Genomic DNA, 285,630 nt, shown 5'->3' with positions numbered 1-285,630 from the left:
ATCTTAGACTTTTGGAGCAAAGGTTTACAAGAATTCTTATGAATCATTTTCACAACATGTATCCTACTTAGAATTGTATAATCAAGATTTTTTTTTATTTTTTTATTTTTTAATTTCAATGAATGAGACAATGAGTTAAAAATAGTTTTTGAAACCACAAGGAAAAAGGGGAACTTGAGGAAGGGATATTGCTATAAATCTTTCTTGGAACAATATTGTGTGTATAAGGTATGTTGTTGGTATCTTAAGTGTAAACCACTCTCTATAACTCCATTACACGTAGGTCGTAGGGGCATATGCTGGCCTCATTGCCTCAAGCAACTTTGGCTCTGAAAGGACACATAGGCACAACTGTGAGCGTACATGAAGCATCCTGTCCTTAACTTGTTTACATTTGTTCTATTCTTGTCTATTTTTCTGATTTCACTTGTGCTCCTTGAAGAATCACTCTGCTAATTTATAGGCATGTCTTATATGCAATGTACTTTGTGCCTGCCTTGCTGATTGCACCTTGGCTTTAAACTCTGTGTGCCTCGAAATGCATTGAGCTTTCTAAAAGAAAGTTCTGTAATATGTGAAACCTTACTAAGATGCATTTTATCTTCTTTTGTTGATTGTCTACTAATATAATGTCTTTCAATAATGCAGGTTGTATACAGTAGTACACTCATCAAAGCTCAGTTACTGTAAGTTGGTTACATTTATGTCATATTTGGTTAGTCTTATTATTTTTAATATTTATTTTTTTCATTGGCATCTCATATTTTCTTAATATATGTAAACTATTATTTCAGTCAAAGAGATCGCAGAGGGTACCCTATTCTTTATGATTGTGAACAATGTAACAGAAAAAAGGTTCTGTTTCCATCTTTTTCATCATTTTAAGTTTGTATCTTTTTTGTACATGATCTTACTGTTAATGGTAACAGTGCAGGACCAGGCAACTCCATCATATGCTTCCCCTGATAAATCTGGGAATCTAGATGTTAAGGTATCTACTAGAGCTGGTCCTAGCTAGTCAAACATAAATAGGGAAATACTTATTTTTATTTTTCTATTGCAGGATATTGACATAATGGTGACATACAGTGATGCCTCTGGAGCTGTTAGGGTTGGTTCAGTAAAAGCAAAAGATCTATCTTCTTCCTGGGTTTGGAAAACTCCTAGTCACCATGATGACAATGTGAAAAATCTTGAGGTACTTATTCTGAATAGAGAATGAAAAGGTTTTGAGAGCCAGTTGATATATGCTGTTTGATCTGTTCCTGAAACTTAATAACTGTAACTGTCAGGAGATGTAAAGTTCCTGTAGTTATTCTGCTAAAATAATAACTTTATTTTTTCCTGGGTTGTGTTGTTCATTATAGCTGTTACAGACATTAGAGCTATTTCTTTGCAAATGTAAACTGATTGGCAATGTTTACCATTGTTGCCTTTCCAGAAATCAAAGGATTTATCTCAGCCTATCACAAAGTATGAAGACAGTATTGAGCATCCTGTTGAGACAAAGCAAAGTACAGAAAGCACTGTCATCAACACAAAAAAATATCCAGATGATCCAATTAAGCGTCACCGCCAGGTTCATTTACTGCTTCCATTTTAGAATTTACTTTTTCTCACATGCTTGGCCATTTATACTTATTGCTTGCAGATATTACGGCTTAAAAGGAGGGAGCTCCGTACAGCTGAACTTACGAAGCAAGACAAAGAAATGGATGCAGAGATGGAGAAAGCAGCCATTGAACGTGCTGAGGGGCTGGATACTACTTTCATTGGAAAGTATAGCATTTGGAGACGCGATTATGATAATTCCAATTCTGATTCTACTTTGAAGCTTATGCGTGATCAAATCATTATGGCAAAAGCATATGCTACCATTGCGAAGGCTAAGAATGAGAGTAGTCTTTACAATTCCTTGATGAACTGCACCAAAGATAGCCTGAGTGCCATCGGTGAAGCAAAGTCTGATGCTGATCTTCAGCCAAGGTAATGCTTTTATTTTTTTGGCATACTTATCACATGTTTAATAGTCACTATTCTTTTTCTCATGTAGCAGCTGTTTCTTGCAGTGCCCTGGATCAAGCAAAGGCAATGGGGGGGATTCTCGCATCAGCAAAAGAGAAATTGCATGATTGTGCCGTTTTGGCTAGGAAGCTAAGAGCCATGATTCAAGTAACTGAAGATAATGTCAATGCTCTGAAGAAGGAGAGTGCATTCTTGATTCAGCTAGCTGCAAAGACGATACCAAAACCTATACATTGCCTTTCTCAACTGCTTACTGCTAATTATTTCATTTCTGGCCGTGCAAACAAAGGTGCTAACATGAAAGATAAGCTCGAGGACCCATCACTTTACCATTATGCCATTTTTTCAGATAATGTACTTGCTGCAGCAGTAGTAGTGAATTCTACTATTGTGCATGCTAATGAGCCGGAAAAGCATGTTTTCCACATTGTGACGGACAAGTTGAAGGTTTCAGCCATGAAAATGTGGTTTCTTGATAATCCTCCCTCTAGTGCTTCTGTAGAAGTCTTGAACATTGATGATTTTACATGGTTAAATTCTTCTTATTGCCCTGTGCTTCGGCAACTTGAATCTGCTCGAATGAAGGAGTTTTACTTTAAGGTCAATAATAACCCGTCATCTCTTTCAACTGGCACAGACCAACTGAAGTATAGGAACCCGAAATATCTGTCAATGTTGAACCATCTTCGTTTCTATCTTCCAGAAGTATATCCTAAGCTGAATAAAATCTTGTTTTTAGATGATGACATTGTTGTTCAAAAGGACTTGACTCCACTTTGGTCTGTTGATATGAAAGGAATGGTGAATGGTGCTGTTGAGACATGTAAGGAGAGCTTTCATAGGTTTGACAAGTATCTTAACTTCTCTAATCCCTTGATCTCTGAAAATTTTGACCCCAATGCTTGTGGCTGGGCATATGGAATGAACATGTTTGACCTGAAGGAGTGGAGGAAGCGAAACATTACTGGAATATATCATTACTGGCAAGAACTGGTAAGGAATACTTTATTTCATTGTCCCATTCTATCTTTTTTCCCTCTTAGAAAATCTATTACTTCTCACTTTCTATCTTAGTTTCAACCAAAATCGGGCTTAAATTAGAGAGTAGCCTGGTCCATGTTGCTATAAATTGATTGCAGATATTTTGTGCTGATTTCTACTCGGAGCTTTCGGTAGTCTATTTTGTGTGAATTTCTAAGGGCATTGATTATTAATTTGGAGGTCAAGTCTCCGTGATTTCTTGGGTCAGTGGAGGGAGCTGCTTACTTGTTTTCACATAAAACTCTACCCTGTGTTTGACTTCGGACTGTCTTTTTTCGATATTGTTTTTAAGAGGAAATAAAGAAGATCTCAATCTGGTCATGCTTTAGTATCTTTGATTTATCAAAACCAATGTTAAAACTAACTGCAATTTGTAGCTTTTCTTTTGTGTGTTTTTGATGGTTCTCCTTTTATTTTCAACTGGAGGTTGTATAATTAGGAGATTTTCATCTCCTTTGTTGTTGTAAATTGGAGTAATAGAGAGGCCAAGTGTGCTAAAGCTATGTTGTGAACATTATCTGTTGAATTTCTGATCTATTGGCTACTTGCTTTGCAGAATGAGGACAGAACTCTGTGGAAGCTGGGCTCATTGCCGCCTGGACTAATAACTTTCTACAATCTGACCTATCCACTAGATCGAAGCTGGCATGTATTGGGACTTGGATATGACCCTGCACTCAATCAGACTGCAATAGGGAATGCCGCGGTTGTTCATTACAATGGAAATTACAAACCGTGGTTAGATCTTGCCATCGCCAAATACAAGTCATATTGGTCCAGATATGTGATGTATGATAGTCCCTACCTTCGACACTGCAAATTCACGGAATAGTCTCAACTCTCAATACATAGCAGCAGAGTCTATTAGGAGAATACAAAATGATCTTTTTTTTTTGCCCAATTTTTTCCCCTCTTTGGAAATTCTTTGATTACATAGATGATAGATCCCATCGTCGACCTCACTTTGTAACATCTTCTGTAAAAGCAATTTACCTATAGGTTTATATTTTTTCTATTTGTATAGCTTCATTTGCTCGACAAATAAAAGCTAATGAAAAAAAAAAATAAAATAAAAAAAATAAAATTCATTTTTTACATTGCTGATTTGCTTAGCATTTTACGCATATTACTCCGACTCAGCTGGAAGTTTTCGCACCAAGCCACCAATCCATGTCCAAGTGATAGGATACAGGCATACGGCCAATCTTTGTACTTTTCCTACTTTGCTTCTCTCTTCCCTCTCTCAATCTCTCTCCATTTGTTATGAATTGCAATGCGACTGCGAATCGCATCGTGTAATTTGAGATTACCAGAATGGAATTCAAGGATCAAAGAATGTTTATCAAATGGGCATTGGCAAGAAGCAATGTCTTGCTATGTAGGAATGCAGAGGTCTGGAGTACAACTTACAGATACTTCTCTCTTCCCTGCTATTATCAAAGCAAGTTCAAAAATTTCCTTCAAACTCGGAGAATCTGTGCATGCTTGTTCAGTGAAGCAGGGGTATGATTCTTTCCCTTCTGTTGGGAATTCAACACTGGATTTTTACATGAAATGGGGTGCCCCAGTTTTAGCATTCTCGGTGTTTCAGGGCATGAGAAACAGAGACTCTGTTTCATGGAACATTGTCATTCATGGGCATCTTGATCAGGGTCTTGTAGAGGACGGTCTCTGGTTTTTTGTGCAGGGACGAGTTTCGGGTTTCGAACCGAATGTTTCCACCTTGGTTCTTGTAGCTCAAGCGTATCGCATTCTTCTGGATTTTGATGGTGGGAGGAACTTTCATGGTTATGTACTGAAAAGTGGGTTTCTGAGTGTACTGTCTCTGCAAAACTCTCTGATGGGTGTGTATGCTGATGATGATATTGGAAATGCACGCCAACTGTTCGATGAAATGTGTGAGAGAGATGTTATTTCTTGGAGTTTGATGATTGGGGCTTGTGTTCAGAATGAGGAACCGTTGTTGGCTTTGCAGTTTTTTAAAACTATGGAGGTTGAGCCAGATGGGTTGACCATGGTTAGTATTCTGAAGGCCTGCAGTAAACTTGAAGATGCTACCACGGGAAGTTCACTTCATAGGTTCGCCATTTCTAGAGGGCATGATATTGATGTGTTTGTTGCAAACTCTTTGATAGACATGTATTCTAGGTGCTGTGACCCGGCCTCAGCCTTGAGGGTTTTTGACGCGATGGCTGTCAAAAATATTGTTTCCTGGAATTCAGTTTTATCTGGGATGGCTTATAATGGAATGCATCGGGAAGCATTAGACTTAGCCAATTCCATGGTGCAGGCAAATATTGGAACAGATGAAGTGACACTTGTGAATCTTCTTCAACTATGCAAGCAGTTTACTGATCCATTTCAGTGCAGACAAATACACTGCAGAATATTGAGACATAGGTATGAGTCAAATGCTTTGGTGTTAAATTCTTTAATCGACGCTTATGCCAAGTGCAATCTCATCAAGCTATCATGGAAACTGTTTAGCAGAACTGATAAAAAGGATACGGTTATATGGGCTACTATAATTGGGGCATTCGCATATTGTGGTATGCCTGATGAAGCGATTACTGTTTATAGACAAATGGCCGAAATTAAGGAGGGAATCAATCAAGTGGTTGTCTTAAACTTGCTTGAAGCTTGTATAGTTTTAGCTGAACTCAAAACTTGTAAATGGGCACATGGCATTGCCATCAGAAGTAGCTTTGCTGCATATGTATCTGTTGGAACTGCAATTATAGACATGTACTCCAAATGTGGGGCTTTAGAAGAAGCAAAAACTGTGTTTGATCAAATATCCCAGAAAAACATCATGTCATGGAGTACTATGGTATCAGCGTATGGCATGAATGGCCGAGCTGAAGATGCATTAGGCCTAGTAGTTGAAATGAAGCAACGTGGTTTCCAACCGAATGCAGTAACAGCACTTTCAGTGTTATCTGCTTGTAGTCATGGCGGACTAATTCAGTCAGGCCTCTCATTCTTCAAAGAGATGGTTCAAAATTTGGGGATTCAACCAAGTTTGGAGCATTTTGCTTGTATGATTGATATGTTGAGTAGATCAGGAAAGTTGGATGATGCTATGGAGCTGATCAAAGTTATGCCAGAAAATTGTCAGGGCAAGGCAAGTGTGTGGGGAGCGGTGTTAAGTGCTTGCACTAGGTACAAGCAAGTCGAAGTTGGTGAAGGAGCAGCTTCTCATGTTCTCGAGTTGGAGCCCCTTGGTTCATCTGGTTACTTGCTAGCAGCGAGTTTGCATGCTAGTACAGGGTCATGGAGTGATGCAGCAAAGATGAGACGATTAGTCAAGGATAGAGGAGTGAAAATATTGGCTGGTTATAGCCTGGTTCGTGTAGGTGACAAGGCTTTAAGATTTGTAGCAGGGGATAAATCCACTCCACAAGCAGTTCATAGTTGCTTTATTGTTGAGCAGTTACACAGATGTATGCACATTGGTGAAGCAGCTGACGAATTAACCGAATAATGAAGACTTTCTCAATAATATTTATTCACCAAAATCCATTATCAATGCACATAGTTTTTCACCTTTTTGGAGGTGAGATTATATAGGTATTTGGTTATCAATTGTTATTTCAACAATGTATTTAGACGTGATAGAAGATAATAAATTAATAATATGTTAGTAATATTTTATTCAAAATTCAAGAAGTGGAGCTATGAATGGTGGGCCAGGAAAAACGAAAGAAGTCATACAACATGGCCAATATCATACTCCATAATTGAACAAAATAAATTGAGCTAGATAATAAAGGATATAAGAAAAAAACAATAGTGACCAATTGATCATAATAGCTTAAGAAGTTATGAAATTTCGCCAATCCAACTTCTTTTTGTTAAAATTTGCCTTTTTTCTTTTTTTACGCAAATCAAAGCTCATATGCACCCAAAATTGCATACACCGTATTAATTTCACAAAAAAGAATAATTGCGTACACTAAATGACCGATATAAGTAAAGTTAGGTGCACCTAAATTTATTAGTTGAACTAAGTTAGCACCCGTGCTGATGCACGGGTTTCACAGTAATTTGTCTCTGGATTTTTGTAAATTTTGTTTTCATATTTTTTTGAGTTCAAAATGTTCATAAGTTCACTTTAATTGACCTTAACTATGCTAACAACTGATATAAAGACTCCAACAACTTAATATCAATTGTACCTATTTTAAATTAATTACCTAAATAATAGATATTACCTATTTAAAATTAATTAGCATTTTGTTTCAAAAAAAAAAAAAAAAAAATTAAGGCGGGAAATATTTTCATGAGATAACGACACGTGTACAACTTTGAAAAAAAAAATGACATCAGCGGTTGCTACTTTAGTACAGTATTAGTTATAGATGATATTAAATGTATCCAAATATATATTATAATTTACTCCGATTTTTCTCTTAATTAACTACGAAAATGAGTACACGTTTAGCAATAATTAATATCACACCATCCGCGACTCTGCGAGAGCCACGAGGATCAAGTAGGAAAAACCAAAAATTATCAGTTAACAAAGTCTACATCATATATTCATATGACAAAATCACAAATGGCAAAGACAAAATCACAAATGATACGTTTCTTTTACTACACAAATTCTAAGACCTTTTGCTTTCACCTTCAATTTCTCTAGTCTTTACTAACCCCAACAAATTTTGTTCATTTTCAACTGAAAACCAACTTCCTCTTTCATCTTCACTTCCCTTTTCTCTCTCCAATTTCCATTATCAAACTAAATTTGCTTATGTGAGAAATCATCAATGGCATCATCTTTTAGATTTTTGGTGTCTCTTTTTATGATTCAGGTTAGCTTATTCTTTTTCTAATTTAAACCATCAAGAAAAATAACCACTTTTTGATCTTGCAAGTTGAAAAATCATCATTTTCATTTCTGGGTTTTTTTTTAGCAATTATTATGTGGCAATACTTGATTAAAGTTCTGATGATCATCTGTAACTTGCAGTTGGTCTTTCTGGGTTCTTTGATTACTTTACTCAATGCTGATTCTGGGTCTTCCTTGTTTTCTGATGCTATACTGGGGTAAGTTCAATTTTCTCTTTATTTTTTTTTTTAATTTGGGTTGTTTGATAAATTATGCAATGATTTACAGACGCAATCTTTTTCAATAGTGATTATATTGGGGAGAAAAAAAAAAGGAAATTAGCAGTCTGAAATTTAACTAATCGAATTCTGGAAACTAAAGGCTTGATTTTGCTTCGTATGATATAATTTTTGGCAATAAATAGATTTTGTTTGAATTGTTAATACTAGTACAATTTCTTTTGAAAATGACGAGTTCTGGAAAATGTAAATGTAATGGCATAGTTTTCCATGAAAGTTGTGAAAAGCATGATAGCCAGGTTTATAGTTTCACTTACTCCTTATTTGTTTCCAAGTCACAGTAGAAGTTCATATGAATTATCACTAGAGTAAACTGTACTGTTATTTGTTAGAGCATGCTTGGAATTACAGGAATAAATATGGAGGTAATAGGCATCGTTCAGGTGTTAGACTAAGGAGTAAGGTGGCGGTGGATTTGAGGTAGTGGCGATGGTTGTTCGGACTTTGTGGAGATTCTAATGCACCAAATCAGCAGTTAATTATTACATTTTAAGCCATATGAGTGGGAGGAGAGCCTATTACATTCCCTAACTATTTTACATAACAGTTTGCCTCTCTTAGTAGCTTTTAACTTTCTCATTTTCAGGGTGAGGTGAAATAACTAATTATTTGATACTTTGATACTCCATACTTTTATTTCCAATTATCTCTCTCCCTTGTGGCTTCATCTGAATTTAGATGTTTGTAGTCATCTGAATTTAGATGTTTGTAGTATATTTTTGTTAATTTGATGGTTCAAAGGTGAATGACATGATAGCCATCTTGATTACAATTGGTCTCGTGTATTGACTCAGGTGTTACATGAAACCTTTTGATATCTAATCATTTTGGTAAATATTGTCTATCATTTAGAATAAAAGACTCAGGTATTACATGAAACCTTTTGATATTTAATCTCGAGGTAGTTTTCTTAGAACTCAACAGGTTCCGACTTTGATTCCCCCGAATAACATTTTCTTACTTGAAAGCAAGTAAGAGATACACATGGGGTGTTATAGCTGTGAAGGAGACCATTCTATCAAGATATCTGCCTCGTAGCTCTTAATTATCATCTCCATCTTTATCTAGTGCTTGCTAATAGGTTATCATCAGCATTTCATGCAACTTATGTTTGTTTGAAAGACTGATTATTACCTTCCATATATTACTAATTTCTTTTTGCGCCAAATAAATGCATAAAATGAAAAGTAAGAAGGGGGCATGAAAAGTTGATTTATCTATTTTTTGAGTAGCAATCTTGATTTCTTGACTTGCTAGATTTTAAAAAATGTGCTCCCTCTGTTTTCTTGAGATCTATTCAATAGCTACGCAAACCAAGAATAAGTGGAAAAGGGAACCATGCATGTGGGTATTTTTACTTTAACGATGAGAGAGATAGAGAGCATGTGTTTTATTAAATACCACTGAGCCCACGAAGTGGGGTTGTATATGATAGAAAATAAGTAAAAGGTTGCTATTAAAGGAATAAAGTAATAGTGAGTAAAACTTAGAAAAATGGATGAAAATGGAAAGTGAGTAGAACTTAGGAAAATGGAGAAAGTTTAATAGTCTATTACATGTGCTATGGAAAGCATGAACTCTAGAGGAATATATTAAGTGTCAAATTTTAATATCTAGGCTATGTAATAAGATGAATGACATAATTTGGGCTCTTGTATCTCCTATTCTACAAGATTTTTGTCACTTATCTAAGCTCTATATATCTAATTTTTCTTAATTGTTACTGTCTGTGCAAAATTTGTAATTTGACTTTTTTTACTTTGATTTTTAGGAGAAGACATTCTGAAGAATATTGTGCTATGTATGATATTTGTGGAGAGCGTAGTGATGGGAAAGTTTTAAATTGCCCTTACAGCTCTCCTTCAAAAAAGGCATGTTATAAAGATTATTTTTGTGTAAATTATTTGTGCCAAACCTTGTTGGACTTTTTAGCTTAAAGCCTTTTGTCATCCTTTGCAGCCTGATGATCTCTTTTCAGCAAAAATCCAGAGTTTGTGTCCTACCATTACTGGTAATGTTTGTTGTACAGAGCGTCAATTTGACACGTTGCGGTCACAAGTTCAACAGGTAAATTTTTGTCTGGCACTGCGTTCCAGCAGTAAATATAAAATATGCTAAGAGAAGCTTGTTCCTGTATATGATCTGGACCTGGGAGTGCTAATTGTAGGACTTTAAATTTTCTACAGATATGTTGCTTGTTAGTGTCTTATTCAGTTTACTAGTCATTTGTCAAAAAGGCTCAGCTTTGGATATTTTATTGCAGGCAATTCCTTTATTGGTGGGTTGCCCAGCTTGCTTGAGGAACTTCCTGAATCTTTTTTGCGAGCTTTCATGCTCACCAAACCAGAGTTTATTTATTAATGTCACATCCATTGGCAAGGTTAGTATCACAATTTAATTGGTGCTGAACCACTATCTCTTAGAGCTGTTCTATAGTTTCAGTGTCTACATGCCTAACATTTGTGCAGTTTGTTTCATGAAAGATCTGTGTTTTAATCTCCAGCCTTCTTCCTCTGGAGAGAGATATTATAAGCTATTAATATTCACTGGAGCATGTTCTTTGTATCTTGGAGGTGTAATAGTTGTTTGCCTCGAAGGTGAAGTAGAATAACACTATCGTTATAGTCTTATATATCAAGTTTTAACTGTATTGCAGGTAAATGGAAACTTGACTGTGGATGGAATTGAATATTATGTATCTGAAGATTTTGGTGAAGGTTTATATAACTCTTGCAAGGATGTAAAATTCGGTAGTATGAACACAAGAGCCATAGATTTTGTTGGGGCTGGTGCAAAAAGTTATAAAGGTGAGGTTGATATTCTAATGTGTTTTCATATAGTTTTTTACTTCTTTACATTCTAAGTAAACCTCTCAAAGTAACATCCTCTTTTTTCTCCATTCATACCAAATTATTTATGAGCTTTGGGATCTGTTACCCAGAATGTTGTAAGTCTTATCTAAGCTTGCACACGGGACAAAGGGTGTAGCCTTTTTGCCTGATTACTAAAGAGTGAAAAAAATGTGTGTATATTTGGAGATTACCAGAAACATATCCTTATTGTATAGGAAACTCTTCAGTGTCCACAACTGACCAACTGCCCACCAACATTTTAGTAGTGTTATTTTCTTGCTTCAGGCAGTGGCTGTGAAGCTAAATAGAGCAGACTTAGTTCTTGTTTTAGGACCTGAAAAAGAAAGTAATTTTATGAGAATCCTTTTTCCTGCTCTCCATGATGCTATTGTGTCTTACTTTGTGTGAGAAGGGGGAATTAATCCCTTTGGATCACCTATGAAGGAACCGTATAACAGAGAATTGGGGGGATACACTACTAATGCCCTTTTTGATTTATTATTTTATAAACAGTATATACCTTAGTATTAATACAAGAGATTGGGATTTAGCCATTTGTTGGGGATTCTATTGACCAAGCAGGCTCATCTGTGTTACTAGTATCTTTTTCCCCTTTCAATATTATATTTGGAAGTTAAAAATATACTTTTGGCCCTGTTTGGTTTGATGTAAAACATATTCAATAAAAAATTAGTTTTCATAAAAAACAAATTTTCAAGGAAAACCACAATCGCAAATTGGTTATCCTTAGTTTGGTTCCTTACAAGAAAAGTTAAAGAAAAAATTAAACATAGAAGTGGAAATGTAAGGAAGGATGAGAGGAAAGTAAAAAGGAGGTAAGGAAGAAGGAAAATGTGACTTCCCTTGTTTTGTAAAGAAAATGTTTTCCACCACTAAGGATGCAATTTTCCACCATTGGCAAAATTATTTTCCACTTGTTTACATGCCAAACAAAGGAAAATAGAAAAAAAAAAAAAGAAAAAAGAAAAAAAAAGGGTAAATCATTTTCCTTGAAAATATTTTACATCAAACCAAACGGGGCCTTTTTGGGAAAGCTTTTTCTGTTAAGAGAATACTTACTAAACTATATAATTTTCAGAATGGTTTGCATTCATTGGTCAGAGGGCTGGATCCGGCATGCCCGGATCTCCATATTCCATCAATTTTCAGACTAGCGCTCCTGAATCATCTGGAATGCAGATTATGGATGTGTCTACCTACTCCTGCAATGACACTTCGCTGGGCTGCTCATGTGGTGATTGTCCTTCATCACCTGTGTGCTCAAGTTCAGAACCTCCTCATTCACAGACAAAGGATTCCTGCTCAGTTAGGCTGGGTTCACTTGAGGTCCAAACTGATATTAAAACAATGACTCTAGCTTTTCTTTTTTTCTTTGAATCAACTACTTTGGGTGTTTTGCCACCTGTGAAGTTATTGTGACCAACTCTGTTATTTAATACATGCATCATTCTGAATTTTATGTATGTTAATGCACGAAGTTAACCATTATTACTTAGAAATATATATTGATATATAAAAAATGATTTTTTATAAACTTACATCAAGATCAGACAACAATTATAATAGTGACATTTATAAACACCGTTAAAATTCAAAATGATGCATGTATTGAGGAACTGAAGAAGTATACAAGTATATTATTTATTTTACCTTCTGGCTCATATAGATTTGGTAATTAATAATACTTGCAGGTGAAATGCATTGACTTGTCAATGGCCATCATCTATATACTGTTAGTTTCTGCTTTTCTTGGATGGGGGTTCTTCTACCGTAGAACAGAAAGAACTGGTCTTGCATCTACTACGACGCCTTTGTTGAGTAAAGTTGATTCCTTTGGCGAGGCAAACGATGACACCCCTAACGTGAAGGTTAACTCCGACCATTTGTCTATTTTCACTGGCGACTGGGGAAATCTTTTCACCTCTAACTACTTTTGAGCATTATTATATGAAAACACATTAGAATATCAACCTCACCTTCATAACTTTTTGCACCAGCCCCAACAAAATCTATGGCTCTTGTGTTCATATCTGCATGGTCAAAATTTTTTCCTTTTGTATAATCTGCCATACTATACCATACTTTTTATCTTGATACATGATTTTTTTTCCAAGTGTTATCTTGTAATATAGTAGCTTCAATAATTATTTTCTTATATCGTGATAATTGTCTATGACTAGGATACTGAGAAAGCGCTGCAGTCTCAGTCTACTGTTCAAGGATTTATGATTGATGCTTTTAGGTTAGCAATGCGGATAATTTTTTTCCACCCTGAACAGTCAAGGCACATATATCATTGATTCAACTATTTCATGATGAACCTATTGCAGGAAGTATGGACTTTGGGTTGCAAGGAATCCTGCCCTTGTGTTGTGCTCCTCTGTCGCCGTAGTTCTTATACTTTGCTTGGGTTTACTACGTTTCAAGGTCGAGACTCGACCTGAGAAGGTATGTTATTCTCTCTCTCTTTTTAAACTTTGTGTTCTCCCTCTTTACATTAGTCATGCAGAATCCCAAATTTATATTCTGGATTAGTTTATTAGGCTGAATATGTACGAAAGCATAGCACAATTTCACTCTTAACCTTTTTTCTTTTCTAATCTTTGCATATCTATGCATACATCATTGAACAGCTTCCTAGTTACAAGATTTTTTTGATTTCTTTCTTTCTTTTTGAGAACGTGACAAGAATTTTGGTGGCTTAAGAAAACATGTTAATTGCTTTGTATATTTTTATTATTATTGTCTGTATTGGCAGCATCATAATTTTCTTTAGATGCTTCTTTTGTTCTAGTTATGGGTTGGTCCTGGAAGCAAGGCAGCAGAAGAGAAGCACTTTTTTGACACTCACTTAGCTCCTTTCTATAGGATTGAACAGGTATGAGACATTGAGACCTCTGTTTTATATTGTGGCAGACGTGTAGTAGTATTAGAGACATGTAAACGCATATATGCACTTTGTTTTCCATCTTTATGGTTTACTTAGTCATTAAAATAACTATGCATCATGTAATGTGTCTGTTCTGCTTTGAGAGACATTGGATTCGTGCTGAATTTTCATTGAGTACCTGGCAGTCTGGCACCAGAAATTGTTTTTTTTTTCCCTCTTTCATGCTTAGGATATAGAAACTCTGCGTATCAGAGGATACAATATTACTTTGGAAAATTTATAGTGCAACTTAAGGGTTTAGAATTGACATTTACTATTGCAAACTGAAGTTGAATGGTTCACTACTTTCAGCTTATATTGGCAACCAGGCCAGATCCGCAGAATGGGAAATCTTCCAGTATAGTAACAGAGGATAATATACAGTTGCTTTTTGACATACAACAGAAGGTATAAATGACTTTTAGTTGAGTTTGCATACCTGTTAAGATGTCTATTAGTGTATCTCACTCTCTCTTGATGCTTTCGATTGTGGTTAACTTTTTGGCTGCAGGTTGATGAACTGAAAGCGAATTATTCAGGATCAATGGTGTCTTTGTCTGATATTTGTTTGAAACCTCTAGGGGAGGATTGTGCCATCCAGAGTATCCTTCAGGTTGATTGAAAACTTTAATTATAATGTGTCATGTTTTGCCACTCATATGTATCATCCATCACATTCAGACATTATCAATTTGCTCATTTATCATTTGGCTTGGAATGCTGCATCCTTTTAACTTGATGTAGGGTCTCTATTTCAGCATTGCTGTGCATCTCTTCACATTACTAGATATAATACAACTTTATTCTATGTAACTTCAATCTTATCTTTTTATGTGACAGTATTTCCAGATGGATCCTGACAATTATGATGAATTTGGAGGAATCCAGCATGTTTTGTATTGCTTTCAGGTAATCACTTTGTGAACCCCTTGTAGTTGTAATCTTTTGGTATTGTTTGCAGAGGGTATGGCCAAGTGGTTGCATTTGCTACTCAAGCAGTGGAATTTTCTATTTTAAGAATATTACATTTGCTCAGTTTGTTGAAAGTGCCTGAAGACACCTTTTCTACCTTTAACATACTGAACATATAGTAACACTTCTTTGGGGCATGACGACATGTATCCTGTCACAGCATTTTACATCCACTGACTCGTGTTTGAGCGCTTTTAAAGCACCCCTTGACCCCAGCGTTGCCTTGGGGGGATTTTCCGGGAATAATTTTTCTGAGGTAATTTCTTTATCAACTCTAACATTGCTGAACTGAAGGTATAATGGACTGATTGTTTGTTGTTCAAATGTCAGGCTTCTGCATTTGTGGTAACTTACCCAGTCACTAATATGGTTGATGAGTCAAGTGATGCAAATGGGAAAGCTGTGAAATGGGAAAGGGCTTTCATTAATCTGGCCAAGGTTTGACCATTAGCTCCTTTTTACAGCATTAGAAGTCTCTCTTCAGCCTATATTTTCTTCTCATGTAAAAGGTCCTTATCTTTAGCGGAATTTGAATAGAAGGGAAAAAACTTTAAAAATATACTTTTTTTTTCTGCATATATACCATGTACAATAGTACTGGTTGAATTTCTGCTTAACATATCTGTGGTTGCATGCTTTGACTCTTGATCCATTTCCCATTACAGGAGGAACTGTTACCTATGGTGCAGTCTAGCAATCTCACTTTATCTTTTTCTTCTGAAAGCTCAATTGAAGATGAACTAAAACGAGAGAGCACTGCTGATGTTATAACAATTTTAGTAAGTTATTCAGATATCAAAATTTTCCTTGTGAACTTTGGATGAACCTTATAGCAAGTCATCTTTATGTGCCTGACTATTTTACGAAAATTATATTATTTAAGAAAAACGGGGTTGTGAGCTTGTGACTAACTTGTTTTGCAATTTGTTTAATCTGTATCAGATAAGCTATCTTGTGATGTTTGCTTATATATCACTTACTCTGGGAGACAAACCACATTTGTCCTCTTTTTACATTTCATCCAAGGTACGCATTCAATTCTCCATTATCTGAATTGTCATTATTATACAACACAACCGAAGGTCCTTTAACTTTTTAGCCTCATTGGAGGGGTGTTGGGAACACTTCATGCTTTTTGTCCATAATGAAATGCTCAATGTCCATATCCATGTTGAGTATCAAGTATCCAACATGGGTACTGGAGGGCAAGCAAAGATTTTGGTTAACATAGGTTGTGCATGGAGTCCGGTGAACTAAATACTAGTGAGTAATTTGATTTTTTGTTACTATTACAGGCTTTACTTGGACTTTCAGGAGTTGTGGTTGTTATATTGTCTGTTCTTGGCTCAGTTGGTTTCTTCAGCGCCTTCGGAGTGAAGTCAACTTTAATAATAATGGAAGTCATCCCCTTTCTTGTTTTGGCTGTAAGTTAACTGATCATTTGATATATAAATATGATTTGCTTTGGATTTACACGTGTGTCTGAGTGTTTGTTATCTTCTGATCATAATTTTTCTTCTGGAAGTAAATTTATGTATGACTACCACTATATGATTTGTTAGTGTCCGTTATTTATTTTAATGTTGAGTACAGTAAAAAAAATCAAAATTATGATACATGTATATGACAATTCTGGATGTTGATGATGATATATTCCAATTGATCATCATGAATTCATTTGACAAGGGATGCAATCTACAGATTTGCATAGATAATTGAAGCACTATCTTGCATTGTACTGCGAAGAGATGAGTCAGTATGCCATTCATCTGGCAAAATGTTGCTTTCATGTTGAGCATAATCATGTCAATATTTTCAATACAGTTGTCATGAAGTAATTTGAACCCTTTTCCTTTGTGTCATTTAGTCTTTATTATTTGGATGGAGAGACTAAATGAATCTTGTCATTTGTATCATCAACCGTTTATAATTGTAATAAACTAACCTAAGGAGGGGTAGTATGGGTGTTCTAGTAATATTGCTTTACTAGTATTAGGTTAATAGTCCTAAGTATAAATAGAGAGGGAGGGGAAAGAAAATGGTTAGCAGAAATTTGTGTTTAAGGGAAACCTTAGAGAATCATGGCCTCAAGCCATTGTTAGTGAGTGATAGCCTCAAGCTATTATGAGAGTGATAGTTTAAAGCTATTAATCCTATTATTTTGTAACCCTTCCACCAATGTTAATCAATATTAAAGCTTCCACCTTTATTAAATTGCTAGTTACAATCTGAAATTCCAAGTCTGAAAACCTGCCTATTGTAACAACTTGCATTGCTGTTATATTTACTCCAGATAAAAGAATATAGCTTTGCAGCATTCTCGTTTCATGTTGGATTATAGGTTCATGATATACTCTTGTTTACTATATTTCGATCTTCACAATTTTTGCTTTCATCTATGCAAATGTTCTGCATGATTTTCCAACCTATTGTCATTTACAATGCATCTTTCTATGATGCCTGAATTGATAGTAAAATCTACTTTTACAAAGGCTTATTGGCTATTTCAGGATAGCCTTTGTTGTTTAAATACCTTGTTGCATATTTTTGATCTTCCATGTGCTTATAATGCTAACATTTCTTTTCTATTTACTTTCCTTTACCTTCAAGGTTTAAGGGTGCAAAGTGCTTTCAAACATAATTTATGCATTCAGTCTCTCAATCTTTTGTTGACAGGTTGGAGTTGATAACATGTGCATATTGGTACATGCTGCAAAACGGCAGTCAATTGAAATATCTTTAGAAGAACGAATAAGCAATGCCCTTGTTGAAGTTGGTCCCTCCATAACACTTGCTAGTTTATCTGAGGTCTTGGCATTTGCAGTGGGAGCTTTTATCACTATGCCAGCATGCCGTGTTTTTTCTATGTTTGCAGGTTTGATTGGTTCTGATTTTATTATTTGAAGTTTTTATTTTGTCTTTATGTTAATTTGTTCAATTGATCGATACAACTGTGTCCATCTCTGTAGCTTTGGCCGTCTTTCTGGACTTTCTTCTTCAACTCAGTGCTTTTGTTGCACTAATAGTTTTGGACTTCAAGAGAGCTGAAGACTTCAGAATTGACTGTTTCCCATGCATTAGAATTTCATCAGCATCTGTGGAATTAAATAGAGGTTCTACAAGATCAGTTCAATTGCATTTCTGATTTGACTGTTGATCAAATTATTCTCTAAATGATGGGTTTGGTCTGTTATTTGCATTCATCGTATAATTGAGCTGATATATGTATTTATATGTATGGCACAGAGATTTATCAGAGAACTCCAGGACTGCTTACTCAATATATGAAGGTATGCTTAATAATTAGAGGAGACAAAGGTCATTTAGACTTCCTATTCAGGAGATTTAACTCATTTAAGCCTCAGTATGCAAAGCTTTGATGTGCTAGAGAGGCTATAAGTATTATGGTGTCTGTGTCCTCTACTTGGCATCCCCTTCATCCTCTATATATAAAAGAAAAGAAAAAAAATATGGGAATTGCCTGCTTTGTGGATCTGTATTTTACTGATCTTACCTATTTTTTATGTCCTCCAAGATTCCGTTGTGGAATTGAGCACAACCTGTATACTTACATGATGACAGATCCTTGGTCTTTGTAGTTAATAGATATTTGTCTTATGTAGATTTTTAATTTTTGGAAGTTGAAATGATCATCAAAGTAACTCAATATCATTTAAACACTAGCAAACGGCCTCCTTTCTTTAATCTGCTTTTTGAGAAAATGACTGTATTTTGCTTTCTTCAGTGCAGTTTGTCAAGTTTGATGATTGAAATTTGATTGCTGACATTGATGATATAACAACTTCAATTTCGTAGTTGCCTTTGGCTTTAGCTCTTGTCAATTTGCAGAAGCTAACAATTTAGAATTTTTGAAGAGACTCGTCGGGGATAATATTGATTTTTAAAAGTCCCTTCTATCATTCTGCAGGAAATTCATGCACCCGTTCTTTTACATCGTGGAGTTAAAGTACTTGTTCTTGCTCTATTTTCTGGTTTGGCTTTAGCAGGCATCGTAAGTTGTACTCATCAAAATTTCTATTTCTAAGTTGATTGAAGTTTTGAACTACGCATCCATCCACCTGCAACTTTGTTTGACATATTTCTATTACATTTCTATTTTTTTCTGTGTAGGCTTTGTGCCCCAGGATTGAGCCAGGTTTAGAGCAACAGATTGCTCTTCCTCGGGATTCATATCTTCAGGTCTTTCTGTGCTTATCAAGTTCCTTGATGTTTTATGTTATCTTATCCCACTGCCTACTTTTCCTGGTCTCACTAGTTCACTTGTGGTTGCAGGGCTATTTTAATAATATTTCAGAGCATCTCAGAGTTGGACCTCCCCTGTATTTTGTTGTAAAGGATTATAACTACAGGTATTTGTTATGTTTCTCATTAGGCATGTACTCGTGCACTAGAACTTATTTCATGGAGAAGTTTTCAATTTTTCTATATCAGCGGGTTTTTTTTGGGCGTTTATTTAAATAGATTTAAATAAAGAGAACCATTTTCAACATTACAACAGTCAAATCATCTTTCTTTTCCAAACCGCATGAAGTTACCCCCACATAATGAAGCTGCACACAACCCATTACAGACAAAGCTGAGCCTCAGAGAGTTCAGAGATAAAACCCAAGAAGGAGAGCAGACAATAGCCTTTCTCCTCATGAAGTGAATTATACTTGCTTCACAGAATATAATCCTTTTCTAAAGAACACCTTTTGCTGGAATCCCTCTTTGGTTGTTTGACCTTGTTTCCTATGAAGAATTTAATGCTTTAGGAGGTGCTTTTGTCATTCCATATCATTAATTATTTTAATTTTTCTGAGAAACTTACAAAAACCTTTGAGAGAAAATGATCCGCTCATATCTATTGCTATATCTCGTCATTCCCCTCAAGATTAACCACAGTCCACAGCGGAGGAAAACTTTCCAAGAGAAGGCCCTTAAACCACTAATTATCCTTAAGAACAACTGTGAACTTTAATACATGCAAATCTTCTATGATGGATTTCTTGGGATATTGGAAAGTTACCTGTTAGGCTTTGCTAAAAATTAGAAACAGTGTTGCTATTGTATATGATGGTACCGCAGCTTATAATTTTTAGTTAATAGAAAGTCACATTCTCAAGTTTCAAGTGACAATGCATTATGCTAACAATGGAATAATGGATGCTTGACAAACTTTTAATTGGTATTTTCGAGGCTGAATGCTAATCACCTTTGTAAGTGATGTCTCATATCTTAGTTCAGTAACATATATTTCAACAAAAGATTGCCTTTCTATTTGCTATATTCTAGTTAGCATAGTATGTTTTATGTAAATTTTCATAAAGATATATGTTTCATATCTTTGCAGTTCTAATTCAAGGCATACAAATCAATTGTGTTCAATTAGCAAGTGTGACTCGAATTCTCTTCTAAATGAGGTAACTTTTCAACTTAAGTCTTTGGTAGAATATACTTTGTATTTAGCATACTGGCTGGTGTCCTCAAGTTTAGCTTAGCTATGTTGTTGTTGTTTTCTTTAAATGTAGATGTGTACTAACTGCTTTTATGATTTTGAAATTGATGCATTATGAATACAGTTTTAATGTGTGCTTCTTGCATATGAAACTTCTTCCTCCTTGTCATTTTCTTTTTATTCAGCTTGGATAGGTGAAACCCCCATTTCCTTTTGCTGATTTTGTGTTCTGTCTCCACCTTTTTAATAGTGTGCTTCATTAAAGTGTGTTTTTACTTCTATTGATATTCATCATTATGGATACACCCTACATATATGTTTGCTGATCTGTTTTAACATGCACTTTTTGCCTAAATCCAACATACCTTATTACCCCTTTTCTGTTCTGCTTACTATATTATGGTGTTTCCATAGTTACAATGCTGCTTTAACAAATGGATTTCATGGTTAAATGATTGCAGATATCAAGAGCATCTTTGACACCAGAATCTAGCTACATTGCAAAGCCAGCAGCCTCATGGCTTGATGATTTTCTAGTGTGGCTATCACCTGAAGCTTTTGGTTGTTGCCGAAAGTTTGTTAATGGTAGCTATTGCCCTCCTGATGATCAGGTTAGTGTTTCTTACCCCCCTCCCCCCAACCAAAATGGCCACAAAAGAATTTAGGTTTGAGTCAAATTGCCTTTTAAGTGACTGGCTGTTAGGTTTTCACCAATTAGAGAACCTGTTGGCAGAGAGAAGGCTAAAACTTAAGTAATAAAGTAATGAGTTTGTAGATCCACAAAGTTGATATTCTAGACATTTGACTAAGATTAGTAAATATTTTTATTTTATAATTGAGAGCGGACAACCACACAAATACTAAACTTGTTCTTGTACAATGGGGAATGCATTTCTTAGGAAGGATTTGTCAATAAAATTGATTTTGCTTCTAGTTGTTTCTTTTACTAGTATTTCTTATTAATGTATCTTAATTTGCTCTCCAGCCTCCATGCTGTTCACCTGACGAAGGGCCTTGTGGTTATGGGGGAGTTTGCAAAGATTGTACTACAGTAATGAAGTTTTTCTTTATGCCTAATAAAAATTAATTGCCAATTTCTTTAGTCATAAATTATTTTACCAAGTATACTAGTATGAACCCTACATGTGAATTTCTTCCAGTGCTTTCGCCACTCAGAACTTCGCAACGATCGTCCTTCTACTACACAGTTTAGAGAAAAGCTGCCGTGGTTTCTCGATGCATTGCCTTCTGCTGATTGTGCTAAGGGGGGTCATGGAGCCTACTCTACTAGTCTGGACTTGAATGGTCTACTATTCTCTCTTCCTTTCTTCCTTTTCACCTTTGCCATCTACTATGCATGATTCTTGAAATGTCTCTCTTAAATTATAAGTTCCAGGATTGAAATCTGTTTGTTGAAACCTGAACCAGGTTATGAGAGCGGTGTTATTAGAGCATCTGAGTTTCGAACGTATCACACACCAGTCAACAGACAGGTTAGTTCATGTCTACAGTGTGACATAACCAATAGTTTCTTAGCCTAATAGGGCATTTGTAATTGTTAAGATCCCTCAAGCCATTTGATTCATTTTCAATGACAGAGTGACTACGTTAATGCACTCCGTGCTGCCCGTCAGTTCAGCTCAAAAATTTCTGATTCGCTGGAGGTATAATCATACATTTTTATTTTATTTAAGTTTTTTTCTTTCTCCTTTAGTCCTTTAGGGATAGAATGACATCCTCTTTATTTAAAAACCTTCATTGTTGGGAAAAATTTTCATCTTTGTGTTTCTCATGGTATTACTGGATGTATGATAATTTTGCAGATGGATATCTTTCCATATTCAGTCTTCTATATTTTTTTTGAGCAATATCTGGACATTTGGAGAACTGCTGTCATCAACCTAGCTATTGCCCTTGGTTAGTATTTTAAAAGTGCTTCTAAAAGCTTTTGGCTTTATCATTAACATAAATCTTGTCACCTTGTGGGCAGTATCACAAGTTTATACATCCCTCTTTTCGTTTGTTTCTCTCTGAATTGGAATATGAATATGGAGTTTTGAAGCATATTCTTTCCTCTAATTGTTAACTATTATAAATATTATTGTCAGCAAATCAAATTTGAGAAAGACGCTTAATGATTATCAACCTAAAATAACTTTTATGGTTATATTATATGCTTTGGTTTTTTTTCTCTATTGGCTGATGTCTTAGTCTCTAGTTGGTCTTTCTCTAATACCAAATGTTGAGATCTATATTCTATACTATTTGGTATTTGATATAAGAGGTCATATTGAGAGTTAAATTATTAGCAACGAAAACAATCAGTATACAAACATCAACACATGACAATAAGGATAAGGCAATAAGTCTTACTTTCACGGCCCAAAAAAAAGGAAAGAAATGATTCAGATGTTCTTATATTAAAAAAAGACTATTACTTATAGACTTATAGTCGATGGTCTTATATAATTGAAAATTTTAGTGTTTCATTTTCTTTGATTATGTTGTCGTTGTCCTCTCATTCAGTTTAGCATATGGCCTTAGTTTAGACATGACACAGTGCTCCTCAAGAATTACTCAGTGATGTGTCAATTGTTACCACAGGTGCTGTTTTCATTGTGTGCCTATTCATAACTTCCAGGTAAGAAGCTTGAAATCCCTGCACTTTTGGTCCTTTCTGCCTATTTATGCAAAGTATTCAACTTTCTTCCTTTCATAAGGCTCATTGCACATTTTTTATAATTTATTTTTTTCAACTGCAGTTTGTGGAGTTCAGCCATCATTTTGCTTGTTCTGGCGATGATAGTGGTTGATCTCATGGTATAATATGATACTATTGCCTTAGAAATTAACAGTCTTCAAATCCTACATTGTTCTCTTACATACACGTAAAAAATTTGTTTTTCTATACTTGGTCTTTTGAAGTTTCAAAACTTGGAATGTTAGAGCTTGTGGGCTGTGTATGTTAATGGTTAGAATCTGTAAACCCACTTGTGGAATTGCATCATTGTTGACTTCAACACTGGCATTATCTTTATCAAAAGGACTTGAATGCTTTTCTAGGTGTTAAAGCCGATATTCAGATATTCATATGTTTCTTTCTGAACTAAGTTTTGATATTTACTTACCCCATATCTGTTATATGATCGAAAATGCAGGGTGTTATGGCTATCCTGGGTATCCAACTGAATGCTGTATCTGTTGTCAATCTTATCATGTCAATAGGAATTGCTGTTGAGTTCTGTGTTCATATAACACATGCATTTTCGGTAAATTTCTCAGAATTATTTGTTCTTATGTTGGTTGACCCTTCTAAAACTAGTTAAATTGAATTAGGATAGGCTCACGGATTTAGTTTCCTCCCTTTATAGTTTTCCATATTTTTTTCTATGGTGCTCAAGTTGCTGGATTATTTTCAGGTCAGCCACGGTGACAGAAACCAGCGAGCAAAGGAGGCGCTTGGTACCATGGGAGCTTCTGTTTTCAGGTAACACACTCCTGTATTTATCAATTTTTTTTTTGGGATATTTCATGTCAATGACTTGTAATCATTCATGGGTATTGGCCATGCCTCAATCAGCCTCACATGCATCACCTTTTTTTTGTATTATGTGATTCCTTTATTACTAATTTACTAGAATACATCATATAATCATATCAAGCCAAATATAGATATGACTAATGAACTTATGAGCTCTCAACCATTGATTAAAGTCAAATCTCTTGTCGTTACACAAATTCTTCTAGTTGATACCTATTTTTCCTTCTTTTGCAGTGGAATCACATTGACTAAGCTGGTCGGAGTTATTGTACTATGCTTTGCAAGATCAGAGATTTTTGTGGTCTATCATCTATCTGTGATCTATCACTATTCCATTTTATGAAATGGGTGACAACCTGATGAATGATCATATAACTGATATATATATACATATATATATATATATATATATATATATATATATATTTGCAGGTTTATTACTTTCAAATGTACTTGGCATTAGTTATCATTGGTTTCCTGCACGGGCTCATCTTTTTGCCTGTAAGTTGCAGTCTTCTCAATCCTTTCATACAACTTCTGCTGCATACTTAACTATCTAATTTGCAGGTATTGCTAAGTTTGATTGGCCCACCAGCAAGTAGCATGCCTGCGGACAGAATGCTAGAAGCTGAGCTAAACTCCTCATCACAGTTGAGCTAATTGGACATCTGTAATGTAGATTGTGCTTTCATTTTAGCAAGAGCACCTTGACCAGCAGTTGCTCATACTTTTCTTACCAATCTCTCAGCGTGGCCACTGCAAACTACTAGGATTCTGCTACTCCGTCATTAAATGAACTCACCTAACTAATATGCTCTACTTTGCACATTGTGGATCTTTTGCTGATGTAGAGAATATCATCTTTGTAAATAATCTGCTTGTACTTAGAGCAACATGGACTAGTATGTATGACTTATTATGCTATCTGATATAATATAATTTAATATTTTACCATGCACTGAGAGTTCTAATTACAGGCTCAAAAGGTACAATCATACTTTTATGTACAACAATAAACGTTTTGATAACAAGAAGTTTTAATCATCATTTTTTTTATTGTAATTGTGAAATATATTTGATGGCTTGGTAAACTGGTCGTGCTTATCTCAGTGCATATAGATTGCTTGTTTTCAAAACAATAATAAAAAACAAAAAAAACAAAACTGGTCGTGCTTATTCAGGATATCCAATTGTTGCACTGTTCAATTTGCATTTGTTTCTTTGTCTTGACTAATTAGCTCTAAGACTTCTAACAATGTAGATATCCATCATTATTTATTTAGTTTTAAATTAGTATTTAAGAGAAAAAAAAAAAAAAAAAAAAAAAAAAAAACCAAGGAATTCAAATATATAATGTTATAACAAGTTTTTAGGGTCCTGAATTAAAATTTTACTTCTATAAAAAATAAAACTCGCTTAGATCTCAAACATGTATGCATAATACTAAGTTTTTTCTTTCCATTACTTATAACAATGTTATTTATATGTAGTCATTATTCATTAAGGCTACAAATAATCAGTTTAGTTCCTAATTTCCTTCTCTCATAAAATATTCATTTCAAATCTATTCAGTTCAGTTAAGTTCAACTCCAATCAGCTCAGTTCAGCTCATTTCAGTAAATCAGAACATGCCCTTAATATATATCCACTCCCTCTGTCCCACAATAATTGATACGTTAGACTTTTTTTCACTATTAATTTATTAACTTTGACTATAATTTTTTACTAACATAATAAAAACATATTTTGTTGGATATTAATATTAAATTTCATAATATAACTTTTTATTACTACCTGCAGTAATTAATTAATGGAGATAGTGGAGGGTTTTAGTTTTCTTGGCCATATAGGCCGAAAATAGTCTAATTTATTTCTTCGGAAATTAGACTATTTCCGACCCATTTTCTTTATTTCAATTTAGTTTTTTGCTTTGATTTACGTTTTGGTTTGTTTTAATTTATTTTGTTCTCTCCATCAGTGAGATTCTGTTCCAATTTTCTGGGATTTTGATTCTCATCCATGGAAGGGAATTTTATTTTTATGGTTCTTATAATAATTGGGAAGGCGATTTGGATTCCTATGGATCTAGGGTTTGTCATCAACATTTCGATCAAAACATCAACGTAGATTGCGAAGGTCTCTACTTGGAAAGATGCAAAGACATTGAAAATCATTGCTCGCGTCAAGCTTGAAGCAGTGGGGTATGAGCTAAGCCAAATATGCAAATTAGTTATGAATTTGATAGTAAAAGTTATGGTATATTCTCTAAATATGTGGTTTACAGATCTTTATTGTAGATGTCGTATGACTATTATTTAATGATATTATTACTTCCCGTTCAAAAAAAAAAAATTAACGAAGATAGTGTAATTTTTATTAATATTTAATTTTACATTAAAAAAAAAAGGTCAAATTAGTGCATCGGCATGTAGTCACTGAGATAGAAGGAGTATTAATTTAAGAATGCATCCACCTAAATATTATATTTATTTATTTTTCATTTTAACTTCTTATTTAGAGGTCTAAGGCTATCTATATCATTTTCATCCTAATTAAACTTTAATAATAAAAATAAAAATATCTATAATATTTCATCCTATTATATAAAATTGTCTTATTATTAAATAATTTATGTTGAATTACTTTTTTTTTTCTTTTTTTTTCCAATTTCAGTCTTTTTTAATAAAAATAAAAGGTAATTTCATTTTTTATTGATAATTAATGAAATAAATTATTTTATACGTATATTTATTATAAGATTAGTATAATTTTATTGATAACCATTTGACAGGAATAGTGACATGTTGCATAAAAACTTTTTTAGAAAAGCTTTTTAATATAATACGTATTAATAACATAACTTCATGTAATTTGTAAATAATTTCATGTAACTTTTTATTATAATTGAATAGTGTTGGACATTACACATATATGTAATTGCATAAATCTGTTTTGGAATTAAGCATCGGACCCTTTATTATAATTGAATAGTGTTGGACATTACACATATATGTAATTGCATAAATCTGTTTTGGAATTAAGCATCGGACCCTTCAACACATTTTCAGACATAACACTCAAAAATAAATCTGATACTTGTTCTTGAAAGATCGCAAAAATGCAAAAACATTCATTTTCTAAAACAAATAGGACAATTAGATATCAATAATGAATTTGGAATCTTAATAAACAAATGGGATTATATCATTCAAAACACGATTCACAACAAGATAATCATATAATCTAAACAGTAATTTTATTATCCTTGAAAATTATACCTTAAGATTATAAATCAGTTTAATGAAAGGGTAATCGACAATCACAGAATTGCTATCGTCGAGAACTAAAGAAAGACAGACTTTGTCATTATAATTATCGCCAAGCGATCGAAAGATTGCTGACATTATTCTAACCCATTGTCATAGATTAGTAAACTAAAAAAATAAGACTTTTGGCCAATGGCAAATCTCAAATTGTATTAAATAATTTAGAAATTAACAAATTACATGAAACTAAATTACGTAAAATTATAGTTCTCTATTAATATAGGAATTTAACATTTATTATTCAATCGTAACAATAATTATTAATACATTTTACTACTATTTTCTTAAAATCGTGTACAATTAAATTCACATGTATAAACACTATATATTTTATAAAATTTTCATTTCAATATATTTAAAGGAATTATATAGACATTTGATCATAATATGAAATCTCAAATTGTTTCGTATGATTTATTGTGTGATTTTTTTGGTGATACATAAATCAAAATAATTTTTTTTTTTTATTTCTTGAAAGAAACATAAACCAAATTAATAATTGTTTATAATAAGAAAAAATCATAAACTAATGAAATCAAATCATATTTTTTCATTCAACTTTTATTTTATCATTATTAATATTTTAAAAATCCCAATCTCTATCTGTATGTATTTTTTATGAGATAATAAGAAAAAAAAAACTAATGAAATTAAATCTTATCATTAATTTTTTTATTATAATACGTTTAATGTGATAATCATATCTATGACGATTGATTTTTTTTATTGACATTTAGGTAATGATAGCAATTATTATCTATAAATATTATGATTTTTTTAATATAATTGTGATATAATTATGATTTTTTAAAATAATCCTAAATTATATAAATTTTTCTTTTCGCTTTTATAATAATAATAATAATAATAATAAATAATAATAATAATAATAATAATAATAGTAAATAATAGTAATAATATTAATACTCATACTAATAATAATAATAATAAATAAATAAATAAATAATAATAAATAATGATAATAATAATACTCATACTAATAATAATAATAATAATATAAATTTTCTTTTGACGCGGCCCTTTGAGTTTCTTTGGAGCGCATCCTTGGCCTTGGCTAGTGTGAATCCTCCTCTAAAGAGGATTGAGGTGTCCCAAGGGCGTAAAAACAGTTTTTTTCTAGGCGACTTCCTCTTGAAAAGGAAATGAACCAGTTACTTCCACCCTGGTGGTCTCCTAAAGAAAGGGAAGTCTTTCATGGAAAAGCTTTTGAGCTCGGGTTCTGTAACTGCTTCGGGGCCTGGTTTTGGTGATTGGCAATGGCGACTTGCCACCTTACCTTTTTCTTATGGTGGTTTGGGTGTCTATTCGGTAGGTGATGTTCGGCACTATGCTTTCCTTGTGTCGCGTCTGCAGTCTTCTGGTCTTCAAGCTACGCTTCTTCGCAATTCGGGTATTGTTGTTCGGGACCGGCATTCGATGGTGCTCTTAGTCTTTTTAACAGGACTGTGGAAACTGACCTTATGAGTAACCCTAGTGACATCGATGCCCCCAAACTCATGAAAAAACTAGCAGATATATATTTCACGAAGGTCACTGCATCTGCAGATTCCACTTTCTCCTTATCTCCGCGTCAAGTTGCCTTATGGAAGTCCCAACAGGGGGATCACGCTTCGACCTGGTTGCGGAAGGTCTCGATATCAGGTTTGGGTCAGACTATGAATGGTAAGACTTATCGTTGTGTTCTTTGCTACCGGTTGGGTGTTCCTTTGTTCTCCGTTTCAACACCGTGTTCTGCTTGCTCAAGGGTATTTGATGAGGATATTTATGGGGAGCATGCAGTGTCTTGTGCTGGGATGGTGGGTATTAAACATCGGCACAACGTTGTTCGTGACACCCTTGTTGATATTTGTTTTCGGTCTGGGATTTCCTGCTCGAAAGGAGATTAACATTGGGTTGACTCGAGGGAACGACGGGGCTCTTCGACCAGCAGATGTGTTGCTTTATTCCTGGGATAGAGGCCTTGATGTATATGTTGACTTGACGGGGTCTTCACCTTTGACACAATCGGGGTTGTCTGACTTCGTTCCTGGTCGTATTGTGTCAGCGGCGGCTCAGCGGAAGCGGGACAAGTATGGGGCGCGTTGCAGGGCTATTAGCTATGGTTTTCTTCCTTTCTCCTTTTCTTCGTTGGGGGAATTAGAAAAGGATGTTATTGCATTGCTAAAGCGAGTTCAGGCGTTCGCTAAGACTCAGAATATTGGTGCTCGTGCAGCTGCTCACATCTTCAGCAGGATCGGGTTCGCTATAGTTAGAGGGGTGGGGGCCCAAATTATATCTTGGCTCCCCACCAATTTCTTGTAAATTGATTGACTTAGTAGGTTTTTTTTTTTTTGATATTTTTATAATAATAATAATAATAATAATAATAATAATACGTGGCGCTTATCCTATGTGGTGCTTAAAATCATACGTGGCGTTTAAAATCTAATACATGACACTTTAAAATCTATTACGTGGCATTCTAAATTAATTTTTTTTAAAAAAAAATATAATCCTACATGGCGCTTTAATTTTTGAAAATGTTAATGCATTTGAATTTGGAATGAATATTTGGAAAAAATATTTGGAAAACATCCACAGACTGTGAAGCAAAATATTGCAGGAATAAATATTTGGAAAACATCCAGCACTCATCATCTCATTCAAAGTAGTATTTGCTGCAGCTACGATCCCTCTCTTACAGTATCCATGAAGCAAAGAGCTATAAGTTATTGTGTCAGGCTGTATACCGCAATTTTTCATCAAATTAATCATCTTTTTTGCATCAGATAACATATCATTCTTGCACAACCCATCAATCACAATGTTATATGAGTAAATATTAGGCTCTTTTCCCTTTTCTAACATCTCCTTAAGAACTATTTGTGCTTCTAAGAGCTTCCCCTTCCTCACCAAACCCATCAACCATATATTATAACTCTCCAGCGACATCAAACAATCACTATTCTTCATCGTATCAACCAAATTCTCAGCTTCCTCGAGCATCCCTGTCCTGCAAAACCCCTTGAGCATTTGGTTGAAGGTAACAATATTGGGTCTAGGTAAACCAAGTGCATTGTCTATCTGCATATCCCTGAATATTCTAGAAGCTTCTAGCATCTTCCCTGCCTTACACAGAGCTGCAATCCTAGAATTGAAAGTGACAACATCCGGAACCAGACCATCTTTACTCATCATTTCCACCAACTTCTCAGCCTCAACATCCTTACCCTCTTTACAAAAGCTAGAAATCAAAGTATTATAAACAACCTTGTTAGGAACCAAACCATATCGTCTCATTTCATCCAATATCACCAACCCTTCCGTCGCAAGCCCGGTCCTACAATACCCACGAATCAAAATCCCAAAACTAAACTCATTCGGCTTACAACCTCTCTCAGACATTTTGTCGAGCACCTTGCGCGCATCCTCCAAATGACCCGAATCACACAAACCCCTGATCAGAAGATTGAAAGTGTAAACTTCAGGCGAAACCCCAGAAATGAACATGTCTTTATACAACAAGGGAACCCAATCAAACTTATTCTCTCGAACCGACGACTCAAGAAGCACATTGTAAACATAAATTGGTGGAGGGTTATTAGGGAATTCTTTCCGGGTAGATTGAAATTGTGAAATAGCCTCGTCAACAAGGCCGGATTTAGCTAGAATACGAACAAGGGAAAACAGAGGAGGAATTGCTGATTGTTTGTGAAGAAGAAGAAGGTGTTGATGAAGAGTGTCAATTTGAGAGTACATTTTGGCGCGAATAAGAATCTGGGCAATCAAAGGTAAAGAATTTAGGAGGGAGAAAGATGAAGATGAAGAAGAAGGATTGGAAATGATGCGATTGAAGATCTGCCATGCTAATGCAGGATTTTGGGAGTTCTTGAGAAGTGCTTTGTTGAGCGTGTTTTGGTTCATACTTCATATGGATATGATGAGGATTTTTGGGAAAAGGCGGGAAACCAAAAACTAATACTCGGCGATTACTTATCCAGTATTATGCACAACATTAAGCATGAGAGAAAATATTTTCAAGAAAACATTTTAAAAAGTCGGATGTAAAATAAAATATTGTACATCCGTTTTAAAGTTATCTCAAAATACTCAAAAATTACCCTATAATAAATGAAAGTTACCTAATATAACTAAAGTTATTTGATGTGTACAAAAGTTTTTTAAAGGAAAAAAGTAGACGATAGATAGATTAAAAAAATGTGCGATGTATAATAATAAATTAATACAATGCACAAATTAATGCTTTTACCCAAAAAAATAAAAAATAAATAAATAAACTAAAAAAGTTTAAAGTTTAGGAGCGAAAATTTCTTCGGGGAAAAAAAAAATCACTTTAATATAGAGTAATAGATAGATTTCCTCAAAAGAAAAAAAAAAAAAAAAAAGTAGTAATAGATAGATAGTAAAGTTTAAGAAAATTTTCAATTGGACAAGTTTTATTTAGGGGTGTACATGAACCAAGCCGATCAATAAACTACTTGTGTTCAGGCTCGGTTGAAACTCGTTTATGTACGTTTATTTAATAAATGAGCCGAGCTTGAACAAATTTTGAAGCTTGTTTTATAAATGAGCTTGAACACGAATATAGATATGCTCGTTCAGATAAGTTCATGAACAACTCGTTTATTTATATTCATGAACTACTCATTTATTAATGTTCATGAATTATTGATTTATTTATAATTGCTAATTTAGTTATTAAATTTATAATTAAGATTCAATTATTATGCTTATTTTGAAATTTTCAAATATCAAAAGTACAAAGCTCATTTATTGGAGAAGCTCGATTATTATTAAGTTCGTTCATGAAAGACTCGTTAAATAAACGAGTTGTTCACGAACCGTTCGTGAACATATAGTGTACTAAATGAGCTGAGCTTGAACAGAAATTTGAGGTCGCTTAAAAGCTCGGGATCGTGCTCGAACTCGCCTAAGTTAAATGAACTTAAACATGAACAAGGTAATACTCGGCTCGGCTCATTTACACCCCTAGTTTTATTGTGGATTGAGATAGAATTGAGATTTTAGAAACCACAATGTATCAATGTTAATTAATGTGTGGAATATATATCAAACTTATGCAACAAGATACTCCAATGTTTATCATGGAATATGAGAAAATATTGTTATCTTAGGAAACAAGCTTAAGGTTGTGGCTATAAATAAGAGTATTGAACCCTAGAAGAAACCATAACACTCGTATAATATTGTGAGGTATTCGCTAGATAGGATTTGTTTGATATTCACCCAAATTAACCATAATCATAATAATGAACAATCCAATTCCAAGCATATACGAGAGAATTAGATACGATAGATTCATGCATGTCATCTTGCAACAGAGAACGTGAGCTAAAAGGTTATCGTTTACAAGCAAGCACCCGAGTTGGTTATCCAGTACAGACATAGCCGAGAAAGCATTGAAGAATTCCTCGAGTGGTTATATTTGGGGTTTTTTTTGCTGGTTTTCCAATTGATGTTACTGAATTGTACGAAAGACAAAAACAAAGACACCGCCTCCCTCATCTATCTAAGATGAGGCGTTTAACCCCGAAAGTCGTTGCTAGGAATTAGCTCAGGTCAGAAAGATTAGGGAGAGTTTAAGAAGATGATTAAGCAGAATTTAAGCTAAATAACGGATATTTGTATTGAAGATCAATGTAATCTAACAATACAATTACTCTTCATTCGAGAGGAAGAGTAGCTCTCCCAAAACTAAGCCAAGATTAACAATAATTTTCTGGATGATCATTATTTCTCCTAATGAGGCCTATTTATAGAAAAAGTCTCATAACTAACTCTAACTTATTCCTCAAGACACACTAATAGGCTATGACTAACGTGCCCCTCCCTCAAATATTGATTCCTTGCAATACCCGCCGCCCAAACATTCACCTTGTCCTCAAGGTGGTTTATTATCGGAACTGGATTCCCGGCCTTGGCAACAATGATCACTAGTGGCAGAAAAATCTGAATAATGCACCAGCATGTAATGAGAGATCATTGAATTTTGGGTAGAGTTGGTCTTCGTTAACTTGACTTGTGCAAGTTGCTGAGAAATAAAGTATAGCTTGGTCCTTGGATCTGGTTGGAAAACGTTTGAGTGGGTGGGGTTGATAGAGATAGGAATAGGCTGAAAAATCAAATGAGAGGAGTAGGATAAGTAATCTGGTTGTGAGAGAATGGGTTGTGAGCTAAATGTTTTAGTAATGGGCCTTGTGAAAGATGAGCCCATTTCCTCCCTTTTACCCTTTTCAGGAACCCATTCAACGTTATGGTATGAGAAGGACCCCCAAGGACTTTCCTCAGCCATGATATAATGAGCTTGGTAATTGACAAAATTACCCTTACTAGCATAAATCATTTTTGACTTCCTCTCCAAGCCAACAAAGGACTCCAAGCTTCTCTCATACTCCATTGTTACTGGAAGTTTCTGTAACGAATTCCATGGTGCCAAGCCACCCAAAAAATCTGCACCACCAGTGCACACACCCGGGCCACCACCAGATCCACACCCTCCGGCCCCACCACGCTCGAACACACCCCCTAGTGAATTTCTTGCGAGACCATTACATCCTATACTCGGTTTCTCGCCGGCGACACCTTGACCACTGCTTTCCTGGCCACCAGATGCTCCAGTGGTAAAACCACCTCCACCAGTAAACTCGATGTTACCACTGCCACTGCCACCAGATTTTCCGTTGCCTCTACAACCACTCACCGTCAATCTCGGGCCCTGATTTGAGCTCTTCGACCGGAAGCCAAACATCCCACCACCACTACAATTTTCGACACAACCTCCTGGACCACCACCCGAACCACAACATCCGGCGCCACCTCTCTCAAATATTCCACCATACAAACCACCAACAAAACCACCTGCCTTATTTCTCAACCCACTGCTCTCAAAATCACTGCTAACACCACTCGCAAAAGGCACACCACCACCGGTAAATCCACCTGCAAACTCACCACGGCTTCCACCAGCACCTCCACGACATCCTCCACCCAATTTCTCCACCATCACGCCACCAGAGAAGCTGCTAATGATGGAACAAAAGTTTTGCTCACATCTGGAAATTTCCTCACCTATGGAAATGGTGGCTGACTGCAACTCCTCGCCGATGAAGATGTTCTCTGGAACTTCCTCCTCCTCCATTAAATCTGCTTGGTTCTCTTCATCCTCAAGCTCTTCTTCCATTTCCTTCAACTCCAATTTCATGGAAGAGAAAATTGGAGAAAATACATCATCAAAGATATTCTCCAGATTTCTTTGAAGGTTATCAACAATCCTCTTCGTTGATTCCTCCATCCTTTCGGAGACTTGCTCAAGTGACCAAATCGAAGCTCCGGCGACCTCCATTCTCTCTTTTTTTTTTTAATGGCAGAAAACAGAATTTTCAGAGGGTGATTCTACCAGGACAGAACTGCTCTGATACCATTTGCTAGGAATTAGCTCAGGTCAGAAAGATAAGGGAGAGTTTAAGAAGATGATTAAGCAGAATTTAAGCTAAATAACGGATATTTGTATTGAAGATCAATGTAATCTAACAATACAATTACTCTTCATTCGAGAGGAAGAGTAGCTCTCCCAAAACTAAGCCAAGCTTAACAATAATTTTCTGGATGATCATTATTTCTCCTAATGAGGCCTATTTATAGAAAAAGTCTCATAACTAACTCTAACTTATTCCTCAAGACACACTAATAGGCTATGACTAATGTGCCCCTCCCTCAAATATTGATTCCTTGCAGTCGTATGTCCGACTCATCATATAGGCCTTTTATTTGGGGCTGTGAGCTTGTTAGAGGGCATATCAAGGAACGTCGTCTACAAATTACGTGATAACAACAGGTCTGCTATGGATGATATTCTTATTGCCGGATGCAGCGCCATGTCTGCTATGTCTGTAGCCTTTTGGCTCTATGGTCTTGCTGGTCCTGGCTATATTGCTGTCTCCGCCTTGGTTGGTCTTGTGAACGCGGGTATTGAGGCTAGTGATATGAGGATGAGGGGGTATTGAGGCTACTGATATGAGTCGTCGTCCTAAGTATTATTTGTGAGAGATAAAAATATGAACATATTATTAGTGTAGTGCTTTATGTTACAACTCAATCATTCAAAAAAATTTACTTATCATTATTATTCACAACTCTCTTATATATTAATATTAGAGATTCTTTTGCGTTCTATTCTATATTTCTGTGTAACATGAAATTTTAACCATATATCGATTATATCCATCATCACTTTTTATTTTTATAATACTTTTGTTAATTGTTACACACCTTACTTTTACGTGTCATATTAGTATATTATATACGTGTGCAAATAATCTTTTTGTTTCTAGTATACAATGTCAATAGTACAAAGATGATGAACAAAAATATTCAACAGTATGAATTATGAAATACAAGATATTCATAACATTGGTTACTGGTGAAGTAAAAAAGTTCCCAATGTCCCAATTATTGGAAAAAAAAAACCAAAAAAACTACTATCTTTGTAACTACTGATAAAGAATAAGAACATAAACTACATACAGGCGAATTCTGAAGTTAGGATAAACCGCTGCTGCCAAATGAACTGGCCAAGCTCGAAAGAGGGCAGATGGAAAGCTTGATCGTGTGGCTGCCCGACGATTTATGTATATCTATGCACTCCTCTAGATCAGCATCACATGTTAAAAGAACCCATTCTTTATCATCATCCAAGTACTTGATTCCCATCTTACTCAAGTCTTCTAAGTTAAATCGTTTCACAATTTCTTGTTGCAAGTCTAGGAATCCCATGTTTGGTAAGATTGAGAATCGAACTTTCTCATCCCTAAAAGTAGCTTTAGCCTTGAAAACACCTGCCTCCCTCGAAAGCCAGCTTTTTGTTATTGGCAGAGGAGGCAGAGTTTCAAATGAAGGATGCTCAGCAAGAGTTTTATTGCTCTGAGATCCTTCCAATATCTGGCTAGCTTCTTTTTTACTACTTATTAGCACTTGTAATTCTGCTTCACTTCGGGCTCTCTTGAGGGAACCGCTAGGATCTTCTGTTGTCGATGCATCCTTACTCCCTGAGGCAATGGTTGTAACAGGAGATGACATCTTTGCTCCGCTTGAGAAGCAATAACTAGAAGTCGAGGTTTGGCTGGAAGAGGTAGAGGCTGGGGAGTTAGAATTTGTGCCTCCTGTAGGGTGTATGGTCCCTTCAGGTTGAGTTGTTGGTTGTTGCTTTGGTTGATTGTTTAAGTTAATCGACGATACTTGACTTTGTTTTGGCTGTGTAGTTGGGCTATTAAGCTCAGGGAATTTTGAATAGAAGGAAGATAGTTGTATGGAGCCTTCGGCCCCTTGCACTGAGTCAATCACCAGTTGAAGTTTCCTTAGAGAATGATCCACCTTCTTGATCTTTCTAGAAGGCCATCTTGCAATTCCATGTTGCCTACATATCCTTTTCAAAGTTGTGGGACAAACTGCAAAAATATAATTACAAAGGGGAAAGGATTACTCATAGGTCTGAGAGTAAGACAGCATGAAGCGAAAACATAATTTATACCTTCCTGTAAAGTTAGATTAAGCAAAACAATGTGCACCATCGAATTCCTGCCATTTGAAATCTAGGCTTAGCTATATTTTTGGAAATTTAATGGAATACATATTTTTGGACAAGATGTTTGTGTAACAGGAAATGTCTGCTGGTTGCCAAGAATATACTTCGTATTACAAAAAAACTGTTTCTTAAGTTCTGCACTAGCTAACAGTAAGGATGATATTCAATCAGAATACAAAAATATTTTCAGTTGGTAGCTTGAGTCATCTTGTTTCATAGATATTACACCGCGATTTAGAGAGAACATCATTTCATAACATAGGAGTATTTTATGAATGTAATAAGCCACTTAATTTTTCTTGTAAATGGGGTCACATTATGTAGTATATAAGAATGTTACCTCCAATGCTTCTAGCTGCATCTTTTAGACTACCAGCAAAATATTGCCGGAGTACATCTAAACTGATTGTTTTCTGAGTCTTGGTCCTCCTCTTTTCACTTCTGGCACTTAGAGGAAGTCGGCCTCCAGACGATGTACCACTTATTCCTTTAGACCCCGAATCTTGGTTGATGTTTTCACTATCAGAAAGTGCCTGTCCAAGTTGTAAACTTGGCTCGTTATCACTCCAATTCATCACCTTAAATCCTTTACTAGGCTCGTCTTCTCCAAATTCCAGTGAAACCACTACCTCCTTGCCCTTTCTCTGAGGTTCCATCATCTGTGAAAACCAGGAAGTCTCTTTTGTCTCACTATCTGCAGCCGGCTTTCCAGGGAACAAGAGCTTCTGCTCAAAGTCATTGTCTGTGATAAAATTCAGATACCGGCAATGCTGCTGTATGACCATTGATACAGACTGCCATATTCTAGAATGAAAAGCTAGACCTTTTTCTTGAACATTTGATGGTAAATAAAATTCTAAAACATAATCGTTCTTCTCATGATAGATGCTACGGAGCCTTACTGCTACTGCACCGCGCAACCCAATCATCCTTGCGTGGTGAGACAGAGGATATTCAACCTTACTGAACTCTGTGATATCAGTAGCATAACAAGGCTGGTTGGTGTCAAACGCTTTGCCAACTATACCTCCTTGGCTTCTTAATAAGTGGTGGTCCGAGCAGGCCTTGTGAAAATCCATAACTCGTTGATCACGCACATAGCAGGCAGAATCAATAATTGAAACACAATTAACATTGTTTTCAGAATGCCAACATCCGCCTTTTCCTTGTTGTGAACACGGAGCCCATGTTTGAGCTAAAGGCAAATCAAGTGTATCACATACAGCTCTCACCACAGTTAATATCTCGGGTTGTACAGCATCATAAGTTCTTTTACCGGACTGAAAAAAATAAATCAGACTAATTTAGGAAGATATTGATGTCAGAAATACAGAAGAGTCAGTTACTTCTTTTATTTTCAGAATACAGGCTATTTACTGAGTATTAATGTCTGTAATAGGATGCATCAAATTACCTGTTCCGGAGGAGTGTCAAGAATTTCTGAACTCCTAAGATGAACAGTCTGCATAAAATTGTAACACAAATGAGCAAATGTTGCTGCTTAGAAAAGCAAATTAGGACTTTTAAGACGGCACTGAACTAGACAGCTACAACAACATTCAGTAAACAGACGTGATTACCCCATAACAAAAATGCGCAAAAACATCCAATCAATTTTAAGAATACCCCCCATTTAGTCAACAAAATTGCCCCTTACCCATAAATTATGTAAAATGAAAAAAAACAATTATATAATTTGAGATCATTCCTTAATAAATCAGTAGAATGTAAAGTAAGGAAAGAAAAACAGACCTCAAGTGCTTTACAAACGCTTTCAATTTCAGGACGATAGTCGAATTTATCAGTAGTCATGATAATCTCAACAACACCCAAGGAATCACCACTGCCCTTCTCGAAAACAGGAAGTGCAATGGAGCCACGAACATCAAACTGTCGTGCATAAACTTGACGTGGGTATTCCTCCGTCCTAAAATATCGAACATCAGGCGTCCATTCAGGCGCCTTGCCAAGGAAGACTCGCCCAGGCAGTCCATGTGCCTGTTTAGTATCTTCGTCTGCTAGAAACTCATACTTCTCTGAAACATCTCTATAGTGGAGCAACCGTATACTCGAAGGCTGATGAAAATACGGTTGCTCCACTGTTGTTAGGAAACTCTTTAGTCCTTTTTTTATAGGCACCCATATTTGAATCAGAACATCTCTATTTCTATTCAAGTCTCTCAAACTAGTAACTGCTCTCATCAACCTTTCTCTGACAGAAGTTGAAGGACCCGAATTCGCCTTGGGTCCTATCCACAAGATTCTGTTCAGCTCATTGCCTTCCCAAGAGAAACTGCGCGCTTGGTTCAGAACTGCTGATGCTGCTGCTGGTGTTATCGCGCTGTCATCCTGATTTTCTGAATCCACTGCCTGTTCTGCCTTAGGACTCCACTTTTCGCGGTAGCTACTAAGCTGATTACCGGGTGAGGTCAAACTGCTGGAGACAGGCTCCAAACTAGGGAAAGAAAATGATGAAGGATAACTCAAGCCGCGAGATGTGGATGGACTTATTGGACCCTGACCCTGACCCTGACCCTGACCCTGACCCTGACTCGTACCTGACTGCAGAAGGTTTGATCCATCAGCTGTTTGTAACCAACATCCACCATCTAAGAGCTGTTCCATTAAATCATAGTCAATGTTTCCAAAAACTGGTGGATTGTTTGTAGGATTAAAGGAACCATCATCCATATTCAGACTTCTATTGTATAAAATGAACTAATTTTTTTTTTCTTAGACTAATTTACAAAACTTCAATAAATACAAATTTTATTTTTATTTTTGTTGCAGAAGACCTTTGTTTGAAGTTTTAAATATTATTATGACCCAAAACTCCAAAGTAGTCTAAATATGTAGAACAAATAACAAAACTCCCAAGAAGGATCTCTATCTTCTATCTTGAAGAACTCAATCTGTTTGAGGAGTTGAAACAGCATCTTCAATTCAAAAGTCCTCTCTCAACTGAAATTCACAACAATTCGAAATTAGTGATAATTTGGCTGATTTTGCATTTCATTAATTTCGAAACAAATAAAAAATCAACATTGAGTAAGGTCATATAAACTCATGACAGAATTTAAAAGAGGTAATTTACTAAATTAGCAAACAAAATCTTAGATAAAAATAGATGCTTGGAATCTATCAAACTTTACTATAACTTATGATGTCAAATTTTGCATATATATTCAACAACTAACAAAGAATAACACTTGTCTTAAAAACAACTAAATCATGCAAAATGATAGTCAAAATCAAAAACAAAACAAAACCCATTTCTCAAAACATAAAACCCATTATGTATAACAAAAATAAGCTCCAAAAACTAACCATGAAAAGAAAGAGAGGAGAGAGAAAATTTAGAGAGAGAAAGAGAGAAACAAAAAAAGAAAGAGGCACTAACTTTGTGGAGAATCCTAGGAGATTTCGAAGTGATTTGCATCTCCAAATAAAATGAGAGAAAGAAGAAGAGATATTTGTGAAGTTAAGTCAGATAATGATGATCATGATTATGATGATGATGATGATATTATAGTTGTAATTTTAATTTAGAAGATGAAGAAGGTTACATACAATCATACATACTGGGTTTTTGTGGGTTGGTACTTCTTTGTACATACCAATTATACTTACATCAGCAAACAAGCAGAGCTTTTTTTTATAAAAAAAATTTAAAAATTATGCTTATTTTTATTTGTTAATTTAATTTTGATTAATTATATACTTAAGACTGTCCATAACATGGAAATTTTTTAATTATTTTTTTAATCCTGGACTCTCCTGCTTCTTGGGTCTTTTATTGGAGAATCTACTCATCTGTGGGACCCTTGCTTACCTCATGTTTTTTAATTAAAGTCCATTTTTTTATGAGCACCCTTTATTGTTTTTTACCTTCTTTTCATTCTTAATATACCATTATATGGCATCTTTAATTAGAAACATGTACGTGTATTATACGTTCGGGTATGTAATTGGTTGATAAGAACTAGTTATATTAGCTTATTTAGCTAGCTAATTGTATTAAATGTTTTGATTTGTTAGTTGGTTTGATTATTTGAACAAAAATATTGATAAAATTGCCAGTAAAAGGTTAAGCATAACCAATTCATTGAACCAACTCTATATCAAACAACCAAAACGGGAGACATATGGAATAATCAACCTTCACAATTGGATCATAATTTATCAATACTCTCTTTACCAAACAAAGTCTTGGTTTAAGATATCTAAGTGACAATATATATTTCCTCCATTACGTATTATGTGCAACAAACCTTGTTGCACGTTTTCCAAGATAAAATTTGTTAATGTTGATTAACTAAGTGAAAGGTGTGTGATTAAGGGTAGGAGAGAGAATTAATGGCCACCACCACAAACTGCCATGGACTCCTCTACACCACCTACCAGCAGCAACATCCACCCACTCGCCGTTACCCTGTAACCACCACCACCACCATGATCCGAAAACCCACCAGCCAAATTGCGGAACCCCATTACCTGAGCGAAATCGCGACATCGTGAAATCCCACCAACCAAATCGCGAAAACCCACCACCTGAGTGATGTGACATCGTGAAACCCCACTAGCCACATCAAAAACCGACGCAACCAAGATCTGAAACCACCGCAACCAAGCTCACCCAGTCCGCAACCACCACAAAACCACCCTTTACACACTCTCTCACCACCGCAAACCCTAATCAATTTTCAGGATTTCAATTTCAAGGAAGATCGCGACTATATCATGGAAAAGGAGGTCGGTGACTCGATCGGCGGTGGTTTTCGGGCAAAGTGAGGAAAAAAAGCAGCAATGTTAGGGTTTGGGATGGGTTTGATTGGGGTTTTCTAGGGATCTCGGCACGGCAGGGGTAGGTTTGGGCGACTTGGGTGGGGAATTTCGCAGCGACATGAATGGAGGGGAGGTGCTCAGGGGGATTCGGGGTTGGGGCTGGGTGGGTGGGTGGGTGGGTGGGGAATTTCGACTGGGGTGGATTCGAACCGTCGCTGTGAGAGAAGAGAGAGAAAAGTGGTGGTGGTGGTGGCGGCAACGGGGGCGGCTATGAGGCAGGTGAGAGAAAAGTTGGTGATAATGGTGGTGGATGTGGTTGTGAGGGAGGAGAGAGATTGGGATGAGTTTAGATAATTGATTAATTAATTTTGGTTAATATGTTAATAACATATAATCTTAATCATTTAATATGTGTTAGTAAAGCTAACTAAGGGTACATTGGTCATTTTAAGTAAAAAAAATTACTAAAAGAGAAAAGTTTTAGTTTGTTGCAGATAATGTGTAACATTCATTTTTGAAAAATGTTGCACATAATACATAACAGAGGAAGTAGTATAAAATTGCTAAATATACTTAATACTCCGTATTTCCTTTTAGATACATCCGGGATTATAGGAGGGATAGTATGGCTTATACATGTAATGTGCTGTAAAGGCAAATTGATTTGTTGAAGGTGATGCCCAATTTAAAAATATGGGGTTGAAAGGAACATTTTGGTTTTGGACCACTGTTTAGTGAATTTCAGTTTGAGTGTTTATATTTTATGTAATAATCGCAGTAAATTATAAAATTTTAATGAAGAATCGAATGAAACAAGCTAAGAATCGGTATACTGTTAAATTGGTTCAATAATGTTACAGGTTTTTTTTTTTTTTTTTTTGAATAGTTTTGTTACAGATATTTTATACTGTTCTTTGTGTCACAAAGTATGTTGGTATTTTGACTCTTTATGTACTCCTTTGCTAGAAAAATAGCAGACAAAGTTCGGTTGATACTGTTTCATTGACATTTCACCTAATTAGTCAATTGCATACCATAACATACAATGTTCATTACTTCATTCTTCTTAAAATATTTATTAGTCTCAAAATCATTTTATAAATCAAGTTTTTTTTTCTTTTTTTTGTAATAAAATTTACTCACAACTTAAGATTTACAGTTATTTTTTTTTTAAAAAAAACTTCTAGTCATCTTCTAAAGTCATATAAGTCAAAATTATGTTTACATTTTAGAGTTTGAAGAAATGTAATTGAGGTTAATTAATATAACATTTAGAAAATAAACTATACTTACCTCCGTTTTTTTTTTAGTTGACACGTATTTCTTTTTAGGAATTTTTTTTTTAGTTGACACGTTTTCTTTTTGAATAAGTTTTATACCTTGCTTTTTAAGTATACCCCACTTGTTTTATCATTCTCTCTCACTCTCTCTACTCTCCTTAATATGCGTGTCTACATTGAACATGTCAACTAAATAGAAACGGATGAAGTATATGTCTTGAGTCTTGAGTATGTACTTTTTCCTTTCTAGCTAGTTTATGTACAACTTGTGCATATAAGAATATTACTATACCAATAATTAATATAGCTTTGTTCAATATTAATAAATAATAATCGCTAGCTTAGCTATTAATAAGATGTATATAATGCTAAAAATTAATTAGCATAATAATTATAGTTATGACCTTCAAATAATACTCCACATTTGACATAATACTCCTTTTACTAATTTTGTTATTTTTATAATATGGTTGACAAAATATTTATAGAATTTGTAACCCGGTTGATTCACCTTAGAAGTAAGTGAAGAAGATCGTATGGATTACACCCACTTAAAGCCCCACTTGCAAATATACTATGCTCACCACTTTCTTAGAACAAGGCCACCTTTTTTGGTCTAAAAGAAGTAACACACTTTAATTTATTCTAAACGAACTACAACTACCTTTAATTTATTCTAAACGAACTACAACTACATAAAAGAACAAGGGCTACAAGGCCACCTTCTTTGGTGTTGTGGCTCTTTGAATTGAACTAATGTGATTTAGACTGAGTTGAACATAACTGAACTGAAAATAATTTCAAAAGAATAAAGATGGCCTTCACGAGTTTAGATGGATCTATCAAGTGGTCTATGAAATGTTTGAGCTGTTGGGGATTTTGTATTTACAAGGGTCACAAAGAAAATTGCAAATGAAATTAATAGAATAATCTTCGAGGCGTGAACGGGATCACTTTCCCAAAAGTATAATTCCGACCCTACACTACAATTGGGTATCATGGAAATTTACTCAGGAGATACAACGACAAAACAATTGCAATCACAAGTAGGATGATTACAATACAATGTAAATAAGCTTTTGTGATTTGTGATAATGAACAATAACTTGCAAAAGGTTTTCAAGAGAATGAGAATAAACTGATTTCTTAAAGTTCTATCATCAATATAAACTATCATATTTATATCAAGAGCAATAAACTAAGCAAAACTGAAGAATAACCGTCAAATTATATTGCTCTCCGCGCCCGGCCGGCCGATGGCCCTCACCCTGTTGCGGTGACATCGTTTAATTTTTCTTCGCTCTCGTGCCCTGCCGGGCGCTCCACCCGGCGGACTATAGGGCGGAGGAACACTTCTCTAAACGAGATACAAATTGCTCTTTTACTTGTTTAATTGAATTTCAACACCTTAACTTAAGAAATTTAACCAAACACATGAATATTTTTCCACCAATACTCTAAAGAATTCAACACGAGCTTGATTATCAATTTCATACATACTCAATCTACTAGCTTCGTACTTCATATTATCAGACTGCTTGATTTTAGATTTATTTTATTCCATAAACATTTTATTACGCTATAATGTTGGTTTAAAGTTCCAATACACAATTCATATTTATCGATTTAAAATACAGTTTTTTTTTTTTTTTTTGGCAGTTTACTACGTATCTAATTTAGCTTTCTCCTATGATATGCCCTGTGCCCCTGTCCTAGTATTTGATTGGTACCCAATTCCATTGGGAGAGGAGATAAAGAGAAAGAGACAGAAAGGGAAATGTGTACCGTGTGTTAGGAAAAGTACAATCTCCAAAATGTAAATACTACGCACACATGTGATTAGGTCACTATAAGAGGAAAAAAAATTAAAGATTCCGAAGCAGCCTCAAATTATATACGTAGTAGACAAATCAACCAAACTATGGTCTGTATTTGTTAGGTGGGGAAGTCCAATGGATATTAAGAATACTTTTTATAACAAATCAGCCAAACTATGGCTCCGTTCTTTTTACATAGTACTCCGTTTTGTTTAGCTCTGTTTTGCTTTGCTTTACTCTGTTGACACCAGTTCTGTTTGTCCAGAAGCTTAAAAGAATAGGATCGTACACTAGCAAGATAGAGGTACGGCCATAATTTTTCTCCTTACTTGTGTATATATATACAACTATAATTAATATACGGAGTACTGTAGTACCTTTACTCGTGTATATATATACAACTACAATTAATTCATCTATTCATTTTAATTGATATGTTTCTTATACTAAGCCTGCCAATATGTAACTTCAATTATTAATACATTGATTCATCAATAAGTAAAAATGATAACAATTACGGAGTAGAATTTTATGGAACAATGTACTATGAAAATAATCGGAAAAATCTCACTTGATCATTATATATGCGAAGTGTCAAGTGTCAACTAAGAACTGATGGGTGAACTATAAGATAATATAAAGAGCAAGAGATTTGATAAAAGGGAAAAAAAATATTATTTGAAGTTTAGTTTAAATCAACCTAAGTAACTTATAAGAGAGGGTGAAAAAAACAGCTAGAGAAAGACAAACTTAGCTTCCAAACTATGAACTACTCATATTTAAATTTTAAACTCTATATTGAAGCTGAATTTGCAATTCAAATTAAACAAGTATGCATGATTGCACGTATGTATTTATTGGAAAAAAAAAAAAAAAAAAGGCAGTAGTACGCATGATAAATAACAATATTTTTTAGTTCATGTTATTATGTGCATAATTTCAAACATAATATATATGCATTATTGCATAAATTTTGCAGTGTATATATATACACAACAAATTATTAAAGGGTTATTGATCATGCATCTAGCGTGATTATATATCATTGTATGATTATAAAAATTAATGTAATTTCAAGTTTACACAAATGAAAAAGGAGTGTAAAATGTACAATATCCTTTACCATGAATTTAATAGCTTTATCTAGAAATAAAAGACTTGTATGTAAGATTATATGATTAATTTAAAGTACCAAAATTCATAACTTTCAAAATGGATGGTATACATAAAATAAAGAGGATTTAAAACAAATCGACCCTTAAAAAATTATTCGTACATTACATAAGATGTACACGAAAAAACATTTAATACGGAATATTTTATGAGCATCTACATCTATCTTTCTTAGATATGATCTAAACATGTTGATAGAATATTGACAGCCTGTCTATTCACTATCGATATATCTGATTAAGATAAAGCTATCACATAAATAAAATACTACGCTTCAATCTAAATATTACGCGTTATGTTCCCTCTTAATCACTACCCTTAAAAATTTATGGTTTTCTAGAAAGGGTCGCAAATTAAAGCATAAATATACATCCTCTATGCTAGTCCTCTTTTTTACCCCACTTAGCATTTTGTCCTTAGAATTTTCAGAAGGGTTACACAAATCGCCGCATCTCAATCTTTCCATGACGTTTGCAACTGACTTTTTCTCATTTTTGTAAACATTCTCAGCTGTTTTTCTTTCATTATTATTTTCCAATTTCATTAAATAATCAAGATTTTAAGATTAAGTACTAATTATATACTTAATTAATTGTGATATAATTTTAAAATATAAATATAATGTTAATATTACAAATAAGGAATCCTCAAAATGATGACATATGATTCCACTTGCACTTAAAAACATTAGGAATTTTGACGAATCATAATGGTGATTAATTTGTGTGGGTCCCTATTAATGTTGCTTGTGGGGAAACACTAAACAAAATAGTTGCCCAATAGTCTATAATCAAGAAAAAATTAATTAATTATTAATGAGAATATTCAATTGTGTGGTGGATCCCACATATTATACATGTACACTTTGAAGCAAGTCTACATCATCCTCATCAGTTTTATGTTGGATCTTCGAATTAATATTGCACTTGTAGAGTTGTAGTTGAGTCATCATTAATTAATTGCTAATTGTGGTTAATTAAAAATCAATGGTTTCATGTCCACTTTCTTTTCTTTTACTAGTTTTAGGTTATTTGTTTTCTAGTGCGTTGATTTTTCTTCAGTGTAAAGGTATTGAGTTACGGAATCATTTTTTTATTCCAAGCGTTATCATCTTATATAATAACTGCATAAATATATAAAAGATGAAACTTTTAATCGTTGTCAACATGGTATTAGAGTCAGGCCCACAGTATGAGACCTCTAATGGTTTGAGTATATTGTCAGGCCTATGATTTGGGACCTTTAGTTAATGGCATTAAGTATTCTGGGCCAAATTGTATTGGATCACATGATCAAGTTAAAAGGACTTTACATGTGAGGGAAAATGTTAAAAAATAGACCTCTTAAGTATCAATACATGTAAGTGTCTCACATTGGCTGAAGAAAAGAGAGTTAATCACTTTATAAGGCTAAGGGGTTTTGAGATTAAACCTCTTTTAAACTTGTGAAGTGGAGTCTCTCTCTTAATTTGCGGGTGTAGCCCATACATGTATTTAACATATTTTCACTAACCAGGACTTTTTCTTTATTACGCCATCATATATAAGAATATTTTCTATCACTCTTTCGTTGTCTCTCGATTTTTCATATTTATGTGAATCTTAATTAGTATGAATTTGGAAAATAAGGAATCTTATGAGAGTTGTAGTCAATAGAATCTTTATGGTGGTCCATTGAGAGCTTGACTAGCTAGTGAAGTGATAAGAGAGCAAATGGAAGAATTAGAGATGTACGTAGCAAGCAAGGGTAATTGTTGAAACATATTTTAATTTTATGTCATTTTAGTGATAAAGGCTTTTTTGTTTCAAAGTGATGAAAACTCCATCTAAATAAAAAAAATTTAATTAAATTATTAAATATCACAACAAAAATATCCGAACCATGAGACCACGCAAATGTTAATTTCTTGTCTCTTAGCAAGTCAATGTAAGCATAATTAGTGACACTAATCTACTTTAGTTATCTAATCAATGGACTTCAAAATATATGCTTAATCGAGGATTTGCTTACGTGCAATCCACTTAAAAAAAGGCCATATAAAACCAAATTATCTACATTAAAACATTGCATTTATGAATGATACGTCCACACGATCAGAAAATATTTAGTGCACTAAATCTTATTTTCGTATGACTAGAAAGATTTCGAATCTGAATCAGAATCTAGCTTGCTGATACATTCTTTTCTATCCTATTTTTAATACAAATTTAAATTACATACATAGCCTTATTAGTCATTAATTTTGCCTCTTCAAACTTTAAGAGACAATGTTTAGAATAACCATGTTTAGATTATAGTAGTACAATTAATGTAAACTGACTTAGTTTATGTGTGTGACGGGGTGATATTTAAAAAATAGGATCTACTTTATCTACAACGTAACACTGTCCTCTGTATATATTTTTATGCTAAAAATAGGACACAATAAATTTACATTCTCTATTCTTTTAAGATCTCCTCCTTTCTCGTGATAACAAAAGAATGTGATAAAGTGTAATTTTTCGCATGACCATAGAATTACTATATAGTACTATTTTTGACCTACCTAGTTTATGTGTAATTAGTAGCACTTGTTTAGTTCACACACCCCAAAATCTACTTATGGCCCTTGCCTGTTCACTTCATGTTAGGACATGCATTGTGATAGAATGATCGAAGCTCCAAAACCCTACAAGCTGATAAGGACATCATAGTACATGTAAATTGGTTTACACTAATAGTGCTTAACAAGTGCCAGCATATATACATAAAGGGTACAACTTTTGAGATTGTTTTTTTATTTGTAATGTACGTCAAGTATTTAAATTTTGTAACGGTCAACTTGATATCTATCCAATTGAAAAAGCCTAAGAATCGACTTTGAAAATTAATATAAATATTGAAAAATTATAGTTGATCGAAATGATTCATATATGATATTGTTTCTATATTTGACTTTTGTCTAAATACCTTGGCAACTTAAGCCATTTTTCCTCTTTTGACTACATCATAATAAGATCAAGAATATAATTTTGTTACTATTAAATATATTAATTTCAAGATGAATATATCAAATATTTTTTTTTTTCACTACATTCATATCGATCATTTCATCCAATTGATTAATATATATATATATATATATATATATATATATATATATATATATATATATATATATATATATATATATATATATATGGAATATGACACATAATTTGCAAGCAACAGTAGCATGCATTAATTTTGAATAAATCCCATTACTCAATCTAATTATTGCATGTCATGATGTAAATGACATAAACCCACGAAGATTCAAGATACACCCACATACATATAATTAATATGGTTATTTTGTATGATAAAAACTACATTTATATACAATTATTCAGGTATGAATGTATGATGCAGTAGTATATAAATTTATAGGCAAGAAAAGACAAAAACGACAAACTCTACAAACCCAAGTCTACGTTGACTTTGGCCTTACTTTCCTAAACTAGTTTAAAGTCAATCAAACATCCATTTTTGTCAAGTTAACCACACGTAACCTTTCTTTTAAGGAATAAAAATTGAAAGTTTCTCATGGAAAATAAACAAAGTAACAACTTAAGTATTTGAAAGTCGCTACATGCTGCATGCTTAATTTGATTTCCTTAGCTAGTTAACATGCGTGATGAACATGCCTACTTCCATACGTGTAAATTGCGCAATAAATTTCAAACAAATAGAATATACAATTAAAGAGGTAAGATATGAAATAAAGTGTTTTATAGTTTTATATGTATTGATTTATCAATAATGAGTATACATTCTTATATACTTTCTCTTCGACAATTGAAACCGTAAGAATGATCTTTGTATGTAGTTGAGATCTGAAAAGTATGATACGATAAAATGTATGTATATCAAAATCTCTACAAATTTATCCCATATCATTGTGATATGGAGTATAATGAACAACAAGCTTATTTACATATTTGTCAACCACGACAACTTAAAAGAAAAAGTTGCAATTTGCTTATAAGAAAACACAGAATAACCGAATTACTTCTATAGTTCTATTGATATGAATAAAGGTTACAAATTAATTACAAATGTACAAATTTGTTAGAGATACCTACATGAGATAAAATAAATGATACTGGTAATGAAATTAAACTTCAATTAAATTTTTAATGCAAATAGAAATATAGAAATTAAAGTTGGTATACAAGTATCTGTTTTTGGAAGACGCATGCTTGAGTTACTTGGCACTATTCAAATGTATGGTGTATCTGAACTACGCCACCTGCCATCCCTAGTTTACCTAAAGGTTGCTTTCTTGATGTAATTAAAACAATTAATTATCAAGTCAAAGCTCAATTATTTAGCAAAATAATAATTATAAATGTAAAAATAAAGTAATAAACTATATGTACCAACCAATCATAGAGCTAGACGAATATACCAATTTGGAATTTTTAATATATCACAAAAGATTCCATATGTAATATTATAATGTTATAAAGATACCATTGCTTTGATTTCTACCAGCTAGCTAGTACAATGCTACAGCTCTTAAAGCAAATTCCAAAGGAAAAAAAAAAAAAAAAAAAAAAAAAAAAAATAAAAAAAAAAAAAACAGTGACTAAGTGTACATTAGAATGGCATATATACCATAATTAAGCTAATGGGGTGACGATGATTGTAATTAAAGTACTAATGTCGGAGTTAACAGTACAACAACTTTAATGGTTTTGTAATAAAATACGGTAAATTATTGACTGTTACCATGTGATTAGGGTATCACCTTTTTGGCTCTTTTTTTTAATTATAATAAACCAGTTGTTACGAACAACTTTTTAAAAAACGCACATACATCTATTTCACTAGATAAAATTGTATCAACATAATAGTGCATTTAAGAGAACGTTTTACTAACAAAATAATTATAAAACACTTGTATTCTTTTATCTATTTATTTTCAGTTGAAAAATAAAATATTTTGTTATTATTTTGTATTTAAATCTGTGTTTTAAGTCGACAATTAAATTATAACTTCAATATAAGTATAATTTTGTATCTTACGGAGTAGTTACATATGTTCTATATCCAAGTATATGTAGTTAAGTTATTAACAAGTTGTAGCTGGAATATAATGGCAATAAAGATCTACTTTGTAATTTGATTGTTAGAGTTATTAGTTAAATATATACAAAGTAGGTTTTTATATTCGTTCAATTAATAACCAATGATATAATACATTATGCACTTTATCAAGAAATTGGCTTAAGAATTAAATTAAACTATAAGCAATCTTAATTAAGCCATAGATTAATCTCCTTGCAATATTATATACTCCCAAATGGTGGCTTATTTTTAATAATATTGGACAAATAATGTCTAAATAAGTGATCAACTCCACCACAAGGCACAAGCAAGCCAATGCAATAATGAGTCCTAAAGTTTGAATAGTTACATCCTTCATCCATTATATAATATAATAATACACTTATAATTTTATTAAGAAAACACAGTCTACGTAACTAATATAGGTGTTGTATTATCTCTAAATTTTTATGATAGGATTATATTCTTAGATTTATATCTCATCAAATCAGACAAAATACTGCTGTTAGATGTTGAATCATAATTTGATAAATTCATCATCACTTACGACATCTGAAATATTAAAAGAGTTCATTTTGTACTAGTTTTGAATGTTCATTTCAATTATGTGAAAAATTATGAATAATAATTCAAAGTATAAAATAACAACTAGATTTAATTTTATACGAGTAAGAAATACATAAATTTAAACTCCTCATAATACCTCCTCTTATTTTAATTTTATCTATTTATTGGATTTTCCACCCTTATTGATTATTGAAGGCCTCAATAGCATGCTAGATGCTAATCCCCCATTGGATAAAACTACACAAATTGGCAAAATTAAATGGAATCCCAGAAAGATTCAGATTCATGTTACATCATCATTTCAGGTGTAGTTTCTAATTTGTTTAATACAAAATGGGAAGTAGTGGCCACACGGAACTTGGAGATTGGATCACAACTTACAAGTAATGTTTGACAATAAGGATTAAATTAAACATTAATACTGTAGTATTTTTATAAATTTCATTTATAATTGTGCAAATTAGCAAGCAATGAGTACTTTTTTTAATAATAATGAAACTGGTTAATTACTTAAAGTTAAACCTGACATTTGGGCTGTCCACTTAATGACTAATATAGCATTGGTAAGAGTAACATAAAAATGTCACTTCTTTTGACAACCAGGGGTAATAATCCGAGGTTTCAAGCTTCAAAATATTACGAGTATTAAATAATTACAAAGTGAATTAATTATTATAAGTATATTTTTAATTATTGATTAAAGTACAATCTGGTTTATGATGGTGGGAGAGGAGCAGAACATTTTAATAAACAAATTAGAATCTTTTGGAATCCCATTTTTGGTATTGACCATTTCAATTGCAAGAACATGCCGGAATGTAAGCATGTAGCTAACATCTCATTTTGAGAGACATTATATTATGTCGATTTTTAAAGATTTCAAACTAATACTTTTCAAAAAGATGAGTTTATCTGTATATATTAGCTAGGGAGTTAGTTGGATTTATCTGCTTAATCTGAACTATATACATACATTGAACATACACTTAACAGACAGAAGCGGTTTAACTTTTATGTGTGAACATCATTTTTATCATTATTATTAGTTTGTAATGGATTAATTTATACCTTTAACAATGTTTAGTGGATGGTAAAATGGTGAAGTCTAATTTCATGTGAATATATAATATATTCATCATAATGTTTAAATGTGTATCTCTATTGGTTCCTTTAATAATTCAAAAGATTGTAAAGTTGAAAAAAGGTATATAGATAGGTTTTAGAAAAGTGATGATTATTAAACCTTAACAAGAGTAAGAAAATTATTAGCTTCATAGCCAAGTAAGCCAACTTCAAAGACAAATATAATTATAACACTTATTATTGCTTGAGATAATAAAGAAACAACTATATATCTGAATTGCTATACTAGGTGATTTACTTTATACTGTGTGGATGACACCTTATTAAATACGGAGTATTACATTGTCTAAGAATTTCATACTCAAATGGCACAAGGGTTTTTTAATTTTTATTTGCCCTAATGTTCGAAATTTGGTGCCCGATTTATAATTATCTCTAGCTTGGGCTTTAACCCATCTCTTTTGGAGTGATGTTTCTAAAGCAAAGATAATAGCCATGAATTCTACTTTGTTGGATCTCCATTTTTCTGAATGGGATTAGAGATCATGCTAACGAGGATGAAACATATTATAATTGTGAACCATACAAAATCATCGCTTGCAAGTTGCAACTCTTTAATAACACTACAATATATTTTCAAAATAGTTAAATATATATTTTCAAAATAGTTAAATATAATTGAACTAAACACATTTTTGAGAATTTTATAGATGTATTAGTATGCCTTTTACAGTTCCAAACCAACTTGTATAACTTGGGGATGCCCCATATATTCACTCTAATTTTGAAAAAAAAAAAAAAAAACAAAAAGAGAATTCGAAATTGGTCCGAAAGTGTGGATTATAATCTTCATCTGCTTTAGACACGACAATTTTTGACTTTTTTTTAGTCTAGAAAGAAAAGAAGACAAGGTGCTTCCCAAAAACCCACAAAACCCCAAGTAGTTATTTGGATGGTTAGAAACATCTATTTTGCCTTTTAACTATCAACTTAGAAGTCAGTTACATGCACGTCGTGTCCTTTGTCATTAGATAACAAACACAACATGATGATTTGCAAACTGACTAATATATAACTATATGTGGTTGACTGATATCAAACAACATTATTTGACCTTGGGTGCATTCCCTACCATATAAATGCAAGGGAAGCAATACACCACAATTCTTCAAAAAAAAAAAAATAAAAATAAAAATTCCACTAATAAAATTATACTATTGACTGAAAAATGCACCCATATTGTATGGCCAATACAGATTTACGTCCCACATGTTTACACCAACTGCTTAACGCATCTTTACAAGTTACATGCATGAATATAGTAGAACCTTCATCCTCATTTAGTTATTTTTTTTTTTCATGATAAGATTTCTCATTTGAGTTATAGAAGCACAATACCAGCATCTTCTCTATGAATAATTCCTAATCTAGCTAGCAAGTACAACTTCCACGAATACTATGATAGGTCTATGTCAGGCCCTTAGGTTGGACCATCTATCTTAAATGCGGCGTATTAGCTTAATTTGTCTGGGGATAATTTAACCATGACCTTAAAGATGACAGATAAGCTAACTCATTATTACTTCTATACATCAGTTAGAAATTTATTAATATTCGATAAAGATAATTTTAACTATGTTAAAATAAAAAAGAGTATTAAGATGTTATTACATACTCGTCTAAAAAATGCTAACTAACTATTTTATTTAAAATATTGGGGATTTTTCAACAAAAATTAGGGGGGCGGGCGGCATAATTTTTACAATTTTAGTTAAACTGATCTCATCAGATAAATCCATGGAATAATGGGATATTGTCCATATCGAGTCCACAAAAGAGGCCAAAGAGAAAGATTAGGTTTACCAAAAGATTCCATCTAAATTGAATTAGTAGTTATTTTTTACAGTAAGTACTTATTAATTTAATTACTTCAAGAAGAAAGAACTTGGACCACTCTACTATAAATCAACAAAACACAATCCATAAATTTATGTAAATTATGAATTACTATTAGATGATGTCATGTAAATATAAAACTATTTAATTATATGTTACGATTCCTTTTGCATGTGGGTACAAGGATATGAAGTTAGATCAGATCATGTCCAATTGAAAAAGTGTATTTTACTTTTAATTAGGCAAAAATATTGGTATTATACACATATATTAAATAAGGATCCAAATTACATACTTAGCTTGGTCCTTATCCATACACAATTAAGTTTAATTTGTAGATCAAAAACATTAATGAAAACAAAAAAGTAATAAAATTATTCTATATAATTTACATCTTCATCTATCTTATTTATGTATTATATTCAATGTACTACGGAATAGTATATACCGAGTACTCATTATAGTATATATAATAAATTTATGTACAAACTGTTTCATTTATATATACTGTTCTAAGCTTTTGTTGCTAATTTTAGGACCACTAATTTTATACTTGGACAATAATAATGCTAAAACATAGGTCTCCTGCACTTAAGTAGCAATATTGATTTCTATGTTTTAATTATAAGTTTGATTCTTTAATTACATGTTTTGGCCATTAATTAGCTAGCACGGCCAGCCTCATCGATGCTATGCTAATATAACAAGCTTGATGAAATTCAATCCCGTATCTCACACTTGAAAGTTAAGAGGAAATTGGACCAAACAATCCAACACCTTTCTAATATATATACTATTCATATCAAAAAGTATTTTGGTATTAATGTAGTATAAATCTTACAAGTGGTGGGATTTGAGAAGGTCAAAACGTAGTATACAACCTTTTTTCATGCATGGTAGATTGAAAGAATTTGAGCCTCAAACAAATGATAGAGAAATAAAGAGGAGTTGAATTATTGTTATTATTATTCTTAAAAATGATGACCTTTTCTTTATTTTAAGTGGAGAATAATAATAAAAGAAGAATGGAAGTTGTAATAATAATAACATAAATAGTCACATCACAATGCAGTGTAGTTTTCTTTAATTAATCTCTATGCTTTTGTTGAAAGATCAATATGGTAAACCTGGCCATAAACGAGCGAGCAATAAAACTTCCATACAAAATTCCTTTTGTTGGTAGGCCAATGTGGTTTATAATGACTTGGAAGTCATGTTAAAGCAAGCATCTTAAAGTTCGATGAGAATTATCTAATTAATGCGTTTTCATGTTAAATTGTTTTAACTGTTTAGTTTAATGTCCTTTCTAAGTTGGTTAACGATGAGCCTTAATTACTTTGTAAAGCTCAATATAATTGAGTAGTACTAAATATATGAACATTTTTTTTTTTATAGGGACCATTTAAACGTGTGTTTCTCTATAGTCCAATCACCTCATAAGATTTTTACTAATGATTGCATTAAACTTGTGTTCCCTATTAGCTTGAAGATGAGAAATTATGACAAAAATATCAAGTACGAGTTGGTGAAGTGGTCCTGATTACTGGATCTGTAACTTTCAAACTAATAATATTTCTAAATATAGGAACTCACCGACTAATAGTTACAATATCATAAATAATACAATAATAATAATGGTCACTTGCTCATGCTTTAAGGAATAATTAAAAAGGAAATCAAACTTAAACAAATACATACTACTGACGTATGCAAAGCATTACTTTATTACAATTTATTAATTAGTTGGTTAATTAATTACTAATAAACTTTGCATAAGGCAATACCTTTAAAAAGGACATTTTTTGGATTAAGGTTCAATTCTAGTATAGGCTATACAAGTGTCCAGTCTAAATGGGTTAGGTCAGGTATACTCTATGGGCCATAGGCCCATGGGCTCATTGTATTGATCTGAAATCCAAACTAATGATCGTAGTTTAGAAAAAAAAAATACATCAAATTCAATAATATTTCTACCTCTATTTAGTTGTCACCTTACTAGTTCAAATATACACTTATATATAGCTAAAAATGTGACAAATGATCTAAACAAGGGAATAGTATATCATTCGCCATGGGAAACATCAACATTATAACAGAGAAAGTTTACAATTATAATATAAGAGTAAGTAATAATATTATGATGAATAAAGTGTTGTGTTAAATGAGATATTACATGAACCCATACCTACCTAAAACAATGAGCATACATATGTTTTCATGAAACCCACACCACACACTATAAATAGTTAGTCTTTCACGCTTAGATATGTGATAAATCATCAAATAATTAGTATTACAACAATTTTAATTAACCTAATCAATAGTGTATACCTTATATTCCTAACTTCAGCTCTAATTGCATATTATTAGAAGAATCAATAGTAGAAGAAGAAGGACCATCCTCTTGAGGTTGGGCCGGTAGGTTGAGATCAACACCACATTGGGTCTGACTGGGCCTTGAATCTGACCCAGGTGGAAGCCCAAGCAACGACCGCGACGCCAGCTCCTCACTCTTCTCCCAGTGGAACCTCATGTGGCCACCCAAGGCCTGTCCAGTAGGAAAAACCTTCAAACACATACCACACTTGTGGCCCACTCCAAGGCCCGATCCCAAAGAAAGGCCCAGCCCAATTGCCTCCTCATGACTTGAACCACTTTGCATGATCATACATTGATCATCCTCAACGTCAGTTGCACTCTTGGTGATGGCAAAGCATCCCTTGACATTCTTATGGCTAGCACGGTGTCCACCGAGCGCTTGGTGAGACCCGAATGTCTTCTTACAACTCGAGCACTCGAACCTGGCCGGAGAGGCTAACGCCATGTCAGGGCAGACAGGACCAGCAGCGAGTAATAGAAGGCTAGCCGCGACCTCATGGTCATCAGTGGTTGTAGTAGGGGTGGGAGGAGGCGTTGGAGGAAGAGAACGACGACGAAGATGAGGCGGAGGGTTGATGCCACGCCACTCACGTTCGGGGTGGCATCGCATATGACCGAAAAGAGCCTTCCAAGACCAAAAGGTTTTCCCACACTCCGTGCATGGTGGTGTGATCTCAGTGGCAGAAAAGTCAGGTTTTTTGTTGGCCGGTGTTGTGGCGGTGGAAGTGTCAATGCGGAGGAGTTTAGAGCGGCGTTTCTTACGTAAGGATGCGGTCGGAGAGGAGGAAGTTGGTGTGGTGGGAGGAGGAAAAGGTAAGAGTAAATCTTTGTGATTGTGGACGTAGGAAATTGGTGTAGGAGGAGACACCGAAAGAGGTATTGGTATCGGTGTCGGTTGTGGTTGCAGAGGGGGTAACGGTAGTGGCAAGGGTGGTGGTGGTGGAGGAAGAGGAGTGTTATCCATGGAAAGGAAAATAGGGAGTGAAAAGCTGTCGGAAAAAAAAAACTGAAAAAAAAAAGGAAGAATGATGGTAAAAAATGAGAGGGGGTGTATGAAGGGAAGAAGAGTGGAAAAAGGTTGAAAGTGTGGGGAAGAGTGGGTTTTGTAGGGGAAGGAAGTGGGATTTGACGGTTATTTGCCTCTATCCATTTTGCAGTTACTTCAGTTTTTTTCGAGAGTTAGGTGCTTTCTGTTTATTTTTTTTACCGTTCTTTAAAAAATAAAATAAAATAAAATAAAATAAAAAATTGGATATTTTTCTTCAATAAAAAAAATAAATAATTAACAGATTTGATTTTCAAAAATGTTTTCCATTCTTTTATAAAAAATATATTTTGTATAGGTATTGAATTTATTATGATTTTAAAATAAAATAAAATAAAAAATATATTTCTTATGATTCATTTGTTAATTGACTTGTAAAATTGATTAACTTGCTTAATCATATTCTAAGCTATTAGCAATTATTTTGAAGTAAATCTAATTTCAAAGAAGCTATTATTTTCTTTAATTTTGGTAGGTCTGGAAAAGTTTGGGAGAAATGGCGAGGATAGGAGACGAAGGTGAGGGAATAGGAGGAATTAAGACAAGTTTTTTTTTTCCTTGTAAATCGAAAATATTTTTTTGGAAAATGATTTTCCTCCCATTGATTTGAAACACATATTTAAGCCAAGAAACATAAAAAGGGAAAGCAAACAAGTAAATGAAACAAAACTGGAAGCAAAGCAGGACATGAAAACGAAGGACCATTGCATTAGATAATACTGCTTGCAGTATATGGTTCTTTCATTCAAGCTCTAGAACAATTTCTAAGTTTGATTACTAATTAAAGAAATGATAATGAAGATTATTAAACTACATATTAGTAGTTAGACGATACAAACTTACAGGTGATAATGAGACAACAACTACTTAGTAACGCATTCTCGTGGTGGAACTCGGGAGCTTGAAACAATGATTGATGTATAATTGCAGTACCATATATATACTGTCAACTCTGTGTTCCATTGGAAGTCTTCAAAGATTTTCCCAGCACATTCAGAGCCTTAACGCGCTGCAGCTCTTTCCCTGTGATGATGTAAAACCAAAAAGCAAGATGAGCAAAATATTCTTTGTTTCTGCAATCAATATATACCTATATTCATACATAAATCATACTGTACACAGCTAGCTAAAATATCATTTACTGCTCGTTTTCATGAAAAAAGTTAACTCAATGGACACCACGTAAAATTGTTTGATTGTCTATCTAGCCAACAGGATGGGGGGTAGGGAGGAACTGCAGGAGTGCAGGTGCATTTGACAAGGATTATACCCAAAAGGTTAATCTTACAAGCAGCAAGAGGCTAAGTTATAGCATTATACTCTGCACTAAATTATAGTAGACGGTTCTAAGGCATTGAGTAATATGTAAGAACCAACCAAAAATCAAGATGGCTTAGATTTCACAGCACAAGGCAACCACCTTTCCCGAAGTTTAGATGTTAATCTGGTATCTGGTAAGTTAAACAATTAGACTTTTATAATACCTCCTGTCCACATAAATTCAGCCCCCTATTCATCTGAGAATAAAGGGACATTGTTGCGGGTATAGAAAAGAGTATAACGAAAGAACATTATATGCTGGTGAGTAGTGATTAGCACTCTTGAAGCACGCTGAGGGGATGCGTATTATTATGATGGGATATAAACAAATTTAAAAATCCAGCAAAAGCAACAACTGTATACCTAGAACACAATTTATGTGCAAATTCATAGGTTTCATGTAGGAAACCATGAAACCTGTGAAGTGTCCTGCTCTTCCAAACTAGATTTCATGGTTTCCTACATGAACTACTATGAAACCCTGTGAAAATTTGACAAACCCCACTACTCGAATCCCGTACATTACAGCCTATTCAAGAAGCTCTTTTCACTTTACTAAAATACTAACATTTTATACCTCAAAACTAACCCCCTTTTATAAGCAAATATTTAGGGATGGAAAATTTCTTAGATATGAGGACAAGGTGTTGTTCACAATTTCAGATGACTTGATTACATTAGAACCATAAATGAAGATGTTTAACAAAGTTTAGTTCTTAATCGGTGCTTATAAGACTTGATCAAAATGAAAACATGAATGAAATTGTGTCGACACAAAAACAATACATACAGAGAAATCGAACCTTAAAGAATACTACATTATAGAGTACTAATTATATCTACCCTAGTACACCATGATACCACAGTTGTGCTCCTATTGAATAAATGAAATTTGGTAGGTCCACATCCATAATATACATGTGGTGCTTGCTATTTTCTTCAATAAATTGAGAAGCTGGAGCAATGTGGATGACAAGGTAAAACATTTTAAAATCTGACTTACAACATTGCACCAAAGGAGGAAGTACCAGGGAAATAATTATCTGTTTACCTTGTTCCAAAGAAAGCTGGATTGCTTGCTTTTCCAGTTCAACGGCATGTCTGCTGAGTTCGGAAGCTGAAAGTGAACGAAGCACTGACAAGAACAGAAAAAGGTTAAACCAGGAGACAGGTATGTTTATGTCAGCAAGAACAAAATTGGTCCTGTTGTAAGAAAGAGATGGTAACTTTACAATTTTAATTTCTTATTCTATTCCATTTTCTATGTAGCTTATACATAGACCAGATATTCAACTAAACAGCCCTCATAGAATTCATTAAACTGTTTCTAAATCATCATAATATTTTTTTTTTTTTTGTACAGCTAGAAACAATAATTCCCCTTCAAATGTTTTTGGAAATGTTTGGTAAGCAAATTATATCATCAAACCAGTAAGCAAATGGCTTGTTTAGATATATAAACACAGATGAATTAATATAAGGAATGAGCATACATTGAAGATGATCTTCTTGACTTGATTGATCTAACTTCTTCAGGTACATCTGCAATTGAATATATCTCTCCTCCCAATTCTGCTTTTTGATTCTTGCTTCTGCTGGCGAAGTGATACCAGATGTAACTGCCTGAGGCGTAGGTTTTTCCAGCACCACTTTGGTATTGGAATTCCCGAAAGTAAGGGGAATGGAGGGTTTTCCCGAAGGAATACTCATTACAGAACCAGAAATTGGTGCATATGCAGGTAAAGGTTGCATCTGGGATTCATTAATTAAGGACTTAGGTCGAATCCCATCTTCTTGATCGCCAAGCTGACTTAGCTCAGGAGGGTTAGCATTGTCAGCTGTAACCTCAATGTTACTAATTTTACCAGTTTCAGCTTCAGACTTCCGGCGAACATACACAAGATGACCATTTGCACCATTATTACCAGAAGATTGCTGTTGAGGACTCATTGGGGACTCAGGAGAAGATCTTTTGACACCTGTCACCTTCGCAGCCTCTGTGGTAACTACTTCCTTCAAAACAAGAGGACTACTAGGGTCCTTTTGTGGTACAATATTATTTACACTCGGGAGGTCTCTGAGTGGTGTCTTCTTTACGGGCAAAGGGACTTGTTTATCCTGACCACACGGCCCTGCTTCACTAATACTCGACGCCAATTCACCAACTTTGGAATCTAGTTGTTGCTGTGCCATTCCAAGTAATTCAGCTCATAGACATGGGATTTGAAACCAACACAATACCCAAAAATACAAGCCTGCAGAAAGCAAGTTAATTGTAATTTGATTTCATATCCACTAGACCTGAATTGCTTTAACAGATTTCTAGTATCTTTCAATAAATTTCTACTCGGCTGTCTCTATATTACTCTCTGTCTCTCTCTAGCTTCAATTTATGGAAAAAATGCTTAGGTTTGGTATTCAAGCCCCTCTATTTGTCTCTAGTGGTTTTGGGTAGGACCACAAACTGACCTTCATTGTAACTGGATGCGATGGCTAAGCATCTACGGAGGCATGTAGAAGCTAAATTGGTTAACACATCCACTGATAAAAAAAAGTTGCCTAGGCTTCACTTGAATATATTGGTTCTCTCACAACCAGCAGAGCCCCATCACGCTTACAAACGAAGAAAATAGGAAGCCTTAGATTGACCAAAGAAACATAAGAGGACGGGGGTATGAAAATTGCATGAGGCATATAGATTTCTACAGCCCAGCTGTCCAAGTCTCCAAGCCAAAAAGAAATGAAACCCTCTTATAATAAATGCATAAACCTATAGTAATTGGCAAAGTGAAGTTATATTCTCTAACCTCATATTTAACTCTTCGTTGATTTATTCCTTCCAGAAAATTCTAGAACAAAGTCAACAAACTTACAAAGAAATAACTTGAAGAGAGCTAAAAGGTATATGGAGTTTGTCTTGAGATTCCAATTTAAGTTAACTTGAGATTTCTTTCACCCACATTGAATCTCATAATGGTAAAGAAAATCGACACAGCTTAGAGGAGCCAAAAATCATAATTGAAGGCTTTATAGGACAAGAAACCTATCATTTCCACAAATACTCACCCAAATTACATTTTCCTAGCACCAAAAAAATACCAATCTTCGACAATGAACACACTAATCCTTAGATTCTCTACCAACTTTTCGTTTACAACACTTTGAAAGGCGATTCTCTCAAGTTTTGGGCAGTTTCTTAGATTCAAATATCCTTTCTATCATTCTTTTGTGAGCTAAATGAAATTCACAAGTCATAACACAGCAAGTCAATAACACATAACAGGTAATTTGAGCTGGATTTTAACTTCTATACAACAATAGGGCAAGCTTTAAATCTCAAAATAACTCCACAAACTAATTCCAATTATAGAAAGATACATTCATTAATTTTGAACAATTAATTAAACACCCACATACCCATCTCAACATTATTGCCAAATTAAGAATGAAAATCAGCTTAAACTTCATCAAATCCACCAAAATCTGCCTACCCAGATAGCAAAATCCAAGCTACTTAAGAAAAATCACCCGTACAAAGAAAATAATTAAGAAAATGGGGGTGCTTGAGTTCATTAATGGCGATAAAATATAGAAAATATGAAGAAAAAATTACCAAATTAAAAGTATAGAGGAGAGAGAAACATACCTTAGCATTCAAGCAAGGGTTGAGCCTTGCATACACTGAGGAGATTTAGCGAGCGAGAGAGAAGAACATTAAAATTGGGGTTTGCTCGAGAGAGAATTAAAAGGTCGGCTATTTTTTTTTTTGAGGGAAAGCGAGCGGAGGATTCATTCATTCAATAATAGACAAATTGTCCATGAGTACATAAGGGGTAATGTCACTAGGACAACAACCAGACCAAATTTGCTCAACACCATAAGGAATAAGACGAGCTAAATGGTGAGCTACAAAATTCCCCCCTCGCTTTACATGAGACCAAGCAATAAAATCAAAGAAAGAGCATACATCGAGAATGTCATCGAGCAGTGAATCCAAGTCCGGCAAATAAGTGGAAGCTTTCGAAAGCCTGGAGATTATGTTGCTATTATCCGATTCAAGTGTGATATTCTTGAAGCCTTGCTGACGGGCTGTTTTGACAGCAAACAGGGCTGCTTTACACTCAGCCAATTCAGGAGACCAGTAGGCCTTATGGCGTCTGACACCAGCGAACAAGACCTCACCCTTGCTGTCACGCGCAACTGCTCCGAGACCAACCCAGCCATCAACGTTTAACGCAGCATCATAATTCACTTTGATGCATTCTTGGGGAGGTGGCTTCCAAGTTTTCGGACTTCTAGTCTTCTTAACACCTTTGCAGCCATAAATCTTGGTGTTGTACTTATCATAATCCTCCACGAGGTTTGCCATTCTCATAAGGATGGTGAAATGGGAAGTTTCCTTGTTATTAAAAACTTTGTTGTTTCGCCTCTCCCAAATTAACCAAAGGAGAGCAGCTCCTCTCTGTTGCATCTTCGTGCATTCCCCACTCCAAGACTCGAAGAGATCCTTGAAATCCGAATGAGTCTCCATATTTAAGAGCTTGTCACAGTTTGCCTCTGCCCACAAATCACGCACAACCACACACTCGAAAAAAGCATGATACAGAGTCTCTGTTTCAGTTAAGCACCATGGGCAGCCATCTTCTTCGATCATGTGTCTGTGCTTCAACAAAGAACGGACAGGTAGAGAATTTGTGCAGGCTCGCCATAACAGATGTCGTACTTTAGGAGTAGTCCCAAGATTCCACAAATTCACCCAAGCCTTGTGAAATAAATCTAGATTGCAGGACTTACCGAGCATGTAAGCCGTCTTCACCGAGTATAAGCCATTATTAGAAAAAGCCCACGTGATACAATCTTCCGGAGCTCTCAGGCTTAGAGGGATCGACAGTATACATTTGATATCACGCTCAATAAATATGCTCTGTAAAAGATCATGATTCCAGTCCATTTTGTCGAAATCAATAAGATCACTCACATTTTCCACCATGTCAGTTCTAGGAGAAAGAATTATTGAGCCATGTTCATCTGTAACCCAAGGATCATCCCAAATGCTTATACGACTTCCGTTTCCAACACACCATATAAGACCCTCTTTGACTAGTGCCTTCGAACCCCAAATGCTACGCCAAGAGTAGCTACAAGAAAGCCCCAACGAGGAGCTCAAAAAATCCCCATGAGGGTAGTACTTTTTCCGGAGCACTCTACTCAATAATGATTCCGGACATGATATGAGACGCCATGCTTGTTTACCAAGCATAGCCTCATTGAAAACCGCCATGTCCCGGAAGCCAAGACCACCCAGCATCTTCGGGTTGCAAAGAGTATCCCATTTCACCCAATGAACCTTCCGGTTGTTGTTTGAATGGCCCCACCAGAATTTGCCAGTCAAGGATCTAATTTCTTCAATCACCGAATTTGGAATTCTATAAACTCCCATAATGTAGGTTGGAATCGCTTGGATTACAGATTTTATAAGAGTTTCCTTCCCCGCTCGAGACAAAAGTTTCTCTTTCCACCCCTGCAGCTTCTTCCAGATTCTATCCTTCAAGGCACAGAAAACGGCTTTTTTCGACCTCCCTATTATGGTGGGGATGCCGAGGTATTTTCCGTGTTCATCAACTAGTCTCATCCCCAAAAAATCCACAAGCTCTTTCTGAACTGACTCACTAACACCTTTGCTAAAAGAGACCTCCGATTTTTCATAATTAATTTTCTGACCGGAAGCTGCTTCATATTTGTTGAGTATATCAACTATCTTGGAGCATTCCCTTCGGTTGGCTCTAGCAAATAGTAGGCTGTCATCAGCAAAGAAAAGGTGAGAGATTGAGGGGCCGTTTTTGCTGGCTTTAGCCCCATGAATATCACCTGTGAACACCGCCTTGGAGATCAGACCAGAAAAGGCATCTGCAATCATAATAAATAAGTACGGGGATAAAGGATCGCCTTGCCTTAGGCCCCTGGAAGGCTTAACATCTCCACAAACCACTCCATTGATGATAAATGAGTATGCAACAGTCGAGACACAACTCATCACAATTCTAACCCAAGAGTCTGCAAATCCCAATTTTAAAAGTAATTTTTCCAGAAAGCTCCACTCCACACGATCGTAGGCCTTGCTCATGTCTAACTTCAAAGCAATTGTCCCTTTTCTACCTTTGTTCCTCTTTTTCATGGAATGAAAGAGTTCCAAGGCAATAAGGGCATTATCCGTGATCAATCTCCCTGGAACAAAAGCACTCTGATTCTCGCAAATAATATCAGGGAGAATAGACTTAAGCCGCATAACAATGGCTTTGGAAGAAATTTTATATAAAACATTACATAGAGCAATTGGCCTAAATTCTGCCATATTACGAGGAGATTTAACCTTGGGTATGAGAACAATGTTGGTGCGATTAATTTCTGTCGGGGAGCAATTACCATGGAGAATGTTGCACACGTGAGAAGTGACATCGTCCCCAATAATATGCCAGAATTTTTGATAGAAAATTACATGGATCCCATCTGGGCCCGGAGCCTTGCAGGGGTGCATTTCACATATAGCAGCATAGACGTTAGCTTTTGTGAAAGGGCGGAGCAGAAGGTCATTAACCTCACTTGAGATGGATGGCGACACAGCCTCGAGTACCTCGGCACTACTATCCTCGGATTGCAGACCTGAAGAGAAGAGTTTCGCATAATAATTTTCAACAATATGCTCGAAATCATCCTCATCCGTGCACCATGCACCACTCTCATTAAGAAGCCCTGTGATCTCGTTTTTCTTCTTACGTTGAGAAGCTTTGTGGTGAAAATATTTCGTATTTTTGTCGCCATCCTTGATCTCGGCCGATCTCGATCTCAAGTACCAGTAGGCTTCTTGCTTCTCGAAAACCTCGTCTAGCTTCTTCTCAATTTCAGCACCAAGACGGATGTTGGCCTCCGAAATGTCTTCCTCTTGAACTGATTTGAGTTGCTCTTCCAGGTCTCTAATTTGCTTATTGAAGTTAGCAAATTTCTTGCCACTCCATGTTCTCAACGAACCCAATAGCCTGCTCAATCTGTCAAACATGAAGCCCCCCTCCGTGTCCTTCCACGACTGTTTCACCACCTGTTCACAATCCGAGTCAAGAAGCCAAGCAGTTTCGAATTTGAAGGATTTCTTTCCCCTTTTGCGGTTACGTTTGGGGCGTCTTTGTCTAGTCATAATCGGAGTGTGATCTGATTTAAACCTGAATAAATGCTCCACATAAATGTTTGGGAATAAGGAAAACCATTCATCATTGCCACAAAAGCGGTCAAGTCTTTCACGAACCATGGTAGAGGGGTTAAGTCCTCTTTCCCAGGTATACCATTGCCCCTCATATCCCAAATCACGCAAATTGCATGAGTCAAGAACATCCCGGAAGCCTCTTATAGCCCTACGCTCAGACTCAGACCCACCTTCTTTCTCCTCCATACTGAGGATTTCATTGAAGTCACCTCCAATAAGAATCGGGCCACCAATACCATCACAAAGAGACTTAATGAGAGACCATGTTTTATGTTTTTCAGCAGTTTCAGACCAACCATAAATACCCACAAAATACCAGACAAGATCACCTTGCATTATTTTTCCACAAATGTGGTGAGCAGAATAAGAAATCAGAACAAAATCAATAAAGCTACTATTCCAGTACAAGCATAGACCCCCTGAGAGGCCCTCACTACTAACACCAAAAGCACAATCAAAGCCTAATCTATGTTTAACATTTTTTGAAGCTACTTTATTAATTTTTGTTTCAGAAAGAAAAACAAGTTTAGGGGCTAAAGAAGCACACCAATTTCGAAGTGCGCCAACCGCTCGAGGATTGCCAAGGCCTCGAACGTTCCAACATAAAGTATTCATTGCTTTTCGAGGGGTTGGTCGGTCCCAACACCCTCTACTTGATTTACCCCGTCTCCAGCTTGAGAAATAGAATTGTACTTCGCTTTCTTCACATCTTCAATGCTGATTTTTGGTTCATCAGCACTTCTCTTCCGGGAGCTATGTTTGACAGACACTGCAGAGCTAGAAATACTTGTTTTCAGAGGTTGGGAAAAAGCTCTGTCAATCCTCTTCCATCCTCTTCCCTTGTCTGTCTCTATGCCCTCCATCATCTCTGTTTGTTGCAGTTCTGAGATGCTCATAGTCGTGTTCTGGCTTCTATCATTGAAGGCTGCAGCAGAATTATGAGTAGTAGGATTAAGTTCACTCTCTGGCTGGGTAGTATTAGTAAATGACTCATCCTGTTTCTGACTCTTCTGGCTTATGCTATCAACACTTCTTGCGCGCAGCACTAAAGATAGTCCTTCCCCCACTTTCTCTGTCACAAGTTTGGCCTTCCTCTCAGAGCTTAACACACCAGAGTTTTTGCCACAATCTGGTGAGTTGAACAGCAATTTGCGTGCTGCTCCCGGGGGTCCTAACTTGATCACACCAGGATCGTTGAAGCTTTTTGGCTTGGCCGAAGAGCAAGCAACCAATTTTTCCTTCCATCTTCTTTCCTTCTCTCTTTCCTTCAGATCAATCCTTGCTTGTTTTCTAGGCGTTGCCCTGAGCCAAGGACCATATTGAAATACCAGATTATCTTCTTCATTCCCAGCAGATTCTTTGTTATGGCAATCACGGTCAGTGTGGTCTAACATCCCACAAAAGAAGCAGAAGTCTGCTAGCCTTTCATATTTCATGTCAATCCACTTTGAAGTAGACGAGCTTGTAGCAAGCATTAATCTTCTTCGCAACGGTTTTCTGATATCCACCAAGATTTTCATACGAACAAATTCGCTCAAGCCTAATGGGTCATCCTCATCCAGTTCAACGAAACCTCCAAGAAACTCACCAATGTCATACATAGCAGCAGCATTACGTTTATTAAAGGGCACATCAAGAAGTCTCACCCACATGGGAGTATGGGTGAATACAATCTCCGAAGGTTGTTCATCTCCTTGGAGCTCTTTCATCAATAGAATTTTGTCATCAAAAAACCATGGGCTCCCTTCGATAACCCGATCTTTGTCCCCCTTACAGAAGAATTGGAGAACAAATAAGTTAGTGTCCACAACTCTAATCGCAACACCTTCCTTCAATTTCCAGATTGATTGTAAGGTTCGTTTCAATGCTTCAGAGTTATAGGGTTTTATTGTGCAAAGTTTCCCAACCAGAGACAATTTCAATTGAACAGAGGATTCATCCGGATTGGATTGAAACGAGTCACCTCCGATCACCGCGATTTCGTCTTCGGTCAGTTTTAGCTTCTCCCATTCCTTAATCAAATCGTTCGCCATGGAAATAGGATTGTTAAAGCACTCTGAGAAATCGAGATTACAGGGAAAACCAAGGAAGAATCACTAATCACCACTGACTCACTGTACTGCGAACCCTAGAGGGGACTACTGGAACCCTAAGCAAGGGACTTTATACATAAAAATCGAGCTATAAATTCATAACAACTTCAAAAAACAAAAGCCTAAATCTAAAAGGTCGGCTATTTAGGAACTTGATAGTTTATTAAATTCTAAAAATGGCAAAACCTTGTAAAAAATTTATTTAAACTCTCGAGTATTGGTGGGAAAAAAAATTAAGGAAAAATTGACGCTACAATCTCAACTATGACTGATATTCTTTTAAATGTTTCAGCTGTCGATTAATTCAGGATGGTTTTAAGTCTTCTTATCTTTAGGAGTTTCTCAAATCAGCCCCTAACAAAGTTTTTAATTGACTAGTTAATACTTAATAGTGTCACGTGTCTTGTTTTCTTTAGGGTTAGCTAAAAATAAATAAATAATCTTCCACCACTCTAAACACCCATCCCCTCTCTTTAGGACCTGTTCTCTTCACGACTTCACCTAGTCATAAAAAGCTACAAATTGTTTACCCCTAAAATTGAAATTACCATGAGATAATCGATAATTGAGATCTTTGTAAGAAGAATTTTAATAATTAAGATTAAAAGAGTCAATTTTTCCAAAAATTAATTCGACAACAAAAATATAGAAAGTACTAACTAAATCACAAATATAAAGTCACATTACAAAAATTTTAAAAACTATTAACTTCGCTAATGCTGCATTCGATGAGAACATGATATTGACACTAGGTTTTCGAGTAGAGAAATGAAAAGACATAGATAAATATCGAAAATAAAAATGCAAGTATTAAAAATAGCTTATATCATTAGGCACACAACACACGTTAGACATATCGTTACTTTTATTGAATATAATTGGATCGCCAAATCTATGCGTAGCAATATTTTATAAGTTAGGTCTAAAATGCATTTGAGCATTAGGAACAATAATTTTTAAGTCTCTGGAAAATGTAATTCAAGTTCAAATTTCCCAAATTGCATAAAGTAAAATTTAAGTTCTCATTGTCAAAAACACAAATAATGGTAGAGGATGCATCTTAGATTTTCTGAGTCATTTAACATAATTTGGAACTACATGTGACCTCTATCAGTTGATCTCACAAAGGCACAACACAAGTGACCTTGAGGCTTGAATTAATGATAGGAGACATGTTTGTAACTGATTATATTGATATTTAGTCGTTTAGAGACAAATTAAATGGTTTAAACCACTTTAGTCTCATGAGCATCATCTTGTTTGCTACGAGTATTGTTTATAAGCACAAAAAAGTTCAAAAGAACAACAATACTAAATCAAATATGAGGGTGTTAAGTTGTTAACCGAAGTTAGTTCAAAAATTAAAACCATGACAAAACTAGCAAACAAATCTCGAGAAAATGTAAAGGTTCATATTCCGTTCCTATAACAAGTTTGGTTTATTATTGCTGTCTTTGTGCCTCATCCCAGTTCCCAATCCAAAAAATACACCGTACGAAGTACTAATCTGTTTTCAATTGAATCCTGAGTTGCAAGTTTAACAAACACAAACGAGGAAAAAATAAGGGACTATTAATCAGTATGGATTACTATTTAAAATGCTTTCAAAACCTCAGATCGATTAATAGAGAAAACATCAAACAGTCAAATAGAAAATGACAAGAAAAATCTATTAAGTCACGAATTATTGAATTTTGGACATGCCATTAACTAGCTGTAAAGAATATCCAGCTAACTAACAGGAATAGCTGGTTAGGTAAAATTTTGTAATTCGCAGGGTAAGAAACATTCTGGCAAAAGTCGTCATATATCCCCCCAAATAGCCTTCTGATCAACTAAGGGTACTAACTCTGATCTACTACACTATCAAACACATCCGCAAAAGAACAAACAATTTCATGAGTTCTTTCCCCATAACACACGACGTTGAAAACACTAATAGTTCTCCAAAGGCTGAAGCTGTTTCTCATCAGCAAATAAGAAGTCCCTGATTAACCAGAGGTATCTGAAAACCGCATCCTGGTTATGAATTGAAAGGAACAATACATAGACAAAAATCAAATCAAACATTCCACAGATAATAATTAAAATTGTGTATGTACATAAGTTTCAAGGATGGTTGCGTGAAGGGGGCAGAAGAGTGAAGATTCTAATGTTGAGCTGAGATACGAGCCTATATCCAGAAGTCATAACTCTTATCACATTGCGTACTTTCTTTTGTTTATTCACATACCCGAAATGTAATCTCAGAATTCGAGCTTGCGTTTTTCCATCTTTAGTGAGACACTAATCTGGGCATACTGATCTTAGGAATTCCACAAAAGACTGTACTGGATAAACTGTGTTCCAAAAGGTAATCCTCCAAAACATCACTGACCCATATTTCCCAAAAGTCGCTCCACAGCAGCATTAACATTACCACGAGTAGCTTGCAAAGCCCTTATGTTCTCTTGTGCATCGAAAAAACCCATCTCTTGAAGCTGTGTCAACTGAGTTGCATAAAGCTCTTCAGGTGGTACTGCCAAAATAACAGAGAGAAATCAGTAAGAAGCTAATAATACTGATGAGAAAAGCTTTATCAATATTTGATTTAAGAGGAGAAAGAACCCAAACCATTTGAATTCTCTGGGGTGGTTAAACCGCCAGCACCAAGACCACCAAACATGCTCATCAGCATCTCCAGACCCATATCTCTATTTGCATTTCCTGATATTTGCAATTTTGCATGAAGATTTTTAGATTAAACTAAAAGAAAAAAAAAAAAAACAAGAAAGACGAGATCACAATGAACAAGAGCCACAATTTACCTGCAGCGCCAGCATTTGGTGATTGATCTCTGTATGAAAAACAAGACGAAGAAAAATGTAGTTACAAATTGGAATATCTAAATACATAAACTTTATGCATAGCACAGTGGTCACCCAATTCCCCTCCCTAATCCCCCAAGAGCACATCCAATTACAGAGACAGGACCGAATTTCTCTCCTGCTATCTGTGGGATTACCCACTTTAAAAACGCACAGGAACAACACAGAACAATTACAACATTAGGAACCAGATCAATCAATTCCACAATAATTGGTAAACAAATGAATCCAGATCAATAAGCAGTAATTCCTAGTGCAGATCTCGCTAGTATCAGAGTTCAGAACGCTAAAGAGCATAGTATAGTATCTATCTTATGTAAACTTGCTGAAAAATGAATTGCACGAAAAACATTCAAAGGGAAGATAAGGAGGGGTGAAATTGAGGAATTTTAAAATTTTAGGACCCAGAAACAAAATTGGACAACATTTGTGGAATCCGGAGTCAAAGAGCTCACAAACCACAATAATATATATACAAAGATCAACAATAATTCACAATCCCGAGAAAACTTTATCTATTAGCTAAACAGGAATTGTCATAGATGGACAGCAAAAGCTAAAATGAGGAAAGAAAAGATTAAGAGCCCTAGTAAGTAGAAAATAGGCAACTTCAGTTTCAGCATCCCCAAAAGGAGGCATAACCAAACTTACTGGTTTGTTTGAGGACGGTTCATTCCCGATAGAAGTGACTGCTGCATAGCTAGCATTTGCTGCATAAAAAGCAAGACTCAGTCCACAGATATCAAACCATTGAGCATAATAAAGAAGCAACATCCAATAAGCAAATGACAGAACTAAAATTTACGCAAGATTCACAGATCTAATCCGGATAATCTCACAATAAGACAGTCCCTTATCTTTGTTATTTTAATTGTAAAGTTGGCTGAATTCAGTTCATACAATTGCATACTACATAAAAAAACCAAAGGAGTTTATAATCCCCTCCCTCTCCTCCACCAATCACCATGTCTATAGGCCAACATCTCTCCGTCCCCTACCTCGACCCAAGCACAGACACCCATCACATTCAGCAGTGCCCTAATTATCCTGCCACTAGCAACATCATCCTATTAAAGCCAGCAATGCCTACACCGCCCCAAAGCATTGGGACTTTCTAGCATCACTACTTTCTCACCTCACCAACCAATTTTGTAGAACCAACTATTGCATAATTAATTGCCTGGAGGATCCAGATCAGAAACTCCAGTCAATCCAACCATTACAAATTGGCCATCAACTATACTGCTTGTGCTGTTTCCATAGAATACAACAAAGCCTAAGACCCGAAATGATTTGGGGTCGGCTAACATGAACCGTCATAAGGAACTGTCAGCAAAGAAATGGGGCATACCAAACAAACTGATTAAATAAAAGCAGACGAAATGTGTAAAGTGAGAGCCAAAAGAGGGTGTACTAACAACTTTCAAGAGAGTTTATAAAAGAGTAGTATGGGGATATTAAAAAGAGGATAAACATGCAAGTAAAAACACATACAGGTTAGATAAGAGTTTGCAAAACACAATGAGTCAAGATTAAATAAATAAATTAACATATAAAAAGGTTAATTAATTTATAATTTTTTACAAAAACCCTTTAAAACCACTATCTGAAATTCTACGTCTTCACTAGAGCTATAAAGAGCATAAATTATAAAACAAGGAGTAAATCATTACCTGCATCATCTCAGGATTTGCCATCTGACGAAGAACATCAGAATTTTGCATCATTTCTCGCAGCTGAGGGTTCGAATCAGTCATAGCACGCAGCTGTGGACTCATATTAAGAATCTACAATCAACAGATGATAGTTAGAAATTTGATTAAAAGTTCATATTAAGAATCTACAGTACATAGATGATAGTTCAAATAATTACCTGATTCATATACTGTGGGTTGGATAGCATGCTTTGCATCATCTGTGAGATTGCTGGATTTTGCATCATCTGATTCATCATTGATGCATCTGGAAGTCCACCACCACCAAGCATACGATCCAAATCTGGAAGGCTACCTAATCCACCAACAGGAGGTGACCTTGCATCTCCAGAAGGGTTTGTTCTAGGAGTACTGTTTGTCTGGGCGCCTCCTAGAAAATACAAAAAGGGCATAGTCAGAATGATAATGCAAATCATAGTGAAGGCATGAATAACACTGTAACAGAGACCTGAACAATAAAAACTTTAGAATAAATACCCTCTTATCCTGAAAAATTAACATAAAGAGTAGCCTTCCTGCAAAGGTGTATGATGTCCCCTTTCCCAACTTATAAAGATTGATATGTAAATTGTTCAACTAATAGAAAAAGTCTATTAGAAAAATCATGTCATTCAATAATATACAAAGGATCAGGACAATGCAAAATTCAGTCTGGACAAGGAGAAATCTTTCGATGCATCCCTTAGTAGATTTAAAAGTAGCTCATGGGTTTATGAGGAGGTGCAATAACCAATAAAGGAAACAAGTCAGAGGAAAAGAACACTTGGATAAACTCACCTGCAGCACTATTCCAGGGGTTTGGAAGTGGATTAGTATTCGGAGCTCCAGTTTCAGATCCAGTTGTTGATGGGTTGTTAGAACCATCTCTCTGCTGTCCACCACCAGCAGCCTGATTTCCCAAAAGAGCAGCAAATGGGTTAGCACTCGGATTAGTTCCTGCGTCCCCAGCCATAGTGGTGGCATTCAGAAATGGTTCTTGGACATTCTCATACATGCGTCTGAGCATGTTAAAACCTTCAGGAGAGGATTCAATGTTGCTCATAGCTCGGTCAGTGTTCCGCATCATCTCACGCATGAGCTCAGGATTCCTTGCAGTTTCTAAGGTCTGCCTGAGAATACTAGGGTCATTCAATATATGAGCCAGCTCTGGATTCCGATCAATGATGTCGCGCATCTGAGGATTGCTCATAATCAGGTTTCGCATAAGATCTGGATTATTCATCAGACCCTGAATGGCAGGCATGTTCATTATTTCTCTCATCATATTTGGGTTCTGGGTAAGTTGTTGCTGCATTTGTTCAAAATCTGGAAGTCCAGCTCCTAGTAAACCAGGAGGAGGCGCACCAGTTCCACCCAAGCCAAGTCCAGAAAATAAGGATGCCCCAAGACCAGCACTACCTAAACCTCCACTTTCTGTTGGACCAGCAGCAGGAGCAGAAACCGGGGAAGTGTCAGAAGCAGCAGAATTCGTAGTTCCGGAAGGAGCAGCCGATGCAGATGCAGCAAAACCACGAACCATGTGGATGGTATGATCTGCTTGCAAACCTTCAAGGAAAACGTAAAAGAGAAGATCATTTTCAAGTACATAAACAAATACAAGGCTTTGGAAATAGCTCTTGATAACTTATAAGGTATATCACGGATTTTAAAGTAAAACAGGGAAAAAGGCAATTATAAATCTAACAAAATTGCAGCAAAAACATTATACAGTACAAATAGAAAAAAGTTACCACAAAACCTAATGGTTTAACTTTTAAGTACAAGAGGGAAAAAGAAGTTAAATATTGAAATTGGACCACAAATCCCACAATGCTTAGTTTGAAAATGTAAAATTTTGAAGACCAAAACAAGATAAGGACTTGGGTGGATAGCAAAACCTGAAATCAGTCAAGAAAACCTTACAAAAATGAAACAAAAAGGTTCAAAAATAGAAACAATAGTGTACAAAACACGAGGTGAAGAAAAAAAAAAAGAAGATAGAAAGGACCCCCCCCCCCCTTGCCCAAGTGGTAAATGCAACACAAAGATCATACAGCTGAAGCAGTATGCATAGCCTTGACCTACCACTTTAAAACCCCTAACAAGTTCTCTTCAACCATCACAGGTTTAATACAGAAAAATACTTCTAGAAAAAAAAAATGCTAAAATAGTAGACTTCAGAATTTCAAAATGGGGAAAAAAAAGAATTTGAAGCATGCACCATGCAACGATCAAACACACACAAAAAAAAAAAAGTATCACTGGAACATTCAGGCTCCAATGATTCAAAATTCTGAACAAATCATATCTAGTGGCTACAACCATGTCTCAGTCAAATTCTACAAAGGAACTGACATAGATGAAAGGAAAAGCTGCAAACTTTTTGAAAATAAAATCAACAAGTGATGAGATTAATGAGCCATCTGTAAAGATAGTTTTCCTTAAGAAAGATTGATTGATTGAGGCTTATGGGATAGCCGACCCCACTTATGGAATTAAGGCTTTGATTGATTGATTGAAAAATACAGTGTAAAATATTTTCTTAACATTGTAATTCCACCACTTCACAACTGAGAAACTCAGGATAAATCCATTTTGAACCAACCTAAAGATTTTGTTAAGAATTCAATAGAGTCCAGATTCGGTCAAAATCTTTAGAAAAATTAAAGCAATGCATAGAAATTATATATCATGAAGTGATGTGTAGACACTGAAATTCAACACATTAACTATCCCCGTTGATACTTGACAATGCTAGCATCTTGATTTTAGTTGAGCACATTGACAGTAAAATGCTATCTCCAAGCTATGAAATAGAACACACAGGACAACTAGTAGTCCTATTTCTTCAGACTACAATAAGCTTTCTCAAATCCCATGTTCAATTGGCTTAGCTGCCAGCTCGTGAATCACAAGTATATATCAAAGAACACTTGGAATTTTCTTGTTCACAAATTCAAACATCAAAAGCATTAAGCCACAAAATGTTCTCTAAAACAATTACGAACATTGCATGAATCATTGCCAAAAAAATACACAACCTTTGATAAAAGGCACATTGTAGAGTCTAAATCACAGAACCTAGGCACCTTAATAAGAACAATCCTTACGATACCAAAATCAACAAGTTAACCGAAGGTTACAATGGATGCGAGGAAATGCAATGCCACTCCAATAATGACATATATACACATATGAGTTAATAAATTCACATAATGCAGCCACAAATCAACTACGATGTCAACACATCCTCCCAAAACTTCTTATAATAAACAACAATCAGATCCAATTAATCCAAACAAATATATCCAATAAAACTCGAATTCCGCACGAAAATCAATCCCAATCCCAAACCAAATAATTTCTCGATCGAAACCAGCTCCAGCTAACATTCAAACAGATCTCTCATCACAAAATTTCACAAATTACCAAATAAATCAACATCAACCAAAGAACCTTCAAATTCAACAAAAATCTCAAAAAAAAAAAGATAAAAATCGGCGAACAAATCAACATACCATAGCTTTCTAGGGTTTGGTCATCTTTCAGAATCCGACCTTTGTAGATCAACCTCTGCTGCTCGGCAGGAACATCACAGTTTTGCGCAACAAGCGATTTGAAAGCGCCGACGTTGGAATCAAGCGTAGTTTTGACGGAAAATTTGGAGCCGTTAGAACATCGAATGTTGACGGAAACTTCGCCGACGGTAACAGGAACGGCGTCGCTGGAATCTCCTTCAGCTCCCATGGTTGTAGAAAAGGGGGAAATTGATCGATCGATCGAAGAGAAGAAGAAAACCCTAACCCTAAAATACGAAGAAATAGGGGAATTTTGCGAAGACGAAGTTTTTATGAGAAGAAGGAGAAAGAATTGGTGTTGGTAATAATAGTAACGATGATTTTATTTTTATTTTATTGGTGTTTTAATTGATTTATTTAATAATAATGTGTGAAAAAATAAATGAATCTTTAATTTAATAATTAATTAATTAAAATTAGAATAGTAGGAGAAGTAGTTTTCTATGGAAGTGTAGAAGGAAAGAGAAAAAGATGATAGAGAAAGAAAGAATAAATATGGAGAGAGAAAAGGGAAAAAGAGGATATGTTTTGGGTTTCGAATGTTTTGAGATGAGCTAGAATTGTGTTTCAACACCAATGAAAGCTTGCCACGTGTATATTTTGACATGTAAATCACTTTTTCCTATTTTCTTAAAAAAATGAAAAAAGATGTATGCAGCTCTTAGTTAAAATAAGGGCTGCATATAAGAAGCTAAAAATAGAAAGAAAAAGACAATAAATAAACATTTATTACACTGATTTATTCGTGAATTGTCGATAAATTCTCAACTTAATACTAAAAAAGGAAGTATATTAAATGCTTATATGCAGCCCTTACGCATATAGCACTTCCCTAAAAAAATTAAATAAAATGATAATAATTGAGAAAATATTAGGAAATTCACTTATTTTGTAATAACACTTTGTGTTTGATTTTGATTAACTTTCAGATAAATAAATAGATGATATCTCTATAGAGTATAGACTCTATTTATTACGGGGTATTTACCTTCGATGACTTATGTTACCACCTCAATTTCTCCATACCTTGCCCCAACCCCCAACTAACTGCCCTTTATTGATATTGATGACCAAATAATATGACATGTACAATATGGAGTCTTGATTCATGATGATTATCAAATTTCGTATATTTGATCTTTCAAGTTTTGGTTAGAGTTAACGAAAAATAAAAATGAAAAAACTTTGGTTTAACCATGTTGCATTTGATGAGAACTAAAAATATGTATTCTTCATTTTTATAGGATTGTGCAAAAAAAGTTGACTCAAAGGAAATTCAAGTAGTCAATTTGCCTAAATATCATAAATCCAAATTCAAGTGATTACTTCATATAATGGTACGATTGGTACCCAGTGAGACATGACGCATAGTCCTTCTTCTAGTTCTTTATATTCATGTTTATGTCATTTGGTTATTGTGAATGTTTACCATGAGTTAGGAGTACAGTAGAAGGTTAAGTGAACAAAAGAAACGCGAGCAAAAAGTTAACGTTTTATGCTTTGTATTTGTTTGCATTCATGTATACGAAATATATGCTTTTTACATTTTAAACTTCTTCCATCTATTAGTTATAACCGGTTGTTCACTATTATTTTATGATGAGTTAGTGACTTACACTTAATAAGCTAGATTAGTTTTAGCCATACAAATAAATTTACAAAGTCAACATAATAATCCGAAACTCTTAACGGAATCAATAATTTGATAATATGTTTGATTGCATGTTTTTCTTTTTTTAGAATTAACTATGAGGAAAGTAAGTTTAGATAGTAAAGAATGATTTATATATAGTTCAATTATATGCTAACACTTTTTAAAAAAAAAAATTCTTGTTGATCAATCATGGAGTACTTCACGCAATAAGGTTTGAAAAATATAATTATATAAAGACTAACCTTGTGCTTGCACCATATTAAATTATATGATCATTTTGTCTATTGCTTGCATACTTGCACAAAATTCATGCATTAGCTAGCTGAAGACTGATGTATAATATACTCATGTCCTTTTTTGTTAGCTTAGCTTATGGACGATATCGGAGATAACTGAATGGGTAAGATTAACCATAAACGCTTGACACATACTTGTGATCAAGATTTTTCACGTTGAAGAAAAAGTTTGTTTTATTGAAATACAAAATGATGGTATCATTAGATAGCTAGTAACAATGTACCATACATCATATATATCCTACAATATGCAAATATAATGCATATATCCCCAATATTACGTATACATCAAGTCAAATATAATGAACCAAAATTACATGCATGCACAACTATTTAATCTTAAAATACAACAAACTAAAAGTAATATCAATAATGGAAGGCTAGTTACATGTTGACATTCAATGTTTACGGTGATATCCACCATCATAACCACCCCCATACCCGGAACCATAACCAGAGCCATATCCGGAACCAGAACCATATCCAGAGCCACCATCATTGCCACCTCCTCCACCACCACCGCCGCCGCCACCCCCTCCTCCACCTCCCATACCACCACTGCCACTTCCATAGCCAGAACCGCTACCACTACCATACCCTGAGCCATAGCCAGAGCCACCATGACCACCTCCCCCTCCACCACCACCTCCGCCTCCTCCACCACCACCACCTAAACCTCCACCAGACCCATATCCGGATCCATATCCAGACCCAGACCCATATCCAGACCCCGAACCCCCTCTACCTCCTCCTCCCCCTCCACCACCGCCTCCACCTCTACCACCACCTCCCCCACCTGCACTACCATATCCCTCACCATAGCCAGACCCTGATCCAGACCCATAACCGGATCCCTCATTGCCACCACCACCACCTCCTCCTCTACCTCCTCCACCACCACCGCCTCCTCCACCACTTACTCTTACCCCTCTCGGTACCCTAATTGCAACACATATCTCCACAAGAAGTAGAGCCACCAACATAGCCCCTATGACCTTAGTATTGGCCATTTCTTAAGACTTGATGATCACAACTTAATCAAAATCGTATCAACTAACTAGTGAACAGTAAGATAATGTATTATTTCTCTCTTAGCTTCTTAGTTGTTATCTATATCTCTAGACTCTATTAGTGATCATAATATAGATGTTTGTATTAAGAGATCAACAATCACAAATGCTTGTGAACCAACATGTAGAAATGGAAGGTCTATATATAGGGTAAGGCAAAGATCTAGTACGTTCTAAAGATAGGTGGGGGTTTAATCATACAAGGACGTGTGTATGGGTCATGGTCATAACTTATTGGTTTTGGTGGCATGTTGTGGCGGTGGGTGATTGTTCATTGGCAACTATAGTGGCCAGCATTCTGTCTTCTTCTTCTTCTTTAATCATATACTTGTATATTGTAATGTTTTATAAAAGTATATATTCTTGTCAATAAAGTTTCTTCCCACTATATTTTGACTTCCTTATCATACGGAAAAGAAACGACGCATGCATTCACAATTTTTCTATCTTATTATTGGTTGCAAACTTGCATTCACATTTTTTTACGCAATCATTAGCTACATATTCATACAATTGCAAAATCAATTTGATACATACGAAGTACAAACCATATATTATAAGCTAAATTCATAACTAGGGTTTGAGAGAGGGGATTTAGATAACACTACCTAGTTAAAGGCATGATCGTCTAGTAATTTAAATGCTCTTTTGTTTGTTGAAATCAAGAGTGCGTGTTTACATTTCACTTTAAAATTTTTGAAAAGTTTAGATAGTATCTATTTGGGATTTTAGGTCCAATATCTTCTAATAAATTTCAATCATGTAAATGTTTATTCTCTTGCAATTTGATAAATTTCAATCATGGTCAATAATCAGGTCTAAGAATTTCAAAAGATTCATGTAAAGATAAATTAGATAATGTGTTCTAATATTTCACTATGTGGTCAATCTTTTGATTTCATACGCATCTGTTGTTATGATAATAGATTAATAACTTGAATATAGATTAAAATAAAAAAGTTAAGGTGTCAGTGTATTAAAATTTTATTACGTAGTAACTTTGTAACTTGATAAAATTTCACAAATTTTAGTTTTCAAGAAGACTCTAAATTATTCATTAGTTTTACATAATGTGAAGACGATGATAAGTAGACAAGTATGAGACAGTAGTGCAAGTTAGGTGTTAGTGATTTCATTCGTTTGGTGCTTTCAATTCAAACATGACTTTGGTAAGAGTAGTCTTCTATCACCCAAATTACATGCAATTTGAACATCATGTCAAAGCACCTTTCAAAAATGAATTTGCATTGGCTTAATGCTTTTATAGCACTAAAGACCTCAAACATAGAGTTTCAAATAAAACATTATACTGTAAATAAGTTTTTTTTTTCTTTTTTTTTTTTGGGTGAAGATATATACTATAAATAAGGTACATATAAGGTTTGCTTATGCAAAAGTAAATTTATATCAATTACTATAACCATTTATTTGGTAAACAAATATGAATGGAAAGTATTGTGTAGAACGGAATCACGTGAGTCCTGTCATACAAACAGAAAAAATAAATAAATAAATAAAATTTTTAATTATCAGAAATTAGATAATAATGGTCAGATATTAAATTATAAATATTAGATATTATATTATAATTGTCAAAAATTAGGTTATATATATCAGATATTTGACTATATACATTTGATATTAGGATGATGGTTGAACCATGGCTCTGAGAGATTGGCCTACTGTTAGAGATAATATCGGAAAATATATGTGTGATGTATTTTCCGTATATATCATTTAAGAGAATAATATATTTAGGATATTTATGTTAAGATATTATTTTGAGAATATATCATTAGGATATATGGTATATCTTTTAGGAATATTGTTTCCTATCTTATGAGGTTAGGTTTTGTATAAATACTCAACCTATTGATGAATAATAAACAAGCAAGCAATACAAAAGCCATTCTATTCACTCTTCTCTATTAATTTGTCACCTACAGTTAATTTGCCACCATTTTGTGCAGCAACGGATGATAGTTGCAGGAGGGTAAATGTGAAGAAGGGGGTAAGCATACATAATAATCGAGGCCAAGCCATTGTTACAGATTTTTTACATAAGAGTAAAAAATATATACGAGTAACAAGAAAGACTTAAGAAACTATCAGGATACACGCACGCCGAATACATCCAAGCCACTGTTTTCGGATTCCGAGAGGTTTGGAGATGGTGGAATTGTTTCTGATTTGATTAGTTGCAGAGGAAGGTGGTCAGTTAGATCGGGGGCTAAAAGTTCCGCTATTGTTGTGGGTTTTGATGAAGTCGAATTTTGATGATGTGATGTTATAAAGTGAACGGACTCAAACGAAACTTTCTCGGCTCTCGCCATACTAGCTAGTATCATCCAGACATCTAGTTATCCTTACGTATTCATGCAATTTCATGTTCACCAATTTCAACGTTAAGTTTGTAAGTGATTCTGCTCTTTAAATAATAAGGCTATTTTTATTTCGCCTTGGTATATTTAACATAAATATATATTCTTCGTACACAAAAATATTAATACAAGTCATAAACATATTTAGAAAATAGATACTCCATACATAGATAACGTTAAACTTTATTATAAATTCGTACATAGATATATGATATTAGACATTATTGTATTATGAAGCGAAGAGAGTAACCATTTCGACACGTTTACGGACCACATAGAAAAGAAAAACCACTAAAACTAGTAGCTCTACTATACGTCTCTACCAACCCATGATATTCTCTGTCAAACGTTCCCATTTAACTTTGGGTAGTGGAGATAAAATGTTGGGACTCATTTCTTTTGCATGAAAGCATAGCACGACAAGTGGCATTCATTTTTACTCGTTGATTTTATTATTTCTTGGGTTAATTTTATTTAAAATTTTTAAATATGGGTTGACCTTACCATATATTGATAGCACGCTTGCTATCCAAAAAACGATCATATCATTGGGACTTCTATCACTTCATGGACACACTACCTAGCTACCATACAATTCACTATCAAAATTAAATAATAAATAAGTTATTTACTTAATTTATAAATAAATAATGCCTCCAATAAAACACATGCGCAACATCTCTAATATCTTAATCAATTTTTTGATCATAATGCTTTTCCTTTTCTCCTTAATGAGGGGATTGAACTATAACAATAACTATCCACTATAATTTTCCTAGGTACTTACACATGTCTAATGCGTGTATTAATTTATACGCGTAATACTCTAGGAATAATATAATCTATTTTTGAATATTGACTTTTGAATATTGACTTGAATTATTATTATTTGAATGTTTGACATTGCACGTAAGTAATTTTTATACTAATAATTTATGTGTCATACGAGTATATATTTGATAGATTTGAAATATGCTTTGAGTGTATGAATATTCAGGTCATTTTATTTAACCATGACTTGCGTGTGACGTTGTAGGTATGCAGCTATCAATTGGACATATCTTGAGATGCCCTAATTCTCGGCCCAATTCTATTTTCTTTCAACAGAAAATCTATTGGGATCTCCACCTCCTGATGGCCATGGCCAATTAGAAGAATTTACATATAAAATGTGTATGAAATTGGCCTGTTTTAGTACTTACAGACTTACAGTTAGACTTGTAGATACTAGATTTAACAGCACGAAAAGTGTCAAGATTAAACTCTTGAAAGCGCGGCTCTGTTTCAATAATACTGTAAATATGATACATACAAATTGTTGATTTTTGGAATTCACACTAGGAAAAGAGAATCAGGGTTTGACAATTTACACTAGGAAAAGAAGACCAAAGTCATATACATAAGAAGATGATAACAATATTAATACAAGAACCAAAATCTGCTGTCCCACTCTTGTATTACTGTGCGGTAATCTATATTACACTAGTGTAGCATCACATTCAACTGCCGCTGGTTTGAAATACAATATCAGTATAAATTTACAGCTTCACAGTGATCTTCTGGGGCAAAGAATGAGCTAGGTACCAGATTGAAACCTCATATTCTACAATTCGCAGCTGTCACAGGGGGGAAAAATGAGATGAAGATGTTTTAACAGCTTGTTATTTATAAAGTGGAACATTTATCCATCAGATGTTACGCTAGCTTGCACTCTTCATTACTCCATATATATTACTTGCTAGGAAAATTGGAGGAGGAATTGGAGGAGATAGATGATAGGGACTAGGGAGGTAATAAAGCATACAATGGAAAGTACGGCAAAAATAATTTCCTCAATCAGGAAAGCCATACTCAGTCTAGAAGAATTCTCTCATGAAAAAACCAAACACAAAGTCACAAACTAAGAGAAGCTAGAGTGGCATAGTTTCTCAGTATGACCTAAGAAGCAATGGAAAGCATGTTTGTTTGAGGAGTTCAAGTGAACAATAGGAAATTCCACAATTTAGAACCATGAAATTAGATCATGAAATTATCCAGAAGAAATACTACTTCCTTGAATTGCTGATAGTTGTAATTTGAATATGATTAAAAAAAATAAATAAATAAAAATGCGAGCATATGTTCACTGTCTCATATCATAAGTTTTCAAACTCTCAAGGTCCAATATTCCAGCAGTGGTTTTTAGTCCCAGTTTTATGCTTAATCTCACAGTATGCAATAGGTTGATACAAAAGAAAATGGAACAACATAGAACAAAACAATATGAAAGGCAAAAGGATATAAAAAAGAATACTCACCGCAGTAAATAAATTGGTTCATATCAAGAGTCACTCTGCCTTGCTTATTTGTATCAAAGGAGTTAAAAAGATTGCTGAAACACCAAATTAGAAGCAGTTACTATATTGTTATAAGGAAAAAACAATTGCAATTCAATGAGCCACATGCCAATGCCAAGACGCCACAAGTAAAAAAAGCCTTGGTGATCAGCCTAGCTGACTTAGAGAGACTTGCATGCAAAATCACGTACCGAGCAGATTGTAGAAATATACACAAAGATATAAAAGCATCCAGCCGGAATGTCCCATTTTTCTTTTGATCAAAGCTCTGGAAAAGTTGGCAGAGAAATAGAACGTCAACAGAGAAGACACAGATATCTACTTCCTCCGTTTCTTTTTAGTTAACACGTTTCTTTAGTCACGTTTACCAATGCATAAATTCAACCATTAATATCTTTAATTACCGATAAGCAAAAATTATGAAAAGTTGATATTTTGAAAATATATATTGTGATGAATCTAACAAGATCCCACTTGACTATATTTTTCATTACGTATAAAACAGAAAACACGGTCAAAGGGGAGTATGTGAATAGTGTTAAAGTCAAAATGTATCAACTAATAAAAAACGGAGGTAGTATCTATCAATGTATTTAAACAATTATAAAGATCACATTTTTACATTTTACAAGAAATCGCATGAAAAATTGCTCAGCTGATTATGAAATCTACAGGTACTTAGTGTCCGATCAGTTATTTGAGTGCAAGTTAAGGAAGCCTAAGGGTACTTAGTGAGCATTATTTTATTTGTATTTGAACCTATTATGAAAAAGAGTGAAGTGAACATGATTTATGTTTACTCACATACAGAAAAGGATAAAGAGAAGGTAGTATGATACGGGTAAAAGGCAATGAATTAGAAGGATTACCTCACATGCAGTGTAAAAGGCAGGAGAATCAAGTGAGAACCCAAGCTTCACTAATGCCTGAAAAAAATAAAATAAATTAATAAATCAAGTTATCAAGCACCAAGGAACATAGTTACAAAACTTAATCCTCATTAGGACCAACAACCATTTGAAGTGATTGGAAGGCTACCTCATGAACCTCGTCATGGAGAAGAAATCCACGGCCCCTGTGATATATAATTTCATCAGAAGAAGGTTGCTAAGATAATAGATAGAAGACTGATATATGATAAGCAAGCAATGATCATAGCAGCATATTCATCCTAGTTTCCACATATTGATCTAAAATTACACAATACTGGTTCACTAACAATTCCAGCAGACAATAAAAAGAAACATAGAAATGGGAGCAAATAAACTGCAGAAAGTTCTTCACAGAAGGTTTGTTCTGACAGCTATCCATGCTATGCTTTCATGCTGATATTCGAGATCCTAGCCCAAATGAAAATGGTCAATCCTTATTCAAACAGATATAGATAGCCCATATAAAAATATAGCTAAAGAAAGAAGATAATTGTTTCTGAGAAAAGATAGGTGAATGCTTAAATTTGACAAGACAAGATGCCAGTTGAGAAAAGTTCCAAACTCTTACATGGTCCACATTTATAGGCAAAATAAGAAAAGGAGTAGGATGTAGCCAAGTAGAAATGCAATGGCTTGACAAAACATGAGAAATCTTTTAAAGCTTGCCAGGAATCTATTCAATATTCTTAAAAGCAGTAAAATATCATGGAAAGCCATGGGAGGATTCAAGGAACATACAAGCCAAACATCGAGTCAAATTTAAAGAAGACAATGCTAATTTATCTCTATTGTTCGAATCCTAGTTCCTTTTTAACAAAAGAACACAGCATTAATAACGCAAAAAGACCAAACAAGCCAAACTATTGCACGCCATTTGAAAAATAATTCCTAACATGGCCCTTGCAAATTTCTTAATGCAGCAATAAACACTCCTAGACAAGGCCGACTAGATACAAAATACAGTCAGAAAAGTATAACTGACTGACATCTACTCCAGCAATCAGATCATACAGAATTTCACTTGGACAATGACTATCAAGTATCAATATACAATCACAGAGAATAACAATGTAAGAATTCAACTACCTTTCTAAGTCTGAGAAAGCTTGTTGAACCTGCAGAGATTACATTAAAGCAAGAACAAAACCAATTAATCCCCAGTACAAAAAGGCAAACATCAACAATCGTGATTCAAAATATTCAATACTCAAATGCCTTCTTTACAGCAATTTTTATGGGCTAGAAGATCATTATTGCACCATAGTGAATTCATAACTAATGTACTAACACCGGAGGCGTTTATACATATTATTGTTGGTAAGGAGAAGGACCCTACTGGACCGAAACAGTGAAACCCGGAACAATTATCAATAGTTGAAGTCATCATATATAAAATTATATGCTAGGATTTAGGAACTTGAAAGCTATATACTAACCTTTAAAAGATATTGGTTAAGGGCAACAAATTCTGCAGTTAGACAAACTAAATCATATCAATTAAAAATTATACGAGTAATAATCATCAAATTATACAATTATATGAATACAAAAAAATTAAACTAAAGAATTATAATAAAAATACCTTCAAAACTCATAGTTCCATTCTTATCAAAATCATACATCCTGAAACGAATTCAACAAAGTATAATTCAAGTAATTTAAATTAGATAGTAGAGAATAATAATTGGGCGAATTACTGGAAATAATAGAAAAACCTGATCATTTGTTGAACAACAGAAAGTGGGAGATCGAGATTTCCGACAGCAAGTGCATTCTAAACATGAATTCAATCAAAAGTACAAAGGTATTAAATTTAAATTTAAATTTAAAGTTGGAAAAATGAATAATTAAAGGTTAAGAATTTAAAGAGGAAATGAAGAACCTTGAGTTGAGATGCTGTAATGTTACCGGTTTGAGACGAGTCAACTCGGTCGAACCACTCTCTGAGAATCGCCAAGTCCATTATTCCTTAATTTGGTAGGAAAAGAGAAAGAGAAAAAACAGCAACAAAAAGAGTTTTGTCAAGTTGGTCCAGGAGAAAAAAAAAAAAAAAACACACACACACACATTTTAAAAAAAATACCCGTACAATGACAGAATGACATGAAATTCGGGTTACTCCTCCGTTGATTTTTAATTGTACTCGTAATAAAGAAATTTTTTATGTCTTACAAAACATATATTTTGTTACAATTAAAAAGTTTGAATCGGGTTATTTTGATTATTAGCTCATTCTTAATTCGAATTATTTTGTTTGAACATTGAAATTATTGGTCAAGTTATACCCCTCATACACAAGTATTTTATAATTTCTCTATTAAACTAACAATTAAATATAACTTTATCAACTACACTTTATATTATAAAATCCCCTTTGGTCTCCACTATATATAATCATAAATCGATAACTAGTTAACTAATAACAATGTGTTTGGATAGAGAAGGGGGAAGGAAAAGAAGGGTAAGATTTGGATAAGGTTTAATCGTGTCATATATAGTCAAAGTTCTAAAATTTTTAGAGTTGCGTAAATTTTTGACACCCCTTAGTTGTAAGTTTCAAAATGCAGCATTGTTAACACTATAAACCAAATGGATTGGATTAGTTATCCTGCATTGTGTGAAATCGGATGTTTTCATGCCCCTTTAATCTTTTATCCATTATAAAGTATTTTCATAAGTATTATTTTAGGTTGCAAATTGATTATATTTGGATACTAGATTTATTATACAACGTATATTTTGAACCATTATAGGAGTATATATTTTGAAATTAATAATTTGATTTGTATTTTATGAATTTGGATTATTCGTGTCATGTCAAAGTAGGAACTAAGTACTAATAAAGTCTATTAGAAACTCAGAACAATTATGCAAAGCTCAAGAAGATTTTTTTTTTTGGGCAACGATCTAAAAGGAGGCTAGATCCCAACTGACTCAATACTACAAACAGAATACTATGAAGATAGGTGAAGGCAAATGAAGGATTATCGTGCAACATGTATGAATATTATGTCTCCTGTTAATACTTTGAAGAATATTAATCCCAAAATGATTTTTTAATTGACTAAAGCAAAATCATACATCATTTGTTTCCAACCACAAACTGGAGGGGGTCAAAGGCGGGTTGGGGGTGGGTTTGGAGAAGAAGAGGGTATAGCTATAGCTTAATTCTTCAAAATTATGGTAAAACAAGTTTGATGAGAAACCTAACATTCAAAAAATTATCAAATTAAGAGAATCCCTATCTATCGGGTTAGAAACTTTAAGAGAGGATGGGGAAGTAAGAGAATCCCACAATCAAATTGGTATTCAAGATCTCCAAAATTAGGAGGTACAATCTTTATTATTAGACCAAACTTAGTTTGATATCTATCATATCATACAAAACACGTGAAACTAATAAATTAAGGAGTAACATTCACACAAGATGTGACTGTTGTATGCCTATATTGTTTGGATTTGTTCCCAAGTTACCATTTTGTACCTTTAGGGGGAAAAATGAAATTGTTCCAACTTGCAAGACCAAAACATAAAATTATAGGCATATAATATAAACCAAAATAAATGATAAGAAAACTATAGCAAAACTTCATAAGATGGGCATTTCATCATGAAATGTGTATCTTAGTATAATGTTTTTACATTCACGAAAACCCACCCTTTGCCCGAATTCTTAGTATAATATTTTCATGTAAAATACATAAATAAATACATATAAGAAAACTATGGCAATATTACATACTCCAAAAAACTTACTAAAACATTCAAATAAATATTGCATAGTACTATATGTTACCTACGTCTTTCCATGCAGGGCTTTACGCTAGATTGCACATGCAATGTTTTTGGTTCTTCAGAGGAAAGGTAAGGGGGTTTGCCTAAGAAAAAAGTCCATGATCAGTAACAGGCACAACTCAACATATCCACCCTATGCATCGGCCTGCCGGATTCGAACCGGCAACCAAAGGGATTTAAGCATGCCTATGGCCAAGCTGCTTAAACCTCTCGCTCTTCCATTTGAGTTAAGGCCGGTTGATAAAGCAGAAGCATAAATTCGTTGATTTAGTGTTTCTTAAGCACAAACATATATTTCATAGCAGCGAGCCATCAACCTAATTGTGTACCAAGAATCAGTAGACTTGTTGCCTTTACGTTATAGTCACCCCATGTTATAAGAACCTCTAATTGTGGAACATAACCTATAGCCAAGTGTTGTAAGACTAGCATAATTTTTTTATTTGCACATTAAGACTTCGAATTTCAATATAGGTTAAAATAATTTATTCATTACTCCGATCACTTAACCAAATAATCTTCGGTACATTTCTATATAACAACCGATTGCACCTTGTGATACAGCCAACATGTGCTTGTACCTTGTAAGCATAGGAGCAAAAATAGCCTTGAATCCCTAGATAACCGAGTTGCATGGTAAATATCATGATTCCTTTTATTCTAAATTATTCGTAGTTTAAAATGTGCCTGCACTATTTCTCGTCATCTTAAGGTATCAGTGGTGTTAACTCACTAATAATTTCAAGATTTTTGTACATTTCTTATTAGTCACTAATAAAAAGATGTCTAATGGTAATATTGTAGGAGCAGGCAGTAATTGCCCACAATAGCTTACAATTTCTAAATAATTAGGACAGGATCACCCAAGATATTACTTCATCCCACTATATATATATTTTGTTGAAAACCTCTAAATTAATAAATCCCACTATTTATTTTTTGTTGAAAACCTCTAAAGTGCGCCTTATCTATAGACTTCAACAAAAAGAGAACACCATACCAAGCACAAAAACATGCTTGGGCAGCTTACACGATCCAACTTAGTTTAACTTTTAAACCAATTTGGTTATACAGCACAAAACCTCGTCAGCGCCACCATCTTCCTCTGAATTGCTTACAATAGGAAGATCTTGCACCACGCCACCACCTAAAAAACTAGCTAGCGACTTATCTGTTGAATTTCCCCAGGGACAACTAAACTAATGTTGTGGACCATATTACATTCATCTCACCGGTATGCCGGTAATCTAAACTAAACACTAAATCAGAGATCGGATCTAATCAGCATTTTAACATTGCCTTTCAAAAGAAAAGATAACACCATTCACTATCCGAGATAGGTTGATAGTCTTTTTTTTTTTTTTTTTTTTGATGAAAAAGATTGGTTGATAAGTATAGATACCTTCTTATCTATATATTGTGTTATCTTTGTAGAGATAATTTGAGTTTTTGAACTCCCATTAATTCTTAGCTTTATGTTAAGACAAGCCACTTGTTAAGAGATAAAACTACTGAAATCTAAACCCCATTGATCAGAAATCTTTGGACCAATTGCGACCATTTTCAGTAGTTTTTCATAGCTTTTAAAATAAATAAACTACTAAAAAAACCGACCAGGGGGAAAAGAATGGATAGCAAGACGGCAGAAGCTTTGCAATATAAAGGTCCGCGCCCACTTTCTCCCACTGCGCAGATGACTTTGCTGCATCTTATTGATGGAGGCACACTAAAAGATTAAATTGGCAACGTAACTATGATTAAATTAGAAGGCTAAGAGATCACATACCACAAAGATATAACTGGCCCCCGGCAATAGTAAGGTCCATTGGAGATTCAAGTGCTCCTGCACAAGATATATTATATACCAATTATGAGAGAAACCTTGGGGGCCAAATACGTGCATACACAAATATGAGAGAAACCAAAACATTTAGTGAAATTAGGACAGCTAATTTGAGCCAAGATTTTGCCATCAGAAATTAAACAAGTTCTACAATTGTTAATTCTACCATAACGTTTCGACATGGTTTTTGTTTTACTGGGCCATTTATGAGTTTATGACTATAGACAAAGCATATTATCTTGCTCAACACGAACATCATAAAATTAAAGCTAAGAAAACCACCCCTGTTCTAAACAAAGAAAAAAGCATTTGAGGAATTTCAAGATCGGTCTCTACCCAAGGTTTATATTAATTAAAATACTGTCTCGAGTGACATTAGTCATTCACACCAACTTATTCCAGCGACAATCAATCAATAAAATCAAAGTCTCTCAGCACCTTCCATGCATATTGACTTATATCATACTGATAACTTTTAATATGCACGGAGTTCAACTATACAGCCCGAACAGCATACTTGCAAACATTATTTTCTAGGAAGCATGAAGCTGTAGATATTGTCCAAAGGGCAGGAAGATCAACATGTCACAAGAGTGTTAGACAAAAGGCTTTACAAAGCTATTGACAAACTATGCTATCAATTGAACAATACAAAAGACCCCACTCGCAACACTATAGGGTCATTTACTTAAAATACAACCCAAAATAGAGAAAGATTGCATCCATACATTTCAAATAAGAAAAATATTTTTGGCTACCCTACAATGGAAAATAATTGAAAAATTATTCGCTAAAATCTGTCAAAACTATGTACTCCGTAGGTACCTTACAAATACCCACAACACCTAGCCCTTAAGGTTTAAATGCCCAGTCACCTCGTGAATATTGTCAAAACAAAATTCCTAGATTATCCCTACACCTGCAACAATATAAGCATAATCTAGCTAATTCCATATGGAAGTTTCCTGAATAAAGGCCAAATCTAGTATAACCTCCCATCTTCCAAACAACACCAATTACCGAACGTTACAAAACACAACCAATTTTTGCACGGTCTACCAACATATTACAAGAATGCAGCAGAACCCATTATCCAGCCAGCAGATTAAGTTTTAAAATTCTCAGTCATTGGTACACATGGCCACCACCTACGTTACCAAATGAAATATATGCGTCGTTCAGTTGCATGACACCCTCCCCCTCCCCCCTCCCACCCCCCCCCCCCCTCCCTCTCTCTCTCTCTCTCTAAAGTATCATGTATTTCTACAGACTATGCAACATATTCAAGCCATGTCCTCCCCCTTTCTTTTCTCTCTTCTTAAGTATCATATAATTGTACAGACTATGCGACATATTAAGCCAAGTAATAAGAAATGAGAAAGAACAAAAATGCTATAAAGAAAAATTGGAACTAAACTGGGAGATAGGTATGAATTACTGTTTTTATTATTACCATTTATCGTTTGATATTGAAAGAATTAGGGAGGTATGTACTCTATACAAAAATGATTATAATTTTCCCGAGAATGTCATGTAACTATAAGTGAAGAAAACAATAAAGTGGATAAACTCATTACAGTTTCCAAGGGTAGAAACTCATCTGCAGTTGAGAGACTATCTACAAGAGTGCACATGACTCAGCTCTTAATGTTGGATAAAAATGATATATCAAGTCATATGGCTCTCAATAGGCATTGCAATTCAAATCCTGAAAGAAATATGAAATACGTGTTAACATGAAATTGTTATACAAGGAAGTCACCATATGTTAAATCACATCTCAAATAACAGCACAATATCACAGGAGGACAGGAAATAGAGATCAATCACCTCCAGTAACCCTACAGGCTACAGCCCATAAATCCAAAATCCCCAAAACTTATTTTACATCTAAAATAATCCTGAACTTCCAAAAACACAGGTGATATGGTTTTGTAAATAACCCTCATAGCAGTCATGACTCATGAAACTTCATTAATGTGAAAGAAAAAAGAAAAAAAAGTCACTTTGAAATAACCAACAGATGTTTCAAAAAAAAAAAGAAAGAAAATAACCAACAGAAATTTCCAGAATTTTATTGTTATCTCCAGCTTTGCAACTGTTCTACAAAAATTTAAATAAGGTATAAGTATTCATATATGTCAGGAGAAAGAGAAAAGCAAAATGCTTTGCAAGTGTTCACTGAATAACCAACTATAAGCACAGTACACAATGAGCCAAGAAAGCAGGATGCAGTAGACTTTTGCAGAAGACATTTTCTAGCGGTAACTTGAACATCTTTTACCGAATTAGCAACACAATCAAGTGAATTAATAAGGTTAAACATATGCCTAGGACATGGGGTCACAGGACAGATGTGCAAGTAACTTCTATCTAGGCGATATCTTCAAATGATGCTCTATTTAAGTTTTACTGTTTGAAATCATGTTCAGCCTTTAAAAGATATAGGGTGCTTTTCTTTAGATTGTAGTTGCTGCATTCCCCTATTATATTCCCTAATGTGCCCTTAATTTGTTTTCTTCATGCTAAGATTACAAATCCCTAATTCATGTCTAACTTTTTCACTTAGTTTCTCAAATATTCATGGTGAATTATGCAAAAGCTAAAAGGAAACAAAATTCTTACTAATAAATAAGAAAAATAAAAATAACAACCAACCCCAGGTCAGATTGGTCTTAAATTAGCAAACAACAATAACACGGGCAAAGTATTTCATTGAGAATCATAAAAACTGATAGAAGTAGAAGCTTCAAATAAAATAACACAAGAGGAGGATAATGACAACAAGAGAGCAGTCATAAACTCACACGACTTTGCAAACACAAACAAGTTGCAATTTACAGTACCTGCAATGCAACATGAGCCTCCAATCCCTTTCTAGTTCATTGAACCACGACACCTGAAAATAGGAGGGAAAATAAGGATCCAAAAATTAGTGTGAGAACCAATGGAGAAGTCATATCTTACATGTTCTGAATATCTTAAAAATGAGAAAGGATTTCATTTCTCTCATATTGTTGGATATAGAATATTTCAACAAATTAACATGTAATGCCTAATCTGAAAAAAAATAGATTTCTCAAATATCAGGTAGGAAAGATATAAACACACCCAAAGGAATATGGAAGATGAACATGATTTCAAAAAGACTCAAAAAATGTCAGATTACCAGCACCAGACAGATTCCCAATATAGAAAATACAATACAAAAAGTAGGGGCTAAGAAAAAGTAGCAACTACCCAATGCAATGTCATGCATTATAAGTAGAATTCATCAACTCAAAAGATAAAAGATGACACAAGTTCAAACACTTAAAAGCCCAAATGTCAGCATAGACTAATTTACACCAATTTTTGTCCACAACTCACCTTTTAGAACCGCAATTACAGGGGATTTTTTTGTCCTCAAGAGGAAATTTGTAATTATACGTGATCTCTTCACCAGCAGATATATGTCGTTTTGCATATATAAATATCCTCTTTTGGCTCTCGACGCTTATAATTTTGGTGTAACAATTAGGCTGTAGAAATGAGTAGGTTTCACAATCAGTTAGTAAAAAAATAAAAGTTAAATAAAACTTTGGAAAATTATTCAGTGAAGTTCAACTCATCAATGTCTACCTCACATGAATGGTTTATGAATCTAGCAACACCACCACGTTTAGTAGCATCAACCTGCACACATTTCAGAGACAACAGATCAAGATAAGTGCCTTTGCTTTCCACCACGCAACAAAAAATATGTTTAGTACAGAGAACATTCTGTCAAAATATCTTTCAAACTTCAAAGTGGAACACCAAACACATAGCCAAAGAGCAAGAAAAGGTAATCAGTTGACCATTTGAATTATAATAATAACACATAGTGCTGAATCCAACACTATGTCAAGAATGAACCATAGACATCATAGTTCTAGAATCTCGTTAGAACAACTAGTCTTAATGCCTCACGTCAAAAAGCACTAAGGTAAACAATATCAAGAACGTCTACACCACAAGTAGTATGTACATACCATTCCATCTCATTAGTTTATTAGGTTTCATTTGAAAACACACATCATAAGCATAGTTCAGCACTCAAGGGTTAAAGAGAAGATGAAGTGGAGAGTGTAGCATCAAGCTAGGTTTTTTTAAAAAAAAAAAAAAGAAAAAACTTATATTTAAACACCAAGCAGAAGGTAAAACAGAGAACACGCAGTCCTGAAAGCAACAAATACAGAGCACAAATTAGCCCAGTGCTGATCAATTTCTAAACTAACCATAAACAATTCCTGCTGTCTTAGTTCACAAAGATCTAAATAGTTCAATCCCACAGCTAATCACTAGTTAAAACAGTGCTTGGGTTTCCTAAGACATAACGCTTCATCAGAAGTATGCAAACATGAGCACAATTAAGCACCACAAATTTCTGAAACGAGCTTAAGTATAAATGGCAAACTAGGCTAGCAAAAGATAATATTTTACAAAGATATGTATGTCAAGGGACTTAAAGATCCATCAACAAGATTCATGATGATTGTAGTATTTCATTCTTGTATGCATGGCAAAGCATTGCATTCATAACCTCAATCAATTTTGAGTAATTTGATACTTCATACAAATCATATAAGATTGGCTACATAATGTAAGCACATACTGGAAGATAAAGTCACAAAACTGTAACTCTAAAATATCAACTCAAGCATGAAAGACAGCAAGTTTGAGTGTCAACTGGAACAATAGAAAGATCTAGAATAAATGCGGTAAAGAAGCCTCCAACTGAACCATACTGCATCAGTCAAAAACCAGAACAAGATAAAATTCAGGGAGTCCAATGAGAAGGCATTCTATTTACACATACATGTACATTCTCCATTTAATCTGTAACATCAGCGATTGAGTGCCATTTCTTGAAGTTGATAATAGATAAGCCTGCTTTCCATTCAACTAGTGTCTAAAATGCAGCAAAAAGCTTCACCACATCATTTTTAAAAGCCTATGAAGTAACAGAATCATTCAACTAGTGTCTAAAATGCAGCAAAAAGCTTCACCACATCATTTTTAAAAGCCTATGAAGTAACAGAATCATTCAACTTCAGTTACAAAAGATGAAGTCATCAAAATTTACTCACCACATAGCCATCATCCAATCTGAAAAGATAACTGCTGCCAATACCCATCTTCTCATATTGGCGTTCCCGGATATCAGATATCTGCACAAACAAAACACTATTTAAATGCCTTCAACGCTTAAAAAGGAAAATGACAACCCCGAGAATCAGAGAAGAAATTGCTTCCTACTCTTTCTGGCCAAGATTCTTATCAGCATCGGACAAAATAAAATGAAAAATACAATATCTCAAAGTGAAACAGTGTAATAAATTAAGTCTGCGAGTCAAAGGGAGCAGAGCAGAGCAGAGATGGCATATACCCGAGGACGAATTAGTTCCCCAACATATTCAATGACAAAATCATCTGCTTCAATTGGTTCTAGAGCAACAAGACCCCAGTCGTGAATCTTACTCCGCTGGAAACGCAGACGCTTTTTCCTGGCCTGCAATAGGACCTTGCTTTAATGACAAAAGCTAGTAGAAGCAAAACACGGTGAAAATAAAATGCTTTGATGTTACCTTCAATTGAGAAGCCTTTAATAGCTCAGCACCCTCAACTGCTGCAAGTAGGTTCCGCATTTTTACTCTGTTGGTCCTAGCAGAGATCCCCTTTACACGTGATGGCTTTGAACCACTAATATCAGAAGTACAACGTTGCATGGTAGTTATTTGAATTCCTCTGACACGAGCTCTTTCCGAAGGCCTTGCATGTAAGGACCATTTATGCCATTCCCAGCCATCAATTGAAGATCGAGCACATCCAAAAGACACAGGACAGGAACTCAGCACCTTGGACTTGCTCAACTTGGTCTTTTTAGCCGTTTTGCCGGCCGCTTGCTTTGTGTCAGCATCCTGAACCTTCAGAGCTTTTGATGGAAATGATGGTGATTCACCGACCACAATCTTTCTCTTCATCTTAGACGATGTTGAAGCTGCACACAAAGAACAGTTGAAAATGATTAAACATCAATTTCATAGTTAAGTAATAACAAGATCACAACTTCACAAGACACCATTACACAGGAATATTGTAGTTTTTGCACAAATAACTCAAAGAGAAGGCAATGGAAATTAAGCTAACTTTTCTATCATCCATTTTGCTAAAAAGGAGTTCAATAACTATGCATAGAGCAGTTGCTGTGACCAGAACTGCCTTACACCATGAGCACAAAAAATGACCTATCAAGATGCGCTTTACAAAAATGAGCAGGATTGGGGGTAGATATTAATTATCAATGAATATGAAACAGCACCAAATACTATGAACCAGCTACCTGCTTAGCCATCATTTATCACTCCGACATGAAATGACAAGAATTTTACCTTCACGTCTGAAATTACTACTCATTCCACAAACCTTGGCAACACTTAATATTAACCTTCCAAATCCTCAGCACACATTCCAACTCTGAGATCTACCTCCAATGAAATTAATGGTGAAATTGTGCTGTAAAAATGCTAGGTCCAAGCACCCCTGCCCCCCAAAAAACAAATAATTTCTAAGATGTTAAAGAAATACCCTGTCCTTCACATATTTGGCCCCAAACTATTACATTTAGATATACCATATTGAACTTTATAATTTAATCCTTCGTAAGTTTACCCCAACTACTACTTTAATGGGCCTCCACACAAAACCACCTCTTTGAACCAAAATTCAGCTTATATGTTAACATGTGACAGAATAATAAACAAGAAAATTGCACAATTATCCAACTGCAATATTTAACAAGGTAATTTTTATAAAGAAACCAAAACCTTTGCTTATAACAACACAAAAAGCATTCAACAACATTTCACTCACAATTTTTTATCCTTTGGGAATGATCTAAAGATGTATCCTTTTTGGCACTGTCACTGATGCTGCTGCAGCCGCTAAGCTCTTCATTAACATCAAAATCTGCTTCAATGCTTGGAGCCCTTTGAACATCACATTTCAGATCATCAACAGCAACAGTGCCTACTGAGAGAATTGGTTAATAATAAACCAGATGTGTGTGAGCACGTAACATAATACTCATAAGAACTGAAAACATACTCAGAGAAGGATCAGGAACACATTGTAGAGTAGATAATCCTGTTTTTCTCCGGCCCACTCCTTTAGCCTTCTGCTTCACATTTCCAATGCCTAGAGCTTCTGAACCAGAAACATTCTTTGAATTTACTGGTTTTCCAAACTTCCTTGGTGATCGATGACGGAGCTTAAAATCCCGTAAAGGTGGAGAGCTTGGCTCAGCTACTGATTTCATCACTTTCTTTCTCCGTGAATAAGTAAACTCTTCAACAACTGAAACTTCAGATGGGCCTGAACTGTAACAACTCTTTGATCTTTCCATAAGAAGGTCAAGCTCAGGCTCTATGGAAGCAGATTCGATAATGACTTCCTCCTGCAGCAAACACAAAATGAAAAATCCAGGCAATAAACCAAATCAAATCATTAAAAATATTACACACATGGCCTATAGCAAAAATCATATAAAAGAAACCTATCTTCCCAGCTCAGGGGCCAAGGGATAGCTCACTTCACCTGTGAGTACCTGGGAGCTGCAAAAAAAATTTACCTGAACTATATCACGTTGCTTCAGCAGAAGATGCATATCATCGTGAAGAGAGGACATCCATCCTCTTAGCACTTCATCATGCAGCTTTTGCTGGCATAATGCCAAGGCCATGAATTTTTTCTGCTCAAGATGGCCCTCACCTAAACCTAATAGTTGGGAGTCGGAGATGCTTGATGAAACCACATCTTTAATTTCACACCCTGATCCATGTAACAGGGGCACATTAGTTCTGTGATCAACCGTACTGCACATAGGCATACCCGATCGCTCGAAAACATTTCCTATAAATTCAGGTGGACAAGATCTCATTGCCTCAATAGGAATCTCTGAATTATTGAGCAAGGATTCTTGCAAGTCCTGAACCCCTGACTCAATTTTCAAACCAGATGTTCCAGGGGCCAGCAGTTCTTCAGTTATACAATCATCTACTGTAGTGCTAGCAGGTGCACATACACTACTGGAGCCAATTCCAATAAAATCCGATGAAGAATCCATGTGTGGGTACAAAGCAGGCTGATCTAATGAACCAGTCCCTTGTGAAAGGATCGGAGATTCATCAAGGCAAATGTGTCTAGATTTCAGCCCTTGGAACATCTTTGAAGCAGCATCTCCAATATCAGTGTCTTTGCACAATTCTCCTGAATCTTCAACAGGAACCTAAAGGAAGACAAATTTAAACTTGTCCTCAAAACAAAAAAGAAAAGAAAAGAATACATAATGAAACAGGGGATTTTTATATTTTTCGCAGGGGGGGGGGGGGGGTGGTTATGAATAGACATTTTCCATCCAGTTCAACATTGTCAGTACCTCGTATGTGCCATTATCCTTCAAACACTTGTTAACTTTAAACACTTCCTCTTCAACAGTAATCTTCACGAAATCATCGATGGATGTCTTGGCAAACATAAAAAGTTCCTCTTCTACCCTTGCAATTGTCCTTTCTCTGTCTTCATCCTGATGCTGGATGCTGGGATTGGACAACTTATCTTCTCTTAAACAAGATTGGGAGATGAAATTAGAATCACGCAAAATGGAACCTTGCACAATACGATGGAATCCAGGCGGACAATCAAGCTCATCTGAAGGTACATCCAAATCTCTCTGCACAGACAGGTAGCAATAAAATCAATGCTTCACCTAGATTTTGAATGAAGGAATTTGGACATCTTTGTTTGTCAAACTCAAACAAACTTACTATTTCAGTTTCCACTTCTGAAGTCTTCTGTAAACCAGTCAGTTCTCCGTCAACAGCAGCTGCCCCTTCAGTGCGGTTATGTGACCAGCGTTTGTTTTTTCTCCAAATGTGTGCATAATTTCCTACAGGTTCATAGAAAACAGCATTCCACAAAACCTGCATACTATAGTCAAAAAGCGCTTGGCTAATGGCTTTATTGGCTCCTTTAAAATTTTCAATATTGCCAACAGATTTCATGCATTGAGCTTTGCAAGGCTCCTCAGGAATTTCCTTAGCTGAATTTAATGAAGTTGAAGAATCGCCATAACAGAAAGCTGATGGAGCATGTAAAGCAGATCTGTTCCTTTCCCCAACATAAGTTTCATTCTGTCAAACCGAAGTCCCACAACAATATTATTAGCAAAAATAGATAAATAAAGAGATTACACAAAACACAAATAAGACAAATAAATTTCAAAGGAAACTAATGAGGCATAATCATACCTTTTTTAAATCAAGCGGGCCAATTCCCAAATCTTCTCTATTGTTCTCATCCTTAAACTGTTTGTGAGCCTTCTTGGTAGCAACATAATCCACAATGACATTGCCAATGATCTCGTCTAAAAAAAATCGACGAGCTGCCTTCATGATTCCATCATGCAATTTTGACCCAATTTTTTCGGATATTCCTGACATATGTTTTAATGAACTGATGGTTTCATTTTCAGATGCAGTCACAGTAGAACTCTTTATTCCCCATGTATTGATCAATGACAAAAGAGCGAAAGGACTACATTTATTATCAGTATGATGTATCTGTACATATGGGAAATGCACAAATTCAGATGATATGTAATGTTGGCAAACTACAAAAAAAAAATATACAGCGTTAAGCTAACAAGTTTGGGATGATAGTCCTCTTACCATGACAGAGCTGTGTAGATAGCCATATTGATGCCAATAGTAGATTTCTGAAAGAGAATGTGGCCCGGAGCCTCTCCCGTAACCATCCAGGAGTAGCCAGCATTTTTCTTCCCAGGAAAGAGACTTTGAAAATAGAAATTAAAGAAAATCATTAGACAATCATGAGATAAATTGTTCAAAGAAAGAAGTTCAAAAAAAATACTTAAAAGGACATCAGTAGGATGCCTACTGAATCACCATCCTCAAACTATATAATTTGATAGTGAAGTTTTTCAAACTTACAATTTTGTTATCCACTTCTGCAGTCATCTGGAAACCAGTCAATTCTCTGTCCAAAGCAGCAGCTCCTTCAGCACTGGTATGTGACCAGCGTTTGTTTTTTCTCCAAGTATGTACATAATTTGCTACAGGTTCATAGAAAACAGCATTCCACAGAACCTGCATACAATAGTCTAAAAGCGCTTGGCTAATGGCTTTATTGGCTCCTTGAAAATTTTCAATACTGCCAGCAGATTTCATGCATTGGATGCTGCAAGGCTCCTCAATAATTTCCTTGGCTGAATCTAATGAAGTTAAAGCATCACCATGGCAAGAAGTTGATGCAGCATGTGAAGTAGAATTATTCCTTTCCCCGACATTAGTTTCACCCTATCAAAACAAAGTCCCACAACAAAAATAATTAGCCAAAAAAAAAAAAAAAGGCTTACACAAACAAGGCACGTAAATCTCGAAGGAAACTAATGAAGCATGATTTTACCTTATCAAAATCAGGCAAGTGAATTCTCAAATCCTCTCTACTATTCCCATTTTTAAACTGTTTCTGAGCCTTCTTAGTAGCAACGTAATCCACAATGACATTGCCAATGATCTCATCCAAAACAATTCGACGAGCTGCCTTCATAATTCCATCATGCAGTTGTGACCCAATTTCTTCTGATATTCCTGATATAAGCTCCAACGAACTAGTTTCATTTTCAGATGCAGTCACGGTAGAGCTATCTTTTCCCCATGCATTGATCAATGACAGGAGACTGAAAGGACTACATTTATTGTCGATATGACGTATCTGTACAAGAAAGGAAATGTACAAAATCAGAACATCTGTCTTGTTGGCAGATTTTGAAAAAAGAGAGCGCATTATGCTCACAAGTTTGCAATAGTAGTCATCTTACCATAACTGAGCTGTGTAGATAACCATATTGATGCCAATAGTAAAGTTCTGAAAGAGAATGCGGCCCCGTAGCTCTTCCATAACCGTCCAGGAATAGCCAACATTTTTCTTCCCAAGAAAGAGACTTCAAACCAACAACAACAACAACAACAACAACAAAAAATTAAAAAAAAATCATTAGACAGTCAAAAAAGATTGCAGGTTAGAGGACAATGATAAGACATCTACTGAATCACCATCCTTAAACTACAACCCAAGGCCAGAATGGATATACCTGCTGCTGAACCAGCGCAATCCCTGGGGCTAATTTTGAGTCTGAAACTGAGACATCAGAGTTGTGATAGGTCTGCTGGACATGATTCTGGTGATCATAATTAAGCAAAGCTGAACCAGTACTTTTAGGGATATCTTGTCCAGGAGCAACATGGCAATTTGTGGTCATGGACGCATTGGGAGTAGCTCTGCCAAGAAAGGTAAATCCTGTGGCAACATGATCAGGATATAGCTTGAAGAATTTCAATTGCACAGGATTTAGCAATGCACCATTCAGGATTGGGTAAACAGGAAGCTCATCAGGCAAATAACCCGTTGTCAAGCCCTCAAACAATTGCTGCTGTATATAAGGCCCACACATCTGACCCTGCTCATTAAGATACATCCATCCAGACACAAAATTCCCACACTTATCAACGTTCTTGGCAAGGTACGGAATTTCAGCAGCTCCAGATGCAGGAGGGGCGGCATCCTGCTGAACCAATGCAACCCCTGCAGCTAATTTCGAGCCTGTCACATCAAAGTCATGCTGCTGGACATGGCTCTGTTGATCATCAGCTGAAGGAGTACCTATAGGGGCATCTTGCCCAACAGCAACATGGCAATCTGTTGTCATGGACACATTAGACGTAGCTCTGCCAAGATACATAAATCCTGTGGCAACATGATCAGGATACTGTTTAAAGAGCTTCAACTGCACAGGATTCAGTAATGTTCCATTCTGAATAGGGTAAACCGAAAGCTCATCAGGCAAAAAACCCGTTGTCAAGCCCTCAAACAATTGCTGCTGAATATAAGGTCCACACATCTGACCCTGCTCATTAAGATACATCCATCCAGTCACAAATTCTGACAATCCACACATACCATCGTTCTTGGCGGGATACAAAACTCCCGCAGCACCTGATGCAGGAAGAGCAGCATCTGTGTTGCCATTCACTTGGCAACTCCTCTCTAAGTTCGAGCTTGACGGAATTTGACCATCTAAATCACAAGAAGATGATAAACTGCAAAAAGATTGATGAATTGATTCAATTAAATCAAACTACTATACGGTTATGATTTTAACTATCTAAAATTCATTCGCTTTCGGTCCAAAACCACAATGACACAAACATCATCAACAACGAAAAACAACAAATTACACCTAATTCGTACCGATCAGGTGATGCTGAAATTCCACAATTGATAAATTCGTCGTCATAATTATCCGTCTCAAAATATGATAAAGAATCAACGCAATCAGAAGCTGAAACTTTTAGCCTCTTCGCAGATAACAAATCAAATTCCGGTTTACAACGATACTTTACTGGATCGAACAAATGCGTAGAAGATACCATTATCTCAACAAAAAAATCCTCTGATAAACAAAATCAACAACAAAAAGGAGGAAAAAAAAGATAGAATTAGGTTAAATCGAGCTCAAAGATCCATCGCCTGAAGTTAAATCAACAAGAAAATTGCATAATTATATGCAAATCGACAATGAAGATAATAACCTAATTAACATAAAGTGAGAATTTTGACGAATCACGAAAATCAGATTCAATTCATAAAAGAAAACCCTAATTTTAGGAGAGAGAAAAAGAAGTTACCTTGTTGAAGATGAAAGAAGGAACGTGGAAGAAGAAGACGACGACGAAGAAGAGAATCCCTTGTTTTCTGCAGGTTAATGGTCCGAGAATTAGACGACAAAAAAATAAGGAAGATATTTCAGATAAAATGGAATTATTATGGAAATAATATCGATTTTCAGGCGTTGATTTTTTTACAGCTGGTGAAATGGACGGTTGGATTTGCATATAAATCATCTGATGGTGGGAGATTGGTTTTTGTATGTGCTTTTGATTTATTTTTTTATTCGGTAATGATGTTATGAATCTTTATGATTATGGGGTATTAGGACCCGTTCACTAACTTCAATTATTTTTATTGAATCTATCTATCTATTTATCTATTTATATCAATTAAAGGCGAAACTTAGGGAATACTTGACAAAATATTATAAAAAGTTTTCCCCCCAAAACCACTTACTAAAAAAAACTTATTGTAATTAAATTATGACTTTTAGTTTGTATAAAATCTAAAATAAATGTCCTTAAATATCAAATTGCCCATTATAACTATTATATATGTTTAATTAATTTCTTTCACAATATTTCATACTTTTTACTACTAAGTCTATTTATAATATTTATATCCATTATTTTTGGTAAAATTTATTGTCATTAGAATTATTTAACAACCGTGCATTGCACGGGGTTTAATCTAGTATTATACTAAAAGACAAGCGCCTTAATGTGAGACTGACAAATGTCTCTTTATGATTCGCTGTCTTTTTTTTAATTTTTTATTTTTTAGTATGTATTTTTGTTTCCATATAAAAAAATATTCTAACCATCTTATTCTAAATAACTATATAAACTATTATAGTAAAGTCTATAAATACAATTTTTCAAATAAATAAAAAGTGTTAAGATTATATTTTGGGAAATTGCCTTTGTCGATAGTATACTAGCATATAGTGATATTTCTTTGCTCATAATGTATGTAATCAATTACTATAATAGATGGTCGTGATAATGATCACAACATCTATCATAGTAAAGTCTAGCAATATTATTGCAACATAATGAGCAAAGGAAAGAATTATACAAGTATTTCGGATTACCTATACGAGCATAATGGTTGGAGCATCTATTATATAGTAAATCAAAAAATATTATTTCTAAAAAAAAAAGTCTAGAAATATAATGGTAGCATACTAGCATGATACGTTAAAAATAAAATATTCTTAAAATAATAAAATCAAATTATAATATTCAAATAAAAAATAACATACAATATTTTTTTTTTGTATTATCATCTATATAAATAATAGCCATGGTCATGGTCATATAAGTCTTTACAATTTTTATTTCAAGGTCATGATATATATTTATATTATATAAAGGTTAATATATTATTCTTCAAAATGACATTTACTATGATATTTGACCTCACCCCTCTTAAAAAATAATCATGGTGAATAAATTAAATTAACTTAGATTAAAAAAATATATATCTAATGTAATTTTAAGATTAATATAGAGTTTATGAATTATGAATATACAAATTAAAGTAGCATTAAATTAACTTAGATTTAAAAAAAATATATCTAATGTGACTTTTTTCCTAAATTAAACAATATATACCTAACAATAATTATGCCAAAAATTTATGCATATATAATAATTAAAGATTCCATACAATTTTAAAATATTTTTTTTATTAACATAACTTTCTAAGCTAATGAAATTTATATGAAGAATATTCTCATTTCTATAACCATTAAATTTTCATATTTTCGTACTAATGTAATGCTTATGTTCGAAATTTAAATAATTACAATACAAGAATACATGTTTATAATAGTTTATAATATATATATATATTACGTACATGATTGGATAGTTGATGAAAGTTGTCTTTTATTCTTCAAATTTTTAATAAATATCTTTTATTCGTACAAAAATTAACCAATATCCATATCTATATATTTGTGTTGTATACTCTATCAGTTGTTGCTTGGTTGTATGCATATTATGTAATTGTTTATGACACAATGTTTTGCTTAGGAAAATGTATATAGTGGTGGGTCAAATATAAGGTTATTATTGTGTCTAAAGATTTGGTGAATACGACGAGTAAAACAAATATTCGATTGTATAGTTGCTGAAGTAAATGGTATATATGGTAAGAAAATTTTAGTTTTTATCTACGGGAGGTAGGAAATGATTTAGTCTACTTTTTGTCTTCTCTTACATAGTTATGTGCAGTATAATTCATTTATTTTTCAATTAAAAATACGACATTATAAAAAATAAAAGGGAATAAAATAAATACAAATAACATAAGGATTTTTTGTCAAAAACTAACTAATAAAACCAAAATTTTGTGAGAAACTACCCTAATAAAAAAAATGTTGTAATAAACTACCTAATAAAGATAAAATGTTGTTAAAAAATCTACCTAAAAAATGGTAAAATGTTGTAAAATACTACCTATACCTAATATTCACCGTCGACCGACCTCAAAACACTCTTGAAACCACCGCTTTCATTCCCAAAACTAACACAATTTGCTTGAAATCGCCTCCACCACACCTAAACCACCTTTCAACCCCAAAATTACCACCTCTAACCCTAAGAACAACTATACCGAAGCATTATTCTACCCTCTCCAACTCGGAATATCCTCTAACCACCCAAATTTTACCTTTACCACCTTGAAAACCAACCCTCACTGTGATTTTGGGGGTGTTTAAGATGGATCAACGTCGTAAAATTAAGTCAACAGTGGAAATTCGGTTAAGCTAGTATCTTACAACATTTTACCTTTTATTAGGAAGTTTCTTACAACATTCGGTCTAAGGAAGTATCTTACATAGCGCTTAGGGCTACATATAAACATTAAATATACACTAAAAAATCGTATAAAATTAGGAAATCATAAAAATATAAACACTAATTACACTGATTTACGCGTGTTTTTGCATGAATTCCTAATTTTATACAATTTTCAAGAGTATATTTAATGTTTATATATAGCCCTTAGGTCTACATATAACATTTTCCTTTTTTTACTAGGTAGTTTCTCACAAAATTTTGGTTTCATTAGGTAGTTTCTCATAAAAAGTCCATTACATAATTAATTTGTTAGTGAAACAAAGCCCCTTATTATACTAATTGAATTATATTAGTTTTTTCCCTACGGGATTAATAATTTTTTTTTTTTAAAAAAAATTGATAGGTTGATTTATAAACTGTGCATCGCATGGGCACTATGCTAGTTGTACTCTGAAAATAACCTTTATCAACTCAACCTCGAATAATAATACAATATTTCACTCAATTAACTCATAACCAATAATCGTGTCATGCTCTTTGTTCTATACCTAGCCTTGGACATGAGTAATTCGAATAAATAAACCAACAAGTATAAAAACTTGAATACTCTTAATAATCTGAAAACACCTTCAACCAGATCACATACGGGCCAAATCCCACTGTAGGGGACCATAGAAAAATAAATAATAAAGATTGTACCTCATTCTTAACTCATGATTATCGATCATTCTCTTACCAACATGCCAAGGACTAAGGTATAACACCGAGCCTCAAACCAAGAACAAAATAATAATTCTCAACCTTTTGATCTCATACTTCGATCAAATAATCATTCACATGATAATAAATAATATTTCAATATTGGCACAAGTTCGCAATTTATATATGACGACATATTCAATTCATAAATATCTCAACTCTTATACGACTAATGCTAGTACCCAAAATTAATTAATTCTGAATCCAAAATAATACTTTGCATTAATAACCCTAAAACCTCAATAAAGCAATACTCCCTAGAGCAACAACATTAAAACCCTAACATAAATAACACAATCAATCATATAAAACACTAGTAACAACGTAATTAAATCTGATCAAATCATATATAATTATATACATGAATCATACATATCAATAGCAAATCAAACAATAATTGTATAAAACAATTAAGATAGCGTGATTACTAGACAAAAATATAAACATACGACTGCAAAAATTGATAGTGTGATTACATATAATAAATAATACAATCAAATTAATCAAACATCATCAAAGAAGTCTGTGCGATTACCTTTCGACGAATTAAAACTGCATTACGACATTCAACGCAAAGCAAGAAACAAACCGAGCTATTATGCGCTTTAATTTCCTATTAATCCCACAATATAATCATCATATAAATTAAATTAATGGACATATGATGGATATTGGAGTATGAAATAAAAACTTAACGAAAACAAATTTGACTTTGTTTTACAAATCTAAAGCATTTGCAAAAGGAAAACGACTTTTTTTTTTTTTTAATATAAAATATCTTTTAAGGGTTAAGAATATTTATAGGGTTTACAATAATTTATGATTGTTTAGTCCTATTTAAACAAAGTAGGGTTTTAAAACTTTCCTTCCGAACTTTAAAATAAAAATATAAGAATAGGAAACTTATATAATAAATAAAAATAAACTATTTTTTTTTTATAAACTATATTATATAAAATCATAAAATATTCGGTATTACAATCTACACTCCTTAAAACAAGTTTCGTCCCGAAACTTAAAATAGAAAAATTTAGGGTATTACAATTTTATACAATTTCGGTTCAGATTAAATCAAATATAAATAAATTATATGATAGTTATTTATAAATTAACAAATTACATGAAATTACGTATATATTATGTTAGATACAACTTTGTTTTTGGCACCAGCCAAAAACACCCCGTAAATAAAAAATTGCATCAGCCAGTTGCAGTAAAGGGTTTTTGGAGGGGTAGAAAGTGGAGATGGTGGCACATTGAAATTGAAGAGGGGATCTGAAAAGAGGGGAATTGACGGCGAGATCGGGAATAGTTATGTTGACGGTGGTAGGTTAAGGGGTAGTAGGTGGCGGGGGAAGAAAACCGGCGGCAATGGAGGATTGAAATTTTTCCGGAGCTGATGTAAAAGCCCCGAACTTCGGCGGCGCAGCAGATACGGACATAGTCGTCCGGATCAACATCTTCCTTGACGTCGAGGATAATGGCACAGGAAATATCAGCAGAGATAATGCATAAAAATGAATGCTAATATTTTTAATATTCTGCGAACTAAACACCTCCTTAATCTAATGAGAGAGATCATAATTTGCTATGTTTTTCTTAAAATATTTATATTACACACTTACAAGTAAATTTTTTATTATTAAAATCGTGCATCGAACGGGACTAACCTAGTTATTTATATAGTTATATATAAATTAACAAATTACATGAAATCAATTACATAATACTAAAAGCGAATAGAAAAAGACACTTGCTTGTCAATATTGCATTAAAAATTTTCCATCCAAAAGTACCTTCTTAAAATAAAAAAATAAATCAATAATTGTATCTAAATATGATATTTGTTTTATATAAAATATAATTCCTTTCCAAAAATATTAAACTATTCATTATAAATGTTACATGTAATTTAAATATTTTCTCTTGCCGGTATACACCATTTAATACATAAGTCATTTTATCTATATAATTTTTATAATATTATTTTTAAAAGTATTTAACAAATGTGCATTGCACGGGATTTAAGCTAGTTAAATTAATTTTACTGAACTGAAATTATTTTTGCTGAACCGAAATTATTTTTACTGATTTTCTATTATGATTCTTCTTTACAAAAACTGAATTTTACTGAACTGAACTTATTTTTACTGAACTGAAATTATTTTTACTAAACTGAAATTAATTTTACTGAACTAAAATTATTTTTACTTAATATTATTTTTTAAGGTGAAGTGAATAGGGCCTTAGTGCATAAATTTAGTCTTATCATAAAAAAAAAAAAAATTATCTAGGTTTTTATTTAGTTGTATGTAAATAAATTAAATTGACAAGTAGTAAAATTACCATGTGCTATACTGCTATGTATATACTACCTCCGTTTTTTATTAGTTGACACGTTTTGACTTTAGCACTACTCACACACTTCCCTTTGACCATATTTTGTGATTCATATGTAATGAAAAATATAGAGATGTGAGATCTTGTTGGAATCGTCACGATATATATTTTCTAAATATCAAGTTTTTATAATTTTTGCTTATCGAAAATTAAAAATATGAATGGTTGAATTTGTGCATTTATAAACATGACTAAAGAAACGTGTCGACTAAACGGAGTATAAGTGTATTTAACATGATATTGTGTGAATTATGAGGACGGGGGGTGGACTTTGTGACTAATAATTCAATTTTTTTTAAGTACCGATGATATTACTCTATATCCCATCATAAAAAAAAAAAAGAAAAAAAAAATTACTCCATCTATGAGATTTGTAGGGGACTTATCCCCACTATACTATAAATTATTCAATAAGTGCTACTTAAATGTAATGGTGGTAATTTGAATTGAAAAGGCGTTGTTGTCAATTGTAATACTCAAGTTATATTTTATGTTCATCCAATTACCCTGACATTTCTCACAATTAGTACCTTAACTATGCATATCAACGTTTGGTAATAAAGGGGAAATGTAAAGAAATATCTTACTTTAAGTATGTATTGTATTCAAACTCCCCTTTCATTTTAGGAAGTATAAAACAAACTTCCTTAGTTCGCCAAAAATAAAATAACCAAGACTTGAGCTTTGGGAAAATCCCATCATTTAATCTATATCTATACTAGTACTTGTACTAGTAGTATATTAAATTAATCCCCAAAATAATTCTTAGATTACATGTGTCAACACCATATTAAAATTTTCCCTCCAAAAACCTTTTTTTTGTCATTTTTTTTCATAAGAAAATAAATAATAATTTTATCAAGATAATAACTAAGATAGAAAATTAAAATTTTCATATACATAATCCTATTTTCAAATTGATCAAATTTAAAAAAAAAAGTCTGTTACATATTCATAATTCCAGTTACTGACGACTAAGTAGCTCATTATACAAATTTTATTTTTCATGTTATGCATAAAAATAATCCAACTATGTATTAATTGAAAAAACCCGAGTATAGCTCGGACATTAACTAATTAGTTGTAATACTTGTCAAAAAAAAGTTGTAATATAGGGCTATGAAGCGAGCACTTTCATGATTCATATAATTTTCATTTATGCCTATTATGTGCATATTTTTACTACAATGCAGAGAATTTGCTAGTGTTTAGTTTGGAGTTTATTGAGTTTGAAATTGTTTTTTTGTTTTTATTTTTTTTTAACCTTCGGTTATTAATATTGTATTATGAAAACTGATATTGACCGGGTGAAATAAGATGACATAACATGAATAAGATATATCAAGGTACATATATCATGAATCATCCAATACAACAATTTAATATAACATCATATAACTAAAATGATCATTACAATAAATTTCAATTAAATATTATTTATAAATAAATAAAAAAAAAGTTTTAAAGACAAATAAACATTTAATACTCGTCTCCATACATATTTCACCTAAAAAAGTTGACATTTAAGCTTTACTGAAATTTCGAAAAACATGTGGAAATTGAAAGCAATAATCTAAGGACATGTATAATGTATTTGACATTAGCCTTGTTTAACATTTTTTTTATAGAACTTAATCCACCACATTTCTAGTTGACATAGATAGCCTTGTTCCACACTATCAAGAACGATTTTATACACATTTTATTTATTTATTTTAATATTTTATAAAGATGACATTTTTTTTTTTTTTTTTTTTTGGGTGAAATAGGATATTGTAAAAATTAGAATAAGGTACAATTAGGAAAAAGTTTTCACAAAACTCTCCAAAAGTATGGTTCCAACCTCTCTTCTCACCAACCAGTTGATGATGCATTAGCATATTCAGCACATCCTTGAACTGGGTTTCTTGGGGATAAACTTCAAAGCTATAAAACTAATTAAACCCCTTTAATTAATTTGTTTTGAGCATATTTTATTTATTCGCGCCATCATTATCTTTGAAGGACACTCTATCATCGATCCGGTCAACCGCAATCATCGATCTTCACTGTTATTTTCTATCATCTGAATTTCAATTTTCTTCGATTTGGGTAAGTTTATGTCTTACCCTTTTGCTGATTTTTAAACTTAAAATTGCATTGATATTTAATTTTTGATTATTTATTGGTATATCTTAGTTCTTTCTGTTCATATTTTACCCTTAAATGTTGTATTTGATTGAAACTAATATGGGATGTTTTTTTTGGGGTGGGGTTACTTGAAGAGATTGGAATTTGGTTACTGTGTTGAGAAGATTATTCACTTTATATATAAAGATTGGTTCTTTATGGTAAAATCTTTATAAACAAGGTAATTTTCTTCTTTTTTTAATGGGGTTGTTTGACAAATTCAGGGTTTATGGTTTTCAATTGATCGTTTGACTAAAATATGCTAGGGAATCTTCTGTGTAATTGTTGACTAGGGGGTTCTGGGAAATTGGAATTATGTTGTAGTTGACTGAGAGTTGTGGGAAAGTTTTGGTGCTTAAAATTTTGATTAGGGTTTGGTAATGTGCTTGGGCAGGGGCAAATCTGTATGGAGTTACATTGATCATTATGCTAGTTTTGTCTGAAATTGCTGAAGTTCTAGCTGCAAGTAAACTATACTGATGAGGACAAATTTTCATACAATTCTACAATTCGATCCAGCATATACTGCTCCTCCATGGGCTGTTCTTATTGCGGGCGCCTTTGTGATTTTGACCCTATGTCTTTCATTATACCTTGTCTTTGAGCACCTTTCTACATATAAGAATCCAGAGGTTTGATCTCAATCCCTTCAATTTGTATCTCCTTATATATTTTACCTTCACGTGTTGAAACTAATCCTTTTGTATGGTATTGCATTTAGGAGCAAAAATTTCTGATTGGAGTCATCTTAATGGTACCATGCTATTCTATTGAATCGGTAAGGTTCAACAATGGGTGAACTTTTGTGTGATAAAACTGTCAATGTCTTGATTAATGCTTATTACACAAAAAAAAAAAAAAAAAAAAAAAAGTGTACTTATGAAACCCCTTTGGCTGAAATAAAACAGAACTAATAATTCGAGCTCCAACAGGACCAATACCGATGAGTTCTCTAGTGTTTTTGCATAGGCAGACTGATAAATTTTAGCAGTCATTTGCCCCATTTTTTTTTTCCTTATTGTGCTTGCCTTATGAGCTCCAACTGGTATGTAATTTTTGCCAGTGATTTATATTGATCATCTGGGTCCTTAGATTCCTATATGTACAAGCTTGATACTTTACCCCTGAAAATAAAGAGAGAAAAAGAACAAAAATATATATGTGGCATACTTAGGGGCTGGGGTACCGAATGATATGGGGTGCTGGTTTACAGGTTTCAACTTTGAAGGGAATTTTGTTGAGATTCATTATTGAAATTTATAATCTCTCCGAGTCTCTATTACCATTATTCTTCTGACTTACCCTACATATATTCATGCAGTTTGTTTCATTGATGAAGCCATCAATAAGTGTTGACATTGAGATATTACGTGATTGTTATGAATCTTTTGCGATGTATTGCTTTGGAAGGTACCTTGTGGCATGTTTGGGTAAGTTTTGTTTTATGTGTTAAGTTTTAGAGTAAGTCTGCTGACTTCTTTGACCATTATAGTTTACTATTGCTTTTTCCTTTTGTGTGCTTTACCTTGGAGAAATGTATAACTGGAGGTTGTAGCCAACATCCCCTGGTTCCATCTGTTGCTTATGGTGGCTCATATATACTGTTTTTCATTTAAAAAACTTATTCAATGTTTTTATGCTGATATCCTGCCTATTTTAATATGCTTTTCTGAATATACATGCGTGTGATTTCCCTTTGTGTGTATCAGTTAAGCTAGTCTAGTGATAAGTTGGTTACCAGAGATTATGAACGTCTCTAGTTAGAGCTGTTTCTCAGATTCTTGCTAAGCTGGTGTCAACATCTCAAATTTGTGTAGAATTTACTTGTCTGAGTATGTAGGAAGTAAGAAGTGCCCGAAAATTTTGAAATACATGCATAATTGTTCGTTAGCTCACTCAAGTACTATAATTTTCTGCAGGCGGTGAAGAGAGAACAATTGAATTCTTGGAAAGGGAAGGACGTGGAGCTTCGAAAGTGCCCTTGTTGGAGCATGGTTCGGAAAAGGGAATTGTTAAGCATCATTTTCCTATGAATCTTTTCTTTAAGCCATGGAAACTTGGTCAATGGTTGTACCAAGTGGTTAAGATCGGAATTGTTCAGTATGTATGTTTGAAAACCTCTATTTTCTACTTGTCATCTGCTTGCTCTGTGTCATCAGGAGAGTGATAATCTTTCCTTTCTTTTTTTTCTTTGCAGATGATTATTAAATCATTGACTGCTATAATAGCCGTAATTCTTGAAGCCTACGGTGTATATTGTGATGGGGACTTCAAGTTGACTTGTGGGTAAGGAAGATAATAACATGTGTTAGAATGAAATATGTGTGTGTTTTTTTTTTACCTGTCTTTCTATATCCATTAGGCTTTTGTTTGAATGACGTTATTATATTCTTTGCTTTACATGTTTTTGTAAACCTACATTGTTGCATTAAACTGTATCACCATAATACACTCATATTTTTTAATGTTAATTCATTTCCTTTTCAAGACTGTCTCTTAAATGTCATGTCATTGCTTTTCACTTTTCTTATGCAGCTACTTTGACTGGCTTTCGCCTGTAGAAAAGTGCGTATTTGCTGTCTAATGTGATGAAACATGCTGGTACTGCAGCTTTTTTTAGCTTTAGATGAGGGCTGTTGATTCAGTTGTACTGAGGCTAATATTTACTAATATAAAGTTTGCAGCTGCTAATTTGTGTTTTCTCTCATGAAGGGAACCATATTTATTTACCAAAGTAAGCCATGAATTATGCTGATCCAAAGAGTTTGACCAATAAATTTTTGTTGCTAAGCTTTCTGACTTAATATGGTGAAAACTTTTTCTTAAGACAGCTTAAATGATTTTTGGTTAATGAGTGGAAGAGTGGGATCATGGAGAGGTCAAACGAGGTAGAGGGAGACCGAAAATGACTTGGTTGGAAGGAGTTGGGAAGGATATGAAGCATATGGATTCGCATGAGAATAAGGTATTTGATCGTAAGGGGTGGAGGAGGAATAATCACTTTTGGTTCATGTAGCCAACCCCACTTATGGGATTAAGGCTTTGATTGATTGGTTGATACTATAACAATGAGGTTCCCTCTCATGTGGTTATTAACGACTATAATTGCTTACAAGGCTGACAACTGACAATCTGCTCCACAAATCAGTAAATCTTTATACTGCATGACTAGTTTCCACACTCACTCATGCCCTAGGAAACTTCGCACGTGGCCATTTGTTATAAGAATACCCATTAATATGCCTGCTTGACTGTTGAATTTATTAGCACATTTACTTTGCTCTGGATTTTATGGAACCATGAAAAGCAGGATGAGTTGGAGTTTGCTCTTATTTGTTACACTGTCTCTATTCTGTATGCAATACTATGCTTGCTCTTTTTTGTATTTTGGAACTGCTTTATATTCTCCCAGTTTTTAGGATCAATACTTTGCTGAAGCTTACGGTTCTGCGTCTATGTAGGAGTATCTTTGCGTGTCTAAGTCAAAATTTGCTGTAAAAGTAAAATTTGTAACCAGATAAGATATTGGGCAAGGGTAAATAGTGGATTAAGGCCTTTTAAAGTATTTTCTAGGATAGTTTAAGCTGAGATATTGGCAAGTAAAGAATTTAAGTACAAGCGCCATCTATCAAACATCATAATTCACCTGGATTAGGCTTTATGCATCAGTCTTTTAATTACTCCATCTCTAGGAATGTCGAGGTAAAAGAATTCTTCATTTGAAGCACTAAACTTACTCAACTAGTACAAACATATAATCTCTCATTACATCGGAATATCTACATGCCACCCTATAAATGATAGAATTACAATCTATACTGTGATCTGCTTAATTAGCTTCCTTCAGAAAGTTGCTTGTTCTCTGCATCCATATCTCATAGCTTCTGAGAAATACAGTGAAAATTTCCTACAATCTGCTTCTTCCCACTACAGAGTAGTATTTTTTTGCTTCAACTTCAGGTCAAAAACTGCTACTCCCCTGCAAACTCTCAAAGTATCCAGAATACTGAATTACTGATCCACTCTTCAGGAAAATAGGTACATCGAAAGAAAGATGTTCAATGCATACCACTTCAGCTCCACAAAAAAACATAGATATTCTGTAGGAAACTTCTTAGAGCAAGTCTGTCTTAAGCTGCTTTTCTATGCAATATGGCCAACAACAAGATGTTGCTTTTAGGACTAGCTTTGTTGATATACTGCAGCCTCTTTCAAGCAACAGCAACAATAGGGGTGAGAAAACCTTTTGTACGACTTCTTAACAATAAGCTGAGATGATTTTCAGGGATCAAGGATGATATAGCTTGTCAGGAATATTGATCTTTCTATTTTCTTATATTTGTTTGTAAACTAATTCCTGAACGTTTTCTAATCCTATGTTATTGTGGAGGTGTGCGTGTACTTGTTCATTTATTTACTTAAGTTCTTTTACATTGCCGTAAACCATTCTATTACTTCAGATTCTGCATTGTATTACGGAACTTTTCTTTCACCTTCTTCACTTTACAGTTCAGGTAATCTTCTGTTTTGTAGGTATCCTTACATGGCAGTAGTCCTGAATTTCAGTCAGACATGGGCCTTATATTGCTTGGTGCAATTCTATACAGTTGCGAAGGATGAATTGGCGCAAATACAACCACTGGCCAAATTTCTGACATTCAAGTCCATTGTATTTCTGACATGGTGGCAAGGGATTGCCATTGCTATTCTCTATGATTTTGGCCTGTTTAAAAGCCCCATAGCTCAAGCATTGCAGTTTAAATCCAGTGTCCAGGACTTTATTATTTGCATAGAGGTACTTGTTGTATTCATTGGAAGTAGCTATTTTGGTTGTTGCATCATGTGATCAATCCCCATTACAAGCACAATAACCATCTGCTCCTGACCATGTTATCGCTTTAGTTTCTGATTCAAAATTTATATGGTTGGAGACTCAGATTCAATTGAAGAATATATCATATCATACCAAACCAATACTCAAATTTGTTCTATCTGAGATTCTGCCTTAGGCAGGGTAAAGTAGTGTGTATTGTGTAGATGTATGTATTAATGTATAAAATTGCAAAGGGGTGCTTTCATTAGACCTTTGATTCTAAAGGGCAAAAGGTTCATGACCAGCCTTGGAATTCATCAGGGATTCTTCTGTGTCATTTTATCGGAATCTAAAGTTCAAATATTGTCGAGACTCCTTAAACATCTTTGAAAGATTTTAAACTTGTGTCCATCTTGCATGATCATGCATTTATTGTGCTTTTAAACTTTGTCCATAAAGTTCATGCTGATAAGTATTTCTTCATATTCTGAAGTTTAATAATTTTAAATGTTCAACCAGTGCAGATGGGTATTGCCTCTGTGGTTCATCTGTATGTGTTTCCAGCAAAACCATATGAATTAATGGGAGACCTTTTTTCTGGGAATGTTGCTGTTCTTGGAGACTATGTCTCAGCTGACTGTCCTGTAGATCCTGATGAGGTTCGGGATAGTGAACGACCCACAAAAGTGCGTCTTCCACAAGCTGACCATTCTAATAAGAGTGGGATGACCCTTGGGCAAAGTGTCCGGGATGTCTTTCTCGGTGGTGGTGGATATGTAAGCATCCTTCATCATATCTTGTGGGATTATTAGTTTATTACTGGCTAAACCTTTGAATCTCTGTTTTATACTTTTCGCCTTGTGCACACCAGCATCTAACTTATTGTTTGCTTTTTAGATTGTTAAAGATTTAAAGTTTACTGTTAATCATACTGTGGAACCTATGGAGAAGGGAATCACAAAGTTCAATGAGAAAATACATAAGATCTCTCAGAATATTAAAAAGCGTGACAAAGATAAGAGAAAAACAAAGGATGACAGCTGCATCACTTCTTCACCTCCAAGGAGAGAGATTCGTGGCATTGATGACCCACTTCTAAATGGTAGCATCAGTGACAGTGGAGCCTTAAAGGGAAGAAAGCAGAAGCACCGTAAAAAATCAGGTTATGCAAGTGAAAGTGGTGGTGAGAGCAGTAGTGATCAAAGCTACGGGGGATACATGATTCATGGTCGTAGATGGGTCGTTAAAGAGTAGTTAAGAAAAACTTTTGAACTCTGAAGAATGCACAAAAGGATGTTGAGTATCATGTGTAAAACATCGCAAATTTGCACTGTGCTTGATGTCCGTGATTTATGCTCCATTTTGAAGCCTCATTATTTCCATCTTGTTAGCTTAGTCATGGACGAAAACTCAGCGTTGGAGATAAGTCTCTACATGATGGTTTATTCACTACATTCTTGTGTCAGTGCCCTTGGCTAATATATTGCAGTGATATTACGATACTGCATGTTATACTGGCTTCTCTTTTAGTTCCCTTCCTTTTGCTGTGTTATGGAGGGGTGTGAAAAGTATGATGTATAGAGCTTCCATAAACCTTTTGGGTACATAATCTGGCACTTCTGAGTTTTGAATCACAGTGCCTCAGATACCTGACATTTGACTGTGTATATGATAAATATATTGCCCAATTGTTTGAACTATCTTAAGGCAATTTACAGCCAACATGCATGAACTTTTGCCTGTATATAAATTAGCCTTGCTGCGGCTTTTAAAAAAAACTAACCCATGCTGAATTGCTGGGTTTTAACTAATGATTACCGATTAATGCAAAGTAAGTAAATATAGTAGGCTTATTTGGATTGGGTTGGATTGCTAATTAACTTATAATTTATTGGCGTTTAGGTAGGTTCAAGTCAGGCAAGATCAGGCAACTTTATTTTGTGAAGAATTCAGATTTAGGCAACTCAGACCAATTGCTTGTGAGCAATTTCTAAAGTCTGTTATGCATGCGCATGCTTTATCATACTTTCTTATGGCAGCTCTAATAATAAACCATTATTCTCAGCGCATCACTTTTTTGTTCATAGAAATGAAAAGCCTTCAACGTGAATATATATGGAAACGAGTTCCACAAATTGAGGTACACAAAAGTGGGACAGATGTTTCAAATTCCTTTATAAAGTAAACTACCCAAAAACCTTCATCTATGAACATTCAACTATTCAAGACAACATGAAAACACTTTCAGAATGTTGAGAACAAAATAAGCTAGATACTGCCATTCTGAAATCAGATCATTTTCTTACATCTCGGGTTCAGGTGTATACTCAGATACTAAACAGAAACTGCAGCCTCAACACCAAAATTCTCATATAACAACACTGGGATGCAGCAAGACTCTGAAAGCTCACTAGTTGGACCTGCGATCCGACAGTTTTTTTTACCTCCGCACTGGTGGCACAACTCCCCTGCCAGCGGTACCACGGCCAGTAGCCTGAGTCTACAAAAGAAAAGATGGCCAGACATGTTAGCCTACGGCCCTACGGAAACATAATCGTGAAAAATAAGAAATTAGCTTCAGCTTAGAACATACAACATTACAACACAGATTTTCTTCTTTTTTTTTTTTTTTTTTTTTTTTTTTGGGGGGGGGGGGGGGGGGGGGTGTTGGGGAAGGACAGTAACATTAAAATCTTACCTTTGCCCGCATTGCTACAGCACGACCACGGCCAACACCAAGTGATGTGCTCTTTCCCTGAGAAATTTTACGGAAAATCAATAATGTGATATAATTTTGAAGATATTTCTAAGAAAAAGGGAGAGTGGTAGACTAGAATTGGCTAAATACCTTAATTCTGGCATCTAGACGTTTAAACATTGGAGCATTCTTCAGCATATCTGGTATTATCATAAACCTGAAAGAATTTCCAGATAACGATTAGCCTCACAATATAAATACACAACCTCCTGAGGGATAATTGTAAAGGTTATTCACCTGACTCTACTGCCTCGAATGAATACATGCTCAAGTTGGGAGACCTTTCCATCCTGCAGATCATACAAGAATATCAGCAACAGAATGAAGAAATCCCATATATAGCCTTTAGATCCTTCACATGAAATTATGTAAACAATTCAAACAGGACTAATCATACTAAAACAAATGGCATTAGAATGACGTATTTCAGCACCGTTTTTAGCTAAATTAGGCAACCGGAAATCATGAGTAGAGATTGTAACACTGTTAATTATCGTATGGGAACTAAATTAGGCAACCAGAACTCATGAGTAGAGATTGTAACACTGTTATTTCATCAAAACTTATGGAATTAATTAACGTATCATGAAACTAATTCCCATCCTTCTGCTATTAAATAATTACAGAACTCCTATTCATACCAGTTCACACATCTATAATTAGTCACCCTTTAAATGGCCGTCATAAAAGTCCTAATCACCAAACTCTCTTGATAATTTTTAAAGCATCCAAAAATTGGGCATAGTCGCATAGACACTTCAGATTTCAGAAACCTCCCCTGCTTCTTTAAGTAAGCATCATTCTCCTTTCATCTTTTTTCAAAGTTACAAGAGCTCCAGCCTAAAAAATATACAAGTATTACTTACACAATTGATTGTGAGCCTCTGAAAAAGCCATCCTTCTAACCCTCCCACGGTCCCACCACCCCAAGAACTAGACTTGGAAATTGAACGACCAAAATGGACCAGACTGAACAACCTGAATGCAATCTTTACCAATAACTACTCTACAACTTCAAATGCCGCTTTTGCTATTTAATCAAGCAAACATGTTACCTTTTGAAATTAAGGTTACCATTGGCAATAAGCAAAGCAACTTTCATTCTAAACACCTAATTCTAGATATATTGACTACCAAAGGAATAATCAATAAAAGTAGTAAACATCAGACATACAAAAGTCATATGAGTCATATCCCTAATAGGCAATTTCATCAGCAGCATCTAAATATCCAAGGTTTTGATATATGCAACATGTCAACATAACCTTTTGTGCCACATTTGAAATCTAAAACATAAGTTCATAAGAATCTAAGCCACAATAGGCCTTGGTTTACAAAATGACAAGAAAGTCCATAACCATTTTACATTGCCAATCTTTTCCAAAATCCTTTAATGTACTGGCTACAGCCTACAGCTCAATGTCCTTTGATTCATCTATGCACCTAATTAGGATAAATTCTCCAAACCTTTTCCCTATCCCTATCCCAATTGCTAATAAGCTATGCCTGACTGTTATGATCCTTCAAATGGCTGACTGTTAAGATCCGTGCATGAATTACAAAGGCCTATCAACCAGATCATGACATATTTTCTTAAACCTACCCATACAAAGTCCTCATCAATGAGAGAGATAAAAGGGGGAGTCATAAAGCAATTCTTTAATGACCCAGTAACCAATTTCCATTATTAGCAAGTTGCCAAACCTTAGGATCATATAAGTACCCATAGTATGCCCTCTCATTTCTGAACAATTCCAAGTTTCCTATTAAGCGTCTTGAATATTAGCCTCGCAAGTTGCAACCATTTACAACCCACAAAGAAAGCTTTATTCATAAAATTAAAGAGCTGGTGACATTGACCACTGTCCACCGGATTGATCAATTAGCGAGCTCTTATCCTTAGCAGAGATTACCAGTGTAGAATTCCAGCCACCGTAGACCTCGTTCCACAGAACAATTGACACAGTCATGATTCAGTCTCCAAATTTATTTACTTACCTTTGCATCTGATTAACACCCTTAATATTGAAAATTCTAGGGACGATACGGATAACTAGCATACATTACACAAATTTATCAATCAACTCACATTGAAACCATAATGTAAGTACAAAATCTAACCTAATTCTCACAAATTATCAATATTTCTTTGAACTTTAGTACAAACCCTCATCTGTCATGAAAATCAACCAAATTTGAATCATCATCATCAGGCATAACATTATAATCAAATTCTAAGACCGTAAAAACATACCAAATTAAAACATCAACGAACCCTAATTTCAAAGACAAACAAATTAATGCCGCCAATTATACAAACCAAACCCCAGATTGCAAAAAACCCCAGAAAAAGAAAAACCTAAGAGAGAGAGAGAATGAAGTACCTTGGCAGTGAAAGTAATGCTATCGAGTTGACAGTTCCAGTTATCTTCACACTCAATCATGGTACCTCGATAAAGCTCACCGTTTTTGAGCTCAACAGTAACCACATGACCAGTGGCTTCGTGCATCAACTTCACCGGAATTCCCAAGCTTCTACTCATCTTTCTTCTTCCTCTTTAATCTGCAAAAAATTTCTGGGTTTTCTGATGTGAAAACCCTAAACCCTCTTTTTTTCTCAGTCTCACTTCTATAGAACAAATTACAAAAACCCAAGGAAATTATTTCAAATTTGGAAATTGGGTAGTAAAAGAATTCCGGGTTTTAAAGGGTCGTCGTTTTACAGATATGTAAGCCCAGGCCCAAACTAACGTTTATTTTTTTTTTGGGTTCCACCCGTTTCACCCTTAGGGCTAATCCGAATTCGCGGATCAATTCTGGGTGGTTAAGTTTCAATCCCCTTTCAATTGTTATTACGGAGATCGAATACAAGTTTTTCCTACCATGTGTAGTCTCAATCACTCCTATACCAACAGCCAATTGGTAAGCCCAAACTAATGTTGTTGAGTATGGTTATTGTGGATGTCAACTTATTTAGTTATTCAGGATTAGAATATTTTAAATTGGATAATTGAATACCTTAAATTTTGACCACGAATCGCCATATATATGCAAAAAGAAGATATTGTGAAAGTCTGGACTCAAGGTGAAATAGATAAAAGTCACTTGGATTAGACAATACAGTATATAGTATGGTAGATGGCCTTTTAATATGACATTTTTAGGTGTTTACAATAAGACAGATTTTGGAATATAGATATAAGTTTTTTTGAACATTTCACATAGTATATTATTTATTTTTAATAAATTTAATATACTCCTTCGTTCTTGAATATCTAACACAATTTGATTTTCAATACAACTTTCAAATATACTCTTTTCATTCCGGAATGTGTTGCCATGGAAGGAGAAAAAGGTGGTTGATGGAGGAAGAAAAAGCACCAACATGTTGATTGTGTGCTTTTGAAAATGTACGTATATTTTCATAGAGATAAAGCCGACTCACCCAATACTTTGAGCATTGGTATTGTGTATGCGATGATCGCATAAAATTCCTACAATTACAATTTATGCCTAATGCATTTTAGATTTTCTTAGAGTTTAATACATTTTTTTTTTTTTTGTGTTTATAAGATTTAAGTGAATATTAAAACGGGAATAAGCGCTTGAAGTTAATTTTAAAGTTCCTTTGATATATAAATAATCGATTCTTTCATAATAATAATAATGAATTGGTAGATTTAGGTGTTAGTGATCAAAGATTTGGACTAGAAACCATGAATATTCGATAAAACTTGTAAACTTGTATAATGTAATAGAGACGGTAGCTAGAAGAGACGAAATATTACTAAATCAATTGATCTTAAATTATAAAAATGAGATAACAAATATATAAAAAATTTAATTCACAAAGGCCATACATCAAGCATTGTACAAAAGAAAATAAAAGAAAACGTACATATATATAAGCAGCCATAACTATCTGGCCTAGAGCACACACAATATAATCATTAAAAAATGAGGTTTAATTCATAAACTATGATAAAGGAAATAATAAAGTATACAAATGTTCATCCAATGCTAATTATAAGCAAAGATTTTGTATAGGCAGTTATTTAAGGCATTTTGGGCTTCTCTTGCTCTTTTGGGACCTCCGGCTTAGGTAGTTCGGGTACTGTAAGTTTGGGAGGCTCTGGAATTTTAGGCTTTGGTACTTCGGGTATCTTTGGCACCTCTGGTTTTGGCACTTCAGGCACTCTTGGTTTAGGCAACTCGGGTTTTGGCAATTCAGGCACAACGGGTTTAGGTAACTCAGGCTTTGGTACTTCAGGCACTATTGGTTTAGGCAACTCGGGTTTTGGCACTTCAGGCACAGTGGGTTTAGGTAACTCAGGCTTTGGTACTTCAGGCACTATAGGTTTAGGCAACTCGGGTTTTGGTACTTCAGGCACAGTGGGTTTAGGTAACTCAGGCTTTGGTACTTCAGGCACTATAGGTTTAGGCAACTCGGGTTTTGGTACTTCAGGTACAATTGGCTTTGGATGTTCTGGTACCGTAGGCTTAGGTATCTCAGGTGTTGTAAGTTTAGGCATTTCGGGTTTTTTAGGTACCTCAGGTTTTGGCACTTCAGGCACTGGAGGTTTTGGAATTTCTGGTATTGTGGGTTTAGGCAGTTCAGGAATTTTTGGCACTTCAGGCACTGTGGGTTTTGGAAGTTCCGGTACCACAGGTTTTGGGAGTTCTGGAACAACTGGTTTAGGTGATTCAGGCATCTTTGGCACCTCAGGCTCCTTTGGAAGCTCTGTAGGAGATGTTTCCAAAAGTCGACGACAAGCAACCAAGTTTGCATTGCTACTCAATAAGATGCATGTAGCAAGCAACAACATTGAAATGAAAAAAGAGTGGTGCCGAATCATGGTGTAATATCTCACTAGTACACCAAAATTTGTATGAATTATGTAGCACAAAAGGCACTACAATGACTCAATGAGAAAATGTTAATCTTACAAGAGGATTGTTATGGACTTGAGACTTGTAGAGCATTCATATACATATATATATATATAAAAATGGCAAATTTGTGGAGACTTGTAAAATTCATACGAGTACAACTAATACTAGTATAGGTTGGTGATATAGGTCGTGGACAGTTTAACACCTTCATCTACATTATTAGAAAAAAAATGACATAGACCATATAACTAAGACTTGTAAATTAATCTTTTTATTTTGACACACGCCTTGTAAATTAATCAAAATACTATTATGTACGGCCTATACGTTTTCCACCTGTCCTATTAGGCACAAACTAAGAATAATTATATTTATATTATATTTTATGTTAACATTAATATTTGAAAGGAGAAAATAAAGCTAAAGTTTTAAGTGCAACCACTACGATATTATATATGTTTAATTTGACAAAAAACTGAAAAAAAATTTAAAAAATGAAATGTATCTCTTTCATTCTACTACGCCACCTCCCTTTTAAAAAACCTTACTCGTAAAATTTATGCAATTTTGAAAAATTAATTGCTACACGTTAGTTTTGAGGATGAAGTAGTTATGAAAAAAATAGTAACAAGTTAAATGTACTTTTAAAGTACACTTATGAAAATGAACAACGTTATAAATGATGATCTCATAATTACTTGCTTTGTTTGAATGAGCATGCATGCTAATTTGGGTGATTAATTCATGGATAATTTTTCTGTGGTTGCTCAACTACTAGTAAAAAGAAAACAATAACACACTATTGACTACAAATTACTTTGTATTATCATATTATGTAGTCCCACCGTCTCAAAATATTTAACACTTGTTTTTAACATATTCAAAATACTAGTACTCGTACAACACAATTTTCTTAAAAATTCTTTTATCGAAATTGCACCAAATTTCACGCTCTCACAACTATTGCAATAGTTTGACTAATATATTTGTCGGTACACAACCTTATCACTAATGTAATAAATTTAATTGCATGTCAAACTATGAAACTATTGCATTAAAACGGAGGGAGTATTTAATTTTGACAAGGCTGTAATAGTAAAATCAATCATGCTAATATTCACTTCGATCATTTGTGTTTGTCCCTTATAGAATCTTCCATGTGAAGAGGAAAACTTTGACAATGATTATTCATGTATTGATACATATCGATAGATATATAAGAAGTAACTATATTCATGGTGAATTTTGTTAGATTAATCTCGTAGTGTAATCTCAAAATACTTGTATTAACTTGTTATAAGTTGTCTTGCAATTAAGTATTATACATGGACAAAGATTTGAGGAACGTGACAAATTATTTGGTGATGAAGAGATCACATATATATACTAGTCAGTTGCATTCATTCCTTGGATAAGTAGAGTATATGATCTGAATTGTACTGTGAAGTATATAGTATAATATATAGTACTCATAATTTTTTTCCGACACACTATTATAAATAGTTATTCTTGCGTGTTTCACAAAAGTAACGTTCAAAATCATGTATGTCTAAACAAGGATTTTGGCAACTTCATATGCAATTTATTGTAATGATTTTTTTTTTTTTTTTTTTGAAGCTAGATTTAACTAATCAACTGAGATTGTGTATTCGAGTTTGTTTTCATGCTTAAAAATATGAATAAGTTGTTACTCCGTATAAATTTGTTGCTAGGGCACATGTATTGGATGTGAGCATAGACAAAACTAGAGAAGAAAAAAAAACATTGTATTACAAAGTATTATTATATACGTACTCGAAAGAGGAGATAAAATGTAGAGTACAAAATATCGTACGTACCAAGCCAAATAGAAAAACAATGCTTAGTGGAAGTAGATTAAAAGAAAAATGAAAATTACACACATAATACTACAGTAGTACAAATCATAAATATAACTCAAAAGAAAAAATATGCAATGCATCAAAATACACCTATAATCTTAATCATTTAAATGTAACACGTAGATTGTATCCGAGGAAATGGAGGTTGGACTTCAAGGATGGCCTGGGACAGTAGGCATGTGCACCTCTGGAATGGTTGGCTTAGGCAATTCAGGGAATGTGGGTTTTGGAAGTTCGGGCATCTTAGGGATGGGAAGCTCGGGCAAGGTGGGCTTAGGTAGTTCGGGTATTTCTGGTTTTGGCATCTCGTGCAAGGTGGGTTTTGGGAGTTCAGGGATGGTAGGTTTTGGAAGTTCATGTACTTCTGGCTTTGGTACCTCGGGTATGGTGGGTTTTGGAATTTCATGCACTTCTGGCTTTGGTTGCCCGGGTATGGTGGGTTTTGGGATGTCATGCACTTCTGGCTTTGGTTGCTCGGGTATGGTGGGTTTTAGGATTTCATGCAATTTTGGCTTTGGTAGCTCAGGAATGGTTGGTTTTGGGATTTCATGAAATTCTGGCTTTGGTACTTCAGGTATGGTTGGTTTTGGGATTTCATGAACTTCTGGCTTTGGTACTTCGGGTATGGTGGGTTTAGGAATTTCATGCACTATTGGCTTTGGTAGCTCAGGTTCAGTGGATTTTGGGATTTCATGAACTTCTGGCTTTGGTTGCTCTGGAATGGTTGGTTTTGGAATCTCATGCAATTTTGGCTTTGGTAGTTCAGGAATGGTGGGTTTAGGAATTTCATGCACTTCTGGCTTTGGTAGCTCTGGAATGGTGGGTTTAGGAATTTCGTGCTCTTCTGGCTTTGGTAGCTCTGGAATGGCGGGTTTTGGAATTTCGTGAACTTCTGGCTTTGGTAGTTCGGGTATGGTGGGTTTAGGAATTTCATGCACTTCTGGCTTTGGTAGCTCAGGTATGGTGGGTTTTGGAATTTCATGTAGTTTTGGCTTTGGTAACTCGGGGATGGAAGGTTTTGGAATTTCATGTACTTCTGGCTTTGGTAGCTCAGGCAATGTGGGTTTTGGGAGCTCGGGAATTGTGGGTTTTGGAAGTTCATGCACTTCTGGCTTTGGTAGCTCAGGCAAAGTGGGTTTTGGAAGTTCGGGTACCTCCAATTTTGGCACCTCTGGTTTAGGAACCTCAGGCACGGATGCTTCAAGAAGGCGACGTGCTATAACCGGCTTTGTGCTTGTGCACATCATGCAAGCAACAACCATCATAACCAAAACTAACGAGCGAGTACCCATGGTTGAAGCCTAGTTGAAAGAAGCGATCAACTGAACAAGTATAAGATTAAAAGGGAAAGAACTTGTACTTGAAGAGGATTTTTTGTTTTGCTCAAGATATGGTGTATTGACTCTTGCTTAGGGATATTTATAGGTAAGGTTAGGGGTAGAGAACGGTCCAACAACAAGGGTTAGGTACTTAGGTGTAAGAGGTTGAGCATATATTGTTCAACTTCTCAACTGTTATTTCACCAATTTATCAAGAAAAATATGACTTAGCTGTCTTTTAATGGAATAGCTAGATAATCAGCAATTATTATTGGATAATATCAGATGTATGGATTCAATTACTTTTCTAGCTAAACTAATAGCAAGAAGGAAAAAAAAATGGTGGAATTAAGTTATAATTTCACAACCACCAAATCTAGTAAAAAATGGACATTAGAAGAAGTCAAATAATAACAAGATAACTTTTTGATTATAGAATGAATTATAATCATCTAATCGTCCTTAATTAACAGTATGTTGTGTAAATTAATTATAATCATATTTGTTTCCTCAAAAAAAAAAAAAAAAAAAAGCTAATGGAGAAATATAACTGTGTTTGAAATGATGTTTAGTTGAGAACCCAAAATCTTACTTAAATGTTATGTGCAACTTTGGAGGTATTATTTCTAAAATATAAAATATTCCAAAGTTGTACATAACATTTAATAGAGGTAGTATTTGTTTATTATGAAGATGAACTTGTATTTTCTCCTTTATTGTGCTTTTCAGGATTAGGAGTAGGACTGATAAGATATTTAATAACACTCATTATATTCTTTCACAAAGCACAAAAAAAAAAAAAAAAAAAAAAAAAAACTCTCATTATATAGCGTCTATAATATAAATGAAAAGGAAAATATCTTAGTTTAACATAAATTTTAATCGGACCTATCTATCGTGAAGCATATGAGTACTTCATTTAATCGTCGAACCCAATACTAAGTATGAATAGACATGTTAAATATTTTATAATCGGACCCGTGTTTTATGAACTCTAAAATTTTTTTTTTTTTGGAAAACATCAATGTCATAATTAACGCTCTAGTGCAACCTTGTCTATTTGTGAAAATTGTTGTGATCATAGAAGGGCTGGTTTTAACTTGATGTGCATGCATGAAACAAATGGCATTAAAAAAATCAGCATTATTATTTATTAAAAAATACAACATAAAAATCTAGTCAAGATAACAAAAGTACAACCCGTCAAAAAAAAAAAAAAAAAAAAAAACACAAAAGTACAAAGTTTAAAATGATAAATTGCACAGAAAAATTACATTCTTTGAAACCAAAAATAAAAAAATTAAAGCAACAAATAGATATTAGAGTCCAAATAATATTACTATTAGGGATACATCATTACGTTAGATACATTCATGGAAACAGTTTGTATCCTTCAACGTTTTCTTGAGATGATGCCGGCATCGGCAACCTTATTTATGGGATCTGAGGAATTGTGGGATTAGGAAGTTCTGTGGGCAAAGGAAGCTTGGGTACTAAGGGGAGTGTAGGCACGAGCGTCGTGGGGTTTGGAAGATTGGGCACCGTGGGATTACCAACATTGGGTAAGGGGAGTGTAGGCACGAGAGTTGTGGGATTTGGAAGATTGGGCAACGTAGGATTACCAACATTGGGCAAGGGGACTGTAGGCACTCCCAACTTAGGAAGATCTAAGAGTCCGCGACCTGGTATGACTGTTGTGGGATTTGGAAGTTTGGGTAGTGTGGGGTTAGCAAGATCGGGCAAGGTGACTGTAGGCACTTCAACTTTAGGAAGATCTAAGAGTCCGCGACCTGGTAAAACTGTTGTGGGAATTGTTGGAAGTTTGGGTAAGGTGGGGTTACCAAGATTTGGCAAGGTGACTATAGGTACTTCCAACTTGGGAAGATCTAGGAGGCCGCGACCAGGTAGGAGAGTTGTGGGATTTGGAAGTTTGGGCACTGTGGGATTACCAACATCGGGCAAGGTAACTATAGGCACTTCCAACTTGGGAAGATCTAGGAGGCCACGACCTAGCACTGGAACTGAGGGGATTGGAACTTTGGGCACGGTGGGGTTTGAAAGATCGGGCAAGCCAACTTCAGGTACCTCCAACTTAGGAAGATCTAGGAGGACGCGAGCTGATGCCATTATGACAACATTCATCAACATGCAACTAATGAGCATGAGACATAACGAAATCAAGCGAGAACTCATGGTTCAATCTTTAAAGTGTAAACGAAATAGTTTAGAAATGAGCTAGGAATATAATGATCCTACCTTGTACAAACAAGGAACAATAGAATATAATGAACAAGTAAATTTTACTTGTTGGTTTTCTATTATCGGCTTAGGATATGGTGTATTTCTTCCATGTTTGTAGGTGGTTATATATAGCATGATAAGGTAAGAATAAGAACAACATTCGAGGAATGGATTTATTAGGTGGTGGAAGTTGTCCATATAATATAATTCATCTGTATTATCACTGTCATTAAGAATAATATGGGTATTTCATTCACATGGTTATATTTGTATTTTTCCTGATGTGATGCAATTGGGGTATGATCAATTACCGAGAGAGACATAACTAGTACAATAATTTAGGAACTTGTATAATTATTGATCTTTGTACAGTAAATGAAAATGGATTCATGCAGACAAAGCATATGAAAGGAAATCCAAAACAACAGACCCTAATATGATTTGATTCTAGATAATGTAACCTAGACAAACGGACACGTAACATCTTGCCTATACCCGCCTACCCGGGTCTGTATCTAAGTAAACTGAATATTTAACCGCTTGAATATGACCTAGAGTGAATTAAGTTGAATAACTTTAACCCGTGGAACAAATTTTGGGCAATGAAATTCCTGGATACGTGTAGATGCCAACTAATTTGGTTAAAGTTTTGAGGGTGATATCCAAAACTTGAAATCGAATCTTGTCTACATTATTATCCTTACATGTTACATCTCTCCTTTTACACTAAAACCAACATTCAAACATTCTTAGGTAAACTAAAAGTATCACTTAAGAGCTGATTGAGTTATGGAGTTACAGTCCTTGCATCCAGAAATTTGTTCAAGTTCCAATCTAATTTCTAGCTCCTACAGTCTAGATGACCAAGTTCATCGCATTTTGTCTTTCATAGCTAATGTAGCAGTAAGATAATAAGAGAGATTTGAAATGCTGCCACTAGATATGCTCGAATCGATTCAGCATTGATCAAGTAATACAACTACTGATTTGATTTCCTTTTATGCTTAGTCAATAAATTTAAAAGATTTAATCAAACTGATCAATGTGCTGCTATAACTTGAATTTCAATGTTGAGTAGTTCATATGTGTTTCTTAAGGTGCTAGCTTAATTTTCGAAAGCCTGTAAGCATCAACTTGGTGCATATGTGAAAGAAAAATTGTTTAGTTCATCTAAATAACGACGTAAAGATTACAAATTACAAAGATCAAACCAAGTACCAGAGAGGTAAAATATCACCAAGTACAGAAATCAAAAGGATGTAAATATATATTTCGTAATTTGTTACTGAAAAGAAGGACAAAATACATTAACATAGTAAATTCAATAAACCCCTCACACCACAACACAATACAACACATACACTGATGATACACACACCACAACAAAAAAAAGGGGTATCAAAATATCAAATGAAAGTATACAAACATCTACTAGTTATATCATTATTATATGCATTCAAGCAGTCCCAAGAAACGAAAACTGTTGTATCATTCAAGGTTTGCCAGGGATGGCAGGCTTAGGGATCTCGGGTAATGTCGGCTTGGGCAGTTCAGGGATAGTCAGCTTGGGTATCTCGGGCATTGTGAGTTTGGGCATTTCAGGCATCTTGGGTTTTGGCAACTCAGGCACAACAGGCTTGGGTAGTTCAGGGATAGTTGGCTTGGGTATCTCGGGCACTTCATGTTCGGTGGGCTTGGGAGTTTCATGTTCGATGGGCTTGGGAGCTTCATGTTCGATGGGCTTGGGCACTCCAACTGACTTGTGCTTTGGTTGTTCGGGTAGTGTTGGCTTGGGTACGTCGTGTTCAGTGGGTTTAGGGAGCTCTGGCAAGGTAGGTTTTGGCATTTCAGGCAATGTGGGTTTAGGCATTTCAGGTACAACAGGTTTGGGCATCTCTGGCAATGTAGGCTTGGGCAATTCATGTTCAATGGGCTTGGGCATCTCAGACTTTTTGGGCTTTGGTATTTCAGGCACAATGGGCTTAGGCTCCTCGTGCACAGTGGGCTTAGGGAGCTCGGGCAAGGTGGGCTTTGGAAGCTCAGGCAATGTGGGCTTAGGCAACTCGGGCACCTTTGGGAGTTCAGGCACTGTGGGCTTAGGAAGCTCTGGCACTTCCTCCTTAGGATGTTCTGGTAAGGAAGCTTCAAGGAGACGGCGAGCTGAAACTTGCATTGTGCCGGTACTCATTACAGTAGCAACAAGCACCATGCCAGCCAAAAACAACCGGCAATTCATGGTTTGATGACAAGGTAGCAAACAACTGATACAAATACAGAATGGAAGGAAACTTGTACAAAAGAGGCTTTTGGGTTTGTGTTTGTTTAGGATATGATATACTTTGTGTAATTATGGGTATTTATAGGTTTAATGAATCGTTGAGCTGGATGGATTTAGGTAGGAAAGGTTGTGCATAGTTCAACTTCTCAGCTATATTATCACCTGCACTTAGAAAAATATGATAGGAGATGCATGGGAAATCTTCTGACGTAATACAGTTAAGCAATGATCTAATACTGAATATGCTGGCACTATAAAACATATTAAACCCCTAGATAATCCAACAATATTAGTATTAGGATATCAGATTCAGGGCCCACAATTACCAAATAAACTAAACAGCATAAATCAAGAGGTCTAAAAGATGCAACATAAAAGGTTAGAAACTAGTTTTTCAGGTACCTACCTCAGAACAACTACATTGACCTATTGAATAAATTTTTTTCATTTTTTCTTCCCTTTCAATTTTGTTCATCCTATTCCTTCTTACTGTACTTTTGTTCTGAAATTGAACATGATCACCTTACTAATAGACAAAACTTAATTTTAAGAAATTCATTAGGTAATTTCAGATCAAACCAGAAAAATCGATCAAATGTTTCAGCTTTACTCGAGGAAACCAGTTTTCGTTTGGCCACAGACTATATGATACCTAGGCCATACCATATCATTAACTCATTCATATTCCAAGTGAAAGGTAAACGTCCTGTCCTAATGAATGGTTGAACGTGAGTTGTTAGTGTAAATTTTGGCTCAACTATGTTACGATGAGATTCTCCTTGATGCCTCTTGTAGTATTCAGAGTAATATTAGAAAATTGTAAAAAAAAAAAAAAAAAAAGAAAAAAGAAAAAAAAAATCTCAGTTATGTTCAATAGTCAATTTAGCTTTCAATTTTATGATAACAGATATCATGCAGTAGGCAACAGGTAAAAACATGCTTAGGCACAACAGTTAAAAACATATGCTTTAAGTGAGTTATTCTAGATACACGAGATGGTAAAATTTACCAACATTGAAGATAGTCACTAACTTGCCTATATTTAACCATGTCCAGCTCTACGTTTAGATCATGCTCCAACCATGTTTCTCCCAGTGCTACTTGTAACCTGAATATACTCAAGTTTTCAGTTTTTTTTTTTTTTTTTTTTTTTTTTTTTTTTTTTTTTTTTTAAGATATATTGACTGATTTTTAAATGACTGCAGCACTTCAAAATAACTGAATGATTCATTAAAAAAACGGAGTATATACATCATTAAATCAAATGGCAGAGACAACTTATAACATTTCAACTGATTGAAGAACGAAGTAACAAATCGATGCTGAAAAGGGTCTGCGACTCTAATGTATCATCAGCATTAGCATATGCCACTTTGGGTACTTCTACCAGGAATGTGGCACTACTCATCATACAAGCGATTAGCATCATAGAGATTAGAATATGCGAGTTCGGTAACCCACGGTATATAGTGTGGGAGCAAAAGAACTTACAAGACTGAAATGACGTGGGATTGACGATGCTTTGATTACAGATTAGAGGGATTTTTTTTTGCTAATTATTTGTGCAATCAGAAAATGGCCTGGTACAGTAATTTTTTTCGTTTTTCGTGTTTGGGAGTACTAATTAGTTATTATAGTATAGCTATAGAAGATGAACAATCTTGCTGAATGCATGGATGAATTAGATGGAAGAGATAGTACAATAATCTGATCCAACACTATAACAACAGTCAGACTGCTGTACATACAGATTTTGCATTTGTGTGTGCTATATGGAATTCATATGAGAAAGAATAGAAGTAAAGTTAATCCAAATGAAAACATATAAATTACGAAATATTTAGAAGTAAAGTTAATCCAAATGAAAACATATAAATTACGAAATATTTAGGACCAAAGAGATGAAATGTTACAAAGTACAATGTTCAAAATGAACGAAAATTACAAACATATATAAGATATCAAAGGAATCAAATTCCTTCGCCCCCTAAAAAGGGGAAGAAAAAAAAATACTATCAATAAATAAAACATTTATTTATCATTATCCAATAAATTCATGTAGTCCGAAGATATGCAAGCTACTATATCCTTCAAGGGTTGCCTGAGATGGCAGACTTAGGGTGTTCAGGCACAGTGGATTTGGGCAGCTCAGGCACTACAGGCTTGGGTAGCTCAGGCATTGTGGGCTTTGGCAGCTCAGGCATTGTAGGTTTAGGCATCTCGGGCATGGTGGGTTTTGGCATTTCCGGCATCTTGGGTTTTGGCAGCTCATCCAAATGGGGCTTAGGCTTTTCAGGTACAACAGGTTTAGGTTGTTGTGGCAGTGTAGGCTTGGGTGATTCATGCTCGGTGGGTTTTCGCACCTCAACTGACTTGGGTTTTGGTAGTTCTGGTACTGATGGCTTGGGTAACTCATGCTCAGTGGGTTTAGGGAGCTCAGGTAAGGTGGGTTTTGGAATTTCAGGAACAGAAGGTTTAGGCAACTCTGGCAATGTAGGCTTGGGCAATTCGTGCTCGATAGGCTTTGGTGCCTCATCCAATTTGGGCTTTGGAATTTCTGGTAGTTTTGGCTTGGGTGCTTCGGGCACATTGGGTTTAGGGAGCTCTGGTAAGGTAGGTTTTGGAAGTTCAGGCAGAGTAGGCTTAGGAAGCTCGGGCAAGACAGGCTTTGGGAGTTCAGGTACCGTGGGTTTAGGAAGCTCAGGCAAGGTAGGCTTTGGAAGTTCAGGAACTTCTGGCTTTGGCACTTCCGGCTTTGGAACTTCTGGCTTTGGCACTTCCGCCTTAGGATGCTCTGGCAAGGAATCTTCAAGAAGGCGACGAGCTACAACTGGCATTGTCCCAGTACTCATCACACAAGCAACGAGCAGCATACCACACATAAACAAGCGAGAACCCATGGTTTCAAGAAGCAAGCGTAAACAAGTGTAGAAATCACTAAATCAGGAGTGAAATAACTTGTTCAAGAGGGATTTTTGTGTTTGTTTAGGATATGATATACTTTGTGGGCTCATGGGTATTTATACGTTATATAAATTGTGTAGCTGGATGGATTTAGGTGGAAAAGGTTGTTCATAGTTCAACTCCTCATCTAAATTATCACCTAATTTTAGAAAAAAACATACTTCTAACATACGACGTAATATAGTTTAATTATGATTTAATACTAAAAGTTCATACTGTTATATACTTGTATAATCTTAAAAACCTTTCTAACTAATTTAATTTTTATATATATACTTGTATATTTTTTAACTCCATCAAAAAAATGAAATAATACTAAGTAGAATTAAATTATTAAGTGTTAATGTAGCAAAAAATTTTAGGCACTTCAGACCAGCTATACTGCTATATGCCTATATTGACCTATTGAAAGCTAATTTAGTTCATTTTTTTGTTCCTTCTCCCTATAATAATAATCAAATCATTGCAGAATATGCTTTTATTTTAAATTAATTAGTCGACATTAATAATCATAGCCCCATATAACTTGTTTTCTTGAATTTGATTTCTTCCCCTCTACACAAAAAAGATTTTTAAAGGTTGTTGCATACAATTACCTAAATTATGGGAAAGCCAAAAGGGTCTGAGGCAATTCTCAGGCTTTCAGCTAAGCCAAAAAGAACATCAACTGTTTGAACTTTGCTATAGGAAAACAGTCAAGGCTGGTTTAAGGACAGAGTTTGGCTATATATGTCGTAATTCCACACTTTTAAGTGAACGTATTAGATGTCGGTGAACGGTAGCATTTATCAGAAAATTTGGGTCATACTATGTTACAACAAGAACCTACCCATGCTTTCAATGTATCACAAAATAATCTGGGCTGATCTCTGACTCTTAATGTAATACTCGCAACTTCGCAAGTAACAAGAGCAAATTGTGTAAAAAAAAATTGTATTCATGTTCAATACTCAATTTGACTCGTATATTATGGTAGAGAAATCATACAGAAAGCTGACTTCCATACAAACTGGATAAACAGCTAAAAGAGCACAAATCAAGTCACCATATACAACTTATTAGAAGACTGACTAAATCATGTGGTTTCCCTTTTCCAATAGGGTATTCAAGGTAAAATGACAGCCAGATAAATATTGCAAGAAATACCCCAAGACGTTCTGCAGCAAGAATATGAATGGTCCAAAGAATATCAACATACCCCTACATAATTGAGATGTAGTTTCAAACCACCGATCGCAGCTCACCGGTTTCCAGGGCAAATTTCCGATGCTGTGACAAGACAGATGGAATTTTAACAGCTTCTAATCTTGCCAAATAACTACTGCAGCTGGATTCTTTATTTTCCTTAGCAGCATTGAGTATTGTCTGCAACATTTGGAGGGGATCACCATGGCTGACTATCAATATTGCACATCTGTGAAATTTCTGAGACTATTAGTTTCATTACTTTCATATATTTGTACAACCCTGAAGTATAAACAGTGACTTATTATATCATAAACAAAGTATAAGAAATTGAATTCAGCACTCTAAGACACAATATTCAAGCAAATAATACTCAATTAGATGAAGACCAGAGATTAATCAGTAATAAAAGAACGTTAAAAAAAAATTATAGTAAATAGGAAGTACTCAAACAAAGAGAAGATAACAGGGATGATTTGGTGAAATTACCCTTCAAACATAGCCTCCATTTCTCCTATGGCCTTCAATAGACGTGAAACAACATCAGCAGCACTTTCTCCACCTTCTGGACGCTGGAATGGATCTTTCTCATCAAGCGCCCATATCTCTGGATACTAGTAGGAATATAAATTTAAGAATCAGGAATCCAGAAATTTAAAAAAAGATGACCTAGAAAAATTTAAATCACACTCTTAAGAACTGAAACCAGACTTGTTAACTGATTAATGTATACCAGCGCTAACCCCATTTGGTGCATGTGATAGAAATTGTAAAGGCGGAAACCCTATGAGCTACACAATCGAGGGTAGCCATACCAGATTCCTTAAGCCCCATCATGATTTAATTCTCCAGAAGTCTTAATACAACTTTAGATATTTATTTATGGTGTAAACATTAGAAAGGTTTTACATCAGCAGCATTTTTATCATCCCTGGTGTGAACATTAGAAAGGTTTACATCAGCAGCATTTTTATCATCCCTGGTAATCTGAAGGATATTTATTGTGTAAGCTTCTCTTTTGCAACAAAAATCTCTTTCTCATATATAGTTAATGTATAGAATTTCCATATAGGTTATTAGGTTACTTTGTCTTAGACAAAATTAGTTGATAAGGAAGTTTTAAGAAAAAAAATTGACATGGGAATTTATCTCCAACCATACACAGTAGTAGTGTGCAAAAAAAAAAAAAAAAAGAAAAACAAAAAAAAAAAACTGTATGGCTGTATGAAGAACCAGAGATGCAAAACTTACCCGTTCATGTGATGAAAGCTCATATGAAGGGCCAAAGTAACGTTCCCGAAGATCTTCAAACACCTATTAAAAAATTGTAAGTTAACAGCTAGAAAAAGGAAGGGCAGCAGAAGTGCAAAGTTAAAACAGAGATCTGCAACTCAAAAAGTGAATTTAACCAGTAAAAATACATAATCAGTCTCAGATATATATGTGCACCATATCAGTTATTATTCAGGTATTTTTTGTTTGGATAAATTATTTTACACAAAAGCATACAGAATTTACAAATTTATTTGTTTGCCAAGTTTTAAAATGCTTCGATGTAAATGACAGTCACATTAAACTTCCACAATCTTGAATGAAGCAGTATTTTATTTGTTGAAGTTACAAAGGGTGTACCTTGCATTGACTACCTTCAAATGGAAGATTCAAGACAGATGCAACCACTTTAGCAGTATGAGCTGTTCTAGCAAACGGAGAGTAACAAATGCGAACGTTTTCCAATGGAATATTAGCATCCTTCAAGTCCTGCACTAATGGACCAGTTTATTTGAGATTAATGCATGGTGGTGAAGGAAGTACATAAATTCCATAAAATATCAAAGCAAAAAATTCACCTTAAGGAATCATGTTTCCAATAGAGATCCACAAACAATTAAAGTGAAGGCTCCCAGACAGAAATTTTGCACAGCATGAGATTCAATTTGCGGTATCTTAATTTCTTAATTAATTACAGTACATGATTATGTGTGGGACACGAATCAGCAATCTCGACTCAATAAGCTTTGAAGTAAACCTAAAAATACAGCACAAACAGAAATGACTAAGATATACTTGTATTATGGTTAATGGTTATAATGGTGGAACTGCAGTATTACTGTGTAAGATATTAATAATCCACCAATAAATCGGAACAAATTAGTTGCGTTCCAACTTAAATATCCACCGATGTTGATCACAATGTCTTCATTGCTTACTGCCTGACTCTAGTCTCTACTCTTTTGAACTTTTCATCATCCTCTAAACTAACACAAATGCAGAGAAATCATGCTCATTTTCGACAGAAAGTTGCAATCAGATTTCTCTAAAAACAAACGCATGAATCCCATAAGTGAATTAATAGCTTCTCTGAGAACCTCTTCGGTAAATGTGAAGCATTTGCTATCCTAATGGAATATATTTCCCATAAGTTGGTGAATTTTTTATCTATCTGTTTGGATTAAGAGTTGGAATTAAAATGACTACAAATTCAAATGATACAACAATGATTAACGAGACGATAGGCACTCCTATTGATTACACACCACTGAAATTGGAGTTACCTTTTGAAATTGCTCCCCAGCCAATTGGGCTTGTTTAACACCCAACTCTGCTAACTGATACTCTGGAAGTACCCCATTTTCCTGTGTGTTAATCAATCATCAGCCAAATCATAAATAAGCCATAAACAGTTTAATGCTACCATAACAAGCAGAATTTAAACAAAAATCAAGAATTTTTTTTCGAGATTTCATGAAATAGATGATAAACTTTATAACCCTAAATCCCTGATATCTAAACATGATTAACCAATCAACAGTCAAATTAAATAAATTAAGAAGAACCCATCTACAATTACATCTCAATGTATAAGTTTAATAAATAACGGAAAATATTAAAAGAAATAATAACAAATGAATCGAATTGAGTAACATAAATATGATAAATAAATTTAATAAAATGTGGGTATTGAAGAAGGAAGAGGAAGGTACCAAAGAGGAAACAATGAGGCCTTTCTGATTAGGGATGCTTTTGCCATGTCTAAGAATCCAGTATTTGTTCTTCAACAATGAAGAAGAAGCTGCCATGTCCCCAGTAAACTTCGTTTTGTTTGCTGCTTTGTTTTGCTATCGCTGTGTCAGTGTGTTGTAAATTACGATCGGGCTATAGGTGGCCATGGGCCGGGCGGGTGTTTCGGGTAGAGAGTTAAAGTATACGAGTAGTCGAGTAACACTTACAAGTATGTATTAAAATACGGAGAGAGAATGCGTTAAATTATTTTATTTACAAGGTTAGAACTCGTGGGATGTACGATTTATATAAAATTTATTTTAAATTTGTACATTTTAAAAATAAATCGCTATTATACATGAATATAAATAAGAATTACATACATTTTGTAATTTAAAATCTTTTATTTTCATCAAAATTATGATATAGTATCTGTTCAACGTCGTCGAATTCATAGTTCAATGTAGGAGGTCATTTATTAGTTGCTATTTTAAATTATTTTAATTTCCTACGATAAATTGATAGGATTTAGTTATAAGTTAGGTAGAGGCATCTAATATTTAAATTTCAAAAATATAAAATATGATAGCTCTAAAAAAAAAAACTAACATCATCGTTGCATTTAGGCGGGAAAGTTTTTATTAAGAGAGCGACACGTGGACAGTGATAACGTCAGTATCTCCTGTTTTAATAATAGTTAATAGATGTCAGGCATCAAGCCATCAATAATATGAGTATTTTTTATTTATTTTACTAACTCGATATATAACGTATTTTTGTTTTAAAAATATATTACGCATTTAGTTTAATATATGTTTGGTAATCGGTATCAATCAATTTCGATTCTAAAAAATTAAGAATTGAAATTGAAATCAATTACAACTGGTTCCTTAGTTTATTACCCGGAATTAGAACCAATTGGTCCAATTTCGAACACGCCAATTCCTAACTGATTTTGGTTTTAATTTTGGGCTCTCGAAATTTTTGCTCATCCTTGATTAGTAGTTACCACTACACATACACCAACAACCAATTAATTATTTCCAAAATGTCACTTGCACTAAACAATTATGACTTTATAGTTCAGTTTCTTTTATAATTATTTGTTCCGACCTTAGGTAGTGAGCACAACCGCACAGCGTATATAGGGGGCTTTCAAAAATATATACTCCCTCCGTCCCTAAATTACATTCCTCTTTCTAGCATTAATTCCTCACATAATAGAGAGAAAGAGGAATGTAATTTAGGGACGGAGGGAGTACTACATACATGCAAATATACAAATACAGCCTAAGGAAGGCCGTATATTTGACTTTCTAATTTTTTATTTTAAAAGAAAAACCAGTTGGCCTTAATTAATTAAAAAAAGAAGCTTTTGTCAAAAAAAAAAAAAAAAAAAAAAAAAAAAAAAGCTACTGTTTATACACATTAATTTTATTTCATATATTTTTTTTTTTTATAAAAAAAAAGAAGGTGGGGGCATTAAATTATTAATACACATTACTTTTTTTTTTGAAACCATTAATGCACATTACTCGTATGCTATAGTTTTAATTTGACATTTTAGTGAGATTTTTTTTAATGAATTATAAACTTTATTTGAAACGTATATATGGGTATATATGTTGTTTGGTATACAATTTGATATAATTTCAAAGTTAACAGTAAAAAAAAAAAAAAAGTTGATATGGGTTAAAAACTTGAATCTTATACGGTTATACTATGTATATACCTGATATGGAGTATGTGTTTAATTAAGTAGGTTTTATCTACCTGTAAAAAAAAAAAAAAAAAAAAAAAGCTTTATCAAGAAATAAATATTGTTTAATTTTATTTGATACTATGGGTATTAGACTATTAGACATAATCCCTTTGGATTTTTAATACCCAATCCTTAAGAATTTTTGGTAAACAATTGAAAATTAATGTTCTATAAACAATACAAAGTATATAATTTAAGAATATTAGCTATTCCAAATTTATACCATCTTAGAGCAACTCCAACGGTTGAGAAAATGGACTAGCTTGCAAATATTAAAAATATTAAGCTAATAGCTCTACCATTGTTGCACATCTTGTTGATTAGCTTTGTAGAGCTAATTGGCTTAGTAAATATTTATTAAATAGAATTTATTATTAATTTAAAAATAAAATAATTTACAACTAGCTAGAATTGTTGTAGCTTAAGAAAATGATGTGGCATGCCAAGCTATTAAATAAATTAGCAAAAACAGTAATTTTAATTTAGCACAACACAAATTTAATTAACATCACAATGGTATTGCATGGACTTTTTATCTATAATACACAATTTTTTGTTGTAACATAAATTTGCTATAGCTAGTTCATGAATGTGTATTTATACGGAGTATTAGACTGCTCAACCTAATGGGCAATGGTTTTTTTTTTTTTTCTTCTTCTTCTTTACCGGGCAATGGTTGATTAAATCAAGGAAAATGCTATATATATAGCACTTAGGGCTACATATAAGAAGCTAAAAATGAAAAAAATAAATGAGAATATAACATTAACTACACTAATTTGCGCATGGTTTTGTCATGCATTCCTAAATTAATACCAAATAAAAAAAATTATCTAATGATTATTCATAACCCTAAGGGCTACATATAGTATTACCCTTAAATCAATTCATATATAAACTAATACATCTATTGTAAAACCTTAATGTTCTTATTCTATTTGCTGCAATGTGTACATTTTCATAAAATATTCAGATTCATAAACTAATATGTCTATAATAGTAAAACCTTCGCCATGCAAATTTTCATGTTATGTTACAAATATGACTATATCAATTTATTATATTGACTTCTCAACACTTCACATTTTTAATACTACGTATTTGCAATGATGTCAAATTTATTTATTTATAATGTTTTTTGATGTGCCAAAAATACCCTTCTATCAAGTCTATAAAACCCAGAGAGAAAACTAGTATATATCATCAACATCGCATTAATTAGCTACTTCAACGAAGTATATACACTTTTTCAAGTCAAGCTCTCTAGTCTTTGTGTAGTTGAGGTAATTTCTTCATTTATCTATCTCTTGTCTGTTCTTTATTAACATGAGTATATATACTATTCCGGTTTTTTTTTCTTATTACAAATATATATACCCCTTTGTTACAAATAATAATCATGAACAGATCATAGGTAATTTGTTATATAATGAATAAATAATAATGCATGTATGAAATAACGTTACAGTTAAGCTAAGCTAAGGAAATGTCAGGATCATCAACTAAAAGTGAGATGAAGGGGGAAGAAGTGCACCTGAACGATGAGGCGATATTGACTCTAGATGAGATGATCAAGGAAGGAGAGAGCTGGTGCCTCGCTGAGGATGTGGTAACTGAATCCGTTGCTGTCGTTGCTGAACAAGAGGGCCTAGACAAGAATGAGGTTTCAATAAGTTTGACGGCTTTAGCAGGCACCTTGAAGAATTTGACAAAAGGACCCTTGGAAATTACTGACGATCATCATCGCAAGACATGGGCTGGATACGTTGTCAAAAAGTGTCCAAGTCCTCTTACTAATCTAGGTTACTTCGTACAATCAGCCGTCTGGGCTAAGGGAGTCGCAGCGGGGGTGCTGTATACGGGCAAGAATCGCCGTGGTGATCCTTGTGGCTGGCTTCTTGCTTGGTCAGACTCCAAGGCCAATGGATTGAGGGTAAGTACTATTTTCGTTTCATATTATTTTCAATGATTAGACATTTTTTACTCATATTTTATGTCTTTATGTCAAATTATTGTAAACAATATGAAACAGATAGGTAGCTTAATATGTATATGCTTCTTGTTAGCTAATCTTTATTATTATTATTATTATTATTTTTTTAACGAGATCTTGTTAGCTAATCTTTATTATTACTCCCTCCGTTCCTATTTGATAGTCACTTTTGGGCAATTTTCACGGGAATTAATAAACATGAATAAGAAGTAGCAAAAGTATATTGAAAAAGTAAATTTCCATTGGATATGCAAAAAAGTAGAGATAGAAACTAATTAAAGTACATGGGAAAGTTAAATTTGCACAAATTTTTTTGCAAATTGGAGAGAATTTTGGTAAAAAATTAATATTAATGGTACTTGAAAAAAGCAAATGTGACTAATATTTTGGAACACCAAAAATGGAATAAGTGACTATCAAATAGGGACGGAGAGAGTATTATTTTTTTTGAAGAGATCTTGTCAGCTAATCTTATAGGAGTACTTCATCCACTTATTTTTAGTTGCAGTATTTTGACTTGTACATTTATTATTGGTTAGATTTATGCAAGGTGTGGTGGCCTTGAAGCCAAATTCAAGAACATCGACTGGGACAGTGATATTAAGCCCAAGTTGTTGCTTTTTTTTTTTTTTTTTTTTTTTTTTTTTTTTTTTTGACAAAAGAACTTACAAACAAACAACAAAGAAACTAAAAACGGAAACAAAGTAAATCACGCCGACGCGCCTTCCTTGCCAAACAGTGAGCTTGAGCAACCATAGACCTTGGAACCTTCTGAATATGACACACAACCAAAGCACCAATAACTTCCAAAATCTCTTGCTGAATCCAACATACAGAAATATCTTTGGGAAACTGAGATCGAAGCAGATCCACCACCGAAGAACAATCAGTAAAAATTTGTAAAGAGGAATACCCACGCTGCCTGGCATGGCGTAAAGCAAACATACAAGCCATCAGTTCAGCCTGTAACGCAGAATTAGAGTTACAAGCCTGCGCCCCACCCCCGAGTCGAACATCAGAAGCCAGATCCAAGAATACCCATCCAGTACCCGCATTATGACTGGAAGAACTCCAGGCCCCATCAAAAGTAAGGCTGACAGAACAAGCATCCGACGCATTCCCTCGAAGAACTGCAGAAGATATATTACAAGAAAACCCAGGAGGAAATGCAGGCGTAATATTAATATCATATCTGAACGACCTGGCCTCAGAACACCTATCCACCCAACTAGAAGCTAGATCCATAATACAATTAGGGGAAGAAACTGCAGAACGAAATCTCATAGAGTTCCGAGTAAGCCATAGGGCCCATAACAAACTAAAAAAACGATCTAACATCAACCAGTCCTTATCATGAAAAAACTTAGAAAGAACCTCAGGAAACCACTCTTCAAAAGGCTGTTCTGGGGACATATTCAAGGCCGATCCACAAGGCCGGTTCTCCCATAAACTCCAAGTAAAAGGACAATCTCGGAAAAGATGAGAAAGAGTCTCCATATCCTTATGACAAAACCCACATTTGGAATCCACGGGCAAACCCTTCCGAGCAAGCAACGAAGCAGAAGGCAATGCATTATGGATAATCTTCCAAGCAAACATTTTCCACCTTGGAAATAAAGGAGAAGCCCAAAAATGCCTCCACCAACTTGAGTCAAGAACTAAAGGTGATCGGTGATCCCCATTCTCATAACACAAGGAGCACACATACGCAGTCTTCGTGGAGAACATCCCGTCCCTAGTAAATTTCCAATAAACAAAATCATCAATTCTTTCCTTAGGCCGTTCAAGGCCCAAAATAAGGCCAGCAATACGGGGAGGAAACAACCGATGAATCAAACTCGTTTTCCATGCGTTCGAACGCACATTAATCAAATCAGAAACAAAGGATGGGACACCCATCCTGTTCACAGACTCCTTAAACTGAACGTGAACCCTAGGCACCCAACTATCATCAAGAATACTAATGTTGGTACCAGACCCCACTTTCCACACCAAACCATGACAAAGGGTTTGAAAACCCTGTAACACACTACGACAACCCCAAGACGGCCTGACCGTCTTGGCAGTGCCATGAGAAGCCAGCAAAGACGGATACTTTGCTCGATACACCTTGGAAACAAGCAGTTGAGGATTATGCATAAGTCGCCAAGACTGCTTAGCCAGGAGAGCAGCATTAAAACAACTAAATTTCCGAATACCCAAACCTCCCAGCCCCCGAGGCAAATAAAGAGCAGAACAAGGAGATAACGCTATCCCCTTAGAGGAAGGAGAAGAGCGCCACCAAAAACGAGCTAAAAGATAATCAAGTCGATTACAAACCGTAGAAGGCACTTTAAACACAGAGAGGATATGGTTGAAGGAAGCAACACATATAGAATTGATAATAACCAACTTCGCAGCCGCTGAAAGGTGCAAAGAAGCAAAGGATGAAAGGCGCTGAACAAGTTTATCAACCATAGGCTGGAAAACTTGACACTTCCCCCTGCCCATATCAACAGGCATGCCAAGATAAGTACCTAAGGAGCTCCTAGAATCCAAACGCAACACAGAAGCCAAATAATTCCTATAATCTGATGGAGTATTAGAACTGAACTTTACAAACGATTTTTGGAGATTAACCATTTGGCCCGAGACAGAACAGAATTTGTTAATGACAGCCATCAAATTGTCGCAAGCAGAAGGCGAAACTCGGAAGAAAAGCAAGGCATCATCAGCAAAGAAGAGATGGGAGATAGGTGGGGCCTTACGGGAAATATGAAGTCCTCGAACTAAACCAGAAGCCTCGGCACGACTAATCATTAAAGAAAAAATCTCCATACAAAGAACAAAAAGATACGGGGAAAGAGGGTCCCCCTGTCTGAGGCCGCAACGAGGAAGTAAAGTCTGTGACGGACAACCATTAACCAAGACTTGGTAGGAAACCGTTGTAACACATTGCTGAATTATATGAACCCAATATGGAGGGAAACCAAAAGCTCGTAAAACTTGCCACAAGAACTCCCAATTAACCCTATCATAAGCCTTATTCATGTCCAACTTAAGCGCCGCTGAACAGAGTTTAGAAGCCGAGGAATTCATATAGGAAAGAAGTTCATGAGCAAGCAGACTGTTGTCCGACATTAACCTACCAGGAACAAAGGCACTCTGAGATCCTGAAATCAAAGAAGGCAAAAATCTCTGAAGGCGATTCGTTAAACATTTAGCAATACATTTATAAAGAACATTGCAGAGACCAATAGGACGGAACTGAGAAGGCTCCTCTGGGTGATCCACCTTAGGCAGTAAAATCAAAAAGGTACGGTTCCATTCCTTAAGAAGATAACCATGGGAAAAAAAGAATTGAATGGCCTCCGTCACTGAGGTACCAACTGTAGGAGATTATAGGTACTAAATGCGGAATTAACATGAATCATATTCATATAGCACCAAACCAAGGATCTCATGCATAACACATAAAGAAGTAAGAATTATACCTTTGAAGCGTGATTCCACGGTGATCGAGCAAGAACAATGGGGAGATAAAGAACCTCAAACGTGATTCCTCTACTTGGTCCACGGGCACAAATTAAGACCTCCACTAATGCTAGTTAGTCGCGAAATAACACTTCTATCGACCTTCTACGGAGACGAATGAACGATCAACTAGCCAAGAACCACCGCGCAACACCACGTGGGCCACTAGGGTGGCCGGCCGTGGGTGAGAGGGGAGAGGGAGAGGCGTGCGTGTGAGAGAGGGAAGGTGAGGGCTTTTGGATGATGGTTGCTTGATTCACAATTCACTGTATGACAATTGTGACTTGTGTATTCAACCCTAGGCAAGGCTATTATTTATAGATCATATCTCTAAATAATAGCCCAAGTCCAAATCCAACCCCACTTCCTAATCCCACTCAAACTATACTTAGCCCACTCATGCTTATGACTAATTGATTGCTCATGAGGCCCATTAATGGGCCTCTAACTTGCTTAACCCAATACCCTTGTGTGTGACCAATATAGGATCCATTCTAAAGGGCTTTGGGCTATTTGACTAGCCCAAAGATCATCTCTCATAGTCTAGCAACAGAGGATGACGCCCCAATAGAATGAACTTATTATCTCCATAATAGTGATCCTTGATATATCTAGTAATTGCACTTATCGAAGACACAATTCCTTCAATCTCCCACTTGTCTGAGACAAGTGCGCAATATTCAAATTCCTTAAGTCATTTTGTGTCGATTTGATAATATGATTGCATCATATGTAATCAATATTAATCCTCAAATCATTTCTTGAAATCTGAGTTAGAATTACAAAACAAATGGTTATTTTATAACACATTTGAGCACGGCCATGCATTTTTCTGAATTCTCCCTCTTCAAGAGGCCAAAACATGACACATTCCTTATTTAATAGGAAGACTCTATCCAATCTTGTGGCAACCAAAGCTCCCACTCAACTTCTGAAATAACCAGGAAACACCCTTTATAATCTCCAGTTACGGGAAGACGTTTGAATGTACCACAGTTATATCATCCATTGAATGAAACCAATGTTCCACTCATGTCAAAGGAATCCACTAATATATCCGGAAGTTCTATACTTGAACTTCAAAGTAGGTCTATAGTTCGATCATGCATCATTCATGCATATCCATGTGATTGACCGAGCATTATCACTATGCTCCTATAGCCCATGAAACCGAGCTATCCAATCAATCTTACATGCTAGTCCATTCATTGAGATCATTTATGTCCACTTTAATGATTTCGAACTAGGAACTTTAAATAATATGTGGATTTTGTTCACCTGTGGGGTTTCATACACCAGGTCTCTAAAATAGATAACCTGATGAGCCCATCAATCCATAATTATTTTGGACATTTTATTTAATATTGAAACCACAATTAAATAAGAGAAAAGATAATTTCTGATTAAACATAATTCTGCAAATGAATGTATTACATATGTAATTTATTTTCTCAAAACAAATAACAACTTCTAATTACACCATTCGCTTCAATCCAGTTGCACTAGTATGCTTCTCATGCTTAGGCATTGGAAGGGGTTTAGTCAGCGGATCAGCGATGTTCTCATCCGTGTGAATTTTGCTCATCTTGACATCTCCTCTGTCAACGATCTCTCGAATGAGGTGAAATTTCCTCTCTACATGTTTGGATTTGAAGTGTGACCTAGCTTCCTTTGATTGAGCAATAGCTCCATTATTGTCACAGTATATCTCGATACCCTTTTGAGCACTTGGTACGATATCCAGCTCAGTCAGGAACTTCTTTATCCAAACAGCTTCCTTAGCCGCTTCAACAGCAGCCAAATACTCTGATTCTGTCGTAGAGTCTGCGACAGTGCTTTGCTTCGAACTCTTCCAGCTCACTGCTCCTCCATTCAGACAGAAAATGTATCCAGATTGAGATCTGAAGTCATCCCTGTCTGTTTGGAAACTCGCATCCGTATAACCTTTGACAACCAGCTCATCTTCGCCACCATATACTAGAAACATTCCTTTCGTCCTTCTCAAGTACTTAAGGATGTTCTTAGCAGCTGTCCAGTGTGCTTCACCTGGATTTGTCTGAAACCTGCTGCACATGCTTAGAGCATATGCAACATCCGGCCTTGTACAAATCATGGCATACATTATCGATCCTATTGCAGAAGCATAAGGAATGATAGCCATACGTCTCATCTCATCTGGCATAACCGGGCATTGAGATTTACTGAGCGTAATGCCATGGGACATGGGGAGAAAACCTCTCTTGGAGTTTGTCATCTCGAACCTGTCAAGAACCTTATCAATATAAGTCTCTTGACTTAGTCCAATCATCCTTCGAGACCTGTCTCTATGGATCTTGATTCCCAAAATGTACTCAGCTTCACCTAAGTCTTTCATGGAAAAACAACTCTTCAACCATTCCTTGACTGACTCAAGCATTGGTATGTCATTTCCCATGAGAAGTATGTCATCCACATACAAGACTAAGAAAACTATGCTGCTCCCACTAAACTTCTTGTATACACAAGGTTCCTCTTCACTTTTGACAAAATCAAACCTTTTGATTGCTTCATCAAAACGAAGATTCCAACTCCTGGATGCCTGCTTTAATCCATAAATAGATTTCTCAAGCTTGCATACCTTTCTAGGATTTTCTGGATCTTCAAAACCCTCAGGTTGTGTCATATACACTTCCTCCTTCAAGAACCCATTCAAGAATGCGGTTTTGACATCCATCTGCCATATTTCGTAATCGAAAAATGCGGCAATCGCTAGAAGAATCCGAATGGACTTAAGCATTGCTACTGGGGAAAAGGTTTCATCATAGTCAATACCATGAATCTGTCTGTACCCTTTTGCAACTAGTCTTGCTTTATGGATGTAGGCATTTCCATCCTTGTCTGTTTTAATCTTGTAGACCCATTTGCAGCCAATGGGTTTTACCCCATTAGGCAAGTCTACTAGGGTCCACACTTTATTTTCAGACATTGACTCCATTTCGGATTTCATGGCCTCAAGCCATTTATCTGAGTTGGGGCTCACCAAAGCTTGCTTGTAGGTTGTGGGTTCCTCATTCTCCAATAAGAAGATTTCAGAATCCTCAGTTAACAGAACCTCGACGAACTGTTTGTTTCTGATTCTGGTAGACCTACGTGGGGTAGGAGCAACAGTAGAAATTTTCTCTCCAACTCCTTGAAGATTTTCGCATGAATTAGATTCAAGTGGGACGATAGGAGTCTCGCTGGTGGAATTAGCTTGCTCCGACGCATGATTAATCATTTCATGCGCCCTCGCCTCTGACGTGGTGTTATCCACATCCATTTGTTGCTCGTCTCGAATTTCTTCGAGAACCACTTTACTCCCACTTGGCTTTCTAGATAGAAATTCCTTTTCTAGAAAGACACCATCGCGAGCAACAAACACTTTGTCATCATCGCGATTGTAGAAGTAATACCCTTTTGTTTCTTTGGGGTAACCCACAAAGAAACACTTGTCTGATTTAGGGTGTAATTTGTCGCCTTGTAAACGTTTTACATAAGCTTCACATCCCCAAATCTTGAGATAAGACAATTTTGGAACTCTTCCGGTCCATAACTCGTATGGTGTCTTCTCAACTGCTTTGGACGGGCTTCTGTTTAGTATATTTGCAGCTGCTCCTAATGCATATCCCCAGAATGATATGTGAAGATCAGTAAAGCTCATCATTGACCTAACCATATCAAGTAGAGTCCTATTTCTCCTTTCTGATACTCCATTTAATTGAGGTGTCCCTGGAGGGGTTAATTGTGAAAGTATTCCACAATTAATCAGATGTTCATCAAATTCTTGGGTTAAATATTCGCCACCGCGATCAGATCGTAATGCCTTAATTGTTTTCCCAAGCTGGTTTTGTACTTCATTATGGAATTCTTTGAACTTTTCAAAGGCTTCCGACTTGTTCTTCATTAAGTAAATGTAGCCATATCTACTTAAATCATCAGTGAAATTAATGAAGTAATTATATCCACCCCTAGCTTTTGAACTCATTGGTCCACACACATCTGTATGTATGAGTCCCAAAAGGTCACTAGCTCTTTCACCTATACCCGTGAAGGGTGACTTAGTCATTTTCCCAAGCAAGCATGACTCACAGTTTTCAAATGATTCATAATCAAAAGAAGAAAGGAGTCCATCCATATGTAATTTCTGGACGCGCTTTTGGTTAATATGTCCAAGCCTACAATGCCATAGGTAAGTTGGGTTTGAACCATCTGTTTTCTGCTTTTTATGATCTATGTTGTAGATATGATTTGCATATTCTAAAACATACAAGCCATTGATTAACTTAGCATTAGCATATAACATATTTTCTTTTGAAATAAAACAACGTTTGTCTCTTATTTCAAATGAAAAACCTTCAGTATCTAAAACTGGAACTGAAATAATGTTTTTAGTAATGCTGGGAACGAAATAACAGTTATTAAGTACTAAAATTAATCCAGAAGGAAGTCTCAAATGATAACTCCCAATAGCAAGTGCAGCAACTTTTGCTCCATTTCCTACTCGAAGTGTCACTTCTCCTGGATCCAGCTTCCTACTTCCTTTCAAGCCCTGCACGTCATTGACGATATGAGCACCACAACCGGTATCGAATACCCAAGTGGAAGATGAAGTAAGATTAATCTCTACAACAAAAACATCAAGTAACTCCTTACCTTCTGTTTTCACTGGTGCATAATGGGGACACCCTGGTGTATGGGCTTGCCATCCACCACAATAGAAGCACTGGCAATCTCTCCTTATCAGGTACTTCTCAGCATGGTTAAGTAAGATGTTGATCAAATTTGCAGATGATCCCTCATCATTATGAGAAAGTCTTACAATGTCAAAACCAGCATGGAGTGAGAACAAAATAATGTCACGCGCAGAATCATCATCGATCGGTTTCCCGAGGACATCCATTTGATTGATCATATCAACCAGTTCATTGACATGGAGCCTCACTGACTGACCAGGTAAGAGTTTCTTTGCCATTATCTTACCATGAATCTTGTAAGTCTCATACCTTAAACTGTCAGCCCAGGAATAGTAAATCTGAGGGATCGAGTTAACGATCTCTCTTACATTTGGATCGTTGACACCTCCACTACCCAATGCCCCCATGCCACCTCTACAGATAGCACGAAGACATTGATACAAGTTGGTCACCTCATACCGACTGAACCTATTATACCAACAGTTTGGAATAGATTCCAGTATTAGGAACTTGACCCTTTGTGCATCCAAAACTAATTTCGCATGCATTTCAGGATCCTGACCAAGAGCACACTTGTTCTCAATGGGTACATATAGACGAGCTTCAAGCTTGTGGCTTGTGAGAACATTTCTCAATTCGCCCTCCCATTGCCTGTAGTTTCTGAGATTAAGCCTTAAATTGAGTTTCATTGGTAAATCTGTGTTGTCAAATAAGTTATTCATCTACAAACAAAAACAAAACGAGGCAAAATTCAATAATTATGTTTAATAAATTTAAAGTACCATAAGTAATTTTGAATTTATTGGTAACTTTAAAGCATTCATTCAATATTTAAATGATCCCTATTGAATAAAATGATTCCAAGATCCTTTATTTGTGCAATAATTAACCGGACTTTGGCCCTGCCATCAACTATTACATTTTCAAGGTGAGTAAACTCTTTACTGATTACAACTCTTGTAATTCTTGGTTGAATAATTAATCATCACATGTTTAATTATTACCCTTAGCTTCAAGGTTCTAAACTTTGTCTTTAGGTAACCCTGTTGAGTATAACCAATTAAAAGTGTAGAATTTGTCCTACCCCCACTCCCCAATGAAAATTATGATGCCCAGCTTTGGCATGACCCATCACAAATGTCAAAGGTTTCATCGGGTTTTTAATTGGAAAAGCTGCCTCAATATTACTGGGATCTAGATTTATTATGTTGTGATTATATAGTGAACTCTAGCGCATCATCAGGCAACATAAATAAACCTAAACATGCATAATCTACTAATGCAATAAAACATGACATAGTATGGCCCCTTAATCCTAAGAAAACTAATAAAGTAAAATGCTCCCACTTGGATCTTCATGGATCTCATCCATCTTGCTCCATTGGGCCTTCACTTCATTGGCTTTTGGATCAACTGCAACCTGTAAATCTATTCTATTCTATCTACTACTTAAATAAAATAAAATAAATTACAAAAATACTCAACGGTACGCAGACCGTATTTAGATTACAAAAATACATCACGATGCGCAGATCGTATTTTAGAATCTATGGGCCATACTAGTCTATATATAGCAATAAACAATATCATATATTATAAAGTGCCATATAATAAATCACTCATCATGCTTTCCTAAACTACAACATCTGATGATCATAATGAAGGAAACATGGCTATAAATATCTCATATTTTAATTAATTACTGTAATTAGATAATATCACATATTAATCATAAACAATTATAAAATATCATATATTTTAATTTAGGTATGAGATAGAATCAAATCTTATCTGAAATTATGGAATATAAATCATATTTATTTTCCATGATTATCCTAAATAATTTAGGAATTCTATCCTAATTACTTGCTAATCACATATTTTAAATCAATTATTATCCATAAATAATTATGAGATAATCATATTATTTAATCAATTATTATCCAAATAGAATCTTTTGCTCCATAATTATCCAAACTTAACAAAAATAACAACTTTAATTTTGTTAATTATCTTTTTCAAAATTTAAACTTATCCTTTTATTTTTTTTTTTTTAAATCTGATTTTATCCAAAAATAAAATAAATTTTTTTTTTTTTTTTTTTTAAAATCGCCGCGTCAGCCACCGTGGTGTGGCCAGCCGAAGCCGGCCACGGTGGCCGCACACCTTACGGTGTGCGCTGCCCCTGCAGTGACGCAGGAACAGCAGCAGCAGCACACGCAAGGGGTGGTGCACTGCTGCGCTGCTCCTTGCTGCCTGACCCAGCCCCGCCCCCTCCCTCCGGACCACCAGCAGCAGCACCGCCGTGGCAGCGCCACCCAGCCGCGGTGGCTGCTGCTGTAATTCCTCTTTTTTTTTTTTTTTTTTTGATATTTAATTAATTAAAACAAAACAAATTTTTTGTAAAAATCAATTAAACTTTATGTGGTCCTATTAATCCCAAAATTAAATCACATTCAATTTTGAAATTAGGGTTCTTGATGAAATTAATCCCCAATTTAATTTAACATTTAAATTAAATAATTTGATCATGAAAAAAAAAATTCATAATTTTAACATGTAATCAAATAGATTAAATTCCTTAAACATATTATCATCGAAATAAATCAAAATTTAAACACAAAATTTCACAAATTAGGGTTCAAAATTCGAAATTTTCGAAATTAGGGTTTAGGGGTTCGAATTTTTTTCGATTATTTTGGGGCAAAATTCGGATCAATTGATGGCTAATATGGAGCAAATTAAACGCCTTTAATGATTCTATATTGTTAAATCACATTTAAAATAACAATTGACTCATAATTAAATTATTCTCCCTCCTAATTGAATTAAAATTGTGGATTATCAAAGAATTATTACTCAATATATGTAAATGCAAGAGGCTAACTGATACCACTGTAGGAGATTATAGGTACTAAATGCGGAATTAACATGAATCATATTCATATAGCACCAAACCAAGGATCTCATGCATAACACATAAAGAAGTAAGAATTATACCTTTGAAGCGTGATTCCACGGTGATCGAGCAAGAACAATGGGGAGATAAAGAACCTCAAACGTGATTCCTCTACTTGGTCCACGGGCACAGATTAAGACCTCCACTAATGCTAGTTAGTCGCGAAAGAACACTTCTATCGACCTTCTACGGAGACGAATGAACGATCAACTAGTCAAGAACCACCGCGCAACACCACGTGGGCCACTAGGGTGGCCGGCCGTGGGTGAGAGGGGAGAGGGAGAGGCGTGCGTGTGAGAGAGGGAAGGTGAGGGCTTTTGGATGATGGTTGCTTGATTCACAATTCACTGTATGACAATTGTGACTTGTGTATTCAACCCTAGGCAAGGCTATTATTTATAGATCATATCTCTAAATAATAGCCCAAGTCCAAATCCAACCCCACTTCCTAATCCCACTCAAACTATACTTAGCCCACTCATACTTATGACTAATTGATTGCTCATGAGGCCCATTAATGGGCCTCTAACTTGCTTAACCCAATACCCTTGTGTGTGACCAATATAGGATCCATTCTAAAGGGCTTTGGGCTATTTGACTAGCCCAAAGATCATCTCTCATAGTCTAGCAACAGAGGATGACGCCCCAATAGAATGAACTTATTATCTCCATAATAGTGATCCTTGATATATCTAGTAATTGCACTTATCGAAGACACAATTCCTTCACCAACCACTGACCAATGGGTCTTAAAGAAGGCTGCAGTATACCCATCCGGCCCTGGAGATTTGTCATCACTAATATGGAACATAGCATCTTTAATTTCCATATCAGAAAAAGGTAACATAAGCTCCTGATAAGCAGAGGAAGACAGAGTGGGAAGCTTTAAATCTTCCCAGTCGAGGACCGGAATTTCAGCGGAAGGGGCATGACATTGGTAAAGGTTCGAAAAGTGATCAGTTAACATTAGCGAGATTCCAGCCGGATCTGATACCCAATTACCCAAAACATCTTTCAAGCTGATTATCTTATTGCGTTGTTTACGAGCCTGTACCGAAGCAAACAAAAATCGAGTCGGAGCCTTACCCAATGCATCCCATTTTACCTTGGCTCGTTGTTTCCAATAAAGAAATTCAACCTGGGCTTGATCTAAAACCTCCTTTCTTGCTGAAATAAAACTCATACGATCTGACTCAGTAGTCAAAGGACTAGATAAAGAGCAAATGGAAGTCTCTATCTTCCTCCAGTCAATACCCCGCGATTTCTTATGAGCAACACACCAGGCCAATAACAAACGACGAATAAAATCCAATTGACGACAAACCGAAAACATCTTAGACCCTTGGGCATTAGCTTGCCAATTGGTACCAATCAGCAAGGAAACTTCCCGAAATAACAAACACCAATTCTCAATCCTATAAGGACGCTTCCTAGTTAAGATAGCTGGACTATCACGTAAAATAATCGCCCCATGATCAGAGAATAAAATAGGTTGATGGATAAACTCAGTCTCAGGAAAAGACTCCAACCATTTCCTAGAAGCATAGGCCTTGTCAAGACGCTCGAAAATCGGGTTATCTAATTGGCCATTAGTCCAAGTGTAAGGAGGTCCCGAAAAAGGTACATCCATTAACTCCTCATTTAATTTCCAATCCAAAAAGTCCTGACGACCAGGAATATTAAAAGACCCACCAACTTTGTCTGTCAAGTATTCAACTTGATTAAAGTCTCCTAGTAAAACAACATCGTCAACTATCCTAAGAATAGCAGAAACCTCATCTAAAACAGAACTACGATCAGAAATGTGAGGTGATCCGTACACAAAAACTACATTCTTTACTACTTGACCAGGAACATGGATTTCACAAAAGATTACATTAGGTGAAACTGAAATAGGAACTACCTTAAGGGGAGCAAACCAAAATACAACTAAACCCCCACTAAGCCCATTAGCATCCATACCACAAAATCCACTAAAAGCTAAAGAGGACAACTTTTGTACAGCAACAGTAACAGTAGTAATGGTTTCAACTAAAAACATAATATCAACACCATAAGAGCGGACTAACGAGGCAATATACGGAACCTTTAGGGGAGTCCGCTGCTCCAAGACCCCTACAGTTCCAAGCTGCCACATTCATAACAACTGTGGTGGCCCAAACCGGGGAGCCACCGAGCCCTCAGAAATTGAACTTAAAACACTACCCAAATGGTGTTGACTAGACGACCCTCTACGTTTTTTAAAAGCGTTAAGACACTGCAAAAAAGGAGAAATACTACCCTCACCACCTAAGTGTACCGTTGAAATATTCTGCACTAAAACAGACTTTGTATAGGGCCAAAATTCCTTAACCCCGAACCTCATTTTATCACAATTCTTAATTAAGTTGAGATTCAAAGATCTTGTGCCCTTTACTAAAGGCGGTGAAGAAGGTTCAACCTCACTACTTGGTCGTTTCCTAGAACCATGATGCTTAGCCCAGTCCCACATCTTTTCTCCGCTCCTCCGTGGTTTCGGAACAAAACATGGTAGTCTCTTAAAAGGAGGCTTCGGTTGTTTGAAATGATGTGATCTTTGTGAGGAAAATGACATATTGATACTCCGAGGTTTAATTGTGGAACGGGGTTTTCTAGACGGTGAGTAACTGGATGAGGTTGGTGTATGACTGAGTTTTGTAGGAGGAGAGTTACAATGTATTGTGGGATCAGAGTGCAATTTCCTCTTTTTCGAAGGGGACAAGGATGGAATAGCAAACATAAGGGGCCTCTTTCTTGATTGGGTACTCTGGGATCGGGGTGGAATAGTGTCCATAAAAATACTCCGAAGATTTACTGTAGTTGTTCTGTATTTTTCGATCCTTTTTAGTCCAATGTTCGAATTGGAGAGATTATGGTCAAGACCCAAAGGCGACTTGCACCACCTATTGTTATCAGCAACCAAAGGAATAGGCTTATGGGAAGATAGCAAACAAGAATTCTTTCTATGACCAGCTTTATTACACCCAGAACACAATATAAACAAATTCTCATATTTGATATTTATCCATTTACACTCAGAGTTTCCGAGGTTCAAGTAGAAGCCTGGTAACAACGGTTCGAAAACATTAATTTGAAGTTTTGCTCTAAGTAAGCAATTGATTGAACCTGGAGGTTGTTTATCGACACAGAGAATATTCCCAGCCAAAGATAGCATCGGTTTAACAATATCAATTTCACATAAGTTCAAAGGTACCTCATCAAGTCGCACCCATATAGCAGCGTCGTTAAAACTGATATCTCTTATCGAGTCACCTGTAGCCCAAGGCTTGAAGACTAAAAGAGCTACTTGGTACACAACAGATCCCTGCTCCAACATGGCATCTCTGTCCCGACTATCTTGACATAGAAACAGAAAAACTTTATTGAACCTCTGGACTTTAATATCCCCAAATTTTATCCACTTGTTGGACACCCAATCTTGGATTCGGTGCTCTGAAAATTGACGATAATCTACAAACTTGCCCAAAACTAGATGAAGATGGAAATTGGAGATTTGGGGTTTGGAAGAAAACGGGTTTTGGCTTAAGTTGTCAGAATTTAGAGGTGAAGCCATATCAATTGAAAGAGGAAAAAATGAAAAAAACCGTAATCGGGAAACTAGGGAAATCGAACAGAGCTATGAAATAAAACCAATAAACAAAGAATTAGTGGTGAAGGGAATTCCTTAGAAATACATAATCATACCAGCTTGAAAAACACAGGAAAGGAACATGAAAGAGTCGACAACTCTGCTGATTGCGAACTGATCGTGCTATAAAGGTTAAATAAATAAGGGAAACAGGGGAAATAAATTGAAACAGGGGAAATACATAGGGATACCTTATAGAGATGAAGGAGTACTGAACATAATAAGACATATAAAGGACAAAGTAGATTTTTAAGCAATTACTAATCCTAACAGTTTGCTTGGTGATTATGGAGGTTGAAGAAGGTGGAAGACGGTGGAGAAGGTAGTGGATAGGCTCTAGATTCCTAGAGAGATAAGCTCTCAATTTAGAGAGAGAAAGTTTTATTAAGCCCAAGTTGGACGTTGCTGGTTCCGCAGTTTATGTTTTTGACAATGAGACCGGAACCTCGGTGACTGGAAAAATAGCTGGCTCTAGCGGCAAAGATCTACTTGTTGCAGCCTTTGCTGGTTAATATTATGCGTATATTCTCTATCACATAGTCATCATCATCGGTTCCTAAGCACCGTTGGTGGAAGAAATTAAACTATCCTGCCTATCCATATACGATAATAATTTTTAAGTTTTACTGTTTTTCGAGTTGCTGGTCTAGTTTGTAATAAGAGCTTGTCATGCTCACTTTGTTGCATTGATTGTTTTTGTCCTGCTTTAAATTATCATTGTAATTTCTTTGACAACTTTGAGTTTTCTTGATGTAAAAAAAAATATAAATAAAATTACTATTAGTAATGTATTAGATCGAGTATTTTATTAATTTCTTCCATCAATCCCACTACCTCCATATTTTATTACTTTCTTAAATTTCTACTAAAACTTTGCGCATTACGAACGGAGGGAGTAATTGTTTTTTCTTGAAAATATTACTACCTCCGTTACATATTATTTATAACGATTAGACATTTTCTCTCTCTACTTTATGTCAAATCATTGCAAATAATGTGTAACGGAGGTAGTAATATTGTGCATAATAATTCTCCGTACTCGAAAAGTAATCATATCTTTGTAAAAAAAAAAAGAAAGAAAAGTAATCATATGAGTATTAGTTTTTGGTTTCCCGCCATTTCCCAAAATCCCCATCATATCCATATGAACCAAAGCACGCTCAACAAAGCACTTCTCAAGAACTCTCAAAATCCTGCATTAGCATGGCAAATCTTCAATCGCATCATCTCCAATCCTTCTTCTTCATCTTCATCTTTCTCCCTCCTAAATTCTCTACCTTTAATTGCCCAGATTCTTATTCGCGCCAAAATGTACCCTCAAATTGACTCTCTTCATCAACACCTTCTCCACAAAGGATCAGCAATTCCTCCTCTGTTTTCCCTTGTTCGTATTCTAGCCAAAGCCGGACTCATCAACGAGGCGATTTCACAATTTCAATCTACCCGGAAAGAATTCCCTAATAACCCTCCACCAATTTATGTTTACAATGTGCTTCTCGAGTCCTCGGTTCGAGATAATAAGTTTAATTGGGTTCCATTGCTGTATAAAGACATGTTCATTTCTGGGGTTTCGCCTGAAGTTTACACTTTCAATCTTCTGATCAGGGGTTTGTGTGATTCGGGTCATTTGGAGGAAGCACGCCAGGTGCTCGACAAAATGTCTGAGAGAGGTTGTAAGCCGAATGAGTTTAGTTTTGGGATTTTGATTCGTGGGTATTGTAGGACCGGGCTTGTGACGGAAGAATTGGTGATATTGGATGAAATGAGACGATATGGTTTGGTTCCTAACAAGGTTGTTTATAATACTTTGATTTCTAGCTTTTGTAAAGAGGGTAAGGATGTTGAGGCTGGGAAGTTGGTGGAAATGATGAGTAAAGATGGTCTGGTTCCGGATGTTGTCACTTTCAATTCTAGGATTGCAGCTCTGTGTAAGGCAGGGAAGATGCTAGAAGCTTCTAGAATATTCAGGGATATGCAGATAGACAATGCACTTGGTTTACCTAGACCCAATATTGTTACCTTCAACCAAATGCTCGAGGGGTTTTGCAGGACAGGGATGCTCGAGGAAGCTGAGAATTTGGTTGATACGACGAAGAAAAGTGATTGTTTGATGTCGTTGGAGAGTTATAATATATGGTTGATGGGTTTGGTGAGGAAGGGGAAGCTTTTAGAAGCACAAATTGTTCTTAAGGAGATGTTAGAAAAGGGAAAAGAGCCTAATATTTACTCATATAACATTGTGATTGATGGGTTGTGCAAGAATAATATGTTATCTGATGCAAAAAAGATGATTAATTTGATGAAAAATTGCGGTATACAGCCTGACACAATAACTTATAGCTCTTTGCTTCATGGATACTGTAAGAGAGGGATTGTAGCTGCAGTAAGTACTACTTTGAATGAGATGATGAGTGCTGGATGTTTTCCAAATATTTATTCCTGCAATATATTGCTTCACAGTCTGTGGAATGAAGGAAAAACTTCAGAAGCGGAGAGCTTGCTGCAAAAGATGAATGAGAAAGGCTATGACTTGGATACTGTAACGTGTAATATAGTGATGCAGGGTCTCTGTAGAAGTGGAAAGCTGGATAAGGCTATTGAAATTGTTGATGAAATGTGGAACCATGGAAAGGCCGCTCTTGGTGATCTAGGAAACGAGTACATCAGTTTACTGAATGTTGGTAGTGATGAGAAGAAATGCTGCCCTGACATAATAACTTATTCAATTATAATTAAGGAGTTATGTGAAGCTGGAAGGCTTGAAGATGCTAAAAATAAGTTGATTGAGATGGTAGGTAAAAATCTATACCCTGATTCGATTATATACAATACTTTTATACGTAGTTATTGTAAAGCTGGGAAGATGTCATCTGCATTTCGGGTTCTCAAGGACATGGAGAAAAGGGGGCTTGACAAGAATCTGCAAACTTATAATTATTTGATTATGGGCTTGGGGTTAAAGAATCAAATCTTTGAAATGTATGGACTTCTCAATGAAATGAGAGAACGAGGGATCGCTCCAAGTGTATTCACCTATAATTCTATAATTGGTTGTCTATGTGACGTTAGTCAAACCAACATCTCTATCCATCTTCTCATTATCTTTAGTCAATTCAATCAATTGTATAATTTTACTCAAATTTATGTGATGTTAAGCATTATGGTACAAAAGAGGGAGTTTGAGTTTATTTTTGTCTATTTTAATTTAATTTTATTCTTGATATGATTTTCATTTTTTTGGCTCCTATTTCCCTCTTGTCGGACTGATTTTTGATCATTATATTGGGTTTGGATCTAGTTTGAAAGAGAGTGAAAGGAGGCGGGAGTGTTAAAGGATAAGAAGTATGAAATGCTAAATTATTCAAACCTCTGATTGTCTAATAAAAAGCTACTACCACTGTTTCGTTGGTATTTTATTGCAATATGAGTCATTATATAACCTGATTAGTATCTCATTATGTCTACATCCACAGTACATTGTTCCACGTGGCTAGCTGTGCTTTGTGCTTTCTCTTCCAGGTTGGCTAGTTTGGTCACTCATTCTAGGCAAGCTGTTTGTTGTTGACTTTTCTACTATTTTAAAATTTCAAGTATTCTTTTCCTTTTATTTTATTTATTTATTTATTTTAAAATTTATTTTTAGGCTGAAGGCTCAAATCTTAAGCCTTATGGACTATAGGATTTATTACTTCCAGGAGAAGGATAAGTTTGAATCAGGTAGTTCTGACCAAACAGCTTCTTGGTAGGTAAAGATATCATCTTGTACAATATCTTGGGAACAATGAACTACCTCTTTCTCCAGTTCATCTTAATATCTCTATATTTTTAAGTACACCCATTGCTTACAGTGGCATCTTCACCACTGATAACAGCTGATACTCCCATAGCAAAGCCTGGCTGTCAGGATATCTGTGGGAATGTGAGCATTCCATACCCATTTGGAATAGGGGATGATTGCTGCCACAGCCTACCATACTCGGTTACTTGCAATACCTCTTTGTTGCACCCAAAACTTTTTCTGAATGAATTTAACCTTGAGGTTAAACAGATAAGTATTCATACTTTGGTTCAGAATAATTTAACTGTAAAAACTCCGCTGCAGAGGACCTGCAGCATCCTAGATAAAAATATAAGCAGGATTGATTCTCTTTTTGTTGGAGGTTGTGGGAGTAGCACCGTCTTGTTAGATAGAAGCAATAAGATCATTGGAGGTTATGCAACAGCTTGTGATAAGAGTCCAATGATAAAGGATGACTGCTTGGCCGTGGGTGTTGCAGCTTTAATCTTCCTTCTTCACTTGACTTTTACAGCGTGAACGTTTTCAACTTTGGTAATGGTACTAATGAATGCACAAACACCATGTTAATGAATAGAACCTCATCAATTATTAGCGAGGATGTTGATCCAAGTCTCCCTAAGTTTGCAGTAGTCCCGACAGTACTGGAATGGACACCCGGAAACATAACAATGCCCGCTGATGACCCAAACAAGAATTGTCGAGGCCCTCCAGATAAGTATGATTGCTACTGCAACTATGGAACTTTTGGGAATCCTTATCTTCCGTATGGATGCCAAGGTAAGCATTATAGATCCTTACTTTCTGATACACATGTCATTTCAGAAAAAAAATTAAATTGCTGCCCAATTACAATTTCTGATTCAGTTCACTTTTTCCCAACTTAATTAGTCCCAAAAGAATGCAAGCTTGGGTGCACCAAACAAGGGAGCCATTTTCTATGTGTTCGATACAATTCTGACAAATCTCATACCCGGTTGATCCTTTTGGTTCTTCTTGGTGGTAAGCGTTCCATACTTATGTTCTGCTGTTATAAATTAAGGAATAGTATTTCGACTACCATGAACAGAACAAAGATTTCAACAGAGAAATTAGTATTTCTATATACATTATCATGTTATTCTGGAGTTGAATGGCACTGAGTCTCATTATTTAAGCTCATTATAAAATTTTAGTATAATTGATACATGAAAACTCTAATATGTTAAGCATATACAAGTGTACGACTGTGTAACGATCCTTAAAAGTGTTATATGCAGATTCAATAGGTGGCCTAATGCTGTGTACTGGAAACATAAGCTGCATATACCTTTGTGTTAAGAAAAGGAGGCATTTGAAAATGGAACAGAAATTCTTCCACCAAAATGGTTGTTTTGTGTTGAAACAACGACTTTCTTTGAACCAAGACAGCAATGATTCTACAAGAATATTTACTACTCAAGAGTAGAGGGAAGCCACCAACAATTATAGCAAGAATAACATTCTTGGACGTGGTGGTTTTGGTACCGTGTATAAGGGGATTTTACCAAATGACCAAGTAGTCGCAGTAAAAAAATCCATGGTAAGTGACCAGAGTCAAGTCGAGCAGTTCATCAATGAGGTGGTAATCCTAACCCAGATTAACCACCGAAACGTGGTTAAACTCTTAGGATGTTGCTTGGAGACTGAAGTTCCCTTGTTGGTTTATGAATTTGTTTCCAATGGAACTCTTTTCGATCACATACACAACAATGGTGCACGTTGGCTTTCATGGGAAAACTGTCTGAGAATTTCAACTGAGGCTGCCAATGCAATTTCTTATCTGCACTCTGCAGCTTCAATGCCCATCATCCATAGAGAATAGAGATATCAAGTCTTCCAACATTCTCTTGGATGATAATTTTACTGCAAAAACAGCGTGTTTCGGGTAAAAACAATGGGACCTTGCCGAAGGTCCTATGAAGTGGTGAAGACTGGGCTCGGTCCAAGTGATGCTGGGCCGAGGGTTTCCTGCACAGCAAATACACGTAAACTAGCCTCGGGGGTGTTGCCGAGGAAGGCCCCTCCGATGCTAAAGTCAGTACAATGTGTAGAGAGAGAAAGCTATGCAAGAGAATTAATTGCTTGAGGCTTTGTGTGTGTCTTCATGTACAAATGTGATATTGATGGCTTTTATACCTTTACATATATGGGAGAAGTGGGCCTTGGCCCAATTGACTTGCCTTGTTGACTGATCTTGACTTTAGCACAATTGGAGAGTTGAACCTTGACCTTGGGCTTTTAATTGGATCATTTAATGACTAGGCCCAATTGGACTAAATTGGACCCAAACAACTTGCCCCCCAGACCCGATTTGGAAGGATGACGGGTCGGGTTTAATTAACCAGAAAAAGGAGGGAAGTAAATGATTTAATTAATCCAAAAATTTGAATTTAAACCGCAATTAATGAAATAACGGCGGCTGGATGGATAATTTGTGGAAGTTGGACGGATAATGGGCGGTTAATCATAGGGACGTGTGTTTAACGGTTACTTAGTGAGGTATTTAAGAGAAATTAAGGCGCGGATTCCTGGAATTCCCATTTCAGGAAATAAAATCAAAGAAGCGCACTATCTCTCCTCACTTCTTCACAAACACGAACCCAAAGCTCTCGAGAAAACCCAAGAACCCGCATCAAAACTTCGCAAATTCCCCGAGCATTAAGCTTAGAAACTGAAATTCGTCACTACCAACTTGTAGATCAGCAAATTCCGCTTCAGATTAAGGTAATTTCCTTTGATTTTAGTTTAATTTTCTTCGAATTCGAACTCTTTCCCCTTTTTTCGACTTTTTCTTCGAAACTCAACAATGGTGAGAGGAGTTAGAGGTAGGGCCCGTGCTCCGAGAAGGGCAAGGCAATTTCCCGATCCTAGGAACATGACTGGGACTTGGAATGGACAAAGAGTAGAGCCTGACCCTGCTGAAGGAATTAGGGCGACCCCAATTTCATCGGCGCCTCCTGAAGGAACGGAGGGGTCGAGCGTTTCTGGGCGGGACAAAGAAGTCCCCGCCAACCTTTGGGATGTCCTCCCTGGATTTGAAGAGTGGGAGGATGCTGAGGTTGCCTCAGCCATGATAAAGAACTGCCCCTACTCTTGGTGGGTAGACCACGCTGATGCATATCAGTTTGCCGAGATTGAGCTGCACTACGGCATCATGGAAGCCGATGGATATTGGTGCAGAATGCCCCTAGCATCCGATAGAATCCATCGTCCACCCCCGGGGTATGTGGGGGTGTACACAAGACAGCTTCAGTATGGGCTGAGGTTTCCTTTGGACGTGTTCGTCCGAGACTTGTTGATCCACTACAGGGTCTCCCTGTGTCAGCTAACTCCTGTCAGCATCCGAAGGGTGATGACATATTTGTGGGTCTGCAAGTTCTTCAGATATGTGCCGAACCTTCACTGCTTCAAAAAGCTTCATCGGCTAGTGCCAAACACTCAAAGTGGGCACGGAGATCACGGTCCTGGGTGGTACCGAATTGAGTCTCGGCCCCAGTATTTAACAATGTGGCCGAACGACTCTTCAGACAAGGAATGGAGAGGTCAATGGATCTGGGTTAGGGCGCCCACAGATCCTAACCACCCTTATGTCTTCAGCGCTCCTAGGTATCTAGTTGAGCCTGATCCTGAAATGGAAAGCCTGGGCCCTCCCGAAGATAGAGGCCCAGATCTGAACCTTAATCAGCAAAATATCTTCGGCAGAATGCTGAACCCTGGGGGCGCTGGAGGCCGAATGAAGTATATCCCGGAGACTTGGCTCCCGAATAACCATTACATTTTCCAAGAGCACATGTTAGCAGCTGTCGGCCTCAGCCGAAAGTTTAGAGATGGTAAGTTTCTTCGGCTGGGGCCGAGGCCTTTATTACTTATTTTTCTCTGTTTTTGTTTCGCACTTTTCTGCTGAGCCAATTCAGCATCTTTTATTTTGCTGAACTGATCTTTGCTCCTTTTTTCTTATACTCAGAGCGAAACGAGACTAACTTCGGTATTGACTACAACCGTCTCGGCGTTACTCGAGAACGAGTCATAATCGATCGGGCCCCTTCTATCACCGATCCGAAGCATAGGGAAGTCCATCTAGATCACTCCCATCTCCAAATTGAGGTTGTTGCTCTGTATCAGAGGCAGAAGCCTTGGTGGAAGAAGAGAGATCCTTGGCTTCAACTGTTGGCTGAGGAACTCGAAGCTGCCCGTACGGCCGAGGAGGTTGCACAGGCTATTGAAGCTTGTGAAGGGGGAGAAGGGTCCTCCAGGGCTGCTGAGGAAGAAGCAGCGGCAAGGGAAGCTGAGGAAGAAGACGAGGCTTTGCTGAAGACCTCGGTGAGTTAGACTTAGCTTTTCAGCTTTTTTTTTTTTTTTTTTACTCACGTTTTTTTTTTTTACTCACGTTCTTCCTGTCCCCCTGTCTGTTGCAGTCTGAAGAGAGCAAGAGACAAAGAGAAGGGAAAGCCCCTGTTCGTCCCGAAGACCAAATACCAGAGGAATCTGAAGAATCTGATATGGACGAGCAGCCTCTTCGCAAAAGGAGAAGGATGGCCATCATCGGCCCCCACAACTTCCAGACGAGGCCGAGGCCTGTCGGCATCAATATTCAGGAACCTGAGGAAGGCGCTGGATCGCCGAGGGTTCCCCAGCCATCACCCCAGTCTCCGCCGAAGACCCCTCCACCACCTCCTGAGATGGAGGTGGATTAGAAAACTCCCGATTCCAAGGGGGGGTCCAAGAGGAGGAAGTCCGAGAGAGTGCTGCTGAGCGCAATGTTGAAGATGCTGTGAAGCCCGTTGTTGAGGGTTTCACAGCCGATATCGCAAGAGAGGTTGAGGCTTTCGTCCTCACTCCTGAAGAAGAAGCAGAAGTCATAATCATTGACTCTGCTGAGAAGAAGGAGGAAGAAGTTCAAGAAGAAGAAGCTGAGCCATCCAAGGCCCAGGAAGCTCCCGAATCTTCCTTTCCTTCATTCCAGACGCTGCAGTCTGGAGAGATGGGTTTCTCGGCCCCCCGCATTCCAATTCCGGATCACATCTGGGATCTCATATGGGGCCAGAACCGAGAAGGTGCTGCAGTCTACTTCGGCGATTTTGCTGGCCTGACCGAAGTAGATAGGGCGAGGATCTGGTCGCTGAAGGCCACTACTGGGATGGGTGAATCCAGCAGATCAGTTCCAGACCCAGCAAGGTCGAATCAGCTGCTGATGATGCAGGTAAATCTTCTTCCTTGCTTTTATTTTTCAATTCAGCTCTTCAGCTCAGTTTTTTTTTTTTTTACTGATTTGTGCCTCTGTTTCCAATTTATGCACAATCAGACTCTCACTGTAGAGCTGATAGATTCCCTACAAGATAGGGTTGATGCTGCCGAGTATGAGAAGAGGGTAGCAGATGAGGAGCTGAAGCTTGCTAAGCTGAAGCAAGCAGCAGCAGAAGGGTGAGGAATACGAGAAAAAAGCTGCTGAGGCCCTTCAAACCTTCTGCGCTGCAATGGAGAAGGAGGTTTTTCCCCCGCTGATAGAAGGGGAGAAATTCCTTCAGGAGCATATGGGAGTGGACATCTCCAAGTTTAAGGCTGCCATTGAGAGCAGAATCAGAGAGGGAGCTGCTGCACAGGCTGAGGTGCAACAGAAGCTAGAAGCTTTGGAAGCCAGTAGAATGGCTGCTGAAGAAATGCTCCAAGCTCGAAACGTCCAACTCTCAGAAGCTGCTACTGATGCTGAATCTCAGAAAGCCAAGCTCCAAGAGGTTGAGGATCAGCTGAGGGTCAAAAGTGATGAACTGACCCAAGTAAAAACTGAAGCATCCCAAGTTCAGCAAGAGCTGAACGAGCAGAGAGATTCCTCCTCCAAGCTTACTGATGAGCTGAACAGATCCAAGAAGGACTTGGAGGAGGTACAGAAGAAGTTGGCTGATGCTGAGGCCCTACTCAAGGTCCGTATCTACACCCAGGAAGAATACGACATGGGTTTCAAGAACGGGGTCAGAGTGTGCCGAAGAGTCTGCCTACATGCTGAGCCGAAGCTAGACTGGTCCAAATGTGCTGAATGGATCCAGGATCCCGAAGACCCTCATATGCAGTTTCCAACTCCAATTGAAGCTGAAATCCTCGAGGCTGAAGAAGCCGAAGAAGAAGCTGAAAGAAGGGAGATTGAGGCTGAACAAAGGGAGAGGGAGGCTCAGCAGGGTGCAAAGCCTGCTTCATCTGCTGCTGGGACTGAGGCCACAATGGGACCCAGTATTGCTGATCAGTCTGATCCTCGGGCTGAAGCATAGGAACTCGGGCAGTCGTCTTCAGAATATTGCGGTTCATCATGCGCTCAACTTTAGACTTGCCGCTTCTGAATATTTTTTGCCTTGTTTTTTTTGCTTCAGCTTGCCTTGATGTACAGACTGCTTTATCTGTTTTTGTATGTACCTCGGCAGCTGTAATTTTCCGCTTGTGGGCGGCTGCCGATGCTTTATTATGTCTTTAAAACATTTGAACTTTGTAGCTCGTTTTCTGAGCATTTGAACTTTATCTGATGCATTTTTCTTCAATTCTGAATGCTTTACTGTTTCTGAACTTGAGAATTTTTGCAAGAATTTTTGATAAGTACAAAACTTTCAGCTTGAAGAATTCTGCTGAAGATAAACTTGCACTGATAGTGCTTCTTGCCCCCCCCAGTAATCTGAAGACTCAAGTCTTTGGATTACTGAGTTGGGTTTCTTCAACTTTCAGACGAAGCTGAATAAAAAATTTCTAATAGTTCCTGTTATCCTTGAGTTTCTGTCTATCTTTAAAAATGGATATCTGAAACACAAGGCCTACTAAAGGCAATGTTTCAGATAATGGCTTTCTGGGATACAAGGCTCAGTTAAGGAAATATCCCAGACTTGTCCATGGACTCATGTCTTTGGAGAACAAGTCTTACTGAAGTTTAACTTCAGCTGAAAGACCAGAGTTCTTTAATTACTACTAGAAAACAGTCAAATAACGACGGAAAATTTCCGTCGGAAACACCTTAATTTCCGTCGCAAACATGTTTTCCGACGGAATTCCGTCGGAACTGGTTGTCGCAATACACGTTGTCGCAAAAAGGCCCTTTTCCGACGGAATTTCCGTCGGAAACATGTTTTCCGACGGAAATTCCGACGGAATTCTGTCCGCCGGAATTGAATTTTAGGTTCGGGAAAGTCCGTCGGAAATTTCCGATGGATATTATTCCGCCGGAAAATTCCGACGGAAATTCCGTCGGAAAATTCAATTAAAAAAACAAAAAAAAAATGCACCCCACCCAGAACCACCAGCCCCCACCCCAAAACCACCATCCCCACCCCAGAACCACCAGCCCGTTCTTATCCCACTACCACTCCAATAATGAACCCCAAAAAATGAAAATAAATCCCGAAAACACCAAAAACAACGAAAATTAAACATCGAAAAACGAAAATTAAACCCAACGAAATGAAAATCAACCCCAACGAAATGAAATCCACCCCCAAAAAATCGAAAATTAACACCACAAAACGAAAATTAGCCCAAAAATCTTAAATTAACAACGAAATCGAAAAAATCTACACAATTATCTAATAAAATTCATAACTTAACATAACAATTACAAAAATATACAATTATCCACTAAAATTCATAAATTAACATAACAATTACAAAGAAATTAACTAGATCTACAATCTAACCTAAATTAAAACTAGATCTACAAAACAAAAACCTTGAAAGTTGTTGGCTATTGTTGTTGTTGCGTCGTGGTTGTTATTGTTGCGTCGTTGTTGTTGCTGCGTCGTTGTTGTTGCTGTTGCGTTGTTGCTGTCGACGTTGGTGGTGGTTGACGTTGCGGTCGATGCTAGTGGTGGCTGGAGAGAAAAGAGACAGAGAGGAGGAGAAGATGGAGGATTGGAGAAGAGTAGAGGGAGAAGAGACGGAGAGGAGGGAAAGGAGGAAAGAGAAGAGGAGAGGAGAGGAGAGAGAAAGAGAATGTGAAAGGGAAAGTGAAAAGAGGCGGAACAAGAAGAAGGGGATTAGGGTTAGTATAAAAAAAAAATTTCTTTTTTTTTTAAATTATAATTCCGACGGATTTAGTCCTCGAAAATTTCCGACGGAATATTTTTCCGTTGGAATTGACCTTTTTCGACGGAATATTCCGTCGGAATGTTTAATTATTCCGACGGATTTATTTTCCGTCGGAAATTTCCGGCAGATTTCCGACGGAATGTTTAAATTCGTCGGAAATATCCGACGGAAAATAAATCCGTCGGAAATATCAATTTTTCCGACGGATTTAAAGGTCCGTCGGAACTGATCCGTCGCTATTTGACCTGATTCTTGTAGTAATTAAAAAGACGAGTTTGTCAGAAATCTGAAACCCAGTTACCCGAAGGCGAAGGTTTCAGACGAGGCTGAATAAAAACCCTTAAAGAGTAGATAAAATAAAGAAAACTTGAAAGAATAAAAAGTTGCAAATACTTATAGAAATGGTGGCTCTGAGGCCTTTCATTAATAATTCAAAATGTACTTACAAAGATTGTTCTGCCTCGAAGGGTTTACACATGATATTTCTTAAGTACATCAGCATTCCAGTGATTTTTCAGCTCAGTTCCATCTAACTGTCGAAGTCGGTATGTTCCTGGCTGAAGCTCATCATGAATTTCATAGGGTCCCTCCCATGCAGCTGAGAGTTTCCCATGGATTCGGCCTTTCTGAACTGCAGCAGCATTCCGAAGGACAAGGTCTCCAATTTTGAGAGGCCTTGCATGGACCCTTCGGTTGTAAAATTTGCTGATTCTCTGCTTATGAGCAGCCATTCTGTCTCGGGCTGAGTCTCTTACTTCATCGAGAAAATCGAGGGATTCCTTCATGAGTTGCTCATTCTCAGCCGAGAAGTGGTGCACTCGTAAACTTTCAGAGCCGATTTCCACTGGAAGAACGGCTTCGGCACCATACACCAGCTCAAAAGGTGAATAGCCCGTTGCCTCTTTTTCAGTTGTCCGAAGTGACCAGAGGGTTCCTGGAAGTTCCTCTATCCACTTGGATTTTTGATCTTCAACTCTTTTCTTCAAAGCATTGAGGATTTGTTTATTTGCAGCTTCGGCTTGGCCATTAATTTGTGGATGACACACTGCTGAATATGCCAATTTGATGCCGAACTGATCTGTGTACCGCCTCAGCGGTAAATTTTCAAATTGTCTCCCATGATCGAAGACAAAGACCTTCGGAATACCGAAGCGAGTGATAATGTTCTGCCAGATAAATTTCCTGACAGTTTGCTCTGTTATATTCGAAGCTGCTTCAGCCTCAATCCATTTGCTGAAATAGTCGATGCCGACTATTAACCATCTTTTGTGGTAAGGTGCATCTGGGAAGGGTCCCAAAATATCCAGCCCCCATTGGGCAAACGGAAGCGGATTAAGGATCGGCTGAAGGTCTCTAGCTGGCTGATGGATCACTGGTGCGAATTTTTGACATTTTTCGCATTTTCGGACCAGCTCCTTAGTGTCTGAGATCATGGTGGGCCAGTAATATCCGGCCCTCAATGCCTTGTGGGCTAGGGTCCTTCCCCCAATGTGGTTTCTACAGATGCCGAGGTGAATCTCCCGAAGGATGTAATCTGCATCTATTGGACCCACGCATTTCAGCAATGGGGCTGAGAAGGACTTTTTCAGAAGCTCTCCCCTGAAGACGATGAACCTTGAGCTAGTTCTCTTCAGTTTGGAGGCCAAAATTCTGTCTTCGGGAATTTCTCCCCGAAGCTTGAAAGCTAGGATGGGGTCCATCCAACTAGGTTCTGGGTCAGCGCAGCACACTTCGGATGCTTCGTCGACACTTCTTTCTCGGCGCACTTCCACATATACAGATCTGTTCAGCTCAGTGAGAGTTGAACTGGCAAGTTTGGAGAGTGCATCGGCTTGAGCATTTTGACCCCTTGGGATCAGCTGAACTTCAAAAGTTCTCAGCTTTGCAATAACTGATTTGATCTTGGCAAGATAGGCTATCATGGAGGGCTCTTTGGCCTCGTAGCTGCCACCGATCTGATATGAAACTAGCTAAGAGTCTGTCTTCAAACAGACATGCTCGGCTTCCAGAGAGGTGCACAGTTCTAGGCCAGCAATTGCTGCCTCATATTCAGCTTCGTTGTTCGAAGCTTTGAAAGAAAATTTGAGTGCATACTCGAAGGATTTGCCTTCGGGAGAAGTTATCACTACCCCTGCCCCCGAACCATTTACGGTGGAGGATCCATCCGTAAAACGGTCCAGATTTTGTTTTCATCGTCTAGCGTCTCTTGGTACGAGCATTCGGCCAAGAAGTCCTCTAGAGCTTGAGCCTTGATGGCTGCTCTCGGCTGGTAGCTGACGCTGAATTCAGTGAGCTCAAAAGCCCACTTGGCCAGCCTACCGGATTTTTCAACTTTGCCGAGAACTTTTTCCAGCGGCTGATCAGTTAAGACCACTATCTGATGGCAATCAAAGTAGGGCCTCAACTTCCGAGCAGCTACCACTACTGCAAAGGCAACTTTCTCGAGTAGAGGATAGCGAGTCTCGGCGTCCGTCAGAGTGTGACTGACGAAGTAGATCGGTTGCTGAATTTTTATTTCTTCCCTCAGTAGCACTGCACTGATGGTGGCTGGACTGACAGCCACGTACAGATACAAAGTTTCTCCCTCTACTGGACTAGCCAGTGTTGGGAGTTGAGCCAGATGCTCCCGAAGCTGCTTGAAGGCTTCTTTTTGCTCTTCTTCCCAAACGAGCTCTTTTGTTTTTGGGAGTTTTAGGGCTTTGAAGAAAGGTAACCCCTTGTCCGAAGCTCTGGAAGTGAACCTCGAGAGGGCTGCCATTCTTCCGGTGAGCCGCTGAACGTCCCTCTTTGTTTTCGGCTCAGGAAGATCGAGCGCCGCTTTGACTTTGGAGGGATTGGCATTAATCCCCCTCTTGCTGACCATGAACCCAAGGAATTTCCCTCACTTCACGCCGAAGACACACTTCTTCGGATTCAGCTTCATTTGATGCTTTCTTAAGGTGGTGAAGGTTTCAGCCAGGTCCTTAACATGGTCTTCAGACTTTTTGCTTTTGACAATTGAATCGTCAACGTAAACTTCCATGTTTCGGCCTTTTTGATCGGCAAAAACTTGATCCACCAGCCTTTGATAAGTTGCCCTCGCATTTTTCAATCCGAAGGGCATCATTTTGTAATTGTACACCCCGGCGTTCGTGACGAATGCCGTCTTGGCTCGGTCGTCGGGGTGCATGAAGATCTGATGATACCCCAAGAATGCGTCCATGAAACTAAGCAAGGCATGGCCACTCGTCGAGTCGACTAGCTGATCGATCCTCGGCAAGGGATAGAAATCCTTCGGACAAGCCTTATTTAGGTCCGTGAAGTCAACGCACATTCTCCAGGTACCATTCGCCTTCTGAACCATCACCACATTTGCCAGCCATTCTGGATACTAACAAGGCTCGATGAAGCCTGCATCCAGCAATTTTTTGACCTCGGCTGCGATGTCTCGGTTCTTATTTGCGGAGTAATTCCGCTTCTTTTGCTTAACTGGCCGACACGTTGGGTCGACGTTAAGCTTATGGGAGATGAGGTCTGGACTTATCCCAGGCATATCGGCTGTCGAGAAAGCAAACACATCTCTGTTGTCCCGAAGGAGTTGAATAAGTTCACAACGGGTGCTCGGATCAAGGTCCATCCCGATTGTTACACATTTCTCAGCATCTCCTTCGGTCAACTCGACCGTCTCAGTTTGCTGGTCCAGGTCCATTGTTGATGGGCTGGACTCTTCACAATCTGGCCTGCTGTCTATGTCAGCAGGCGTCCCAGACTTTTTCTTCTTCAGCTGGCTCTCTGAGTTTTTCGGCTCAGATGAAGAGCTAGCCTTTTCTTTTTCTGACCCTTTTTCTTTGGGCACAGAACCTTGGGCCGAAGCACTTAGACCTTTCGGCTTTTTTGTGCTCGGCTCTCTTTCTTTTTCTTTCTCCTCCTCATCCTCATCGTCGTTGTCTGGGCGACTAGTGGATGGCTTGAGGTAGTTGCACCTTCGGGCCTCCTTTTGCCTGCCTAGGATCCTTTCGGGGAAGCCGGCGTCTGAAACATAGATCATCAGCTGATGATAAGTTGAGACAACCCCTTGGATCTCGTGAATTATGGGTCTCCCCAAAATCACGTTGTACACTGAAGGCGCGTCGATGACCAAAAATTCAGTCATGATGTTCCTAGCTGCTTCATCACATCCGATGGTGACAGGAAGCAGAACCTTCCCGTCAGGATAAGTTGAAGCCCCGTTGAATCCGGATACTGGGTAGGATACCAGCGTGAGGTGCTTGGGCTTCAGCTTGATTTGATTATAGGCCTTTCGGAACAAAATATTTGCTCCGCTACCACCGTAAATTAGAACTTTGCTGACGTCGTGGTTGGCCACCGTGGCAATGATCACCAACGGGTCCTCGTGAGGGTACGTCACCACCCGGCAGTCAGCGGCTGTGAACGTCATGTTCGGCACCGGTGACTGGGGTGGCTGAATGTCAGCATGGTTCCCTGGTGAGTCAGAGCCCTGAGGTGACGCTTGTGCTCCCTCCGAGAGCATGTTCCTCCCGAAATAACATGGATTGGAGGGAATTTTCCTTCCGCAGTTTTGCTGTTCTTTCGGGGGAAGTCAATTTCTTACCGAGAGTCTTTTTCAGACTTCTCGGCCTCTTTTTTCTCGCGGTGATCCGTGATATATTTTTTCAAGTACCCCTTCCGGACCATATCCTAGATTTGGTCCTTCAGCTGGATACACTCTTCAGTGTTGTGTCCCGGTGATTCATGGAACTCACACCACTGATTTTTATTCTTTCGCTGATACCACTCTGGGAGTGGTCTCGGCTTTCTGTAACTCTGCTCCTCCCTCGTCACGCTGTAAATCTTAGCGCGCGGAAGAGAGAGCGGAGTGTAGGATTCATATCTGCCCGCAAAAGGAGCAGATTTTTCCTTCTTCGACTCGTTGGCAGAAGATTGTTCTGAGGCTTTCGCCTTTCCTTTTGCCTTCTGGCCTTGGCCTTCCGACGAGGGTGTTTGTTTTTGTTTCCCTCCCCCAGATTGAGGTTGGGTTTTTGTTTTGTTCCACTCTTTAGCTCGGATGAACTTATCCGAAGCATTCAGTGCCTCCTCCAAGGTCTTGGGTGAATTCATGACCATGAAGTTGGAGAACGGTCCAGTTCTGAGACCGTGCTGAAGGGCGAAAACTGCCAGCCCTTGGTCCAGCTGAGAAATGCCGGACGACTCGTTGCTGAAGCGAGTCAGATAGTCTCGGAGGCTTTCAGCCTCCCCTTGCTGCAGACCCATAAGCTCTGCAGTAGTCTTCTCCCGGCGATTTTCCGTAGAAAACTTGCTTTTAAATTTGGAGGACAGGTCGTCCCACCCAGTGATTGAGCCTTCTTTCACTCCCTTGGAGATCCACGCTTGCGCGACCCCTTTGAGAGTGGTTGGAAAATATTTGCACCAAGTCGCCTCGGACCTGGGGCAGAGATGCATGTGAGCCTCATATGAGGAAATATGGTCCTTCGGATCCGAAGTTCCATCATAAGTAATGTGCGACGGGATTTTAACCGTCGGCACATGGGATTCCAGTATCCACTGTTCGAATGGAGAACTGGAAGGCAGCATCATGGCCTTGCCCTTATTCCCAGCTGAAGGGACCGCGCTCCGCCCTCTTAGAGAGGTAGAAGTGGTTTTCGTCCCCGGTTGGGAGGTCTGGGCCTCGGCTACAGGGTAGGAGAGGCGGCTGTGCACGCTCCGTTCCCTATTGCCGAGACGATCGTGAACACTTCGGCGATCAGTTTCTGCCCGAGAGGCAGAACTGCTGCTTTTATGGGCTCTTCTCGTAGCGAGCTGAGTGGAAGGCTCCCTGAAGAAGTGAGAGTTCCTGTTTCTCTTCCTCTCGGTTCTCCAGGTGTCCTCCTCCCATTCGCCGAGCTCCTTGAAAGAGGAGGGTTTCTCCCCCTCCTGGCCGAGGTTCCTCCGCTGGTTCCTGGTTTGCGGAGGGGTTCGGTCGCGTGGAGGCGGCATATTTTGGGCCTTCATGGCTTCCATGAGGACCGCTAAAGCTCTCACTACCTCCTCCGAGTTGGGCCCCGTCAAGGGTGTCCTCGGCTGAGAGCGAGAATGGGTGTGAATGCTCCGGGATTGGCTCCGGGCATGAGATTGGGTCCTTTGAATGGACCGGCTGTCCTCATTTGACCGAGGCGAGATCGGTGGATGATTGGACTGGATGATAGGAGATTCGGTGAATCTCTCCCTAGGCTCCCCATGAGAGTCGGGTCCCGCGGAGGGGCTCCTATCCCGAGGAGGAGATGAACTAGGAGTGGGGCGTTCTAAGGGACCCCCTCCCAGTGATTTTCGGCGTTTTCTCGGAGGAGAAGCACCGTTGCTTTTGTTCTTGCAATTCTTAGCCATTGGAACTAAGATTGAGGTAGAACGATTGAAATTGGCTTGAAGATTTTTTGAAAGTCTTCCCCACAGACGGCGCCAAATTGTTTCGGGTAAAAACAATGGGACCTTGCCGAAGGTCCTATGAAGTGGTGAAGACTGGGCTCGGTCCAAGTGATGCTGGGCCGAGGGTTTCCTGCACAGCAAATACACGTAAACTAGCCTCGGGGGTGTTGCCGAGGAAGGCCCCTTCGATGCTAAAGTCAGTACAATGTGTAGAGAGAGAAAGCTATGCAAGAGAATTAATTGCTTGAGGCTTTGTGTGTGTCTTCATGTACAAATGTGATATTGATGGCTTTTATACCTTTACATATATGGGAGAATTAGGCCTTGGCCCAATTGACTTGCCTTGTTGACTGATCTTGACTTTAGCACAATTGGAGAGTTGAACCTTGACCTTGGGCTTTTAATTGGATCATTTAATGACTAGGCCCAATTGGACTAAATTGGACCCAAACACGGCGGATTTTGGAGTCTCCCGGTTAGTTCCCATTGATCAAACTCAAGTTACCACCCTGGTTCAAGGAACATTTGGGTATCTTGATTCAGAGTACTTTCTGACAAGTCATCTGTCTGAGAAGAGTGATGTCTAAAGCTTTGGAGTGGTTCTGGTTGAACTTTTAACAAAGAGAAAACCAATTTCATGGGAGACTGGACTCAAAGATAGAAACTTACGCTATGTTTGGATAGAGAGAAATGGAGGGATGCATCCTCCCTTGTTTGGATATCTAATGCAAGGAGGGAAGGGGAGGGAATAGTTAGGATCCATTTTCCTTTCACTTTTAATAAATCAAATCCCTCCATTGTTGGAGAGATTTGGAAGGAAAATGGAAGGTTTCCTTCCCCTCCCCTCACCTCCCTTTCCCTTCCCTCTTTTTCCTTCCTTTCCCTTTCCCTTCATTATTGTTATCCAAACATAGTGTTAGCGATGCAATTCATTAGTTCAGTCAAGAGCCATCAATTTTGTGATATTCTTGTGCCTCAACTCATGAAGGAAGCATCTCAGGAGCAGCTTTTTAGCATTGCAGATCTTCTAGAGAAATGTCTTAGTATAAAAGGAGATGACCGGCCATCCACGAAGGATGTTGCAAAGGTGTTAGAAGGACTGATGAAGAAGATAATAATACAACCTTGTTCTAATCAGCACGATAATGGGGACCTTAATTGGTTTGTTAATGGAACATAGACATTTGATCATTCTGCTTTCCCAAGAGCAGAATGTAACCCGTCAGATAAATTTTGAGGGATTTAACTCTACCCTGGTCATTAGCAATTGCAATTTGAACAAGTATGAGGCTGCTCTAAAGCTATTTCGACTATTCAGTGGAAAAGATTGGATTCTGGACGCTAATTCTTATGATAAGCTAATAAAAGGACTTTGCAATGTAGAAAAGTTTGAAGAGGCCTCTGAAGTATTCATGTTCATGTTATCAAGAAATTTTTCCCTGCATTCCTCTTCATTCAACAGTTTGATCAAGGGTTTTTCTACAAATGGAAGGGTAGATGAAGCAATCAGGTTGCTGAAATTTGGTCAAAATTCCCTGAATCCTGTAAACACCATGACTTATACTGCTATAATGCATGGTCTGTTGAAACTCAATAGGTCATATGAAGGCCTAACTTTCCTCTCGCAAATTCTAAGGCGTGGTCTGGTTCTTGACTTGGAAGCATATTGCATCCTCATTAACGGTGTGTTTGGATTGAAGGAAATGGAGGGAAGGGAAGGGAAGGGAAATGGAGAGATGAAATATCTTCATTTGGATAACAAATGAGGAAGAAAGGGAATTGGAGGGGAGAGAAATAGAGGGATTAAATTGCAAGAAATTTATTACTTCAACAAGGGAGAGATTTAGAAAGAAAACTCACCATTCTTCCTTCCCCTCCCTTTCCCTCCCCTTCTCTTCTCCTCCCTCCTCTTCTTTTCCTTCCCCTTTATTTATCCAAACAGTGTAAATGCATGATTGCTTTAAGAGAAACAAACTATTGTGTTTTGTTTTTCGCTGAGATGGTTAATAAAATTTAGAGAAATGACGCCGTTAAACAGACAATAAGGAATTCACAATTAAATCAGAAATGTGCATACTTTATTCCTTGACAACAAACTAAAGTTCTTGTACCACAGTAAATACTAAAGTACACAAACAACTGTAAATACAACAACCGCAACAACTTGTATTAAAATTCTTGTATGCAATGAACCAAAACATCCATAAGGTACCAAAATCTACATACTAAAAATACAAAATTTACAGTAAATACTAACAGTTCCTTAAGATCTACATTCTTCACTAAAATAACATAATCATCACGATTCTTCACCAGAAAACTCTCCCTTTACAGATTTCACTTTGATCTCTGTTTTTGAATGCCATTTCTGTACCAAAGAATGCCGCTTCATATCGCTGGTAAATTTCAGTTTCATATCATGCATGATGTTATGGTGAAAGTGTTCCATTTTTTCGTGAAGTTTCTGGTCCATATGGTTATTTTTGGCAACTCTGTTTCTCGTACTATCTTACCATGCTTCAGTGGCGTATCCAGGATTTGGGTAATGGGGGTACGAAATTAAGTTTAATAAAAAAATTTACAAAATACAAAGTAATATGTGGAGCGTAATAATTTTTTCTTAACTGAATTTTGAGTTAATAAACCATTTAACTATTGTATTAGTATTTGCGTGTACTATACACCCTATTTTCCGACAACAAGGCTATAATTGAGTACGAAATATCTTTTTAAAAAGAGATTGTCTAAGCAACCTGTTATGGTAACAATAGATCTCTTTGATCAAAAGTACAAATTGGAAAAATAAACACATCACCTAAGAGACCTGTTATTGTAACAACAGGTCTCTTTGTTCAAAAGCACTACTGTGGAATATATATCATCTAAGAGACCTCCTGAGACCAGTTTAAAATAGGCGGTCTCTTAGAATTTAATACTTGTACAAAAAAGGCGTGCTGATTAGGTTGTTGTGGTAGGCTACTGATAACAGTACCTAAGAGAATGCCTATTAGATACAGGCGGGCTCATTTTGTATCAGTTTTTTTTTCTTCGCAGAATGGGGGTACAGTTGTAACTCTATGTACCCCTAGATCCGCCACTGCCATGCTTTACCAAGAATGTTAGGGTTGGTGAGTGCACAGCGGAAGTGAAGATGTGTTTGATTGAGATGTATAAATTGAATTGATAATTGGCAAGATAAGGAGTGAAAAATGAACTTACAATTTTATGTAACGACGAGCACTTTTATTCCACTATTTGAAAAATAGGAGAGTACAGGTATCATTTAAGGTTTATAATACAATATGACTCTCTCTATATTAATCTCTAAAGAGTATTACAATGTAAAGGTAAATGGTACAAGGAGGTATAGTATGTAGGAAGGCTTATGTATGGTATGACTTCTTGTGTTGTTTGTTTTCAATGATTGAATCCCTATTTATAAGTGTAGATGGAGTTTGGAAGAAATGGCCGGAATATTCTAGGAATTCCTCCATCATCATTCTTATATCCATAACGTTTTAGAAAATTCACGAACCATGTATTATATTCAAGCTATAGCTTCCAATATCAATAATGATCTAGAACATTCAAGTAGGATATTATTCTAGAGATTCCGGAAGCCTCTAAAATATGCACAATACTCCATCAAAATAATGGGTTTATAAAATTTGGGCCATACCCAACAAAGAAGAAAAACTTTACAAATTAATAGAGTAATAAACTCTGCAATCCACGATCATGCATTTTACTAATACTTATAATAACATTACATATCAGTTTTTGTTTAAGATAATTATCTTACTCAGCCCAATTGCAATGGATAATGACTATCAGGAAATACAAGTTACTCATCCTGAGTAACAACAAATGTAACTCAAGGGGCACGGATGTAATTTCGTGTTTTTAAGTTGGGGGTAAAAACGTCCACAAAAGGTTTTTTTTAAAAAAACAAAAAAATTAATAATAATAAAAATTTGTGTAAAATTACAATATATGCCACTTGAGTAACAAATTTCGTTACTCAGGATGAGTAACTGGGGCTTGCTGACTATCACAATTTATTATATTGACTTGCAATAATGTAATATTTTTTTGATAAGTCGTCTACTCGTCTATACTATAGACTGTAGACCTTCACCAAATACGTACGCACGCAGAATTCTATATGACAAATTAAATCTGAGAAGCAACCAATCTAGTATTATAAATTTGTTTTTCAATTCTAATGTTTTAAATTAAAAGAGCCAAATACCCCTTTTGTGAAGTCTATAAAATACCCGCATACTCCGTTTATAATTGTGCATCAACAAATTAAAAAAACATCACATTGATTAGCTAGCTATCTTTAACGTGCATAATAATCAAGTTCTAGTCTTTTGCGTTGTCAAGGTAATTTTTTTATACGAGTATAATTTTTTTTCATTTTGTTTCATCCTTTCCTTTTTTTCGTTGTTGTTGTAGTTATACTATATATTGTTTCATCCATTCTTTTCCTAAGGAAAAATGGCGGAGTCAAGTGATAATTTAAATGAGATGAACAAGGAGTCATCAAAAGCGATTTTAAACGAGTTGATGGAGCTAGGAGAGAAGTGGTGTGTTTCTCAGGATATCGCGAATCAATCCATTGCCAAAGATAATGATGGACAAAACATTGCAACTACGCTTTTAACAGGTACCTTGAAGAATCTGACAGAGGAACCCTTGCAATTATTTGATCACAAATTATGGGCAGGACACATTATCAGACTCTATCCAAATCCTCTTACGCATAGTATTGTTGGTCATTTTGCACACTCAAACGCCATGTTAAAGGGAATCGAAGCAGCAGTGGTGTATACGGCCAAGAATTGCCACGGTGATCTTTGCGGCTGGCTCCTTGCTTGGTCAGATTGCAACGGTAAATTGAAGGTATGTAGGATTTTTTTTTTTTTTGAACTTTTTTAATGGTAATAAGTTAATAACCCTGGGCAGGTTTATGCGGAATGTGGGCGTGAAACCAAATTCAAGAACATCGACTGGGAACAGATCAAAATGAAGTTGCATGACAGTGAGTCGAAGACAGCCAATATCCATGATAAGGAGACTGGAACCACACTGGTTGCAAAATTACATGGCTTTGGTGGCAGAGATTATCTTTCTGCTTTCTTTTTCTTTAATTATTAAACTTGGATACTCGAGTATATAATAAATGGAGTTCTACTCGTGAGGAGGGTTACTCAAAGTCATCATTTTTTTAAATCTGTTTAAAATGTCTTGTATCATTTATATGTCAGTGTTCTTGATATATATATATATTTCAATATTTTATGTGAGGGTTACTCAATGGTATACTATTGTATTTTTTTTCATTTCAAAATTTTCATATGAGCAAATTTGTCAAATCAATAAAAAGTTTACCTTTGGGTGCTTGTGCTTACCCTTTTGTGTACTTTGATGCATGTAAGAATATTTATACTTTCTTCGTTTTTTGTTACTTATTACAATATGTATTTATTATACTTGAAATTATAAAGGATAAAGATGATTATATCATCATCATTAGTAGTTATTATTTAGAATATGTAAATCCCTTGATTTACTTCTTAACTTTGATAGTCAAAGTATATCCCTTATAATTAGCTAACGTACCTAGTTATATTGTATCTAGTCATAGTTTGGTATGTTCAATGCTTTAATCTTGTACTATATATACTCTTGTATATTTATCAATATAATTAAAATAAAAATAAGCTATGAAAGGATATCATAATAACTTCACCCGTGCATTATGTAAAAATAAACTATTTCATTAAAAGTAAAAATAACATAAGTATTCTATATATAAAAGGAAAATAATACAAGAGTACATCAATACAAGGCCATACAAACCAAGCATATAGAAATAGAAGAGCAAAACTTAAACAACCGTATATATATCCTTTCCCATAGAAGGCAGTACATGCATTACGTATAAACTCGAAATCTTAGTTGGAAGGTGGTGGCGTGAGAGACGGGATGGAATTAGGGAAGTTGATAAAAGGCATATTTGGCATAGGAGGGAAAGCCAACCTTGGAATGGAGGCAATTGTAGTAGGCATGTTCGGAATTGGAGGGAAAGCCATAGGGAAATTTGGAATACTAGGCATGTTTGGGATCGAGGGCAACCCCGTTTGAGGAGCCGTTGTTGTTTGGAGAAGGTGGCGGCCTCCTTCGATGCTTGACATCGACAAGGCGGCGATGAGGATAGCTACGAGGATGAATTTAGAAGCCATTTGTGCAACTTAATTGTATTAGAAGTTGTCTAAGGGTGTATGTTAGTTGTCTAAGGTTATGCCACGCTTATTGCCTAATTAAGTTGTTAGAACTTGTCTGTTCTACGACATTGATTTTTAATTGTAACATTCTTAATTGTAACACCTTGATAAAGGATTCGTCATGATTTCACTGTAACACTCTTTAATCTTTCAAAACGGTAGTCTCTTTCACATCCTCTCTCCGGCACTCCAATTAGGTCAAGATATACGTGACAATTTCTAATCTCGGGCATCCCAAATTGTATTAAGTATATGAACCCAAATTGTAAGGTGCACTAGAATTGCAAAAGGCACAGAATCATATCCGAAATAGTTACTTAACCTACAAAAAATTTTACGGATTTTTTCCCTACATTGTAAATAAGCATAGGTGCATGATCATTAAGTCCAAAAAATTGATCCACATTCATGGTAGCACATTATTATTAGGAAGGAGAAAACGCGAAACAGAATGATGCTGAATTTACACAAACAACGTAACAACAAGATGAATTCAGGGATGGACTGTTAATACCTCACATGACAGGGTTTAAATTCTTCATAATATTTCTTTAACTAAGTGAAACAGAATATAAAGAAGTGTGCTTTTGCTCTGTGAGCCTGTGATCAAGAGCTACTTTAAAGTTCGACATGTTGTAACAGTTTCTATGATAATATAAGATATTAACTGATAAAATGACATAATGTCTTGTATTACATAGGTTAATGCATGATGCCAGTCGAACAACAAACATTTCAGAAACAAAGAAGCTGCTGTGATTAAACCAATTAATTAATAACATACAGATTACATAGATAATGAATTATATGGCAAACTAACAGCCAAACATTAGTTCAGATTTTGACAAACTAAAATCTACTGATTAAACTAAAACTCAACAGAACATTCTTCATACAAATTATTTCTATCCGATTCTTGGTGATCAGATTTTGACAGTATCAGACATTCAGACTAATATAACTGACTGGACATGATTGACCGAACTCGATTGTCATAGTTAAAACTAACATGTAACCAAGATTACATGTAGTAACAATTTTGACCAAACAACATTGATTAATGATTAACTTACTAGGCTAGATTTACTAATCTTGACTCTTAACCAACCTGAAAATATCACAAAAATAATAATAATTTGTACAGATTATTTATTTCATACATGCATATACAACCTAAAGTTTACTATTGTTCAAAAAAATAATAATTAAAATTAATAAAATTTTTATAAAAAAGCTGTTGAAACCTTATAAGATTTGGTAAATCCGTGCATTGCACGGGACCATAAGCTAGTTAATAATCAAAGTTAAAAAATATCACAAAAATAATATACCTTAAGAATGAGTACTTTGTAATATTGTAAAACATATGGATGGATGACTATTATGAAGTGTAAAAATGACAATGACAAGTAGTTTGGCACCAATATTCAAATTAAGAAAATAATTTATAAAAAAAATAATCATATTTGAGATTATGTAGTATAAAATATAAATGACAAAAGAAAAGGAGATAAGAAAGAAGGGGGCAAGGTTTGTCATGCAAAAAGAAACAATGTGGTTACTTGGTTAGGGCCTTAGGGGTTGTCCTCCCTTCTTTTCCCTTCTTGCTGTGAAAACATGTGTTAAACACAATGAAGCAACTGTGACTCATAGCAAGCCTCACATTACAGTCAGTCACCGCAAGTCAGCTTAGCAAGGCTCCTTATTCTGTTATAACAGAATGGTCCAGTCAGCAGAGTTTGTTACGAGCTCTTCCAATTCAGCAGCTGTATTAGAAGCTTCTAGTCTTCTTCTATTCTGTAATAACAGCATATATATATATATATATATATATATATATATATATATATATATATATATATATATATATATATATATATATATATATGCTTATCCTATTGTAATGAATTCATTCATACAATTACATAGAAATAAAAAATTCTGTTTCTCCTATTTTTCTCTCTCTAAATTCTGGAATTTATACTCATTGATTGTTCTTCAATCTTTCTTTTGTTTCTACAACAAATCGATCCTATCAATTTGTGACAACATGAAATGTAGCAAATTCTTTTGCCTTACATCTTTCAAAGTTTTATTCATCTTCAAGACTTCATACACAATGCACACTTCAGAATAAATTAGTCCTGAAATTAATACCCCTAGTGTGGCACATACTACAATCCTTTGAAATTTCAAAATTTTCATCTCAAAAAGTTCCTTCAGAAGTTCAGATTTTTACAATAGAATACTTCTTTCAGGTGTCAATCTTAGACTGAAATGCCAAGAATGAATTCCGCTTCCACTTCATTGCGTATATTAGGCCAATCATAACCGGGGTAAGTAGTGCTACTCTGTCTTTGCTACTACTTACAGTACAAAACAATCGTCCTCTGAGCTGACATAATCTAATTCAATATCTTATTTGTAATCTCCTTGGGCTTCTGAGATGAGAACTTCCTTGGCTCTGGTCTCACTCTTTTTGAATCTGGTAGCGAATTTTTTTGAGTGGCAGATGAGCCTGAAATTGATGTGGGCAGTGACCTGAAAAGTGGGAAAGTCTCTTAAATCCATACGAAATGAGGCAAAAGCTGGAAGAAAACTGTACAAAGCATATTTAGTTAGACGGTTCCTTCAGTACCTTTTCATTGAGCCACCCTTCACTTGGTTTTTCTGAGCATTTGCACTTTTTGCTGTTTTTACACTCATACTGAGTGCAAGTGCAAGGAAAAAATTAAGCAAGTTAGAGAAACTGTAAGCATGTGGACTTCCAAGCACGCAAAGATTGAGGAAGATTACAGAACTGTTATTTCATTAAGAAATCTAATCCCTTGGGAGTGCAAATTTGTCGTCCCATGACCTGCATTGCTATTTAATTAAAGAGAAAGAAGTTCTTTGCATATTTTGGTGTTACTAAATTGCAATAACCCTTTAAGAAATATGGTTTTTTAAGGGGTTTTCTTTTTTCCAACTTTTTTCCCCTCTGCTCAATGTGCAGCAAGGAAAAAAATCAAGTGTTCAATATCCCCCTATGATTGTCATATGTGATGAGGCAGAGTGAATTGAGTTCAAAAAATGATTACTATGTATTACAGTATACATTTATACTACGATGATGCAAAAGAATATAATAGTAGAAGAGACAGATGCAATTGGGCCAACTTTTAGCACCTCAAGGCTTTCTTTAATCCATCAACAGAGAACACCTTTGAAGATATAGACTTTGTTCTCTTGCTTTGTCTGCCATTGGATCGATCATATAGACTCATTCTGGTTGACGTGGATTCCTGAAAGCTGTTTTTCGATTCCTATATGAAAAGAAGAAAAAACTTATAAGCGTAAATGATAAGCAAGGACATACCATTAGGCTTTCCCAATCCCTTCAATAACATAAAACAAAAGGGTTACAGAGACGCACAAAGCAGGCAACTGAGCTAGATTCAACAGTCAAACAATATATGGCATAATTAAATTTGGGCTAGCAAGTTGGTTTTCTAATACTGAAGATGGATATAGTGCTATCTCTTATACACAGAATTGTGATCATTAAGTCAGATGAAAGGAGTAAAGTGCAAATTTGAAAATGTTACAGGAGATTCATCTTCTCAAATGAAGACAGAACTCAGCTCTAGCTAGTTCGGTAATTGCAAAAACTCCTCATATGGCAAAGATAATTATATGCAAGAACTCAGCTTACCCTCCTTTGAGCTCACCACGTTGAACAGTATATTTCTCTGATGTTTTCTGCATGAAGAGTTCCATAAAACCAAAAATCAATTACTCATTAATATGAAAAAATAAATAAATAAAAAAAAAAAATCAGAGTCCATATTTACAGCCCAAACATACCACTATATGGAAGCTGCAGTTTATTCCAAGGCGTTCACACTTTGTATACTAACTAACAGCATAATTCAATAGCAAATCGAAGGGGCTTAAGCCATTGTTCAATAAAGAAGATTTAGCAAATCAGGTAAATAGAAAGACAAAGAGGGGAGTTCAAAAGGTTTACGAGTTTTGTATAAGAGATGCAAAAGAAGACAACCACATAACATACAATAAGATTGAACTTCTTTCTTATCATGAGCAATGACATATATACTGGCAGTTTTAAAATCTAAGCCTATCAGAGGAGGAGAATCGATTCCATAATGGTGATTGAAGATAAGTACAGGGCCTGTACTCTCATTTAAAAAGCATGAAGTAAGAGTTTCCTACAACCCTTACGTTTTAGTAACCAGATTACATGAGAACTCATTGCATAGATCAATCAATCTGTTACCCTTTTAGATCAGTGTGTGATTAATGCATATAATGAAGCCAAGGACTAAAGCAATCTAGGAATTTCTCTAGGTGAAACCATAACAGGGAAGTCATTATAAATTTAGGCTGAAGCAAGGGGAATAATTATATCCTTTAAATCTGACCTTGACACTCTAGACCAGAATGTGGAAAAAAAAATCAATAAACTTCAAAAATTGCAGCATTCAAAATTATTCTACTCTGTATAAACCATATTAATTATTCCAGCTCCAACATGCAACATTAACTTAAAATTATAAACCAAAATCATTTATCAAGTATCCCAGCCATACTTTAGCGGTTTAGCCCATAGACTACAGGCCATTCATATTAAACATAACACAAAACAGCTAAGAAACAACATGCTTGGGCATTGCTGTCACACGCAACATACTTATTACTACAATTGAACAAGGCACGCCATCTTTCCTACGTTCTTTGCAAACTCCATAATCAATAGAAGTGGCAATCTTCAAGATTTGATTTGCATTAGAAACGCTAAATTGGAAACCTGGACCCTGCAAGCACACGGGAATTAAGACAAACTCATTAACTACTAAATTTAACAATGACAGAAGCTACTCCAATTGCAAATGACAGTTTCATACAGAAGAATCTTTGCGAACACCAGCATTGAAGAAGGCAAAAACTGATAAAGCTGTATCTTTGCTGTGCTGCTTGTAAGCATCACCAAACAAGAAAACAGTTGTGAGCTGCCCATCCAAACAGCCAATCTTCCATAGGCTATAGCTCTTCCCAGTAGAGCTTGTCTTCGGACTTCCCTTTTCGGTTAAAAAGCCAACAGTTGCCCAACTACCAGATAGAGTGTCCCACTGTCCCCTTTAAGGCTTTAATCACATTCTTATTAATACCAAGGTCACCAACACATTAGAAGCAGCTTCTCCAAACACAGTGTTGCCTAATATCAATCATTTTCTAGTTAAAGGGATTACTTTACGGTAGACAATCAGACAAATCGAATATCTGAAAACTGGTTGCTCAGGTCTGTTGACGAAATCATTTGATTACTGTGTCAACCCCCACAAAAAAAAAGGATCAATTTTTTTTCCTAAAATTAATCCAAATGACAAAAAATTATCAAAAAAAAAAAAAAAAAAAAAAACTAGTTAGGGGCATTCTAGAATAAGCATACCAAATTCGAAGACCAGAAAATTTTTCAACATCAAGATCAGTTGGCTTCTTTGAATTGACTTGATTTGCGAGCCTTCGTAGCTGTTTCAACATCATAATCCATACAATCCTCAACAGCAGTCTTGAAGTCAGACACATTTCCACTTGGACGACGCACTTCATCGTCTGATTGATACCCTGCAAAATTAAACCAATTTAAGCAATGCCCAGAAAAAGATGAATGAAAAAACCCTAAAATTAGAATGCCTGCCAAGGGTTTGTGTAAATGCGTCAGTGAAAATCGAAGCAGATCATGCAAATCTCAAATACCTATGTACTAAATGAAAAAATTATAGCTTAGATTGAAGAAAAATAACGAATTTAAAAGAAATTGATTCCAAGAAATATTGATTACCATGGGATCTGGGGTTGGAAGAAGACGGAGAAAGAGGGGTTTCAAGAACACGGTCTTTAAGCGAGAGAAGGAGATTGGGGTCATCTTGATTATCAGTAGACATGGTTACAACTTGCTGGGAATAAAATTGGAACTTTGATAGTTCCTGCTTTTAATGGTGTTAATTTTGCAGAAATTGGAGGGAGAATTCATGTCTCGCTGGAATTTTAAAAATGATGAATAAATTAAATTAGGGCACCCAGTGCATTAGAAATTCTCCGCATGTTAAGGTTTTTTTTGATGTTTTTTTTTTTCTTTATTAATAATACATTTTTTAATATTCTATCTTTTTTTATTTTATTAAAAATAAAAGACTGTACAAAATGAGAAATCTATCTATATATAAGTATTACTAAAGTTAACCGCTAACATTATCTTTGCACACATTTTATTTTATAATTAAAAAATTTCCCTCCAAAATTAATTATGACTAAGGATGTTAGTGGGGCGGGTCAAGTAGGAGACCCGCCCCATTCCCGCTCCAATGGGTCCCGGTTTGGCTGGTGGTGGGCGGGGATGGGGATAAAAACCATACCCGCCATGGGTGATGGGGCGGGGTGGATTTTAGGTTGTACCCGCCACATCCCCGCTCCACCCCACCCGCCTCGCTTCATACTCGCCTTATCCCCACCCCATACCCATCTATATATTTTTTAAAAAATAATTATATACTTTTATGCTATTTCATATAAATAATTATGTAAAATAAAGTAATAAATGTAATACATTATAATATATTTTAAAAATATTTAATAATTGTAATTTTTTATCTTCCCAATAAGTTAAGTATACAATAAGGACCTCACTTTTCACATTTTTCACCGTTAAGGACCTCCCACTTTTTTTTTCACCTTTAAGGACTTATGTTCACTTTTCCGACCAAAATTAACTACATTAATTAAAAAAAGTTAGGTCCTTGGGTTAAATAAGTTAGGTCCTTGGGTTAACTATTTTACTTTTACAAAGAAAATCAAAATAAGTATGTTATTTATTATTTTATCATTTCCTTTTTTTCCGCATTAAAATAAAATAAAATAAACCATTTTCTTTCTTCTATGTTGTTTTCCATGTCTAGAAGCACCAACGCCTCCCTTAATCTTTCTAACCTTCTAAAACTTGCATCCATAATTAATACTCTTGTACTTGAACTCTAAATTCCAACTAATATAATACCAAACCAATTTTAGAGAGGAACTTACATCCACTTACAAAATTATATGGAAAAAAACTCGGAAATCATCCATGGAGAAACAGTCAATTGTATTGATTTAATATCCTAAATGCAACTGGGAATATGTCAATTGATTTGGTTTCGAAATTAGGGCTGATTTTGATTTAATATCATTAGTAGAGGTGGATGGCGATGGTGGCCTAAATGTCGAAATTGGGGCTGATTTTAATTACGGTTTGGGGTATGAATTGGTAGGAATGGGGTGGTGTTTTGGGTGGTAGTAGGTGTTTTTTGATCAAAAATCTAACAACATTATTAAAACAGGCAAATTAGGGCTAAACAAATTAGGGGTTCTAGGTATCTTTCATGCACTAAGCTTAAGTTGGGTGGATTTGGGAAGGTGCTTTTTTTGTGAACAAGGGCAACGACCACAAGATCAATTGGCGACTAGAAATTGCAATGAATCGGATTTGGATCGGGTGGAGCTTCACCCGCATCCATCAATCATTCTAATTGCCCCATCCACATCCATCTGTCACCCCTTCACCTACCATCCATATCCATCCATCCATCATCTGCGGATGAAAACGGGTGGAGTGGATGACAAATGGATGAGTATTAAAGTGAAAAAAACTCACATAAACTTTAATTTTCGGTTATTTATATAATAATTTTTTTATTTTATTAAAAGGAAACCATAATAACATATTGTTTGAAAACTTAATTTGCAACAAAAAAAAGACAAGTAATTTTCTTGTACATTTCATATTTTGTTATTAAAATTCTTAGATTAAAATTTTAATATATGTTAAACGGGTGGGTGGATGGTTAGCGGGTGAAAAAAATGTCATCCATATCCGATCCGATCCGATCCATCACCCGTTTCATCCGTCACCCGCTTCTCATCCATTTAATTCGGGTTTTTGTCCATTTATTTAAAGCGGGTGGAGCGGGTTAGCGGATATCCACCTAATATTGCAGCTACTCACATCTTCAGCAGGATCGGGTTCTCTATAGCTAGAGGGGTGGGGGCCCAGATTGTATCTCGGCTCCCCAACAATTTCTTGTAAATTGATTGACTTTGTAGGTTTTTTGATATAATAATAATAATAATAATAATAATATTTTTGATATTTTTGTTATAATAATAATAATAATAATAATAATAATAATAATAATAAAATCATAATAATAATGAAAATTTGTCAAGAATAAGCCAACATTTACTTGGTTAGCTCAAAGTAAACCAATTTTCGATTAACTCAGAATAAGTTGACATTTTATAATACTTTTTGATATTATTTGGTTCTTTTATAAAAAAGTTAATTAAGATTTAATTTTTGATTAATTATTAAAAAATAAAACTTTTTTCAATTAACAATTTAATAATAATAATAATATGTTGATGAAAAAAAACAATTTAATAATATAATAAATAAATATAAAATTCCCAGCGCCACCCACTGCTAGAGGATGGCCGGCAACTACCTCTCTCCCGGCGCCGGCGGCCCCACCCCTCCCTTAACCATTCCCACTTCCCCCTCCGCTCCCCCTTCCCGTTCATCCCCTCCCTAACCCTGAGTCCTTATCAGCCCCTCCACCCCAATTCGACAACCCTAGTATCCCCCACTCCCGTCATACCCCTCCCCCTTCCCGCCGTTTGGTCAACCCTATTAGCCCGGTTCAGTCGGATTTCCCAGGTTTGTGGGTAATTAGATGGGTTTTCGTGGTTGTTGGAGGGTTTCAATGGTTGTGCGGGGCTCATCGTCCACCGTGAAGGTTTTCGGCAACGATTGCGATCAAGTTTTCGTGTCAGGGTGGGAAAGCGAGAATGGGGAAAAAGGAGGGGTGGGGTTGCCGCCGCCGAGGGAGGGGCGCTGTTGGCTGGCCTCCGAAAAGGGGGGCTGGCCGGCTGGCAGTGTGGGTGGTGAAAGGGCGGCTTAGGATTTTTTTTAAAAAAAAAACTTTTTGTTTAGTAATTATATATTGTTTAATTATAGTTATACATTTAATTAAAATCAATAAATTATTTTTGATTATAAAATGATCTGTTTGGTAGGTTTTAGGTCATTTGACCTATTAAAATAAAATACCTTTAATAGTTCTTATTATGAATTAAACGAAAAATTGGCTTATTATGAGCTAACCACACAAAAATTGGCTTATTAATTTTCCTAACAATCATAATAATAAATTGGGGCCGTGCGTGGGCTTGTAACTAAAGTATTAAAAAACAAAATTGATAACAACTCATAAAAAAGTAGAGAATATTCTCAAATAATAATACATTGACATAAAAATAAGCTATTAATTTTGAAGATTCCAAAAAAGAATCCAGGCAAGGAATTTAATAAAATTGAACCAGACCATTTTCAGTATTAGTATTTGTAGTCCTGTGGAGGTACTGGTTTAGACGCCTTATAAGCCTCAGCACCCACACAAAAAAGACCGAACAAGGCGGCGAGACAAATATTGGCCACGTAATTTATAGACAACGTTCTTTAATAAGCCCTCTAACAAAGTCGTTGCCCCAAATAAAAGGCCTATTTGAGTCGCACCTACTTTCGGGGCTAATAGGGTCGATTTTAAACATTTCGTCTTAGATAGACGCTGGAGGCGGTATCTTTTTTTTTTTTTCTTCACAGTATAATTCCATAACATTGAATGGATAATTAGCCATATACCATATAATGGACTTATCCAATGCTTCCCCTACTATTTCTGTGCCCGATAACCAACCCGGATAACTTTTCAGCTCGCGTTCTCTGTTGGTTGATGGCTTGAATATCTCGTATCTAATTCTCTCGTATAGGCTAAGAATTGGATTATTCATTATTATGGTTTTATCAATATCTAACACCTCAAACTCACTTTTATGGGTACTATTATTATGCTTTTTTCTAATGTTCAATACTCTTATTTATTGCCACAATATGCCTTTCTAGAAGAGCTAGTCCTGATAGAATTCAAATATTATCTTCAACAATAAATTAGAAAACTTATCATAATAGCTACCTTATCATAAAATTATTATTAACGGTTTGGCAATAGTAAGATATATTTAGGAAATATTATTTGATTTGGGAATATCTAGATTTATTAGGATATTATTTCCATAACTTATCTTTGGTAGCTAGCAGTATGTGTTTGCGTAGGTTTAGGAAACTAAGCACAAGATTGTATTATAAAGATTCACCTCTTGAGATTAATGAAAGCAAGTCAGAGTTTACAATTTCACAGGTAAGCTTTCCTATAAGGCCCAAAACACTACGGACCCAACATTTGCAATCCCGTTGTTCAACACCGTCGCAACACAGCTTTCTGCCTTTCTGGCAAATTCCCAAGACCCGTTTTCTTCTGCTGTAGGGTTGACCTGTTAGCAGATTCCTTCCTAAGAGCCAAACACATTCCTTGTTAGCAACACCAGTCTTGATCTCCTCAAAGTTGTCCTTCAGGAGAGGATTCAATGCTGCTCATAGCTCGATCAGTGTTCCGCATCATTCACTTATGAGCTCAGGATCTCTTGCAGTTTATAAGCTCTACCTGAGAAAACTAGGGTCGTTCAATATATGAGCTAGCTCTGGATTCCAATCAATGATGTCACAAATCTGAGGATTCATAATCAGGCTTCGCATAATATCTGGATTATTCATCTGACCCCCCATTGCCCCAATGGCAGGCATGTTTTCTGGTCTGTCTATGCCCAAAAATTCATATATAATCAATACATAATTATCACTTCATTGTCCTGATGCTAAACAAAGTAAGCATACCCATTATCCTCATGAAGTGTGTTAACTCATACATCATTGGAATCCCAAAACAAAGGGTGTTCCTTATTGCCATTTTCCCTCTCTCGTCTCGTCTTGCTGCCTCCGAATTCATCGACGCCAAGGGGGATCTTTTCAAATCATCCGACAGCGATTTAGATGGTAAACAGCTTTTTTTTTTAAAAAAAAATTCGCAGTTGATAAACTCAATTAATTTGTCGATCTTTATGCAATTGATTTGTTTTAAGTGACGGTGGTTTTTTTTTTCTTAAAACGGCGGTGGAGGATTTTGTAAATATTCGGGTTAATACAGTACAGAGTATGTAAATTTGTATAAATGTGAATAATTATTTTAAGTCTTATTCCTCAGTTTGACCTTTCACATTATAGTTGTGTCCTCAATTTGACTTTTGACATTATAGTTGTGTTTGGTGAAAAACTGATACTCCGTACATAGTAGTGATTGTGTTAGCTACTAAGTATTTTATTAGGTGTTTTTTTTTTTTAATCGGAAGGGAAGGTAATTTATCTGTAAGTGGTTTTTTTTTTTTTTTTTTTTTTGAACCAAGCTGGGAATTTCTAAAGCATTTTAATTATCCAAAACTTCACCTAGAAAGAGAATGCATCTTTTTGAATGTGGGCAGCTGCCAAGAGTTAGAGGAATATGGACTTATTGACTGAAATAATAGATTCAAGAATTATAAGTGGCACATATTCGGATAGCACTCAATTCTCATCATATTAGCAACTCACTTTGATATTCCTCTTTATTTTTTTCTTTTTTTTTTTTTTAAACAGAAGGCTTTTCTTTTGATTTTTTTATAATGAGAAAATTTGGTATGTTATGACCCGACCGGATTAACTAGGTTGCTTCATGGGCTGACATCTTAACTACCGGAATAAACATATACTTGTATATATAAAAACAGGTTTTTTTTTTTTTTTTTATTAATGTAGTAGAGCACCGATATTCCAAATTTTGGGCGTCCTTATGACATATTAGATAATGATGTTCTTGCACCTCCTGTGAGTATATTAACTACTGTCATGAAAGGGATGTCTTGTCTGAACAAGTTGCCATTTGTATCTGAACTTTTCTTATTGGGCAGGGTACTAGAGTTGCAGATGAGGATGTTATTTGGGAAATTCCCTGTTTCTCATGGTGAGAAACGAAATTTGTTTCTCATGGGGGCATCTGCACGTTATTCACGTCGTGATCATTGTATTAGCTTACGTCATAGTGAGACAGGGATGGTGGATCAGGTAATTCTATATCTATGAGTAGTAGATTGCCTTTGTAATCCAAATGTTATCTTTGTATTTGGCTCTCAGAACTTTTGTGTTTGTAGGTTTTACTAACAACCAATGCTGATGGCTTGAGATTTGTGAAAGTGAGGGGGAAATCCGTGTGTGTTCCTCAGATTGGGGATAAGTTTAGCAATAGGCGTGACTTACACTCAGGAGGATATAACATGGACTGTGGAAGGTATCACTCCTGACATCATATTTAATCCTCATGCTATCCCATCACACATGGTTAAGGTTGCAGCTCATGTTGGAAAAGAAGGAGATGCTACACCATTCACTGATGTCACTGTAAGTCTTGTGTTCTTCCACTATTATAGTGCTGTGCTAGAATACTTTGGTCCATTTTATGCTTAAAAAAAATATCAGGAATTGACTGTTGCTGAAAGTTAGATAACTCCCAATTATTGGTTGGCCGGAGAAGTCGATCTTTATTTCCGGCAGTGCATTTGCTGGCTGGTCGAGGAGTTGTTGAATAGCCGCGGGCTAATCGCAAAGTTGTTGACCAGTTGTTCGGAGTCAGTGGAGGAGTTGTTCAACATTCAAGTTACCGACAAATTTGTTACAAAATTAACCACTAAATCAAACACCATACCTGGAAATTTCGGCTAACAGGATCTAATTTAGGGCTTCAAAATCGAAAAGTTGCAATACATTTAGCCCGAATTAACCAAATGTAGTGCCGTACAAAAATCACGACGAAATAATCAAGACGGAGCTAGAAGTTATGCGTTGATTGTTTGTGTGACGGTGGTGGTGGTAGCGGATTATCCACCGTCGACCATCATCGTTTCCTTTGTTTCTCTCTCCTAGTTTGTTATTCTCTCTCCTTCTCACCAAGTTTACCCATATATCATTAGAATGAAGGAGACAGTGTCAAATTTGCCGTCAAATTGCAGCTACGGAGTCCTAATCAGCATTCCACCACTTTACAAACACATGTCAGAAAAAGTTTCAATTATTTACGATAATGCCATGATATCAACATGAAGGGTCTACAGTATATACTGCTATGTACTGTAAATGTCATGTACTGTTATATACTGTTATGTATTATTAAATTATATATATAGGTTAAAAAAATTTCTTTTGTTTTATTTTTCTCACATTTTTCTAGTTTTTATTCTACCATGATCTCTCATTCTGCCTTCCTCCTTCGCTTATTTTTATTCATCACATTTAAAGCTAGCAAATTATAATTTGGGGATAGATAACATTATTCAACAGCTTTGAAATTCTAATTATCAGTTTTTTTTTCAATATTAATCTCTGCGTTCAATTCATTAATCTAAAACGTAACCCTAATCTATATTTCTAAGTATAATTAATTGTTTTTGTTAATTTCAATCTCTCCCTCTCATTAATTAAAAACCTTAATTTGTATTCAATGGCTACAATAATTTGCTAGCTATTGTAACAGATTTTATCTGAACCCAAATAAAATTTCAAACTAAATACATATCATCAAAGAAAGATAATACAGTAGCATTGATTAGTGCTTTTCAATTCATGATACTTAATTTTTTAATTATATTCTTCTATCAATTGCTTTGGCTAGTTGAGGAGCCAAAGTTTTTTAATTGAAACAAACTACCTAATACGAATTATGGAGAGTGAAAGGTTTAAAACGAAAGATTTAAGATTTTAATAAATTTCCTTACAATAATCACAATGGGTGAAGTATAAAAAACGCTGGGTAGAAATTTGATACATATTTGACATTGATAATGTCGTTGATTTCATTATGCGATATAATTTTTTCGGAACGATTTTCATCATTGATTTCATTTTGCAATCTAATCTCTGTAAGTATAAATTATGCATTGGAAACCATACTAAATGTAAATAGAAAAGTAATTACAATTGATGAATGCCCATTTAGTTTATTCATCTTTTTTTTTTATTGTTATTCTTACTTTGTAATTTACATGACATAGAAATAATTAATAATATTGATGTACCTTTAGAAAAATATATATACTGCATTAAAAAAAATGGTGAGCACAAAGATTTGATCCTTAAACCACAAATCAAAAAAGTAATACAGTTCACCATCTTAGCTAAAGTTAAACAATGTTTAAAATATACGAAAAATAAATAATAAATTTAATTAATTTTAATAGTAGTACATTACGGTACATTGCTTTAGTAGTACATAACGGTACGCGTCGTTTACCATAGAATTTTCGCAACAGGGCTTGTTGATATCTGATATCAATGGGGACTAGTGGTAATAAACTAATGGTAACTACGTATTGAAATACAAAAGCTCAAAATGTAGGTGCCGAAGATCACATAGGCCTATCCAATCTGCTAAAGTCAATCCTAACAACCGAACATTCTTTAACCCTGACATGTTTTTAGGAACCCAGAAGAAAATCCAAATTATAATCAGAAACACCACCATATCTATGAGTATAAGCATAAGTTGAACGGCTTTATCATAGCATCACCGTGACTAAAGAACTGAAATAACCGTATAACAAAAAACACCACCAATAATAGCAGTGGTAACGTGGCAGTGGCAGCAATAACTGAGCAAGTAATGATAAGGCCTAAAAAACTGCTATAATCCTAGCAGCAACACACAAATAACAAGCACATATAACCGGTAACAAAAGTATGTATACTACCTTACATAGTACCTCAAAGCATGAACATTCCCTCAGTCCCTCTGTTGTGCAGATGCTGAACAATAGGAAGATTGACCTGAGCTAATAATGTTAATTACGAGTACTAAATAGTAAATATCTATTTAAATAAGAATAAATGAGTAAATTCATAGAAAGTACAATAAAATATAATTAAGCGACTCGAACTTAATTATCTTAAAACTTAACTTACAAAGTTCTAATCAGTAAACTCATACATACATATATGTAAGGAATAAAATGATAAAGTAATAAAGAAAGTAGTTTTGGCGGTGACATTTCTGTGTAGTATCTGAAACAACCAAACACACTCACACACCTTGTTCATCTTAATCCGCCATTTCTGCAACCTTCAAACCTCCATCTTCCCCAAATCGCAACAATGTCTCTCAATCTTCGCCAGAAACAAACAGGTATATAAAGTCCCCCTTCTTACAATGCAAATCAAAACCCTAATTTACTTTCTTTTTTTTTTTTTTTTTTTTAATTTCTATAACAAAACACGCAAAAATCAAAGAGCTCGAAGTTAGAAATTGCAGAACAACAATTGAGGAGAGAGAAAGTGAGAAAATGCAGACAGATAACGCGAATTCGAGTACCTTGAGGCTTCGATCATCAATGGAGAATTCATCTGCGAACTTCAATACCTCAAATTGCAGTATTCTGATCCACAAATTTCTACAAAATCAAAGGCAAATTGATACTCCATTGTTGGGTGATTTTGAGAACTCGAATTCTTTTGTTGATATCGATTTAAATCGATTGATTATAGTAGAAGAAGAAGAAGAAGAAGAAATAAAGAGTATTGGAGATGAATAACAATTGACAATGCGGAAGAAGCAATTGACAATGTAGAAGAGATAGAAAATCAAGTGGTTTCTCGTAAATAAATTGATTCAAATTCAGCACAAACATCCAAATCAAATTAAACTGAAGGTAGTTTCTATACAATCAACCTTCTAATTAATCAACATACATATTCTTCTATAATCAATCCATAATTGATAAAAATTAACACGAATTAGACTTGAAAAAATTGAACTTGTATGCAAAAAAATACCCTTTGAATGCACAAATGTTAACCTTTTTATAAATAAAGGTGACCCGTTGTACGCACAAATGTTATCCTTTTGTATGCTCAGAAGTTATCTTTTTTTTACAAAAATGTTACCCTTTGTATGCGCAGATGTTACTGTTTTTATGCATAAAAGTGACCCATATAAAATATAGTATTACTCCCCTCTAAAAATTAACTTGAATTCATGCATAAGCGTTACCCTTTTTACCCACAAAAGTTACCCTTTTCATGCATAAACGTTACCCTTTCTATCCACAAAAGTTACCTTTTCATGCATAAACGTAACCCTTTCTACCCACAAAAGTGACCCTATAAAATCACATAATAAGTTACCCTATAACTCACAAAAAATACTTGTAGATAGCCTCCATAGCAAAAATCATCAAAGCCAACATAACTAGAAGTTAATAAGGTTTGTCAAAGTCTAGCCCCAGATTCTTTCTTAAAGAACGAAACTAATTAAAAAATATGAATAAAAAAACTATATAAAAAAAAAATCAGATTAGAAATAAATTCAAACAATATAAGTTTAATTTCGTCGTTTGGATTAGTAGAAATTAAAAATGCAATTGTCTTCTTCTTTATAAGCTTAACATTTACCATTTTAATCTAAAACTGAAGAAGAAGAAAAAAAAATACTCAATTTTGGTTTTAGAAAAATGCAAAAAATTGAGATAACAAATTTGAAGTTGGAAATCAAGATGATATTGCAAATGGAAGAAAAAAATTGCTTGAATCACCAAAGAAAATGGAAGAAAGAAGTACACATCAATGGAGATGAGAGAGGAAAAATTCAGGAGAAAGAGTTTTTGAAAGTGGGATACAGTTTAATTTGCGAGGGGATGAGAGAAAAAGAAAGGAGAGAGAAAATGGAACTGTTTTCATAAGCTGATGTATTACATCGAGTAAAAAATGAGTTACTCACACGTGTCAACCCAAACTCACACACCTACACTTGCTTAATATGGGCCGATTTACAATGAATTTATTGTAAACCGACTTTTTTTAAAAGTTTGTGATTTCTTTATGTCTAGTTATGTTAGAGAGGGGCATTATGTTCCTGTTGTAACAAAATGCAAGTGTCTATATACCTTGCATTCGTTGGTTTCTATAACCTTAATTATTAAATAAAAAAGTCCCCTCTATTTTTTTTAAAAAAAACATGATGCTTTTTTTTAATTAGGTTTAATTATATGAGTGTTGGGCTAGTGTGGCCCAAATTCCATATCACAAATTTTCATCTCAATGTTTCTAGGAAACTCTACTAGATAAAGAATTCGATAGAGAATTGTGGAGGAATCTATAATTGGTGAATGGTCATGCAGATTATAGATTTTGTAGTAATTTTAAGAGCATGCGTGTAGAATTTTCCACACATCTACCTCCATAAATAGTGGTGTTGGACATCATTTGAGAACATGTATCCACTTACATATCTTCCAATACTCTGATCGATACTGTACAACTTGTGTACAATTTGTGTGCCCATTTTTTTTTACTACTTATCTTGCCTATATCTTTCTCCTAGTAATTTTCATAATCTACTCTGCATCTTTATAATTTGCTACCACTATGGGAACTCACATATCCTAAAAATGAGTTATTACAAATTAAAATTCAAGTCATTGAGATTGAATGTCCGATCCCTAATTAAAGGTTGATATTATAGAATATACGTACTTAATTTTATTATCGTTGTTATTATTAATTAACATTTAATATTTCATTTTTCTCTATTTTGCTTCAACGATCAATAATATAGTATATGATAATATTGGACGTTCTCCTTCTCCATGCATAAAGTTATAAAATGTACTTGAAGATTGCATTGAATAATTATTGCAAAAGGCACTTTATGAGACTTCTCAAAACTTTGGGTACAACTTGGTAAATTCAATAATTCTTATATATTCAACTTGGTGCACTTAAATTTAATTACACATTTAAAGGCATAATTTTGTGATATACTTGTATATTTTTTTGTTCATATAAAAAATTTTACTCGGTCTATAGGTTTTCAATTTCTTCTTGAAGTGTTTGGTCGAAACAATACAAATAAAGTGAAATCCCCAATCTTTAAATAAATTAAATTGAGCTTTTTAAAATCAACTTAATCGATTACCACAATCAATTTAATTATTTTCCGTCCTTATTAGATATTCATTCTTTTAACATTTTCATTTTTCTATGCATAAAAATCCCTTGTTCAATTCTAATTATAAACAATTCGATATTAAAAAATCAATAGATTGATTGATACTAATAAAATTTAAAGTAAAGTTTAATTAGACGTGCTAACAAACGTAATGTTCTTCTCCTCTTTCTATGTACAGCCATGATCCTTATCTTTTCCGTCGGGAGACTTGCGATTCGGGACCGGGAGACCACCAGCCAGAGCATTGCAACGCCATAATGTCCATCACCAAATTTCTCTTCAACCCTCAATTCTTGTTGTTTATTAATCCTCCTTAATATGATTTCACTATCTTGGAAAAACCCATAATTGCCCTTTCTTGCATTAATTTTTCATCAATGGATTGTGTTACTCTCTCTCTTTCTCTCACAAGTTGAAATTCATCATTCAAGAATCTCAGAAAGCCGAAGTATGACTTGATTTTGTCTCTATTATTATATAATTTGTTCATAACACGGCTGACTCTCCCCATTATTTGAAGAAGATATAAGAAACTCAGAAATGGATGACAAAGTAGAAACTCCTTTTACAAATGAGATATTTCGACAATGATTCTTGTAAAGATGGAGATAAATTATTTGTATTGGAGTATAATGGAGAGAATTGAATTTTATATGAAGTACGAAGGAGAGAATTGATTTGTATTGGACTTAAATGATGTATGAAAGGGAGAAATTATATCGTCAAATGTTGATGCTCTGTTTTTGAAAGATGCCCTGTTTTTTACAGAATTATATACTTATTTGTTTTTTTTAGTTGTACCATTTGTCATTTCATGCTTGTCTACACAACAATAATAATCATAATTATAAATTTTTTTAGGAAACCTAGCTAATAAGATTAATATGACAACATACAAGAAAATCTTGATTAATACATAGTATAAATATAAAGGAAAGATTTCTCAAGACATTTTAGAGCACCACATAAGAAAATTGTAGATTGTAGTCAATGGAAAAAGAGATTTGAGAATTTTTTAGAATTAAAAATCAGCAAAATAAAAGAATCAAATTTCACAAATTTTTGTATGCGGTCTGCTGTACCGTGCGACAGGGGTTATTCGAGTTTCTCGGATAGGGGTTACTCGAGTTGCCGGGGTTGTTCGAGTTCCTCGGTTAGGGGTTACTCGAGTTGACGGGGTTACTCGAGTTTCTTGATCAAGGGTCACTCGAGTTGTCGGGGTTACCCGAGTTTCTCGGTCTGGGGTTACTCAAGAGGTAATGTTACTATATAGAGTATTCTTTTGTTTTTTTTTTTTTGATAAGATAAAGGATCCGACTAGATCTCAACCCTTGAGAAAAGCTACGGAGTATAAGGGTATGAGACTAAGAGCATGTTCACATTTATTGAAATGAGTTGAACTAAACTGATTGGAGATAAACTGAACTGAACTGAGCTGAAATGAATATTTTACGAGAGAAGAAAATTAAGAACTGAATTGAATTAAAATGAATTAAAATTTAGCTGAATTGAATAGGCCCTAAGAGATCCATCCTTAAATTATTGTATATAACCATCTTAAAGTTAGAACTTAGGAGGTTTCTTTTAACTAGAAAAATCAACACTAGTTTGGTCGATAATTCATTTCCATGGTTAAATCAAATGCCTTGCAAGCATAGGGGTATAAGGAGTTTTGGCGGTGACATTTCTGTGTAGTATCTTAAATAAAATCCTCTTACCTATCTAATCTCATCAACCAACCAAACACACCTTGTTCATCTTAATCCGCCATTTCTGCAACCTTCAAACCTCCATTTCCCCAAATCGCAACTATGTCTCTCAATCTTCGCCAGAAACAAACAGGTCTATAAATCCCCCTTCTTACAAATCAAAACCCTAAAAGCTCAATTCCAACTTTAATTTCATTTCAATTCAATCTAATTTCTACTAACCATCTTCAAATCTCAATCGAATTTTGTGTTTATTTTGCAGAATGTATAATCAGAATGTTGAATCTGAATCAACCAGTGAATTCATCGACAGGAATGGCAAACGAAGAAGTATACAAGATCTTGATCTACGACAAATCTTCTCAAGATATTCTCTCTCCTCTAATCCATGTCAAAGACTTACGTAAGCATGGCGTCACTCTCTTCTTCCTCATCGACAAACCTCGGAAACCTATTCCCGATGTTCCCGCCGTTTACTTCATCCGCCCAACTCCGGCCAACATTCAACGCGTCGTTTCAGATGCTGCTGTACCTCTATACGACACGTTTCATCTCAACTTCTCGTCTTCGATTCCTCGGCCTTTGTTGGAGGATCTAGCTTCTGGGCTTCTGAAATCAAACGACGCCGTTTCTAGGGTTTCTAAGGTACATGATCAGTATTTGGATTTTGTTACTTTAGAGGATAACTTGTTTTCGCTTGCTTATAGTAATTGTTATGTGCAATTGAATGATCCTAAAGCTGAACAAAGAGAAATTGAGGAAATTATTGAGAAAGTTGTTGATGGGTTGTTCTGTGTTTTGGCTACATTGTCTGTGGTGCCAATTATTCGGTGCCCGCAAGGCGGGGCTGCTGAAATGGTGGCCTCTGCCTTAGATCAGAGGCTTAGGGACCATTTGTTGGCTAAGAATAATTTGTTTAGTGAAGGTGGGAGTTTTGCCTCGTCGTTTCAGAGGCCGGTTTTGTGTTTGTTTGATAGGAATTTTGAGTTGGCTATGGGGATTCAGCATGATTTTAGGTATAAACCGCTTGTTCATGATGTGCTTGGATTGAGGCTTAATAGGGTGAGTGTGCAAGGAGAGAAGGGAGGGACTAAGTCGTTTGAGCTAGATGGGTCGGATCCGTTTTGGGTGGCAAATGGAGGGTTGGAGTTTCCGGAGGTGGCAGTTGAGATTGAGAATCAGTTGACAAAGTATAAGAAGGATGTGGATGATGTGAATAGGAGGACTGGTGGCACTAGTGGGGCAGAGTTTGATGGGACGGATTTGATTGGGAACACAAAGCATTTGATGAGTGCTGTTAACTCGCTGCCTGAGTTGACAGAGAGGAAGCAAGTGATTGATAAGCACACTAATATTGCAACCGTGTTGTTGGGTGAGATTAAGGAGAGGTCCCTCGATTCTTATGCCAAAAAAGAGTATGATATGATGGTTAGGGGTAGTATTGATATGAATGAGTTGATGGGTGTGTTTAAAGGGAAGGGTTCCAAGATGGATAAGCTCCGTTTTGCTATCATGTGTCTTATTTCTTTGGAGACTGTCCCACAATCTGAAGCAGAAATGGTGGAAACGGCACTCAGAGAAGCTGAGGTTGATACTAGTGCATTTCAGTATGTAAAAAAGATAAAGTCATTGAATGTTCCTTTGACTTCTGCTAGTGCGGCAAGCAGAGGTAACATAGTAGACTGGGCTGGAAATCTTTTGGCTGCTGGTATGAAGAATCTTTTGGCAGGTGATAGGCAGCTGGCATTGGCAAGGATAGTTGAAGCTTTGATGGAAGGGAGACCTAACCCAGAGGTCGACTCCTATGTGATGTTTGATCCTCGAGCTCCTAAGTCTAGTTCTGGTAGCCATCTTAGAGGACCATTTAAGGAGGCTATTGTGTTTATGATTGGGGGAGGGAATTACGTGGAACATGCAAGCCTACAAGAGCTTGTGTCCCGTCAGCAGCCAGCCAAGCATATTATATACGGAACTACAGAAATTCTCACTGGGGCAGAGTTTGTTGATCAACTTGCCTTACTTGGAAAGAAGATGGGATTGGGAGCTAATCCTGTGCCTTCAGCTCATTGATAAGTGTGAGGAGTTCATTTGCTCTTCTGGAAATTGGCGGACTTGGTTGGCATCTATTATATATGGAACAAAAGAAATTCTCACTGGGGCAGAGTTTGTTGATCAACTTGCCTTACTTGGAAAGAAGATGGGATTGGGAGCTAATCCTGTGCCTTCAGCTCATTGATAAGTGTGAGGAGTTCATTTGCTCTTCTTAAAATTGGCGGACTGGGTTGGCATCTATTCCCATCCTTTGTGCAGGGAAGTCAAACTAAGCTAGAATACCTTTGATTTCTGAAGCATCAGTCATAATTGAATACAGTGATATTTTGAAGATGTATCGAAATAGTTATATAGTTTGCAAAAGTGAGTAAATTTTTGCTCCTGAATACTTTTCATATTTAATCTCTTTTGATGTATATGTGTGCTGAACATGTCATTGTTTTTTCTTCTAGCATCTTTTTATAATATTCATGTATTCTTTACATTTGGAATTCGTCTTGATTCAAGTAATCTTCAGTAAACGACTTCTAGCTTTAAAGGTGATTGTTATTTTATTTTTGAACTTGTTAATATTTGCAACTTTATGAAGTTCTGTTGGGATATTCTGCATGTTTTTGTTTTCATGTTATATCTTATATGGTGTTACAGCTGCATTCTTGCAACCTTTGTTGTGATGTTTTTGTGTGTACATATAGAAAAGAGTGTTTTCGTGGTCTTGCTGCCAGTAATGTTGCATCAGTACATGCTTCTTTGACTGAGCATCTTACTTAGTAGAGGCTTCTTATGACTTTGGACCCCTTTTGGCTGTAATTTTGGTGACAGCTTTGATTCAGGTTTTAGAGTTCTATGATAATTGTTGAAGGCTTTACTTAGGTTAGTATCCATCATTTCTGCTGTCGATAATTTGAGTGTTGCAGGAGAAACAAATTAGCAGGAAAATGTGAGTTTGAGGCTTAATTGAAAGGTAAAGCCTTTTCATATAGGTATGTAGTAGTTTGATTTTCTGCAGGAGACGCCGTTTTCTCATCTCTGTATGTTCTGTTATAATGCTGATGCTTATATAAATGTATGCACTTGCAAAGTTGCAAGCATGTTATTACTGTTGATCAGGGTTATGCTGTTTACCTGTTGGTGAGGGTAGTCAGGGCTTTCTCCTATCTAATAAGTTCCGAAAGATTAAGGCGGTTTTCCTCCCAAAATATACAACTGCTTCTAGGTGGTAACAGGTAGATAGGCAGAGCTACTATCTGCTTAACATCTCTCCGCAGTGAAGTGATAGTATAGATGCCTCTAAAACTGGTACTGCACAAGAAGCTATGTAGATAACAGTTCATGAAGCAAGCCGGGCTCTCACAGAGCAAGAAGCAAGACAAATTCTTGCAGTCTTTGAAAATGCCGCTTTTTAAACAATGTATTTATAGAAAGGCAGATGTGATTTTTAAGTTTTAGTTTTTCTGTTGCATAGATCTCCTTGTCATGATATCTTTGATTTGTGCAGAAATACGATGTTTTATTTGAGAGGAATGCTAAGCAAGCTAAGGGAGCTTTTACCTTTAATCAAAGGTTCATAGAGCAAAGAAACAGCTGGAGATTCTACGTTGTTACGGAGTATGAATTAATGGTTTGAGTCAAGCTTTTATTTCCAACTAGAACAAGGCTTGAGGTTGAGTTTTAATTGGAATTGAAGTGAACTTAGCTTAGAATTTAAATCATTGCTTATATTTAATCCCTTTTGGAAATTGTTATGTGAATATGAAAGTTAAATCTTGTTCCTTATACATGAATTATTGATATTGTAGATTTTCCACTTGGGAGTAAGTACCATTTTCCCTTCTTGTCAAAAAAAAAAGGGTACCATTTTCCTTTTGTTATGAAGTATCTATTGTACTATGCAATTTCTTGAGATACCTAGCTGGCATGGAAAGTTTTGATATTGAATTGGATGAGGAACAACGATGATTCTTCAATTAGCCCATCATCGGAAGGATTGGTTGCTAATTAAGACTCTACAAAGAACTGGAAGGGATCAGCTTACCAGAAGGAAATAGGAAGTACAAAGAAAGGAAGGAAAAAAAAACGCAAACCAAAAGGAAAAGGGGAAGGACCGGTGAAGATTGTTATAGAATGTACAAGCTCAACTTTGTGAAGGATCGGATTACGATTGATAAGCAATTTATTTATGATTTGGAAGAGATGTATGATGTATGATGTATGATGTTTGAGAATAAATGCTGAATTGTTAATCCTCCAAATTTAGTTTCATTATTTTCAAATTAAAAGAAATTTTATTTTAAAGACACCGAAAATTCCCCCAAATGCTAGAAAACCTTCTCCTTTGGCCCTCTCTTTAATTTGGTACACTTGTGTTTCCTTTGAACAAAATTAAACACAAACCTTTGTCCCTTTAATTTGTTACACAATTTTTCCTTCAAGCAAAATAAAACATAAAATCTTTGAATAAAAATGACGCAAAATATAAAAGCCTAAGTTTTGCCAACTCTTATCTCATCAACAAATAATCTATAGACTATAATTCTCAACCCAAAGAATACAATTTACCAATCAAATTTTTAATTGAGTCAAGTTAAACTTGGTAAGCTCTTTTTACATTCACACACACAAAAAAAAGAGAAAGCTGAAAATGAATTGGGCCGGTCCGGGCCGGTCCGGGTTTGGTAAGACCCAACCCTTGACCAGCATGAAGAGCCCTCATTCCATTTGAATGTGACCTCATTCCATTTCAGAATAAATAAAATTCTGCGACCTCTTTCTCTCTCCTTTTCCAGCTCTTCACACATACATGTTCTCCTTTCTCTCTCTAATTCTCCAACAAAAACTCCATTAAAATTCAATCAAAAAAACTCAAACCCAGAAAAAATGTCTCGAAGACAATCCCTCCAAATCCTTAAAAAATTCATACCCTCCATTACCCGATGCAGTACCCGATCCGTAACCTACATGCCCCGACCCGGCGACGGTTCAACCCGAAAAGTGACCCTAATTCCGGGCGACGGAATCGGACCTTTGGTGACGGGTGCAGTCGAACAAGTGATGGATGCAATGCACGCGCCAATCGTGTTCGACAAGTACGAGGTTCATGGTGATATGAAGAAGATTCCAGAAGGTGTTCTTGAATCAATTCGAGAGAATAAGGTTTGTATCAAAGGTGGGTTGATGACACCTGTCGGTGGTGGGGTTAGTTCGTTGAATGTTCATCTGAGAAAGGAGCTTGATCTTTACGCTTCATTGGTTCATTGTTTTAACGTCAAAGGTATTCAAACTAGACATGATAATGTTGATATTGTTGTTATTAGAGAGAATTCTGAAGGGGAATATGCTGGGTTAGAGCATGAGGTTGTTCCTGGTGTTGTTGAGAGTCTCAAGGTAAAAATGGATTATTTTTGTTTAATTACTGTTCTTATTATTTTAATTTAATGTGTGGAATTATTGTTAGTTTGTCAGATTAATATGCTTTTATGCATAATTTTATGATAAGTGTATTATAATGCTTTGTACTTGCACATAGATTGATAATTTACAATTATTATGCTTAATGCATCACTTTATTATTTATGATTAATGTATTATAATGGTTTGTACTTGTACATAGATTGAGGATTTAAATTGTTATGCATTATGCATTATTAATAATTGTATTGATAAAAGTATAAAACTCTTGCTACTACATTGTTCCTTGTAAATCTATGTTTATTTTTTGTTTGGTGATTTACTTTCATATATCTCATTTTCATTGTAACAATTCATGTATTAGTAACAGCAATTAATGATTTGTTGTGTTTGTAAAAATAGTGTCTCTAAAGGTTGTTAATTAAGAATTACAGAGAAGGTAATTGAGGGAGATTTATGATCATGGATGATGAGATTAAACCTATTGTGGAGGATTGATTATACTGGATTCATCATACCATTAATTTTACCAATACTGTTACGCAAGTGCCACTTGGCTCGAGTAATGCCTTTAGTGGGGAAAGTGGGGGTGGGTTAGGGGGTTAAGAGTTTAGCGTAACTTCTGTATATGCATCAAGCTATTGGGAAATTGGGATGATATGATAATATTAAGAAAGAAGGATGAGTTGGAGAGCGAGACTATTGATTTTCCCCTGTGAATTTTGGAGAATGACATGATGGTTATGTGCCTGATTCGAGGTGTGCGAGACTGGAATTCGGTTACTGTAAAAAGATATGTTGGTTTCTGTAGTGACTAATGGTATCTTGGAAATGATATGTATGCCCATCAGTGATTTATGGTCTGACTTTTGACTATTTTTGAAGGTATGCTATGGATATATAGATGCTAATATGTCTATTAGGAGGAAGAAAGATCATATTCTTTTTATTTAGGGATATTAGACTGAATTTCTTTTGTTTTCTTTATTATCTTTGTAACATTTCTATGTCCTACTGTGGCTTCGAGGTTCTGAAACTAGTTTCTGTTTTGTTGGTAAACCAACTACATGGTGCAATGATAACCATCTTGTGTTGTCAGTGTAAGTTAGCTAGTATAGAAACCCCTCTGCCCCCAATTCATATTGTATTTCTTTTTGAAAGAAACCGTCCAACTGAAAGCACTTGAAATCTAATAGGTGTTGACTGTTAAATGAGGGGAGTGCCAGACGGTTAATGTGGTTTTCTTCTGGTATTCTTTGCAAATCTCCTTGTTCTGTTCCATCATTGGAGCTATACTACCCTCAAGTGTACCTTAATACTTCTACAGTGTCATTACTTGAGCCATTCATTATGTTACGAGTACAGCATGGCTCTTATTCGACCCATTACTGACAATGCAATGAGTATGCTACTGTTGTTTGATTTTGCCTTGATGCTAACTTGGGCTTGTATACATGTCTGGATTTAATGATTATTGTAATGGAGTAGGAAGTAACATTACATTTCAGGAGATTTCTGTCTGGTTTTTAATGACCTAAAGGCTAAAGCCAAAAGCTTTACCTGAATGAATGTATTCACCTATCTAAGTCTGGAGTATGTGGCCGTTAATGTGACCATTGTGGTAGCTAAGGAGCAATGCTGTTATAACTGGTAAGGTTGGTCTCCAATACCAGTCGACATATTTCTTTGCTAGGCCATGGGGGTAGTAATGCGTGTTTTGGGTATATCTGGGGCTTAGTTTGGGTCCTTTGGATGTGGATTCTAGTAATGCCTAGCGAAGAGAGAGGATAGTTCCAAGGGAGACTTTGGAGCTTGAGGTGGGCTCTTGAGTTTGCTGAGCTCAAGTTTAGAGTTGGTTGATGTGGTGTGGGAAAGGTTGGTATTTGAGGAATTCTTTTTTAAATTTTGGGTCATTAGTTGTCTCTCTGTAGCCTTACAATACAGTTGTTGAAAGAATTCAAAAGGCCTTAAAGTAAAACTTCAAAGAAAACACAAAGGAACATGCATGAATGCTCAGTGTCTTGTATCTGTACATCAAACTATTCTTCTAGAGCTCTATATCAATTTGGTTAATGTTGGCCTCTTTTTATATTATCTCTTGCTATCAATTTGGTTATGTCTGCAGATCTATCTCATCTTTGCAATGTGAAGTCATTTGTATTGCCCTGTAAGGGCTGTCAGGAAAAAAAAAAAATAATAAAAGAACTCATTTCTTTTGCAATTGACATTATGCTACTAAAAGTTCTGTTTGAAATGCATAGTTATTGTGTTGCTGATAGTTGCCTTTTTTTTCCCTCTACTGTCTAGAAGATTGAGTATAATGTCTTGTCGTAAAATCTCTGTATAGTTATTGCCTTTATCTTATTGTCTAAAAGATTAATGCTAATTCTATTGTACTAGGTGATAACAAAGTTCTGCTCTGAACGCATTGCAAAGTATGCATTTGAATATGCTTATTTGAACAACAGAAAGAAAGTGACTGCTGTGCATAAAGCCAACATCATGAAACTTGCAGACGGGCTTTTCTTAGAATCTTGCCGGGAGATTGCAGCACAGTACCCTACCATTGAGTATAATGAGATCATTGTGGACAACTGCTGCATGCAGCTTGTGTCGAAGCCTGAGCAATTTGATGTGATGGTATATACCCTAATTCCTATTTCTCCTCTTCCTCGTGACTATATCCTTTAATATCATGTAATATACACTGACTACTCATATAGTCATATTCTCATATGCTTTTGTGAAAATAGACAGTGGTAATCTGATAATACATTTTCTGATGAGGTCTGTTGTGTTTTACATTTGACAGGTTACGCCAAACTTATATGGTAATCTTGTGTCTAATGTTGCTGCTGGTATTGCTGGAGGAACTGGGGTCATGCCAGGAGGTATTGCCCTTTAACCTTTGCAACCTCACTCTTTTTCAGTTTCCTTTTGTTCATTAAATTTGCGTGTCATAAGAACTTTTAACTTTATATTTGTCTGTGCCATATCCGAAGTACATGCTTTTGGTCCTGTTTTCTTTAACTTCTAAATAAATAAAAAAAAATAAAAAAATAAAAAAATTAACACCTCACTTAAAATCAGTTTGAATCTTAAATATATTGAAATCAGCTTTAATGAGTGAAGCTAATTGCTCATGAAAAAACATGAATGGATCAGCCCCAAAAATAAAAATTAAAATGTAGAAACCAGTATAATAGAGGGCAGGGCTTTTGTTTTGGTAGCTGCATATGATCATATCCCACATTGGGTATCTATCGTTTGTATGTTTTAACTTTGAACATTTAACATAGTTGATGTAGTGTAAACCTTTATTTGAGTGGAGTTCTTGATCTTAGATCAAAGCATACTCATTGATATAGAAGCCTTTCCAAATTTTTGAGCATCTAATAAGCTGGGTGAACTTTAGGTAACGTCGGTCCTGAGCATGCTGTATTTGAGCAAGGTGCTTCAGCTGGAAATGTAGGGAAGATAGAATTGGTGGAGCAAAAGAAGGCAAATCCTGTTGCTCTGCTTCTCTCTTCAGCCATGATGTTGAGGCACCTTCAGTTCCCTTCGTTTGCAGATCGATTAGAGACTGCCGTGCAGCATGTAATCGAAGAGGGCAAGTACCGAACCAAGGATCTTGGTGGTAATAGTACTACTCAACAAGTTGTTGATGCCGTTTTAGCCAATCTGGATTGATAATCTACTGACATTTCCTTACCATACTGCACATTGTTTTGGCCGTTTCCTTGCAACATAACAAGTGATTCTTTTGGGGGGAGATAATTCTCTCCTTGGCAGAGTTTCCCTTTTTGAAACTTTTTTGGGTAGGGGATTTTTTTTTAACTTTCCTTCATCAGCTACTGAAGTTTTGCGTTCTTTTAGAATTGAGAATTCATTATACCAAATCTTTGTAACGATTACACTGAAACTACTTCAGTAATAAATTTTGATTCAGTGTTTTTTTTAAAGATCAATAGCAAAAAACTAAAGGGTATCAAGTATTCAAGCTATAACTCTTTCCTCAACAGATGTGACATTGGTTATGAACCTTAATGTTGAATTATTAAAATGTCATTGTATCATCAATATTTTGGGCTTGAAATGTGACGAATCGACCTTCTAAAATGATTTTTTTAATTTTTTTTTTGACACGGGGAAAGGAAAATTTATTTAGCTAATTAACAATACTACCAAAGCTGCTGCTTTCTCTTTTCTGTTTAGGTAGGTGATTAAACAGCTTTATCTTGTCCGTTTCAAGCACCACACTTCTCAGACCAGCTTTATGTAGGCGCTTAAGGAGTGCCTTGCTGCCAGAGCTTCGGCGACATCCACACTAACCTTACCCTTCCTGAGCACACAAGTTGCAGCCATAACATCTTCTAGGTAGTAACACATTACCCACTATACTCACAGAGTCACAGCTTTCTGAAGCAAATCAACACCCCGGATTCTTTTCTGATCAAAGACCCACGCATTCCTTCGTAACCAAATACCCCATAACAAAGATCAGAAAATACTCCCAGTCGATGAAAAAATTAATAGTGTGCAAAACTTCTGTTGCTGCCCAGGATCGAACTGGGGACCTTTAGTGTGTAAGACTAACGTGATAACCACTACACCACAGCAACAATTCTGATGAATTTGTGCAAACAATTCTCATGACCTCAAAATTTTAATATATCTAATAAATATGCATCTAATTTATAATTAGAATTTCCAAGTCAATTATCTTCGTCAACTTCTTGATTTGGTTTTATTTTATTTAAATTTATGTCGTATATTTTTATAATTGGACACCTTTCGGCTATATTTGGGCATGACAATCCAAGCTAGCATAACGTTGACTTATTCTTGATCATGTAATAAATCTGATCTTATTACATAATGTCATAAAATCTATAGCTCTTACACTAACCAAGATCTGATCTATTTGATCATCTTAATCTGATCCATATTCATATGTCATTTTGATTTTGATTAATCGATTTTGCTTCAAATCTTTCAAGATATTCACTTATTTATCTTGGGTTATGATCGTGTTCTTGTTCAAATCTCTAAAAACTATATAAGGGGTTCTCTTAATAATCATATAATTCATAAAAAAAAAACTAATTACATACATTTATTAGCTGCTTATACAAGCATTTTCTAAGAAAAGTGTTACAATAAAAATGTGGCCAACTATGGGTTTATATGTTGCAACAATAGTAGCAATATGTTTTATTTTCTTGGTATTAAAAAGGAGGAATTCAAGAGAAAAACAATTTGTTCTACCTCCAGGGTCTAAAGGCTTCCCTCTTATAGGAGAAACCCTTCAACTCCTTGTCCCTAGTTACTCCCTAGACCTTCCCTCGTTCATCCGAACCAGAATTCAAAGGTATGGGCCTATATTCCAAACGCGACTTGTTGGAAGGCCGGTTGTGATGTCTGCTGATCCAGGCTTCAACCGGTACATTGTGCAACAAGAAGGGAAGTCAGTTGAAATGTGGTACTTAGACACATTCTCTAAGTTATTTGCACAAGATGGTGAAGCTAGGACTACAGCTGCTGGCCTAGTGCATAAGTACCTTAGAAACCTTACTTTGAGCCATTTTGGCTCTGAAAGCCTTAGGGTAAATTTGCTCCCTCACCTTGAAAGTTTGGTTCAAAACACTCTACTTGGATGGTCGTCTAAGGATACCATTGATGTCAAAGCATCCGCGTTAACTGTACAATTCTTCCCCCTTTTTTTCCTCTTGTGTGCTAACTTACATAAGCATATACAGTATGATTTACTTGGGACTAATTAAATTGTTTTGGTTTATCTTTTATGTGAATGAAGATGAGTATAGAGTTTGTAGCAAAGCAACTATTTGGGTATGATTCTGACAAGAGCAAGGAGAAAATAGGGGAGAAATTTGGTAACATTTCACAAGGCCTTTTCTCTTTACCATTGAACATTCCTGGCACAACTTACCATAGCTGCTTAAAGGTATCCCAAGCACGCGATTTTGCTTCTTAGACCATGTTTTCTTCACCTAATTTTTACTGAACTAACATTTTTACTGTTCTGAAATGTTGTATGTACATAATCTGATCAGAGCCAAAAAGATGTAATGGATATGATGAGGACCGCTCTAAAGGAGAGGCTCGCTGCACCTGAGTCATATCGAGGGGATTTCCTAGATCATGCTCTGAAAGACCTCAGCACCGAGAAGTTCTTGAGCGAGGAATTTATACTACAGATTATGTTTGGACTCCTCTTTGCTAGCTCTGAATCTACCTCCATGACATTAACTTTAGTCCTCAAATTCTTGTCAGAAAATCCTCATGTCCTGAAAGAATTAGAGGTTTTTTTAGTTCAGATGTCATCTATGAAGTTCGAATTCTTTTCTTATGCTTTCCTAATTACGAGTAATTTCCCTTAAACAGACTGAGCATGAGAGGATCATCATGAACAGAGAAATCCCTGATTCTCCCCTGACTTGGGCTGAAGTGAAATCAATGACTTTCACTCTTCAAGTAAATTATACTATACTCTTATATATGCATAATTAGTCCTCTTAAAAGACCATAAAATAAAGGGTGTTATAAAATGTTATGTTTAATTTATAATATACTTCTGATGCAGGTGATTAATGAATCTTTGAGACTTGGAAATGTTTCTCTTGGAGTACTCAGGAGAACATTGAAAGATATCGAAATAAATGGTATACATGTTAGCATTTCATAGTATATATTTGCGTTACTTCCTTCACAATTTTAGAGTTGATCATGAGTCAAGTCGTGGGGATCATAAAGTGGCAGCTCAATTCATTATAAACTTATGATCAACAATATGTAAAACCTTCCAAATTAGTGCAATAAACTCAACATGTACATTAATTACTTTGCAGGATATACTATTCCAGCAGGATGGACTATTATGTTGGTGACTTCTGCATGTCAATATAATTCTGACATATACAAAGATCCACTTACCTTTAATCCTTGGCGCTGGAAGGTTAGTGGCCTGCATATTAATTAATCATTCTTATAATTTTCTTATTTCTACATGATCATTATAAGCTGATCGAACCTTAGATACTCGAGTTCATTTTAATTATGTATCACAATAACAGGAAATGCAGCCTGATGTTATAGCAAAAAATTTTATGCCATTCGGAGGAGGAACAAGGCAATGTGCAGGAGCAGAATTTGCTAAAGTCTTAATGACTATTTTTCTTCATAACCTTGTTACTAATTACAGGTAACTTGGTCTTTATACTTTAATACTTCATCATCTTTCCTCCTTTTGTAAGAAGCTACTTTTGGTGGACTTATTTTCTGATGATTTTTTGGGGCCTTTGTATGAACAGATGGGAGAAGATCAAAGGAGGAGAAATCGTTCGAACTCCCATTTTAGGATTCCAAAATGCTCTTCATGTTAAGTTAACTAAGAAGAATTAAGCTTAAGAAGATCAAAGCCTTAGTTATTTTGTTCCGAATACTCTGTGACTGATACAAGAAATGTAGTTTTCTTTCTTGGAGATTGTTTTGATGTTGTTGTTAATTTGTACTTCTACTTCAATGCAAAAATTGTTTTCCTCCTATTCATCTTACTCTCAACAAGTACCTTGTTGACTATTAAATCAAGCTAAGGGAGCATATCAATTTCTGAACTGTAACATGAAGTGCTAAGAAAATAACCCACATGTGAGTTGGGACAAGTTGTTTGATCTATCATACAAATTACTTGTTTTTGTAACGTTGATATGACTAGAATATATCAAAATTAAATGCTGGATTTTTTTTTTTTTTTTTTTTTCGTTTTGTTTTTATTACGGAAAACACTAAATTAGCCAAACTTATTACTGTATAAGACAATACAAGATATTAAAACCAACAACAATCAATGAATCAATCCAAAAACAAAAATCACATGCCTATATTATGAGAAATTCAAGCCTTTGTTAATCAAACAACCCAAAGAAAAGGGTTAATAATTGGACCCCATTTTGGCGGTGTCACAGTTTTTAAGCATCACACATCAATCAATATTAAAGAAAAAATAAAGGGTGTTTCATTTGAGAACTTGTTCATTCAAGTTAAGCCTAGTTACAAAGTTCTCATATTTCATACTTCGTATTAAATACACAAAAACAATGGAAAGGAAAGTTGGCATAGTAGGAGCAGGTATTAGTGGCTTATTAGCATGCAAGTATGCCCTTTCTAAGGGCTTCCACCCCATTGTTTTCGAGTCTCGTAGCGCCATTGGTGGTGTTTGGACTCAAACTGTAGAGACTACTAAGCTTCAAACTCCTAAACCATTGTTCCAATTCTCTGATTACCCTTGGCCTTCTTCTTTGGAAAAACTTCATCCTGACAAAAATCAAGTTATTGATTACTTAAGATCGTATGCTAAGCATTTTGATTTGCTTAAACATATTAGATTTAATACAAAGGTTGTTAGTATTGAGTATGAAGGTCCATCTCATGAAGAAATTCAATCTTGGGCTCTTTGGGGTGGTAATGGTGATCCCTTTGGTAATAAAGGCAAATGGATTGTCAACACCCAACTTCTCCTTAATCAATCCAGTCAGGTAATTCTTTTTACATGTTTCCAATATTTAGTTTTTCGCTCTGAATAGAAAATGCAAATAACTCGTCTTAATTTAGTTGAGTGATTTCTTTTGTAAAGATTAAAAGACAAACATTGAACATTATTAACACTTTCTTATTACTTATGAATTTTTTACTACCTATTTGCAACAAAAAAGAATTTTATGTCTCACAAACAACACTCCTTTGTTGCAAATAATATAAAATAGAGACGGCATATATTTTTTGAATAATCACATTAAAATAAATTTAACATAGTCCATTATAATTATATTTGTCTTGTAAAATTATGTTAGTACAATCAGAAAGGGAAAAGATGTACTTTCATTCTTACAACATAAAATTTGCAATCTTCATTCGATATTTTCAATCATATCACTTTGTGTACCATAAAAAAGGACAAGTTGATAACGGAGTATATGATTGATGATTGATGATTGATGATTGATGATTGATGAGTTGATGACTGGCTCTGGAAAGGGGTATTTTAGTGACTCATGCCATATGATTTAATTGGTAGTAATGGCCAAATGGGGGGCCATATGATTTTCTCCTTTTTTTCACGGGTGCCATGTGATTTAATTCTGTATCACAGTACAATGGAGAAATATTAACTAACAGGAAAAAAAAAATTGTGTGGTTGGAATTAGAATTTATAAATAATAAAACTATTAAGAAATGTTAATGATACCGTTAGTAGTTAAGTTGGCAAACAATTATGTCGGTTTTGTTTTATATGTCGTGTTCATTTGGTGTTAGGCGCAAAATATATCAAAAAATATGTCAAATGTAGGATAATTTTATAATTTGACCAATGTATCAAATCAGCTCTCGTTCAAGTTGATTTCGAATTGTATTATGTTACTTCGTATATCAGAGACTGTTAACTCTATCCTTAATACATCTAGTTATTGACAAATAAATTCAATGTAAAAGTAACTAATCAATGTGTTTATATCACATACAATAAAACGATAATTGATTGGTTTGATACATAAAAATCTATAATTAGAAGTGATGTTGCAAATTTATATTAATGACGCAGGTGATAGAAGTAGATTTTGTGATCTTGTGTATGGGACGATTCAGCGATCTACCGAACATACCACAGTTTCCTTCAGGCAAAGGGCCAGAGGTATTTCAAGGGAAGGTGATGCATTCTATGGATTATTCTGCCTTGGACTATCAATCTGCTAGAAATTTAGTCACCGGAAAACGAGTTACCGTGGTTGGCTTCCAAAAATCTGCTCTTGACATTGCTATGGAGTGTTCAATTGCCAATGGTAAGTAATTGTATACAAAATACAACTATACAAGTTGAGTTGTTCATGTACGTGTTTCTGACTAGTAACGTGACAACTAAATATAGAAATTATACGAAGTCTAAGTAACACAAGATGTTGTAGAACATTATTATATGGTGATGTTGAGCGCAGGAGTAGAACATCCGTGCACGGTAATATGCAGGACTCCGCATTGGAATGTACCAGACCTCTTTCCTTGGGGAATTCCTATCACAAGCTTGTATATGAATCGTTTTTCGGAATTCTTGCTTCATAAGCCAGGAGAAGGCCCTCTACTTAGTCTCTTAGCGACACTACTTTCACCTCTAGTACGTATAAGGCTATTTCTTCGATCTTGACTTACGTACATATGTTCATAATCTTTAGTAGTGTAACAATGTACATTCATTATTTTCTTGCAGAGATGGGGAATTAGCAAATTTGTTGAAAGTGATATAAAGTATAGACATCCTTTGAAGAAATTCGACATGGTACCGGACCATAGCTTCTCACAAGAAGTTAACTCTTGTAAGTTCTCAATAGTCCCACAAGGGTTTTATGACAATGTTGAGAAAGGAAGTATTATTTTGAAAAGATCCCCTGCCTTTAGCTTCTGTGAAGAGGGTGTTAAACTTGACGATAGTATTAAATCGACGGAGCCTATTAAGAGTGACTTGGTTATTTTTGCTACGGGATACAAGGGTGATCAGAAGCTCAAAGACATTTTTGAATCTTCCGAATTTACAGATTACATGTTTGGCTCCTCCAATAAAACGCTTTCATTGTTCAGGTTCGTTATCTTAAGCTTATGTGAAAAAGCTATTCCGTGAGACCTTTGTTACACTTTCTTTAGATAATCGATAATTTGAGATAATGGCAACATCAAAGCTAGATTAACTTATTGAAGTTTATTATGTATGTCATGAACCTGTAGGGAATGTATCCATCCACGGATTCCACAACTTGGAGTGATTGGATTTTCGGAGAGCTTAGCAAACTTGTACACTTCAGAAATAAGATGTCGTTGGTTATTCGAGCTACTCGATGGCAAATTCAAATTGCCAAGTATTGAAGAAATGGAGAAAGATGTTATAGAATGGGAGAAATTTATGAAGAGGTACTCAGGCCAATACCTAGGGTCTAGAAAAATAATTTCATGTTTAACAAAACATAACAATTAGTTTAAAGCTAATAAAATCAAATTACATTATACTAAATATATCTTCTAAACCTAATTTTAGGAATTCTTGAATCAAATTATGGAATTAGGTCTTCACAACAAAATTATTCATCCTTTTGAAACTTAAAAGTATCCCCGATAAGATATTAAGACTAAAAGAACAATAGTACCTCCGATCGACATAACGGACATGTTCCTTTTCTCCCGTGTATCGAACCAAGAAAGCAATTCTTGTGATATATATACATGAGAGCAAGGAAGCATCGCCACATTGTCCGACTTCCCAAAGTCCTCTAAACATATTGAGCAATTCTTCTTAGCCCTTGAATATCTTTTATAAAACCCTACTCCACTTGCTTCTAGACGAAATTCTATGTCTTCTTTCTTGTCGATAATCTCCTCATCATCACCAATATCATCCAAGTACATAGGCTCCTCTTCCTCTTCCTCCTCCTCCTCGAGACCACGAACCTCCGCTTCTTCCTCCTCCATCAGCTCATCATTATAGTCGTACGACGTGTGATCATCACCATTCTCCTCCTCCTCCTCCTCCTCCACATAGTACACTTCAGCCTTGACATGGATAGCAAGTGACTTACGGCCAGAATCACGAACATCACCGAGCAAGAGCTCACAACTTTGTAACACAACATCAAGAATAGAATCCCAAGCATCAATATTAACATCATGATCCATGAGGAAATTCACGGCATCTTGCAATTCCCAATAAGGGGACTCTCTCTTTAACTCTAAACTCACATCTATTGTTTTCACATTCACGTCATCGAGGCCGTGTTCGTGGTACGATAGGTGGACGGTAAAGAGATCATCAACTGGCTTCATCTGGTTATCACTAGTAGTGTTGTTTGGCTCCACCCAAGATGCAACTTCTACCCCTCGTATTATTGATGATATTAAACACTCCATATTATTCGTAATTAAGGTTTAAGGCTTAGATCGATGTTATGCAAAAGTTAAGGTTAAAGGCAATTATATATAAACAAACAATATATAAGTGTGGCTGACTAACTGACTTGCCCCGCAAGGTCACGCCTATTTTTTTTTTTTTTTTTTTTTTTAAACTTTTATTTTTAGATGCAATTTGAATTATCTAATTAATTATAGAATATTTTTGGGATAATTTTTAATTGAACAAATATATATTTCTTGGATAAATTATTATTAACTGAATTTGGAAAGATGAGATTTGACATATCTATATGTTTTGTTACTAATTACAGGTAACTTGATCTTTAACATCCTCTTTCCTCCTTTTCTAAGAACTAAGAAGCTACTTTTGGTGGACTTATTTTCTGATGGGAGAAGATCAAGGGTGGCCAAATTGTTCCGACTCCCATTTTAGGATTCCAAAATGCTCTTCGTGTTAAGTTAACTAAGAAGAATTAAGGACCCTGGTTGACTATTAAATAAAGCTAAGGCAACGTATCGATTTCTAAATTGTGACGTGAAATGTTAGGAAAATAACCCACATGTGAGTTGAGACAAGTTGTTTGATCTATCATACAAAGTACATGCTTTTGTAATGTTAATATGACTAGAATTTATCAAAATTAAATATTGGATTTTTTTTTTTGTTTTTTATTACGAAAAACACTAAATTAGCCAAGCTTACTACTCCATACTATACTGTATAAGACAGTGAAAGATATTAAAACCAACAACAATCATTGAATTAATCCAAAAACAAAAATCACATGCCTATATTACTATTAGATATTCAAGCCTCTTTTAATAATCAAACCACCCAAAGAAAAGGGTTAATAATTGGACCCCATTTTTGCGGAGTCACAGTTTTTAAGCATCACACATCAATCAATATAAAGAAAGATAAAGGGTATTTCGTTTGAGAACTTGCTCATATAAGATAAGCCTAGTTACAAAGTCATCATATTCAATTCCATACTTTGTATTACACAAAAACAATGGAAAGAAAAGTGTGCATCGTAGGAGCAGGCATTAGCGGTTTGTTAGCATGCAAGTATGCCCTTTCTAAGGGCTACCACCCCATTGTTTTCGAGTCTCGTAGCGCCGTTGGTGGTGTTTGGACTCAAACTGTGGAGATTACTAAGCTTCAAACTCCTACACCACTTTATCAATTCACTGATTTTGCTTGGCCTTCTTCTTTGGAAACACTTTATCCTCACAAAAATCAAGTACTTGATTACTTAAGTTCGTATGCTAAGCATTTTGATTTGCTTAAACATATTAGATTTAATACAAAGGTTGTTAGTATTAAGTATGACGGTCCATCTCATGAAGAAATTCAATCTTGGGCTCTTTGGGGTGGTAATGGTGACCCCTTTGGTAATAAGGGCAAATGGACTGTCAACACCCAAAATCTCCTTAATCAATCAACTCAGGTAAATTTTTTTTATTTTACAAAATGAGAAAAGATGTACTTGTAACATCTAATTTGCAATCTTCATTCGGTATTTCAATTTTATCGCTTTGTGTACCATGAAAAGGGACTAGTTGATACAAATTAAATTATAAACTATGGAATATGATGATGTTTTATGGGTAGCTTTGGAAGGTTGCATTTATTTATTCATTATTTTTATTTTTTTTTTGAAACATGGAAGGTTGCATTTTAGTTAATTATACATGGGTACTTTTAATGATAATCGCACCTGTATTGGACATGCAATACTCACCCATATCCATATGGGTGGGCAAGCTTTGCTTTTTTTGAAAGAAAAAAAATCGTCTTAGAATATACTTCATATAAAGTAAAATTTATCAGATAGTTAAATACGAGTACTATTGAATATTTTATAAAATAATTATGTAATATTATAAGAATATATTATACCATACTTTATTAGCCATATAGCCCATATCCATATCCTTTATTTTTTGAACATCCGTACTACGTTTCCGTGCCCAATTTACCCTTCTAGTGCAACCTATGTTACTCATGCCATTTTAATAGAAAATGACTAGTAGATAGATAGTTCTTGGTAGTAATGGCCATATGATTTTTTCAATTTTTTTTTCACGGGTGCCACGGGTGTCATGTGATTAATTCTGTATCGTACGATGGAGACATGATAACCAAAAGGCAAAAGAAATTGTGTATTTGTGTGGTTGGAATTATAATTAATAAAAATAAAGACTCTAATAACAGAGTTTTTATTACTTGCTACAATTCTTCAGGATAGTGGTTGGAATTAGAATCAATAATAAAAAAATCTATTACTATTATCCAAAGTATGTATGTTGATGTAAAAATTTTAATTGGTACTGTAATATCTTTAAAAATTATTAAGTACAAATTATAATAATTGAAAATTAAAAATCTATTTATTAAATTGGCTCGTGCTCAGATTGGGTATCATGTTGTATCGTGTTACTTGTATATCTAAGACTAGATTGCCAACTCTATCCTTAATATATGGGCAAATAAAAGTTCATCTTTGAGATAGATACACAATTATCGTTATTACATGATATTTTTGTAAATAAATCAATACGGAATAACTTTTTCCATAAAAGCGAGTCACACAGTAATGATGACTGAGCATAGCTGTTGATTTATTTACCAAAATGTCATGTGATAAATAGTTTTTGTCCACCCTATATGCAAGGTATAAATCCTTTCATTGACAAATTGTAAAAGTAACTAATAAATGTTTTTATGTCTCATACAAATAAACAATAAAGAAGGATTGATTATTGGTTTGATAAATATCAATAATTATTAGACGTGATGTTGCAAAATTATATTTGTGACGCAGGTGATTGAAGTAGATTTTGTGATATTGTGTGTGGGACGATTCAGCGATCTACCGAACATACCAGAGTTTCCTTCAGGAAAAGGGCCAGAGGTATTTCAAGGGAAGGTGATGCATTCTATGGATTATTCTGCCTTGGACTATCAATCTGCTAGAAATTTAGTTGCCGGAAAACGAGTTACCGTGGTTGGCTTCCAAAAATCTGCTCTTGACATTTCTATGGAGTGTTCAATTGCCAATGGTAAGTAATTGCATCAAAATACAAGTTGGTCATATACGTGTTTCCGACTAGCTAGTTATGTGACAACTAAATATAGATATTATACAAAGTGTCGCATATGTTCTATATGACGACACTACTATAAAATATGGAAAAAGTAGCGCAATTAAGGTGTAGAAGAACATTATATGATGCATGTGGTGATGTTGAGTGCAGGAGTAGAACATCCGTGCACAGTAATATGCAGGACTCCGCATTGGAATTTACCAGACCTCTTTCCTTGGGGAATTCCTATCACAAGCTTATATTTGAACCGATTTTCGGCATTCTTGCTTCATAAGCCTGGAGAAGGCCCTCTACTTAGTCTTTTAGCAACGCTACTTTCGCCTGTAGTACGTACCAGGCTATTTCTTCGATCTTGACTCGTGTACATATGCTCATCATCTTTATTAGTGTAACAATGTATATTCGTTATTTCCTTGCAGACATGGGGAATTAGCAAATTTGTTGAAAGTGATATAAAGTATAGACATCCTCTGAAGAAATTCGACATGGTGCCGGAACATAGCTTCCTACAAGACATTAACTCTTGTAAGTTCGCAATAGTCCCAGAAGGGTTTTATGACAATGTTGAGAAAGGAAGTATTATTTTGAAAAGATCCCCTGCCTTTAGCTTTTATGAAGAGGGTGTAAAACTCGACGATAGTATTAAATCGTCAGAGCCTATTAAGAGTGACTTGGTTATTTTTGCTACGGGATACAAGGGAGATCAGAAGCTAAAAGATATTTTTGAATCTTCTGAATTTAAGGATTACATGTTTGGCTCCTCCAATAAAACGCTTTCATTATACAGGTTCGTTATCTTAAGCTGATGTGAGACCTTTGTTACACTTTCTTTAGATAATCGATCATTTGAGATAATGGCAACATCAAAGCTAGATTAACTTATTGAAGTTTATTATGTATGTCATGAACCTGTAGGGAATGCATCCATCCACGGATTCCACAACTCGGAGTGATTGGATTTTCAGAGAGCTTAACAAACTTGCCCACTTCAGAAATAAGATGTCGTTGGTTATTTGAACTACTTGATGGAAAATTCAAATTGCCAAGTATTGAAGAAATGGAGAAAGATGTTATAGAATGGGAGAAATTTATGAAGAGGTACTCAGGCAAGTATTATAGAGGATCTTGCCTTGGAGCTTTGCATATTTATTACAATGACCAGCTTTGCATTGACATGGGCTTCAACCCAAAGAGAAAAGATGGATTTTGGGCTGATCTGTTCAAGTCATACGGCCCAATGGATTATGCTTAAAACTAATTTTACTACATCATAATTACAAGCCGTATTTATATTTATATTTTTATTGTACGGAAGATTGTAACCTAATATGTTGACAAATTGACAACATAGTAGATTTTTTTTTTTTTTTTTTGGTTGGTTTAAATGTGGACCAAGGACATTACATATGGGGAATGAGTTTGAATCTACCAACTATTGCAAACTAGGCCTCAGGTTTTATCACTACATATAATATCAGTACAACTAAGCTAGAGGTGTCAAATTGTTTACATAGGTCGGGTTAGGTGAGATCGGATTAAGTCTATTTTAAAATTGATTCAGGTTAAATTATTGAATCCATGTGAGTTGAAATCTGAATTGAAAATTTTCAAGTCAGATCGGATAGGGTTTGTTTATGACTATAACATATGTATATGTATAAAATTTGGCATGTGAAATAATTGTGAATAGAAAAAGTACAACATATGTGTAAAATTTGGCAGGTATACTACTTGTGCAAGCACACGATCGCTAATCTACTTTTTGGTACTTATAATCTACGTAGTATGTTACAGGTGTCAAGATTATAAAAATAACACAAATTCAAATCAATTTAATAGTGATAAACAATAATAAGTTTTGTGTAAATGTGGGATATAGTGTTCAGTATATTAAATTAAACTTTTGGTTAAAATATATTGCACTACAAGCACTCGAAGGGGAAAGATCAAATCCAGGTAAAAAGTGAAGAACTACGTGTGATAGAGCAAGTTAATCAAGGGATAAAATAGATTATAGTATCATATCAATCATCGTATGGAAATCCAAATCAAACAAAGTTATTTGGACTTGCATGTTTTTTGTTATTTTTTTTTAATTTTTTTTTTTTTTATAAACTAGATCAATTTTTTGAAACGTGTGTCTTTCTTATCAAATCAAACAACGTTTTGTGCTCTATTTGATTCGCATCTCACTGACTTTAGTATAAAAAATGCAATAATTTTCCAAGCACGTTAGCTCTAAATCAATAAGTGTGGTGAATTGGTGATTTCGAGGTATACAAGATATATTAAAAAAATACAAAATTAACTAACACTTCATATAAAAATTAATTTTGAGCTGATTTGATACTTGAACAATTATATATATTATATTATGTTACAAGTGTCATCATTGCCTTGTCAGTGTCATCATTTCCGACAAGGCAATACCAAGCTAGTTCAGATGGCTAGCGAACTATATATTGTCTTGTTTATTATGCATACATAACATATTGAGTACAATTTAGAAATAAAGCCACCCCAAATGGAAAGGAAAGTAGTGGGTATAGTAGGAGCAGGAATAAGTGGGATATTAGCATGCAAATATGCCCTTTCTAAGGGTTACAATTCCATAGTTTTTGAGTCTCGTAGCACCATTGGTGGTGTTTGGATTAAAACTCAAGAGACTACAAAACTCCAAACTCCTAAATCGTTTTATCAATTTTCTGAGTTTCCTTGGCCTTCTTCTATTGAAACAACCCAAACCCAAGTATGTGATTACATTCAATCTTATGCTAAGCATTTTGATTTGCTTAAACACATTAGATTCAATACAAAGGTGGTGAGTATTGAGTATGATAATAAAGGTCCATCTCGTGAAGAAAATCATTTTTGGGGTGGTGATAACAATGGTGATCCTTTTGGTAAGGGAAAATGGATTATTAACACGCAACAACTCATCACCCAAACAACTGAGGTAATTTTATTTTTATTTCTTGGAATAATTTGTTCCGCGCAATATTATTACATGTTAACCCTTATTTTGATTGATTATATTGATTGCATATATAGGTAATGGAAGTAGATTTTGTGATCTTGTGTGTGGGACGATTCATTGACCTACCATATGTATCGGAGTTCCCTTCGGGCGAAGAGCCAAAGGTATTTGAAGGGAAGATTATGCATTCCATGGATTATTCATTTATGGATAATGAAAGTGCAAAAAAAATGGTCAAAGGCAAGCGTGTTACAGTGGTTGGCTACAAAAAATCTGCACTTGACATTGCCAGGGAGTGCTCGATTGTCAATGGTAATATGCTAAGATCAACTACGTGCATGCATGTTTATACATAACTTACACAAATACTTCGTATATTCCATCATGTTTTTTCAATCGTAACTCGTAAGGACACGTAGATAGGATTTGATCTCACGTGCTCTCAAATTAGTTAAGCATCCATATCCATTATATAGGACTTGTTCTTATCTCTTCACTTATTTTTATTTTTTTATTTTTTATTTTTTATTTTTATTTTTTTATTGTTCTCTTCACTCGAAATAAGGAGATTTGGTTTGATTTTTCATAAGGTCTGATCTGAATTTTATTATCTGACCTGGTCTGATCTGATTTAATAATTTGACTAAACTTTGACCGCAATTTAATACTAATACTTCGTATCTAAAAAAAATATTACTCCCTCTGTCCCTTTTTTACATTCATATTTGTAAAATTACACGGGAATTAAGGAACTAAGAATAAAACAAATAACAATAAAACAAAACACAATGGGAAGTACAAAACATTAAATGATGTCTTTGAGTAAAACAAAGATATATTAATATTTAATGATGTCATGTTATCAATCCTTTGCAAAAAAATGGACCAATAAACGTGCTCCTAATAGAAAATTAAGAATCAATCATATTCATCTAAATTTAGGAGTGTGAATAGGAAAGTAAGAGTGAGAAAATAAGAGTGGGCATTAATTACATAACAGAAAAGAGGGATAATTTGAGATATTTGGAAAAAAAAAAAAAAAAAAACTTACTAAAAAAGGAAAGGAGGAATGTAATTTTGGAATACCCAAAAAGGAAAGCAGGAATGTAAAAAAGGGACGGAGGGAGTATCAAAATAAATCTTGTTAGATTCGTCTCATTATGAAGTTTTAAAATATGTAATTTTCATAAATTTTTGTAATACGCAATTAACGATATTTAGCAATAAGTAAATGATAATTAACTCACCATGTGTTTTTTGTAATACACTGTACTTTACTTTGTTCCACTAATTGGGAATAACCCACACAGTTGTTATACTTACAAATTAAAACTCCAATTTTTTCTTTTTCTTCATTTCTAATTAATTTATTCTTTTTAATTTTATGTTGGAGGAATTACATTTAAAAAATCACATTTCATAAGAAAAAATCTTCAAAATCTGCCTTCAGTAAGGTCATAAGGAAATCAATTAATGAAGAGAACATTTTTGTTGAGAAATTAACTTATAGTAATGTACGAATATTAAGATCTTTAATTCTTTCTATGATGTGAAATTAACACAGTAAAATGTTGATTGCAGGAATTGAAAAATATGTAGGACTCCACATTGGAATGTATCCCAGTCCATACCTTGGGCAAACATGTATTTGACCCGTTTTTCTGAACTCTTGATTCATAAGCCTGGCCAAAGCTCTCTACTCAACTTCATAGCCTCATTATTTTCTCCTTTGGTACTTTTTTCCAACATTTTGGACGACTTTATTTAGTTAAAATGATTTGAAATAATGTGATAACTAATTCTAGTTGTGGCGAGTACTAATTATTTGAATGTGACTTTTATTTGTACGTACAAACAGAGATGGGGAATAAGCAAATTCGTGGAGAATGATATAAAGAAAAAGCAACCTATCAAGAAATATGGCATGGTACCCGATCATAGCTTCTTACAAGCGATGAATTCTTGTTCAGTTGTTACAACCCCAGAAGGATTTTATGACAATGTTGAGAAAGGAAGCATTATTTTGAAAAGATCTCCAACTTTTACCTTTCACAAAGAAGGTGTTTTACTTTGCGATGATAGTGTTGAACCTACCAAATCTATTAAGAGTGACTTGGTTATTTTTGCAACTGGTTTTAAGGGGGATCAAAAGCTTAGAGATATCTTTGCATCTATTAAATTTCAGAAATACCTTACCAACCCTATTAATGAGACAGTTGTCCCATTATATCGGTTAGTAATCATTTTACTAGTTTCTTAAATTTATTTGTGACGAGTCATACTTCTTCCGTTTCTTTTTAAAAATCAGATGTGATATATTGGTTTATGTTGTCATGCTCGTGCAGGGAATGCATCCATCCCCAAATTCCACAACTTGCGGTGCTAGGCTTTTCGGAGAGCTTTGCAAACTTGTACACTTCAGAAATAAGCTGTCGTTGGTTATTTGAACTACTTGATGGAAAATTTAAATTGCCAAATATTCAAGTAATGGAGAAAGAACTTTCAATATTTAACAAGTCCTTGAAATTGTACTCTTCCAAGTACTACGGAAGGCCTTGCATTGGAGCGTTACATATTTGGTACAATGATCTGCTTTGCAAGGACATGGGCTTAAATCCAAACCGAAAGAAAGGGTTTTGGGCCGAGTTATTTGAGCCCTATGGCCCAATGGACTACGCTTAACTTTTATGACGTTTTCCAATAATTCATAAGATGTATGCCTTACTTCTATAAGTTTTCTTCTTATGATTTTTTCCCCTTTCTTGCGTTGGGGTGAGAATAATGTAATGGTTGATGTCTTAATTGCAGTTTTTATGTGAATTTTAACAATGTAGCCACCACGTGTATAACACGCGCTGATAAGTGTGGTACATATAAACATATTAGTCCATTCACACCCTCATACATGGACAACATGGTGTATATGTCAATTGAAGGCTGCTCGTGCACTATAATGTAAGGTGCAAAAGGCCTAACGTACAATCATGTATACTCGCACCTTCCATGAATGTTGTACCCAACATACAAAATCAACAATGAGAATCCGCACGCATCGCATGCTTCTTATTATAACTCTAAATGTCCCCTTTTGGCAATTCATAGCATATTCTCTAGCTAAAGACGCGGATTATTGATTGGCTCCAAATTATAAAATAAATAAATAAGACGACCTATATATAATATAATCATTCATATTTGTGAGAACGAAATCATGATGAAAAATGTTAAAATTTGACATATAAATACAATTGAATGATTTAGTAACAAAGGGAATACACTCACCTCTAAAAAATTAGGTAGCAAAAGTACAACTCAGTTATCACTGCATTCGAAAATTATTTTCATTCCAGACGATAAAAGTAAGGGTAATTGTATGTACTATGTAGACAATTAGTTAAAGGGATGTATGTATATAAACATTTATTTCGTAATAATACACTTTCTATTAAATTCATAACGAACATAATTACATGTCGATCTGTGTAATTAGTGATTAATTAAACTCCATATTTTCAACGTAACTTCTTATACATAGCATTGAACTAAGAATCTATTATATAGGGTCATTTTCTCATTCAATTAACAAATGAGTAAAAATATTACATACTCCATTTGTTGATTAAATAAACAAATGACTTCGAGTGTATATAACAATTTCTACATTGAACAAGGTTACACATTCATAAGTCGACAAGTTAATCATATAGACATATACGGATAAGAAACAACCCGATCTGCAATATATTAGTTCTGGTAATAGAGGATACAGGTAACACTAATTTATACAGAGTAGTACGCATCAATTTCCTTTTTAAAAAACACAAGTCTGTTTTGGACTTTTGGAGATATTTCGCGCAACATTTGACGAGAATCCCTATAAATAAGGGGTAAGAAAATGAGAAAAAATAAACTACTAAACAATGGAAAGGAAAGTAGGCATAATAGGAGCAGGCATAAGTGGGCTTTTAGCATGCAAATATGCACTTGCTAAAGGTTACCACCTTTTAGTTTTTGAGTCAAGAAACACAATTGGTGGTGTTTGGACTCAAACTGTAGAAACTACTAAACTTCAAACTCCTAAACCACTTTATCAATTCACTGATTTTGCTTGGCCTTCTTCAGTTGAAACAGTGTTTCCTGATCAAAATCAAGTTTTTGATTATCTTCAATCTTATGCTAATCACTTTGATTTGCTTAAACACATCAAATTTAATACAAAAGTTGTGAGTATTAAGTATGAAGGTCCATCTGATGAAGAGATCCAATCTTGGGCTCTTTGGGGCGGTAATAATGATCCATTTGGTAATTTGGGTAAATGGGTTGTCACCACCCAACATCTTCTCAATCAAACTATTGAGGTACTGTATTATTTACTATTTTATTTTCTCTATTTTCAAAGTAATGGCACTTTTTTCCCCTTTCTATCATATTTTTTGTCTCCCACTTTCAACATTAGTAGTATTTTTTTTTTATTTAGACAATCAACATTGAGACAATACAAGTTCATCTACTTGATAAACAAAATATATTTATCAAATAGCAAAATTGTAAATAAATTAACAATTTTTTTTGTTAAATATAGATCCATAGTTGTTGATTTATTTACAAAAATATTATGCTGACTGAACAAAATTGTTGATTTATTTACGATTTTGACAACTAAATATGTATACATATATAGAGAAATGATGATAATAGAAGGAATTTTCTTTGTCAAAAAAAAAAAAAAAAAATGAATGAGATAACAAGTAATAATTGATAAGAAGTTTAAGGATGAACATAAAGGGTAGGGTGGAAGACTAACGACTAACGACAAAGTATGTTACACTATTAACAAATTAAAAGAAAGGACATAAGGACAGAGACTATTACGGACTGTTATATTTTCTCGATGTAACAAAATGATGTTATTAATTAGTCAGTGTCTTCTACAAGTTTTTGATAATGTTGTTGCTGAATGCATCAACAACATAATGGTATTGCCGTATAGGTATGGTAAGTAATAAACGAGTCAAGAGTTCGGATATAATTGATAACCTAATGAAGGATTTCCAATGTCGTTGTCTTATTAGGATCTAGCGGTGTTAAATCCATTATTAAATTTGGAACTATCTTCGCATTGCATTAGTATTCACGTATTGAGCACCAAAGCAACATAATTTTGAAATAACCGTATAATTGTGCCAAGTATATTCCTTCTCGCGATTTTATAGACGTAAGTTATGGTTTCAAATCAATTTATATGACCTCAAAGGACACCATATGCATTCACTTATATTTTAGGGAAAAAATTTCGAAATTAGTCTGAAGTGTAGATTAGCCTTCAGCCCTTCAATTTGGACAATATTAGACTTTATTGGATTCAGAAAGGAAAGAGGATAAGGTACCCCACAACACCCTGTGAGATCACTTGGTCAATTGGAATTGCCTATTTTACCTTTTAACTATCAAGTTAGTTGTTTACATTTATATTTCGGTTGCTCTGTTCAGTAACTCAAGGTCAGCACGTATATCATTTGACCAACTAGTAGTTAGGTTCCTAAAAACATTATATCGTCAAAAAAAAAAAAAAAAAAATGAAATATATAAAATAAAATCTATGTGAATGACAATTGAAAATTTACGTGCTAATGTTCACTAATTAGTATTAATGATATGGCACAGGTGATGCAAGTAGATTTTGTGATATTGTGTTTAGGACGATTTAGTGATTTACCAAACATACCAGAGTTCCCTTCAGACAAAGGTCCTGAGGTATTTGATGGCAAGGTTATGCATTCTATGGATTACTCTGCTTTGGACTACCAATCTGCTAGAAATTTGATCAAAGGAAAGCAAGTTACTGTGGTTGGCTTCCAAAAATCTGCACTCGACATTGCTATGGAATGTTCAGTTGCCAATGGTAAGAGCTACGCCACGTATGTATAATTAGCATTATTCGTTGTTATAGGGTGGCAAAAATTATGTAATGCTTTGTACGTTTCATATTTGTACCAATCTTTCGAGCACACTAGCTACTTAGCTAGTTGGATCATTCATCTTACCTACTAATTAATTTAATCAAGCCAAGTACATTTTTATATGTTTGTATGATGTTGAATGCAGGAGTGGAGAAACCATGTACGGTAATATGTAGAACTCCGCATTGGAATGTTCCGGACTACTTCCCATGGGGATTTCCTCTTGCATATTTGTATTTGAATCGCTTTTCTGAACTCTTGGTTCATAAGCCTGGAGAAGGCCTTCTACTTAGCCTCCTAGCCTCTCTACTTCTACCATTGGTACTATATTTTCCCTTTTATATCGACTATTGATCAAGTTTATTGCATGTTCAGCATCTATTCTCTTCATCTTATTTTAACAAAATTATGTCTTTTTGTTGTGCATTTTCTGTTTTTTAGCGATTGAAACTGATTTTACGTTTTTTTTTTTTTAAAAAAACACAAGTTTTTATAAGTTATAGAGAACAGAGCTTAGGTAGGCTTGATTAAGCTACTTTGAAAATTAATTTACGAATTATTACTCCATACTTCATAACTAACATTTATAATTGTTCAAAAATAACAGAGATGGTCTATTAGCAAATTTGTGGAGAGTGACATAAAGAAGAAGCATCGACTCAAGAAATTTGACATGGTACCGGATCGTAGCTTCTTACAAGAGATGAACTCATGTTTGATTTCGACTGTCCCAGAAGGATTTTATGATAATGCTGAGAAAGGAAGCATTGTATTGAAAAGATCTCAAACTTTTAGCTTTTGCAAAGATGGTGTTTTACTTGATAATAATGCTAAAATAAAGGAACCTATTAAATGTGACTTGGTTATTCTTGCTACTGGATATATGGGTGATCAAAAACTCAAAGACATTTTTTCGTCCCCCAAATTCCAGGATTATATTATTGGCTCTTCCAACAAAACTGTTCCATTATACAGGTTAGTACTATCTCATTTTTTTTAGGCTCCTAATGACATTCTATTTTACGTCATACATATCTTGACACCTGTAAGACGCTATGTATAAACGTATCACAATATATATTTTTTTTACAAAACACATACATTTAAATATCTTATTCTAACACGAGTTTACAATATAGTTTATATGTAGGGAATGTATCCATCCACGGATTCCACGGCTTGCAGTGATTGGTTTTTCGGAGAGCATTGCAAACTTGTACACTTCAGAGTTGAGATGTAAATGGCTATTTGAATTACTTGATAGCAAATTCAAACTACCAAACATTCAAAAGATGGAAAAAGATGTGTTGGAATGGGACAAGTTCAAGAAGAGGTCCTCAGGCAAGTACTATAGAAGATCATGCATTGGAGCATTGCATATTTGGTACAATGATCAACTTTGCAAGGATATGGGCTTGAACCCAAAGAGGAAGAAGGGGGCTTGGGCCGAAATGTTTGAGCCTTATGGCCCAAATGACTATGCTTAACATCTTTGCCTTTTCTTTTTCTGCTTGCTTTCACTTGTGTGACAACAATAATGTAATACGGAGTATTTTTTTTTTGACGGGAATAATAATGTAATTTCATTTGCGTTCATATATACCATTAAGTTCATTTTTGCTTCCAATTGTGGCATTACCGAATCTGTAATATTTATCGTCTATGTATACTTAAATGTACTTGTGAAAACATAAACTCAGAAGTTTTATATTATAGGGCTCATACGTTTGCACATAATGACTAACTAATTTTTCGCGGCGCCTTTTTGGTGCAGCAGGCCACATGGTGCGGCCTGCTGCCATGTCAGCGAAAATAACGGAGTCCAACTCGCGCAAAACGGGATTGAAAATCACGCGCTACCTAAACTAAATGAGTACAAAAAAGACGCGCAAAAATCCCAAAACCCTAAAACCCAGATCGCTCATTTATTGCGGCGAAACTCATTCTTCCAAAAGGGTGACAAAAACGAAGAAAATTCGATCTGAAATTCAAACATATTTTTTTTCCAGAAATTCAAGAAGAACAATGGCAGAAGAATTACCTGATTCGCAAGAATCAATAGAGATAGAGGAAATTGAAGATTCATTGATGAATCTCGAAATCCAAACCAATAATAAGGTATTGGATCTGGAAGATGAACACATTGAAGAATTTGATGTCAACAACGACATACAAGGTAAAATCTACATTGTATTTATCATTTAATAAGTAACAAATATGAATGAACAAGTAATTTTATGAACAAGTAACCCGGAAATAAAATAGGGTTTAACAAGTAACCAATATAATATTGTGTGGTTACAAGTAATACAAATACACCATAATAAACCTCTATAATATACTAGGATTACAAGTAACCCCTATAATAAATGTGTAATGACAAAAAACAAGTAACCTATATAAACATTATGATTACCAGTAACCAGTTTAATATACTACAATTACCAGTAACCCATAGTCCCTTATAATATACTAGAAAAAAACAAGTAACCCCTATAATATACTGGTAAAAACAAGTAATCTCTATAATATACTAGTAAAAACAAGTAACCCCTGATTATATACTATGATTACAAGTAACCCTGATTCACTATAACTACTACTAACCCTAGTGGTTTCTAATAAGTAACACCTATAATATACTAGTAAAAACAAGTAACCTCTATAATATACTAGTAAAGACAAGTAACCCCTGTTAATATACTAGGATTACAAGTAACCATTATTCACTATAACAAGTAACCCCTGATTATATCATTATTAAGACAAAAAATTTAACAAGTAACTCTAATTTAAAAAGCTTACAAGTAACCCTATTGTACTCTAACAAGTAACTGCATATAATTTCATCAATAACTAACAACAAGAAAATCTACTTTAAAATCTTATAAGTAACCCTACTGATTTCTAAAAAGTAACCCCTTATTATATACTAGTGTTACAAGTAACCCTGATTCACTATAACAAGTAACCCTAGTGGTTTCTAACAAGTAACACCTATAATATATAAGTAAAAACAAGTAACCTGTAACCTCTATAATATACTAGTAAAGACAAGTAACCCGTGTATATATACTAGTAAATACAAGTAACCCTGGTTCACTATAACAAGTAACCCCTGTTTATATCATTAATAACTAACAAGTAACTCCCTTGACAAAAATTGTAACAACAAGTAACTCTAAATTAAAAAGCTTACAAGTAACCCTATTGTACTCTAACAAGTAATTTCATATAATATCATTAATAACTAACAACAAGTAAATCTACTTTTAAACTTCTAAGTAACCCTAGTACTTTCTATCAAGTAACTTTTCCAAAACAAGTAATCTACTACTTATAAAAGTTTACAGGTAACCCAACTGCACCATAACAAGTAAACCTCATATTATACAAGAAAAAATTATACAAGTAACCCTAGTGCAACAAGTAATCCTGTATATAACATATTGTATATTCTTAACTTTAACTTACAATATGCAGAATTGAATACAAGTCCAGGAGAAACAAGTCATAGTACATTGGCAGAAGAAAGTGGAAATCAAGGTGAAATACAATTGGATGATATTGCAGGAAGTTTACTAGGTTTTACGGCCTCAACTTTGGATGAAATATATGAGCAATATAGGCTTCATGCTATGGTTGTAGGATTTAGTATAAGACATTCAACAACAAGATATACACAAGGAAAACACAGAGAAATCAAAGGAAAGGATTTTGTTTGTTCTAAAGAAGGATTCAGATGTGTACCAAAAGCTAAAAAAACACACCCTCCACAAATTGAAAACAAAAAAAAAAGAACACATCAAGTGCCTGAAACTAGGACAGGTTGTCATGCATTCATTAGGGCAAAAAAAAACAAAGAAGGAATGTTTGTAGTTGAACAGCATGTTATAGCACATAACCATGAGTTGACAAGAAGTGTTTGGCAGCATTTACATAGATCAGAGAGAAAGATAACAGAAGAAAAGGCAAAATTCATTGATTTAATGGCAGACAGTGGGTTAAGACCAGCAGATGCATATAGATTAATAAGTAGTGAAGCTGGTGGAGAAGAAATTGTAGGACATACTCTGACAGACCACTATAATTACATTTCAAGGAAGAAGATGAAAGAAATTCAGGGAGGTGATGCACAAACTGTAATAGATAAATTATACAAAAAGCAAGCAGAAGATGAAGATTTCTTTTTTAGGTAACTCATACATTTAATACCAGTAACTAAAGTCCTTCTTTTGAAACAAGAATTTACTACTTTCAGTTACTCTTATCACCAAAACAAGTAACCTCTGAATTTTTTTTTTCAGATTTAAGTTAGGAGGTGGTGAAAATGAAAACAAAGTGACTGCTATTTTTTGGAGAGATTCTGAAATGAAGGAAGATTTTCAAATTTATGGAGATGTTGTTGTATTTGATACCACATATAGGACAAACAAATATAATCTTATTTGTGCTCCTATTGTTGGTCTCAACAATCACTGGCTGAATGTAATGTTTGCCTGTGCTTTTATTGCTGATGAGAAAAAAGAAACTTTTGAGTGGGTGTTAGACACTTTTAAGAAGTCTATGGGTGGTAGTCAACCTGCTTCAATATTCACAGATCAAGACTTGGCAATGTCTAAAGCAATTGAAAAAGTAATCTCTGAACTTATAATCCCAGTAAAATAAATTATTTCAAGAATAAAGTATAATATATTTTCACTCTTGTAGGTCTATCCTCACTCAAGACACAGATTATGTATTTGGCATCTTATAAAGAATGCTGTATCAAGGTTTGGAGCACTGAAAAGAGATACATCATTCAAAGATGCATTCAACAAATGTCTTTCAGGATGTGTGAATGAGGAAGAATTTCAGGTAACCTCTATAACTATCTTATTAATACAAGTAACACATATAATACAAGTAACCACAAAACAAGTAACCATATAATATAAGTAACTTTAGTGATTTCTAACAAGTAATCTCTTATAAGTAAATCTAGTGATTTCTAACAAGTAACCCCTGATTCACTATAACAAGTAACCCTAGTGGTTTCTAACAAGTAACACCTATAATATACTAGTAAAAACAAGTAACCTCTATAATATAATAGTAAAGACAAGTAACCCCTGTTTATATACTAGTATATACAAGTAACCCTGGTTCACTATAACAAGTAACCTCTGATAATTTTATTAATAACTAACAAGTAACTCCCTTGACAACCTGCTTTTGAGTGGGTGTTAGACACTTTTAAGTAACACATATAATACAAGTAACATCAAAACAAGTAACCATATAATATAAGTAACCTAGTTACCTTCACTCAAATACAAGTATCTATTACATGTATCATAATACAAGTAACCATTACATGTAATATAATACAGGTAACCATTACAAGTATGAGGTTACTTGTAATGGATCTATGGTTACTTGTATAATGTTACATGTATAGTTAACAAGTAAACATTACATGTAATATAATACATTAGATTCAGGCATATATTTCAATTAATCTCAAAACATGTATAGTTAACAAGTAAACATTACATGTAATATAATACATTAGATTCAGGCATATATTTCAATTAATCTCAAAACATGTATAGTTAACAAGTAAACATTACATGTAATATAATACATTAGATTCAGGCATATATTTCAATTAATCTCAAAACAAGTAACCATATGATAAAAAGTAACCTAGTAACCTTCTCCCTAATACAAGTAACTATTACATGTATCATATTACAAGTAACCATTACATGTAATATAATACAGGTAACCATTACAAGTATGAGGTTACTTGTAATGGACCAATGGTTACTTGTATAATGTTACATGTATAGTTAACAAGTAACTATTACTTATAATTTAATACAAGTAACCATTACTTTATTTTTATTTTTAATTATTTGTATTTTTAATCAAAGACTAACTATTATTTCAAAATATAAAATTACAGACATGCTGGGATTCAATGATTGCAAAATACAAACTTGAAAACAATAAATGGTTCAAAAGGTTGTATGGTTTGAGACAAAAATGGTGTACAACATTAAGTAAAGACTTTTTTTCTGCTGGTATACTATCATCACAAAGAAGTGAAAGTGCAAATAATGCAGTTGGGTTTAAGGCGAACAAAAACACAAGCCTGACAGATTTCTTCAAAATTTTCAATCAAACAGTGAAGAGGTGGAGAAAGAATGAATCAGATGCTGATTTTAAATGTTCAAATTCAAACCCAACTTCAAGTATTCCTTTTATTGGATTACTTAAACATGCTTCAGAAGTATACACTCAAACCATTTTCAGATATTTTGAAACAAAATTCATGTACTCAATAGGATGCATAACCTATCATCATGCTACTGTGGGAGATTTATACTTTTATCAGGTTCAGATAGAGTATGATGAAAGTAGCAGACAGAAGGTTACATATAACAAAGCTCTAAATAGAATAGCATGTTCTTGCAAGAATTTTGAAGAAATTGGTTGGCTTTGTTATCATTGCATAAAGATCTTGCATCATCATAATGTGACAAGAATTCCTTGCTTCTACATTTCATCAAGATGGTCTAAAATGGCAAAAGCACATGTCTGGAAAAAGAAAGATGATGCAGCTGAAAAAGAATCTCAGGCTGACAAATTAATGCCTTGGCGTCACACAATGGCAAGAAGAAGCTACAATCTACTTATAAAATGTCAAGAGCACAAAGAGACAAGAAATTTGGTAGAAGAACATTTCAAAATTATACAAGAGAAGGCAGATGAATTCAAGAAGGAATTGCAAAAGAATAAGGAGAAGGAAACCTCATCTGATCAACAGGAAGCTACAAGTAATCAACAGCAAACTTCAACTGATCACCAGGAAGAATCACCAGAAACAGAAATCCCTGCAGTCATGGATCCAGAAAAAGCAAACACAAAAGGAAGAAGCAAAAGAATAAAAGGGCACTTTGAGAAAGGGAAGCAACCTAAAGCAAAGAAAACAAAAGCAATGCAAGCCAAAGGAAATTCCAGAGAATTTGGAACAATAACTCCAGTTTCAAACCCAAAATTATTTTAAGTTTTAACTATGTGATTGATACATACTGTAATTCTAGATTACAGTAATTAGACTATTTTTTAAATATACATACTTCAATCAGACTCTTTTTGATCATATATATATATATATACTGCAATTAAACATGTTTTATAATACAAGTAATAGTCATTTTCAAATAACTAGTAAAAACAAGTAACCACCAAAACAAGTAACATACAAGTATTCACTAGTATATAATTAACCTTCCTATTATACATATAAGTAACAAGTAACTTTCCTCCCTTAGATTATTCATATAATACAAGTAACCTAACAAATACAAGTAACCCTGCTCCCCCCTCCTATTATTCATAAAAATACAAGTAACTCTTACTACAAGTAACAAATACAAGTAACCCTACTCAATCCTTTTATTCATCAAATTACAAGTAACCCTCCTCCCTCCTATTATTCATAAAAATACAAGTATAAGAACATTTATAAGTAAGCTAACTTTTACTACTAACTAAAACAAGTAAATCTTATAATTTGATAACCTTTCTTAAAAACATATATCAAACAAGTAACTGCATGTCATTAATATGTAACTTTTACTACTAAGTAAAACAAGTAACTCTGATAAATACAAGTAAAATAACAAGTACTAGAACTGTAATAATGTATATATAAAAATGAATAAAAACAGTATATATCCTACATATTACTACATACCACTATATTAAAAAAAAAAGGACTGTAATAATGTATATATATAAAAATGTAAATACAAACTCGACTAAAAGTTTCCTAATTAAAATGATTTACAAATTCCTTACTTATTCCTTGAAGAACGCCTTTGAGCAACCTCCTTAAAAGGAATAGCACCTTTCTTTTTCTTCGCCTCTTCTGCCATTTTCTCAACAGCAATAGTTGCAGCAACCAGTATGTCTTCTTCTGTCTTATCCTCTTTTTCTATCCCAATGGCATCATCTACTTCTTTTTTAGAAAACAATTTTTTTCCTTCACTAACATTTTTTTTCTTTCCTAGACTTCTCTTTTTGCTTTTAGACAGACTAGCCTTTTTAGCTTCCTTATTAGTCTTTGTGATTTTTTCATTAAGAATGACTTCAGAATAAATCTCTTCATTCTTATTAGCAAAATCAATCAAACTTTCTAAAACATCTTCTCTTCTTAGATTCAAATTGCACAATACCAGAGATGCACATATTTCTGCTCTAAAACGCCGTCTCTCTAATGCCTATAAAATAATATATGATAAAAAAAAATTAAAGTAATTAACATAAAAATAAAAAACAGAAATAAATAAAAATAAAAAAAATGTTTACCTTAGTCAAACCTTTACATCTAAAAGGTTTCCCTTCATATGTAGCAGAATGGTACAAACAAAACACTCCACAATCAAATGTCTCCACAGCACACTTTTGAGAGTCTACTGGAATCATACGAATGTCAAAATTCTTCACAACTTCTCCATTATCATGGCCTTTAAGAACCAAATATTTTGACATATACAGCCTCTGCAAAAAAAAAAAAATCAGTAAACAGAACAAGTAACAGCCAACAAAACAAGTAATCTAAAGACAAGTAACCTCAACCCAAAACAAGTAACCCCAAAACAAGTAACCCAAAGACAAGTAACCTCAATCCCAAAAACAAGTAATCTATAAAACAAGTAATCCATATAACAAGTAATCCCAAAAACAAGTAACTCATAAAATATATACCATATAACAAGTAATCCATAAAACAAGTAACTCATAATAAGTAATTCCCAAAACAAGTAACAATAGCAAGTAATTACATAACAAGTAATAAGTAACTCCCATAACAAGTAATTCCCATAGCAAGTAACTCCCATATCAAGTAACTCCCATAACAAGTAACTGCCATAACAAGTAACTATAAGTAACTCCCATAACAAGTAACTCCCATAGCAAGTAATTTCCATAACAAGTAACTCCCATAGCAAGTAATTCCCATAACAAGCAACTCCCATAACAAGTAACTCCCATAGCAAGTAATTCGCATAATAAGTAATTCCCATATTGAAAAACTAAAAAACAAGTAACAAGTAACTCATATTGAAAAACTAAAAAACAAGTAATATACAAAAAGTAACCACAGAACTAGTTACACTAAAAAAAGTAATCCATTTAATAAAATAATAAATAAATGAGCAAAAAAGAATATAATAATAATAAATAGAGAATCCAATATTGAATACTTACTATGTACCAAGTGAGGATATAATACTCTGTGTGAAATTCATCAAAATTTGTTGAAATTTTCCATTTTTTTGCAGCAGCTTGCCCTTTTTTTGATTTGCCTTGTACTTGGACTTGCATTGAATAAGTTCGATTATCCAAATAGTCAACAGTTTCAGACATGAAATTTATGACAACAGTAGAATAATGTTGTCCATAGTAGATTGGTATGAAAATCTAAAAGAAAAAAAAACAGAGAATTAAAAAAAAACAGAGAATCAAACTAGTTATCAAGTTAACCTCTTAAAAATTAAGTGAACAGAACACTTACCAACACAGCATCAAACAATTCACAACATTTCACAGATTCCATCCACATATCCCATGCTCCAAATACTTCATTCTCATATAAGCATCCTTCTCCATTATATAAACAGCATAAAAGAGGCCACTGTATAAAATATAAAAAATAGTAAATATAAATAAATATAATTAAATTTTGAAAAATAAAAAAAGTAGTAAGCAAATTACCATATATTCACCACCAAAAAAGAGTCTTGGATTGTCATTATTTTGTTTATAAACCTCAACATAATTCAATAGGATAAAAAAACAATCCAAAATTCTGCTTGACATCATTTTCTTCTGAAACAACGTCAAAAATTCTTCTCGAGGTAAACTGTAGAACTCATTAAAATATACTAGGAGTTCCCTGTTCAAAAATAATCAAATAAGTAACAAACATAAGTAAGTGTTGAAACGAGTAAATACTGAAACAAGTAACTGCTGAAACAAGTAACTGCTGAAACAAGTAACTGTTGAAACAAGTAACTACTGACACAAGTAAATGCTGAAACAAGTAACTAATGAAACAAGTAACTGCTAAAACAAGTAACTGCTAAAACAAGTACCTGCTAAAACAAGTAACTCCTAAAACAAGTAACTAAATAAACAAGTAACACCATATAGTAACAGATACAAACAAGTAACAAAATAAAAAACAAGTAACTCCATAAACAACAAATATATAAAAAGTAACAAATATAAACCCAACACAATAAATAATCACATATAAATAACAAGTAACACCATGTAACAAAAACATATATCAAACAAATAACACAATAAGTGATACAATTTCAGAACATGCAACAAAAAAAACCATTAAACAAATTATGAGATCTTGACCGTTCCAAAGATTACATGTCAGACAGTTAAAATAAAGTTATACTTACATATATAAAAATAAAATAAAAAAAAAAACTTACGAATCAGACAGTTTTGAATAATTCTGAAGAAAACAATAATCAGCAACCATCAGCCGTAAACTCCTCATTCTTGATACTCTCTTGCAGTTAAGCCTCATAAATTTTGAGATTAACTGTAATTTATAACCACCATACGCACCACAGTTAATATCACAACTTATAAATTCAGCAGACTGTACAGCATTATCATCAGAAATTATATTCTTCTCACCATCAGGCCTCCCTTCATCATCCCAAAATTTCCTAAGAATCTTGTAAGATTCTTCAGGAGTACAACCAGCAACAAAACATGTCAACACTTCTTTTTTTTCTTTCTTTTTTCCTTTTGGCTGAGTAGAATCCTTCTTTTTTTTTCCAGAATTTTTTTTCTCAGGATTCTTTTTCTGAGGTGCTTTTTTTTTGGGATCAGATGATTCTTTCAAGGTATCAACAGGCTGTTTGGACGAGGTACCAACAGCCTGTTTATTAGTATTAGCATCTTTCACAGGAGTCTCTTGTTGAGGCGCAACTTTGTCAGAGGCATTAATATCATTTCTTTGCAACTCTCTAAGCTCATGAATCCATTCTTTGGTTGAAAGATGAATTACTTTTTCAGGAGGATCTTGATTGATTACACTTTGATGAATGTTATCATGAGACGAACCATCAAAAACTCCTTGATCCAGAATAATCTCAGTTGGATTAATCTCAGTTGAAGCTATTTCTTGACTTGAAATCATAACCAAACTTTCAAGACTTTGAAAAATATCTTGAGTTGTTCCAACTTCAACATTCTCTTGACTGGATATTAAAACAATATCTTGGCTCGATTTAGCTCCAAAATTTCCTTGGCTACTTGTCAAAACAATGTCCTGACTTGAAACCACAGGACTGTAAACAACAATAGCTTTGTCATTTGTTTTACCAACTTCTGCATTTGAAGCAGAATCAACAGAAACTCCAACACCAGAACCTTCTTGTACCACAGCAGCAACAGTTCTTCCTTCTTCAGAATCATGAACCCCAATTTGTACAACAGCAGCAGCAGATCTTCCTTCTTCAGAATCATGAGGGGCATTTTCATTAATCTGTTCTAGATTAATAGAATGAACGATGTCCTCAACTACTTTTCTTTCACGAGAAGCACCCAATGGATCATCTGAACAAGGGACTTCTTCAACTGAAATTGGTTGAGCAGCAACATCTTTGATAAAATCCTGAAACCCACCAACAGGTAACTGACTTGCAATTGATTCATTTTCAGGTTCAGGGCAAGCAAACAGTTTGAATGAAGGCATGTCATCAACAACTTTCTTCATTTCAATGTTTTGTTTCACAATCTTATCAATTTGATCCCAGAATGACTGATCATTATATATTGGATCTAATTGTGATAACACAGGAGATTTTTCCTTTTGAGGTTGTGGAGAATGTACTTTAGCAGGTTTCAATTCTTGCTTCATTGATTCAATGTAACGCTCAAATTGATAGGACATTAACTTCATGTCCCTCTGCATGAACATGTAATTCTTTTCCACATCCTGCAATTACATGATAATAACAAATTAATAAAAAAAACAAAGTAACCAAAATAACATCATACAAGTAACACAAAAACAAGTAACAATAAAAATACTATACAGCAAAACAAGTAACCCATAAAATATCTATGCATTTTATATAACCATAAAAAAAGTAACACTCATATATAAAAACAAGTAACAATAAACATATTGTAAGCATAATAAATAACTCCTATTACATAACAAGTAACTAATTATAAACATGTAACCCTTATGCACCCATTATAAGTAACCCCTGATTACATAACAAGTAACAACTAATTATAAAACAAGTAACCCTTCTACACTTTAAAAAGTAACATGTAATACCTAAACAAGTAACCTATAACAAGTAATGCCTAAACAAGTAACCTATAACAAGTAACCTATAACAACTAATGCCTAAACAAATAACCTATAACAAGTAACCTATAACAAGTAATGCCTAAACAAGTAACCTATAACAAGTAATGCCTGAACAAGTAACCTATTAAAAAAAAATACCTATAACAAGTAATATCTAAATAAAAAAAAAACAAGTAACCTATAAAAAGTAATACCTAAACAAAAAAACAAGTAAAACACAAAAAATTATGAAAGTAACATGTAACCTATTCACAACATTTAAGTAATCCTCTATAAAAAAAACTAGCAAGAAAACTATTAATAAAAACAAGTAACACCAAAGAAAAAAACTATTAGGAAAAACAAGTAATATCAAATATAAAAACTAGTAATAAAAACAAGTAACAACAAATATAAAAACAAAAACAAGTAACACCAAAGAAAAAAACTATTAGGAAAAACAAGTAATATCAAATATAAAAACTAGTAATAAAAACAAGTAACAACAAATATAAAAACAAAAACAAGTAACACCAAAGAAAAAAACTATTAGGAAAAACAAGTAATATCAAATATAAAAACTAGTAATAAAAACAAGTAACAACAAATATAAAAACTAGTAATAAAAACAAGTAACAACAAATAAGAAAACTATTAATAAAAACAAGTAACTCCAAATAAAAAAACTAGTAAGAAAAACAAGTAACACAAAATTAAAAAAACTAGTAATAAAAACAAGTAACAACAAATAAAAAAACAAGTAACAACAAATAAAAAAACTAGTAAGAAAAACAAGTAACAACAAATAAAAAAACTAGTAATAAAATCAAATAACAACAAATTAAAAAACTAGTAAGAAAACTTACATTATTTGCAATTTGACAAATTTCTTCATTTGTCTGAATTTCTGAAGGAATTTGAAATGCAACAACACGAGAAGAACCAGCAATATCCAAATTGTGCACAGCATCAACACTAGCAGAAACCGCTCCATCAACAACTCCGGCATCCAAATTTTGCTCAGCATCAGGACTTGCTCTATCTTCAACTTCGTCATCAGCTCCAACATCTTCAAATCCTTCATCTTCATCATCTTCATCTTGATCATCAAGATCATCTTGAACTGAAGAAGGCATATATTTCTCAACTATCTTTTCAAATTCAGAATCCTTCACAGTCATTCGTCTTTTTTTCAATACATTCTCACTGTCATTCTCATCCTGAGCCATAACAGAAGGATTGTACTTCTCAATGATTTTCTGAATCACATTTTCATCCCCAGCCAACTGTTCCTTAGCATGACCAATATAAAAATCAGCCTTCTTTAAGAAACGCCTTCTTTTGTATTGCTTTTCTTTTACTTCCTGTTCAGCAACACCTTGTTCAGCAACATCTACATCATTTTTTCTTTTCAAACTCTGTTTCTTTTTTTCTTTTTTCTCTTCATCTCCATCTTTTTTTCCTTCCTTTTTCTCTTCATTTTTCTTTTTTGAAATCAGACTTTCTCTCTTTTTTTCTTTCAAATCTTTTTTATTCTCTTCCTTTTTCTTGTCAACAGATTCTTTCTTTTTTCCCTTCTTTTTTTCTTCTTTTTGCTTCCCAACCTTAACCTTCTCAACAGACTCAATCTTTTTTCCCTTCTTTTTTTCCTTCTTTTTTTCTTCTTTTTCATCTTTTTTCACAGGCTCATCTGCAGCAATAAAATCAGATATAGGATATGTATCCTCATCAAGAATTCCTTGACCATATAGTCCATTTTCCTTTACCAACCTATCTCTAAATGTTTCATCATTCCAATGCTTGATCAGGGGCAGTGAGCTATTAACAGAAAATCCTTCCACTTGAATCCTATGAAAATAACAAATCTGAAGTAACAAAATACATCCAGGCACATACTTTTGTGTAGCAGAACAATTTGCCAATTTGTCACACAAATCATCCAAGACATATTGACACCAGTTGTACTCCTTGATCTGCTTAGTATCCTCCAAAGCAAAAACCAATTTGAAGTCAGCTGATCTATTTGATGTTGGAGCAAGTAATGTAACCATTGCATACATGACAAAACATTTTTTAAATTCATCATTCCCTTTTTGCATCTCCTTGTCATTTAACATCTTATTCAACAAAAGAAGAACAGATATATCTAATGATTTAGACCCATATAACTTCCTCCAATTTGTCTTCAAATTAGAATGCTGCCTTTTAATAGAAATAGGAACAGATGTTGCTCCCATTGGTATCTTAAATACATCATGAACATCAGCAGCTGTAAGCTGAAAACTCTGTCCATTAGGCAAGTCAAGCTTACAATTTTCAGCATCAAATGAACTGCAGAGCCAACGAACCATTTCCGTTGGAAATGAATTCAATTTAATCAATTGTAAAGTCCCAAAACCAATAGCTTTTACAACATTAACTTGATCAACACTTAATTTCTTAAACAACTCCATAACACCAGCAGGTCTACTACGCAAAACAATTTCATCATCCCTAAAACAAAAAAAAGAAAATAAGTGTAACATTAAAATGACAGAATAAGTAACATCATAAAAAAAATAAAACCTTAACAAGTAACACCCACTTTTATATAACAAGTAACACCTACAATCTTTAAAAAGTAAACAAGTAACCCATAAAAGAATAAAACCTTAACAAGTAACACCTTAACAGAGTACTTAACATGAAACACCTTAACAAAGTACTAACCTTAACAAGTAATACCTTTATTACTTTTATATAACAAGTAACACATACAATATTTATTATACAAACAAGTAACACCTAAAAAATCTATCAATAAATTTTATATAACCATAAAACAAGTAACAATCAAATAAGTAATCTTCATATAAAACAACCCTAACAAGTAAAATTTATATAAGATCTCCACCACAATCTACAAATAAACAGTAACACCTTTAATACTTTTATCACTGCTATACAACATGTAACACTCTAACAAGTAACATTCATTTAATACTTTATCACTCCTATACAACAAGTAACACCTATAAAACAAGTAACCATTCACAAATAACAATAAACTCAGACAAAATTAATTCAATAAACTAATATTAAGCAATAAAAAAGGTGGCAAAAATATAATAAATAAAAAAACTCAAATTCAAATAAATAAACTCAAATTCAAAAATATATTAAACAATAAATAAAAAAATTCAAATTCAAAAATATAATAAAGCACAATTAATTAAAGAAGAATATTTCATACCTCTGGCTACTTTCAACTTTTACAACTTCGATAACTTGACTAGAAGTTGCAGCAGGTTTACGACCTCTGCGGGATCGTCTACTCACAATTGCAGGTTTAATCTCAACATCAGGTTTATCTTCTTCCACATCATCCATAGGATTGACATTATCAGAAGGTGGCTGACCAACATTCTCATCAACTTCTTTTGTAATTTCAGCATTCAAATCCACAACATTCAAATCTTCACCATCACTAGCCAAATTCAGATCCTTACCAACACCCTGCTCTTCTTCTAAATCATCTTCATTAAGAATATCCCTACCCCTTTTCCTTAGAACTCTACCAACTTCAACTTCACTAGATGGTTCATTCAAATTAGCATTTGATTCCTCCATAACTACTTCAGTAGGTTTATTCAAACCTTGACTTTGTTCTTCCTGTGTATCATTCAATTCTTCTGTTGAATCAACAAAATAATATCAGCAACACTTCATAAATAATTCCAAGAAACAACTAACAACTGAAAATAAACTATCAATCAAACCATATCATATAAGTAATCCTCTATATACCAAACAACCTAAAAAGTAACACCTATAAAATACATCCACTATAACCAGTATAACAAGTAACACCTATAAAAAACATCCATTATAACCCCTATAACAAGTAACACATATAAAATACATCCATAAGTAACACATATAAAATACACATAACAAGTAACACCTATAAAATACATCCATTATAACCCCTATAACAAGTAACACATATATAATACATACACTATAAGAGTAACATTTACAAGTAACCCTCATATAACAAGTAACACATATATCATTTACAAGTAACCCTCATATCAAGTAACACTCATATAAGAATTTAATCAATCACAACATATTCACTCTTATATAACAAGTAACAACTACGAAAAAATGAACCATTCACAAAGTAACAACTTAATTAAGCATCTCCAACAACAGAACAAAGTCTAAACCTAAAAATCGAAAAAATAACAACAATAACAATCATAAGAATACAAGTAACCTTTAACAAACAATAAATAAAGAAATAAAACAATAGAAAAAGAAATAAAACCAACAAATTAAACATGTATCACTTCAAACAATTGGGCGAAATACATATAATCAACAAATTAAACACTAGCAAAATATGACGATAAAAAATTGGGCAAAATACATATAATCAACAATCGCAAAAACAACAATAATGTCAAAATTCATGAAAAAATTACGACAATAATGTCAAAATTCATGAAAATATAAAAATTAGGGTTTAAAAATTACCTGATTCAGAAACTTTCTGACAAGAAGATGATCGTTTCTTACCCTTAGGATGAATAATCTTCAATTTAACCATAATTCGAAAATGTAATAATTTTAAAGAAAATTTAGAGATGAGAAAGAGAATTTAGAGAGAAAATTAAGAACAAACGAAGAAAAAATGGCGGTTGATGTTGATTAGACTTCCATGTATAATAATGGCGGTTTGGGGAAGTGGGAAACTGGCGTTGTTTCAAAAAAAAGAAAAAAAAACTGACAAATTCAAATAAAACGGTTGAATATGTAAAATAACGGGGAACGAAATGGGCCCGTTATTTTTTTATTCAAAGTCCGTTATTTTTTTGGGCCTTAATAGAATGGGCCCGTTATGTATGCTGGCCACACCATGTGGCCAGCCACATACAAAAAGTTGTGAATTTTTCGAATTGATTCTCATGCATTAGGAAACTTTACAAAATTTAACTCGTATTATTGTTCACATGCTCTGGTGTAATCGAATTGATTTGCATGGTAAGTATGAAGTTTCTTTGTTTTTTTTTTTTTCCTTATTCTTTCATTCATATATACGAATATACTATTCCATGTTATACCAAAATCTTTCAAAGTGCCAAATAACAACACTCACAACAACACTATTATTAATTTTTTTTTTTTTTAACTTATGGGATTTTGAAACATGAAATTAGAAATTTAGAAGGTAAGTTTCCATGCATTTCCTGAATTGAAGTGAAATCTCTTAAGCCTTCCAAAAAGCATGACCAAAATTAGAAGAAACTTTCCCTTCCAACTCCAACGCCCTACAAAACCATAATAACTGTCCTTGCAATTGCTAAAATTATCAAGTCTTCGTTTACAACTGTAGCCCATTGAGAATCCCACGTTTCCATATGCACTGCAAAATAAATTTCAATCAATAATTTTTTACCAAGTATATACTTTTTTTTTTTTTTTTGGGTGTTAGAGCCGCAAGGACAGGGTTGAGAATTGGATCTTTTAAAATCAAGAGAAGTTCTAACCACTTGAACTATCCCTTGCTCTCTTTACCAAGTATATATTAATTGTCATTATTATTATATATTGTACTAATAATTTACTACTTGTATAATATGTAGTTATGTACCGAGTACTCGTACTATCTTAGGTCCTTCACTACTAGAAATGATCGATTTTCCGATGGCCAGAATCCATCGGTAAAATTGTAAAAAACCATCGGTATCTCGTTTACCGATGGCTGCCATCGGTAAAAAACCATCGGATGATAATACGTCGGTAAAATCGAAAATACCGATGGAAAAACCATCGGTAATCTTAATACCGATGGTTTTGCCGATGGCTTTAAACTATCGGTACCTTTTTAAATACCGATGGCAAAAGCCATCGGTTTTTTTTTCCCGATGGTAAAAGCCATCGGTATATATCGAATGCCGATGGCTTTTGGCCATCGGTAATTTTTAAAAAAAATAAAAAAAAAATTAATTTCCCTGCCTACCCACCCCGTGCCTGCCCCACCCAACACCACTCTGCCTCTGTAAACCACTTAGCACCAACCACCACCACAACCCTATTCCACCTACCACCGCCGCCGTAAACCACTCAACACCACCAACCACCACCCAAAACCCCCTTAAAATAAAAAATAAAAAAAAAAAAAAACAATCTACAAAAATCAACACAAAATAAACCACAAAAATCAAACCGAAATAAACTACAAAAATTAACAAGTGACAAACATTGATGAAAAATAAAGTTAAAAAACAATAAACACACAAAATTTAACAAACATACACCACGAATTGAAAATGGTAGAAAATTAAACCCACAAAAATTCACACAAATAAACCCACAAAAATCAACCCATAAAAACTAAACATCAATAATCAACGAAATTCTAAAATAAACCCAAATTAACTCACCAAATTAAGCAAAAAATCCACATACCTTTCAAATTTCTTCTTTTTTGGGTTTAAATGGTTAAACTCGACCATGAAAATTCCAGATCTGGAATTTTCATGGTCGAGTTTGACCAAAAAAACCTTAGAATTTGCACAAACCTCGTGATGGCGATGGTGGTAACCCCAAAAAATTGTGACATTTCTGCTGATGGTAGTGGTTTTGATGATGGAGAAGAGGGGGAGAGAAAGAAATCAAAATTCAAAAGAGAGGAGGGAGGAGGAACGTAAGAGAAGAGAAGGAGGGAGGAGAGAGGAGAGAGAAAAAGAGGAGAGAGGAGAGAGAATGAGAGGAAAGAGATAGAAGAAGAGAGGGGCGTGAATGAAGGAGGAAGAAATAGAAGGGGAAAGGGAGGCGGTAGTTTAAGTTAGGGTATGATCGTTTTTTTTTTTTTTTTTTTTTTTTTTTTTTTTTTTTTTTTTAAAGAAAAATACCGATGGTTAAAAGCCATCGGTAAAATACCGATAGTATAAAGCCATCGGTATTTTTATTTTACCGATGGCTTTTAACCATCGGTAAAAAAAAATTATTTTCTTTTAAAAAATAAGATTTTACCGATGGATGAAAACCATCGGAAACAGTATGCCGATGGTAAGGCCATCGGTATTTTAAAAAATACCGATGGCTTGATAAAACCATCGGTAAAATATATTTTTACCGATGGATTTTAGTGGCCATCGGTATTTCCCATCGGTAAACGCGCGTATTCTTGTAGTGCTTGATATTAAGGATAATAATTGTACAGAAATATGATTACATGTTGGATACAAAAACAAAAACAAATACAGAGTAAAAGATCTTTGTCGTGTAACCACAATGGTTGATTATTACTACTTCGTACTAAACACTTCATCAACTACTCAATTGACACAAACAACGGTCAAAAAAATAGCTAACTACTGATTTTATCAAACAACCTAGCTTAGTAAACAATTGGCGATGACAATAATCATAACTTACTTAAACTATTATTGTATATACAATAGAAACAACTAATAAATCAGTAGATGAGAACAAAAATAATGTAAATATGAAGTACTCGTATTATATTCGATGATGGGTGTTGGAAGAATATTTGTTGCTACTTGGTAGATTAAATTAGAAGAGAAAAGAATAATAAAATGATAAAATTAAAATAAGAATAAAATGAAATTGTAATACCTTACAACTTCGACAATAATGTTGAAGACGGTGAAATTAAGAGGATCTTGCTTCAAACTTGATTGTTCAGTGATGCAAATAAGCATGACAAAGATAGCAAGATAAGAGAGTGGTGAGAATGTGAGATTCTCAAGGATGTTACTCTCTTGCTTTTTGCTACTCTTGGACTGCCTATTCTCAGCCAATAATGTTGATTCTTTGTCGTAGCCAATCAGTACGAATATGGTGGTCGATGGAAGGTACCTGCGAATTTATGCATCATGTAACCTTGTCATATATTAACTCACATATATATAATTTCGTATTACTTTCATTTCTAAGCGTGGTACATATACACATGATGTAAACAAATTACAATCATAAAGTATATGGAGTATGTAGCCACCACACGTTCACATGTTCTCAAGTTTTATGTGCACAACTTTACTTCTTATTAGTATCTCATAGCTCGTGAAATAAACAAGGCCATGCCTAAATTACTTCTTTTAGCGCAGGTTCAACTTTACTACATCTATGTATGTTACTATATTAGCTTAGCCAAATTTATCCCGTTTTTTTTCCTAAGATGCATGAATGATTGGCACTTTGGCAAGGCATATATGCAATAATTGGTCGGTAAAGAGTACACTATCTTTGAAGAAGATACGATATGAATGGTCCTCCTAATTGACAGATAGTGTGAAAGATTGAAAGTGTATGTATATTATGTTGGTTCATTATAGGCTATTGAGTGGCTGTTTCTAATCAATCCATGGACTAACTTGTCTTGTATAACCACTTATTCCACTAGAACATGCAATCATGTGCCAATCAACATCCAATATATATAACATACGGAGTACATGTACTTATACCCTATACTTTATTTTGATTTACACGACCAATAGCATAACAATCCTTTCTCACAATCATAGTAACATAACAAAACGTATACAAGTATATATGATTTTTTACGAGTTATTATTTTTGGTTTTAAAAGAGAAAATTGAATTTCAAATTCTTTTTATGTACAATCTTAGTAACATAACAATCCTTTCTTAACGAGAGATGAGGAGTCCCTCCATCTCCCCGGATCCCCCCATGTGATGGGGTTCGATTCCTCATAGCCCCTTCATTCATGTAATAGGGTGAGGGGCCCTCCCTGTAGTTTACCGTTTTAAAAAATTAAAAAAAAAAAAAATCCTTTCTTAGCATAGCAATCACAAGATTGGACCACAGTACAAACAAAGATAAATGAGAAAGAAATAAAGAAAGAACTTACATCATAACCACACAGAGAGCCAGAGTAGCTGGTTGAAGAAGAGATATATCAACAATTGACTCTCCACTATGCCTTGAATTAACAGTTTGAAAGAGTGAACCAACAATTTTTTTATACAAATTTTGCCCTTGAAAAACCAAAGAATTCCACTCCAATGTTGTAAACACCAAAAACTGGATCATAACAAGCCCAATTGCAGTAAAACTCAAAAGAAAAGCTTTGAAGCTTGAAATCAAATTCCCATAACCTAAATCATCATGATTTTTTAACATGTAATTGTATTCTTCTTTTCCTGTAAATTTCTCTAGAACCCAAATTACTACCCTTAAACAAGAAGGGTATAATTTATTCCCCATCAAAATTTGTGGTATTAGGATTAGAAGTAAACCCGAGTTTTTGTTAAAGGGCATCATGTTTTCGTTTATAGGGATGAATCCACAATTTGCAAACGTGGATACTGTAACGAATAGAGAAAATAGGTGAGAATCGATTTTTTTTATTACAAGGACATTGTTTGCACTCGAGATAATGTTCATATACAAGGATACAGAAGTGTACCCTAGTATATGTGACACTAAAATGTAGCCTAAAACTACATGATTAAGTACCCTTAGAGTTTTGGACTTGATACCTTCACCTTCGGAGGTAGGGTTAGGGTTTAAGGCATGGTTTCGCGCTCTTCTCTTATGCTTTAGCTTTCGTATTTGGAGACCAAGGAGGGAGAGGAAGACCTCACCCCCGGAAAACATTAAGATTACAAGTACCATTAGTTGTGTACTTGTAAAATCTTCCATTTCAACCGTAGACATACTAGAAATCGTCGTTGCCGACACCGAGGTGAAGATGAGGTCGAGGTCATGGTGAGGGTTTGAAGCTAATGAAGAGCTCTTTTTCGTGCCCTTTAAAGAAATATAGCCAAGAAAAGAGACGGTGATGTAGTAAAATAAATGGTGCCAATATGGGTTTATTTGAAAGAGTAAGTACTCAAACCCATGACTTATATAAGGTTTAATCTTTTTGTGGAAAAAACTAATTATTTGATCTAATACTTCATGCTGGATAACTAAATATTTTTCCATCATTTCTTGGAGGTGGTGATGAAGTTGCGTACTTAATTGGATTATTTTAATTTGTGAGATATATGATATGATTATATTTAATTTATAAATTTTGGGAAGTATGTATATATGAGCTAGGCTGAAACATACAAAATCCACATACTTTATATTGTAGTATGTTGTAGTCAAGGAATTATTCATGTCCACATAATTAAATTGAGAAGCTTAAAGCTAAATAAGTTGTAAAAGGGTGGGACAAGATATATTTGTATTATTTAGTGTATATTAGCGCGTGGGAAATAGATGCCCCAATTTCTCATAATGAGAAATAAAATTTGTTTCTCACATGGCATTTTCATAAATAAAACTTTATTTAACTTTATTCAATTGTTGAGCCCACAATAATGAAAAAATTGTTGATTTATTCACAAAAATGCTCCCATGAAAACAAATTTTATTTCTCAATATGAGAAACAGGAAATTTATGATCGCATAATCGAATCTATATATATATATATATATATATATATATATATATATATATATATATATATATATAGGTGAATATCAAGTAGTAATTGGGATACTTTGACATTTTCATCGATCAAGTATTTCATAATTCTTGAATGGAGGGAGTAAGAGTAAAAAACGGATCACATATATAGGAGGAGTATTTTCTTATATGCAAGACATTTGGTTGTACTGTTAAGTCGTTTAGTGTAGTTTTCCATGGCCATAAAGCCTATAGACGACTATAGTCTATTCAAGTCCAATTTGATAATTAACCAATACGTAGTACTCCATATATATATTTGTATATAGATAATTTATTATAATTCGTATATGAAAATCAAAATCAAAGCATTTTCCAAGCTTTTCCACCATGCATGTTAAATTTCTTGAGTCGTCCAAAAAACATGACGATGATAAGAACACATTTTCCAGCATTACTCCATCGCCCTGAAAATCCATACAATTTGTCCTCGCAAGTTTGGTCAGTGGTTAACCGCCGTTTACAACTGTAGCCCATTGAGAAACCCACATTTCCATAGGCACTGCAATGAATAAATATTTGGCATGTTTTAGAAGTATAAATTCAAGTATGTGTTAAATATATATATATACATTTCACTTGGATTTTATTAAACTGAAATTATTTTTACAAGGTGATTGTTTACAACTAAATACTATTTACTATTTTAAACTATATATCACAAACATCCTTTGATTTACTAATTGAAACATATGCGACGTATATACGAATTACTATAGATATGTAACTTTATACAGTAATTTAAATAATAGTGAATTGGTGCAAGAAGGATAATGTCAAGTGTACATATTAAAAGGTCGGTAAGTTTAAGAAAAAAAAAAATTGATTTTTTTTAAAAAAAAAAAAAAAAAAAACTTTTGGTGCAAAAAAATTGAATAAAATATAGCAAGAGATAATGTTTGGAAAAGGAGTAATTATTAGGGCAAAAGATGTGCCTAAAGTAAGATAAACAAAATTAATTAAAAGGATTTTAGATAAAATAAAATAAAATAAATCTATGCAGTACATACGTCAAAGTGATGCACTTATTGAAAAACAGGGAAAAACTATACATACGTACTCTTACTTTGTAAACCGTACTTCTTGTATTTGAAGTTGGGTAATTGATTTAGCCACACCAAAAATTAATTTAACTTTGACACACTCATTAGTCATTATGATAGCACGATTTTCAATGATATTCTTACATGGAGGTATGCCAAAATCTATTTTTGATGTGTTTAAATCAATTTTCTTAAAATTGTTATCCTTGTTGCAATTAAAAAAAGTTTAGAATATAAGTAGGGAATAATATATTTGGCCTCCAAGCTTCCATGACCCCATTTAGATTTATGTGGCCATATTTGGATCAAAAAGCTTCATCATAATGCATGGCTACTAAAGTAAGATTGATGTAGAGTGTTCCTTCGAATATTATATTCCGTACTTGACATGTTTTGTTTAGGAACAATTTATATCTCATTATTACTTGTTGGCTATTATTGTTCTAGAAGGACCAATTATAAGATTTAAACTAATTATTGTAATGAAAATTATACAAAATGAAAATGAAACAATATAATAATCTGATTAATTACCTTATGATTTCGAAGACAATGTTAAGAACACTGAAGTTGAGAGGGTCTTCCTTCATACTTTTCCTTTCAGTGATGCATACTAACATTATAAAAATGACCAAATACGATAATTGGGATAATAGCATATTCTCTATTATCCTCTTCTTTTCATTCTGTTTTTTCATAATTATATTATTTTCTGGTACTTCTTCTTGATGCTCATTGCTGATTGGAAGAAATGATGTGTATGCTGGAAGATACCTTTAAATTTCAAGCAAAACATTGGACATGCACGAGTTATATAAACATAAAAATTAACTTTATATAAATAAGCAATTAAAGAGTTTATTATAAGAACAAATCTCTAATTTTTTTTTTTTTATTTTACTCTTTAACCTACATGAAAGTAAACCTAATAGTAAAATTAATAGACAACAACTTAATTAGTACGTACTCAATCACTTAATTATTAATACAAACCTAAATTTTGTAGGTAAACGATGTTGAGTCTAAAATATAATTGAATCTAAAATATAATTGAATCAACGTGAAAATTATGAGGCTAATATTCATTAAGTTAATGATTTAACAAACTTTAATTGGTTCGAAGATGATTAGTTCATTCCTAATATAAGCAAACTCCAACCATAATTAATTAATTAACATGACTCATTAAAAGAAAGTGTAACAAGAAGAGAAAGAACTCACATCATGATGATGAATAAAACCAAGACAGCAGGAGAAATTAGGGAGAGATCAACAATGTATTCTCCACTATGTCTTGAACTAGCCGTTTGAAATATGGTTCCTACAAACTTCTCGTACGAGCTCATTCCCTCCATAACTCCTGAGTTCCATTCCATACCAGAAAATACCGCGATTTGTAACACCCAAAACCCTATAGTAGTGGCACCAAGAAACCATGTCTTTTTACTAGACATTAGATGGTCATAACCCATCTCTTTATAATTGTTTAACATATAATAAAACTCTTTTCTCTTAGTAAACCTCTCTAAAACCCATATTACAAGCCTTAAGAACACGGGGTACAACGAGTTTCCTAGGAAAAGATAAGGGATGATAATCAAAAGGAGGCCGAGATTTTCCCTAAAGATCATCATATTCTCATTTGTAGGAACAAAACCACAACTCGAAAAAGTTGAAACAATGACAAAGAAGGAGAAAGTATGTAGGATAAGTCCTTTGTTCTTAAGAACATCATTTGCACTAGGAGTTAGGATCATGTACATGGTAACTAAAGTTGATCCAATTGTAAGTAAACTAATCATGTATCCTAAGACCACATACCCTAATAACTTAATAGAGTAGTTATAATTAAAGCTTGAATAGCTCTTATTATTACCATTACTAGTACTCGAAAATTGGTTGATTATTCCTAATTCTATAGATTGATCTATTCCTTTTGAATTATCTACCTTTGTGCTTTCGTAGGAAGAAAATTCAAACCTTCTTAATTGGAGACTAAGCATGGAGGTGAAGACTTCACCTCCTAGGAGCATTAAAATTGTCATGACTACAAGCTGATAGTTAGAGAATACTTCCATCTCAACTGCTGACATACTAGAAACTGTTGATGCTGAAACCGCGGTGTAAAATAGATCAAGGCTAGTAAGCTGATCAACATCAGTCCTCGGCTTTGAGACCTTCAAAGCCATGAAACCGATTAATGAAACAACGAGGAAATAACAAAGATGAAGCCAAAATGGTTCGGCATGAGAGACGATGTAGTTAAACATGGAAGTTTTCATGCTAGATAGTAGGGAATTGAAAGATGTTTTTTTTATGATAGTACTCTATACAAAGTTGCTTAAATTTATTGTCTAAGTAAAGTAATTCATTAATTAAGGAACGACTACTTTTTTTTCACTCTTTTGCTCTCTAAATGAAGCACAAGAAGATGGTACGTACGTGATAAGAGGGGCAAATGCGCGTCTATATATTGCGCGCGAAAAAAGTGCTAAGCTCAAGCAATAGCACAGAATTGAAATTTATTCCATTAATTACAAGTGCAATTGGCTGATAATCAAATACTTGTGATGCTAACATTTGATTACGTAAAAAATAAAGATTGAGACTTCCATTTCCAAGCTACTTGCATTTCCTAAGGTACACTCGGACTAGTAATGGCCTAGCTAACTAAGCACTAAACTAACCAACAACATAAAGCTATACATGAACTTTAACTTAACAAGACACCACCGGCCATTCAGCCATGCTACATCTTGCTCTACCCGTTGAAGTCTAACCTCCCAATATTATATATGTAAGTGTTTCACTTACAGATAAAACAACAGAGAGTGAAACACTTTATAAAAAAAAAAATAAGAAACTAACTACATATCAATTCTTTATATAGTCATATGGTTTTAAGATGGAACTTTCTTAATAATCTTGTAAAGTGGATTCTCTTTCGATGATGTCTGTGTCTCGAATTTGTATTTAACATGGTATCAAAGATTTCAAAGCCAATATGGTTTTAGGATAGAACCCTCTTGGACTTGTGAAGTGGACTCTCTTTTAACGAATTTGGTCAAGGCATGTATATAAACACAATAGGTATATGGATATTTAACCAATGTCATTTCATATAATCGGTAAAGACTTAACCAGCGAAAGCATTTCAAGACAACAATACAACCAAATACAAAGTGTTTACACCTACTAAAACATTTTTGTTACGCAAAACGAGGCACTTATGTTATTTTTTTGCTAATTTCGAGCTCAATTCGGATCCTTTTAGACTAAAATGACCCATAAAACCTTAACCGAATATTTTTCGACACGTAAACCGATAAAAAAGTTGATATAGGCTGCAATTTACAATTTATAAGAACTTTTGGGCTGCAATTTGCAATTTTTTTTTTTTTTTTTACATGACTGCAATTTGCAAAATACAAACTTTAAATGACTGCAATCAGCAAATTTTCCAAAAAGATAACCTATAATACGGAGAAAATAATAGCATAAAAAACTCACCTAATTAATTAGCAGTCAACTTACCCATTAGAGTAGAATCTACTCCATATTACGAGTACTATATTTTTATGGGAAGGAAGATTGTAACATTAATAAATAATTAAATAGCCCAATAAATAAGTAGATACATTAATATAATACAGATTAATTAATTAATATCTATTTAAGGTAAGGTGCATAATATTGTCCTCATTTCACAGTGCGTGGATGTCCATGTTGATCCCTAAGGCTACCACCTACCAATTCAATTAGAACTACACTAGCCACTAAAAGAGAGTTTACATGTAATTACATTAATTAAGGGAAATTTTGTTTTTTACCACCTCACAAAAACACGAAAATCTCTTTTACCACCTCCCAAAAAAAGTATTTTACTTTACCACCTCATAAAAAACACGAATATAGGTTTTACCACCACTTAACGGTTTCCATCCAAAAATTCCGTTAAGTGTGGCCCACAGTAACACGTGTCAGCATTTTATTTGTTAAAAAAAAAAGAGAAATTAAAAAAAAAAACAAAAAAAAACCTAAAACTACTCCGGCCACCACCGCGGCACCACCCCCGCGCCACCGCCGCCTTCCCCCCCAACTCACCACAGCACTCCCCGAAACCACCACCTGCGTCGCACCACCAGCCCCAACCCACCTAAACCCTCCCCCTCCCTTTCCCGCAACCGTAACACCCCCAAAAACCACCAAACCCAAAACCCTCCTTCCCTAATACGGTCACGATTTCGGCCACAAATGGCCGAAATCGGCCGGTTTTAAGGCTGAGTGGCCTTAACCGGCCGATTTCGGCCATTTGTGGCCGAAATCGTGGCTATTTTGGGGGGATTCGTGGTCATTGAGGGTTGTGGGTTGGTGGTTTTTGGGTCGATTGCGGTTGCGGGAGATGGAAGGGGGCGTTCAGGTGGGTTGGAAGAGGGAGGGGGTGGAGTTGCGCCGCCAGTGGTAGGTTCGGGGGGTAGTTGTGGGTTAGGTGGTGGCGTGGTGGTGGCGCTGTGGCGGTGGCTGGGTAGCTTTAGAGTTTTTTAATTTTTTTTTCTTTTTTTTTTATTTTTTTCTTTTTTTGGCCAATAATAGCACGACACGTGGCTTTATGGGCCCACTTAACGAATTCTTAAACGGAATCAGTTAAGTGGTGGTAAAACCTATATTCGTGTTTTTTATGAGGTGGTAAAGTAAAATACTTTTTTTGGGAGGTGGTAAAAGAGATTTTCGTGTTTTTGTGAGGTGGTAAAAAACAAAATAGCCTTAATTAAGTCCTAACTTTAATATCAACTTATAAAAGAAAGCAATATTATGTAATTATGCGCAAATTAAACAACTTAAATCTTGGTTTAGTTGGTTACAAAGAACCCTAGCCACTAAGTTGTCCATACTAGTACATATGCCACTTATTTATTGGTCATGTTTTCCAGTAAGTGTTAGTTGTTGAAATGGGAGAGAAGGGGCTGCTGAATGTGGGAAATGGCGTTCAACTTTTAGTACCACTCATCTCGTTGTGTTTTGATATTTTTATTAATTTTTTCCATACTCTAAAGATGAAATTTATTATCTTGACACGTATTGTAAGAAGTATCGAGAGGATGTTAAAAATGATATGAGGATTGCGATGTCTATGCTTAATTAGTTTTATATGCGCGCAACACACATGGGTGTTTATATATCTATAGAATTTTATTACATAATGATGTCAAATACTAAAATAAAAGGAACAATGAACAATAAGTGATATTGATAAAGAGAGACTAATGTGTATATTACTCCATATAAATCAAATTTACAAATGATTTTAAAGAGATAACTAGTGATATGTAAGTTTTCCTGTCTTATAATCTTATCATCACTCACTAATCATAGAAGCTATTATTACTTTTTAAGGTTTGAAGGGATAAGCACATGAAATTTCATATCAGAAATGGCATCCTGTATCACCCAATTAGGAATAATCATCAAAATTATTCAAACATCTACTGATTTTAGATATTGGTGTCCCACTGTCACGTGATTTTGACAAATAATTGCAGGAAAATAGAAATAGTACTCGCAACAAGTTAATTGTAGTCATAGTCTTATCTATCTAATTATTGTTCATCAATCCCCTATTCTATTCAAAAATAATAATATATTGTTAATCAATCCTTTATTTATAATCCTTCCTCCCTTCTTTTATTAATTTGGGTGTACCGTGGGCGTAGTGGTTGATTGATTGGTTGTTGCGGGGGGTCTGCGAAGTGGTGGTATTGTTGTGCGGCTTTGTGGTTGCGCTGGTGGCTACTGATTGTGTTTGGAGAAGTGGCAAATTATTGTTGGTGTTTGGTCAGGTGGTTTTGTGAAGGCTGCATGGTGCACTGAGGGATGAAGGTATGGAGTTAGTGTTGTTGTTTGGCTGGAAAGAGGGTGGATGGAAGTGAAGGTGGCTGGAAGGAGGGTGGATAAAAGTGAAGGTGGCCGGAAGGAGGGTGGCTGACACTAGTGAAGGTGGTTGGACGGTGGTTGTGCCCCACTAACAGCAACATTGACAGATTCCATTATCTGGTAGTGAAAGATATATTTTTGGGATTTAGGTGGTAGTAAAATAAAATAAAATATTAAACGGATAGCAAATGTGCCACAAGATTCTTTCACTGGTAACAAATGTCAAATTTTCTTTAAACCACTTTGAAATTCAAAATTTACCATAATTTCTCTCTCTATAAACCCAATTCCTTTCTCTTAACAAAAGAAATGAAATTTTGTTTATCAAAAGTAATATGGAATGTAAATAATGAATCAAAGGAATAAAAATAGCAAATCAATATTTTAAATAAAGAGGAGAATCGTTTTGATTTTTTTTTTTTTTTTTTTTTTTTTTTTGCTCGTGTACTATGTATTTGTATACACTGTTCTTTCCGCGTTTTTATAACTCGTGTATTTTAACCGGGTATACCATGCTCATGGTACACTTGGGTGTATGATGAAATTTTCAAATGCCATTACCAATTATGTGTAGAACTGGTGAATTGGTATGTTAGGTGGCTCTTAGGAGTGTTGCGGTCAAATTGTGAGAGATGACCGTGTATCATGCAATAGCTCAAGTTGTATGATGCATTTAGACCCTGTTTTGCACTTTAATTATCGTGTTTAATTGTCGTCGTATTCTTAATCTCAATTATAATTGCCGTTCTAAGATCCCTATTGCAAGTATGGATTTATCTATATGAAAGATCAATTTTACGCGGTATTATTATCAATCTTATCAAAATATGAAAGATCATCCTACATCACATGGACGTCAAATTCAACCAAATACTCCGTACTTTCAAAAATAACCCTAACCAACCACAAGTACTTGTGTAAGATAAAGACCCAATATAGTACGATACGCGGAGTACTTAATTAAACAATTAGTTACTCCGTCTTGATTAATTCTTGATCCCACAAAAACATAAAACAAAATTCAAAGTGTAGAAGAAAAACAATGGTGTACAGTCAGGCTGAACCAAGTTTTTTAAAAAAAAATAAAAAATAAAAAAAATAAGATAAATTATATTACCAACTGACAAAATTTAAAATACGAAGTAAATGACAATTAGTGGACTAGGATATGTGCATGGATTAGAATAGATATCAAGATACGCAAATGTCTTCCTCCTTTGTCTGTTAGTTAAGTGGAACTTTTTTTATCAATATTAAGTGGGAAAACATAGGCTAATTTAAATCACAACATATAATGCTAATCCAAAGATAATTTATACAAGTATCATCATTCCATAACTTGAGTTATAAAAAACAATAAATAAATAAATAAAGCACAACAATGGCCCATAATTGACCCAAATTTTTAAGCAAAATGTAGCACTGAAACTTAAAAATAGGCATTTTGCAAGAAAAGAACTTGATGCATAACAACTGAATGACTTACAAATGCCATTATGCTCGCTATCAAGCTTACCGAAAACAAAGGATAACAGGCATAGGGAAAAAAAAACGCATAGATTAGACATTTGTAGATGTCTGGAGCAACAATTTACAGAGAACATGAAACTAACTAATCCTTTCGGAATGTAACAAAAATTCAAGTTTGTTATTACAGTGTAGCACATTATCAAAACTTTGCCCTGCTATGATTGTCTGTAAATTTTCTAATTTGTAATGGCTTTTATCTATCCATGTACTAAAACCAATTTACGGAAAGGACTGTACAGTAATTACCTACGGAAAATTTTGAAGAGTCGAATGTTTGTATCACTCAGGTCATTGTTGCCGACTATTTCAGTCAAGTTAATTAATGCCCTGAAATAATGCAGGCAACAATTAGGTAAATGGGTATCTAATACGGATTAACAGGAAGTAATAAGAGTTGCTGTCAAAATTACAGCAATACACAACAAACCTAATATTGTTTGTCAAAAAAGCAGAAACACACCTACCAACATGGGCCCGAGTGAGCAAAATTAAGACTATAAGATCAAAAGATAATATAAGGGCAGTGATCAACCACGTACCGGAATTTGCTGCGAGTTTCTGTGCAAGAACCACCATGGACCATTCCTTGAGAGTATTCTGGGGATTTGTAGCAAAAACAATATTATCAAAACATAGAAATAACATCAACATATAGTAGAGTAACAAACATAGAGATTGAGACCAGGCATCTACCATGAAAGATGAGCTTGCTAAAACTGAAGCAAGAATGGATAAAATATTGTATTTGTGTCTATATACAAGCTTAACAAACTAATATTGTTAATCAATCATTTTTGCAGATTATGGTAACCAAAGCTCTCAAACTTAAGGTCATCAGAGATGACTTCAGATCATGAAAAAGTAATAAGTAATCCATAATAAACGTACCGTAAGTATCCTGCAGCCATGCGCAAGCCCATGAAGAGGGTCAATCCAAGCCAGACACCAGGAAGTTTCATCACTGAGGGAGCATAGAGAAGGACAGACGACGAAATCGCCCCTACCAACATCTAAAATTCAGAAATGTAAGTAGACTAAGAGACAACATGCTTCTAAACCAAAAAGTCCTATCACCTTACCATGGAATAAGCAGCATATGAGAAGTCTGACACTCCATAATGCAGACCATCAAAGATAAAAGCTAAAGAGTTGAGTGGCTGGCTTGCACTGACAAACTGTTGAAAATTGGCCGATTATGAGAGGCTACATTGCTGCTACCTATTATTTAGGCAAATAAACTCGAGTAATATGAAAAATTGGCGCTTACCCAAGTGCCAGATTTTACAATCTGTAATACTGCAGGATCCTTTGTGAACAAATTCGCTAAAGAACCAAAAGAAGATCCCAAAATCACAGCTAAAGCACCACCAGTAACTATCCCAATCTGGAAGGAGTTAGAACAAGCACGGAAGCACCATTAATGTTAACATCCACATGACAAATATACAGACATGAGAATTAGATGTCAAACATGCAATATTAAAGAAGTAAAAGATGAAATTCTACCTTCAAAATAAAATTAGTTAGCTCTTTCACAGTATCGTAGTCACCGCTTGACAAGGAAGTAGCAACCAGGGCCTGAAATGAAAAGTGATGAGAGTGAACTCGATCTTACAGCATAAATGCTAATAGTTAACAAACTGTTTAAAGATCAGATATTAATTGTTTTAAAATCCATTTGAATCACTCCAACCATCCAAAAGGCGACATTCCTTTCTATTTTAATGTCCCATTCTTATTACATATCACTATTTACTGCATAAGTGCATATTCATCGATGCAGATTTCCATATTTGGCTAAACACCCCACACGGTAGTCACATTCTTCAATATTTGTGAGTCATCATAGATAAAAACTTTAGGATGGAGGTAGAACATCTTTTTCTTTTCTCTAAGTCAAAGTGGATGATTGATGAGCATATAGCCTGGACATGGAACCTCCTAGATGGATGAAGCTCTGAAAGCCCATACCTGACCAGATGCCGCTAATGCATCAGTTAAAAGAGAGACAGCCAGCCACACTTGCATACAGATTTGATGAGCAGCCATTGCAAGAGGACCTTGACGAGCAGCCATTGAGGTCCCAATCGTCATAGTTATCAAAACAGCCAGAGTTCTTCCAATAAGAAATCCACCTGTAAAAAAAGATAATGTAAGGGAGCAGACAATACTCCAACCATGCAACACTTAAAACTTTAAAAGTAGCATGGCCAACTAAGCAGACTAATTTGAGAAGTTTGTAATGGTGTTTATTGAATAAAAGGTTATTACAAATTAAGAACTAGACAACGAATCATAAACAGTACTCCCTCCGTCCCCAAATGATAGTCCCTTATGAGCAAATTTTAGTCCCAAAATGTTTACCCCATTTGCTTTTTCCAACAACCATTAATATTAATTTTTTACCACAATTCCCTCCAATTTGCAACAATATTTGTGCAAATTTAACTTTCCCATGTAAATTTTGTTTTTTCATGTACTTTTATTACTTTTTTGCATACTCAATGTCAATTTACTTTTTCAATGTACTTTTACTATTCTTATTTGTGTTTATTAATTCCCATGAAAAATGCGCATAAGGGACTATCAATAGGGGACGGAGGGAGTAATAAAATATGAAATTTTTCTGACACTCACCAGACTTTAAATAGACCCCAAACTTCAGGTCTCCAAATTTTGGAGGTAACAATACTACTCTCTTGCTAAGATACCAAATCATCAAGAAGCTACCAATGTATCTGGAGCACAAAAAAACAGCATGATCACCAATTTTTATTTTTATTTTTATTTTTAAAAAAAAAAGGGACTAACAGACTTCAGGAATAATATACATACTGAGACACAACAGTGGCAGTGGCTGCTCCAGTGACACCCATCTGAAAATAATTTATAAAAAGTGGGAACAGAAAAACGGCTGCAAGATTAGCGAAACCTGCATAAGGATCACCAAAAATTCAACACACACATAAGAAGTCAAAAAAGGAAAGTAGGAAAAAAAAATATTTTAAAGAGTAAAAAGAATAAAATTAGGAAATAAGAATGACACCAATGAAAAATAAAAAAATAAGCAACCAGGGGATAAAACAATAAGAATACATAAGCAATACAGAAGTTTGAAAACATGCCTAAACAGTATACAGGGGTTTTTGTGTCCTTAAAGCCCCTTAGGATACCCTGAAGAGCCAAAGAAAGTACAACCGCGGGGGCACCAAGAGCTCTAAGTGACAAAAATCTTTCTGCTTGTAGTCGCATGGGGGAAACCTGCAGGGAGATTGCAACAGAACAATAAATTATGCCAGTAAGCAATACTTCTGCAGTTTAGTGCCAAGGATATATCAGATAATGGCCAGCACAGATAACAAAGGGCTCATACGTTGTATTTGTAAGTTTTAACATTTAAATTCATTTTGGAAGCAAAATAAGATCTCAACCAAACCACAAGTATCAAAAACTTACTGGTGAGACACCCATTAAACTAAGGAATGATCCACTTCCAAAAAGTAAAGCTAGAGCCTCAATGATGCCAATGCTTAAAGCAAGGAATAATGCTGTAGAAACTGATGATAACTGCTTTCTTTCGAATTCTTCATGACCAACTAGTAGGTGCAAACATAATACATCATAATCAAGCATTACAAAATAATTCAATAGCTATTATAATGATCAGAATGACTATCCAGAATACTATACCTAAAGAAGACTTTGCTATATCTTCAGCTACAAAAGAAGTTGCAACACTTAGAAGTGGTATGTTGAATAGCTTTGAAATGATGTTAAAGATCGACATAGAAACACCAGCAGATGCAAGTTCTACAGGACCTGCACACATAATGATACTAATTTAGACCACAATTCACCAAGAGTATTAAGTTTTACTCCGTAATATAAAGTTGAAAATTATTAAACTCGCAAAAAGAACATAGATAATTCAACATGAGAAACTGGATTTTAACCTAAACTGCCAATATAAGCTGTCTCCATCAGCTGCGCCATAGGATCAATGGCCTGGCTAGCTAATGCCGGCAAAGAAAGCATTATAAGCTCTCGTTTCACATTCGGAGGAGGCAATTGTTTAGAGGGCTGAATTAAAGGCTCACTGCAAAGTCATTAAATAACCCAGCAGTCAAACTAACATATAAAAAGAAATATACTACATACTTTGTATGATTTTATTTTATTTATTTCCTAAAAAAATGCACTGGAATCAGGAAGATTGAATTCAACAACAGTTTCTAAATAATCATAATCGTAAAGAAGTGGTTTTATAACACACAAATTTATTAGATGCAGGGCTCAAATAGTGGTAATGTGGTATTAACAAAAAATACGAGAAAGAAAGAACTAATTGCACTTATAATACTCTTGAGACGAAAGGAACTATCCCAGGGGGTTTATACACCAAAAAACTTAAAACAGAAGAATTATTCGAAAACATGAAATGTTTCAGCAGCTAATAATGGTAATAAAAACATGTAATGGAATCATGAAGATTAAAGCAAGGGTTTTGACTATTGACAGCCATATAGAACTTACATTGCTGAACAGAAAATATTGCTAAAGCAAGGGTTTTGAGAGCCATAAAAGAACCAAAGATATTTCAACATGACAAGCCTTACAAGGTTTTAATAAACAAAATATCTATAACAGAACAGTGAGATAGCATAGATAAAAAGAAACAGAAGTTTATAAAATGAAATTGGGTTTTTTTTTTTACATAGGTCTACATAGAATAAAAAGCCATGTCGTTATATATAAACACATACACTGACGTAAATCAATCAAAAAATCGAAGCTTAATAATATTTCAAACCTTAAACCATTAACACCATCATAATTTTCCAATGTAATCTCTTCTGCAGCACTCTCCACTAAATCATGAGGCTCCTCCTCCACATCACAAGGCTCAACACTGCAATCTGAACCCAACAGACTATATGTCACATTCTGAAAAGGCTTTCTACGACGAATAATAGTTTCCTGAGACAGCTTTCTTCTGTCAGCAGCCATATAGCAGAGTCCAGACACATCTTCAGGACACTTTCGATTAGCCAATGAAACTGAAGAACGAAATCCAGATGATCGGCCCATAGAACTTGACCCGGCTGCCTTGCTCCATCTTCTCCTAGTGCTAGAAAATGCTGTTGAGATTTTACCACCACAAAGTTGTGCAGCTGTCATCCTTGAAGCTGTTTATAATATATCTTCTCAACCCATAAAATTCTACACAATTCATTAAATAAAAATCAAAATCAATATAATGTCCAGAAATTTGTGCACCTACACCATTATGTGTTTCGAAAAAACCCTTGATACATCTTTTCACAAATCACTGAAGAAGGAAGATCACTACTCATATCAAGCAATGCCCACTTGATGCATACAGCTAACTACAATGTAATTATAGTGTTAAACGACACGGGCATGATTTCAAATTCAAGTCCAAATTCGAAACTCATTAGCATCTACATTAGTACATTACTAACACTAGCTGTGGCATTAATGTATAGCTACACCCCATGTATGGACCACCTAAGGACATGATTTTGCTTTATTGCCACTTGCAAAAACAACACACAAACAAAAACCCACATTTACAAGAAACCCCCACCCACAAACATATTTAAATTGAATAATGATGATAGCAAAATTAAGGAATAAATGAAACAATCCAAATTAAGAAAAAAGACATAAATATACCCTAATATAAGAAAAAGCAAGATGAATTGAACAAATAAAACTCCGCAATTAGTCAAAATTAAGGGTTAATCAGTATTACTATCATAATAAAAATTATAATTCAGCCTTAATCATAATTAATTAGTGAAAAACAGTTTTAATCAGTTATAAAAATTAAGTAAACATTAAACATCAACAAATTACAACGAAAATTATGAAAGACAAAATTGAACAGGAAAAATAATGCATACGAACTAAATTAAACAAAAGCAACAAATTACGTTCTAATCTTTACAAGAAATTAAATTGCTTTCAAATTCCTGCACCTAGAATGGAAAATTCTCATAACAATAATATTGATAAAAGAGATATAATAATACCCATCAACGCAAATGTTACGAGCAAAATTCCCCGAGCATAAAATAAACAAAAAAAGAGAGAAAAATACCTGGGTTGGAATTTTTAGGGTGGATGAGAGTGAAGAAAAAATTGCAGGGGAAGCGGTTATTTTGTCGAAGTTTCGCTTAAAGATTGAATTTTTTTTTTTTTTTCACTTGATTTGTGTTCCAGCAACACGTAGGCGGTAGGAGTTCTTTTCGATGGGCTGCTTGTGGGTCGGTATTTTGATGTCCTTGTTCTCAAAATGGCACGGGCCACGGGGTATGGGCGTATTAGAAATGTTAATTTGGATGTCTGGTGAAGTCGGATTCGGTCGAGTTTAATTTCAGATTTGAGTCGTGTAAAATTATTGTGTACATGTCAAACAAAATTTAAATTAGTTGTTTTTAAATTGGGTCAGGTTTTAAGTTTTGACACCTCTATTCGATATAGCATTATAGGTTTGGAATCGGAAATCAAAGTACTCAATAGGATGGTACTGTATGTCAAGCTTGAAAACTTGACAATTTAGGGTGCATTCTATTGACCTAATTCTTACTTATCTAAACTTTTCTAGATTTTATCTGAAATTATCTGAACTCATTAGCTCTTATTAGAACTTATTTTAGTTATAAATTGAACTTGGCTAGCCTTGATTAATCTTTATCACAGAACTTATTTTTCCTGAATTTATCTTATCTGAACTATTAACCCTTATCTGAATTTATTTTTCTTGAAATAAGTGAAAATAAGGTGAACAGAACAAGGCATTAGCTCTAACTACACCCTTTAGTTTCTAAACTTCGTATCATACATCTTGTAATTTGAGGAATGAGTTTTAATTGAAATTAGCAACTTATCAAACACAAGATACGTGTTTTGCCCATTCATTTGAGGAATGAGTTTGAATTGAAATTAGCAACTTATCAAACACAAGATACCTGTTTTGCCCATTCCAAATTCATATGCCTTAAGCCTAATTTTATTGATGTCTAAGCTCTAAATGTATGGTATGAGTTATTAATGAGATATCTATGATATATTTTTGGGAAGATTATATTTTGGCAAATATTATCTATTGTATTTTAATTAACTTCCTAGAATAGCGATTCTATTCTAATTCTTCTCTAATTTATCATGGTATCAAGAGCATGTTAATGTTTTTTTCATCAACATAAACAATTATGGCCGGCGGTGAGACATCATCTCCGTCCCCTTCACCTATAATTATGAGTAATGCAAAAATTCCTGAAAATTATCTATATCGTCAATTTGTTGATACTTGTTGGATTATAGACACCGGAGCCACTCATCATGTCACCGGCACCAAATCATGGTTATTTGATATCCACAATGTTCGGTTGGGTTACCGAATGGCGAGAGTGTACTCGCTACTTTGGAAGGATCGGTTCGTCTATCAGATAAAATCACCATCAATGGAGTTCTTTTTGTGCCACATTTGACTTGCAATTTAATTTCTGTTTCACAACTCAGTGATCAATTAAAAGTTGTTGTTCAATTTAATTCAAATATGTGTGTTGTACAAGACCAAATGAAGGAGCTGATTGGAACGAGGCTTTGACGAGACACATCTGTTTGAGTTTCTAAATTTGATACTTTGGATGAATTTTCAAATTAAAATTGTATACTTGATAAAACAAGCAGTGTTATAGAGTAATTTTACACCAACAGTCACAGCAGAAGTTGACTACCGTCAAAGTTAAATTAAATAATCGTAATTAAGAAAACAATAGGATTCCAAAGCATTATTATTGATTTAGATATAAATGCGAGACGATTCATCAACTACAACACTTACAAATTACATCCAATTTCTTCAACCAACACCCCATTACCCTCAAACAAACCAAAAACAAAAAGGAAGAAAAAAAATTTACCAAGTAAACAAAAACAAAATCTAACTTCTAATGTACTAAGCCACACAAAAAACTCCCAAGTATAAACGAATCACAGAAATGTCTGGAGCATGATCATCTGAAGACTGAGCAAAACAATAGCCAAACTCCAACCTCTCAAACGAGATCCGTTGCTGTCATCACTTGATCCCGGGGCTGCATTACAACATTGAGGCAAAAACAGAGCTAAACATCAGCAACTTTATCAAATACAAAATCACTGCAAATATACATTAAGCTATACAATACTTGCATTATTGCATTATGCATGGTATTCCTAAGAAAATCTTCCTATGACTTAAAATGTAATGCTACCAAAAAAAAAAAAAAAAAAAAAAAAAAAAAAAAAAAAAAAAACTCAACCCTCTTGTGCTGAAGTACAGCAGGTTGAGTTGATTAATTCAGTTTATATACGCCCCATAATTCAATAATCAAAGAAATTGGTTATTTCCATCAAGAGCGCATATTGTACGATCAAATGTCTATTAGACAGTACAGAAATTTGAAGATTACCAGGACAAGTGTTTTCAACAGCAAGGGTAGTGAGAACGGTTTGTTTGTTGTAACCAGCATAGGCACAAGTTGTACGGCTGCAGCTCGAAGTAGTCGAGTTACTAAGTAACAAATTCGAATCAGGACACTTCATAGCAGGACATGTAGGCCAATTCACTGCTTTAAGTCCTGATGGTTGACAATTCAGCCTAAAACAAGCCATGCAAGCATCATAGAAAATGTAAGTACACAGCTAGATTAGTTGAAGTTTATGCAAGCAGGGCAAATAGTTGATTAAATTGAACCAATATGATACAAAGAATGAACTTACGTATAGTTATTTGTCTTGTCACAGCTGCACCTTACACAGTTGTTGGCAGTAAAAACATAAGTGCCATTGGCGACTAGCAACGAAGAATCAGAGGAGCTGTTGTTTATACTTGAGCTACAAGCTGCATCAGATATTTTTGTTAAAAAAAATAAATTAACCATGGAGCTGAGTGAAAAATGAAGCGAAATGAATTCAACATATGAAGACCTCTTTGATCAAAATGTTGGTATATAATTTGAGTATTGAGATTTTGGAGGATTGTGTAGACTTGCAGTGAAGGGTTGTGAAAATGACTCCAGAATTACGGAGAGTGTAACTTTAACACACCATTCTCTATTCAGAACAATTCATTGCTTTATTCAATTAGAAACTTAGAGTGTGAACTTAAGTACATAAGTTATTAATACTCCGGTCACTTAGAATAACAAGTTCTCGCTTGCTTAGTGCTTTAGCTCTATCAAATTTGATCAAATTGTATTATCATGAATTATTATTAATGAAAGTTCACATGATCCCATCTACTCTCACAGTCATATATGCACATGCATAAACTCGAGTGCTAGGCATTGGGGTACGACTGTACGAGTACATCTTATCATAATCTAGTCAGCTAGAGATGACCCAGAAAAACAGTTTTCATTTTGGTAGTTTCAACAATATGGCACTATAAATGCTGCAATAATATTCCCTATAATCCACTCTATTTGATTTATGTTCTGTACTCGTTCTTTTTATATTTTTCCAAACAATATTTTTCTTGTGAAAATATACTACACTCTCGGCCTCTCAATCTTATTTTCATGTTACGGAGTACAATTCTATCCCCCTAAAAGGCGAAAACAACAACAAAGCCTCTCTTATATCTTACATGGCGCAATCAATTACTTATAAGAAAGCCTGAACTTCATGAGTTTGAAAGAGGCATCAGCCGCAGCACACAAGTGTGAAACCATGGGAACAAGAGAATGTGTAAGTAAACTGTGGGCCCATTGCCCATGTAAAGCTAAAGGTAAGTGGGTTGAATAATAGTGGGCCTATACCCCAACTTGCCCACTAATTTTCTGAACATTATACTATAGCCCGTCAGTAAAAATTCAAACATAATCTCATTATACACCCACCTATATATAGATAATTGAAATTTTCAAACATTACACATCCACCTATGTATGTAGTAACAGACAAAAACTACTACAAGTAGTAATTTTTTAATTAGGTTACTCCTTATTCTTTAATTAATGTTGTTTAACTTATTATAGATTTGTGTCAAAAAAAAACTTATTATAGATAAATTGAAATCTTCAAACATTATATATCCACCTATGTAACAGACAATTTTAGTAGTTTTTTATTTTTTTTTTAAACCATAGCAGTTTTTTTTTATTACTTTGTATATAATGCCGTTGTTAAACCTTAGAGTAATTAAATAAATATAATTCAAATGTAAGTATAATTGTTTATTACGGCCCAATTTTGTTGTTTTATGGTAGAATTAATTTGAAATTAGGCAGAACTCAATAGCAAAGCACGTGCACATGCAAAATGCAAGCCGTGGGTGGACATAGCAGCCTTTTTCTGACTACAAAATCCAATTTCGGAACTATTTCTTTACTTTGTCACTTCTTCTCGTATTCGAATCTATCCCTTTGCTATGTTTTAGATTAAACAGTACTTAAACACCAACTTAAAATACAAAATTACCAATGTTTTATTTATTTTTTTCTATTTCCTGTTTTTCTTGTGTTATGTGTCAATACACTTTATATATTAAATATATCTCCGCGTTCTATTATACACCTGATTGTATTATTTTTCACACATTTATCAAAGAGTATAGTATTAAATAAACATAATGTAAGTAGGGTTTATATGATTGAGAACTTTTATATATACCCAAGTGTACATAAAGGAAGCCAAACCAGACCATAACATAAATTTTGCTCGTTTCATGATATTAATTATTGGTTGATTTGAAAATTAAAATGAAACTAAAATATCAATTGAATAGTCTGTTTTGAATTTAATTATCACGTTATTAATTCAAACTGTCAAATTACATTTTTGACAGACGAACTTAATAAAATTGAGAGAGAGAAGAGAGAAAACACCTTTAATAGGGACATCAAGGACTTGGCCAGCAATGAGACTCTTAGGATCAGAAATACTGTTCACTTTCATCAAACTTTCCGAAGTCATCCCAAACTCGGCCGCAATTTGACTGACACTACTATCAGGAGCCACCACGTGTGCATAATGAACCACCTCCTGACCCTCCACGTCATCACAGCTACAAGGAAGTGGGATCCACAACTTCTGACCAACAAGAATGAGATTAGCATCCTTAATCCCATTAGCAGCCACAATTTGAGGGTAATCAACGAGTCCAGAAAACACTTGACTAGCAATATGAAAAAGACCGTCATCTTTGACAACAGTGTAATTAGGAACACGGTTAGAGATCCCTGTCCCGTTGCGACAATGGCAAGGGAAAGGGATTTTGATGGTTGAGTTCGCAGTCACTGTGTGACTTGGAGGGGTGTCTGAAGGGAGGTTGTTGACTCCGAGGATAGAACGGAGTGTTTTGACTTGGAAGAGTGATTGGATGTGACCGAGGGTGGTTGTGTTTGGGGAGATGTAGCCGGCTAGTGCACGACAAGTCAACTTTGTCGTGCACTGGAACACGGGTGGTGGTGCTTGCGCAGAGATGATTGGTGGTGAGAGTAGGAGGAGGAGGAAGGAGAGTGGGATGAGGAGGATAGTCATTGTTGTTGTTATTGTAGGTGGGAGTGTTGGTTTTGTGTTTTTTGTTTTAAAGAGGAAGAAAGAATGAAAGATAGGAGGTTTCAAGTTGGAACTTTGATTAAAAGGTGGGATGAATTTAATGTGAATTTTGGGTTTGTTTGTCTAGTTGGTTGAAGGGCGAAAGAAAAGAGTGGACTTTGACTAATCATGTTGTTTAAGTCTATGATAGTGATAAAATAGTGTTGGGAGGGCTCCTTGTTTTGGTGGGTATTAGAGTAAATTACACCTTGTTCTAATAATAGCATCCCTTATCAAAGTTATCACATGTCGACATATACACTAACCTAATATTTGAATTTTCATATTTATCATTGGTTTAGTTGGGACTTGGGATACATTCAAAGCCAAACATATGTTCAACACAAAGTCTTACACATAGGCTGGCCACACGTATGGTATGGGGTTGGTCACACTGTCTGGCCAGTTCACTATAGAATTACTTCGTTAGTGTTATATTATAAGGGGTTATTTTGTCAATGTTACAGGAGTTACTCGCTTAGTGTTATGCGAATTAGTTTATTTTTTTTATAAGCGGCCATATGTATACCCAACCACACACAAGACGTGCTGACACTCCAATAATTATACTGAAAAAATAAATAAATATTGTAAATATAGCTTAAATAATGTAAGTATACAACTATTGTTTTGAACTACGGAGTAATCTATTTTAAGCTACTCCATATAACACTCTATATATCTTAATTTAGCTCCCAGTTATTGATGCCTTGATGGCCATAGTTATTCACAATCATTTTAGAAGAAAGCTTACACAGTTACACATAAATCGGTGTAATTAATATTAAGTTATTCACAATCATTCGTTATCTTAGTTTCTTATAGAAGTTGCATATAACATTTTCCTTATATAAAAAAAACAAGGATAATATTTACATATTTTGCTTTAACAATTGCACAAAAATGATTCATTCCTTCCATGGAGTACAAAGACAGTCACGAGGGCACAAAAATTGGAAGGTTGACAGAAGAGTCAAACTTCTTTTTGAGAACAAGTTGGGTCAAATTCCGTTGTTGTACAATTCTTCCATATTCTTTCATACTTACAACGGCGTGTTGGAACCAAGTAGCGTAAGTGGAAAAGTTGGCACTTTCACATGAAAATTATTCTATCTTATGAAGGGCATACTAATCATTTCATCATAGATTTAGTTTAGTCGCCGTTTAATAATCTTACATAAATGATAATCCTATAACTTCATACTAGTAAGGACTTACAGCAAAACTTCTAATAATTTCACTACATTTAACTTATTATTAAATTAATTTAGTCAAGGCGAATTGCTTCAGCACAGTCACAAGAGATTAATAATATTGTTTACAAGTATATTATTGATAAGTACGCATTTATATAATATTTTCTCTATTAAGCTAGAATTAAATTAAGATTATAGTATCTATATGATAATGATGTGACACCCTTAGGAATTAGAAATTTCATAATTTGGACAATAATGGCGTCCTGGCGTTGACCAAATAGAAGTCAAACCCAGAGTTTTCGGCATAGCGTATGCCACTTGAATACACTCTCCTTCATTCAGGTTTCCGAAAGTCAAATGCTTAGGTTGTTCACACTTATAATAAAGCATAGGTACACTTTTAATACTTCGTATCAATTAGTTACTTATCCAAAAGACAAGCTTTTGATCTTAGTACACAGCATTTACCGGAGATTTAGAACTTTAGAGTTAACCATAGATCAAACCTGTCAGAATTAACGATAGATAGGACCTGTAAAGATTGAATCAGCCTAAATTACCAGAAAGATTAGAGTAAAAAACTACGAGTACAAGGTAGATTAAAGTAAAAGGTTACCAGATAGATGAACCAGGCTAAATTACCAGAAAGATTTTTAAATTAATCTTCTGGCACAAAACTAAATAGAGAGTATCCAAGGATGGTCCATATTTAGGTTTTTACGACTTCTTAATTAATGTAAGGAGTTTCACAAGTTGACTAGTCAGAATTCAAATGAAAAAACTACAGATAAGTTAACGATCAGTTGGTTTTGCTGGTTTAATATATGTACTTATTTAGCAACTCATATTAACTATTGAGCTATTTGTGCAAAATAATATAGCCCATATAGGCAATACTGCAGGGAGAATATTTCCTTTCCTTTTAAAAACCTATAAAAACTGAAGATTTGTCTTGTAAAACGAAATTAATCAGGTACAAATTGGTACTGTTAACTCTTAACATCTCCACCGTACATTAGTGTCAACTGTCAAGTGTACAAAATTTGATATTGAATATGTGAATATGGAGTATAGATAACAAATTAACAAGTCAGGAAATATGACAGATACAGAGGAAAGGGATCACCACAACCTTGACTATCAATGACCTACAGTTTTACAGGATTTTCCACCTTGAAAATTACTCCATAAATCTTAAACTATCCTCAAATTAGATTTTCAAGAATTTACTATGGGTAAATACTTAATCATATACTAAATGGCAAGTTGCACTCTCTGACAATCTGGCAGTCCAATACCTCGAGCTTATAATCAACAGATGACAACAGCACAAATTAAGAGAAATAAACTGGAAACATCTCACCTATCTAAGTACCACAGATCAAGAGCCCAGAAAAAACAATTTCCAAATGTTTCAGCAGTGCATGTTATTGCGTGCTTTGCTTGGAGATTCGTTTGCTAATAAGGAATCACAGATTTGAAAAGAGAAGAATCATAAAGCCCTCACTTATTCCTAAGAAAAACCCCAAAAACATGCCATATTTACTGGCACCCATAGATAATATTTTTTCTGGCTTCTTGCAGATGGGTTTGTGCCCTACCTAGTAGCCACAGAAATCTTAGTATATAGCACATAATCATTGGGAAGGAACTAATTCAGAGTTCATTATGATAGGATTGTCCGAGCTAAGCTACTGCGACTTCACATCAACACTCATTCATTAAAGATGTCCAGTGTGTTATTTCAAGTCAAGCTGCTTGGTCAGGTCATGACTTAGTACGTTGTCATTTTGAGACCAATTCATTCATGTTTGGATCAAGTCAATTTTGGTTTGGATCGAATCAGTGAATTACAAAATTTTGCATATCTAATGCTGAGCATAACTAAACAAATTTATCTGCAAACTACACTTGTTATCATTTATTACCCAAAAAGTGTAGCACTTATATATATATATATATATCAACTGCATTTAAATAACAACTATATATTAACAAAGAATTATTTATAGACAACACCAAAAGTATAAACCAAGACAAATAAAAAAAAAAGTATCAAAATTAAATAATGAAAACACGGCACAAGCATTGATTTGGTTTTTATTTCTTCTTAGTGTTGTAAACAAGTACCAGCATTTGCGAGTCAAAGTTTATAAGTTTAATTAGAAATTATAATCAAACATTTCTGTCAAATCAAAAACTTCCTACCAAATGTATCAAAGAAAAGACAGCTACATGCAACATCACATCTAAATAAACTTTATGTTCTATAATAAGGATCAAGAGGAACAAATCAGTTGATGGCTAAATACAGTAACAAGTTGTTGAAAGGAGGAGCTAACCGAAAGGCGGAGCTAGAGCTTGAATAAGAGCTTTCACTTCTCATGAAAACGTCGCAATATTGATTCAGCAAAGCTTTTTTGCCTGTGCATACGAAACATTCAAGATCAATATTTTGTACTTGGGAATTAGAGAGAGATATATGTTAAGTTTGTTATGAATAAAGCAGCTATCCACCCACCAAAACCCAAGAGAAACTTAGTAATGGGAAGATTTTTTTTTTTTTTTTTTTTTTTTTTTTTTGGGGGGGGGGGGGGGGGGGGGTGTGGCATTGATGATAGGCGACGGTAGAAGGGTCAGGCAGCATCGTAGAGATGATGCCTTTACAACCCCCAAGATTACCCTCAATTCTCCGTCCTTATAACAGGCACTACCTCATCCCATCTGCCACCACTTCCATCCACCTTCATTCTCTTTATTTTTTTTCTTTTACTGCCCCCTTGATAAATGAGGATGTCTTTGCCCATAATGGCTTGCAACCCCTATAAAATGGTACCGATTAAGAAGTATATATGCACTTAACCTAGTACCAACAAAGCACTACTTAAGTACCAAAGAGAGGTTGCACTAGTCCAATATGGACACAAGCCATTTTTTAACTAAGCAAGCCTCTTTGTAAGTTTATAGATTACAGCACCCCCCCCCCCCCCCTTCTTTTTCCCCTCCACCCACAACACCACACAAAAAAAATTAATAATAAAATAAATAAAAAGACCATTGTGCCCTTAAAATAAGAAAGACAGGAACATAAAGGAGAGGGTGGCCAAGAGGAAGCAATGTTAAAGTAGTTGCATCCCTGTGTATGGGGAGGGCAAATAGTTTAAAAAATCTTTGCTTTACTATAATTGGCCTTACTGAAACGAGAGGGGAGAAGGACTTACTTGCTCTCTGTGAACCTAGGGCTGGGGCGTAGATACTTCAGGTAACCGTCCCAAGGAACCTTTTTCAAGCCTGCTCTATGAGAGATCAAGTCTCTAACCCTGCAAAAAGAGAAATACATTACACAAAAAATGAATCCAACATCTCATGCTTATACAAAATGAAGGAAGGAGATAGAAATATTCATTCACCTCTCGGCAAATTCAATGGGAGTCTCTCCTGATTTTATTGTTTGGGGCTCTAGATACCAAACATCACAAACAACAGCCCAAGATGTCATTAGCTGAAGCAGATGTGTTGTAAATGATTGCCTGCATATATATATAGTTCAGCAATCCCCTAAGATAACCAGACATTAACTGGCATTTACTTGCACACTAAAATCAGATTTATTTTATCTAAACTATGTCTATTAGCAGACAAATGGACATTTAGGGAATTAGGGCTCAGCATTGAGATCAAGTATCTGGCAATTTTCTTTTCTTTCTTCTTTAATCTGATCCTTTTTCCTGGCCTCTAACCCCACCAAGGTCATGGGAACAGGTTGGACACTAGAAATTATGGATGTTTCTAATGGAGTCATAGGTTGCAATCACAAGAAACACTCGCAAAGAAGCAACCAACCAACCACCTATAAACTTCGCGACTAGCTGGTTTAGAATAAGAACAATTCTAATTTCTAAGGTGGCATAGATACTTAAATGATGCCTGAAGAATCTAAAAAGACAGATAATTTAAATAAAAAGGAGAGAATGAAAGACACAATCAATGCAGCAATAGAAAATATCCTTATCATCCAGAATCAAGAAAGAGCTCACAGCAGCTCTTACTTCTTACTATTCCAGAAGGCATCAACAAAAATCTTGTTGTACTTGATAGCTACAGGACAGACAGGGCAGTCAAGCTCAAATGCACCCTAAATGAAGAAAAAAAAAAAAAAAAAAAATAGTTAAGCATTAAAGAACAAGTTGCTGCCAACAAATTTCATCCAAAAGTTAACAGAGACATCCAAAACTTATATTAAAGTACTCTTTACCTTCTTGAACATAACTGTATACTCGTTATTAACACAAGTTCCTTCAGGAAATATCAGAAGCGGGTTATTGTCAGCCCCATGCACATGGTCCCTCAACCTGCAAATGTAAACTTGAAATTTAGAAAAGCCTAGGTAAGATATAAAAACTTGAATGTTTCCAAACACGCACTTTCTTTGTACAACAGCACGGTCGTTTACTTCTGCACGATTGAACCAAATACATCCAAGACTTTCTAAAATAGTACTCTGCAGCAATCCTGCACGAAAAGGACAACAGTAAAAAGTCACTACATAGGTTTACCCTTTTTAAATAGGACAATAAAATGAAAAAACACTATTTTTTTATGCATCTGTGTTAGACTCAAGCTTATTCAATATCTGATTGCAGCTTTGCCATATATTATGATATTATTAAATCTTAAGCTGTAAACAAAAATGCTCCAGTTCTGAAACTCTCAAGTTGAAACATATCAACAAAATTACCTGTTAGTTTCTAATCATACATCATTCATTAACATGTACTCCCTCCATTTTTAAATACTTGCTCCATTTCTCCATGGGCGGAGTTTTAGGAGAAATTGGAGAAAGTAATAAAATATGGAGGTAGTAGGGTAGGTGGAAGAATAAAAAATTGTAAAAAGCAAAAATAGTGGAGAGAATTGGAGAGAGAACATGAAAATAATAAAATATGACCATGGTGGGTCCACTAGGTGAGAGAAATTAATTTAATATTATAAAAGCTTTCTAAATAAGGAAATGGAGCAAGTATTTAAAAACGGCCGAAAAAGGAAAGTGGAGCAAGTATTTAAAAACGGAGGGAGTATCCTTTTGAGCATCAAGTTTCTAATAATATATAGAAAAGCAGAATCTGTGAGAGCATACCAAAAAATCAAATTCTAAAAGGTGGAACACGCAAAGAGAATTGTTAGCATATCCATTGCTTTGAAATCCTTACCAACCCAGCCAGGATGTTTTTGCATAATGACAGCAAATGCAGTCATTTGTTCTAAAACAATGAAATCAATCATGGATGTGTGATTGGCCACAAAAATCTGTTTGAAACAAAAGAAAAAGATCACTTTTGAGTATATAATATGGGAAAAACATTGATGAAAACAAAACTGCACAGAATTTATTACCTGCTTGGATCTCACACTCGGCCGTGGCCCATGATACTTAATAACCCCAGTCCATGATGCAACAAAGAAACTGCAAATAAGCTCCACAAGAGATCTCTGATAGGAAATCAAATGAAACAAAAATTATCACAGCAGGTATTTTCAGAACTACCAATTCAAAAATAATAGAGAACCTTGTAAACACGTTTCATTTACAGCCACAAACATTTTCACTTCCCCAAACACTAATAATTGAAACGACTACAGTGCCCTCTTTTTAACTTTATACACAAACCTTTTTTTCTCTCCTCTCAACTTCAACAACATTACTTTTTTACTTCCAAGTAAAAATTAGAGGATTTTAGAGTAGAAGATTGTTGAAAAAGAGAAGTGGCCATTGCTACTCAAGTTTAGCTCAGGCTTCAGAGAAAAAAATTTCTTATCTCTACATTGTAATATGCTGAATACAAGCTATTTCTAGATATTCCAACTATTACACGAAGCAATCTACATATAATACTAATTATATCAAAGCAACATAACAACTAACAAATCCTAAATTTAAGGAAAACATAACAAAGACAATGACTTGACCATGGTATTAACTCGGCCACATTGCAAAGCATTTTAAGGATTTTTGAGCTTATTGCAAATGCAGTATCAGACCACAAACTATCCACATTGCCCGCGAAAGTGGTTCAGCGGCCATTACTGTGATTGCAACAGTATCCGTGACTCAAAACCATGGGGCTGACAACTAAGCAATCTCCAAGACTACCCTTTCTCTTTCAATCATTCAAGCAAACGCATATTATAAACAAACCAATTCCAAAAAAAAAATCAATATATTTGAGCGGAAAAAATCATACACATAAGTATAAAGTTATGGTTCTGTGGTTCACTATTTTGCAAGTATAAAATCTGTACGTGGGGTATCATTACAAACTTCCAGTTGTGTAAATAGAGCACTAGTTTACTATTTGGTACAGCCATGTTATACCAATTTCAAATTCTGTTAGCATATGTTAATCTTAGGTTCTATATCAGGTAGTATGTCCCCAACTCTCAAGTACCAATTAACATCATGCCATTACATGCACCTAAAATGACTGTTGCTGTTGTTTGAAATATGCAATATAAGCAGCACTGCTATCATGACATGCAAGTATGCAACATTAGTTCTTTTTCTAGGGCAACTAAGTTTCAAAGTACAAAAGAATATGTATTAAGTCCCAAGATATAGTCACATACTTTTGGAATAAACATGTATTAGTGCTTAAACTTCACCCCCCCGCCCCCCCCCCCCCCCCCCCCCCAAAAAAAAAAAAAATTAATAAATAAATGTACCTCTAATTTCTTCCTCAGCTTATCATGCCCTTTCAATAAGAAATGAACAGGCATGTAGAGAGAAAGGAATATTATCCATCCAAGTGTCAAGACTAGAACCCTGCGGAAATACATTAAACAAGAATCAGCTGGAGAGTAGCACAATGTAGAGTAGTCACAAGGCTTAATAGCTCTATTACAACTACATAACTCTCATTAACCTATCAGCAACAAACTTAGAGTGCAAAGAGTCTCAAAGCAATACAGCATCTAACTACAGTTTGGATGATCATAAAATACTGGACTTTCCTTTCTAAAAATTGATGCAGGGCCAAAGAATATGAATCTTGAATATAGGGGAAATTCACTTCCTCTTGACATATTTAGAATTAAAAATAAATAAATAAAAACGGTACAATGGATGATTGATAGAAAGATAATTTCTTTGCACCAAAAGAATGTCCAAAATTCGAAGTGTCACAGCAAGACTTCCGTTTATCTTTACAATAATCTCATGAATCACAAGTCACCAACACCAAATTCACCATCAAATTGTGTCACTTTCCACTCAAATTTTCATATATCTCACTTCAGTATGGCAAACTACACAAACTGACACTCAAAGCATAATTAACATGTTTATCTAGACAAATTTAGGAACACATTGTTTTACATGCTCATGATCTACCCACCTTTAATGCATATTCTACATGTTCATCTAGACAAATATTTTAATCTAACCTTTAATGGAAAAAATTCCTCAAGACTTGCATAACCACCTCTTTAGTGGGAGTCGGATCACAAACACCAGTACCCTCTAAACTTACTTGAAAAATTTATTGACACACCTTTTAAGAAAGTGGTTCCAATTAATTGATTTGAAAGCTAACCTTATTGGGAAAATAATCAAGTATCTCATAACAACTCCACAACACCACAGCGGAAAAAGATAGATATTCCAGTTCCAGGGCTCTGGAGGATTTGACTTGAAGCAACGCGTAAAAGAGTCCTGAGTACATATAAAACAAAAATGATAGTCAAAAGAAGCCATAACCCAAGCATATGATACTTAGAAGTATGACATTGAAAGTCAAAGGTTTGCTTCTCATTTTGATTTTTAGCCCAAAGAATCTAACTTATGTGTAATATGTTATCAATAATGTTATAATAGAAACAGCCTTCCTGCAACAAACAAGATTTACTAAATCACAGCAACACAGTCAAAGTTTTACTAGAAAGAAAATCACAAGAAAAAAAGAAAAAAAAATAGCAAAAAAAGCAAAGTTATACCGAAGGAGACAAAGCAAGTAACCATTGTAAAAGATATAAAAAGGGTTCAAATATGTTTGTTCATAAAATCATACTATATGTTCAATCAAAAATTAAATCACTCACATCAACAATGGCGCCAGCAGCCTCAGTAAGTGCGGGAGAAAGATCAATCAAGTCCCTCCTAAAATTGAGTCAATTCAGCCCAAACAAATTAATACATATATCCATTTTTGAAAAAAAATTAATCAGAAGGAAATATAAAGAGGACAGAGAGAGATAAGTACAAACGAAGCTTGCCATGAGGCTCAGGGAGGGATTCAGAGAGATAATCTTCAATGTTGGGTCGGTCCGAATCCAATTCAGTGCTTACAGATGGATATAGCTTCCCATCTTCACTCTTACTCTCACTCATTTCTTTCCACACTTTTCTCCTATAAGTTATTTGATGTTCCCTTTTCTTTGGCTGATTGAAAGAGAGGGAAACAACATTATTTAGCTTATCGATTAAGCAAACACTAATACAGACATGGGAAGACAGTAACAAAGATTAAGAGGCCACCAATTCGGCAAAGTAGAATTAGAAGAACATAATTGTACGAAGTACATACAAATGGAAGTATAGAACCATATCTAATAAGAATTAAATTTTTCAATAAATTAAACAGAATGTAACATTCAAACCTTAGAATAAAGGAATTTTTCAATGTGCAAAATCTGTCAAAGATAAATTAAACTAAATTGCCATTATTAATCAAATTTAAAAGCATATCATAATATAGACACTGGAATTGGAAATATAAAATCATCAATTTCATGAAAAAATACATTGATACTATATCTTCTTGAAAAAATACACAGGCCCGTCCCTGAGGCAGGGCAGGAGGGAAAAGAGCTCTGATTTCATAGTTAAATCCTAACATTAAAGTGTTGTGCAATACATTAGCAACCAAATTTTAGGGATATTTGATTCAATTATCGATCTCATAATTTTAGGGATATTTGATATCATGATAACAAATACAAACAACTTACCTCGGAATGGGGGATACAAGAACTAGATTCACGCCAACTGCGCTTCAATGGAGAACGTTGAGTGCGCTTCAATGGATATCTGACTAATCTCAGAGAGACCAATTCTATGGATCCCTATGACCCGTCACAGTTATTAAAGGAATAGATCCGTCTAATAAAGTAATAAAAAAATGGGGCTGTTCTTGATCATCCAATTATAGGCAACGCAGAACTTTTAAGGGTATAGATTAAACCTGTTTTAAAAAGTACGGCATATTAGTTTTTTTTTTTTAATAGTATGGATTATGGAGTATCAATCAATAACATAATACTAAAACAGACACCAAGAATGACACGTGTCATTTCTTGGTGCTGTCATTTTCCCTCTAAAACCATCCTCCATCTTCTCTTGCCAAAAACGTTTTAGAGAATAATTATATAATATGATTTGTTATTATTGGTTTTCTTATATATTCTATATATACACATTTAACTAAAATTTTATTCTAAATATTATAATTCGTATCTTTTCAAATAAATTAATGTAAGTATTTTTTTTTCTTCAAAAAATTGCAAGATCACTTTGACTATCAACTAAACTCCATTTCCTTTATTTAATCTCATTTTACCATATCACATCCCTATTTCGTTTGTTTTTATTTTTCACTTCGTGTAT

The 285,630-nt window shown here is 34.9% G+C and overlaps 31 protein-coding genes, 1 non-coding gene and 5 pseudogenes across 37 annotated transcripts in view; 15 read left to right on the top strand and 22 right to left on the bottom strand.

Moving 5' to 3' along the window:
- LOC145590095 (putative galacturonosyltransferase 3) overlaps positions 1-4,163 on the top strand; it is a 5,384-nt gene extending 1,221 nt beyond the window's left edge. Inside the window, exons 2-9 of the mRNA XM_081646837.1 lie at positions 649-686; positions 795-855; positions 935-991; positions 1,064-1,198; positions 1,442-1,579; positions 1,652-1,986; positions 2,070-3,018; positions 3,623-4,163. Of these exons, the coding sequence (XP_081502963.1) occupies positions 649-686; positions 795-855; positions 935-991; positions 1,064-1,198; positions 1,442-1,579; positions 1,652-1,986; positions 2,070-3,018; positions 3,623-3,898 (1,989 nt within the window). The 3' untranslated portion in view covers positions 3,899-4,163. The remainder of the gene's footprint in view (positions 1-648; positions 687-794; positions 856-934; positions 992-1,063; positions 1,199-1,441; positions 1,580-1,651; positions 1,987-2,069; positions 3,019-3,622) is intronic.
- A 23-nt stretch (positions 4,164-4,186) lies between these two features.
- LOC145590093 (pentatricopeptide repeat-containing protein At2g17210 pseudogene) lies at positions 4,187-6,550 on the top strand (annotated as a pseudogene).
- A 1,090-nt stretch (positions 6,551-7,640) lies between these two features.
- Positions 7,641-24,926, top strand: LOC145590092 (uncharacterized). The gene is made up of 39 exons (XM_081646836.1): positions 7,641-7,883; positions 8,042-8,118; positions 9,971-10,070; positions 10,159-10,266; positions 10,463-10,579; positions 10,856-11,006; positions 12,151-12,398; positions 12,764-12,940; positions 13,253-13,314; positions 13,403-13,520; positions 13,867-13,950; positions 14,314-14,409; positions 14,513-14,614; positions 14,842-14,910; positions 15,134-15,229; positions 15,304-15,411; positions 15,639-15,752; positions 15,916-15,999; positions 16,269-16,397; positions 17,650-17,848; positions 17,943-18,086; positions 18,220-18,263; positions 18,902-18,985; positions 19,105-19,173; positions 19,267-19,343; positions 20,327-20,396; positions 20,893-21,042; positions 21,417-21,482; positions 21,592-21,736; positions 21,860-21,924; positions 22,030-22,095; positions 22,255-22,348; positions 23,036-23,072; positions 23,194-23,251; positions 23,590-23,700; positions 23,851-23,918; positions 24,207-24,273; positions 24,405-24,473; positions 24,540-24,926. The coding sequence occupies exons 1-39, from the start codon at positions 7,839-7,841 to the stop codon at positions 24,630-24,632; spliced, it is 3,861 nt and encodes a 1,286-aa protein (XP_081502962.1). The 5' UTR covers positions 7,641-7,838; the 3' UTR covers positions 24,633-24,926.
- Positions 24,927-26,090: 1,164 nt separating this feature from the next.
- On the bottom strand, positions 26,091-31,470 carry LOC145589257 (uncharacterized). The gene is made up of 3 exons (XM_081645787.1): positions 29,892-31,470; positions 27,251-27,380; positions 26,091-26,180 (listed from the first exon to the last, which is right to left on the bottom strand). The coding sequence occupies exons 1-3, from the start codon at positions 31,220-31,222 to the stop codon at positions 26,091-26,093; spliced, it is 1,551 nt and encodes a 516-aa protein (XP_081501913.1). The 5' UTR covers positions 31,223-31,470.
- A 4,159-nt stretch (positions 31,471-35,629) lies between these two features.
- On the bottom strand, positions 35,630-40,524 carry LOC145588420 (protein NLP2-like). The gene is made up of 5 exons (XM_081645063.1): positions 40,321-40,524; positions 38,673-39,881; positions 38,335-38,382; positions 37,261-38,200; positions 35,630-36,783 (listed from the first exon to the last, which is right to left on the bottom strand). Exons 2-5 carry the CDS (start codon positions 39,609-39,611, stop codon positions 35,879-35,881), a joined length of 2,832 nt encoding a protein of 943 aa, XP_081501189.1. The 5' UTR covers positions 39,612-39,881; positions 40,321-40,524; the 3' UTR covers positions 35,630-35,878.
- Positions 40,525-56,944: 16,420 nt separating this feature from the next.
- On the bottom strand, positions 56,945-57,955 carry LOC145589256 (zinc finger protein ZAT2 pseudogene; annotated as a pseudogene).
- A 944-nt stretch (positions 57,956-58,899) lies between these two features.
- On the bottom strand, positions 58,900-63,116 carry LOC145588419 (uncharacterized). Its single transcript, XM_081645062.1, has 4 exons — positions 63,003-63,116; positions 60,850-61,611; positions 60,408-60,491; positions 58,900-59,059 (listed from the first exon to the last, which is right to left on the bottom strand). Exons 2-4 carry the CDS (start codon positions 61,547-61,549, stop codon positions 58,983-58,985), a joined length of 861 nt encoding a protein of 286 aa, XP_081501188.1. The 5' UTR covers positions 61,550-61,611; positions 63,003-63,116; the 3' UTR covers positions 58,900-58,982.
- Positions 63,117-70,753: 7,637 nt separating this feature from the next.
- Positions 70,754-77,243, bottom strand: LOC145590091 (ubiquitin domain-containing protein DSK2b-like). Its single transcript, XM_081646835.1, has 8 exons — positions 76,784-77,243; positions 74,064-74,831; positions 73,445-73,656; positions 73,245-73,358; positions 72,223-72,281; positions 71,512-71,540; positions 71,318-71,410; positions 70,754-71,222 (listed from the first exon to the last, which is right to left on the bottom strand). The coding sequence occupies exons 1-8, from the start codon at positions 77,010-77,012 to the stop codon at positions 71,074-71,076; spliced, it is 1,653 nt and encodes a 550-aa protein (XP_081502961.1). The 5' UTR covers positions 77,013-77,243; the 3' UTR covers positions 70,754-71,073.
- A 1,706-nt stretch (positions 77,244-78,949) lies between these two features.
- LOC145589254 (uncharacterized) lies at positions 78,950-79,803 on the bottom strand. Its single transcript, XM_081645786.1, has one exon. It carries the CDS (start codon positions 79,801-79,803, stop codon positions 79,192-79,194), a length of 612 nt encoding a protein of 203 aa, XP_081501912.1. The 3' UTR covers positions 78,950-79,191.
- Positions 79,804-83,522: 3,719 nt separating this feature from the next.
- On the bottom strand, positions 83,523-87,553 carry LOC145588418 (uncharacterized). 2 transcript variants are annotated; one of them, XM_081645060.1, is made up of 10 exons: positions 87,395-87,553; positions 87,228-87,286; positions 87,095-87,135; positions 86,949-86,995; positions 86,599-86,627; positions 85,619-85,655; positions 85,450-85,506; positions 84,772-84,848; positions 84,542-84,615; positions 83,523-83,860 (listed from the first exon to the last, which is right to left on the bottom strand). In XM_081645060.1, exons 1-10 carry the CDS (start codon positions 87,473-87,475, stop codon positions 83,841-83,843), a joined length of 522 nt encoding a protein of 173 aa, XP_081501186.1. In that variant the 5' UTR covers positions 87,476-87,553; the 3' UTR covers positions 83,523-83,840. The 2 variants fall into 2 exon arrangements, with proteins under 2 accessions (XP_081501186.1, XP_081501187.1); XM_081645061.1 differs by having other exon boundaries at positions 86,949-86,980; positions 87,395-87,552.
- A 5,021-nt stretch (positions 87,554-92,574) lies between these two features.
- On the bottom strand, positions 92,575-104,011 carry LOC145590090 (histone-lysine N-methyltransferase ATXR7-like). Its single transcript, XM_081646834.1, has 20 exons — positions 103,939-104,011; positions 103,502-103,703; positions 102,345-103,350; positions 102,072-102,194; positions 101,657-101,965; positions 101,182-101,547; positions 100,900-101,022; positions 100,480-100,791; positions 99,997-100,362; positions 99,609-99,902; positions 98,802-99,458; positions 98,279-98,627; positions 98,045-98,200; positions 96,760-97,172; positions 96,561-96,683; positions 96,262-96,342; positions 94,772-94,825; positions 94,520-94,671; positions 93,997-94,049; positions 92,575-92,858 (listed from the first exon to the last, which is right to left on the bottom strand). The coding sequence occupies exons 2-19, from the start codon at positions 103,681-103,683 to the stop codon at positions 94,028-94,030; spliced, it is 5,088 nt and encodes a 1,695-aa protein (XP_081502960.1). The 5' UTR covers positions 103,684-103,703; positions 103,939-104,011; the 3' UTR covers positions 92,575-92,858; positions 93,997-94,027.
- A 7,651-nt stretch (positions 104,012-111,662) lies between these two features.
- LOC145590089 (protein LAZ1-like) lies at positions 111,663-118,477 on the top strand. 3 transcript variants are annotated; one of them, XM_081646832.1, is made up of 10 exons: positions 111,663-111,981; positions 112,155-112,240; positions 112,454-112,691; positions 112,781-112,837; positions 113,381-113,489; positions 113,979-114,163; positions 114,257-114,345; positions 116,593-116,854; positions 117,397-117,648; positions 117,770-118,477. In XM_081646832.1, exons 3-10 carry the CDS (start codon positions 112,539-112,541, stop codon positions 118,124-118,126), a joined length of 1,464 nt encoding a protein of 487 aa, XP_081502958.1. In that variant the 5' UTR covers positions 111,663-111,981; positions 112,155-112,240; positions 112,454-112,538; the 3' UTR covers positions 118,127-118,477. The 3 variants fall into 3 exon arrangements, with proteins under 3 accessions (XP_081502958.1, XP_081502957.1, XP_081502959.1); XM_081646831.1 differs by lacking the exon at positions 112,155-112,240 and having other exon boundaries at positions 111,664-111,981; XM_081646833.1 differs by lacking the exon at positions 112,155-112,240 and having other exon boundaries at positions 111,665-111,981; positions 112,579-112,691.
- A 546-nt stretch (positions 118,478-119,023) lies between these two features.
- On the bottom strand, positions 119,024-122,259 carry LOC145588417 (small nuclear ribonucleoprotein SmD3b-like). The gene is made up of 5 exons (XM_081645059.1): positions 122,015-122,259; positions 119,868-119,920; positions 119,721-119,787; positions 119,571-119,627; positions 119,024-119,372 (listed from the first exon to the last, which is right to left on the bottom strand). The coding sequence occupies exons 1-5, from the start codon at positions 122,171-122,173 to the stop codon at positions 119,313-119,315; spliced, it is 396 nt and encodes a 131-aa protein (XP_081501185.1). The 5' UTR covers positions 122,174-122,259; the 3' UTR covers positions 119,024-119,312.
- A 1,230-nt stretch (positions 122,260-123,489) lies between these two features.
- Positions 123,490-124,581, bottom strand: LOC145588416 (uncharacterized). Its single transcript, XM_081645058.1, has one exon. It carries the CDS (start codon positions 124,484-124,486, stop codon positions 123,686-123,688), a length of 801 nt encoding a protein of 266 aa, XP_081501184.1. The 5' UTR covers positions 124,487-124,581; the 3' UTR covers positions 123,490-123,685.
- A 6,653-nt stretch (positions 124,582-131,234) lies between these two features.
- Positions 131,235-132,267, bottom strand: LOC145588415 (uncharacterized). Its single transcript, XM_081645057.1, has one exon. The coding sequence runs from the start codon at positions 132,197-132,199 to the stop codon at positions 131,456-131,458; it is 744 nt and encodes a 247-aa protein (XP_081501183.1). The 5' UTR covers positions 132,200-132,267; the 3' UTR covers positions 131,235-131,455.
- A 1,888-nt stretch (positions 132,268-134,155) lies between these two features.
- On the bottom strand, positions 134,156-135,213 carry LOC145588414 (uncharacterized). Its single transcript, XM_081645055.1, has one exon. The coding sequence runs from the start codon at positions 135,139-135,141 to the stop codon at positions 134,332-134,334; it is 810 nt and encodes a 269-aa protein (XP_081501181.1). The 5' UTR covers positions 135,142-135,213; the 3' UTR covers positions 134,156-134,331.
- A 965-nt stretch (positions 135,214-136,178) lies between these two features.
- On the bottom strand, positions 136,179-139,534 carry LOC145588413 (metal-independent phosphoserine phosphatase-like). Its single transcript, XM_081645054.1, has 6 exons — positions 139,375-139,534; positions 138,946-139,026; positions 138,023-138,151; positions 137,642-137,704; positions 136,880-137,004; positions 136,179-136,619 (listed from the first exon to the last, which is right to left on the bottom strand). Exons 1-6 carry the CDS (start codon positions 139,468-139,470, stop codon positions 136,427-136,429), a joined length of 687 nt encoding a protein of 228 aa, XP_081501180.1. The 5' UTR covers positions 139,471-139,534; the 3' UTR covers positions 136,179-136,426.
- A 19,609-nt stretch (positions 139,535-159,143) lies between these two features.
- Positions 159,144-161,312, top strand: LOC145589253 (uncharacterized). Its single transcript, XM_081645785.1, has 2 exons — positions 159,144-161,162; positions 161,298-161,312. The coding sequence occupies exons 1-2, from the start codon at positions 159,144-159,146 to the stop codon at positions 161,310-161,312; spliced, it is 2,034 nt and encodes a 677-aa protein (XP_081501911.1).
- A 144-nt stretch (positions 161,313-161,456) lies between these two features.
- LOC145589252 (wall-associated receptor kinase 2-like) lies at positions 161,457-178,816 on the top strand (annotated as a pseudogene).
- Positions 178,817-184,690: 5,874 nt separating this feature from the next.
- LOC145588412 (uncharacterized) lies at positions 184,691-185,858 on the bottom strand. The gene is made up of 3 exons (XM_081645053.1): positions 185,732-185,858; positions 185,202-185,270; positions 184,691-185,104 (listed from the first exon to the last, which is right to left on the bottom strand). The coding sequence occupies exons 1-3, from the start codon at positions 185,827-185,829 to the stop codon at positions 184,969-184,971; spliced, it is 303 nt and encodes a 100-aa protein (XP_081501179.1). The 5' UTR covers positions 185,830-185,858; the 3' UTR covers positions 184,691-184,968.
- Positions 185,859-187,212: 1,354 nt separating this feature from the next.
- On the bottom strand, positions 187,213-188,511 carry LOC145589251 (uncharacterized). Its single transcript, XM_081645784.1, has 4 exons — positions 188,409-188,511; positions 188,088-188,191; positions 187,471-187,695; positions 187,213-187,380 (listed from the first exon to the last, which is right to left on the bottom strand). The coding sequence occupies exons 1-4, from the start codon at positions 188,509-188,511 to the stop codon at positions 187,213-187,215; spliced, it is 600 nt and encodes a 199-aa protein (XP_081501910.1).
- A 4,248-nt stretch (positions 188,512-192,759) lies between these two features.
- Positions 192,760-195,050, top strand: LOC145589250 (DNA-directed RNA polymerase II subunit 2-like; annotated as a pseudogene).
- A 7,122-nt stretch (positions 195,051-202,172) lies between these two features.
- On the top strand, positions 202,173-204,820 carry LOC145590088 (SEC1 family transport protein SLY1-like). The gene is made up of 2 exons (XM_081646830.1): positions 202,173-202,419; positions 202,549-204,820. The coding sequence occupies exons 1-2, from the start codon at positions 202,389-202,391 to the stop codon at positions 204,354-204,356; spliced, it is 1,839 nt and encodes a 612-aa protein (XP_081502956.1). The 5' UTR covers positions 202,173-202,388; the 3' UTR covers positions 204,357-204,820.
- Positions 204,821-207,079: 2,259 nt separating this feature from the next.
- Positions 207,080-211,684, top strand: LOC145588410 (isocitrate dehydrogenase [NAD] regulatory subunit 2, mitochondrial-like). The gene is made up of 4 exons (XM_081645052.1): positions 207,080-207,722; positions 210,147-210,386; positions 210,559-210,637; positions 211,162-211,684. The coding sequence occupies exons 1-4, from the start codon at positions 207,216-207,218 to the stop codon at positions 211,434-211,436; spliced, it is 1,101 nt and encodes a 366-aa protein (XP_081501178.1). The 5' UTR covers positions 207,080-207,215; the 3' UTR covers positions 211,437-211,684.
- A 611-nt stretch (positions 211,685-212,295) lies between these two features.
- TRNAV-UAC (transfer RNA valine (anticodon UAC)) lies at positions 212,296-212,368 on the bottom strand. The gene has a single exon. It is a non-coding gene; the product is annotated as a tRNA-Val (tRNA).
- A 543-nt stretch (positions 212,369-212,911) lies between these two features.
- Positions 212,912-215,168, top strand: LOC145588409 (beta-amyrin 16-alpha-hydroxylase CYP87D16-like). The gene is made up of 8 exons (XM_081645050.1): positions 212,912-213,448; positions 213,562-213,711; positions 213,821-214,069; positions 214,152-214,241; positions 214,351-214,429; positions 214,616-214,722; positions 214,841-214,968; positions 215,078-215,168. Exons 1-8 carry the CDS (start codon positions 212,912-212,914, stop codon positions 215,166-215,168), a joined length of 1,431 nt encoding a protein of 476 aa, XP_081501176.1.
- A 685-nt stretch (positions 215,169-215,853) lies between these two features.
- Positions 215,854-218,784, top strand: LOC145589249 (putative flavin-containing monooxygenase 1). Its single transcript, XM_081645783.1, has 5 exons — positions 215,854-216,301; positions 217,366-217,603; positions 217,757-217,932; positions 218,026-218,393; positions 218,538-218,784. Exons 1-5 carry the CDS (start codon positions 215,864-215,866, stop codon positions 218,782-218,784), a joined length of 1,467 nt encoding a protein of 488 aa, XP_081501909.1. The 5' UTR covers positions 215,854-215,863.
- A 1,838-nt stretch (positions 218,785-220,622) lies between these two features.
- On the top strand, positions 220,623-224,284 carry LOC145588408 (putative flavin-containing monooxygenase 1). The gene is made up of 5 exons (XM_081645049.1): positions 220,623-221,164; positions 222,542-222,779; positions 222,975-223,150; positions 223,244-223,611; positions 223,740-224,284. Exons 1-5 carry the CDS (start codon positions 220,727-220,729, stop codon positions 224,074-224,076), a joined length of 1,557 nt encoding a protein of 518 aa, XP_081501175.1. The 5' UTR covers positions 220,623-220,726; the 3' UTR covers positions 224,077-224,284.
- Positions 224,285-225,296: 1,012 nt separating this feature from the next.
- LOC145588407 (putative flavin-containing monooxygenase 1) lies at positions 225,297-228,483 on the top strand (annotated as a pseudogene).
- Positions 228,484-229,721: 1,238 nt separating this feature from the next.
- LOC145588406 (putative flavin-containing monooxygenase 1) lies at positions 229,722-233,305 on the top strand. The gene is made up of 5 exons (XM_081645048.1): positions 229,722-230,159; positions 231,466-231,703; positions 231,907-232,082; positions 232,369-232,736; positions 232,912-233,305. Exons 1-5 carry the CDS (start codon positions 229,722-229,724, stop codon positions 233,246-233,248), a joined length of 1,557 nt encoding a protein of 518 aa, XP_081501174.1. The 3' UTR covers positions 233,249-233,305.
- Positions 233,306-235,595: 2,290 nt separating this feature from the next.
- On the top strand, positions 235,596-238,815 carry LOC145588405 (protein FAR1-RELATED SEQUENCE 5-like). Its single transcript, XM_081645047.1, has 4 exons — positions 235,596-235,956; positions 236,069-236,396; positions 236,472-236,618; positions 237,712-238,815. The coding sequence occupies exons 1-4, from the start codon at positions 235,631-235,633 to the stop codon at positions 238,813-238,815; spliced, it is 1,905 nt and encodes a 634-aa protein (XP_081501173.1). The 5' UTR covers positions 235,596-235,630.
- A 623-nt stretch (positions 238,816-239,438) lies between these two features.
- Positions 239,439-248,789, bottom strand: LOC145590086 (uncharacterized). Its single transcript, XM_081646827.1, has 9 exons — positions 248,677-248,789; positions 247,388-247,826; positions 245,022-246,648; positions 242,270-243,789; positions 241,533-241,713; positions 241,333-241,452; positions 241,026-241,238; positions 240,123-240,314; positions 239,439-240,034 (listed from the first exon to the last, which is right to left on the bottom strand). The coding sequence occupies exons 1-9, from the start codon at positions 248,747-248,749 to the stop codon at positions 239,609-239,611; spliced, it is 4,791 nt and encodes a 1,596-aa protein (XP_081502953.1). The 5' UTR covers positions 248,750-248,789; the 3' UTR covers positions 239,439-239,608.
- Positions 248,790-249,363: 574 nt separating this feature from the next.
- LOC145590087 (cation transporter HKT1;3-like) lies at positions 249,364-254,254 on the bottom strand. Its single transcript, XM_081646828.1, has 3 exons — positions 253,046-254,254; positions 251,785-252,027; positions 249,364-249,565 (listed from the first exon to the last, which is right to left on the bottom strand). Exons 1-3 carry the CDS (start codon positions 254,125-254,127, stop codon positions 249,364-249,366), a joined length of 1,527 nt encoding a protein of 508 aa, XP_081502954.1. The 5' UTR covers positions 254,128-254,254.
- Positions 254,255-254,959: 705 nt separating this feature from the next.
- Positions 254,960-261,744, bottom strand: LOC145589248 (cation transporter HKT1;3-like). The gene is made up of 4 exons (XM_081645781.1): positions 261,724-261,744; positions 256,921-258,026; positions 256,234-256,473; positions 254,960-255,158 (listed from the first exon to the last, which is right to left on the bottom strand). Exons 1-4 carry the CDS (start codon positions 261,742-261,744, stop codon positions 254,960-254,962), a joined length of 1,566 nt encoding a protein of 521 aa, XP_081501907.1.
- A 1,446-nt stretch (positions 261,745-263,190) lies between these two features.
- Positions 263,191-269,468, bottom strand: LOC145588404 (protein DETOXIFICATION 45, chloroplastic-like). Its single transcript, XM_081645046.1, has 15 exons — positions 269,285-269,468; positions 267,971-268,380; positions 267,114-267,256; positions 266,851-266,979; positions 266,617-266,756; positions 266,286-266,421; positions 265,996-266,092; positions 265,798-265,898; positions 265,132-265,295; positions 264,667-264,738; positions 264,428-264,544; positions 264,240-264,335; positions 264,049-264,170; positions 263,700-263,757; positions 263,191-263,487 (listed from the first exon to the last, which is right to left on the bottom strand). Exons 2-15 carry the CDS (start codon positions 268,336-268,338, stop codon positions 263,476-263,478), a joined length of 1,755 nt encoding a protein of 584 aa, XP_081501172.1. The 5' UTR covers positions 268,339-268,380; positions 269,285-269,468; the 3' UTR covers positions 263,191-263,475.
- Positions 269,469-270,953: 1,485 nt separating this feature from the next.
- On the bottom strand, positions 270,954-274,814 carry LOC145590085 (lysM domain-containing GPI-anchored protein 2-like). Its single transcript, XM_081646826.1, has 4 exons — positions 274,062-274,814; positions 271,954-272,074; positions 271,644-271,831; positions 270,954-271,286 (listed from the first exon to the last, which is right to left on the bottom strand). The coding sequence occupies exons 1-4, from the start codon at positions 274,714-274,716 to the stop codon at positions 271,183-271,185; spliced, it is 1,068 nt and encodes a 355-aa protein (XP_081502952.1). The 5' UTR covers positions 274,717-274,814; the 3' UTR covers positions 270,954-271,182.
- On the bottom strand, positions 274,207-285,133 carry LOC145590084 (glycerol-3-phosphate acyltransferase 9-like). 3 transcript variants are annotated; one of them, XM_081646825.1, is made up of 14 exons: positions 284,976-285,133; positions 284,228-284,406; positions 284,067-284,124; positions 283,562-283,680; positions 282,693-282,792; positions 281,367-281,462; positions 281,183-281,279; positions 280,397-280,484; positions 280,228-280,324; positions 280,022-280,107; positions 279,383-279,502; positions 279,194-279,292; positions 278,315-278,396; positions 274,207-274,266 (listed from the first exon to the last, which is right to left on the bottom strand). In XM_081646825.1, exons 2-13 carry the CDS (start codon positions 284,353-284,355, stop codon positions 278,348-278,350), a joined length of 1,137 nt encoding a protein of 378 aa, XP_081502951.1. In that variant the 5' UTR covers positions 284,356-284,406; positions 284,976-285,133; the 3' UTR covers positions 274,207-274,266; positions 278,315-278,347. The 3 variants fall into 3 exon arrangements, with proteins under 3 accessions (XP_081502951.1, XP_081502950.1, XP_081502949.1); XM_081646824.1 differs by lacking the exon at positions 274,207-274,266 and adding an exon at positions 276,201-276,504; XM_081646823.1 differs by lacking the exon at positions 274,207-274,266 and having other exon boundaries at positions 278,034-278,396.
- Positions 285,134-285,630: the final 497 nt, after the last annotated feature.

Source organism: Chenopodium album, chromosome 17 (assembly GCF_948465745.1).
Source record: "Chenopodium album chromosome 17, dcCheAlbu1.1, whole genome shotgun sequence".
Taxonomy (NCBI): Eukaryota; Viridiplantae; Streptophyta; class Magnoliopsida; order Caryophyllales; family Amaranthaceae; genus Chenopodium; species Chenopodium album.
This window is presented reverse-complemented; position numbering and strand designations above follow the sequence as displayed.

Coding starts and splice junctions, on each gene's coding strand:
- LOC145588419 (XM_081645062.1), bottom strand. CDS start 61,549: ATGGCACAGCAACAACTAGATTCCAAAGTTGGTGAATTGGCGTCGAGT. Junction 60,492..60,849: donor TCAAGAAGATCATCTTCAAT/GTATGCTCATTC, acceptor TGTTCTTGTCAG/TGCTTCGTTCACTTTCAGCT. Junction 59,060..60,407: donor CCAGCTTTCTTTGGAACAAG/GTAAACAGATAA, acceptor ACATCATCACAG/GGAAAGAGCTGCAGCGCGTT.
- LOC145590085 (XM_081646826.1), bottom strand. CDS start 274,716: ATGACTATCCTCCTCATCCCACTCTCCTTCCTCCTCCTCCTACTCTCA. Junction 272,075..274,061: donor CCTTGATGTCCCTATTAAAG/GTGTTTTCTCTC, acceptor TATCTGATGCAG/CTTGTAGCTCAAGTATAAAC. Junction 271,832..271,953: donor GACAAGACAAATAACTATAC/GTAAGTTCATTC, acceptor GGCTTGTTTTAG/GCTGAATTGTCAACCATCAG.
- LOC145589251 (XM_081645784.1), bottom strand. CDS start 188,511: ATGTCTACTGATAATCAAGATGACCCCAATCTCCTTCTCTCGCTTAAA. Junction 188,192..188,408: donor TTCCAACCCCAGATCCCATG/GTAATCAATATT, acceptor TTAATTTTGCAG/GGTATCAATCAGACGATGAA. Junction 187,381..187,470: donor GTGTTCGCAAAGATTCTTCT/GTATGAAACTGT, acceptor GTGTGCTTGCAG/GGTCCAGGTTTCCAATTTAG.
- LOC145590092 (XM_081646836.1), top strand. CDS start 7,839: ATGGCATCATCTTTTAGATTTTTGGTGTCTCTTTTTATGATTCAG. Junction 14,410..14,512: donor TTTTTGACATACAACAGAAG/GTATAAATGACT, acceptor TTTTGGCTGCAG/GTTGATGAACTGAAAGCGAA. Junction 15,753..15,915: donor CTGATGTTATAACAATTTTA/GTAAGTTATTCA, acceptor AATCTGTATCAG/ATAAGCTATCTTGTGATGTT.
- LOC145588414 (XM_081645055.1), bottom strand. CDS start 135,141: ATGGGTTCTCGCTTGTTTATGTGTGGTATGCTGCTCGTTGCTTGTGTG.
- LOC145588410 (XM_081645052.1), top strand. CDS start 207,216: ATGTCTCGAAGACAATCCCTCCAAATCCTTAAAAAATTCATACCCTCC. Junction 207,723..210,146: donor GTGTTGTTGAGAGTCTCAAG/GTAAAAATGGAT, acceptor CTATTGTACTAG/GTGATAACAAAGTTCTGCTC. Junction 210,638..211,161: donor AACTGGGGTCATGCCAGGAG/GTATTGCCCTTT, acceptor GGTGAACTTTAG/GTAACGTCGGTCCTGAGCAT.
- LOC145590090 (XM_081646834.1), bottom strand. CDS start 103,683: ATGGTATCTTCTACGCATTTGTTCGATCCAGTAAAGTATCGTTGTAAA. Junction 101,023..101,181: donor CAGAAGTGGATAACAAAATT/GTAAGTTTGAAA, acceptor CTATTTTCAAAG/TCTCTTTCCTGGGAAGAAAA. Junction 96,343..96,560: donor GGGAACTAATTCGTCCTCGG/GTATATGCCATC, acceptor TTGTTTGTGCAG/ATATCTGATATCCGGGAACG.
- LOC145589253 (XM_081645785.1), top strand. CDS start 159,144: ATGAACCAAAGCACGCTCAACAAAGCACTTCTCAAGAACTCTCAAAAT.
- LOC145590087 (XM_081646828.1), bottom strand. CDS start 254,127: ATGATGGAAAAATATTTAGTTATCCAGCATGAAGTATTAGATCAAATA. Junction 252,028..253,045: donor GCTCTCTGTGTGGTTATGAT/GTAAGTTCTTTC, acceptor ATAAATTCGCAG/GTACCTTCCATCGACCACCA. Junction 249,566..251,784: donor ATTATTGTCGAAGTTGTAAG/GTATTACAATTT, acceptor TTTATTTTGCAG/TGCATATGGAAACGTGGGAT.
- LOC145590086 (XM_081646827.1), bottom strand. CDS start 248,749: ATGGTTAAATTGAAGATTATTCATCCTAAGGGTAAGAAACGATCATCT. Junction 241,453..241,532: donor TTTTTGGTGGTGAATATATG/GTAATTTGCTTA, acceptor TATTTTATACAG/TGGCCTCTTTTATGCTGTTT. Junction 241,239..241,332: donor AATTGTTTGATGCTGTGTTG/GTAAGTGTTCTG, acceptor TTTTTCTTTTAG/ATTTTCATACCAATCTACTA.
- LOC145588405 (XM_081645047.1), top strand. CDS start 235,631: ATGTTTGTAGTTGAACAGCATGTTATAGCACATAACCATGAGTTGACA. Junction 236,397..236,471: donor TGTCTAAAGCAATTGAAAAA/GTAATCTCTGAA, acceptor TCACTCTTGTAG/GTCTATCCTCACTCAAGACA. Junction 236,619..237,711: donor TGAATGAGGAAGAATTTCAG/GTAACCTCTATA, acceptor ATAAAATTACAG/ACATGCTGGGATTCAATGAT.
- LOC145590091 (XM_081646835.1), bottom strand. CDS start 77,012: ATGGGAGCTGAAGGAGATTCCAGCGACGCCGTTCCTGTTACCGTCGGC. Junction 73,359..73,444: donor ACCCACAGTATATGAATCAG/GTAATTATTTGA, acceptor TGTTGATTGTAG/ATTCTTAATATGAGTCCACA. Junction 71,411..71,511: donor ACCAAATGCTGGCGCTGCAG/GTAAATTGTGGC, acceptor TGCAAATATCAG/GAAATGCAAATAGAGATATG.
- LOC145588404 (XM_081645046.1), bottom strand. CDS start 268,338: ATGACAGCTGCACAACTTTGTGGTGGTAAAATCTCAACAGCATTTTCT. Junction 267,257..267,970: donor GATGGTGTTAATGGTTTAAG/GTTTGAAATATT, acceptor ATGACTTTGCAG/TGAGCCTTTAATTCAGCCCT. Junction 266,093..266,285: donor AACCCCTGTATACTGTTTAG/GCATGTTTTCAA, acceptor ATCCTTATGCAG/GTTTCGCTAATCTTGCAGCC.
- LOC145588412 (XM_081645053.1), bottom strand. CDS start 185,829: ATGAGTCTATATGATCGATCCAATGGCAGACAAAGCAAGAGAACAAAG. Junction 185,271..185,731: donor GGATTAAAGAAAGCCTTGAG/GTGCTAAAAGTT, acceptor ACTTGCACTCAG/TATGAGTGTAAAAACAGCAA. Junction 185,105..185,201: donor AAGGGTGGCTCAATGAAAAG/GTACTGAAGGAA, acceptor CCCACTTTTCAG/GTCACTGCCCACATCAATTT.
- LOC145588416 (XM_081645058.1), bottom strand. CDS start 124,486: ATGATTCGGCACCACTCTTTTTTCATTTCAATGTTGTTGCTTGCTACA.
- LOC145589257 (XM_081645787.1), bottom strand. CDS start 31,222: ATGAACCAAAACACGCTCAACAAAGCACTTCTCAAGAACTCCCAAAAT. Junction 27,381..29,891: donor TTGCTTCACAGTCTGTGGAT/GTTTTCCAAATA, acceptor ACAATGGGTTAG/AATAATGTCAGCAATCTTTC. Junction 26,181..27,250: donor AACTGATTTATAATCTTAAG/GTATAATTTTCA, acceptor TATTTGGCTTAG/CTCATACCCCACTGCTTCAA.
- LOC145588415 (XM_081645057.1), bottom strand. CDS start 132,199: ATGAATTGCCGGTTGTTTTTGGCTGGCATGGTGCTTGTTGCTACTGTA.
- LOC145590088 (XM_081646830.1), top strand. CDS start 202,389: ATGTCTCTCAATCTTCGCCAGAAACAAACAG. Junction 202,420..202,548: donor TCTTCGCCAGAAACAAACAG/GTCTATAAATCC, acceptor TTTATTTTGCAG/AATGTATAATCAGAATGTTG.
- LOC145588408 (XM_081645049.1), top strand. CDS start 220,727: ATGGAAAGAAAAGTGTGCATCGTAGGAGCAGGCATTAGCGGTTTGTTA. Junction 221,165..222,541: donor TCCTTAATCAATCAACTCAG/GTAAATTTTTTT, acceptor TTTGTGACGCAG/GTGATTGAAGTAGATTTTGT. Junction 223,151..223,243: donor CAACGCTACTTTCGCCTGTA/GTACGTACCAGG, acceptor ATTTCCTTGCAG/ACATGGGGAATTAGCAAATT.
- LOC145588417 (XM_081645059.1), bottom strand. CDS start 122,173: ATGAGTAGAAGCTTGGGAATTCCGGTGAAGTTGATGCACGAAGCCACT. Junction 119,788..119,867: donor ATTCGAGGCAGTAGAGTCAG/GTGAATAACCTT, acceptor AAATTCTTTCAG/GTTTATGATAATACCAGATA. Junction 119,373..119,570: donor CTGTAGCAATGCGGGCAAAG/GTAAGATTTTAA, acceptor TTTCTTTTGTAG/ACTCAGGCTACTGGCCGTGG.
- LOC145589249 (XM_081645783.1), top strand. CDS start 215,864: ATGGAAAGGAAAGTTGGCATAGTAGGAGCAGGTATTAGTGGCTTATTA. Junction 216,302..217,365: donor TCCTTAATCAATCCAGTCAG/GTAATTCTTTTT, acceptor TTAATGACGCAG/GTGATAGAAGTAGATTTTGT. Junction 217,604..217,756: donor GGAGTGTTCAATTGCCAATG/GTAAGTAATTGT, acceptor TGTTGAGCGCAG/GAGTAGAACATCCGTGCACG.
- LOC145588418 (XM_081645060.1), bottom strand. CDS start 87,475: ATGGACTTGGCGATTCTCAGAGAGTGGTTCGACCGAGTTGACTCGTCT. Junction 86,996..87,094: donor TGGAACTATGAGTTTTGAAG/GTATTTTTATTA, acceptor GATATGATTTAG/TTTGTCTAACTGCAGAATTT. Junction 83,861..84,541: donor GAACCAATTTATTTACTGCG/GTGAGTATTCTT, acceptor CCCCTGTGACAG/CTGCGAATTGTAGAATATGA.
- LOC145588413 (XM_081645054.1), bottom strand. CDS start 139,470: ATGGCAGCTTCTTCTTCATTGTTGAAGAACAAATACTGGATTCTTAGA. Junction 139,027..139,374: donor GCCTCATTGTTTCCTCTTTG/GTACCTTCCTCT, acceptor ATTAACACACAG/GAAAATGGGGTACTTCCAGA. Junction 137,705..138,022: donor TTGAAGGTAGTCAATGCAAG/GTACACCCTTTG, acceptor ATTTTTTAATAG/GTGTTTGAAGATCTTCGGGA.
- LOC145588409 (XM_081645050.1), top strand. CDS start 212,912: ATGTGGCCAACTATGGGTTTATATGTTGCAACAATAGTAGCAATATGT. Junction 214,070..214,151: donor ATGTCCTGAAAGAATTAGAG/GTTTTTTTAGTT, acceptor TCCCTTAAACAG/ACTGAGCATGAGAGGATCAT. Junction 214,969..215,077: donor AACCTTGTTACTAATTACAG/GTAACTTGGTCT, acceptor TTGTATGAACAG/ATGGGAGAAGATCAAAGGAG.
- LOC145590089 (XM_081646832.1), top strand. CDS start 112,539: ATGAGGACAAATTTTCATACAATTCTACAATTCGATCCAGCATATACT. Junction 112,692..112,780: donor CTACATATAAGAATCCAGAG/GTTTGATCTCAA, acceptor TATTGCATTTAG/GAGCAAAAATTTCTGATTGG. Junction 116,855..117,396: donor ACTTTATTATTTGCATAGAG/GTACTTGTTGTA, acceptor CAACCAGTGCAG/ATGGGTATTGCCTCTGTGGT.
- LOC145589248 (XM_081645781.1), bottom strand. CDS start 261,744: ATGGAATCTGTCAATGTTGCT. Junction 258,027..261,723: donor TGGAATCTGTCAATGTTGCT/GTTAGTGGGGCA, acceptor AACTTTGTATAG/AGTACTATCATAAAAAAAAC. Junction 255,159..256,233: donor ATTGTCTTCGAAATCATAAG/GTAATTAATCAG, acceptor TATTCATTGCAG/TGCCTATGGAAATGTGGGTT.
- LOC145589254 (XM_081645786.1), bottom strand. CDS start 79,803: ATGGCCAATACTAAGGTCATAGGGGCTATGTTGGTGGCTCTACTTCTT.
- LOC145590084 (XM_081646825.1), bottom strand. CDS start 284,355: ATGAGTGAGAGTAAGAGTGAAGATGGGAAGCTATATCCATCTGTAAGC. Junction 284,125..284,227: donor CCTCATGGCAAGCTTCGTTT/GTACTTATCTCT, acceptor ACTCAATTTTAG/GAGGGACTTGATTGATCTTT. Junction 280,108..280,227: donor ATACAGTTATGTTCAAGAAG/GTAAAGAGTACT, acceptor TTCTTCATTTAG/GGTGCATTTGAGCTTGACTG.
- LOC145588420 (XM_081645063.1), bottom strand. CDS start 39,611: ATGGATGATGGTTCCTTTAATCCTACAAACAATCCACCAGTTTTTGGA. Junction 38,383..38,672: donor GCGTTTGTAAAGCACTTGAG/GTCTGTTTTTCT, acceptor AATTTTATGCAG/ACTGTTCATCTTAGGAGTTC. Junction 38,201..38,334: donor TTGACACTCCTCCGGAACAG/GTAATTTGATGC, acceptor TATTTTTTTCAG/TCCGGTAAAAGAACTTATGA.
- LOC145588406 (XM_081645048.1), top strand. CDS start 229,722: ATGGAAAGGAAAGTAGGCATAATAGGAGCAGGCATAAGTGGGCTTTTA. Junction 230,160..231,465: donor TTCTCAATCAAACTATTGAG/GTACTGTATTAT, acceptor GATATGGCACAG/GTGATGCAAGTAGATTTTGT. Junction 232,083..232,368: donor CCTCTCTACTTCTACCATTG/GTACTATATTTT, acceptor CAAAAATAACAG/AGATGGTCTATTAGCAAATT.